Below are 288,358 nucleotides of genomic sequence, written 5' to 3'. Positions count from 1 at the left end.
TCTGGGCAACTGGAAACCCCCTGCATTTGCCTACTCTTGGCCTAAATGGTGTTGGTGTGCAGGTGATTATATTGCTTTGTGGGGCTGATCTTTCTTTGGTACTATACTTTTATCTGTCTTATTATCTTATTATTAAAAACAGTTCTATATAATAGAAGGCTAATGCTGCTCCTTCTCACCCAGGGGCGTAACTAACTATTTTTTTTTCGGCGACCCCCCCCCCCCCCCCGCACACACCTAACCTGCCCCCCCCCCTTCTTACCCGTACCTGTCCTGCACCCTGCACCCGCGGTCTGCGTCCAACTCGGCTCTCTGCCGGGACCTGCCTGACCGTCACGGTCCCGGCCGGCTCCTGCTGCTACAATGAAAACTGACTCTTAGAAAATGGCTGCCCCATACTGCCTGCAGTATGGGGGCAGCCATTTTCTAATTGTCAGTTTTCATTGCAGCAGGACCCGGCCGGGACCGTGACGTCAGGCAGGTCCCGACAAAAAGCCGGGCAAGACACAGACCGCGGGTAACTATAGCCCCGCAGCCCCCCGGCGGCGCCCCCAATTTCTCTGCGCCACCGCGGGGGGCTGCGGAGCTATAGTTACGCCACTGTTCTCACCTCTATGGGGGGAATTCAAGTGTTTTGGGCAACAGAGGCCACTAAATGGCACTCAAGGTTCAAGTGTTCAGGCACACCCAGCCGCCAGTGCTGACATTAGTGTTGTATTGTTCCATCATCTTGATAGGCTGGTAAGCAAATCAGCTGATTGGGCTGCAGTTTAGGGCACCTGGACTGGGGTTGAGAATAGAATTAAGGCCTAATTTAATTGTTATCTATCACCTGTCCTGATGTACTGTGGGGGGCAAAGTTCTTAAGGTGACTGCCAGATGGCTGTGCCAATGTAACTTACTGATGGAACCATTACGTTATGTACATTGTGCTACAGCGCCAGCCGGGCAGCCTACAGCCAAAGTCTCCTGCACACTCCTCAAGCATTAGATCCTACATGCCAGGTGTACAGTATAACCTGCCTTACATGCAAATGGAGATTATGACTGGCGAGTCCCTGAGCGCCCATACACGCTGTTTTAACATATCGCAAGGACTGCTCTCTATGACATCCGCTGGAAGTATAATATCACATGATCTGTAATCACACTTACGGGTTTCCCTTCTGGAGGAGAAAAGTCTGTGACTTCTGAGATAAATACGTAAAGTAAGAAGTTGCGTAGTGACCGTAAGCGACTTGTACCTGATAGGAAACACAGTATTAGTACAGTTCCGGCAGAGTTCACTCCATTAGCTGATCCCATGCTGCTTATGTGCGACAATCGGGAAACGACTTCCTTTGAAATCGTACAATGGTCACACGATGTATTGGAGAATACAATCTGCACATGATCGGTACCCAACCCAATGTAGATGACGAATCTTTAGTGCAGCAGGTAAAATCTCCAATCCGATAAATGACTGGTGGGGGCACGCATCGGATCAGAATGGTACTGAAAACAGGTACGATTCTGCACTTCTTACGATGTGTCGAAATCAGAGGAATTCAGCCTAAATCGTTCTGGTGTGTACCCAGCAGTAGACAAATATACCGTGCTAAGGGTCTCATTTATCAAAGAGAGATAAAATTCACTGTGCATGATAAAACTTATTGCATATAACAACTGGCGCACCAGCCAATCAGCTCCCAACTGCCATCAGTTCAGTTTCCAACTGACATGCGTTTAAAAAACGGCAGTTGGAAGCTGATAGGCCGGGCACCATAATGACACATGACAGTTGGGAGTTGATTGGTTGGAGAAACATTTGTCATGCAGAGCAAGATTTACTCATTGATAAATGAGCCCCAAAGTATATTAAAAAATTACAACTTTGCCCAGGAAGCTTTTTGGCCTTTGTCAGACTCTGTAAGAGGGGTGTGGCTAGAGAATAAGACAGGAAGTAAAATGCCCAATGCTATTTCTCTATAGACGTTAGGCGTGTAAACCAGCCACTTTTGTAAAAACGTATAGCATAACATCACATGACCAAAAGATCCTCAATACCTTGCCTGCCGGGTCACCGGTTTCATTGAAATACAAGGCGTAGTCATCATCTCCCCTGATATAGAAATTGTAGTAATCCGTCTCTGGTGGCACAAAGAAGCCACTGAAACGCGCAATGAAAACAGAAGTGGCCTGCGGCCAAGATCTTGAAGCTCCATCAAACCAAGAAGCGCCAACGTAGCCGGTTGAGTTTTCATTTAATGTTAGCACACTGTTCATTGGGACAGTGGTGTTCCACATCTCCACCTTCAGTCCTCGGCTTCCTGTTTGCCAGAAAATGAAAATGTATTAGAGAAAAGAGTTGGAAATATCTTCATTTATGATGGCTACAGGTGTCCACCGGCCTCATAGGATGTGACATCAATCTGCTACGTAATCACACCTGATAAGGTTTTATGCAACGCTAGAAAGTTGAAAGTGTTGGATACAGCGAATTATGCGGTCGATTCAGATTTGTTCATTACAGGACAAATTCGTCTCCGTCCCCGATGTTCGTGGATTGCGCATGCACGCATAAACCCTTTGGGCGAACGGCTTTGGTGAGTTTCAGCCATCTCCGGCCAAAATAAAAGTCTGTCTTGCCTGTCTTTTATTAGCGAATGGAAGAGAAACCATCGAAAGATTTCTCTTCCGTTCAACCGCGTTCGAGTGGATGTGTATTGTTTCAACCAAATGTATACAAAACGGCTTATTTAGTAAACACCTGCCCTATTATATACCTGGGAGGAAAGCAGGAGAACCCGGTGGCTTTGGCGGTGTCCTGCAAGTTATTGTAGTGTCTGTTAATCCAAGGACGAGGCAGTCCTGACCTGGAAAGTGCAATACAGTCATTCAGCTATTGTCATTTCACTGCGTGGTGGTATTGGCCAAAGCCACCAACTACATTTTGTCTATCATTTTTCAATTGCATCCTAGAAAATGAGAGACAGAATCTGATTGGTCAATGGGCAGCACCAATACTTTTTATTTTTAGAAACTTTAGAATCGCTCAATAGCCTGCTGTGAGGCCAACAGGCCCTAAGTCCTGAACTGGGCCTAATGGATAGAGCCCATCCTCTCTTCGGACATTTATACCCCGGGGCCCCTTAACCGACTTTTACCAAAACCCAAAAAGCATGAATCACTTTGTATCCCAATGTTATAAATGATATTTACTAACCTCCTACAAGCACTTTGGCTGGCGCGTCGGTTTGATCGAAGTACTGTCCCGTTATTGTGACAATTGTCCCTCCCTGCGTGCTCCCAGCAGAGGGGAAGACCTCAGTAATCACTGGAAGATAACCACAACAGGTGTGTTATGAAGGCAAAGCCATCAGTAATGAAGGGATGATATAAGGAATCTTTCTTACCTGCATACGTTTGGAACATGGCGATTTTATTGAGAGAAGACACAAAGTACGTGGCCAGACTGGGTAAGCTCCTACAACAGGGAAAGTGTCAGTAGTTACACACAGAAGGTAAATGCTGTGATTTATTAATGGTCACTATAAAATGACATATTCCCATCATGCGTGGATCAGTTCTAGATATGCTGTTTCCGGTACTGAGGGGGGAGATGTATCAAACTTTCTTAAGAGATAAATTGGAAAATTTGGTCATAGCAACAAGCTAATTGGTTACCAATGGTTACACCTGTCCTCTAGATCTATGTAAATTTCATGTATTATAAGTCAAAATAATACTTCATTATTTTTTTTTTACCCCAAACTGCTTGGGGGACACTGGAGGGGGGAGGGGGGGGGGGTTGGTTCAAGGTGAGAGTTCAAGTAGGGCTGCCATCACAGGGGAAATGTGAACTTTGAGGCCGATTCAGACCTGTTCATATGGGTCCGAATTCTGCCCCGTTTTGGTTGGTGGGGGTTTTGCACATGCGTATGTTGGGGCGGCGGGCAACACTGACCTGTACGCAAGGCTGCGAGTATACCCAGCCTTGAGAACAGGTCTGAATCAAGACCTTTGTGTATGATAGATTATACTTGATACACTCCAGTCCTGCACCCACCTACTGTCCTGGCAGTCCCACCTATGCCATTACAGTCCTATCCTGCTGTGCCATGGAGTAATTTGTAACATTGTTTAACAGGGCATGGGCCATATTTATACGATTCAAAGTGGGATACTGCACTGGCTACACTGGGGCTGGAAGTGATTTCCTACTGGAAGTCCTACCTATGAGTCACCCGTATGACAGGGAGTCCAATTGGCAGGTGTTTCCTCCCTCCGGGACTGCCAGTCCGAGCTGTGATAAGCAGAGGCTTGGCTGTAGGAAGCCACTTCCTGCCTTCCCGCGCAGTCCTAGACAGCTTCTATGGACTGCAGTCGATGCAGCCCATAAAAGCCATACTTTTGCGTGTGCATCTGTGAAATGCATTTTGCAGGACAGGTATCCTGGGGGGTGGAGACCCAGCAATGCGACGTGGACCCTGGATGGCAGGGATAGCGGCAGCCCACCTATTACACACAGGAAGGAGCCGCTGCTGGTAGTAATACATGGTATAATCCATAAAAGTAATTTCCACTTGCCATGTGTACATCGTTGACTCACGTGGCATGAGATATATGGCAGTGTTTCAATATAAACTACACAGGTAAATATTACTACATGAAGGGCCCATCGGTGGAATGCCGTGGTAGGGGCACATGTCCGAGAGTGGGTGTGGCCAGTCATCACAGAGGTTTGGCTTATCATTGCATTGGTCTGGGCCTCAATAAATATATATAGTAAATACTGGACTATACTGCAGTCTGGAACCTGATGCCTAGCTGAGGAGGTGGGTCTCCTAGGCAGGAGGTCCCAGCGGGAGTTTCCCCTGTTCTCTGGTGGGCCAGCCCAACCCTGGCTTCCTCTCTCTTTAATGAAGGTTGTCTATTTCTACCTTTTAACCTTGTGAATTTATTTAAGGGTGGTGCCACAGTAACCTAAGTTTGTGACCATATTTTACATGAGCAATATAACCTACCTGCCGTAATTGCTGTCGAGAATAAAGCTGACATTGAGATGTCCTATTGGATAAAAAAAAATAGACAAAAATATTATATTGTTAATTCCATAAACTTTGCTGCTTCCCACCTGCACATGTAACGCGCGTCTTACCGACATAGGTCCCAGTGGAATAGCAGATCATTGAGCCGGTATAACTGTTAACGCTGTCAAGCTGTAGTCCATACCTGTAGATACACATCATATGGTAAGTGCATTGCACACTGAGGACCTGATTCACAGGTAGGTGTTTCTGTGTGCATTCTAACATCTGGTGCCGGAGTCACTGGTGCGATAATCTGCAAGCTCTGGTTTTCCGCCTCCCCCTTGTATGTTAGCATGTGCCTGAATTTGCAAGCACTGAGATGTCTGCTTCTAGTGTGTTGCAACACCACTTGAGGTTCTGGAGAGTCCACCATCAATACTTGCACCAGGAGGGCCCAGTATTGTGGTGGGCTAATGTGTTTTGATTTATTTCCTGTGGGGGCCACTGTGTTTTATTTTTTCCTATTGCAGGCTAATGTATTTTTTTTTTCTTTTTGGGGGCTACTGGGATTTTCTCCCTGTAGAGGTCAGTGTGTTTGTTGTTTGTTTGTTTTTCTGTGGGGGAAATTGTGTTTTTTTTCTATCCTGTGGGGGCCAATGTCTTGTTTTTTTCTGTGAGGCCTCATGTGTTTGTTTGTTTGCTTGTTTGTTTATTTTTCTGTGGGGGAAATTGTATTTTCTTTTCTGTGGAGGTCAAAGTGTTTTATTTATATCCTGTGGGAGCCAAAGTGTTTTTTTTTTTTTTCTGTGAGGCCCAATGTGTTTGTTAGTTTTGTCTGTGGGGGGCCAATTATTGTGTTTTTTTCCTGTTTGGAACAATGTGTTATATATTTTTTCCGGTGAAATGTTTTTCATCTGCACATGAGTCTGAGTTGCACCAGCATTCATCACGGATGGTGTTCCTACAGAGTTGCATTCAGATGCACCCACCAAGAAGTGTAATAGAAATGTATTGGGCTTTCCTATGTGGTTACCGGGGGTTGGCTAATCAGATGCAGATGTCACCTAGTATGGGTGTGTTGCTGAAGTGGTTACATACAGCATACCTCCCAACTTGTGTCCGGACGAAATAGGGACACGCGCGGGGTGGGGCGTATGCAATTGAGGGCGCGGCTTATGCTAATTAGCCGCAACCTCATTTTCATACGAGAATAGACGCTGTGCGCATGCGCACAGCGTCTATTCTACTAGATTGGGGGGTCTCCCAACTGCCACCCCCCGCAGCGGGACAATGCCTGCCGCGGGTGGGACGTCGGGACAGGACCCGAAAATCGGGACTGTCCCGACGGAATCGTGACAGTTGGGAGGTATGCATACAGTATAGAGCAGGGTTGCCGACCCTCCCGGAATTTGCGGGAGTCTCCCGAAAATCGTGTCCTTTCTCCCGGCCCCCGGAAGGGTGGGCAACCCTCCCGGAATCAGGGGGACCCCCACTGAGCCCCCCGATCGCGGCATGTATATGCCGCAATCCGCGGGTCTCAGGGGAGGGGGCGGAGCTAAAACGGCACAATTGTGTCGTTTTAGCCCCGCCCCCTCCATGGATATCAGTTATTTCTGCTATTTGCTGTAATGGGGGCGGGGCTTAATGACGTCACAGTTAAGCCCCGCCCCCAAAACTCGTAATATAAGATTCCTCTCCTGGCTTCTCCCGGAGAGGATTTTTTTAAAGTCGGCAACCCTGGTATAGAGATGTTAGACTGCTCTTATTGGAGTTCATACTTAGGCTGGTGATCTGTTCCAAGTATGGGGCTTGTGAAAGTGTAATACCCTGGACCTGCAAGGGTTAACAGACACTGCAAGAGTTAACAACTATTTTGTTTTATAATGCATATTAAGCGATATATTCCATGCACACATTGAGAGAAGTTTGGAGCTCAGACAGTGTTCACATGCAAACCTCATGCAGAGGGGACAGACAGGAAGTGTAAGTGAGAATGGAGCAGAAGTCTGGTGTGTCAGCTAGGAGAAGGTGCATGTTTGCTGGGACCATGGGACGACCAGCCATCGTTTCCATGGTCCCCAGCTTTGGAAACAGCTGCCATGAGTTACACCCCTTCTATGGAGAGAGCAGCAGCACATGTGAGTCACTGTGAATAGATCCCATTTCTGCAGAGTAATAGGAGGAGAATGTAGCCTCAGTGATAGCCCCAGTCCAGTGAGTCCAGTGAGAGGGTGATGCCCTCCTGTAGGGGTGCCCTAGAAGAGTGCCAGGTGTGAGTCTCAGGAGAGGGCGTATCTGGGTGAGTGGTCGAAGCCACGCGGCATGCTGAGTAGCCCCCCATTGACAAGAGTCCTCGCTATGGATGAGAGAGACAGTAACCTGTGATGTGTAGCACTACTGGTCCCAGGATGCCCCATGTATGAACCGCTGTTTACCATATTTATGCCGCTGCAATTAAGTGATGTGCTGGAGGAGGTGCCTTGAGGTAACCGATGTAACCATCATGATTAATGTGCTGGAGGAGATGGCATGATAAGTCACTGATGTAACCATTATGCTTTGTGCTGGAGGAGAGTGTTCAGAAGTTTTCCCTGCTTCTTCCCTGCTATATGTTAAATAAACTGTTTATTACTGTTTTATGAGATGGCCTGGCGCCCAATTCTTTCTGACACCTGTAGTCCACTCCCACAATGCAACTGTAATTAAACTCCTGATTATTCAGGGGACCCCCTGGTACCTGTGCCTTACCCATGACCAGCCGGAGGAAGTTAGTGTGATGCACTATACACAGTGACTGCAGTTATGCATACCTAGTGCCGGTGGGGTTTTATAAAAGGCTCAACGGTGTGACCAATAGGGGTGTTTATTCTACATCGTCCATAAACCATCGATTTCGAAGCATCAATGGCCACGCCTAGTCTATAACGCATATAACACTTAGCGCTGTAGTGTTTTCAGTTGCTCTGTTGTAGATTACTTACAGTGTATCAGAATTAGGTACCAGCAGATTACACGGCATTCCTCCTGCATAAACCCTGTGAGACAATGAAATCAATATTAAAAATCTAAATAATGACACCCTCCCCCCCCCCCAAAAAAAAAAAAAACAACAACAAGGGATAAATACAGTTATTAGATTAGTGGGGGGCCTATTTAATTAACGTTGGATGCAGATAAAGTTGATGGAGAAAACGTACCAACCAATCAGCTCCTAACTGTCATTTTTCAAACATAGCCTGTAACGTCAGTTAGGAGCTGATTGGCCTGTGCTTTATCTCCTTCATACATCAGTCGCAGTGGGTCGATGGATTCAGGTTGTTTTGACGCCGTCATGTTTGAACAACTTAATTTTAAAAAATGTGGCCGGTATTTGAAATGATACTTTTATTAAAGTCATTATCCGGTGTTTTATCTTGGTAAATAAATCATTTCCAAACCAACTCGCTGGATTTTGCCCCAGTGTCCTAAACTGCGTTTTAATTGTGCTTAAAAAACTGTCAAATAAAAAGCCACCGCTAGAAATTAGTCCCTATGGGGGTCATTCAATTGCTGGCGTGGAATCGGGTCGGGCCAGATAGTGGGCATCTGAAAATGTAAGTATTGACTTACTTTTCAGAGCGAAAGCTACAGAAATCATTCGATAGCGACCATCGAATGATTTCTCCTCCTTGCGGCATGCTAGTGCGGGGATTCGCTCAGCAAGGGGATGTGCGTTATACGCAGCCTAGCAAGCAGGTCTGAATCAGGCCCTTAGTCTCCATCCAAGGCTTAGTAAATAGACCAAAATGTTTTTTGTGCTGGATCTCTTGCCTTAGAACGCGGACATTTAACCCATTCGAACTTAATGCCGTGTTACTGCCATAGACGTCCGTGAAGATCTTGCCTGTAATTGTGATCATGGAACCTGCAAGAATTAAGCACAGAAAACGGCAATATAATAATCACGTGGAAAGTACGCTAAAAACCAATACAGTACACAGGGCGTGATCCTGATGTGGGCGCAATGTTTGTATTTACTCATGAGAGCGATTATAATCGGATAATCAGTGGCAAGCTCTGTCCCTGCATGCGATAATTGATACATCCATGCATTGTCGTCCATTATAACATTGCATATATTATGAGATCACACCCGCATATGGGGATGCGGATTGTGATAACTCAGCCCCAAAGTACCAGCCAACCTCAGCGTCACTCTCAGACACAGCAGGGGATTGCGCTGGCCACAAAGCGTCAAACAATCGCACCTGTAACTACATTATCGACCACATTAGAAACAGGCCCACAGCTCACCAAATCATTGGTAATTTATAGCTAGAATCTGATTGGCTGGATGGTCAACACCTGCACTCATCCTCTTTAGAAGGTTTGTTAGCAGTAGTTTAGAAGTCCAATACATTTGATCATATAAAGGTTAAATACTGCAACGTTTGAAGATTTGTTCTGGGGGTCCACACTCTGGTATGTCACCCCCCCGGAATGCCGCTGATCTGCAGTCCCATTAGGGGTTCTGCATTGGTTCTAAAGCACAATGATCTCTATAGCAACAGCATTTTCAAAAAATGTTTCCTGAGGCCACTTACATGGAATAAAAGGTTATTAATACAACTAGGTAACTTAAGGGTAGGAGATAAAATGTGTAATTGGATTAAAAATTGGCTGCAGAATTGGGGACAGAGAGTGGTGGTAAATGGCATACATTTCAGCTGGGGTAAGTTACAAAGTGGATTCCTGCAAGCTTCAATATTGGGATCCAACTTGTTTAATATAGTCATTAATGATATAGGTAGTAAAATAGTGAGTAAGATTGCAATATTTGCAGACGAGATGAAATTGTGTAAGGAAATTAACTCAGGAGAGGATGTGGATACACTACAAAGTGACTTAATTAAACTGGAAAGGTGGGCGGAAAGGTAGAAAATGCGGTTTAATATTGAAAAATGTAAAGTAATTCATTATGGGTACATAAATGAGCAAGCTACCTATAGGCTAAATGGAGTTATTATAGGGAATTCTGCTGTAGAGAAGGACTTGGGTAGATGAAAAATTGGGTAATAGTGCACACTGCTCAAGTGCAGCAGCAAAAGCAAACCGAACACTGGCATGCATTAAAAGGGGAATGGATTCAAGGGATGCCAATGTGATAGTGCCTCTTTACAAGGCATTGGTGAGACCACACTTGGAATACTGTGTTCAGTTCTGGGCACCACACCTTAAAAAGGGCATAATTAATTGGAGCAGGTACAGAGAAGGGCGACTAAGCTAGTAAAAGGTCTTGAATCACTAGAATACAAAGATAGGATAACCAGGCTGAATATGTTTCACTGGAGAGACGGAGGCTGAGAGGTGATATTATTAGTATGTTCACATACAGGATTGGGAATCATATGGAACTGGGAGATGATTGGTCACTTACAGGCCTATACTTAGGACACGCGAGCATGTACTGAGGCTCGAGGAAAATAAATTCCTTACTGAATTAAGAAGAGGATTCTTCACCATTAGAGCAGTAACATTCTGGAACTCATTGCCGGTTGGGGTGGTTACAGCAACTACTGTTACTGAATTTACATCAAAACTGGATGCATTATTGGCCACTAAGGGAATCCTATAGATATGACTTACTCAAGTCAGTAGTTACAGGTCAGATAGGTTGAACTCGATGGACTAACGTCTTTTGTCAACCTTAATTACTATGTTACTATGTTACGATATGAACCTTGTGTAAAACACAATACACGAACAAACTCTAACAAGTACATTAGATCTTCCTATCTGCTTTGGGGTGGGAGTGGACCAATGGGTCAATAGTGTCTAGGTCAACAGTAAATAGGTGCTCATCAGGCACAAGTCAACATTGACAAAAGGTCAAAGGTTGACAAGTTTTTCACTTTTTTTTGGTTTTAATGTCCAAACCTGTCCTCATACACCCCACCAATTAGTTCAGCGCGTACCCTTGTTTCAGGCATGGTGCCTCACACCACTACTGCTCTGCACACTTTACTTCTCCCACTCGTAGTCCACGTGGATTGTACAGCATGAAAAATTCCACATAAAGAAATTTTTTGGGAAAAACGCATGTTGACCTTTTCATGTGTTAACCATTGCCATGTTGAGATTTTGCATGCATTGACCTCTTGCCATTGTCGACCAGGGCTTAAAGTGCTACAGGAGGTGATGGAACTTATTTCCCTCTGCCACCTAATACCCTTCCCTCCCCTCCCCCGTCAGGCAGAGCCAGGGCCAGTGGTAGGGTTTTTGCTACTGCCCGAGTAATGTCCATTGGTGCCATTGCGGCAATAATTCAACTGGCCATCGATAGTGGCATTCTATGCAATGGATGACCATCAATGTTTTTTACTCTGTGCTTGGCTTCACAGGGGTGGGGCTATGCTCCTTGTCCCAGCCTCTTGGGAGGAAAAAGAAAAAACAAATTCATTTATGCATTTATGGTTCTCCCCCATCGATGGCAAAACTATTCTACATCAGTCATAAACTGAATCATCGATGGTCAATGGCCATCCCTACACTACCCTGCAATCTGTAATGCTTTTCTGTTAGAATTGCTTTGCAGGACCAAGGTGGAGGTTGAACTAGTTCAACTGTATCCTAGAAAACTATTGGTTGCTATGGGCAACAACACCTCTTTTATTTTTAGAAGCTTTGGTAAATTTAAGTTGGGGTGTGTTGAAGCTGAAATCTTAAGTGCATAAAGCAGCCGGAGAACACAATTACTGATTATGAACCATATATAAATCCGAAAAGTAACAACATAATCTTTACAAAATGAAAATGTGCTATAATGATAAAAACCCAACGTCGTGCCATAAGTACCTGGAGATCCGGATTGCGGTGCTATACTGTTAATCACTGGGGTGTAGTATATGTTTGTCTGGAAATTGATTAGAAAATAATTAATCACATTAACATGCACAGAATAGGTTACTGCAACTATAACAGTGATATATGCGATTGGCCAGTGGTTCTCAAGTGCGCCCAACAGGTCATGTTTTCTGGATTTCTTTAATCATGCACAGGTGAATTAACCTATTTAGCATTCGTTAAACAAGTAATGCTGCTTAATTTCAAGTAAATGGGGGGATGTGGGGTGATGTGTTAGTAATACCCCTTTCACACTGCACAAATAACCTGGGTCTGACCTGGGTTGTTGCCGAGTCGATCCGGGTGAAATGGCCTTTTGAAAAATTCTAGGCAGTGTAAACCGATACCAGTCACATTCACACTATATTGAGGAGGCAGCGTCAGCTACAACTGCTGCCTCCTCCCCTGCTCCCCGGTGCTGCCACCTCCCGTCGCTCCACCACTCCCTCCCTCAATGCTGAGTCACTATTGGAGCTTCACCTCGCAAATGCTGGGTCAATCCGGGGAAAGATATATGTCCATATCCCAGGTGCGATTCAGCATTCGCAATGTGAAAGGGGTATAATATTTAGGGGTAAAAGAAAACAATTGATATCTGCATACTGTACCTGGAACATACACCACGAGGACTGGAAATATCCAGAGCAAATATTTTGGGTGTCGACAGGCACGCCATCTACACTCACACGCACCATGTAGTAATCTGCCGGCATAGGCCTGGAAGGGGGAAAGTAACCACGATGAAGGTTTTCTCAACAGAACATCACATAGATGTTTATTCTCAAGAACCAGTGTATCTGTTTCCTACACAAACACTGGGGGCAGCCATGTTGTGGTCTGAACAATGTTCTCATGAACATAGACTTGGACTCCACACAGGATGGACTCCAACGGTACCTAGGGAATTCATACTGTAAGCTCCATTCTCATGAATATTGGTTGTGGCCACAAAATAGAAAATGGCTGCCTTTACTGGAAGTCATTTGTATACCAAAGATTGGTCCTGCCCCCAAACACCTTGTTGTTTATTCCATCACTTTTCAGGTGTGCACTGAAGGCGGGATGTATCATGTGTCGCATATCGTTTATTAACGCTGTATGCATGAATAAGTACACAAGGGACAGCTCTTCGGATAAGAGCTATCTCTTGTGAAGAGAGAACCCCATAGGATATGATCCGGGAGCTCTGTTGCGTATGCACGGCTGTTGGCCAGTGCATACACAAGTCTCGTCGGGAAGGAGAGGGATCTGAAGGTTCCCTCTCCAGGGAATTCTGTGGAAAGAAGGCCATAGAATTCTATAGACAATTCCATGTATATATGCTTTTGCCTAACAAGCTACATAATATTTCAATTTCTGGAGCTTGATTCTGGCATATCACAACCACATATCATTCTATAACCTGCTGTGCCGGTGGTCCTCAGACATTACCTGAGGACCACTTCAATGCATATGGGGAACGCAGCAAACTGTTGTACATTTTAGCATTTATTGCGTCCCATGATTCCGCCAATAGAATATCTGGGAGACTCCTGATTTTCAAGGTCTTTTCCTGAAGTAGTCCAGCCTACTGGATACATGGTGAATGGCATTTACTGCTGTGTGAAGCACATGATTCATTTGTTATGGTATAATGATCCAAATCATATTCCTGTCCCCTCCAGAACCTCCCACTTGGATGTCAACCCCAAGGATCTCCCAGAGGGGATGCATACAACGTCAACAAGTATTTAGCAAAATAGGGTCTGATTTTGAGTCAGATTTCTCCATGGCAGCCTTCTTAATTTCTTATGTTAAATCAGTAATCAGACCTTATATACCAAAAATTCCACTTTTGTATCCCACTCAGTAAGGTCCGTTATTCATTTTAAGTCAAACATTATCCCACTTATTCACATTACACCACACAATAGTTTCCTTATTCCCTTTACACCACACAATAGTGTTACTTATTCACATTGCACCGCTCACTGCATTATACAACACAGTAGTGCCCCTTATTCACATTAGACCACAAAGTAATGCCCCTTATTCACATTAAACAACACAATAGAGACCCTTTTAGACATGCTACAGTAGAGCCCCATATTCACATTATGCAACGCAGTAGTACTAGTACACAGTAGTGCTAGTATACACTACACAGTATATCACTTTATTCACATTATGCCACACAGTATCCCTCCCCCTTACCTATATTTTACTGTGCCTAAAACCAAGCCAATTGCCAGGAGGTCAGGCTATTGCCTGCTCACCTTGGGGCACATTAAGTGACCTGGGCTCAGGGGTTAAAGCTGAGAAGGGGGGGAGACAGCGTGGAAATGAGTTGCACCACTTGTAATAAAGAGGTGGAACTAGTTCAATCTTATTCTTGGCCTGCAAAGTAATTCAGGCAGAATTTATACTTTGCAGGTTCAAAAACCCTACCACTGGCCCTGGATCTTTCCCAATGAGGAGAGGGGAGAGGGGGGAATTAGGTGGGAGACTGAAATTAAATCCACCAACTCTCCAGGACCATTTTAAGCCCTGCCTGGGCCTAATGCTCAGAGACACGTGTACTTGTGGCACAGGCTCTATGCCCACAGGCTCTATGCCCACAGGCTTTATGCCCACCTAAAATTCCCCAGAGGCCTGATAGAATTATGACCTCATCTGTGGCTGCAAGAGCGCTTTACCCGATGCCTGTTTGTCTTGACCACCTCCACCAAACTGAAGGCTGCACACGGCAGCATGTGACATCAGATGCTGCAAACTCGAAAAGTCCACAAGACATACGGTAGGCTCACGGTTACGCCAAATCCAAAGAGGCTATTGGTCAGCACCCCCTTGCTCGGCGCTTCCCCCACCCAGCAAAAAAAATATCACAGCAGACACTTCCACCAATATGGCATCTGGTGCACTGTGCGGTGGCACCGGTCACATGCCTTAGTTCTGGCCCTAACATGGTTACGGTATAAATGTTAGACAATGTCTAGGTCGACAATCACTAGGTGGAACACTAATGGTCAACAGTGACTAGGTTGGCACCTTGAGATGGTCGACATACCCAAAGTTGACTTTGACAAAAGGTCAACGCAAGCTTACAGTTGACATAGTCATGTTCGACATGAATAAGGTTGACATGAGTTGTTTATAGTTTTTGGTGTCTATTTAAACATACGACATGGACTCCATATAAGTGTACTTCATCCTCTCGCTTTGTGACAAACTCATGTCAACCATGTCTATGTCGACAATAACCTTGTGTCGACCTTTTGACAACATCGACACAATAATATTATTTTTCAAGGCCTGATAACCGACATATCTTAGATGAGTTATAACAAAACTTTCCTGGCAGATCTAAAGCACCAGGTCACCCTCACCATCCTCTCCACCCCTAAAGACACCTTGGATTTGTCACATGCTTTTGGTGCCCACAGTACCCGCACACCATGGTGTGTGGCTAACTTGCTGCGAGTCGGGACACACATGCCAACCTCAGGACATTACCTTGTGTAGCAGGTGATCAGTGTGGCAAGACTGGCATCTTTCTCCACATCACAGGGGATTGAAAGGGAGGAGGAAACAAGCTGGACGCTGTTGCCCATGTTGGTATTACTGTTATCTCCGTAATTGAACTGGTTGGCGTCTGCAAAGCCTGAGGAGCGAGAAGAGTATGATAAAATATCATTAAAGGGTCTGAATGTATGATGCAGTGCATTGTCCAATCAGCACCCTTCTTACACGGAATTGGTCAGTCATTGCTCCCTCCCTCCAGAGTCATTGCTCCCTGACCTTCATATCAACACTGAGGACTGTGAGCATATATAGAGGTGTGATACCCAGCAGCTGCGACTGCTGTCAGGCTCTAGGACCCTGCACACACCGGCCGATGCTGGCTGGGTTGGAAAAATGACAGTTAAGAGCTTATTGCCTGCTGTGTTATCACCTTACACTTTATCACCACTGTATCACTTCACCAGCTTAATACAGATGTAGCCATGCATATCTGTCCTACGGATGGCCTGAGAGATGAACCGTGTCGCAGCATGGTAAAGCGTTGCGCAACCTGACTAGTGTGGTGATGGCATTGCTGGGGATTGTAATGCCAATATTCATCCACCAGATGTCACCAATATGCATGTGTGAGGTCTCCAATGAATATAATATAGTCCAAGAACTACTTTACCAGTTTGTAAATACAGTATGCTACGTAGTCATCCTCGTGTTGTACACTAATTATGCCACATAGTCAATCATTCTAGGCCACCGTGTTGTACAGTAATTATGCTACGTATACGCTCATTCAGCCCCAGAGACTCGGTGGGGAAATGTATCCAGAGTCTAGCTCCATAAGAGAGGGCTAAGCTCGGGATACAATTCCCCGCCGAGTCCCTGGGGCTCAATGCGCGTATATGTAGCATAATTTCTGTACAAAACAGTGGCGTGCCGTGACTATCGGCCACGAGGGAGCCCACCAACGCCCAGCAGCATTTACATTAAATACACTTTTTCAAATAAAACTATTTTGCCTACATAGGGCCTGATTCCGACCTGCGCTAGGCTGCTTACACTGAGTGGCCAAATTCTTATGACCACTTGACACTTATACGTAGATCGGCCATAACTTCACGTTGTTGCCGCTAGAGGGCGAGATAGCTATAAAAAGGTGAAGTGAAGCATCAGTTGCACTGTGTTGCTTGCAAAGAAATTGGCAAAAAATGTGAAACGTCAGAACCAGTATCAGCAAAACGGCTGCACTTGTGAAGTGTCCGAGATCAGCAGTTATTAATGTTTACAGAGAGCGGACTACCGAGCAGAAAACCGTGTCTCAACGTCAGGCTTGTGGTTGTCACAGGCTACTGAATGCTCGATCTGACAGGAGACTCTCCGGAGTTGTCCAGTTCAACAGAAGACCAACATTACGTCACATTGCGGGGAATCTTAATCATGGAGCAACTGTGAAGGTCTCTGAATGAACTGTTCACCGCACATTACACCGTATAGGCTGTGGAAGCCGACGGCCTGTTCGAAAGCCTCTACATTCTGCCTTCAACAAGAGCTGACGTCAACAGGTCACAAAGGAGCACAAGGATTGGACAGTAGATGACTGGAAAAGGGTCATGTGGTCCGATGAATTACACCATGCAGATGCCAGGGTGCGAATATGGAGAAAACAGCACGAAAGCATGGACCCCAACTGCATTGCCACAACACTTCCAGCTGGTGAAGGCAGTGTTATGGTTTGGGGGATGTTTTCTTGGCATTGTATGGGTCCTTTGATTCCTGTGGAACAACGTCTCAATGGCCAAGGGTATTTGAGTGTTATCGCAGATCAGTTACATGCTGTTATGTTAATGGTGTACCCTGCCGGGGGTGGATACTTCCAGCAGGACAATGCTCCCTGTCATAAAGCTGGCATTGTCCGCAGATGGTTCGAAGAGCATGACAGAGACTTGGTGCCGGACGGGTTCCCGACAGTCGTTTACCCGACGTCGGGATCCCGACTGTCAAAACGCAGACAGCTGGGTGCCCGACAGCCACCCGCTATTTTCCCTCGTGGGGGTCCACGACCCCCATAGAGGGAGAATAGAATAGGTGGCTCGTGTATTAAGCAACCGTGCCCGCAGCGTGGCAAGCGCAGCGAACCCGCAAGGGGCTTTTTTGCGCTCGCCATGCTGTCTGACTCCGGCCAGTCGGGATCCCGACGTCGGGAAAATGACTGTTGGGATCCCAGCTGTCGGAGTCCCGTACCACACCCAGAGACTTTACCTTGCTTAGTTGGCTGCACAATCACCAGATCTCAATCCAATTGACAATCTGAGGGATGAGATAGAACGGGCCATCTGGCAGCTGGATACAGTACCATCAAATCTTGGGGAATTGGAAAATGCAGCTCATCGGATATGGTCTCAAATTCCTCATACCACCTACCAACATCTCATAGAGTCCATGCCAAGAAGAATCTATTGAGTGTTAAGGGAAAAGGGTGGTCCAACATTGTATTGAGGGGGTGGTCATAATAAATTGGCCACTCAGTGTATATTTGCAGGTCAACGCCACCCCTCCAAACATTACCCACCTTGTCCCTGGATGGTGATTCTTGTTGCTCCATTCAAACTTCCCGTTGTTGGCAAAATCTGAGAAACCAGCAACTGTCCCCCTGCAGTAACACAGAGACGTAGATCAGAATTGGGGCTTTTCAGAACATGTAAACATGCGATGTTGCCCATAGCAACTATTCAGATTATATATTATCTTCTAGAAGGTGTTAAATAAATAAGAAGTAAAATCTGATTGGTTGCCCATAGCAACATCCCATCCTCATTCATTAGAACTCCCATCTTAGTAATATTACGGTCATTTTAGGTACTAGCACAAAGATTAGGTCATATTGTATTTGATGCTGTAGAGATGAAGGGGGAAATTTACTAAGATGTGTATTCTACTTCATGTGTGATGTTGCTATGGCTATGGTTGCTATGGCAACATCACGTGTGAAGTAGAATACACATCTTAGTAAATTTCCCCAGAAGTGTGATATTCCCTGGTGGTACATAAAATATAAAAGGAAATGAAAAGTTTCCCCATTATGGGAAAGGATTAGAACAGGGTAGGACCTAAGAATCCTGGGCTTATATATTACTGTATGAACTACATACCACCCAACTTCTGCAATTCCTAAATCAGGGCCTCCAAAAAGGGGGAGGGAACTAAGTGGTGGGTGGGCGTGGCCATGCGTAGAGGGGAGTGGCCTAGCGCTGCAACTGCCTGTTTTTATTAGAGGCGTGCCCAGTGCTCCCCTAGCCTAGGCAGCCCCCAGCTTCCTCCCTACATCCCTGCAATGAAGAAATCAAATGTCGCACACCTGCGCACCGTCGCACGGCATCTTCTCAGCGCACACCACTGCTCTGCAGAACAGCAGTGATCTCCAGCTCCAACAACTGCCCCCCTCCCGCCCATGGTACATTGCCACCTGCAGGAGTGACAGCAGGAAAGTCTCCAAATAGCAGGACATAGTGGCGCTAGATCGACACTATGAAGTTCGACGTGCATTGGGTTGACCACTTAAGGTCGACAGGGCTTAGGTCGACACATGAAATAGGTTGACCTGGCTATTGTCGACGGGGTTGGAATGTCAACACAAGCATTAGGTGAACAATGGAAAGGTCGACAGTCAAACGGTCAACATGAGTTTTTTTGCAGTTTTTGGAGCCGACATGTGCCGACAGTCGATATTTCATACCCTACCATCCACTAGGGCGTGGAGGGGGGGGGGGAATATAATAGTGTGCCAAACGCAGCGATCTATACCAGGGGACACGGTAAGCTGATTCGGTATCCATGTCGTCAAAATTCGGGACAAAAACATGAAAAACTCATCGACCTTTTGACCTTCCCATTTTTGACCAAATGCTTGTGTCAAACTTCCGACCCTGTTGACCTTAGCCATGTCAACCTATTTCCTCCCCTGTCGACCTTCAGTGGAGACCTTCATACAGTCACCCTATGACCCATACCAGGAGCTATGGTACCGAGCAGAGGTATTCAGCACTGACTTGTTTCCATTGTTTCAGTATGGTCTGAAGAAACCAAAACGTCAACTTTGACGATTCATCCGTGTCCAGCTGACATTCCTGGTAAGGTACGACTATAATATCACACAATGTTCACTTCAGACACAGTTTTGTTTTCGAGAACATTTCATGTCCCATGACTTACTAACATGAACAAACAGAACATTCTGGAAATGACATAAGGACAGGGGTCATGTATGTGGGTTACATGCAACTTGCTGACAATCAAAATGTTCAGTCCAAGAGTTTTATAACTCTGAGAACATTCAATAGATCATATTCAGTCGACGGATGGGCGGCGTCTACATCGATAATCAGGCTGTCGACCACTCTTGGTCAAACGCGTCTAGTTAGAGGCCTAAAGATAGTCGACAGCGTCTAGATCAATAGTAACGAAAGACAGATGCAAACATTAAGTTGACGGGATCGTGATTGACATTCACAAAGTCGACACAAGTTTTTGGTTTAGACCGACTTGCAGGGGCGTAACTATAGCACCGCAGCCCCCGCCACCGCGGGGGGGCGCTGTGCATGTGGGGGCGCCGGGGGCTGCGGTGCTATAGTTAAACCCCCCCTCAATCCCCCGCAGACTTACCTATCGCGCTGGTCCCGGCGGCTCCGTTCTTCTGCTGAGGACCACCACAAAATGGCCGCCCCCATATAGCACACAGTTCTCTGAAACTGTCTGCTGGATGGGGGCGGCCATTTTCTGGTGGTCCTCAGCAGAAGAACGGAGCCGCCGGGACCAGCGCGATAGGTAAGTCTGCGGGGGATTGAGGGGGGGTTTGCAGGGGCGGCGGGGTAGGGGTGCTCGGCGGGGCGGGCGACGGGGGGGGCGCCCAAAACGTAGCTACGCCACTGCCGACTTGGTTCATACATTACCATCCAAGTGGGCATAGAGTTATATAATAATAATAGTGCCATGCCAGGGGGCATTGTCCATATATACGGTGTCCATGTCGACATAGATGCCCAAAAAACTGGAAATAATGTTTGCGTCTATCTTTTGTAACTGTAGACCTAGACGCTGTCTAACTAGACGCGTTTGATGAACAACAGTCAATCACGTGATTATTTGTCTATATTAGATTCAATAGATACAGTTGTGTTCTGTGCAGTGGTGCCAAGAGGGGGGGGGGGGGGGGGCAGATATTGTTGACCCAGGCACGGCTCTGATGGAGGGTCTGGGTCCCACTCCCCCTATGCAAGCAGCCGGGAAGTGAGGAGAGACATTACTAGAGACAGGATTATATGCATTTGCATATTTTGCCCATTCTCACTGGTTATTGCATATTTTACCTAAAATTTAGTGGTGGTGCATATTTTAGGCCCCGCCCTCTTCCCACCCACGAGTTACAGCACTGCTTTGCTTTGCTGCTGCTGGCCAGGTAGTGGTAGAGTGCGCAGGCTGGGGCAGTATGTGCGCAGTGTGGGGAACCTTGGATGTACGCTATGTCTGACACTGGTCTAGGCTGCCAATCCATGTTGATAAAAGTCAGTTGGGCGGATGCCATTACCAAGCTCCTGAAGCTTTGCCTGCCCCTGGCCTGGGACTTTACACCAAGAGACAGACTTCTGCAGTAGAGGAGGCGGGCGGAAGGGTTGTGACATCACGCGGTGCGGAGAAGATGCTGTGTCACAGTGAGTATGCGGCGCAGGGAGGAAGCAGGAAGCCTTCCACTGCACCATCCTCACACGCTATGCTGACATTTGATCCATCGGCGCTGGAGATGAGGGTCCGTGTAGTTGATGCAAGAAGAGCTTTGAACGTTGCAGTCTGCTGTAGCAGCCAGCATACTGACATCTGCAGATGCTGTGGGCCTATTTTTGAGGTTTATTTGCAACTAATTGTATGCTGATTTTTAAATAAATAAGTTAAAAATTACTTTTTTTATTATTTAATGTAGCATATTTTAACACTTTTCATGCATATTTTAAGTATTTTTCATGCATATTTGCATGCATATTTCAAGCTTTTTTTGTTGCATATAATCCTGTCACTAGACATTACAGTCTGTGGCTGCAGCACAGCCTCTCTCCTCCGCTCAGCACATGCTGCTCAGTCACGTGTGCTGAGCGGGGGAAAGAGACAGCTGCAGCCTGTCCTCCCTCCCAGCAGTGATGTGCCGGACGGTGGGGCGGTGGGGCGGGCAGCAGTGAGCTGCAGCAGAATTTAAAAAAAAAATACTTTCAAAAGACTGTCCTGACGCTGATTGGTTGAGAGAGTTCTCTCAGCCAATCAGTGGCCGCCGAGATGGGAGGCCACGTAAAATTAAAGCAGACAGTATTCACCCTGGACAGAAACAATATAAAAATCTAAATCTCTCTGCGCCTGTTACATCTGCCCCACCTGCAGTGCAGCATGACATTGTCCATTAGAGAGAGATTTTGCTTTTTAAAACCATACTGAATAACCCCCAGAAACCTAAAACCAGAAATCCGGCCTGTAACACCCAAGATTTCCTAATGAACTCTGAAGTGATGACATCAGAACTGGCTCTTTATAAAGATATAATTTACAGGCGCTTGTACATTTATTAGCATCACTTATATTATACTATATTATAAAGCCAGAACCATTTATACACTGTCACCAATTTATTGTTAATCAAGCATATGCTTACGTGTCAGATGTACGGTGAGGAAGAGCGGGAGCAATCCGGCCAGATTCATGGTAGTGGCACAGCGCCAGCTGCGGCGGGCTGCAGGGAAGAGACACAACGCTATCGGTCACATGGGCACATACAGAAATTCTGCACTAGGATATTACACATATAGGCATTATATATACCATGTACAAAGCTGCCATACACTTACATGTGCCTGCCTGTAGAATAGAAGACACAATTCATGTCTGCAAGAACTGGGATGCCCACTTTGTGCACCCTTAGGTGCCGCCATCAGACTCCCCACTGAACCTTACGCCTGTCCCATGATATTAAGGGTTGTTTTAATACTACATGGAAAGTGTGTTTACATGGTCTTACTGCTACTAAGAGGCGTGGCACTTTAAATTTTACCCAAACCAAGGACTTCTGGAGGGGCCAGGGTCCAGCTCCTCCCTCCACCAATTGCTGGGAGCAGAGCAAGGGGGAGAGACACAAAAGGCTGCTGCTGTTGTGTGCTGAGCTGGGGAGAGAGATCTGCTGCGGCAGCCTTGTCCTCTCACTCCCTCAAGTTTATTTTTTTTTTCACAGGTTTTGGCAACGACCCCTCTCGAAGGCCCCGTCCAATGGTCAAACCCCCTCTGTTTTACCAGGGCCCAGCCGACCTGTCAGGGCCTCTGCTATGGCTCCTAGGGGTCTATGTTCTAGGCCAATCAGCTCCTGTAATTTTTCTAACACAGCCAATAACATGGCAGTTAGGAGCTGAAGGCTTAGTAAATAGACCATTTAGAACTCAAATTTAATTGGGCTTTGGGTACTTGTGTATTATCCAGGCGCCCGATTTTGTTAATTGCATGCCTTAACTTAAGGCATGCAATGCGATGCGATCAATGCGATTTCCTGCGATAAAATCGCGTCAATCGCATCACATGCAACCAAATCGCATGCGATGCGATTGACGCCATTTTCCATAGGAATCAATGTTAAATGGTCCCAAATGGTCCCTGAGACCATTAGGGTCAATGTGAAATGCCCCCCAGGCCCCCCATTGTTTGTATGCCCCCTCATTGTTAATGCCACCCCACCATCAACGCCAACCCGAAGCGCGGCGAGCACAGCAGTACGCGTCCTCCTACCTTTTCATACCCCCACTATCCACGTCGGCGTGGAGTTGATTTTATATAGTGTGGCGAGCGCAGCGAGCCACCGAGCCCAAAGCGTGGCGAGGGGACGCGTAATACCAGTGAAGTAATGTGCGTCCCCTAGCGGGGATCGCTGCGCTCGCCGCGCTTCTGGGACCATTTGGGACCATTTAACATTGATTCCTATGGAAAAATCACGTCCATCGCATGCGATTTGGTTGCATGCGATGCGATTGATGCGATTTTATCGGCCCGATGAAAAAAATCGGGCGCCCAGTACCGGGCTTTGTATTAATGTATTTGTATTAAATGTGCTTTTATTACCGCTAAATATACCTTCCTCCCAACTATTTGGAGACTGTCCTGCTATCCCTCCCACGCAGTGGCGTAACTATAAATTTTGCTCCCCCCTGCCAAAAAGTTTGTGGCGCCCCGGCTCCTTTCCAGCGTGTTTCCCCAGTGTGTGGGAAGAGAGACCAGCAGACACTGCTGCTTCCCTTGGCTCCGACGCATCCCAGGCCGCCCATCCGCCCGTCCATCCTGTACACAGTAGCCAATAGCCTGCTCTGTGTACAGTCAATTGAATCCGTGGGGGGCCTGCCATGGCCGCACCCGCGCTGCGGCTGACTCGCCTCCGGTGCTCAGTCAGTGGACAGCGGCAGGCAGCAGCATGTCGGTGCGTTGAGCGGGTGCCGGTACCCACACAGACCCCACTGCCGCTTGCTTCCCCAAGCGGCAGCTGGGGCTGCCTTACAGTAGTTACGCCATTACTCCCACGGGTGTAAATGTGCCGCAGGTGGGGGAGCAAATGGGGGCTAGTAGGAGATCACCACTGCTCTGAGTGTTGTCAAGATTTATGTCTGACAGCAACTATTGCTGAGGCCACAACAACATTAAACCTCACACAGTCAGATGCACACACATGTCATTCATACACAACTTATCTCATACACAACTTATCTCATACACAACTTATCTCATACACAACTTATCTAATATAAAGACTCGGACAACTGAAATATGGCATGAAAGGGGTCATCATACATTAATTAGAAGAGGAAGGCCTATTTATTCTAATTCTTAATTAATGAATCTGTCTTCTAACTAAGGTGCCGGGGAGAAGATCGGTTGAAAGAGCTTCTAAAATTAAATAAATGAAATTATAAAACAAATTATATATAAAATAATCGAGGGCCAACTGCCCTGATGGACAAGGATCGGCCTCCTGCCACTATCCCTGTCCATCGTGAAACTCAAATAAAGACAAAAACAGGCCAACTGCCTGTTACATGTTCAGGATCGGCCTCCTGCCACTGTCCCTGACCATGTCACGGCTTGGTCGACAGGGCTTATATCGAGACCTGAAATAGGTTGACATGGCTAAGGTCGACAGGGTGAAAAGGTTGAGTTTTTCACTGTTGTTTTTGAGCCGGTTTGTGCCGACAGGCGGTATTTCATACCCTACCATCCACGTGGTGGGAGAACACTATAGTGTGCCAAGCGCAGCGAGGGGACATGACAAACACTTAGACGCTGACCATGTCGACTATGATGACGTTCGGGCCAAAATCGTGAAAAATTAATGTAGAGCATTTGACTGTCAACCTTCCCATTGTCGACCTAATGCTTGTGTTGACCCTGTCGACCTTACCGACGTCACCATATTTCATGTATGGACCTAATGTATGTTGACATATTTCATAGGGTCGACCTAGCGACCGTATCCCTTTGCAGCTTGGTGAAATCCTGTTCCTATCTTGTAGATATAGATACATCATTTTAGGGGGTTCTGGCAATGTAGCCGTCCACTCACAATTTGGTGGGGTCTGAATGTGCGGCTATCACTGGATCTGTGGATTTGCCTCCTTTGGTGAGATCCGTGGTCCTGAGGTCTGGTTCAGGCTTCCAAAGCTGTGCTGCAAAGTCCAAATCCTTCCCGAATCTGAGGTGCAAACAGCTGACGCGTTTCGCTGGTATATCCCCGATTTACCAAGTGATATCATCAAGGATTTGGACTTTGCAGCCTGAAGCCTGAACCAGACCTCAGGACTACGAATATCGGTAGGGACCTGGCTGGACCTCAGTACTCTATGCTAGCAATGCTAGTCACCATGCAACTGTGCTACCCATGTACTTTGGGTATGCGGTCATTTGGTCTACAGCATGATGGTCGACAGTCATTAGGTCAACACCATTAGGTCAACATAGGAAAAGGTTGACATGGGAAAATGTTGACATGGTTCTAGGTCGAAAGGTCATTAGTTCGACAATGTCTAGGTCAACTGTCAAAAGGTCGACATGGGGTTTTTCACTGTTTTTGAGCCAACATGTGCCGACAGGCGGTATTTCATGCCCTACCATCCACTAGGGCGTGGTGGGAGAATAAAATAGTGTGCTGAGTGTAGCGAGGCACCGTGCCCGACGCGAGGGGATACGGTGCACTTCAAACTATGTCCATGTCGACTGTGTTGACATTCAGGTTGAAAACCTGTGTCCATGTCGACTGTTTGACTGTCTACATAGACATTGTCGAACTAATGACCTGTTGAACTAATGACCTTTTGACCTACAACCATGTCAACCTTTTCCCATGTCGACCTAGACCCATGTCGACCTAATGGAGTCGACCTAATGACTGTCGACCATCATGCTGTAGACCCAATGATCCCAACCCCTAATTTGCAATGCAGGAATACAAAGTATTGCCTAAATTCATGGAAGAGTAGGAATCCAGGTATCGCAGCCCGCAGCCCGAGCGTCAATCCAGGTGCGAAATCAGGCCCTAATTTGGAGTCCATGTGCTGAAATCGACCAATTAAAACCTAGAGAAAACCCTCCTGTCGACCTTTTTGTGTGTTGACCATTCCTATGTTGACATTTTGCGTGTGTCGTCCCTATGCATGTTGACCCATTGGTGTCAACATAGACACTGTCCACCCTTTGTACCATAACCAAATAAAGCAGCTTGCCACCAGTAGGAGCTAATTCATCGTGGATCGCTGAACAGAGAATTCACAAATGTAGCGATTATTGAGTGACTGCGCAAATGTGCTGTGCGCATCGCGATCGCACGGGGAGGATTAGTGACTGTAACTGTGTATGGGCCGGAAACGCAATGTGGCCGGAGCTTGACTGACAGGACGCCGGCGTTTATGAGTGGAAACCGTCCGTGCCTGCAAAAAAAACGTAGGCCGACCCAAGCTTTTATACATCATACGTAGACCGACCCAAGCTGTGACATCAGCGGTGACCATTGCACCAACGGGAAAAAAAACTGTTGGATGGTTTGGGAATTGTGTATGGATTTTCGGGTGGATCGCGATAACCGATCCATTCGCCATTCCATCACAAGTTCGCACCGGTCGTCTTCTCTTTCTGTTTTTTCTCCTCGCAGGCCGCTACGACCCATGGCCGAATTTGCCCCAAAGCCCCGGATGGTTTGCTGTACTTCCATTTGCGTCTTTGCCCTGAATTGCACCACACGTCATTCTGCTTTATCAGCGACTTTATACCAGAACTCCTGTGGTAACCCTATGTGCCTGGGACACTATAAGGTGACTTTGGATGTCGCAAAGATGCCAAAATGATAAAATGATAAATTCGGTAAAAAGTACAAAGGTCTGTGACTCTTTACTGTGGCGGAGTGGTGTGTATGGGACCCAGATATAGGCTTTTTTCTTTTTAAACTGGGGACAGAGCTTGTGCAAATGTCCTGCCAGTGATGTCAGTTATAAAACAGAGCACACAGATAGCCTGGAATGGTCCAGCCAGTGACATGATAACAGCACTGCCTGCACGGTGCACAGCCACAACAGCAAGTAACAGTAACCCTGCACCTATAACCCTGCAGCACTTACCTGGCAGTGACCGCTGGTGAGTGTGAGGCTTTGCAGCTAGCGAAGCCGGTGAGTGTGAGACGTTGCGGTTAGTGAGGCTGCTCACACTGTCACATCCCTGCCTGTATTTATATATTACCATTCCCCATAGCAACTAGCACACTGTGACCACTACCTGTCACCTGAGGAATGTGCCATTGTCATTGTATTGTGACCACCTACTCACCACGCTCTTATCAGCAGACACTCACAGTTAGCTGTCAAGCATCAGACTGACTCTTGCTGGAGACAATGGGCGAGATTTAGTGAAGTGCGATTTTTGTGAAATGTGCGATTTAGCTGAAAATCGCACTATATCGCATTTTTTAAAAATCAAATTTTTGCTGAGAATTCGCATCACATTAATTTAATGTGATGCGAATTGACGGACAAAAAATGCGATATTGTGCGATATGGGGCGATATGAGGCGATTTAAAACGTTAAAAAAGTGCGATTTCCGGCTCTGGTCATGTGCGATTTTGTGACCAACAGGAATGTGATTACTACACTACCTTGCCACTCCTTACAACCTCCAGTAGTAGTACGTTTATTTATAAGGCGCCGCAAAGTGTCCGCAGCGCCGTACATAGCAAACAAAAAAACAAATTACAAGGTAACGTACAGGGTGTGTTGAAAAATACAGTATAAATAGGGTTATAGCTGGTAGAACTAAAATCAGCATCAGTTCTGAAGTAGGCGTCGAAATTGTTGAGGAGACTGAAGATGAAGTAGAGGAAGGGAAGAACAGGACAGGAGCACAGGTGAGGTAATGAGGTAGGGTGAGTACGTGAGGAAGGAGGGCCCTGCTCATAAGAGTTAACATACTAAAGATAGGTGGGTGGACGAACGAAAAACAATAGGATAAGTAGGAACGGAGGGGAACGGAGGCAGGATAGGAGGATCAAAAGAGGTTAGGAGGAGGGATAGGCTAGTCGAAAAAAGTGGGTTTTGAGGGAGCGCTTGAAGGAGGTAAGGGAATCAGATAGCCTGATGGGTGGCGGGAGGTTGTTCCAGTGCAGGGGGGCAGCGCGAGAGAAGTCTTGGACACGGGAGTGGGAGGAGGTGATTAGGTGAGAGGTCAGTCGGCGGTCAGCGATGGAGCGAAGAGGACGGGAGGGAGTGTGGATAGAGATCAGTGAAGAGAGGTAAGGAGCTGTGGAGGAGGAGAGAGCCTTGTAGGTGGTGGTGAGGAGTTTAAAGAGAACTCGGAAAGGAATGGGGAGCCAGTGAAGAGATAGACAGAGGGGGGAGGCGGAGGTAGAGCGGTGGGAGAGGAAGATGAGCCTAGCAGCAGCGTTAAGAATAGATTGGAGAGGTGTGAGGCGAGTGAGAGGTAGCCCAGAGAGAAGGATGTTGCAGTAGTCAAGGCGGGAGATGACAAGAGAGTGAATGAGAATTTTGGTCGCGTCAGTGGAGAGGAATGGTCTGATGCATGAGATGTTGCGTAGGTGAAAGCGGCAAGACTGTGAGAGAGCACGAATGTGGGGGGGTGAAAGAGAGGGAGGAGTCAATGATGACACCGAGGCAGTGCGTTTGGTCGGTGGACGTGATCTCGGTTTCACCAATGCTGATGGAGATAGTGGGAGAAGAGGGGATGTTCGGGGGATGGAAGATTAGAAGTTCAGTTTTAGCCATGTTTAGTTTCAGGAAGCGTTGGGTCATCCAGGCTGAGATGGCCGTGAGGCATTCGGAGACCTTGGACAGGAGTGATGGGGATAAGTTGGGGGAGGAGAGATAGATTAGGGTATCATCAGCATAAAGGTGGTAATGAAAACCATAGGAGCTGATGAGGGTGCCCAGAGAGGTGGTGTAGAGGGAGAAGAGGAGAGGGCCAAGGACTGACCCTTGGGGAACACCGACTGGCTGCGGGGTAGTAGGAGAGGAGGAGCTTGGAGTGGAGACGGAGAAGGAGCGATCGGAGAGGTATGAGGTGAACCAGGAGAAGACCGTGCCAGTGATGCCAAAAGAGCGGAGGGTGTTGAGCAGGAGAGGGTGGTCAACAGTGTCAAAGGCAGCCGACAGATCAAGCTGGATGAGGATAGAGAAGAGGCCTTTGGATTTAGCCGATAGTAGATCGTTAGTGACTTTGGTCAGGGCAGTTTCAGTGGAATGTAAAGGGCGGAACCCGGATTGGAGGGGGTCTAGAATGGAGTTAGCAGTAAGGTGGCTTAGGAGACGATTATAGGTCAGACGTTCTAGGAGCTTGGAGGCAAAAGGGAGGAGGGAGATGGGCCTGTAGTTGGATGGAGAGTTGGGGTCCAGATTAGTTTTTTTGAGAATTGGGGAGACAAGAGCGTGTTTGAAGGAGGAAGGGAAGATCCCAGAGGATAGGGAAAGATTAAAAAGGTGAGCCAGGCGAGAGCAGACTGACGGACTGAGACAACGGATAATTTTGGAGGGGATAGGATCGAGCGGGCAGGTGGAGGGAGAAGCGGATTGAAGGATAGAGTGGACTTCAGCAGCAGTGGTGGGGTAAAATGAGGACAGGGGTTGGAAGGAGGGGAGTGGAGATGTAGGGGGGGAGGAGGGAGAGGGTGAGGTCATGGCAGCAGTGATGGCTCCTAAGTTATTGGGCCATCAAAGTCCACTAAATTATGCATTACAGACCCTATATAAAGGGGCAAAGGGGCCATTTTGAGCTTTGATAGGAAGTAAGGAGCAAATCACGGGAGGCGCCGTGAATCGCTGGAGGGGGCGTCGCGGGGGCGCCGCGAATCGCTGGAGGGGGGGTGCCGTGAATCGCGGAAGGGGGCAGGGGTTTGCAAATTGCAGGAAGCGAAGCATGGGAGGGGGGGCGCGTAGAATCGCGGGAGCAGGCGCGGTGGTACCGTGAATCGCGGGGGTGCCACAAATCACGGGATGGGGGGCGCGTGGGGCCGCAAATCTCGGGAGGGGGTTTGCGGGGGGGTGCTGTGAATAGCGGGAGGGGGGTCCACGAATCATGGGAGGGGGCTTGGGTCCGCAAATCACGGGAGGGGGGCACTGTGAATCGCTGGAGGAGGATCACGGGGGTGCCACGAATCGCGGGAGGGGGGGTCACGGGGGTCCCGCGTTTCGCGGGAGGGGGGGCACGCAAATCGCAGGAGGGGGGGTCGCGGGGGTCCCGCGATTGGGGGGGGAGGGGGGTCGCGTGGGGCTTGCAAATCACGGGAGGGGGTACACGGGGGTGCCATGAATCGCTGGAGGGGGGGTCGCTGGGGGTGCCGCGAATCATGGGAGGGGGGGTCGCGGGGGTCCCGCGAATGGGGGGAGGGGGGGGTCGCGGGGGTCCCGCGAATTGCGTGAGGGGGGGTCGCAGGGGTCCCGCGAATCACGGGAGGGGGCGCAGCGATGCATGGGAGGGAGACGCGGCGAATTGCGGGAGCGAGCGCGGTGGTACCGTGAATCGTAGGGGTGCCACGAATCGTGGGAGGGGGGTCGCGGGGTGGTGCCGTGAATCGCTGGAGGGGGGTCGTGGGGGGTGCCGTGAAGCATGGGAGGGGTGTGTGAATCGCCGGGGGGGGGGGTGTGACGGGGGGGGTCCGCGAATCACGGGAGGGGGCGCCGGAGGTGCTGTGGGGTTCCATGAATCGCGTGAGGGGGTCCGCAAATCGCAGGAGGGGGTGCGGGGGGTGCCGTGAATTGCGGGAGGGGGTCCGCAAATTCCGGGGAGGGGGGGGGTGTGTGCTAGAATCGCAGGGGTGTGCAAATCGCAGGGGGGGGGGTGCTGTGAATCGAAGGAGAGGGCGGGGGTTTGCAAATCGCGGGAGGGGGGCACAGTGAAGCACAGGAGGGGGCCCGGGGAATCGCGGGAGGGGGCACGGTGGTTCCGTGAATCGCGGGGGTGCCACAAATCACGGGAGTGGGGCCGCGGGGGGTGCCGTGAATAGTGGGAGGGGGGTCCGCGAAGTGCGGAAGGGGGCTTGGGTCCGCAAATCACTGGAGGAAGGGGCGTGTGAATCGCGGGGGGTCGCGAATCGCGGGAGGGGGTGCCGGAGGTGCTTTGGGGTTCCGTGAATCGCGGGTCCGCAGGAGGGGGTGCTGGGGGTGGTGTGAATCGCGGGAGGGGGGCACGGGGGAGATAGAATTGCGGGGGCGCAAATTGCTGGAGGGGGTGCAGTGAATTGCGGGAAGGGGCGGGGCTTTGCAAATCGCGGGATGGGGGCGCGGCGAATCGCGGGAGGGGGCACGATTCGCGGGAGGGGGGGTCGCGTGGGGCCACAAATCGCGCGGGGGGGTGTGTGCCATAAATAGCGGGACGGGGGCACCGTGAATCGCTGGAGGGGGGGTCGCGTGAATTACGGGAGGGGGGGTGGGGGTCCTGCGCCATGAATCGCGGGAGGGAGGGTCGCTCGAATTGTGGGAGGGGGGGTCGCGGGGGTCCCGCGAATCGCGGGAGGGGGGGTCACGGGGGTCCTGCGAATCACGGGAGGGGGGGTCGCGGAGGTCACGCGAATGGGGGTTAGGGTGGGATGGGGGGTTCCTTGAATCGTGAGAGGGGTGTGTGAATTGCAGGGGTGGTAGAATCGTGGGGGTGTGTCACAGGGGGTGGCGAATCGTGGGAGGGGGCGCTGGAGGTGCTGTGGGGTTCCGTGTCTGCAAATCGCAGGAGGGGGGTTCGGGGGGTGGCGTGAATCGTGAGAGGGGTTCCGCAAATTCCAGGGGAGGGGCTTGAATCGTGGGAGGGGGGCGCGGGGGGCGTAAATCGCGGGGGGCGCAAATCGCAGGAGGGGGGTGCCGTAAATTGCGGGAGGGGGCGGGGGTTTGCAAATCGCAGGAGGGGGCGCGGCAAATCGCGGGAGGGGGCACACATCGCGGGAGGGGGGTCGCATGGGGCCGCAAATCGCTGGAGGGGGTCCGCGGGGGGTGCCGTAAATAGCGGGAGGGAGGGTCGCGTGAATCACGGGAGGGGGGGTCGCGGGGGTCTCGCAAATCACGGGAGGGGGAGTCGTGGGAGTCCCGCGAATCGCGGAAGGGGGGTCGCGGGGGTCCCGCGAATGGGGGGAGGGGGGCCGTGGGGGGTGCCGCGAATCGCGGGAGGGGGGTTATGGGTGTCCGGGGGGGTTTGCTGGCAGAGGGGAGGGGGGGTGCGGGAGTATGGTGGCTGTGGTGTAATGGTGGATGGTGGGCGTGTACTGTAGCCCTGGTTGGGCGGGGGGAGGTGATGTCATGGGGGTGGGATGTGTAGAATGTTATACACATAGAACACTTTTCCCTGGGGGGGGTGGGTTTGTGTATCCTGCTGGGCGGGAACGTTATATACACAGGGAATGAGTGACTGATCTGGCTAAATATATAAGAGATGGTTCTGTCAAATTCGCCAGTCAGAACTTGGTATATTTGTTTGGCGATTTTTAGAAATTTTTGGGGGCGATTTCCAAATTCGCACACCATTAAATTGGCGATTTCTATATTTTTGAATGGGAAAACATCTGGATGCAAATGTAAAAATCGCCACTTCTGAAAAAGTGCGATTGTTGTAGCAGTTTGCATCCCATTAAGTTGTCGATTTATGAAAAAAGTGCCGAATTCGGCCCTTTTTGCGAAAAAGAATCATCAAAAAAAAAATTTGCACCCTATTCAATGTCACCCAATGGGTCTGATTTTCACCTGATCGCTAGGCTGCTCATTTTCAGATTCCTGCGATCAGGTATACGCCACCCTGTCAGAGGGAAATCCCACCCCATGCAAGCCTGCGATTATCTGCAAATCCATTCGCAGGCTGCTCACCATCTAATGATTTTTCCACCATGCACAGTATGTGCATAGCCCAGGGCTTACTCAGCGGCTGTGATAGAATCAGGCTGATCGGGGGCGGAGCTGACATCACATGACTTCCCCTCACACACCTGGCCACGCCTGCATTATCCCTGGCACTCCCAGATAACAGCCGCTCCCCATGTAATGATTTCCCCGTGTGTGCAGTGTGTGTGTAGCCCAGGGCTTACTCAGCGGCTGTGATAGAATCAGGCTGATCGGGGGCGGAGCTGACATCACATGACTTCCCCTCACATACCTGGCCACGCCTGTGTATTACCTGACACTCCCAGATAACAGCCGCCCACCATGTAATGATTCCCCAGTGTGTGCAGTGTGTGTGTGTAGCCCAGGACTTACTCAGCGGCTGATCGGGGGCGGTGCTGACATCAAATGACTTCTCCTCGCACACCTGGCCACGCCTGCATTATCCCTGACACTCCCAGATAACAGCCGCTCACCATGTAATGATTCCCCAGTGTGTGCAGTCTGTGCGTATCCCAGGACTTACTCAGCAGCTGTGATAGAATCAGGCTGATCGGGGGCGGAGCTGACATCACATGACTTCCCCTCACATACCTGGCCACGCCTGTGTATTACCTGGCACTCCCAGATAACAGCCGCTCCCCATGTAATGATTTCCCAGTGTGCGCAGTATGTGCATAGCCCAGGGCTTACTCAGCAGCTGTGTTAGAATCAGGCTGATCGGGGGCGGAGCTGACGTCACATGACTTCCCCTCACACACCTGGCCACGCCTGCCTATAAACTTTCTATTGGTAGATGTGTGTTGTGTGACATCATTGCATAATAATCTTAACACTAATTAATTATCTAACTAGAAATAAACACGCGGACAACTGAAATGCCTTTTAAAATTGGTCAACCAGAATTTATTTAAATCTTTAAACTAAATATGGTGGCAATAAGAAAGAACGGCCAGACCCCAGTGACCTTGCGGCTTAACGCCAACACGCATGTCAACGACATGATATTCTTTAATTTATTGGCAACGCCAACAAATGTCGGGTCTCCAACTCTCTCCCCAATACACCATAATAGAGCCGGCCAGACAGCCAAACCCCAATGGCCCCCAGTAGGAAAGCCACTTTATACAATGTATTGGGCAAAGAGCGCACCCTAAAAACAGCAGCGCAATAGCCACTGTTACTGCCGTTCTTTCCCGCCACAAATATAGGTTGACAAACCCCAACCGGCAAAGAAAAAGAAAAAACGGGTGGGGACAAAAAGGTGACTTGGGGAGGGAGGGTGGGAAAACTTCCAGAGAAAGAGATGGAATGTTCTATTGCTTCTCACAAAATGTCCGTTTAACCCCTCCCTGACACTCCCCTTATTTAAATCACCTACATCCTAACCTGTTAACTGTTTCCTTACCTAACTGAATTATGCAAGGCTCCCACAAACCCTCAACCTAGAAGTTTATAATCCCTTGTGCTATTTGCACTCGCTCTTCATAAACTTTCTATTGGTAGATGTGTGTTGTGTGACATCATTGCATAATAATCTTAACACTAATTAATTATCTAACTAGAAATAAACACGCGGACAACTGAAATGCCTTTTAAAATTGGTCAACCAGAATTTATTTAAATCTTTAAACTAAATATGGTGGCAATAAGAAAGAACGGCCAGACCCCAGTGACCTTGCGGCTTAACGCCGACACGCATGTCAACGACATGATATTCTTTAATTTATTGGCAACGCCAACAAATGTCGGGTCTCCAACTCTCTCCCCAATACACCATAATAGAGCCGGCCAGACAGCCAAACCCCAATGGCCCCCAGTAGGAAAGCCACTTTATACAATGTATTGGGCAAAGAGCGCACCCTAAAAACAGCAGCGCAATAGCCACTGTTACTGCCGTTCTTTCCCGCCAAACATCGGCCCAGCAGGGCCGGTGCCGCCACCATATCCTAAACCTCAACCAATCAACTAAACTACTCAGAGCCTAAAAAACCAAGCTATCTAGCGTCCTAAGAATGCTTTCTAAAAACAGCGAAACCCCTTCATCTGTCAAATGGACGCCATCTTGTCTGAATAAATGGGCGTCTCGAAAGCGGATAAGTGGATGAGAGACAACCACGCCGCCTAGAGCCAAAACTCTCTTGCCAACAAAAGCGTTAACTTTGCGCCTTGCCTTATCTATAATGACCCCAGACAACGGACTTCTCCAAACCTGACGCGGTACAATGGATGACCATACAATCTGACACCAAGGCCACCATGTCACGACCTGTTCAAGATCATTTGCAATCTTCACTCGTAATGCCAAAGAAGACATGGTTCCTATGTCATTACCCCCTAAATGTATGATCAAGACAACCGGGGTTCCATGGGAGTTAACGTGCAAAGTCAACGCTGTTAACAATTCTTCCCAGCGCATCCCCCTACGACCCAACCATCTAACCCTATCCCACGCTGAAAAGGAAGCTGGATCCCTAGCCATCGGCGACCTAGAAGCCCAAAATATAAAAGAGTGGCCTAAAAACCATATAGGTTGTTCATCGATAGACACACCTGTAAATTAATTGGACAAATAGGTTAGTATTGTGATTTGCCAGCAAACTTAACTTACAGCACTGGGCAGGGGTAGGATTGGGCGGGCCGGGGGGGGGGGGAGGGGTGGGATGACCTGCCCCGAAGTGAAAACCTGCAAAACCTGCCACAGAGGGTGCGAGCCAATAGCCCCCCCTGGGTATCTCAGGAGAAAAGCAGGGCAAAATCCGACGGGACCCCCACTGATGAAACAGTGGCGAGTGGCCAAAAAAGGCTTCAGGTCGAGTTCAGCCGATGAAAGCAAGGAAACGGGGAAACGACCCGGGGCAAGATACCCGCTCCAACCACTTTCAAAATTCCAAGCGGCCAGAGCAAGGCACCAGAACACCGTACCGTCGGCCCGCATCCCTGCCACCATACGAGTGAACTGAAAAATGAAAAGAAAAATACAAAAATATGAATGCTCTACGTCAAAAAATTTAGCCAAACCAAAAAGAGTGGCCGGCCTGTACAGGAAACAAGCTAACGCACGTACCTTCTGTAGACATTGGATTTCCAGCGACCAAGCGGTTTAATCTCAGCCGCAGAGAAACCCAATGACGCTGCTGTTGTAGCGGCTCCTATACGAAAGGAGTGTGTGCCAAACAAAGCTGGCGACAATCCCAACGCTGTCAGGCACTGACGAAACACCCATCTGAACTGATAAACAGTCAACGGGGACCCATCAAGGTGCATGAGCCATGCTCCATCACCCTGAGGCCTTGACCGACTGTAAACCTGAGCCAACCGTACCGGACATATACTGGAGTTAGAGCACGCGGGTAAGGTTACCCAACGTCCTCGCCCCAGCTGATCCGTCTTAGATCGGCTTATTTTACACACAATGGTGTCCGACAGCAGCACCTGATATTTAAGTAAAGGAGAAACTGCTGACCTAGAGGATGCCACCAGCTCACCGATCCGAAAGGCTCCGTGAAAAGCCATTGCAAAGGCGAGCCGGAATAGCGATACCTCATGGTGACACGCACAAACGTATGGCAGTATGTCCATTAAATCCGTAAGCATTGTCACCGAAATAGGGCGCCTGCGGTCCCCTGTTGCAGGGACAGCACGCGCCCATCCTCGCAGAAAACGACTCACCAAAAAGCTTTTAGTGAAATCGTGTCTGCCATGCAAACGAAGAAAAAAGGATACGCCAGCAAGCATCTGGCCAACAACAGCGCGCGACCTCCCAGATACATATAAACGCCATATCCAATCCAAAAGTAAACGAAAGGAAGGCTTACCTTCATTCCGCTTGCGCGCTATAAAGGTTTCCCATTGTTCGAATGCAGCTTGATATTTCGCCAATGTGGCTGGAGCCACAGATTGGCTAGCCAGAGCGGTTAACCCTGCCATATAACCTGCCAACAATGAGAAGGGCAAACGTCACCTTGAAGCGCTGCTGAAGGTGACAACTCGCGAAACCTGTCCCACTGTCGCCTGGACAGCGCATCAGCGATGTTATTGTCAACCCCCGGGACATGTCTAGCCAAGAAGTGCACATTAAGGCGCAAGCAACGAAGCACCAAGTGAGCCAACAGGCGAAGAACTGGAAGCGATGATGACCGCTGCCCATTGATCGCCTGGACTACACCCAGATTGTCGCACCAAAAGACCACCTTACGGTCCCTGATGCGCTCGCCCCAAAGCTCTAAAGCCACGACAATGGGGAAAAGCTCCAATAACAGAAGGTTCTTTGTCAAACCCTGCTGGAACCAAGACTCAGGCCAAGGAGAAGCGGACCAGGAACCATCGAGGTATGCTCCATACCCCCAAGTACCTGATGCATCCGTAAACAGTTGGAGATCCGGACTTGAGACCGTTTCCAACTGCCAAATGGCCACCCCATTGAAATCACATAAAAAGGAATCCCAGACTCGCAGATCCCTGCAAATCTCAGATGACAGCCTAATAAAGTGATGTGGTCTCCGAACGCCGGCCGATGCCCTCTCCAATTTGCGGCAAAAGACCCTACCCATGGGTATGACTTTGCACGCGAAATTGAAAAGGCCGAGAAGGGACTGGGACTGCCGCAAGGTAACCTTGCCGCCGGCCAGAGCTCTCTAGATAGCCTCGTGTAGCCTAGACACCTTGTCTGAGGGTAACCGACAGCATCCCGCATTTGTATCTATCTCAATGCCGAGATAAGTGAGGCAGGTACAAGGGCCCTCACACTTATCCTGGGCGATAGGTACCCCGAACTCAGAAAAAAGCGCTTTTATTGAGCAGAGCAAGCGTGCACACCTATCAGAATCGGAGGGGGCCACACACAGGAAATCATCCAAATAGTGAGCCACCCCCGGTTCTTGTGTTTCCGTGCAAACGCACCAGTGTAGAAATGAACTAAAAACTTCAAAAAAGGCACAGGAGATAGAGCAACCCATGGGCAAGCATTTGTCGATGTAAAACCCATCGTCCAGCCGAAAGCCCATGAAACGAAAAGATTCAGGATGCAATGGCAAAAGCCGAAAAGCTGACTCAACATCAACTTTGCCCATGAGTGCCCCGTGGCCTGCTGCCCTGACTAATTCCAAAGCTTCGTCGAATGATTGATACTTTACGGAGGACATATCCTCCGGAATCGCATCATTCACCGAAGCGCCCTGAGGGTGAGACAAGTGTTGGATCAATCTAAATGATCCTGGTGTCTTCTTAGGGACAACTCCCACCGGTGACAACACCAGGTTCGGCAAAGGAGGTGCAGCGAAAGGGCCAGCCATGCGACCCAGCTGCACCTCCTTTGCCACTTTATCCCTTACTACGTGGGGCAAGTCCCTAGCGGAGCGCAAGTTCTTAGGGGAATGTAATGGGACAACCGCCATAATGGGAAGGCGGAAACCCTCACTAAAACCGTCAAGCAGAAATTCCGCCTGAGGTCGAAGGGGGTACCGCACAAGCCATTTTCGCATGGCGGCGACGCTAACTGGCGAAAGGGCCTTACTTAGCATTGGCTGCACCAGATTGTTTACCACTTGCCCCGGTCCCGGGAGGTTTGGTACAATCCTTTGCTGGGTGGGCATTCCCGCAGCGCAAGCAGCGATGCCGAAATCGACATTTCGACCCAGCTCCGCAATTCCCATTGTTAAATGCGAAGCAACGGCCTTTGGACTTTGCACTACCAGGGGAACGAAAGGAGCCCCGATCGTTCTGCTTGGCAGTCTTAGAAGGAGTTGCCTCGTCTGAGTCCGGTGGAGGATCTGTAACCTCCAGCCAAACCTCAACGTCCTTCACCCCAAAGTCCATAACCCGAAGCCCGTGTTGTTTTCTCCTAAACTCCTCATCGTACCGCAACCAAGCTAGGTGACGTTTAGAGCAGAACATGCCATGAATCATGTGCAAATAACGCATAACGTTCATGGATTCCTCTGGCCGCGTTTCAATGTAACAAGCTGAAAAGGTATAAAACCCCTTCAGCCAATTTACATATGAACGATACGCACCCTCGCCTACACCATCCTTCTTTTTGGCAGCTGACAAGGCCTTGCGTGACTTCGCTGTTAACGCGAAAACGTCCACATATTTGCCACTATCGATACGCTCACGTATCCGCGGACGAAGTCCCCGCAAAACCTTGGTGTAGTTGCAACGGACGACATCCGATGGGCTACCCTCCTCTGGGCTACTACTACCGCTGTTACGCCTATGGCGCCTCGAACGCTTGCTGCGCTTGCGAGAGCGACTATTTCGCTGGCTCTTACTCCTATAGCGCTTAGCTCTCTGCACGCTCTGAGTTCTCTCCGACCCACCCACTAGCTGGCCCGGCACCCAATCCTCATCAGTCTCACCCGACGTAGATGTCTGCGAGTCCTGTGTCGCCTCTTCGGTGTCGGAGGTCTCTGAACTGTCACTACCATCGGTCTCGACCATATTAATAGGTCCTGTAACACAAGAGGGAACAACAGGTGCCTGCGAAGGGCCAGGCAAGGGGTTAGCAGGCGCAGGCGCTACAGACCCGCTAGACACTGATGCTTGAGGGTCACTAGAGGAAGTCGTAGCTGCACATAAAGCAGTTAGCTGCGCAATCAGCGGAGGGAGAGATGCATTTAAACCGCCAGCCTGTCCAGTAGCATTACTTCCTGTAGCCTGTGCCGCCAATATAGGGGTTATTGAACCCAATACCGCCAGCAAAATTGCCGACACAGAATCCCCAGCTGAAGGTGTTGCCCCAGCGTTCCCAGCTGGGGTCCCCTGGTTAACCTGCGCGGCGCTATCGCTGTTAAGCGGCCTGGATTCCACACTTATGGGTGCTGTATTCTGAGCGGTGCGTGCCGCCCTGCGCCGTTGTTGCTGCGCTGACGCCACCCCCCCTCCAAGTCCCAGCTGACGGGGGGAACCCCAATCAGACTGGTCCACGGGGGATGTGGGCACCAGAGCCCCTTCATATAACTCAGGCTCACCAGCCACTGATGGCATGGTGACATAGCCTGCATTGTGTCCCCCACGCAGAGCCTGTGAGCGGGCCCTGCGTGATGGCACAGGGGAGGTATCTCCCCTAGCAACCACACGTGCAGGAGCAGTCACTGCTCCTGCACTTGTAACATTTTGTGCCCGCTTTCTTTTATTCTGCCTCACACAGGGCGCTACAGCCCTTGTCCTCCCCCGTGCTCCCCTTGTGGGAGCCGGGACTGACGCATCTCTCCTGCGCGCCCCCACTCCGTCTGCCGGAGCGTGGCCGCGAGCGCCCGAGCGCACAGCGGGACTCACGGAGGCGGCAGCCGCCTGACCTCCAGAGTTCCCCGCTGCACCACCCGACGCCGCAGCAGGGCGCCTCTCATCCCTCCTGCGCGCCCCCACTCCGTCTGCCGGAGCGTGACCACGAGCGCCCGAGCGCACAGCGGGACTCACGGAGGCAGCAGCCGCCTGACCTCCAGAGTTCCCCGCTGCACCACTCGATGCCGCAGCACGACGCCCCCGCCCTGCACGTACAGCAGGCTCCGCAGCCCGCGGTGGCGAAGAAGAATGGCGACGGTAAGCCATAGAACCTGGCTCACCCTGATCCAAGTAACGGGCTGGGGGGGCCGATCGCCTAATTGGGCGCGCTGCCATTATCTATGCGCCACAGAGCTAAGAAAAGTATTAATAGGGAAAAGAAAAGGGGGAGACAGTATAGATTTAAAAGCAAGATTGAAAGGAAAAATTTGAGATCAGAGTGAAATAAGTAAGACAATATAAGGGAAAATATATAACTCACAGAGCAGCACACCTTCTCCAGGAAAAACTTCCAGAGAAAGAGATGGAATGTTCTATTGCTTCTCACAAAATGTCCGTTTAACCCCTCCCTGACACTCCCCTTATTTAAATCACCTACATCCTAACCTGTTAACTGTTTCCTTACCTAACTGAATTATGCAAGGCTCCCACAAACCCTCAACCTAGAAGTTTATAATCCCTTGTGCTATTTGCACTCGCTCTTCATTACCTGACACTCCCAGATAACAGCCGCTCACCATGTAATGATTCCCCAGTGTGTGCAGTCTGTGCGTAGCCCAGGGCTTACTCAGCGGCTGTGATAGAATTAGGCTGATCAGGGGCTGAGCTGACATCACATGACTTCCGCTCACACACCTGGCCACGCCTGCGTATTAGCTGACACTCCCAGATAACAGCCGCTCACCATGTAATGTTTCCCCAGTGTGTGCAGTGTGTGCGTAGCCCAGGGCTTACGCTTACTCAGCGGCTGTGATAGAATCAGGCTGATCGGGGGTGGAGCTGACATCTCATGACTTCCCCTCACACACCTGGCCACACCTGCGATTCACACACCCCTCGTGGGAGGAGTGTGCGAATCGCAGGGGTGTGTGAACCGCGGGGGTGTGTCACGGGGGTGGCGAATCGCGGGAGGGGGTGCCGGAGGTGCTGTGGGGTTCCGTGAATCGCGTGTCCGCAAATCGCAGGAGGGGGTGCGGGGGGTGGCGTGAATAACGGGAGGGGGTCCGCAAATTCCAGGGGAGAGGCGCGAATCGCGGGAGGGGGGCGCGGGGGACTTGAATCGCGGGGGGCGCAAATCGTAGGAGGGGGGTGCCGTGAATTGCGGGAGGGGGCGGGGGTTTACAAATCGCGGGAGGGGGCGAGGCGAATTGCGGGAGGGGGCACGAATCGCGGGAGGGGGTCCGCGGGGGGTGCCATAAATAGCGGGAGGGAGGGTCGCGTGAATCACGGGAGGGGGGGTCGCGGGGGACCCGCAAATCACAGGAGGGGGGGTCTCGGGGGTCCCGCAAATCGCGGGAGGGGTTGTTGCGGGGGTCCCGCGAATGGGGGGAGGGGGGCAGTGGGGGGTGCCGCGAATCGCGGGAGGGGGGTCATGGGTGTCCGGGGGGTCAGCTGGCAGAGGGGAGGGGGGGTGCGGGAGTAATGGTGGCTGTGGTGTAATGGTGGATGGTGGGCGTGTACTGTAGCCCTGGTTGGGCGGGGGGAGGTGATGTCATGGGGGTGGGATCTGTAGAATGTTATACAAATAGAACACTTTTCCCTGGGGGGGGGTTTGTGTATCCTGCTGGGCGGGAACGTTATATACACAGGGAATGAGTGACAGATCTGGCTAAATATATAAAAGATGGTTCTGTCAAATTCGCCAGTCAGAACTTGGTATATTTGTTTGGCGATTTTTAGAAATTTTGGGGGGGCGATTTCCAAATTCGCACACCATTAAATTGGCGATTTCTATATTTTTGAATGGGAAAACATCTGGATGCAAATGTAAAAATCGCCACTTCTGAATGTGCGAATTCACGGCAAAAAGTGCGATTTCTGCAGCAGTTTGCATAACATTAAGTTGTCGATTTATGAAAAAAGTGCGAATTCGGCCCTTTTTGCGAAAAGAATCGGCAAAAAAAAAAAATTTGCAACCTATTCAATGTCACCCAATGGGTCTGATTTTCACCTGATCGCTAGGCTGCTCATTTTCTGATTCCTGCGATCAGGTATACGCCACCCTGTCAGAGGGAAATCCCACCCCATGCAAGCCTGCGATTATCTGCAAATCCATTCGCAGGCTGCTCACCATCTAATGATTTTTCCACCATGCACAGTATGTGCATAGCCCAGGGCTTACTCAGCGGCTGTGATAGAATCAGGGTGATCGGGGGCGGAGCTGATGTCACATGACTTCCCCTCACACACCTGGCCACGCCTGCATTATCCCTGGCACTCCCAGATAACAGCCGCTCACCATGAAATGATTTCCCCGTGTGTGCAATGTGTGTGTAGCCCAGGGCTTACTCAGCGGCTGTGATAGAATCAGGCTGATCGGGGGCGGAGCTGACATCACATGACTTCCCCTCACACACCTGGCCATGCCTGCGTATTCCCTGACACTCCCAGATAACAGCCGCTCCCCATGTAATGATTTCCCAGTGTGTGCAGTGTGTGCGTAGCCCAGGGCTTACTCAGCGGCTGTGGAAGAATCAGGCTGATCGGGGGCGGAGCTAATATCACATGACTTCCCCTCATACACCTGGCCACGCCTGCATTATCCATGACACTCCCAGATAACAGCCGCTCCCCATGTAATGATTTCCCAGTGTGTGCAGTGTGTGCGTAGCCCAGGGCTTACTCAGCGGCTGTGGAAGAATCAGGCTGATCGGGGGCGGAGCTGACATCACATGACTTCCCCTCACACCTGGTCACACCTGCGTATTCCCTGGCACTCCCAGATAACAGCCGCTCCCCATGTAATGATTTCCCAGTGTGTGCAGTGTGTGTGTAGCCCAGGGCTTACTCAGCGGCTGTGATAGAATCAGGCTGATCGGGGGCGGAGCTGACATCACATGACTTCCCCTCACACACCTGGCCACGCCTGCGTATTCCCTGGCATTCCCAGATAACAGCCGCTCACCATGTAATGGTTCCCCAGTGTGTGCAGTGTGTGTGTAGCCCAGGACTTACTCAGAGGCTGATCGGGGGGCGGTGCTGACATCAAATGACTTCCCCTCGTACACCTGGCCACGCCTGCATTATCCCTGACACTCCCAGATAACAGCCACTCACCATGTAATGATTCCCCAGTGTGTGCAGTCTGTGCGTAGCCCAGCACTTACTCAGCAGCTGTGAAAGAATCAGGATGATCGGGGGCGGAGCTAATATCACATGACTTCCCCTCATACACCTGGCCACGCCTGCATTATCCATGACACTCCCAGATAACAGCCGCTCCCCATGTAATGATTTCCCAGTGTGTGCAGTGTGTGCGTAGCCCAGGGCTTACTCAGCGGCTGTGGAAGAATCAGGCTGATCGGGGGCGGAGCTGACATCACATGACTTCCCCTCACACCTGGTCACGCCTGCGTATTCCCTGGCACTCCCAGATAACAGCCGCTCCCCATGTAATGATTTCCCAGTGTGTGCAGTGTGTGTGTAGCCCAGGGCTTACTCAGCGGCTGTGATAGAATCAGGCTGATCGGGGGCGGAGCTGACATCACATGACTTCCCCTCACACACCTGGCCACGCCTGCGTATTCCCTGGCATTCCCAGATAACAGCCGCTCACCATGTAATGGTTCCCCAGTGTGTGCAGTGTGTGTGTAGCCCAGGACTTACTCAGAGGCTGATCGGGGGGCGGTGCTGACATCAAATGACTTCCCCTCGCACACCTGGCCACGCCTGCATTATCCCTGACACTCCCAGATAACAGCCACTCACCATGTAATGATTCCCCAGTGTGTGCAGTCTGTGCGTAGCCCAGCACTTACTCAGCAGCTGTGAAAGAATCAGGATGATCGGGGGCGGAGCTGACATCACATGACTTCCCCTCACACACCTGGCCACGCCTGCGTATTACCTGACACTCAAAGATAACAGCCGCTCACCATGTAATGATTCCCCAGTGTGTGCAGTGTGTGTGTAGCCCAGGGCTTACTCAGCGGCTGTGATAGAATCAGGCTGATCGGGGGCGGAGCTGACATCACATGACTTCCCCTCACACACCTGGCCATGCCTGCGTATTACCTGACACTCCCAGATAACAGCCGCTCACCATGTAATGATTCCCCAGTGTGTGCAGTCTGTGCGTAGCCCAGGGCTTACTCAGCAGCTGTGATAGAATCAGGCTGATCAGGGGCAGAGCTGATGTCATATGACTTCCCCTTGCACACCTTTCCACGCCTGCGTATTACCTGACACTCCCAGATAACAGCCGCTCACCATGTAATGATTCCCCAGTGTGTGCAGTGTGTGTGTAGCCCAGGAGTTACTCAGTGGCTGTGATAGAATCAGGCTGATCGGGGGCGGAACTGACATCACATGTCTTCCCCTCACACACCTGGCCACGCCTGCATATTCCCTGGCACTCCCAGATAACAGCCGCTCCCCATGTAATGATTTCCCAGTGTGCGCAGTATGTGCGTAGCCCAGTTCTTACTCAGCAGCTGTGATAGAATCAGGCTGATCGGGGGCGGAGCTGACGTCACATGACTTCCCCTCACACACCTGGCCACGCCTGCGTATTACCTGACACTCCCAGATAACAGCCGCTCACCATGTAATGATTCCCCAGTGTGTGCAGTCTGTGCGTAGCCCAGGGCTTACTCAGCAGCTGTGATAGAATCAGGCTGATCGGGGGCGTAGCTGACATCACATAACTTCCCCTCACACACCTGGCCACGCCTGCGTATTACCTGACACTCCCAGATAACAGCCGCTCACCATGTAATGATTCCCCTGTGTGTGCAATATGTGCGTAGCCCAGGACTTACTCAGCGGCTGTGATAGAATCAGGCTGATCGGGGGCGGAGGTGACATCACATGACTTCCCCTCACACACCTGGCCACGCCTGGGTATTCCCTGACACTCCCAGATAACAGCAGCTCACCATGTAATGATTCCCCAGTGTGTGCAGTCTGTGCATAGCCAAGGACTTACTCAGTGGCTGTGATAGAATCAGGCTGATCGGGGGAGGAGCTGACATCACATGACTTCCCCTCATATACCTGACCACGTCTGCGTATTCCCTGACACTCCCAGATAACAGCCGCTCACCATGTAATGATTCCCCAGTTTGTGCAGTGTGTGTGTAGCCCAGGACTTACTCAGCGGCTGTGATAGAATCAGGCTGATCGGGGGCGGAGCTGACATCACATGACTTTCCCTCACACACCTGGTCACGCCTGCGTATTCCCTGACACTCCTAGATAACAGCCACTCACCATGTAATGATTCCCCAGTGTGCGCAGTCTGTGCGTAGCCCAGGACTTACTCAGCGGCTGTGATAGAATCAGGCTGATCGGGGGCGGAGCTGACATCACATGACTTCCCCTCACATACCTGGCCACGCCTGCGTATTACCTTACACTCCCAGATAACAGACGCTCACCATGTAATGATTCCCCAGTGTGTGCAGTGTGTGTAGCCCAGGGCTTACTCAGCGGCTGTGATAGAATCAGGCTGATCGGGGGTGGAGCTGACATCACATGACTTCCCCTCACACACCTGGCCACGCCTGCATATTCCCTGACACTCCCAGATAACAGCCACTCACCATGTAATGATTCCCCAGTGTGCGCAGTCTGTGCGTAGCCCAGGACTTACTCAGCGGCTTTGATAGAATCAGGCAGATCAGGGGCGGAGCTGATGTCACATGACTTCCCCTCACACACCTGGCCACGCCTGCGTATTCCCTGACACTCCCAGATAACAGCAGCTCACCATGTAATGATTCCCCAGTGTGTGCAGTCTGTGCATAGCCAAGGACTTACTCAGTGGCTGTGATAGAATCAGGCTGATGGGGGGCGGAGCTGACATCACATGACTTCCCCTCACACACCTGACCACGCCTGCGTATTCCCTGACACTCCCAGATAACAGCCGCTCACCATGTAATGATTCCCCAGTGTGTGCAGTCTGTGCGTAGCCCAGCACTTACTCAGCAGCTGTGAAAGAATCAGGATGATCGGGGGCGGAGCTGACATCACATGACTTCCCCTCACACACCTGGCCACGCCTGCGTATTACCTGACACTCAAAGATAACAGCCGCTCACCATGTAATGATTCCCCAGTGTGTGCAGTGTGTGTGTAGCCCAGGGCTTACTCAGCGGCTGTGATAGAATCAGGCTGATCGGGGGCGGAGCTGACATCACATGACTTCCCCTCACACACCTGGCTATGCCTGCGTATTACCTGACACTCCCAGATAACAGCCGCTCACCATGTAATGATTCCCCAGTGTGTGCAGTCTGTGCGTAGCCCAGGGCTTACTCAGCAGCTGTGATAGAATCAGGCTGATCAGGGGCAGAGCTGATGTCACATGACTTCCCCTTGCACACCTTTCCACGCCTGCGTATTACCTGACACTCCCAGATAACAGCCGCTCACCATGTAATGATTCCCCAGTGTGTGCAGTGTGTGTGTAGCCCAGGAGTTACTCAGTGGCTGTGATAGAATCAGGCTGATCGGGGGCGGAACTGACATCACATGACTTTCCTCACAGACCTGGCCACGCCTGCATATTCCCTGACACTCCCAGATAACAGCCACTCACCATGTAATGATTCCCAGTGTGCGCAGTCTGTGCGTAGCCCAGGACTTACTCAGCGGCTGTGATAGAATCAGGCTGATCGGGGGTGGAGCTGACATCACATGACTTCCCCTCACACACCTGGCCACGCCTGCATATTCCCTGACACTCCCAGATAACAGCAGCTCACCATGTAATGATTCCCCAGTGTGTGCAGTCTGTGCATAGCCAAGGACTTACTCAGTGGCTGTGATAGAATCAGGCTGATGGGGGGCGGAGCTGACATCACATGACTTCCCCTCACACACCTGACCACGCCTGCGTATTCCCTGACACTCCCAGATAACAGCCGCTCACCATGTAATGATTCCCCAGTTTGTGCAGTGTGTGTGTAGCCCAGGACTTACTCAGTGGCTGTGATAGAATCAGGCTGATCGGGGGCGGAGCTGACATCACATGACTTTCCCTCACACACCTGGCCACGCCTGCGTATTCCCTGACACTCCTAGATAACAGCCACTCACCATGTAATGATTCCCCAGTGTGCGCAGTCTGTGCGTAGCCCAGGACTTACTCAGCGGCTGTGATAGAATCAGGCTGATCGGGGGCGGAGCTGACATCACATGACTTCCCCTCACATACCTGGCCACGCCTGCGTATTACCTTACACTCCCAGATAACAGCCGCTCACCATGTAATGATTCCCCAGTGTGTGCAGTCTGTGCGTAGCCCAGGACTTACTCAGCGGCTTTGATAGAATCAGGCAGATCAGGGGCGGAGCTGATGTCACATGACTTCCCCTCACACACCTGGCCACGCCTGCGTATTACCTGACACTCCCAGATAACCCATGTAATGATTCCCCAGTGTGTGCAGTGTGTGCGTAGCCCAGGACTTACTCACCGGCTGTGATAGAATCACACACCTGGGCACACCTACGCTTTTCTTGACACTCCCAGGAATAATCAAGTTACCACCCACAAATGTTGGCTTCCTGTCAACCACCATGCGAACGGCCAGCGAATAATAAATAGATAAAAAAATAAAATAGGACAGGACACCTGAACATACTGTATATAGGACAGGACACCTGAACATACTGTATATAGGACAGGACACCTGAACACACTGTATATAGGACAGGACACCTGAACATACTGTATATAGGACAGGACACCTGAACATACTGTATATAGGACAGGACAACTGAACACACTGTATATAGGACAGGACACCTGAACATACTGTATATAGGACAGGACAACTGAACACACTGTATACAGGACAGGACACCTGAGCATACTGTATATAGGACAGGACACCTGAACACACTGTATATAGGACAGGACACCTGATCATACTGTATATAGGACAGGACACCTGAACATACTGTATATAGGACAGGACACCTGAACATACTGTATATAGCACAGGACACCTGAACACACTGTATATAGGACAGGACACCTGAACATACTGTATATAGGACAGGACACCTGAACAGACTGTATATAGGACAGGACACCTGAACATGCTGTATATAGGACAGGACACCTGAACAGACTGTATATAGGACGCGACACCTGAACATACTGTATATAGGATAGGACACCTGAACATACTGTATATAGGACAGGACACCTGAACATACTGTATATAGGACAGGACACCTGAACGTACTGTATATAGGACAGGACACCTGAACGTACTGTATATAGCACAGGACACCTGAACATACTGTATATAGGACAGGACACCTGAACATACTGTATATAGGACAGGACACCTGAACGTACTGTATATAGGACAGGACACCTGAACGTACTGTATATAGCACAGGACACCTGAACATACTGTATATAGGACAGGACACCTGAACATACTGTATATAGGACAGGACACCTGAACGTACTGTATATAGGACAGGACACCTGAACGTACTGTATATAGGACAGGACACCTGAACATACTGTATATAGGAAAGGACACCTGAACGTACTGTATATAGGACAGGACACCTGAACGTACTGTATATAGGACAGGACACCTGAACATACTGTATATAGGACAGGACACCTGAACATACTGTATATAGGACAGGACACCTGAACATACTGTATATAGCACAGGACACCTGAACATACTGTATATAGCACAGGACACCTGAACATACTGTATATAGGACAGGACACCTGAACATACTGTATATAGGACAGGACACCTGAACACACTGTATATAGGACAGGACACCTGAACATGCTGTAGATAGGACAGGACACCTGAACATACCATATATATATATATATATATATATATATATATATATATATATATCGTTCTCACACTATACCTTGATAAAAAAAACCGCTGGGTTTTGAAACGTTGGTCTAAACACCGCCTGTCCGTGTGTTTCTTCTATCTGAGTGCCGCCGCTCCCCATCCTGACTATATATATATATATATATATATATATATAGAAATGGAAAGAACGGGCGGTTCATAGTGCAGATAGTTTTAAAATGAATCTTCTTTTATTGGCAATCGGACACACAAGTAAGAAATGAAGTAACGTTACCAAAGCAGGCGGCCTCAGATTACCGCAGTAGATTGAGCATATGTGAATCCCAAAAACGCTCGGCGTCTGGCACATAGGAGAGGTTACACTCCTCACGACTCCGGCTGGTCTGATCGACGCTGAGCCACGCCCCTACGCGTTTCGTCACGTGGACTTCGTCAGAGCCCTCTGACGAAGTCCACGTGACGAAACGCGTAGAGGCGTGTGTCCGATTGCCAATAAAAGAAGATTCATTTTAAAACTATCTGCACTATGAAGCGCCCGTTCTTTCCATTTCTATAGACAAACTTACCTGGTGGATACAGGTGCCCCGAGGGGTTGTAACGGAGCAGCTGGTTTACCATCACCTAAGTGCATCAATCAAGCACCTGAAATCGGTGGATTGGGACTTTGGGACTTGTAGTTCCACAGACATTCTCTCCTCATTGTTTCAAGTGTCACTATTTGAATTTCTTGCGCTCAATCAATTTTGTTTGTTTTTGATATATATATATATATATATATATATATATATATATATATATATATATATATATAGATAGGACAGGACACCTGAACATACTGTATACAGGACAGGACACCTGAACATACCTGGCCACGCCTGCATATTCCCTGACACTCCCAGATAACAGCCACTCACCATGTAATGATTCCCAGTGTGCGCAGTCTGTGCGTAGCCCAGGACTTACTCAGCGGCTGTGATAGAATCAGGCTGATCGGGGGTGGAGCTGACATCACATGACTTCCCCTCACACACCTGGCCACGCCTGCATATTCCCTGACACTCCCAGATAACAGCAGCTCACCATGTAATGATTCCCCAGTGTGTGCAGTCTGTGCATAGCCAAGGACTTACTCAGTGGCTGTGATAGAATCAGGCTGATGGGGGGCGGAGCTGACATCACATGACTTCCCCTCACACACCTGACCACGCCTGCGTATTCCCTGACACTCCCAGATAACAGCCGCTCACCATGTAATGATTCCCCAGTTTGTGCAGTGTGTGTGTAGCCCAGGACTTACTCAGTGGCTGTGATAGAATCAGGCTGATCGGGGGCGGAGCTGACATCACATGACTTTCCCTCACACACCTGGCCACGCCTGCGTATTCCCTGACACTCCTAGATAACAGCCACTCACCATGTAATGATTCCCCAGTGTGCGCAGTCTGTGCGTAGCCCAGGACTTACTCAGCGGCTGTGATAGAATCAGGCTGATCGGGGGCGGAGCTGACATCACATGACTTCCCCTCACATACCTGGCCACGCCTGCGTATTACCTTACACTCCCAGATAACAGCCGCTCACCATGTAATGATTCCCCAGTGTGTGCAGTCTGTGCGTAGCCCAGGACTTACTCAGCGGCTTTGATAGAATCAGGCAGATCAGGGGCGGAGCTGATGTCACATGACTTCCCCTCACACACCTGGCCACGCCTGCGTATTACCTGACACTCCCAGATAACCCATGTAATGATTCCCCAGTGTGTGCAGTGTGTGCGTAGCCCAGGACTTACTCACCGGCTGTGATAGAATCACACACCTGGGCACACCTACGCTTTTCTTGACACTCCCAGGAATAATCAAGTTACCACCCACAAATGTTGGCTTCCTGTCAACCACCATGCGAACGGCCAGCGAATAATAAATAGATAAAAAAATAAAATAGGACAGGACACCTGAACATACTGTATATAGGACAGGACACCTGAACATACTGTATATAGGACAGGACACCTGAACACACTGTATATAGGACAGGACACCTGAACATACTGTATATAGGACAGGACACCTGAACATACTGTATATAGGACAGGACAACTGAACACACTGTATATAGGACAGGACACCTGAACATACTGTATATAGGACAGGACAACTGAACACACTGTATACAGGACAGGACACCTGAGCATACTGTATATAGGACAGGACACCTGAACACACTGTATATAGGACAGGACACCTGATCATACTGTATATAGGACAGGACACCTGAACATACTGTATATAGGACAGGACACCTGAACATACTGTATATAGCACAGGACACCTGAACACACTGTATATAGGACAGGACACCTGAACATACTGTATATAGGACAGGACACCTGAACAGACTGTATATAGGACAGGACACCTGAACATGCTGTATATAGGACAGGACACCTGAACAGACTGTATATAGGACGCGACACCTGAACATACTGTATATAGGATAGGACACCTGAACATACTGTATATAGGACAGGACACCTGAACATACTGTATATAGGACAGGACACCTGAACGTACTGTATATAGGACAGGACACCTGAACGTACTGTATATAGCACAGGACACCTGAACATACTGTATATAGGACAGGACACCTGAACATACTGTATATAGGACAGGACACCTGAACGTACTGTATATAGGACAGGACACCTGAACGTACTGTATATAGCACAGGACACCTGAACATACTGTATATAGGACAGGACACCTGAACATACTGTATATAGGACAGGACACCTGAACGTACTGTATATAGGACAGGACACCTGAACGTACTGTATATAGGACAGGACACCTGAACATACTGTATATAGGAAAGGACACCTGAACGTACTGTATATAGGACAGGACACCTGAACGTACTGTATATAGGACAGGACACCTGAACATACTGTATATAGGACAGGACACCTGAACATACTGTATATAGGACAGGACACCTGAACATACTGTATATAGCACAGGACACCTGAACATACTGTATATAGCACAGGACACCTGAACATACTGTATATAGGACAGGACACCTGAACATACTGTATATAGGACAGGACACCTGAACACACTGTATATAGGACAGGACACCTGAACATGCTGTAGATAGGACAGGACACCTGAACATACCATATATATATATATATATATATATATATATATATATATATCGTTCTCACACTATACCTTGATAAAAAAAACCGCTGGGTTTTGAAACTCTGACGAAGTCCACGTGACGAAACGCGTAGAGGCGTGGCTCAGCGTCGATCAGACCAGCCGGAGTCGTGAGGAGTGTAACCTCTCCTATGTGCCAGACGCCGAGCGTTTTTGGGATTCACATATGCTCAATCTACTGCGGTAATCTGAGGCCGCCTGCTTTGGTAACGTTACTTCATTTCTTACTTGTGTGTCCGATTGCCAATAAAAGAAGATTCATTTTAAAACTATCTGCACTATGAAGCGCCCGTTCTTTCCATTTCTATAGACAAACTTACCTGGTGGATACAGGTGCCCCGAGGGGTTGTAACGGAGCAGCTGGTTTACCATCACCTAAGTGCATCAATCAAGCACCTGAAATCGGTGGATTGGGACTTTGGGACTTGTAGTTCCACAGACATTCTCTCCTCATTGTTTCAAGTGTCACTATTTGAATTTCTTGCGCTCAATCAATTTTGTTTGTTTTTGATATATATATATATATATATATATATATATATATATATATATATATATATATATATAGATAGGACAGGACACCTGAACATACTGTATACAGGACAGGACACCTGAACATACCATATATATAGGACAGGACACCTGAACATACCATATATATAGGACAGGACACCTGAACATACCATATATATAGGACAGGACACCTGGACATACTGTACATAGGACAGGACACCTGAACATACTGTGTATAGGACAGGACACCTGAACATACTGTATACAGGACAGGACACCTGAACATACCATATATATAGGACAGGACACCTGAACATACCATATATATATAGGACAGGACACCTGAACATATTGTATATAGGACAGGACACCTGAACTATGATTACACAATAGTATTGACCTTAGCAATGCTTGTTTTCTTGTCCTTTAACTTGTATTCTAGGCTGTTACCTATCATTTATCCCAACTGATTTTATAAACACTTAAAAGGCTTTGAAAGAAATTACTGTGTCATTATCTGTAGTGTTCTGTCAGTGCTCCTATTACCTGTTGTGTTCCCTTGTTGTCATGTGCTGCAATAACATCTACCTCTCATATAGTAAGTGACAGGAGACAGTCCCCCTAAGCTTGTCCTAAAGCCTCACTCCACTTCTCTCTTCCAGTGTTTCAGATTTCCTGATGACTCCAGCGCACGCCAAGCCACAACTGTATAGGGCATCAAGTCACTTCAAGTTCAATTTAGGTTTCATTATTTCAAGAGGTCATGAGTATCATTTATGATCGCCTTAAGTGAAGTGCAAGACTGTAAAGCAGTGGTTCTCAAAGGGATGCAGTTAATATCCCGGCGGTCGGGATCCCGGCGTTCAGAATCCCGACGCCGGAATCCCGACCGCCGAAATGCCGACACATTCTCCCTCCTGGGGTGTCCACGACACCCCTGGAGGGAGAATAAATTAGTGTGCCGAGTGTAGCGAGGCACCGGGCCCGCTGCGTGGCGAGCGCAGGGAGCCCGCAAGGGGGGGCGATCCCCGTCCCCCCCTTGTCGGCATTTCGGCTGTCGGGATTCCGGCGTCGGGATTCTGAACGCCGGGATCCCGACCGCCGGGATTCAATACTGAATCCATTCTCAAACTCGGTCCTCAGGGCCCCACACAGTTCACATGTTCCAGGTCACCCGGCAGGTGCACAGGTGCACTCATTACTCACTGACATATTTTAATAGATCCACAGCTAGAGCCCGGGCCGGATTTGTGCCTAGGCCCGTGAGGCACGGGCCTCAGGGCGGCACCAATGAAGGGCGGCACAGCGGGCTACCATTCTTTTAAATAGCAGCATGGCAGAGCGGGTGGGAAGCGGCAAGTTACAAGCGGCGCCGCCGCTGACATGATTCATCATATGTCAGCGGCAGCGGCGCTCGTTACCCGCCGCTACCCTCCCGCTCTGCCATGCACACAGTGACAGTACAAGTACATCACAGGCGGCGGCTGCCTGTATCAAAGGGTCCCCCTGCGCAGTGGTGTAACTATAGTACCGCAGCCCCCGCGGTGGCGGGGAGGCGCTAGGCAGGTGTGGGCGCCTGGGGGGTCTGCGGGACTATAGTTACCACCTGGTCCCGGCTCCCGACTCCTGCCCTCCCCCTCCTAACCCCATTGCCGCCGGCGCCGCTGCCTCTAACCTAACACGCAGATCTGTGTCGGGTGACGGGCAGTCCCCGGCTCCGGCTGCAGTGCTAATATAATAAGAGACACTCGGAAAATGGCTGCCCCCATAATGCTGTATGGGGGCAGCCATTTTCCGAGTGTCTGTTATTATATTAGCACTGCAGCCGGAGCCGGGGACTGCCCGTCACCCGACACAGGTCTGCGTGTCGGGTTAGAGGCAGAAGCGCCGGCGGCAATGGGGACGGGTAAGGAGGGGGTTAATATTTCGGGGGGGCGCCCGAAATATCCGGCGGGGGGGCGCAAAAAAATTAGTTACGCCTCTGCCCCTGCGTCTTCGCTGAGTGAGCTGATTTGCTCAGGCTCACTGCCTCCAGCGCCCATTGGCTACTGTATACACACAGCCTATTGGCTGCAGTGTATCCAATGGGCGTGGAAAGCAGCTGAGCTGAGCTCATCCTGTGCTCTGTAATAATGTGCCCCGGTGCTGGGACAGCTCTCCTGCTCCCAGCACTGGAGCAGCAGCAGCAGGGTCGGATAGAGCTGGGCGCGGGGATCAGCTGTATGAACCCTGCGCCCACAGTACAGGTGGGGGAGAGGAACAGCGCTGGGATCAACGCACCGATCCCAGCGCTGCCAGTGCGGCAGAGGTCGGCGAAGCGTCGGAATATTGAATTTGGCCGGCAATAAGAAGTGCCGCCCCCGGCTGTTCAAACCTCCCGCTCTTCGGGAGCCAATCAGGGCTCCCGAATCGGGAGGCAATGGCAGACGGCCGCGGCGAGCCAATCAGCGCTCGCCGCGCCGTCCCCAAGCCCGCCCCCGGCGTCTGACTTAAGACGCCGCCGGGAGACGAGACCACCGAGAATCGGGCACTAGGCCCGTGGGTACTTTCAGGCCCCCTGGCCTGTTGGCATTGTAGTCGGGCCCTCTTGGCCCGTGGCCACTTGATTGTTGGGCCCTCCTGGCCCTTTTATATTTCGCTGGGCCCCCCTCCCCGTGGCCCCTGTCCTGATAGGCCTGGCATTGGGCCCGTGGCCCAGTTAGTCGGGCACTAGGCCTGTGACGCAGTAGCCGGGCGTGAGGCCCGAGGCCCAGGAAGTCGGGCACTAGGGGGGGGGGAGGGCGGCCAAAAATGTTGACCCCTCAATTCGCCCCTGGGTAGAGCTGAGTACTTCACTTGTGATTCTGTGAGGAGACCTGCAAAACATGCACTGCGTGGGGTCCTGAGGACCGAGTTTGAGAACCTGTGCTGTAATGTAATACTGTAGCTGACAAAGCTGAAAATTCCGTTTTCAATGCCGATTAGTAAAAATCACTATTAGGCGATTTTTGCTAATCTGCTCATGCGCACACTTGGCAGCGCACATGCGCAAATTCTGGTAAATGTGACCCATATTCTAACTGGGGGTGTACACGAGGTGCAATGTACTTTCTATTCAATCTCAATCCAATCACACGGCGCCTTGAGCACAGTCTATTGTTCTATTTGATTTTGATGCCATGAGGCTGCGCATCGGTATCAAATAGAAATCAAATGCATTAGATTTCCGTTTGATTTCGATTCGATTTTGCTTATATACTGTAAGCAAATTGTAATAGAAAAATATACAACATCTAACTGTGTGGCCACCTCGACCCCCCTCCACCCCCTGTGACTATGCAAGTTGCCGAAGGCGCCCGCACAGCAGCCCTGCACATGCGCATATGCGACTGGGCACATGCGCAGAGGCTAAACATCAGTCCCCGCTGCAAATTTGTTGGTAGCCGAGCGGCTAAGAATCACCCCCCCATATCCCGGGTGAGACCCAGCATTTGCGATGTGAAAGGGGTAAGCGTTTACACGATACAAGTTGTCTGGTGTTATATGTGGAGGATTTAAAATTGTTTAAATGACACAAATTAAAATTGACACTGGTCAGCAATATCTCACCTTAGCCATTGATGGTAAAAAAAAAAAAAAAAAAGGTACTTGTTTCCTAGCCCAGATTTTCTACGTACGCTACCGTACCGAAATCACATCGCATAGGCCGTTTTAGTGCTGTGCAATGTGATGTGATTTTTTTAATGTAATTTATTCACTGCTCTGTTGGCCCCAGGGGATCTCATTGCACCTCCTGCAAAATCGCATCGCATGTAATTTTATAGGGTATGATGCTATGCCATAAGCTATACACTTGTATGACATACAATGAGGTTTTACTGACCCTCCCACTATCCACGCCATCCCAAGTGTGGCGAGCGCAGCGAGCGCAGCGAGCCCTGCGAGGGGCGGTGGAACGCATCCTCCCGACCTTTTCGGCGGCGTGGAGTAAATTTTTTATAGTGTGCAGCGAGCCACCGAGCCCAAAGCGTGGTGAGCCCCACGAGGGGACGGGGATTACGTTACATGTATTCTGCGTCTCCTTGCAGGGCGCGCTGCGCTCGCCATGCTTCGGGCTCGGTGGCTCGCTGCACTTGCCACACTATATAAGATCTACTCCACGCCGACGTGGATAGTGGGGGTATGAAAAGGTCGGGAGGACGCGTTCCGCTGCGCTCACCACGCTTCGGTGTGGCATGGATAGTGGGGGGGTTCCTCAATCTCATAGCATCTTATATAAGTGTATAGTAAAGTAAATGGCATCGCACCCTATAAAATCGCAATGCGATCCCATGCAATTTTGCGGTGCGATGCGATTGCATCACACTGCCCAGGGCAAAGAAGAGCAGTGAATAAATTACATAGAAAAATTGCATTGGATCGCATAGCAAAAACCGCATGCGATGCAATGCAATTTTCTTACGCAGAATCGCCCACTAAGCAATTTGCTTAGTGGGTGCCCTGCTAGGAAACAAGTACCAAAAAAATAACAAAAAAATAAACCCATTAAAACAAACAAGAAAAACCTGTATGCTTCCTTTGTTCTAGGAGGGAAAAACAAGCATATGGCTTCCTTTGTAGGGATAACTACTTTTCAACATTGGTACCTTACTAGTACCCATTGGACTTTAGGAGTTATAATAATTGTGACCCCAAAAAACAATTAGTTAAAATAGGCTACTTGGCTAGGAATCATATCATCTTCTCTTATATATTTAGCCCGATCTGTCACTCATCCCCTGTGTATATAACGTTCCCGCCCAGCAGGATACACAAACCCGCCCCCCCCAGGGAAAAGTGTTCTATGTGTATAACGTTCTACACATCCCACCCCCTTGACATCACCTCCCCCCGCCCAGCCAGGGCTACAGTATGTACACGCCCACCATCCATCATTACTCCACAGCCACCATCCACCATTACTCCCGAACCCCCCCCCTCTGCCAGCAAACCCCCCCTGGACACCCACGACCCCCCTCAAGCGATTCGCGGCACCCCCGTGACCTCCCCTCCCCCCATTCGCGGGACCCCCGCGACCCCCCCTCCCAATATTCACACGACCCCCCCTCCCGTGATTCGTGTGACCCCCGCGACCCTCCCGACATTCGCGGTACCCCCACGACCCCCCCTCCCCCCATTCGCGGGACCCCCGCGCCCCCCCCTCCCCCCATTCGCAAAAACCCATAGTTGTCTACCCTTCTGCATTCTGCAGGAGACTCCCTGAAATAGCACCAATCTCCCTCTCTCCCTCATTAGTCTAGCAATCTCCCTCATTTCACCTAGCCCACATTACACTGTTATTTTTTTGGGAAAAAAAGAATAAGAGGGCAGATAGATTTCAATTGAATCATCAGCACCATTTCCCAGCACTTAATAACTTCTTTGGGGATCTTCTACATTTGGATACAAATCATTTTAAAAGATTCCTCTCAGATGTAGCAGCACACCCACCAGTGGCGTAAGTTCGTTCCAGTTGCCCGGAGGCAAGATATATATTGGTGCCCCCCCCCCCCCCTACACACACACATACGTACACACACAACCCTATATAACCTTATATAAAATATATATATTCTGTTCAGCATATAGATAGATCGATCAATAGATATGTAGATAGAACATGTATATATATTTTCAGACACAGAAGCAATATCGTTGGCTTTTAAATAACTGATTTAAACTTTCAGGGAGAGGTGCCCCTTTGGGAGCAGGAGCCCGGCGGCAGATGACTCCATTGCCTCCCAGAGTTCTGCCTCTGACACCCACACTTCTAGGTGCCACGTTCACAATCTCTTTTCACAGTCTCTCCATATATGGAACTAGACACGCCCTTTGGGTAGAGTATGACACGCCTCCTCAATGGGGTTCTGTGCAAAATTCTATTTCCAACTATAATCTCCCTGAAAGTAGTTTTTAAAAGTAGGCAAGTATGGCGAGACCCCCACGACCCCCCACCCTCCCCCCATTCGCGGGACCCCCGCGACCCCCCCTCCCGCAATTCATGAGGATCCCCCCATTCGCGGGACCCCTGTGACCCCCCTCCCCCATTCCCCATTCGCGGGACCCCCGACAAAATCCCGACATGGACAAAATCCCGACATTTAAAATCCCGACATATAGAATGTACAAGTGAAACAATCTACATACCTTTCGGTCGACAGGTGCGAGGTCGACATGGGTTTTTTCACTGTTTTTTTAACCGACATGTGCCAACAGGTGGTATTTCACGCCCTACCATCCACTAGGGCGTGGTGGGAGAAAAAAGTGTGCCGAGTGCAGCGAGGCACTGTGCCCGAAGCATCGCGAGCGAAGCGAGCGCTGCGAGGGGCTGCGGTTCACTTGCAATTGTGTCCATGTCGACTGTGTCAACATTCGGGTCAAAAAATATTGAAAAAACCCATGTCGACCTCGCACCTGTCGACCGAAAGACATTTAGACTGTTTCACCTGTACATTCTATATGTCGGGATTTTGACCCTGTCAGGATTTTAAATGTCGGGATTTTGACCCTGTCGGGATTTTGACCCTGTCGGGATTTTAAATGTCGGGATTTTGTCCATTTCGGTATTTTGACCCATTCGGGATTTTGACCGTCGGGATTTCATACCGAATCCCTCCTGCCCCGTAACTTCCACCACTGGGGAGTCGCTGACGCTGTGTTGCCCACATACCCCTATCATGCTTTACCACCAAGCCTCCTGCTCTCATGCACCCTAACTCCCACCCAGTAGGAGGAGACACTGACTCAGGGGCACCATCCTGTACTCCTGTAGTGCCACGCTGGACCCTCACCCACTGGCAGAAGCTGCACAGTGTCCCCCACCCTCCTCTTTAGTCCCCCTTATGCCCACACACCCTATCACTACCCAGCCTCCTGTTTTCGGATGTGGGACCATTTGTAGACAACAAGTAGATAGACAGCCATTAGGTCGACACCATTAGTTCGACAACTCAATAGGTCGACATGCTTTTAGGTTGACATACCATTAGGTCGACATGTCATTAGGTCGACATACCATTAGGTCGACATGTCATTAGGTCGATATGTCATTAGGTCCTGGTAATGGATGAGCGCAAACGACGGTTGACCATTTGCTTTGAAATGCTGGAAAACTGCCATTCAGATATTACCAGGTTTTGGTTCCAACCAGCCCAATCTGACAATCGATCTGTAAATGTATGGCCACCTTAAAGACAGAGCAGCAGATTAGTTGCTCATTACATAAACACTTTGGCCCTTATTCTAATCGGATCGGTACGGCCCGCGTGCGGCCGTACCGCCGATGTTTTTACTCTGCACATGCGCAGAGGTGAATCTGCGCATGTGCAGCCCCCTTCGCCGCAGACGTATTTCGTCCGCCGCAAAGGGGGCGTATAGGGGCGTGAGAGGCATCATGCCCTCATTTCCCTATGTGTACGCCCCGCGTTTCATGGGCGTTCCCATGCAAACGCGGGGCGTATGCATGGTAATGAGGCCATGACGCAACTCATGGGGGCGGAAAGCTGACGTCGCCGGATGTCAGCTTTCAGCCCCCATACAAGCTACCACACGGACGATTGTCCGTGTGGTCTCAGCTTGCGGGAGCTGCCGCGGCGTGCGGACCTGCCTTCGATGGTCGACGACCATCGAATGCAGGGGGCAGCTCCCACCATGGTGGAGGCGTAGCCTCCACCATTTTTATGCGGATCGCCAGCCGTCCGTGTACGGACGGCCGTGGCGATCCGTAGGGTGGGCGGGGATTGGTTTGTGCGGCCGGAGCCCCGTGTGCGGCTCTGGCCGCACCAACCAGAATAAGGGCCTTTGATCTGAAATCTCACATTCCGAGACTCTGTAGCTTAAGGAGGCTGCAAAATGGGGTTTGTGAGTCAGCAGTGACTGTAGCAAATCTGTAATGAAATGATTGGAGAGAGATCTATCCTAGTTCAGCATCTCTCTTCCTTGAGGCCCCTTTGACGGCTGAAGCCCTGTGGGCACTGCCTCCAATGTCTCTGGGAGTTACGCCACCTAAACCTGCAATGTAACAGTCACCAGTGGTTAGACTTGTCTTGTCACTGTCACAAATACAGGTACTGCAGGCATAGATTAATACAAAGGCTCCAATTAAATGACTACATTTCCTTAAGAATGTTCTCCACTTATACTGTTGCTGTGAAGCACAAATGACGCAGTAGAAACAATAACTGACTGAATTCTGCCAACAAGCTGAAACATGTTCCGTCTGTGTCACATTATCTACGAGGCAGAAGGTATAGACACTTATCCCAATTAATATAGCAGGTGTTGCTGCTGATTTCTATACACTCTCAGTGATGGTGCCCACACACATGGAGATGTGCCGTAGGTTCAATTAGACCTATACAATGTGTGCTATGAAATTTTAATGATTGTGGTTTAATTGGACGGGACCGAATTCGGCCCAGTTCTGACGTTTGGGGCTCTGAGCACGCACATGGTATATAATGCACATATGCAGCTCCCCTATGCGAATGGCTTCAGCGACTTGCATAGTTGCTGAGGCATACAGAAGGATCAGGGAGGACTGGGGACAGTGGCGTAACTATGAATTGGGCCGTTAATGGGGGGCGCCCCCGCCGTTAATGGGGGGCGCCCCCCGCCCGCAGCCTTACCTGTCTTGCTGGTCCCGTCCCGGCTCCCTTGCTGGCTTCATTCTTCTGCTAGTGAGACGGACCAACACAAAATGTCCGCCCCCATACAGCAGACAGTTTCAGAGAACTATCTGCTATATGAGGCGGACATTTTATTGTGGTCCGTCTCACTAGCAGAAGAATGAAGCCAGCAAGGGAGCGGGGACGGGACCAGTGAAGTCAGGTAAGGCTGCGGGCGGCGGATTGGCGGGCGGCAGATGGGCAGACGGGAGGGGGCTAACTATAGCACCGCAGCCCCCCGGCGCCCACACATGCACAGCGCCCCGCCCCCCCCCCCCCGCGGCCGCGGGGGCTGCGGTGCTATAGTTACGCCTCTGCCTGTGGACGGACAGCGGCAGGGACTGGGGTCACTTATGGGAACAACCAGCGTTTATGGGCATCCCCATGATAATGGCAGGCGTTCCGATGGGTGTACGGGCGGGACAATTCCTGTCAGGGGCGGGGGGCAAGGGGGCTGACATCTTTGTCCCAGCGGCCGCAAATGAAAGTCATATTCCACTGACTGTTATTTGTGACGGTAGGAGAAATCATTTTCTGTTCGGAAACCACTGAATGATTACTTCTGCGGCAGAGACACGCGAGGGGATGAGTTTTCGTTACACATCTCCTCGCGAGGAGAATCATTTTCGGCTGGGGGGCAGGTGCTCGGATAGGCTTTGCAGCTTACCGAGGTCCTCCTCCCGGCCCACCGGAAAGGTGGGCAATCCTCCCGAATTCCGCAGGACCCCCGCATCCACGGCTTTTCAAGGGACGGCGCTAAATAAGCAAATAGCGTCATTTTTGCCCTGCCCCCTCTTCAAGGGCCTGCGAATAGCAGGATTTGCAGTACTGGAGGCGGGGCTTGATGATGTCTACATAAGGCCTCTCCCCCCAAAGTGCTGCTGACAGTCTTCTCTCTGGGCTCTCCCTGAGAGGAGTCTTTGAAAGTAGGCAAGTATGATATGGACTATGAGGAACGCGCATCGCATCGCAAGGAAAAATAAGTGTGATTTAAACTGCACTCAATGCGCATTGTGTGTGGGCACCTTAAAAGTCTAGGCCCCATCGCGTTGCAGCACTGAGTGACTGCTTCCTATATTCTATAAATCTACTGCAGACTGACCAGTACCCCCCTGAGCTGTCATATTAAGCTGTGTTATGGGAGAGAAGTGGTATCAGTATATGTTATGTGCATACTTGCCTACTTTGGATTTCACCTCTCTGGGAGAAGCCTGGAGAGGCAACACGTCAGGGGGGCGTGGGCAAAGCTGACATCATTTGGCCCCTCCCCCCATGCCGGAAAATGCTATGATTCGTGGGCAGTGGAGAGGGGGCGGGCTTAAATGACGTGAAAAGTCGCGATCACGTCATTTAAGCCCCGCCCCCTCCCTGCGGACCAGTGATTTTACAGTAGTTAAACCAGCGGGCAAAGGGGAGCAGGGTCAATCACCAAAAAGCGGGAGACTTGCCCACCTTCCCGGGGGCCGGGAGAAGGGCACGATTTTCGGGAGGCTCCTGGCCATTCCGGGAGCGTAGGCAAGCCTGGTTATGTGCTATCAGTGGCGGATTGCCTAGTGTGTATGGGTCTTTAAGATCACAGATCTTTCTAGTGTGTGGGCATCTAAGTGCATGCATTCCTGGTAAACTCTCCTGACCTGCCTGAAGCCGCATTCGGGTCTATAGACAGAAACACACGGAGTCCTCCGGAGTCCTGTCCCAGTATGTCAGTATTACAGAGGCTGCTGCTATTCTTGGATGTGACCAGATAAATTATAGATTTTATTTTCCTATGTGTATTTCCAGGTTATGTTGTCTTTGTTCAACTACAAGAAGATTTTTTTTTTTAAATGTCTCATCCCAACACGACCCAGGACACAATCCGTACATCCCCCCATGACCCAGGGCACAATCCGTACATCCCAACACGACCCAGGACACAATCCGTACATCCCCCCATGACCCAGGACACAATCCGTACATCCCGACACGACCCAGGACACAATCCGTACATCCCAACATGACCCAGGACACAATCCGTACATCCCCCCATGACCCAGGGCACAATCCGTACATCCCAACACGACCCAGGACACAATCCGTACATCCCCCCATGACCCAGGACACAATCCGTACATCCCGACATGACCCAGGACACAATCCGTACATCCCGACATGACCCAGCATACAATCCGTACATCCGAACATCCCCCCATGACCCAGGACACAATCCATACATCCCGACATGACCCAGGACACAATCCGTACATCCCGACACGACCCAGGACACAATCCGTACATCCCGACACGACCCAGGACACAATCCGTACATCCCGACACGACCCAGGACACAATCCGTACATCCCGACATGACCCAGGACACAATCCGTACATCCCGACACGACCCAGGACACAATCCGTACATCCCGACACGACCCAGGACACAATCCGTACATCCCGACATGACCCAGGACACAATCCGTACATCCCAACATATTTGCCAAGTCAGACCTGTTCGTAAAGGTCAGAATTCGCTGATGCGCATGTTCAGGCCCCGGCTATCAGCACCTTCGGATACGTTTCTTATCGCCTGTGTGACAGGCAGGGGGCGTTCCTGTGAGGACCCCCAGTGTTGCATGGGCATGCCCACAAAAACGGTGGGCGCGCCCATAGAAATGTGCCAGACCCGAATTTGCATGGATCCGCGCAGCCGCCACGTGTGTCCTGGCTCATGTGGCGGCTGTGAGCATTCAGGGTCATGTTAGGAGGACTGACTGCATCATGGCCATTGCTAGAACGTCGCTGACGCCGCGTGGGAGCGCAGTTCGGATGATATATTGTTTAGTGTGTACCCAGCTCAAAAATCATCTTGGGGGAATCTTTTTTTCAATGTAATGAAAAAATATGGATATCCTTAAAACCTGATCTGTAAAGGTGCATACACACTGAGCGAGTTTCGCCCGTCCAAGCGATTTCCCCCGGGATGGACGGCTTTCTATAACAACGCTATGAAAAGCCATTTACCCTGCCGCTCACCTGTAGGTAATACCGGCAGATGCGGGAGAGCGCATCAGCCCTCACCGTACACCGCCGCTCCGTACACACTGAAAGCAGCTCAAACAGTAAAACTGGGCTGGTGGTCCCGGGCAGCTGGCGGGGGATGGGATGGCCATGCACTGCTACAATACATCACAGTAGTGCATGGCCAACTTAAGTATAAAGCAGCCAGTATTTACCCTGCACAGAAACAATATAACCACACAAATCTAACTCTCTCAGCACGTGTTACATCTGCCCCACCTGCAGTGCAGCATGGTTTTGTCCATCTGCAAAAATTTCAGCAAACAGGTCTGAATCAGGCCCAGCGTTTAGAAACCACTGTGCTAAAGCATTCAGACAGGCACACTCTCTCATATTGCAAATGCCGGGCTGCTCCAGGGATTTGGGCATGGGTCCGTCCCGCGAGCGACCCAGCATTTGAGATGATAGTCCCCCACAGCGACCCAGCAATAAGCCAGGTTGCTCACATCAGAAATGGGGCGGGGCAGAGCGAAGGCAGGGGGGCGGGGTAGGAGGCAGCGCTTGACGCTGCCTTCGCCCTTTAGTGTGAACGGGACCTGGGTTGCTCGGCCCATGTTACCCATTTACACTGTACAGCAAGCCGGGTCCGACCCGGAATTAACCCTTCTTTTTTTACCCGGTCGGAATTCCGGGTTGCTGGACCTGGGTAATTGGAAATGGCCCTGTCACACCACACGTCATCCCAGGTTATTTGTGCGATATGAAAGGGGTAATATTGAGTTCATTGACTGGAACATAGATGACAGTGACAATACACAAGAGTTGCTATGAGGAGGCCGTAGGGGGAGTGACAGAACTCAGCAGTATATAATTATGACACCTAGCCAGCCTATATGCAATGCACAAGAACAATGTGGCCAATATAATGTGGTATGTAACAGCCGAGACTGGCTGACGCGTCATTGTTTCTTGTGCGCAGTGAGGTCGTACTCAGCAATCATTAAGGTTATGTCCCCAGACTGCACTTAAACGCAATACCCCCTACAAGCGCGGACGACGTAACCAAGACGACCAAAGCAGACGTTCTGGTTCTCTAATTCCGATACGTGCACCCCCTTCCAGCTCGCTCAGGGTACGCCTTATGAAAGAACTCCGACATGTCAGTGTTAGTTTGTCAGTTTGTCACTCCGCCAGACATTCCCAAACAAGATCCTCAAGGCACCCAACGGTCCAAGTATTAAGTATATCCATGGCTCAGCACAGATGGTTATATCAAATTAACTGAGGTACTAAGTCACCTGTGGCCAAGCATGGATATCCTTAAAACTTGAACCGTTGGGGTGCCTTGAGGACTGCGTTTTGGAACCTCTCTGCATTATGCAATTATTGCAGGTCCAAGTTAAAGGGACATACACACGGGGAGATTTTTGCCTCTGTCTAGATCACTTAGAAATTAAGCACGGATCGCTCCATTTGTGCACCCCCGAGAGATGGCGATGCACCTTCCCGCTTGGATCTTTAGCACATGCAGACAAGATCTTGTTAGATCAACCCAGCACATGCTAAAGAACGCCTCTGTACCATGGCCGCCAAGTTCAGAGGCTGGCGCAGCAGTAAGGATGTCCCAGCGAGAACGCTCCCCCGGCGCACTAGTTGCTCCAGAGCCACTTTGACGGGCAGGAGTCAGCCCAGCGCACACTTGCCTGCCCAATTTAGAATGAGCCGGTATCGACGTGAGGGGACTGGGGTCTGTCACAGCCTGGACTTATTGTGTTCCAGGCAATGACCTGGGTGAGCCAGTGGAGGGCGCAGGGAACCGGAAGCTTGGAGGTTTAAAGTATCTGGAGCTCATGCACGGAGAGATGGGGATGATGACCCGCTAAGGACACAGAGGATTGACTAGACCTAGAACAGAGGCGCGGAGTCTAAGCCGACAGTGGTATCCACCAGTGACCCCCGCAAGGGGATATGGACTTCGCTGCAACTGCCGACTAGGTTGCGGCCCTCTGCCCTGGTTACTCTGTGACTTGCAGGGGTGATACTCTGGAGACGGGTAGAGAAGAGATGGTAACGCATCGATGGTGGATCGATGGCACAGAATGCTGGGTAGCAACACAGAGGGCAGAGAGGAGTGGTTGTAGCAAGGAGTACTCAGTAGAGGAGACTGGGTACCGATGATGCAGCCTGGGAACCGGTTGATGGTACTCGATGGTGCGACCTGGGAGCCTGTTGATGGTACGCGATGGTGCGGCCTGGGAGCCGGCTGATGGTACTCGATGGTGAGGCCTGGGAGCCGGCTGATGGTACTCGATGGTGAGGCCTGGGAGCCAGCTGATGGTACTCAATGGTGATCACTGGAAGCCGAGAGGTAACAGGTATGATAACCCACTGGTATCCGGAGACTGTACTGGTAACCTGGGCTGCACACAGAGAGCTGAATCACTCTGAGGATGGAACTAGTGGAAACTTCTGGCAGGCGTGGAATGACCAGGAAAGCAGCAGATGGTAGCAGGTAACAGCAGGACACAGGTAACCAGATCTCTGGAGCAAGTGGGGAGTCTTGAAAGGAGCTTGACGCTGGAGAACTTGCAGGGGAACTGACAAGTTGTTCAAGACAAGGAGGAGTCTGGGAAGCTGGCTTTTATTCCTCCAGGTGATTGCTAATTAGCCGCAGGCTGTGGTATCAGCCGCAGCAGCAGTACACAGAACCAGGAAGTAACTTTAGCTCCCTGGATCATGTGACCCGCAATCAGGACAGGGAATGCACCTGGAGTCCTCTATCCTATGTGACACAGGGAATGGCTTGTGAGACAGAGACATCGCGCTAGGTGCTGCATAGTGTGCCAACAGCTGATCTGCGGCGCAAATTACACCAGCGTGCCGGTAAGGGGTTAGCACATATCGCACATCGCAACCTCTGTATAGGCCGATGTGTGCTAACTAGATTGCTCAGCACAACATATCGCAAACTAGTATACTCGCCTACCTTAAGTGTCTCCTCTCCGGGAGAAGCCTGGAGAGGAGAAGCTTTGCAGTTTTTCATCCTCCTCGGCGGGAAGGGATGGCACTAAACGATACAATTTGCATCATTTTAGCCCACCCACTCCCCAAAAAGCTGCGAATGCCAGAGGGAAGAGTTGCGCGGGCTGATGCTGGGGCCCCGCTTAATGTGGAAGACTTGCCCACTCTTCTGGGTGGCCGGTCCAATTTTCAGGACCCTCCCGGCCATCCCGGGAGGGTAGGTATGTTTAAATTCCTGTCCAAATGACGTCTTCTGCAATGTACTTTCACTTTGAGCTGTGAGAGTTTTTACTTTCACTTTGAGCTGTGACCATTTCAATCCCACAAACACTCCACCCCACCCACAGTCCCTCTCTGCTCCTACCCCCAATCTCTGTCTTCACAGCAACCTCTTTGAATACCCAGCAAGTTTGAACCCTGTCAGTGTCCCTGCAAAAATGTCTTTCACTTTCTATTATGACATCTCTTAGCACACAAAGCAGTAATTTGGTCCGTCGAGTGGCCTCTAGTGATCAGTAGTGGTACTTCACCCCAAAGGGATGAGGAGTAGTTCGTAATTACTAATTGTCTGGAACACGGTGGATTATGTCCCTGAGCAATTCCAGATAATTGTTGCTGGGTACACAACAGCGGAGGCTCCTTGTTTAGCAGGGCAGCTGCCTCTTCCAAGCAGGCCGCAAGGTAATATACAAATATAAAACAAATCATTTTGTTTAAAAATATAAGATTGTCACTTTAAATGGCAAGGGTAATATCAGTAAGTTACTTTGGTACTTGTGTAGTTTCACGGCGCCACCGCACGCACAGTGAAACTTTGAAACTTGGCAGTCTGCCAGACTCTGTGTTTACTGTGCGCGTGCCGCTCTAGCTGTTCTCAGCGCAGCTCGTGGCTGCTTTCCTTATGTAAGCTACGTTATCAGCATAGCGCTGGGCAGCAGCAGTGCACCCAGCGCTGACAGGTCACTGTGGTACTTGTAGTTCCACAGTGAAATAGGCAGTCCTGTGCACCGCTGACAACCCGGCAATTTAGAAGTCTAGATTTAGACGTCTAAATCCAGACTCCCTGCAAACCGCTAAGATGGGGGCATCTAAATTTAGACGGTAAAGCGTCTAAATTTAGTAGGGTCTAGGAGTACACTATTAAACCTGTTCACAATGACACTAGTCGACGTAACAGCTGTCGACCTTGTTAATTCCACTATCAACGGCAACCCGAAGCGTGGCGAGCGCAGCGGTACACGTCCTACGACCTTTTCATACCCCCACTATCCACGTCGGCGTGGAGTTGATTTTATAAAGTGTGGCGAGTGCAGCGAGCCCCGTGAGGGGACGCGGATACCTGTGAAGCCCGCGAGGGGACGCGGATACCTGTGAAGCCCGTGAGGGGACGCGGATACCTGTGAAGGTATCCGCGTCCCCTCACGGGGTTCGGTGGCTCGCCATACTTTATAAAATCAACTCCACGCCGACGTGGATAGTGGGGGTTTGAAAAGTTCGTAGGACGCGTACCGCCGCTGCTCTCGCCACGCTTCGGGTTGGCGTGAATAGTGGAATTAACAAGGTGCACAGCTGTTACGTCGACTAGTGTCATTGTGAACAGGTTTAATAGTGTACCCCTAGACCCTACTAAATTTAGACGCTTTACCGTCTAAATTTAGATGCCCCCATCTTAGCGGTTTGCAGGGAGTCTGGATTTAGACGTCTAAATCTTGACTTCTAAATTGCCGGAGAGTCTAAATTGCCGGGTTGTCACTGTGGAAATTGCCAGGTTATTTCACTGTGGAACTACAAGTACCACAGTGACCTGTCAGCGCTGGGTGCACTGCTGCTGCCCAGCGCTATGCTGATAACGTAGCTTACATAAGGAAAGCAGCCAAGAGCTGCGCTTTTCTCAGCTAGAGCGGCACGCGCACAGTAAACACAGTCTGGCAGACTGCCAAGATTCAAAGTTTCACTGTGCGCGCGGTGGCGCCGTGAAACTACACAAGTACCGTTACTTTTCCCAACTCTAGGTTAGTATGAAGGTAAAAGTTCTGTGGCCAACAGTATAAAGCAGGTTAGTCCATTCACCAACAGGCAGCTCTATCACAGCTCCTATGTGTTGGAGGTGTCCCAGCTGCTGATTCCTTGCGTGTGCAATGCAGCTTTAACAGATTTCTCCACACTCCTGGGCAAGATGACAGTGGGGTCAGCGTTTTCAAAGCTGTACACTGGTACTGGCACCCCCCTCTAGGATAACAAGATTACCTGACGCAGTTCTCACTGAAGAGGACTGCTGAGAAGACGGACACCCGACTAAGAAAATAAAAAACAATGAGGTAGGACACCTCTGTACCTGGTGATGAACTACAAGTCACAGCAAGGATGATCAGCACTGGGATTTGAAGGACATACACACAATAATGACTGGGACATTGTAGAGAACAGTAAAGCAAGACAAATGTTAGAAGTTTGTGGGGAAAGAGAAAGGGTGTCTCTGTGTGGTGCACCTGAAGGAACATCAGTCCTTCAGGTGCACCACACAGAGACACCCTTTCTCTTTCCCCACAAACTTCTGCCTCAATCAGATGTCCAGTGGTAGCACACCCTCCTGACTTTATCGAGTTGTACTCCTAATCTGTATATGAGGGGCCTTTATTGTCTACAAAAACATACCTCCTGTGCGACTAACAAACCCATTTCCCCTTTTTCCTTGTCATTACAAGACAAATGTTACCCCTCACATTACTGATTATTCCCTAACAAAAACACTGAAATGTCTTAGAAATAGTAGGACCAGGGTAAAATACTTGTTGTTTTGTTGACACCGATGAAATGACAACAGTCCCGGTAGTGCGGCAGCTTAACTTACAGGTCAACACTGTGATCAAACTAAGGGGGTGAAACAGGTTGGCTCGCTTACATGCGAATTCGATCCGGGGACCTATAATGAGCGTCTGCGTATGGACGAAAAATATGTGCAAACTTGATTAGTGAACGCCTTCGACGAGTAACAATCACCGGGTGTTCGTTCGTATGGGCAGGAGAACGCCCAGCATTTTATGGACAGCCCAATGAAAACGCTGGACATTCCTCTGGGAACGTAGGCGGGCCGATGCCTGCTCGCAAGACGTCAGCTCCTGCCCCCTGTTCGCCCATCTCCGGGCCAGATTAAAAAAAAGTCAGTTGCGATGGGCAACCTGGGCGATGTTCTGCACACAAGACCAGCGGTACCAGCAAGTTGTACTGTAAAGGGATGATCATACCACATGACATGACTCGGAAAGGCGATAGTGGAAACATCTGATCGCAATTGTACAGAAGGGGGATCTAGCCGATACAAGTACAGTCCTAGAACAAGAGAAGTCTTATACATACAGCCTTTAATATGAACAGGAAACAAATATCAATGTCAAATAAAAATATATAGATCTAGACAGAGTCGGAGCGACCGCGTCCCGGTCATATGACATCAGCGCAGAACAGAGTATTGCTGGGGGTTAGTATCTCACGGGGTACAATACTGTCTGCAGCAGCCATGTGGGCACTCATTTGGCAAGATTTTATTTTGGTAATATATGGTACAAATTATGCCGTAATAAAAAAAAAAAAAAAAGTTGGAAATGGAAAACAAATAGCAAAATAAATGTTTCATATACAAAAAGGGGGAAAAATGGGTTAGAGACTGGCGTGCTGGGCCAGGAACGCCCGTATTCGCTGTAACAGCTCCTTCTTCACACTGTCTGGCACCAAGGCTGAAAGAGAAATGAACGCTGACAATCAGAGAGGACTCAGCGGCAGAGAGCAAGGAACGGCGTGTGGGGGACTGGTTAAGGAACATCTGGGGTGGAATGTAATGGGGTGTTAGAATCAGAAAGTGAGAGATTTTGGAAGAGTTTTTTTAAAAACTGCGATCATTTACACTGCAAAACCAGGACGATATTGCCATGTAAATAATCAGCGCTTTTAAAAAAAAATGGGAAAACTCTCCCAAAATCGCTCACTTTCTGATACTAATACCCCATTACATTCCCCTTCAGCCTTGTAGAAAACTCATGGACAGGGTTTCCAGGAAATTTCAGAAAGGAAACACAAAATTAAAAAAGGTATCTGTGGTTACAAAGCATTAGTATTAATCCCATTCAGTGCTCGGTGCTAAGTCTTAGGGCAGTGGCTCTCTACCTCGGTCCTCAAGTTCCCCCAACACTGCATGTTTTTCAGGTGAAATATTTAGCTCCAACTCTGGATCTTTTAAAATGTGTCAGTAAGTAATGAGTGCACCTGAAAAACGTGAAGAGTTGGGGGTACTTGAGGACCGAGGTTTAGAACCACTGTCTTAGCAAGAACTGCCACTTGTGTATAAGTGGGGGAAGCAGCTGCTGCCATGTGCAGGAGAGCAAGCAGCAATAGCAGTCGCTGCGTGCAGGATAGGAGTGAGCAGCAGCCGCCAAGAGTAAAGGCCCCCATACATTATATGACTTCTATGAGGGGAACAGTTGCATTCAATACCCCGTGAGCCGCCCGGCAGCTTCCAAGGAGGCTCAGATGCGATTTGGCACTTGATGTGCCACTTCTTTCACATGCGATACTTGCAACAGTGGCAGGAATAAAAAAAAAACATTCATAGAATAGGCGGACTCTGATTGGCTTGGACAGCTCTTTAAGCCAATCAGAGGCCTCCCATTCTTTTGAATGCTTACACCCCCCCCCCCCCCCCTAATGTGCTGCCCGCCGCCGCCCGGACCTGCAGAAAGGTGTGTACCAGTGGTGCGGCACAGCTGGCACACACCTATAGACGGAATCGCACACAATACATTGCGGGTACTAAACAGCCCCTGCGATGTGCCGCTGATGGGTCCGATTCAGATTTATCTTATGTTCTGCATGTCCAACCCAATGCGTACGGGATTGCACATCGATCTTATGTTCTGCAGGTCCGACCCAATGCGTACGGGATTGCACATCGGATTGGATGTCATACAAATGCGATTTCTTGGCCAGATCCGCCAGAATTGGGTGAAATCAGGCACAAATCGCACAGTGTATGGTGGGCCTTAAGTGAACAGCAGCAGCGTGCAGACATTACCTACGACATAACCCATAAATACATCCCAAACTATAGCACGAAGCCAAGACCCACCTCTGCCTTTGGGAGTGATTTCAGCCACCAGATCATCCACTGTGACATGTTCTAATCCTTTCTCATTGATCACATCTGCAGGGAGAAAATATTCTATGAAGCGCATCTTAAATAAATACCTGATCAGAGCATAAACGGCGGCCACAGAGAACTGGGTCCACGTCCCGGCTCTGAGGAACTACACAAGTTTAACATTTAACTATTTCCTGACAGTCCAGTGATGAGCAAATGTGATTGGTTATCCAGGCCTCAATGTAACGGGACGCAATTTATACCAAAGATGCAATCTGTATAATAGGATAAGCTACAGGTATCTTCAGACGGCTGTGACTAAGGGCCTGATTCTGGTTCACTCGCAAAAGCAAAATCCCTCTCTAATGAATGAAACCATATAGATTTAAATTTAAACACACTCCACCCAAATCTAGAGGCCCCCATATATTAGTCAGACGTCCTAAGGACGTCGGACCAATATGCTCTTGAGCTGTGCCGGCAGCTCCCCGGGAGGCTCACATATACGATTTGGCACTTGATATGCATGCGATTTATTGCATGGAAAAACTCCTGGGGAGCCGGCAGCAGGGTCGGAGCTAGTAGTGGCATTTGCCAGGAGGCAGGGCGGGTAGCGGCATGGGGAATTTGAATTTTTTTTTTTTTTGAAGACTGGCCGGACGCTGATTGACTGCAGTTACCCCCCTGAATACACAGAAGTGATCCCTCAATTCTTAGCTTTCTGCGTGAAGATTACAAGATATTTACGTGAATCAGCATCGCCATTAATACACCTTTCAGACATACGCAAAAATCCCGGTATTTTTTACGTGCATAATCCCGGGACTACCGTATGTCTGAATGGCTATTCCCGGGATTTTAGTGGACTAAAATCTAAGGTCCTGCGCACCTGCAATCAACCCAGGATTTTTAAAAATAGTGTTCCCTCTAAGCTTATTTTGCAGGGTTACCGTGCCCATTTTTACAACCTCAAAATGCACACTGTCCTTTTTGTGTGTGGCACTGTGCGCCCTTACATTGCCCCCCACCGCGCTGACATGCCATTGAGAACTTCCGGTGTGTGCTATAATGGTGTGTGGTATAATGTGTAACAGGCATTACAGTGTGTGCCATAATGTGTAAATGTCATTACAAAAAATATATAATGGGAATAGCAGAGTAGGACAATGTTTAATGGGCATAATCCTAGCACAGTGTGCAATTTTTTATATATGGTTTTTTTGTTGTTGTTTCTAATGTAAATTTCTAATATAAAATCTGACCTCCCGACTGAAAAAAGTCCCATGCCCGGTGGTCAGCACCCTGCCTTAAAAATATCCTAGTGTTCTTTCTAGCACTCGCCATCTTTGAAAACCCATACAGTGCCTGTTCCCTGCCTGGGGTGTCGCTGTCTGCTGTAGTGCTTCTAGCGCAGTGTGGTCTGTATATCAGCACTGATATGCAAACCAGACCTGTGCTAGAAACACCACAGCAGACAGCGACACCCCAGGCAGGGAAGAGGAACTGCATGGGTTTTCAAAGATGGTGGGTGCCAGAAAGAACACTACTAATCTCTATTCTTGAATAAAACCTGCTCAGAAGAGGCGTATTAATAATTTAATTGCTACAATAAAATTAGCATCTGACCACAAGTAAATTACATTTGAGCAGTGGCTTTGGTGCAGTCATATATTGTAAACCACAAATATTGACTACACCAGGGTCCTTATGCAGATCTGATAACAGTACAAATTTGTTCTCAAAATGGGCAAAACCATGTGCACTGCAGGTGGGGCAGATGTAACATGTGCAGAGAGTGTTACATTTGGGTGGGGTGTGCTGAAACTGAAATCTAAATTGCAGTGTAAAAATGATGCAGCCAGTATTTACCCTGAACAGAAACAAAATAACGCACGCAAATCTTACTCTCTCTATAAATGTTACATCTGCCCCACCTGCAGTGCACATGGTTTTGCCCATTCTGAGAACAAATTTGTACTGCGATCAGAGCTGAATAAGGGCCCAAAGCTGTTTGAGTGCCGCCTGCTTCTTCCGGACCCTGCCATAAGCTCGGAGGAGAACACCTCTAGTTAAACATTGCGGAAAGCACCACGGCGTTTGCCAAGTCTATGAAAGTGCCGAACAATCCTACAACTATACACGCACGCACGCGCACATGTATACCTTTGCAGTGTGCCTTCAGCTGGTCTCTCCATCCGCACTCAATCAGTTTTGCTCTCAGAAGTTCCTTAAGGCTAGAAGAGGATAAAGACAACAAGTTAGTATCCAGTTCATATTATATACTCAGTATACAAGGTTCCCAATGTGATTGGTCAGGGAGCAGAATAATTCATCACCCATCTATAGCACCAGGTGCTATGCAAAAATACAAACATTTATCCTCTGTACCCAGTATTATGCCCACTTAGCGCCTGTGCCACTCATGTTCTTGCAAATTAGCAAACAAACAGGAGGACATGTGGTTGGGGGACAAAGGCTTCTAGCAAGATGGTGACAGTCACTGTGCAGAAATATGGGGGTATGTAGTAGTCACAGCTGGTCTATCATAAATTCCTCACTCCCAGCGACTGCTAAGGGACCAGGACTGCAACCTCTAGCCTGAATCCAAGGTGAGGAGATGGGCTACCGGGGTCCGCAGTCAGTCTCCTGCCCACCGTCTGGAAGTCAGTTGAGGCTCGCTGGAAACACTTAGCTGGCTGCGATGCTTGGCTTTCCTCTGCCACTTTCATGAAGGAATCTGCTTGGGAAGGTATTTTGGTGGCTGGGAATGTTCCAGCAGCCCACAAAGAGCTCTGGATTCCCCCTAGACCACCAGGGAAACAAGTATCTTCCCTACCGTAGGCTTTCCCAGAATGCAGCACTGAAACACAGGATGCTCTCCCAGCTCGGTGCTGCCCTGTACACACCACTAGCCTCACTTAGCCCCACAGTCCCTTGCCGTGCAGCACAGCCCTAAGCACACCTCCCTGTCTCACCACAGCCTGCAGAGAGGATTGGGGCTGTGGCATGTTACACAGCATTGCACCCCAAAACCCCCACCCCCCAATTTACCCCCGAGGTTAACATTTATTATTTCCGCAGGAAAGAATCGGGGAACATTTTTAAATATTCTTTTTAAACACTCGGTGCCTAGTGCCGTTAATAAATTTTGCAGATGGCACCTTGCGCAGGACAGACACTTAATAAGGCGCTGCAGCAGGGGGTTACCCCTTCAGCACTGTGGCTGCCATTCATCACGTGGGACAGGGCGGTGGTGTGATTAGGGTAAATGCGGGACAGGGCCCCGACCACAGCATGATTTGGGCTTATTGCATTCAGGGGTTGCATAGCCAAAATCAATTAACACGGAATCTACGTCTTACCATGGGATATAGATTACAGCTTGGGATACTTCACCCCAAAAGAAGAGCCTGCAGTAAGTCCTGAGACTGAACCCCCCCCCCAAATATAGGATTAGTGATTATATGGAACACCCGTTATAAATACTTCGGCAGTTGGTCAAATATACCGGTGCAATGTTATTACTGCCTGACAATAGCTTTCATATCTCTCTGCACAGCTCTGAGCAGCGCAGGCCCCCTGGAGGCGTAACGTCATATGATTAGATGGATGGAAGGCAGAGATGGAAGCCAAGCTGTGGAGATCCAATGTGCACATGGGCCTCAGGGGAGATAAAGAGGGCGGGTAAGAGCAGCTGGCATTGGGTGGCTGCTTGAGGGTGTGGCGCCATTACTGTGCTGTTCTCCTAGAGGCTGATTCAGAGATGGATGCAGAAACAGCGGCCAGTCATCTACGACATTATCCTAAAAATGCTGTTTGGTGCATCTGTAGACGCAACATAGAAACTCGTACAGAAGACTGAAAACTGGCCCACGGCATCAGCACTGCGACTGTTTCTGAATCAGCGCTCTCATAGTTTCCAAATATCAGGCTGTGTCATACACCTGGATCACTTTGACCTCATTAAGCCCCTGACTGCTATAACCTGTTCTCCACCATAAACATATTTCCCGACATCACAACGATCTCACAGCAGTATCGGGAACTTAAAGAAGAAACAAAAAAACAACACAGTGTCTACGGTAAGTTCAAAGCGGCAAATAGTTACAAGATAAAGCCATCCAAAAACATGCAGGTTCCTTAAACTCGTTCCATGACCTGAACCTGTGACATAGGTGCATTTTCTGTATCCACATTCCACCAAGTAGAAGGTGACGGCAGACGTCGGGGTGGGAGTAACGACTGGTATTTATTCCATTACTTACCGTTCCCTCTCCCCCGTCTCTATGAGCTTCTGGTTAATAGCGGCTCTCATCTGAGCATCCTTATTCATGGTGCCGGCCTGTACAATAATGAGAGGATGTTATACATGGATATTACCCTCCTCACTAAGGTATACAGATGCGCTTCCTATAGACTTCACTAAGGTCACTGTTATACACGGATATTACTCTCCTCACTAAGGTATACAGATGCGCTTCCTATAGACTTCACTAAGGTCACTGTTATACACGGATATTACTCTCCTCACTAAGGTATACAGATGCGCTTCCTATAGACATCACTAAGGTCACTGTTATACACGGATATTACTCTCCTCACTAAGGTATACAGATGCGCTTCCTATAGACTTCACTAAGGTCACTGTTATACACGGATATTACTCTCCTCGCTAAGGTATACAGATGCGCTTCCTATAGACATCACTAAGGTCACGGTTATACACGGATATTACCCTCCTCGCTAAGGTATACAGATGCGCTTCCTATAGACATCACTAAGGTCACGGTTATACACGGATATTACCCTCCTCGCTAAGGTATACAGATGCGCTTCCTATAGACATCACTAAGGTCACGGTTATACACGGAGATTACCCTCCTCGCTAAGGTATACAGATGCGCTTCCTATAGACTTCACTAAGGTCACGGTTATACACGGATATTACTCTCCTCACTAAGGTATACAGATGCGCTTCCTATAGACATCACTAAGGTCACTGTTATACACGGATATTACCCTCCTCACTAAGGTATACTACAGATGCGCTTCCTATAGACATCACTTAGGTCACTGTTATACACGGATATTACCCTCCTCACTAAGGTATACAGATGCGCTTCCTATAGACTTCACTAAGGTCACTGTTATACACGGATATTACCCTCCTCACTAAGGTATACAGATGCGCTTCCTATAGACATCACTAAGGTCACTGTTATACACGGATATTACCCTCCTCACTAAGGTATACAGATGCGCTTCCTATAGACATCACTAAGGTCACTGTTATACACGGATATTAGCCTCCTCGCTAAGGTATACAGATGCGCTTCCTATAGACTTCACTAAGGTCACTGTTATACACGGATATTACCCTCCTCACTAAGGTATACAGATGCCCTTCCTATAGACTTCACTAAGGTCACTGTTATACACGGATATTACTCTCCTCACTAAGGTATACAGATGCGCTTCCTATAGACTTCACTAAGGTCACAGTTATACACGGATATTACTCTCCTCACTAAGGTATACAGATGCGCTTCCTATAGACTTCTCTTAGGTCACTGTTATACACGGATATTACCCTCCTCACTAAGGTATACAGATGCGCTTCCTATAGACTTCACTAAGGTCACAGTTATACACGGATATTACTCTCCTCACTAAGGTATACAGATGCGCTTCCTATAGACTTCTCTTAGGTCACTGTTATACACGGATATTACCCTCCTCACTAAGGTATACAGATGCTCTTCCTATAGACTTCACTAAGGTCACTGTTATACACGGATATTACTCTCCTCACTAAGGTATACAGATGCGCTCAGTGTTCGCGAAAACCCTCAAAAAACATGGGTCCCTGGGACCCTTCACTTATAAAAATTGGGGTCCTACCGGACCTTTTCTGGGTCCCAACAGAAATGAAGGTTCTAAATTTCTAACAACTTAAACAGAAAGAAAGGTAAAACTGTTTTGTAAAGCAGTACTGCTTTGGGGGAACAAAATTACGTCAGTACCAACACCAGCATCCTGACTACTGCCAGGAGATCAGAGTTGGCATCAGTGAAGATACAGGCACCAGGATCCTAACTGCCGGGATGCTGATTGCGAGTATGCTGGGGCGGGTTGGGGTGAGGAAGGAGAGTCTAGGTACTAATGCTGTGTACACACGGGGGGCGATAGGGGCTATATTCGCTGGGAATATGGTCGCAGGCGACCATATTGCCAGTGATGGAAGTGTGCCCCAGCGATAAAATGCCGGGTGCGCGCTCCCGTTTTCTGCCCCATTGTAATCGCTGGTCGCAGGAGCTTGCTCCTGCGACCAGCTAATTACCTCTGCGGCTCCCCAGCAGTGGTTCCTTTTCACCAGCGACCATCTCTTGTCGCTGATGAAAAGGAGACACTGAGCAATATATTGGTCAGTAATATATTGCAAGCAATATATTGCTAGCAATATATCTCCCCCCTCCCCCCCCCCCCCCGGGTGTACGCACCTTAAGGGTAGGCAAGGTTAGGGTTAGGCGCTGTGGGACCCACACTGTACAGGGTCTTCTAGGGGCACACTGACATACACATAATGTACAGGGTCTAGGAGCACACTGACATACACACATACTATACAAGGTATAGGGGCACACTGACATACACATAATGTACAGGGTCTAGGGGCACACTGACATACACACATACTGTACAGGGTCTAGGGGCACACTGACATACACATAATGTACAGGGTCTAGGAGCACACTGACATACACACATACTATCCAAGGTATAGGGGCACACTGACATACACATAATGTACAGGGTCTAGGGGCACACTGACATACACACATACTGTACAGGGTCTAGGGGCACACTGACACACTGTACAAGGTATAGGGGCACACTGACATACAGTACACACATACTGTACAAGGTCTAGGGGCACACTGCCCACTGTACAAGGTATAGGGGCACACTGACACACACACTGTACAGGGTCTAGGGGTACATTGGTACACACACACACACTATTGTAAAGGCACACTAACACACATACAGGGACCAGAGGCCTGCCTCCCCCATCGACGAACAGGAATAGAAGTACCTATTTGCTGGTCTGCTCTATGGGTGACCCTGGACGAGGAGCGTGTTCGCAGCGGTGCTTTCTTCAGTGGGGCCGGGGATCACATTTTGTGTTTCATCCGGCTGCGGAACTTGGTGGGCTGGCAGGGGCTGCAAGCAGCTGCTGTCGCTGGCAGACAGGGGGATAGTCTCCGGTGCAAGTGGCGTGTGTTTAAGGCAGTGACTAGTGACGGGGGGGGGGGGGGGGGGGCAGCTTGTTCCCCATAGCCGCTGCATCCCCGTAGTTATGCAGTGTCAGTCCCCCACATCATGTCATTCTATAACACCTGAGCCCCACAACAAAAATCCAGCAGCTGAATCACAGCACAGGCTCACAGGCACCACTTCACTTTTCTCCCCTTAAGCCCCCACACATCCCAGTAATCATTAAGCCGCGGCTTCTCTCCTTCCCCCCAGCATGCCTCCTCCTCAGTCTCCACAGCACAGACAGTGTCACTGGCTTCCCATCATTAGCCCCTGCCCCCACTTTGTATGTGCATACCCGGTCACGGATGTTAAGACGATCCGGAGCTCCAGGAGGGGGTACGCACACTTAAGTGCTCAGCACGCGTGAATACAGCAGACCGTAAACTTGCCATTATCCCAGCAGCGGGTCACCTTGGCAGAGCGGCAGCGGGTGTCCTGCACGGCATCCTCCGCCGCTTCCTCCCACAACGTTTGCATGCGCAGCGCTGACTCCGCCCTGCGGCATGCTGTTGGTCTTTAAGATGGTCTCCTACGCAGCCGCATCACCACAGAGCCAGCAATTGAGGATCCGTCCTCCATAGAACATGCTAAATGCCGGGTCGGACGGAGCGCGTCCCAGGGGACGCAGCCATCTTTGAAAAATGAGTCCCTACTGTGCAAAAGTGAGTAAAATACTCGCTATAGCGAGTATTTGCGAACCCTGCTTCCTATAGACATCACTAAGGTCACTGTCATACACGGACATTACCCTCCTCACTAAGGTATACAGATGCGCTTCCTATAGACTTCACTAAGGTCACTGTCATACACGGATATTACTCTCCTCACTAAGGTATACAGATGCGCTTCCTATAGACTTCACTAAGGACACTGTTATACACGGATATTACTCTCCTCACTAAGGTATACAGATGCGCTTCCTATAGACTTCACTAAGGTCACTGTTATACACGGATATTACTCTCCTCACTAAGGTATACAGATGCGCTTCCTATAGACATCACTAAGGTCACTGTTATACACTGATATTACTCTCCTCACTAAGGTATACAGATGCGCTTCCTATAGACATCACTAAGGTCACGGTTATACACGGATATTACCCTCCTCACTAAGGTATACAGATGCGCTTCCTATAGACTTCACTAAGGTCACGGTTATACACGGATATTACCCTCCTCGCTAAGGTATACAGATGCGCTACCTATAGACATCACTAAGGTCACTGTTATACACGGATATTAGCCTCCTCGCTAAGGTATACAGATGCGCTTCCTATAGACATCACTAAGGTCACTGTTATACACGGATATTAGCCTCCTCGCTAAGGTATACAGATGCGCTTCCTATAGACTTCACTAAGGTCACTGTTATACACAGACATTACCCTCCTCACTAAGGTATACAGACGCGCTTCCTATAGACTTCACTAAGGTCACGGTTATACACCGACATTACCCTCCTCACTAAGGTATACAGATGCGCTTCCTATAGACTTCACTAAGGTCACCTATCCTACCGCACCTACGGTTATTTGTGGCCTTTTAGGTATAAAAGTAAATATATGCAACTAGTCGTATAATAAGGGACTGAACTTGGCTGGTGCTTATGGGTTGATTGGTACGTTTACGGAGCTCAGTATCTGTGCAATGGGCGTTTTGGGCGGTAACCTTGCAAACATTTGATACTGTTCTGTCTCACGGTAGCGTGGAACGTCTGCACTTATTTGCAGTGTATAGATGGAAAGGAGAGACGTTTCATGTAGGGCCAGGCATGTCCAAACTGTGGCCCTCCAGCTGTTGTAAAACTACACATCCAAGCATGCCTTGCCATAGATTTTGCATTTCCTAAGGTATCCCTGCCGAAAAATCTAACTAAATGATTTGAAATGTTGGCATAACACCACAGTTAGGGCCGCTCATTTTATATATTTATATATATATATATATTATACACACACACACACTATGTAGACATACATATGTGTATGGCGATAAAGAGATGAATAGTAGAGAGTTAGTGTGTGTGTGTGTGTGTGTGTGTGTGTATATATATATATATATATATATAAATATATATATATACACACACAGTGTATGAGATAAATGTTTATAAGAGTATATATACACATACACAGACTACTCACCGGTATACAACGCGCTGGCCCAAAACCGGAAGTCCCCTGTTGCCTAGCAACCACATGTAGGGCGGAGGGAGACGGACAGGGCTTGACGTCATCACTCCGCGCCAAGGGGTAATTATCACCAGCCCCGCGCCCGCCCAGCTATGCGCCACGCCTCTTCCCCGCCTTTTGCCGCCGCCAGGTGCCGCTGTCCCGGCTTGCATCCATCCTCTTCCACCCCGGCTCAGGTTATGACTACATTTCCCGGCGTGCTCCGGCCACCGGTCCGTGCGTGAAGTGTTTCCGCCGGGGGCAGGAGACCCTGCCGGAAGGTTCCGGCTGGTTTAGTGATTGGGCACAGGCAGCTGCTGCTCCCTGGACAAGTATGGAGGCTGCCAATTGCTCCCTGAGGGTGAACAGGCGGCTGCTGGACCCCAAGTTTGAGAGCTACAAGCTGTCCCTGGACCCCCTGCCATGTTATGGTGTGGAGCTGGATGCTGGTGAGTCTCTATCGTGTGTGTAACACGTGTGTATCCCAGCTGCAGCCATGTCCTGTCAGGTGTCTATCCTCTCCCTAGCAGGCTGCCAGAATACGTGTGATGGGCAGATGATGTCAGCACAAAGTTGACATTTGCTGTGTCAGCACTGCTAATGCTGACGTCAGAATGTCAACTGTCTTGCAGTCCACATGGAAACTGTATCAACAAAGCATTGTAGTCAGATTCCAACATTGTTGTCATGTTGTAAGTCATCATGTATAGTGTCGGCATATCAGCGTTGTAACTGCCGACATAAAGTGTGTATCCCGGTTACAGGGCCGTGATCTACAATCCCCCTCCCCATGTAACAGGTTTGTGGGTTATTAAGTCGAGTCTACATTGGATCCAATTCCTTCTTAGATAGCGCACAGATATTCCGCAGCGCTTTACAGAGAATATTTGAACATTCACATCAGTCCCTGCCCCAGTGGAGTTTACAGTGTATATTCTAGTGTTCCCACTAGGCTGTTTTAGCGGGGCGCTGCGCCCTGCCCGATTTTTATTTAATTTTTTAAGGGAAAAATGCGCCCTACCCCTCTAGCAGCGCCCCGCTAAAACAGCCTGGTGCCTGCCCGACAGCTTGCACGGGGAAGCCCGGCGATGCCCGGCGCTTCCTCGGCATCACGGCACCTTCCCCCTGTAGTGACGACATCTTCGGCGGGGCCGGGTCCGCCCCCTGTCCTGTCCGCGGCGGCCGGGCCCGCCCCCCTTAGTGACGTCGGCGGCCCGGCCCGCCCCCTTTAGTGACGTCGGTGGGCCGGCCCACCCCCTTTAGTGACGTCGGCGGCCCGGCCCGCCCCCTTTAGTGACGTCGGTGGGCCGGCCCACCCCCTTTAGTGACGGCGGCGGCCCGGCCCGCCCCCTTTAGTGACGGCGGCGGCCCGGCCCGCCCCCTTCAGTGACGTCGGTGGCCCGGGACCGCCCACAAGTGTGACGTCGGCGGTCCTGGACTGCCCCCAGCGCCCTGCCCGACAAAATTCCTAGAGTGAATACTATATATTCCCTACCACATGTACATGCACACACACAGACATTATAGGGTTAATTTTGTTGAGAGCCAATTAACCTACCAGTATATTTTTGGAATGTTGGAGGAAACCTGAGTACCCGGAGGAAACCCACACAAGCACGGGGAGAATATACAAACTCCGCACAGTTCGAGCCATGGTGGGAATGGAACCCGTGACCTCAGTAATGCTGACCATTACACCGTCCGTACTGCCCCGTATATATAACACATGGTGGGGATAGAACCCATGACCGCAGCGCTGTGAGGCAGTAATGCTATAACCATTACACCATCCGTACTGCCCTGTATATATAACAAATGGAGGGGATAGAACCCATTACCTCAGTGCTGTGAGGCAGTAATGCTAACCATTACACCCTCCGTACTGCCCCGTATATATAACACATGGTGGGGATAGAACCCATGACCTCAGTGCTGTGAGGCAGTAATGTAACCATTACACCGTCCGTACTGCACCGTATTTATAACACATGGTGGGGATAGAACCCATGACCTCAGCGCTGTGATGCAGTAATGTAACCATTACACCGTCCGTACTGCCCCGTATATATAACACATGGTGGGGATAGAACCCATGACCTCAGTGCTGTGAGGCAGTAATGTAACCATTACACCGTCCGTACTGCCCCGTATATATAACACATGGTGAGGATAGAACCCATGACCTCAGTGCTGTGAGGCAGTAATGTAACCATTACACCGTCCGTACTGCACCGTATATATAACACATGGTGGGGATAGAACCCATGACCTCAGCGCTGTGATGCAGTAATGTAACCATTACACCGTCCGTACTGCCCCGTATATATAACACATGGTGGGGATAGAACCCATGACCTCAGTGCTGTGAGGCAGTAATGTAACCATTACACCGTCCGTACTGCCCCGTATATATAACACATGGTGAGGATAGAACCCATGACCTCAGTGCTGTGAGGCAGTCATGTAACCATTACACCGTCCGTACTGCACCGTATATATAACACATGGTGGGGATAGAACCCATGACCTCAGCGCTGTGATGCAGTAATGTAACCATTACACCGTCCGTACTGCCCCGTATATATAACACATGGTGGGGATAGAACCCATGACCTCAGTGCTGTGAGGCAGTAATGTAACCATTACACCGTCCGTACTGCCCCGTATATATAACACATGGTGAGGATAGAACCCATGACCTCAGCGCTGTGAGGCAGTAATGTAACCATTACACCGTCCGTACTGCCCCGTATATATAACACATGGTGGGGATAGAACCCATGACCTCAGTGCTGTGAGACAGTAATGTAACCATTACACCGTCCGTGCTGCCAATCTGATATAAAAAAATAAATAATAATTATGTATGTCAATTAAGGTCGACATACATTAGGTCGAGCAGTGAAGGTTGACATGGGATGGATTATCGACACAATCATTAGGTCGATAATTGGAAGGTCGATAATCCACAGGTCAACATGAAGTATTAAAAAATGTTGTCCCTGACAACATAGTCGACATGGACACTTTCTAATTGTACCACGTCCCCTCACTGCGCTCACCATGCTTCAGGCACTATGTGTGTACGGGGCAGCGGTGAGCCCGGATACGCACTCCGGCATCATTGCTGGCTGCCGCTCATTTGCTGGTAGTACTAGCAGATGAGCGAAGGGGTGGACGGCTTTCCATCACTTACACGGGCGAAAATCGCTCAGTGTGTATGTTACTTGTTAACGGACGGCTACCGCTTTCCCTCTTCACCATCCCCTACATTGGTTCCCTTCTCCTTCAGAATCCAATTCATCCTGGCTCTCACCTACAAAGCCCTTACTTCCAACATCCCACCCTGGCAAGGCCTCATGCTTCTCCTAATTGATTACAGCCTCCAAGACTTCTCCCGTGCTGCTCATCTCAAATGGAACGCTCTCCTTCTCTCTGTCAGACTCTCCACCTCTCCCCAAAGGCTTTCATACTCTAAATCAGTGTTTTTCAACCAGTGTGCCGTGGCACACTAGTGTGCCTTGAGCTGTTCTCAAGTGTGCCCCACATCTAGAGATGCCCAATCCCATTTACAGCTACCACCAGTTCAAATGTTGTTTACTGGTCTCTTCTTTTCATGCAAAGGGCCAATGTATTTTATTTTTGTGGGGGAACCAGTGTGATTGTTTTTAATGTGGGGGCCAAAAGTTTTTTTTTTTTCCTGTGGTGGCCAATGTGTTTTGCCCTGTGGGGATCTTAGGGTGTGCCTTGGCAATTTTAAAGTCTTATTTAGTGTGCCGCAAGGTAAAAAGGTTGAAAATCACTGCTCTAAATACATACTATTCCAGTGGTTCTCAACCTCGGTCCCCAAGAGTGCACGTATTCCAGGTCACCCGACAGGTGCACTTATTATTCACTGACACATTTTAAAAGATCACAGGTGGAGCTAATTATTTCACCTGTGATTTTGTGTGGATACCTTTAAAATGTGCGCTGTTGGGGGTCCTTGAGGACCGAGGTTGAGAACCACTGTACTATTCTATTAAATCTTTCCTGCTCCCATCATATGCACCAGATGATTTTTACACATAATTTTTTTGTGCTTTTGGTACTTATTTCCTAGCACGGCGCCCGTCTTATTGATTGTATGCCTTAAGTGTAAGGTACTTAAGGCATACAATCAACGCAATGGACCCGATTTTTTTTTTTGTCAATCACCTGCTTATTTGACGGTGAAAGAGAAGATCGCGTCCATCGCGGCCCATTATAATGGGCCTCGATGCGACCGACGCAATCAATGCGATTTTCCCATAGAGAATAATGTTAAATTATTTTTCAAGTCAAAATTGGGTTGATCGCGTCGGTCGCGGCCCATTATAATGGGCCGCGATGCGATCAACGCGATTTTACATAGGGGACAATAAGAAATGGGCCAATATGGCCAATTTCTCATTGACTATGGTGATAAAGTATGGTTAATGCCCCCCCCATTGTTAACGCCACCCCACTATTGACGTCAACCCGAAGCGTGACGAGCGCAGCGGTACGCGTCCTCCGACCTTTTCATACCCCCACTATCCACGTCGGCGTGGAGTTGATTTTATAAAGGGTGGTGAGCGTAGCGAGCCACCGAGCCCGAAGCGCGTCGAGCGTACGTGTATACCCGTAAAGTTATGCGCGGGGCTCGCTGCGCTCGCCACGCTTCGGGCTCGCCACACTTTATTAAATCAACTCCACGCCGACGTGGATAGTGGGGGTATGAAAAGGTTGGAGGATGCGTACCGCCGCACCTCGCGGGCTCGCTACGCTCGCCACGCTTCGGGTTCGCGTCAATAGTGGGGTGGTGTTAACATGAAGGGGGGGGGGGCATTTAAAACGTGAGGGGGGTTTTCTATTAAAATGGGGGGTTTTGGGGCTTTTTACATTGAAATCAATGTAAAATGGGGTCTCAGGGACCAGTTTACATTGATCGGGTCGGAAAAATCAAATTAGCAACAGGGGGTGGTGATGGACCACTGTAGGGGCGTCGTTGTGTGGGAGCGGTCCGCACCGCTCAGGGGGAGGGTGCTTTGCAATGTAGATAAGCGATTGCACTTTAGCGATGTGCCTGTAAAATGTTGCTGGCATACCACGGGGTGGGACCCAGTATGCTAAGCGGTCTTGCCCTGTGCTTGCCACCCCTGCACGCTGGCACCAGCACCATTTCTCACTAAACTACAACTTACTATGAATCAGGCTCTCGTTAACAGTGCGCACTCCCGCGGGTCATTCGTAATATCCTCCATTGACTCTACATACAGGACGACCATGATATAGTGTGTGTCTGGGCAGCTGCTAGGGAGTTTAGGGAGATTGGGTTTGAAATCTTAAGCCCCATACACACTTAACTAGTCCCCGCCAACGCCGATATTGGCGGTGGTGGGGACTTGGTGGGGAGCCGGCATCGAGAAGTCCATACACGCACAATAAGAGGCTCCACTAGCCTCCAAACTTTCAAGCGTTCCCTGAAAACTCACCTCTTCATGCAATCATATCATAGTTATATACCACACGCATAACCCTCTGAGGCACTTGTGTATTATATAGCTTCCCTTCTGGATTAGTAACTTGGTGGGACTGCTATGCTATTACTGGTTCCTGTCCTTGTGTTTCCCTCCTATATCCCGATAGATTGTAAGCTTGCAGCAGGGCTCTCCTACCTCCAAGTCTGTCTGTTGTTACCCAGTTTGTTTTATCACTGTCTACAGTTGTAGAGTGCAACGGAATCTGCTGCGCTATATATAAGACACTGTAACGGAATCTGCTGCTCTATATAAGACGCTGTAACGGAATCTGCTGCGCTATATAAGACACTGTAACGGAATCTGCTGCGCTATATAAGACGCTGTAACGGAATCTGCTGCGCTATATAAGACGCTGTAACGGAATCTGCTACGCTATATAAGACGCTGTAACGGAATCTGCTGCTCTATAGAAGACACTGTAACGGAATCTGCTGAGCTATATAAGACGCTGTAACGGAATCTGCTGCGCTATATAAGACACTGTAACGGAATCTGCTGCGCTATATAAGACACTGTAACGGAATCTGCTGAGCTATATAAGACACTGTAACGGAATCTGCTGCGCTATATAAGACCCTGTAACAGAATCTGCTGCGCTATATAAGACCCTGTAACGGAATCTGCTGCGCTATATAAGACACTGTAACTGAATCTGCTGCGCTAAATAAGAACCTGTAACGGAATCTGCTGCGCTATATAAGACACTAACGGAATCTGCTGCGCTATATAAGACACTGTAACGGAATCTGCTGCGCTATATAAGACACTGTAACGGAATCTGCCGCGCTATATAAGACACTGTAACGGAATCTGCTGCGCTATATAAGACACTGTAACGGAATCTGCTGCGCTATATAAGACACTGTAACGGAATCTGCTGCGCTATATAAGACACTGTAACGGAATCTGCTGCGCTATATAAGACACTGTAACGGAATCTGCTGCGCTATATAAGACACTGTAACGGAATCTGCTGCGCTATATAAGACACTGTAACGGAATCTGCTGCGCTATATAAGATGCTGTAAATAAATAAAATAATAAATACACCATTGCTGATGTTAGGGTGTGATGGCGGTGGTCGATAATGCGGCCCCCCTCATCCGGACATGTTCAGACGAGAGAGGGGGTTGATAATGACGTGCGGGAGTGTGCATCGTTAAGGACATGGGGGTTATTCTGGTTGATTGCAGCCTTGGGAGTCCGAAAACCCTGCCTTGTGAATGGTTAGCTGGCTCCACCCATTCGCAAGGGTGACTCGCTTGCAGGGGTGTTTGAATGGATGTTGAACAGTAACATCCATGCGCAGGGCAGGGGGAACCTCCCCCATGCAGAATGCAAAGCAATACTGATACCCATAGCGCAAACGTTCTGCCCAGGATGACACAAAAAGAGACCTTCACCAACAAAGTCTTAGAACATGGTAACACACAATAGTACTGTGACACCCACTGGCGAAATTTGGCAAGTAACTTACACACAAATATTGATATAGTCCAAAAGAATCTTTGGTATAACACAATGTGTAACGAGGGTCCAAGAAACATCGTGCAATACTGTATAAACGATTGGCATGATTATATTTTCATTAATTGCACTTACAAAGACGTTTTCTAAAAACGTATATCAAGGTGTGATTGTCTTCCAGATTTCTTATAATGGACCAATTTCCTAAAAGGGCTTGTTAAAACCAGAAATAGTGCAAATACTGGGTGAGATTTAATAGGATGAGAGATTCAGAAAGTGAGAGATTTGGGAAGAAATCTCCAGTTTTTTTAAAGCGGCAATCATTTACACTGCAAAACCAGTTTGATTTTGCAGTGTAAATGATTGCCGCTTTAAAAAAACTGGAGATTTCTTCCCAAAAATCTCACTTTCTGAATCTCTCATCCTATTAAATCTCACCCACTGTTTTTAGGGTTAAAAGCACACCATTTATCTGATACTCACATTAAAACAGAGAATAAAAGCATCTAACCCAAGGGGGTGGCGGGGCGCCAGGGACACAGAGAGACGGACAGAGTCCACCTAAAAGCAGCCTGTTCAGGTCAACAAACGGTTCTCCTGTCCATCACCTCTGTCTGCCGCCCCCCCTGCTCCCTCCACCGGATTCAGTATGAAATCCCGGCGGTCGGGATCCCGGCGTTCAAAATCCCGACCGCCGAAATCCCGACAAGGGGGGGACGTGGATCGCCCCCCTTGCGGGCTCACTGCGCTCGCCACGCAGCGGGCCCGGTGCCTCGCTGTGCTCGGCACACTAATTTATTCTCCCTCCAGGGGTGTCGTGGACACCCACGGAGGGAGAAAGTGTCGGGATTTCGGCGGTCGGGATTCTGAACGCCGGGATCCCGACCGCTGGGATTTTAACTGCATCCCCCTCCACCTTATAGCTCCCTGTTCCCCCTCGCTGTCCCACCAGCATCCCTCACCCGCCACCTCTATGTCCGCTGCTCCCCTTCGGTGGCTCACCAGTGCCGCCCCCCTGCTCCCTCCACCTTGTAGCTCCTTATACCCCTCGTCGGCTCACCGGCATCCGCCACCTCTGTCCGCCGCCCCCCTACTCCCTCCACCTTGTAGTTCCCTGCTACACTCACTGGCATCCCCCGCCCATCACCTTTATGCCCGCTGCTCCCTCCATCTTGCATCTCCCTGCTCCACCTCAGTGGGTCACCGGCATCCCCTGCCCACCACCTATATGTCCGCTGCCCCCCCCCCCCCCCCCCCCGCTTCCTCCACCTACAGCTCCCTGGGAGTTGCATATGATAAATCGCATGCAATTTATCATATGCAAAACTCGACACATCAAGTGCCTAATCGTGTGTCCCCCTCCCGGGGAAATCAGATCCGACCTCCATAGCACAAGTAGAAGCTTCCGGTATTAACTATTATAGCGCAGTCCTATTTGGATGAGAGTACCATAAAAATTATTATTATTATTATTATTATTATTATTATTATTATTATAGAGTTGGGTGCAGCTTACTCGGGCTGGAGCCTTAAGCTCAGGTCCAGTAAGTCTGTGTCCAAAAACGCAGGCCCTGGACCCATCACGCCATCAACACTGGAGAGACCTGCCCCCACTCCAGCACCTAAACGCTTGCTCTCTCTCACTCTCTCTTGCTCGCTGTCCCTCTCTGCCACAGAAGGTTAAATATGGAACTACCAATTATCTTTGCTCGGAGCCTCACTGTGTATCTAAGCTGAATGATAGTAACTTACTTATAGGCTTATTCATATTGGTTTGAGTTGTTCAAAGAGGTCCGTGAGTCACAGAGCGAGGTTAAGGGTGCTAGAAGCTATTCATTAAGTAATGCTGACAAAAGTCTTGTTCGAACTGAACACTGAAATCTTTTTTTATACAAATACTTGTAGTGCTTTTGTATATCCACAAGGTGGCGGTAGAAAACAGGTAATACATAATGTCCCTGTAACAGTAGCAAAGGAAGAATGTTCTGTATACAGAATATTGATAACTCCTACTTCTTTCACATCGCAAATGCCTGGTCACACCGGGATCTGAACACTGGTCCGTTTCGGGAATGGCCCGACATTTGCGGGGTGAAGCTTCCCATAGCAACCCTGCAATCTTCGGGGGGGGGGGGGGGGCAGCACTTGAAGCTGAAGCTGCCTTCTCGCTTGACCCAGGTCACATGTTTACACTGCTCAGCAACCTGGATCCGACCTGGGTAAAACCCTTCTTTTAACCCGGGTCAGAATGCCGGGTTGCGGGACCTGAGTTTTTTTCAAAATGCTTTTTCACACTGCAGTGTGACCCGTGTTCTTTTGTGCTGTGTGAAAGGGTTATAGCTTTCAATTAACAACATTCCATCATTCTGACTGAAAAGATTCAGCTATCCACTTAGGCCAGGCTCTGACGCAGCTTCCCGAACACAGGGTACAAATCAGAGAGTTGTAGTAAAGGTTACCAGTGGAGTACCCCAGGGATCTGTACTTGGACCGGTGCTTTTTAATATCTTTATTGGTGATCTTGCAAATGGAATTGAGGGTAAAATGTGCCTTTTTGCAGATGACACAAAGGTATGCAACAGGGTAGACACACCAGGAGGGGTAAAACAAATGATTGAGGATTTAGGCAGATTAGAGAAATGGTCAAGAGCATGGCAACTACAGTTTAATGCCAAAAAATGCAAAATCATGCACTTGGGTCTCAGAAATCCAAAGACCCAATCTCCTATATATTTGGCTACATCTGTCACTCAAAGTGGGTGTCTGTGTCTATAACGCTCTGTTCCTGGACTTTCCTCTTAATGTGTGATTGCCTTCATCTGTGCTGAACACCTTTCTGAGAAATTAACCTGTTTAAAACAGGTGATGGTAATCATACATTAAGGGGAAGTCTAAAAACAGAGCATTGTGTCCCTCCTGGAGAGGGTCATGTTGGGAGGTATGTGACAGAGAACCAGCCCAGTGAGCCCACAGACAGTGCCAGACACCCACTGCCTTCCCATGTTGCCCAGCACTGCTACTCCACAGCCACCAGGTGAGCGCCCCCCCTCCCGCGATTTGCGGCAAAACCTCCCCCCCCTCCCGCAATTCGCAGCAGCCCCAGGATTAAATGGCACATGCAAAACACTGACATGGCTATGGTCGACAATGAAAAAGGTTGACATGAGTTTTTGAAGATTTATTTTTAATTTTTTTAATTTTTTCATATTCATTGTCATGTGTCGACATGGACACCAATGAAGTGGCACACTTATGTCAACATTTACATGTGTTGACCTTTCTGTGTTGATTTTTTCTTGTGGCGATTCGCGTCACACCCCCCCGCAACCCCCCCTCCCGCGATTCGCGGCACCCCCAGTGACCCCCCACCTCCCGCAATTCGCGGCAACCCCCCACCGGAACCCCTGTGAACCCCGCCCTCCCGCGATTCGCGGCACCCACCCCCGCGACCCCCCCTCCCGCAATTCACGGCACCCCCCCGTGATTCGCGGCAGCTCCAGAATTAAATTGCACATGGAAAACACTGACATGGCTATGGTCGACAATGAAAAAGGTTGACATGAGTTTTTGAAGTTTTTTTGTCATTTTTTGAATATTTTCATATTCATTCTCATGTGTCGACATGGACACCAATGAAGTGCCACACTTATGTCAACATTTACATGTGTTGACCTGTCTGTGTTGATTTTTTTCTTGTGGCGATTCGCGTCACACCCCCCGCAACCCCCCCTCCGGCGATTCGCGGCACCCCGGCACCCCCCCGCGACCCCCCCCTCCCGCAATTCGCGGCAACCCCCCACCGGAACCCCCATGAACCCCGCTCTCCCGCGATTCGCGGCACCCACCCCCCGCAACCCCCCCCCCCTCCCGCAAATCGCGGCACCCCCCGCGATTCGCGGCAGCCCCAGGATTAAATGGCACATGCAAAACACTGGCACGGCTATGGTCGACAATGAAAAAGGTTGACATGAGTTTTTGAAGATTTATTTCATTTTTTGAATGTTTTCATATTCATTGTCATGTGTCAACATGGACACCAATGAAGTGCCACACTTATTTCAACATTTACATGTGTTGACCTTTCTGTGTTGATTTTTTCTTGTGGCGATTCGCATCACACCCCCCCCCCCCCGCAACCCCCCCTCCCGCGATTCGCGGCACCCCCCGTGACCCCCCACAATTCGCGGCAACCCCCCACCGGAACCCCTGTGAACCCCGCCCTCCCACGATTCGCGGCACTCAACCCTGCGACCCCCCCCTCCCGCAATTCGCGGCACCCCCCGTGATTCGCGGCAGCTCCAGAATTAAATTGCACATGGAAAACACTGACATGGCTATGGTCGACAATGAAAAAGGTTGACATGAGTTTTTGAAGGGTTTTTTTTTCATTTTTTAAATATTTTCATATTCATTCTCATGTGTCGACATGGACACCAATAAAGTGCCACGCTTATGTCAACATTTACATGTGTTGACCTTTCTGTGTTGATTTTTTCTTGTGGCGATTCGCGTCACACCCCCCCCCACCCCCCCCCCCCCCACAACCCCCACTCCCGCGATTCACGGCACACACACACCCCCCCCCCCCGCGCGCGATTCTCGGCACCCCACCCCGTGACTCCCCCCTCCCGTGATTCACGGCACACCCCCCGCGACCCCCTCTACCATGATTCGCCACAACCCCCGCCCCCGTAACCCCCCTCCCGCGATTTGCGGCAACCCACCCCGCGACCCCCCTCCCGCGATTCTCTGCAATCCCTCCCGCGATTCGCAGCATCCACCCCCCCACAACCCCCCCTCCTGCAATTCACGGAACCCCCTCGACCCCCCCCTCCTGCAATTCGCGGCACCCTCCGCGACCCCCCCTCCCGCGATTCGCGTACACCTAAGTTGCAATACAGGCATCTTTCATACAATTCTAACCATATTTCTCATATACAAACGTTCACAAATTAAGGGGGCGCAGCCCCTTACGACGGTTTGAAGAGCGCCCGTAGGGCGCGATGAATCACCTAGTATAGTATAAATGGCACTATAATGGAAACTACTGAGGAAGAGAGGGATCTAGGTGTCACTATTTCAATTTCAGGGGACTTAAAGGCAGGTAGGCAATGTAACAAAGCAATGTTCACTGTAGGGATGGTATTGGCCTGGTGATGATTGGTCCTTCGTTTCCTCCCAACATGACCCTCTCCAGGAGGGACACAATGCTCTGCTCCTGGACTTCCCTCTTAAGCTGGGTACACATATATACAATTGTCGGGCTGTTCTTCCATTCTGGGTCGGACGGCCGTTCAATTGTATATGTGTGTACGCTGTCCCGTACGAGCGATAAAGGTCGACAGTTCTTTGCTGTTTAATTTTCATCCGACAGGACGGCCTCATATCGGTACAAAAGTGCAGTGTGTACGCACGTTCGACCGATATGCTGTCCTTCTTTGCGACTATACTGCCAAAGCTGGATAATCTCTCGGCAGGGTGACTTAAAAAAAAAAAAAAAAAAAAAACACCGCCGTGGCTGGTATTAAAAAATCAGGAGACCCGACCAATAGGGCTTCGCTGATTTTTTTTTTTTTTTTTTTTTTAAACCAGCCCCAGGCTCCTGGTCTGGGGCTGGTTCCCAAAATACGGGGGACAAAATGACTAGGGGTCCCCCCATATTTTAAGAACCAGCCCCCAGGCCAAACCAGCCAGAGGGTAATGTCACAGCCGGGGGACACTTATTAGATAAGGTCCCGTGGCCAAAACATTCATCCCTACTGACCGGTCAGCATGGCCAGGGGCCTTGGGGGAGTGGGGACCCCCAATAAAGGGGTCCCCCCCCCTCCAGGACTTACCTGACCAGGCTGAAGCCTGGTGCTGTCCCCGGTGACCCTGTGCGGTGGTCACCGGGCTGATTGAAGTGTAAGAAAAATACTTACCTATCTTGAGCCCGTCGGTAGGTCCCTGGGTCCGCTGCCGGTGCCTTGGTTCCGGGGCTCCAGGGCTAAAAGAGTCCGGGGTCCTGAATCCAAAGAAATCCATGGGGGACCTGTGGAAGGAAATCCTACTCACCCAGGTCCTCTGGCGACGATCCCCTCATCTTCTTCATCTTCTCCGTCTTCGTCGCATCAGCAGCTGGTACACGATGGACTTTGAGAGGCGCAGAGATGTTTCATCTTCCGCGCCTCTCATCCGAATGATTCTATTGGCCGCCTAGTGGCCAATCAAGAGCCGAGAAAGTCGGCTCCTGATTGGCCGCTAGGCGGCCAATAGAATCATTCGGGTGAGAGGCGCGGAAGATGAAACTTACCTGTGCCTCTCAAAGCCCGATGGGTACCGGCGGCTGATGCGGCGGAGACGGAGAAGATGAGGAGATCGTCGCCAGAGGACCTGGGTGAGTAGGATTTCCTTCCACAGGTACCCCATGGATTTCTTCAGATCCAGGACCCCGGACTCTTCAGCCCTGGAGCCCCGGACCAGCCCCGGAACCAAGGCACCGGCAGCGGACCCAGGGACCTACCGACGGGCTCAAGATAGGTAAGTATCAGTATACTTTCTGTGGGCTTTGGATGTATTAAAGTTTTATTTGTATTGTGTGTCAGTGTGTTTATTTGACTATTTTCTTTCTGTGGAACTACAAGTGCCAGCGGGCCCTTTAATGCCCCGCATGCTGGGACTTGTGGTTCTCCAGGTCCCAGCATGCGGGGGAGGCTTGCTGGGACTCATAGTTCCACAGTAAAAGACAATCGTTTTTCTTCTATTTTTTTACACTCAATCAGCCCGGTGACCACCGCACAGTGACCCTGTCCCGTTCTCGGCCGGCTTGACGAAGAATTGTCCGTTTCTGTCCCGCCTGCCGAAAAGGGGGCGTGGCCGCAAGATACGGCCGTGGTTCGTCGAGCTGCGGCCCGGAAGCTCGACAATCCATGGCCGTTCTTGGCAGAACGGGTCCGACTGCCTCTAAAGTCGGGCCCGTTCTGCCGAGATCCCTGTCCAATGCGGTCGGGAAAGACAGCATTGAATAGGCCCCCGCTGCTATTTACCCCATCGGGGTAAAAGAGGCAATGTTGCCCATAGCAACCAATCAGGTCCTATCTATCATTTCTCTATTGCATCCTAGAAAATGAGACCATATCTAGTTGCTACGGGCAACATCTTATCATTTTAAGAAGCTTTACTAAATTTGGGTTCTTTGTTAGTAGATGACCTTCGGGGCTCTGCAGCAAGAGAACCGCGACGACTGTTCAGTCGTTGATCTCCACGAACTTGCTGTTATCCCCGTCTCAGTCGCTTCGTATCGCTTTGTCTGTAACTCCTCGCCACTGATTGGGGCAGGACCCGGCCTAGTAATTGCACCAAATATCTCTACATTGCTCTGCATGATTTACATGACCCTGGGGTGATTGCCGCTGTTACATGCAGACATCTTCTTTTACTCCCCACATTAGTCATTATCCTGATGAGTTACCATGGCAACTGACGTGTCCTCTTTTGCAGGGATGCATAATATTTAATTCCGGAAGCTAATGTTTAAAAAGGGGGGAAAAAAAGATTGATAGTTCTCCCCTTTTTAATGAAAAATAATAGGATATGTTTGTAAAAAAAAAAACTTTGGGTTTTAAACCTTTTTTTTAATTTTTTTTATATTTTTTTGGTTTAAAGAATTTTGTCTTCATTAACATTTTAATGAAAAAAAAGTACTTGTTTCCTAGCATGGCCACACCGATTTACATCGGGGTGGTCGTGTCGGAAAAATCGGGTCGATCGCATCGCATGCGATTTGGTCGCATGCGATGCGATCGTCGCGACCGACCGATTTTGGACCCGATTTTTTTTTTTTTAATTAAATGTAAATCGGGTCCCTGGGACCCGATTTTACATTGGATTCAATGTAAAATATTCCCAACCCCCCCAAATGTCACGGCGTACACCCCACCCCACGATAGACGCCAACCCGAAGCGTGGCGAGCGCAGCGAGCCCGCGAGGGGCGGCGGTGCGCGTCCTCCGACCTTTTCATTCCCCTACTATCCACGTCGGCGTGGAGTTGAGAATAGAATAGTGTGGCGAGCGCAGCGAGCCACCAAGCCCGAAGCGTGGCGAGCGCACGCGGATACCTTCACAGGTAAACGCGTCCCTTCGCGGACTTCACAGGTGTCTGCGTCGCCACGGACACCTGTGAAGCCCGCGAGGGGACGCGTATAACTGTGAAGGTATCCGCGTCCCCTCGCGGGGCTCGCCACACTTCGGGCTCGGTGGCTCGCTGCGCTCGCCACACTATTCTATTCTCAACTCCACGCCGACGTGGATAGTAGGGGAATGAAAAGGTCGGAGGACGCGCACCGCCGCCCCTCGCGGGCTCGCTGCGATCGCCACGCTTCGGGTTGGCGTCTATCGTGGGGTGACGACGGGGACATCTAAAATGTGAAATGGGTCATATTGGCCCATTTCACATTTTTCACATTTTTTCAGGATTTCAATGTTAAAAAATCTTTTAACATTGAAGCCTATGTAAAAATCGGGGGCATCGCGTCGGGACCTATGTAAATGGTCCCGACCGACGCGATGCCCCCGATATTTTACCTTTCCCGACACGATTTCAATGTTAAAATATTTTTTAACATTAAAGCCTATGGGGAAATCGCGGGCATCGCGTCGGTCGCGTCGGGACCATTGTTAACGGTCCCGACCGACGCGATGCCCCCGATATTTTGTCCTAGCCGGCCAAATGGATCTGATTTCAAAGGAAATCGGTTCCATCTTATGGATCGTGTACCTTAACTAAAGGTACACGATCCATAAGATTTGTGGCCGTGCTAGGAAACAAGTACCGAAAAAAATCTAATCCTGTTTGTTATAATGATACTGTGCTATGTATTAGAAACCTTGATCAACCATATTTTAATGCTTTTCGGCTCCCTGGTATTATTCCGCATTCTTGTTGCTTGTGATTTTCATCTAAGCTGAACCAATGCAGTAAATCACACACCCAACAAAGATATAGGGAGGTGAATCGGATTTGAGAGGTGCTAAATCTGCCTAGCATCAAACTTTGATTAATGTGTTGGATGTGTTTTAATCTGGATACACACCTATAAAACCATCGGCCAGTTCTCCCAATATCAGGTGAACGGCCATTGGATTGTATAGGTGTATAGGCAGTGCCGATGCAGGAGCATCAACCAATAAACGGCTTATAATGCTCCTGCATCGGTCGGGACCAGGAGGTTGCATCTTATGTACTACACATGCGACCTCCCCAATCCCTGTATAAAAAGCTGCTAACCCCCTCCTGCTTCCCCCCACCTCACAGGGGCCAAAGTGAGTCACAGCTGGATAAACACACAGCCTGGTTATCGGGAGTGTTTTCTTAATTAGCCAGGGATCAAGCAAGTGTGTACCCATCTTTACTCCAAGATGTGAGTGTTAACATTGCTTGATGCTGGGCTGATTTAGCACCTCTCTCATCTGATTCACCTACTTATATTTTTGTCGTGTGTGTGTTATTTTACTGCATTGGTTCAGCATACTTAAATAAAGACCACAAGCAAAAAGAATGTGAAATACTACCAGGGATTTAATAAAACCCAGAATGGCTTTAAAAAATAGATAAAAAATGGTTTAAACCAATCAACTCTAGGGCTCAGTGGAAGGTGATGGCGAGTTAGATTAAATTATGCATATCTCCCACCATGACCCATCACAGCTCTTGAAACCTGGTACTCCTGTGACTCTGCCTGCACTCTATGCTGTTCTGATCGCATTCTGATTGCCTGGTTCTGCTGCTGCAGAAGAGGGACAGCGAATCATGTCACTGCACTCCAGCTGGGGGGTTTTATGGCAAAGGGGGGCCCGGGGTACAGTATGTCCTGCGTCCCCCCTCCTTAATCTGGCTATGGTCTATGTTCTTTACTGAGGAGAGTAGAAGTACCAGCCAATCAACACAAGCTAATCCCTAACAGACACACAGCCCATCTGCCACCAGTACTGCATTGCGGTAATCCCTAACAGACGCACAGCTCGTCTGCCACCAGTACTGTATTGTGGTAATCCCTAACAGATGCACAGCCCATCTGCTGCCAGTACTGCATTGCGGTAATCCATAACAGACGCACAGCCCATCTGCTGCCAGTACTGCATTGCGGTAATCCCTAACAGACGCACAGCCCATCTGCCACCAGTACTGCATTGCGGTAATCCCTAACAGACGCACAGCCCATCTGCCACCAGTACTGCATTGCGGTAATCCCTAACAGACGCACAACTCATCTGCCACCAATACTGCATTGCTGTAATCCCTAACAGACGCACAGCTCATCTGCCACCAGTACTGCATTGTGGTAATCCTGAACAGACGCACAGCCCATCTGCTGCCAGTACTGCATTGCGGTAATCTCGATCAGACACACAGCCCATCTGCTGCCAGTACTGCATTGCGGTAATCCCTAACAGACGCACAGACCATCTGCCACCAGTACTGCATTGCGGTAATCCCTAACAGACGCACGGCCCATCAGCTGCCAGTACTGCATTGCGGTAATCCCTAACAGACGCACAGCCCATCTGCCACCAGTACTGCATTGTGGTAATCCCTAACAGACGCACGGCTGTTTTCTTGATCAGTCCAGCTGGTTACTGTGGTGGATGTGCGTTAATCCCGTAGGTAAGATTCTGTGAAGTACAGTATATAACGATGTATTCAGACGCATGAATGCATATTTAGACGTAAAGCCTGAAGCATCCATGTGAAGATGTTTATTGGTCACAGGTTGGGCGCCCAAAGGCGTCACACTAATGTGCATTTATGTTTCCAATCGGAGAGGAAGGAATGATCTCAGACAGAGAACATTCATATTGAGTCACCCTGTTCTGGTGAAGTATTTTCTTTTCTTGTAATTACAAAGTAGACTCCTACTGATTCAGTATGGATAGGCCGCCTGTAACTTTCTAACGTTCCAGTGATAAGATAAAGCCATTTTGGTTATCGCCTTCCTGCACTGAGGTCTTGGGTTCCATTCCCACCATACCTCTGAAGGGGAATACACACTGGGTGATTTCAGCCCATTTTCTATGTGATCTGAACAGATGGCTTAGAACGTAAGCCCGGCTCGCTCCGTGTGTATGCCCCCGAGCTGCGGCGATGCACAGTCCCGTGTGTTGCCATCGCCTTACTAGATTTTGACTACATGTAGTGAAATCATCGGTGTTCTTGCCAGAGAACACTAGTCAGCAGAGATCGGCCATACGTGCATCGCTACGTGTGTATGTCCCCAAGCTACGGCCATGCGCAGTCCCATAGAACACTGGTCAGTAGAGATCGCCCATACATGCATCGCTACGTGTGTATGTCCCCAAGCTATGGCCATGCGCTGTCCCAGAGAACACTGGTCAGCAGAGATCGCCCATACATGCATCGCTACGTGTGTATGTCCCCAAGCTACGGCCATGCGCAGTCCCATAGAACACTGGTCAGCAGAGATCGCCCATACATGCATCACTACGTGTGTATGTCCCCAAGCTACGGCCATGCGCAGTACCATAGAACACTGGTCAGCAGAGATCGCCCATACATGCATCGCTACGTGTGTATGTCCCCAAGCTACGGCCATGCGCAGTCCCATAGAACACTGGTCAGCAGAGATCGCCCATACATGCATCGCTACGTGTGTATGTCCTCAAGCTACAGCCATGCGCAGTCTCATAGAACACTGGTCAGCAGAGATCGCCCATACATGCATCGCTACGTGTGTATGTCCCCAAACTACGGCCATGCGCAGTCCCATAGAACACTGGTCAGCAGAGATCGCCCATACATGCATCACTACGTGTGTATGTCCCCAAGCTACGGCCATGCGCAGTACCATAGAACACTGGTCAGCAGAGATCGCCCATACATGCATCGCTACGTGTGTATGTCCCCAAGCTACGGCCATGCGCAGTCCCATAGAACACTGGTCAGCAGAGATCGCCCATACATGCATCGCTACGTGTGTATGTCCTCAAGCTACAGCCATGCGCAGTCTCATAGAACACTGGTCAGCAGAGATCGCCCATACACGCATCGCTACGTGTGTATGTCCCCAAGCTACAGCCATGCGCAGTCTCATAGAACACTGGTCAGCAGAGATCGCCCATACATGCATCGCTACGTGTTTGTCTCCAAGCTATGGCCATGCGCAGTCCCATAGAACACTGGTCAGCAGAGATCGGCCATACGTGCATCCCTACGTGTGTATGTCCCCAAGCTACGGCCATGCGAAGTCCCATAGAACACTGGTCAGCAGAGATCGCCCATACACGCATCACTACGTGTGTATGTCCCCAAGCTACGGCCATGCGAAGTCCCATAGAACACTGGTCAGCAGAGATCGCCCATACATGCATCGCTACGTGTGTATGTCCCCAAGCTACAGCCATGCGCAGTCTCATAGAACACTGGTCAGCAGAGATCGCCAATACATGCATCGCTACGTGTGTATGTCCCCAAACTACGGCCATGCGCAGTCCCATAGAACACTGGTCAGCAGAGATCGCCCGTACATGCATCGCTACGTGTGTATGTTCCCAAGCTACGGCCATGCGCAGTCCCATAGAACACTGGTCAGCAGAGATCGCCCATACATGCATCGCTACGTGTGTATGTCCCCAAGCTATGGCCATGCGCTGTCCCAGAGAACACTGGTCAGCAGAGATCGCCCATACATGCATCGCTACGTGTGTATGTCCCCAAGCTACGGCCATGCGCAGTCCCATAGAACACTGGTCAGCAGAGATCGCCCATACACGCATCGCTACGTGTGTATGTCCCCAAGCTACGGCCATGCGCAGTCCCATAGAACACTGGTCAGCAGAGATCGCCCATACATGCATCACTACGTGTGTATGTCCCCAAGCTACGGCCATGCGCAGTACCATAGAACACTGGTCAGCAGAGATCGCCCATACATGCATCGCTACGTCTGTATGTCCCCAAGCTACGGCCATGCGTAGTTCCATAGAACACTGGTCAGCAGAGATCGCCCATACATGCATCGCTACGTGTGTATGTCCCCAAGCTACAGCCATGCGCAGTCTCATAGAACACTGGTCAGCAGAGATCGCCCATACATGCATCGCTACGTGTGTATGTCCCCAAACTACGGCCATGCGCAGTCCCATAGAACACTGGTCAGCAGAGATCGCCCGTACATGCATCGCTACGTGTGTATGTCCCCAAGCTACGGCCATGCGTAGTCCCATAGAACACTGGTCAGCAGAGATCGCCCATACATGCATCGCTACGTGTTTGTCTCCAAGCTATGGCCATGCGCAGTCCCATAGAACACTGGTCAGCAGAGATCGGCCATACGTGCATCCCTACGTGTGTATGTCCCCAAGCTACGGCCATGCGCAGTCCCAGAGAACACTGGTCAGCAGAGATCGCCCATACACGCATCACTACGTGTGTATGTCCCCAAGCTACGGCCATGCGAAGTCCCATAGAACACTGGTCAGCAGAGATCGCCCATACATGCATCGCTACGTGTGTATGTCCCCAAGCTACAGCCATGCGCAGTCTCATAGAACACTGGTCAGCAGAGATCGCCAATACATGCATCGCTACGTGTGTATGTCCCCAAACTACGGCCATGCGCAGTCCCATAGAACACTGGTCAGCAGAGATCGCCCGTACATGCATCGCTACGTGTGTATGTCCCCAAGCTACGGCCATGCGCAGTCCCATAGAACACTGGTCAGCAGAGATCGCCCATACATGCATCGCTACGTGTGTATGTCCCCAAGCTACGGCCATGCGCAGTCCCATAGAACACTGGTCAGCAGAGATCGCCCATACATGCATCGCTACGTGTGTATGTCCCCAAGCTACGGCCATGCGTAGTCCCATAGAACACTGGTCAGCAGAGATCGCCCATACATGCATCGCTACGTGTGTATGTCCCCAAGCTACGACCATGCGCAGTCCCATAGAACACTGGTCAGCAGAGATCGCCCATACATGCATCGCTACGTGTGTATGTCCCCAGGCTACGACCATGCGCAGTCCCATAGAACACTGGTCAGCAGAGATCGCCCATACATGCATCGCTACGTGTGTATGTCCCCAAGCTACGACCATGCGCAGTCCCATAGAACACTGGTCAGCAGAGATCGCCCATACATGCATCGCTACGTGTGTATGTCCCCAGGCTACGGCCATGCGCAGTCCCATAGAACACTGATCAGCAGAGATCGCCCATACACGCATCGCTTCGTGTGTATGTCCCCAATCTACGGCCATGCGCAGTCCCATAGAACACTGGTCAGCAGAGATCGCCCATACATGCATCGCTAGGTGTGTATGTCCCCAAGCTACGGCCATGCGCAGTCCCATAGAACACTGGTCAGCAGAGATTGCCCATACATGCATCGCTAGGTGTGTATGTCCCCAAGCTACGGCCATGCGCAGTCCCATAGAACACTGGTCAGCAGAGATCGCCCGTACATGCATCGCTACGTGTGTATGTCCCCAAGCTACGGCCATGCGCAGTCCCATAGAACACTGGTCAGCAGAGATCGCCCATACATGCATCGCTATGTGTGTATGTCCCCAAGCTACGGCCATGCGCAGTCCCATAGAACACTGGTCAGCAGAGATCGCCCATACACGCATCGCTACGTGTGTATGTCCCCAAGCTATGGCCATGCGCAGTCCCATAGAACACTGGTCAGCAGAGATCGCCCATACACGCATCGCTACGTGTGTATGTCCCCAAGCTACGTCCATGCGCAGTCCCATAGAACACTGGTCAGCAGAGATCGCCCATACATGCATCGCTACGTATTTATGTCCCCAATCTACGGCCATGCGCAGTCGCATAGAACACTGGTCAGCAGAGATCGCCCATACATGCATCGCTACGTGTGTATGTCCCCAAGCTATGTCCATGCGCAGTCCCATAGAACACTGGTCAGCAGAGATCGCCCATACACGCATCGCTACGTGTGTATGTCCCCAAGCTACGGCCATGCGCAGTCCCATAGAACACTGGTCAGCAGAGATTGCCCATACATGCATCGCTACGTGTGTATGTCCCCAAGCTACGGCCATGCGCAGTCCCAGAGAACACTGGTCAGCAGAGATCGCCCATACATGCATCGCTACGTGTGTATGTCCCCAAGCTACGGCCATGCGCAGTCCCATAGAACACTGGTCAGCAGAGATCGCCCATACATGCATCGCTACGTGTGTATGTCCCCAAGCTATGGCCATGCGCAGTCCCATAGAACACTGGTCAGCAGAGATCGCCCATACATGCATCGCTACGTGTGTATGTCCCCAAGCTACGGCCATGCGCAGTCCCACAGAACACTGGTCAGCAGAGATTGCCCATACACGCATCGCTACGTGTGTATGTCCCTAAGCTACGGCCATGCGCAGTCCCATAGAACACTGGTCAGCAGAGATCGCCCATACACGCATCGCTACGTGTGTATGTCCCCAAGCTACGGCCATGTGCAGTCCCACAGAACACTGGTCAGCAGAGATCGGCCATACATGCATCGCTACGTGTGTATGTCCCTAAGCTACGGCCATGCGCAGTCCCACAGAACACTGGTCAGCAGAGATCGCCCATACATGCATCGCTACGTGTGTATGTCCCCAAGCTACGGCCATGCGCAGTCCCACAGAACACTGGTCAGCAGAGATCGCCCATACATGCATCGCTACGTGTGTATGTCCCCAAGCTACGGCCATGTGCAGTCCCATAGAACACTGGTCAGCAGAGATCGCCCATACATGCATCGCTATGTGTGTATGTCCCCAAGCTACGTCCATGCGCAGTCCCACAGAACACTGGTCAGCAGAGATCGCCCATACATGCATCGCTACGTGTGTATGTCCCCAAGCTACGTCCATGCGCAGTCCCAGAGAACACTGGTCAGCAGAGATCGCCCATACATGCATCGCTACGTGTGTATGTCCCCAAGCTACGGCCATGCGCAGTCCCACAGAACACTGGTCAGCAGAGATCGCCCATACATGCATCGCTACGTGTGTATGTCCCTAACCTACGGCCATGCGCAGTCCCACAGAACACTGGTCAGCAGAGATCGCCCATACATGCATCGCTACGTGTGTATGTCCCCAAGCTACGGCCATGCGCAGTCCCATAGAACACTGGTCAGCAGAGATCGCCCATACATGCATCGCTACATGTGTATGTCCCCAATCTACGGCCATGCGTAGTCCCATAGAACACTGGTCAGCAGAGATTGGCCATACATGCATCGCTACGTGTGTATGTCCCCAAGCTACGGCCATGCGCAGTCCCAGAGAACACTGGTCAGCAGAGATCGCCCATACATGCATCGCTACGTGTGTATGTCCCCAAGCTACGGCCATGCGCAGTCCCACAGAACACTGGTCAGCAGAGATCGCCCATACATGCATCGCTACGTGTGTATGTCCCTAACCTACGGCCATGCGCAGTCCCATAGAACACTGGTCAGCAGAGATCGCCCATACATGCATCGCTACATGTGTATGTCCCCAATCTACGGCCATGCGTAGTCCCATAGAACACTGGTCAGCAGAGATCGGCCATACACGCATCGCTACGTGTGTATGTCCCCAAGCTACGGCCATGCGCAGTCCCATAGAACACTGGTCAGCAGAGATCGCCCATACATGCATCGCTACGTGTGTATGTCCCCAAGCTACGGCCATGCGCAGTCCCATAGAACACTGGTCAGCAGAGATCGCCCATACATGCATCGCTACGTGTGTATGTCCCCAAGCTACGGCCATGCGCAGTCCCATAGAACACTGGTCAGCAGAGATTGCCCATACACGCATCGCTACGTGTGTATGTCCCCAAGCTACGGCCATGCGCAGTCCCATAGAACACTGGTCAGCAGAGATCGCCCATACATGCATCGCTACATGTGTATGTCCCCAATCTACGGCCATGCGTAGTCCCATAGAACACTGGTCAGCAGAGATTGGCCATACATGCATCGCTACGTGTGTATGTCCCCAAGCTACGGCCATGCGTAGTCCCATAGAACACTGGTCAGCAGAGATCGGCCATACACGCATCGCTACGTGTGTATGTCCCCAAGCTATGGCCATGCGCAGTCCCATAGAACACTGGTCAGCAGAGATCGCCCATACACGCATCGCTACGGCCATGCGCAGTCCCATAGAACACTGGTCAGCAGAGATCGCCCATACACGCATCGCTACGTGTGTATGTCCCCAAGCTACGGCCATGCGCAGTCCCATAGAACACTGGTCAGCAGAGATCGCCCATACATGCATCGCTACATGTGTATGTCCCCAATCTACGGCCATGCGTAGTCCCATAGAACACTGGTCAGCAGAGATTGGCCATACATGCATCGCTACGTGTGTATGTCCCCAAGCTACGGCCATGCGTAGTCCCATAGAACACTGGTCAGCAGAGATCGGCCATACACGCATCGCTACGTGTGTATGTCCCCAAGCTATGGCCATGCGCAGTCCCATAGAACACTGGTCAGCAGAGATCGCCCATACACGCATCGCTACGGCCATGCGCAGTCCCATAGAACACTGGTCAGCAGAGATCGCCCATACATGCATCGCTACGTGTGTATGTCCCCAAGCTACGGCCATGCGCAGTCCCACAGAACACTGGTCAGCAGAGATTGCCCATACACGCATCGCTACGTGTGTATGTCCCTAAGCTACGGCCATGCGCAGTCCCATAGAACACTGGTCAGCCGAGATCGCCCATACATGCATCGCTACGTGTATATGTCCCCAAGCTACGGCCATGCGCAGTCCTATAGAACACTGGTCAGCAGAGATCGCCCATACACGCATCGCTACGTGTGTATGTCCCCAATCTCCGGCCATGCGCAGTCCCATAGAACACTGGTCAGCAGAGATCGCCCATACACGCATCGCTACGTGTGTATGTCCCCAAGCTACGGTCATGCGCAGTCTCATAGAACACTGGTCAGCAGAGATCGCCCATACATGCATCGCTACGTGTGTATGTCCCCAAGCTACGGCCATGCGCAGTCCCATAGAACACTGGTCAGCAGAGATCGCCCATACATGCATCGCTACGTGTGTATGTCCCCAAGCTACGGCCATGCGCAGTCCCATAGAACACTGGTCAGCAGAGATCGCCCATACATGCATCGCTACGTGTGTATGTCCCCAAGCTATGGCCATGCGCAGTCCCATAGAACACTGGTCAGCAGAGATCGCCCATACACGCATCGCTACGTGTGTATGTCCCCAAGCTACGGCCATGCGCAGTCCCATAGAACACTGGTCAGCAGAGATCGCCCATACATGCATCGCTACGTGTGTATGTCCCCAAGCTACGGCCATGCGCAGTCCCATAGAACACTGGTCAGCAGAGATCGCCCATACATGCATCACTACGTGTGTATGTCCCCAAGCTAAGGCCATGCGCAGTCCCATAGAACACTGGTCAGCAGAGATCGCCCATACATGCATCGCTAGGTGTGTATGTCCCCATGCTACGGCCATGCGCAGTCCCATAGAACACTGGTCAGCAGAGATCGCCCGTACATGCATCACTACGTGTGTATGTCCCCAAGCTACGGCCATGCGCAGTCACATAGAACACTGGTCAGCAGAGATCGCCCATACATGCATCGCTACGTGTGTATGTCCCCAAGCTACGGCCATGCGCAGTCCCATAGAACACTGGTCAGCAGAGATCGCCCATACACGCATCGCTACGTGTGTATGTCCCCAAGCTACGGCCATGCGCAGTCCCAGAGAACACTGGTCAGCAGAGATCGCCCATACATGCATCGCTACGTGTATGTCCCCAAGCTACGGCCATGCGCAGTCACATAGAACACTGGTCAGCAGAGATCGCCCATACATGCATCACTACGTGTGTATGTCCCCAAACTACGGCCATGCGCGGTCCCATAGAACACTGGTCAGCAGAGATCGCCCATACATGCATCACTACGTGTGTATGTCCCCAAGCTACGGCCATGCGCAGTCCCATAGAACACTGGTCAGCAGAGATCGCCCATACATGCATCGCTACGTGTGTATGTCCCCAAGCTACGGCCATGCGCAGTCACATAGAACACTGGTCAGCAGAGATCGCCCATACATGCATCGCTACGTGTGTATGTCCCGAAGCTACGGCCAAGCGCAGTCCCATAGAACACTGGTCAGCAGAGATCGCCCATACATGCATCGCTACGTGTGTATGTCCCCAATCTACGGCCATGCGCAGTCCCATAGAACACTGGTCAGCAGAGATCGCCCATACATGCATCGCTACGTGTGTATGTCCCCAAGCTACGGCCAAGCGCAGTCCCATAGAACACTGGTCAGCAGAGGTCGCCCATACATGCATCGCTACGCGTGTATGTCCCCAAGCTACGACCATGCGCAGTCCCATAGAACACTGGTCAGCAGAGATCGCCCATACATGCATCACCACGTGTGTATGTCCCCAAGCTACGGCCATGCGCAGTCCCAGAGAACACTGGTCAGCAGAGATCGCCCATACATGCATTGCTACGTGTGTATGTCCCCAAGCTATGGCCATGCGCAGTCCCATAGAACACTGGTCAGTAGAGATCGCCCATACATGCATCGCTACGTGTGTATGTCCCCAAGCTACGGCCATGCGCAGTCCCAGAGAACACTGGTCAGCAGAGATCGCCCATACACGCATCGCTACGCGTGTATGTCCCCAAGCTACGGCCATGCGCAGTCCCAGAGAACACTGGTCAGCAGAGATCGCCCATACACTCATCGCTACGTGTGTATGTCCCCAAGCTACGGCCATGCGCAGTCCCATAGAACACTGGTCAGCAGAGATCGCCCATACACGCATCGCTACGTGTGTATGTCCTCAAGCTACAGCCATGCGCAGTCTCATAGAACACTGGTCAGCAGAGATCGCCCATACACGCATCGCTACGTGTGTATGTCCCCAAGCTACGGCCATGCGCAGTCCCGTAGAACACTGGTCAGCAGAGATCGCCCATACGCTCATCGCTACGTGTGTATGTCCCCAAGCTACGGCCATGCGCAGTCCCATAGAACACTGGTCAGCAGAGATCGCCCATACATGCATCGCTACGTGTGTATGTCCCCAAGCTACGGCCATGCACAGTCCCATAGAACACTGGTCAGCAGAGATCGCCCATACATGCATCGCTACGTGTGTATGTCCCCAAGCTACGGCCATGCGCAGTCCCATAGAACACTGGTCAGCAGAGATCGCCCATACATGCATCGCTACGTGTGTATGTCCCCAATCTACGGCCATGCGCAGTCCCATAGAACACTGGTCAGCAGAGATCGACCATACATGCATCGCTACGCGTGTATGTCCCCATGCTACGGCCATGCGCAGTCCCATTGAACACTGGTCAGCAGAGATCGCCCATACATGCATCGCTACGTGTGTATGGGCGATCTAGGAAGCCCTGTGTGATCTGACTAATCCGTATATGCCATTGCACAAAGATATTGGCGACCGCAGTAGTGACCGCATTTCAGAATGAGGAAAAGGAGTCACGAGGCGTGTCAATGGGATGGGCACGCAATTTCCACAATGTGGGGCATGAAGCGGTGTTCCATGGGCGTTGCATTCGCAGAAGATGCAAAGCCTTACTGTGGAAGTACCGATGGTTGTTGAGAAACCATCGATGCTCAGGCTGATAACTGTGTAATCACAGCCAGCTGATGCTCCTCACACTAATGGAGGGAAGGCTGCCCAATTTTATTCATTAACTCTTTGCATTATACAAAGTAACACTTCTATTTATGTTGTCTTGTATTTTTACCCTCGGAATTTAGCTTAAATGATCGCAATTTTAACATTGTAAGCTTAGTGTTCATTCTAACACTCTGCACCTTCCTGAACCTGCACAGTTCTTCTTTCCTGCCTCTCTTTGCTCTGGTGCTTCTAGCACAGTCTGGTCTGTATCTCAGTGGGGAAATACAGGCCAGCCTGTGCTAGAGGCAACAAAGCCTAGAGCGACACCCCTGGCAGGAAAGAGGAACTGCATGTGATTAAAAAAGAACCGTGTGATAGAATGAACCCTCATTCTTGTATAATAGGTCCCCCTCATGTTCGAATAAGGGACAAATGATTTTGACCTGCGCATAATTAGTTATGCGCGTGTGCAGGCCTTCCGTGCGAGCGCCCTCGCATATCTGCAACGTCGATGTAGCGGTCGCACAGTGGGCGGGCAGGACAGGGTTGCGGTGGTGGCTATGGGGCATGGGAATGCCCAGTGTTTCATGGTCATTCCAATACAAATGCTGGGCATTCCAACTCAGATGGTGTCGTGACGCGGGTGCCGGGGGCGGGCGGCTAATGTCACGTGACGCCCGCTGCCCGCCCTGTATTCGGCCGCAAGCCTGCAAATATAAGCCAGTCTCTAATGTCGGCAGCATGACCTGCAAGGGGACGTGTCTTCATGACGAGCTGATCCAGCAGGGGCGACGATGCAGCGGGTAGCCTGGCAGGCCCTCTGTGACTCGGTAATCTGCAAGCTTCGCGGGTTACTGGGTCGACCAGAATCAGGGCCATTGTGTGCAGTGAGTGTTGGTTTCATGCAATGCGGTCACAGCGATCGCAGGTGAGATAGTAGGGTCGGATTTCAGTGTTTGCAGGTTTGCATATGCGATCACAATGAACGTGCGCTCGGTCAGATCTGCAGTCAGTGCTGAGCAAAGGGGCATACACACGTAAAGATCTGTGCTAAGCAATTTTGCTGGTGTCAAGATCTCCCATGGAGAGCACATACACATGCAGAGATTTGTGCTAAGCAATTTTGCTGAGCAATTTTGCTTAAACAAAAAAAGGCCGGGTAGTGGTTCAGAATGAGAGATTGCGATCAGTATCTCTCGTTCTGTACACACAGAGAGATTTGCAGACATTTGCTAAGCAATCTGACTAGATTGTGACTGCATGCACTGACTTAGTTAGCAAGAGATATTTAATCTCTCGGAGCATACACACAGAGAGATCTGTGCTTACTTTCTAAGCAATCTAGTCAGATTGCTTAGAAAATAGCACAAATTTGCGCCGTGTGTACACCCCTTAAGGCCCATAATCCTCATAGTGCACCAGCCTCTCTACCACCACCATCATGGGAATCATCTGGGAAATGCTTAAGGAATGGGGTTGCGTCCCCTTTATGTGTGAGACCGGCTGCAGTTCTCGCTGCTATAATGAAGCCGTTTTTGTTGCTCTATGTATAGTTTCGGTGCTTTTTACTTTGTAATAAAAAAATAATAAATCCTGAGTGTAATAAAGGTTAATGCCATGCGCTCATTACAGCACTCCGCCGATGCCCACATACCAATTTACAGCTGGAGCGGGTCTGCCTGGGTGGGTGGTATATGCCGACTCTGCGCCTCTGGTACCTGCAATGGATTAGACAGCAGGGGAACACTCTATTACAGAGATAATTTGGAAGCGTCTCCGGCGAATGTGTAAAAGTGATTATTTCCCCGTCCCTGTCTTTCAGCTGTCGCAGAAGTGAAGCTCCGTGATGATCAGTACACGCTGGACCACATGCGTGCCTACGGCATGTATAATTATCTGCACAGTAACCCTTGGTCCTCTGACAGCGTGTTCTACGTGGACCAGCTCGGGAGGGTCATGAACTTCACCGTGACGCTGGTAGGAATCTTTCCTGTGTTTTACACCATCTTGCTGCAAAGTCAGAAATGTTTGTGCCAAATTCGGCGGCAGCTGTCCACTTACTTATGGTATAGCGGGTCAACACAGTCTACAACGGCCACGTTCTGGTCAACCACGCTTTGTTTAACCCGTCTAGAAGATAGTCCACTGGGTAAAGATTGACAGTGACGAAGTTAGACACCAACGTTAGAGCGATGGGAGAGCGTGGTTGGCGGTTTTTTCGGTGCCGAATGTCACGGGTCCCCATGGACATTGTATATGTGCACAGTGTCCCCTCACATGGCGCTCTGTGCTCGCCATGCTCCAGGCGCGGTGGAGCATATTATAGTTTACACGCTACCTTGCATGTACTCGCAGGGGAGCAATTTTTCATGACTGCGCATAATCATTTATGTGCACGTGGAGCCGCAGTGTGCGAGCGGGGAACGACGGGCCAGGGAATTCGCCCATTGTAATCCCCCCCCCCCCCAGATGACGCGGGTGCACGGCGCGGGCAGCTGATTTCCCGCACAGGGCGCCCGCAGATCTGAGACACCACAGTAATCGAATTATTACTTTTGTCCCAGCATGCAAGGCAGCGAATCGATGTTTATGCAAAACTTTTCATTCCTGTGGGAGATTCGAGCCAACCAGAATAACCCCCTACTGTATGTCCACTTGGATCGTAAAGTATGAACCAAGTTAACCTGTGACATTTGGCACCAAAAAACGTGAAGACCTCCTGTCGACCGCGCTCCCTTCGCTCTAACGCTGGTGTCTAACTTCCCTTACTGTCGCTCTAGATGCCGCCGACGTAGTCCACCCTCACCTAGTCTTTCTAGACATTGTAGATCCGTCGGCCGGATATGCATCCACTTACCCGTCCCCTAATAATTCTACCTTTTATCCGGTACATTTTGCTGGATGCAGACCGGTTAACGCATGAAAGTTACAACGTCAGTGGAAACGCGTACCCTTGCGTTCTTGCACGTGTTTAGTAAATCAAGCATATTTGGGAAAACGTTTAAAAAAAAACAAAAAAAACATTTTGATCTTTTGTACCCGTTGACCTTTCGTCTTTTAACCTGTAGAAACTGTTGAACTATTGACTTTTGTACCATAGTTAGTGGGGATAGTTTAAGGATAGAAGAGGGAATTTAACTCCTAAGCTCAGTGCTATGAGGCATTTTATGCTGACCACTACGCAGACCATGCTGCCTGATATACTACATTTTATATCTAGGATAAGTACAGTTTGATGTAAAAGTATGAGGGAAATAAAATTTAATTCCACTTTCTGGTTTCTGAGGTCTTGAAATACTGTGCTGTTCTGTCACGGAATCTCTCTACGTCCTGTGTTCCGGGTGTGGTATATGGTTCCAACAGTCGGGATCCCGACAGTCATTAGCCCGATGTCGGGATTCCACCTGGCCGGACTCAGACAGCTTGGCGAGCGCAACTAAGCCCCTCGCTACGCTTGCCACCTATTCTATTCTCCCTCTATGGGGGTCGTGGACCCCCACGAGGGAGAATAGCCGGTGGCCATCGGGAACCCAGCTGTCGGTGTTCTACCTGTCGGGATCCTGACGTCAGGTAAATGACTGTCGGGATCCCGTCCGGCACCCCTGTGTTCCATGTGTTAGGTCCCTCTTGCAGTGTTCATGCTGGCACTCTGCACCTTTCAAAACCTGTGTCGCTCTCTGCTGTGCTCCTTCAAGCTCTCTGCTGTCAGAGCCGCACAGTCAGTATTCGACTAACCCACCTGCAGATGCCGTTTCCACCTCGCTGAGTTTTTACGGCAATGTGGAAACGGCTCCCTGTATTAGCCCCAAGCCTCACTGTTTGGGGAATCTTCACTGTCCTCAAACAGCAAGGATTTCCTTGGAACGATAAATAAGGTGAGCAGCCGGTGCCGGGGGGTTAAACGGTGTCCAACACACACTATGTTGCAATGTGAGAATAAAACTGCTCGCCATTTTTGGGCTACTTGCAGGAGCAGCCTGTATTTACCCTGCACGCAAATGCATTTGCAACCCATTGCAGGACAGCATGGTTTACCCAGGTGCAGAGTTACTGACTTGTATGCAGAATAGGAATGGAAGCCAGGCAGGTGGCAGGAAATCATACAAGTACATGAATATGTACATCGACCAAGGTCAGGGAGATGGGAACACTGCTGTATAGGAAACTCATCAATAGCGACGCACGGGGGGATGCGGGCGGACACATGACACGGGCAATAAGTGAAGTTGGAAATGTTCCAACAATGAATTAGTATATAAAGGAATAACTGAGGAGGGAGGGGAGAACGTGAAGACGGAACAGTCACAGACGAGAATGGGGGAGGGCGAGTTCTGTATATCTAGATATATTTCTATCTTATACATAAGTTTGTTTATTTGTATGACCGAGACAAAACTGTGAAATCGCTATAATGATTGCGATGCGGTTTTCACCATCTTATCGGACATTTCCTCAGACCGGTTTTAGGCTAAGGATCATCACCATTGGTCGTCGGGGGACTACATATAAAGGTGAGCTAGATCGGGAGGATAAATCCCACTAACCTGATTGGACACAATGAATCACATAATCGGTGTTGGCTGCAGCTCAGTTCAAAATTCAAATTTGGAATAAACACCAACTGTCAGGGAGCCAGTTTGGAATGGCAGTTGGTGGAAGTGGGCGTGGCTCCCCTATATATGAATTTTGAACCGTGCTGCAGCCACTCCTCTAGAGCCGCTCCATACTATTCCAGCAGTCACCAAAACCTAATCACTAAGCCACAGCGATCACTCCACAACTGGAAAGCTGGGTACACACTAGACAACGTGTGCTCCCAGCGAGATCGCTGGTGACTGGACCTGGCGGGGCCCGTGATGTCTCCTATTGGCCCTGCGTGCTCCGCTGATGGAGGATGTCGCTGACTATGTTCCGGAGGGTGTGTCATCCGCAACATGCGGCATACGCACTCGATGAAATAACTCCCAGTACCGGACATCAATCCTCACCTAAGATGACAGGTGCCAGTCACCGCGGCAACAGCCAGACTTGGTGGCCGAGACTTGCATAACGGGCTCGCTGCCCCATAGAGCTCTGAACACTTCTGTGTGGAGTCAGGCTGCTTTCAGGTCGCGAAGGGTGCGAGTTTGGGTGATGCCAGCATTAAGTGTGACTGGGTCAAGTGACACCAGGTGCTATGAGAGGCACTATACGGCGCTCCCGAGGCCACTTGTAAACTGTGTCTCACAGGTTTCACTAATCCCCCAAAAAGTATGGAGCTACCGGTATAAACTGTGCATAAAGTACAGGGGGGTTTAACGGCGGCCATTAGTATACGCACAACATCGGTACGCTGTCCGCATTCGTGTCCAAGCGATCAGAATAACCCCCCAGTGTGCAGTTTACCTCCCTCCCCCAATATATCCTTTTCCGAGAAAATAGACTGACATACAATTTTTTCCTACTTAAGAGAACGCAGCGTCTCCAACGCGATCCGGTTATTTATAGTTATTTGTCCCTCTGAATATGTATTTTATATTAAAGTGCGCAGCACAACAACCTCCTCCATATGCGTCCTGCGTCTCCGCAGCTGTGCGCCACACTTCGCTGGTGTGTTTATGTGGAGGCTCTGTGAGAAAGTCGTTTGTTTTGCCAGCTTGAGTGTCTCCTGCTCGGCTGTGCGTCTCCACCACCGGCGCGGCGCGGAGAGCTGCTGACAGATTGTGAACCGCGACTTCCACATTCTTGGCTACATTTCAACCTAGGTGTCGCTTTCTATGGGGAAAACACAGAACGCAGCGATGTAAGGAGAGGCGAAGTGAGCCACCTCGGATTATTCAGAATTTATATATATAAAAAAAAAGTTTTGCACAAGTGAATCTAGTTGTGATAGAAGCATTGCTGTTATTGTTTCTGCATAGACCATACAATCTTATACACAGATCATGTTCATAATTCTCCATTTTGCCACCTCACTCTCCGCTCCTGGACGTCACAGAAATCGCAGTGACGGTGAAATCCCACGAGAGGTTGACCGTGACTTCAGCAGCACATCGGCTGGCGGCGCTGGGCAAATCAGAGACACCGCTGAATCATGCCGTGCTCCGATTTTAGTACCAGCGGCGTGCGCGATTCAGGGGGAAAGTGTGGGGGCTCTACTGTGTGTGGGGGCCCCGGGATGACCGCCCCTGTCGCCCAGCCTGGAATCTGCCCATGGGTGTGGGTCAAAGTACTGCTAAAGTGCCCCAAAACGATGGCACCATGTGTGCTTAAACGAACACTTACCCATCATCAAGCCTCTGCCTCGTCCCGCACTGAGTGGGTCTGAATCGTGGTCATAGATAGATAGAGATATAGATGGATATACAAATACAATAGTCACAGATACTTGATGTATGTGTAAGAACGATCATCTTCTAAAGCCCAGCATAGGAATAGATGGTAAGAACCGCTATTGTCTAATAAATCCCTAATGTTATTGTGCATTTGGCAAAAAATAGACCTTACCGGAACTAAAAATCCTAAGGGGTAAATCTGTAAAACCTGGCACTGTTCCTGGAGAGATGAGAGACTGCCGCCAGATCCACGGACGCCCCAACTGTCTCGCTGCTTATGGTGTCCAGCTGAATCGCTCGGGGGCGCTGTAGACCAGTGACAAGCCGCCAGTCTCCCATCACATGTGCAGGGGTGGGATGAGTGAGCTGGGATCCTGTGTGCAGCATCTGACCAGGCCTCCAACGCTCTAGCTGGGCTACTACAAAATGGCGCCGGAGAGTCACTGAGTTGTACTGTGTGGGACTATGCAGAGGTAACCGTAATAGACCATGGGTGCAGGCAGGGCGATGTGGGGTCTCTTGGACCCAGCTGACTGACCAGCTCAACCTTCCCCAATTATTATGCCACTGACCATATTTTTGGTCTCCTGGAGTATCTGGAAGATCCCCGCTTTACGCGAGTATACACCTATGATTTGTTATGTATCGCTAATTGGATCTATTTCTCTGATCATACAGAACGCAAAACCAACGGTACGGAACTGGACTGACCGTGTACATTCCATTGTTACATTTCTTTTCCCCCCCTAAAACTTGTATTTATGCATTTATTGGAAAATCATTGCTGCATCTCCGGATTGAAGTGTCCTAAAACTGTCTGCTTACATTTCAAGGATGACAGAGGACGTTGGAATCAGCCCCTGGTGACAGTCGCTGCCTGCGCACATTGCAGCAAAGTGGAAGTTGCCAGAACTTGTAGCTGTGCATCCCTTAGGAGATCTTATTGGGATCCTCACGGCGTGAAGGTGGGGGGTGGTTTTGGGTGTGACGCAGGGTGTTTTCAGGTGAAATACAATCACGCGGGCACTAATAAGTACTAGTATGCCATCTCTTCCCTGGCATCTCCTTATACAGAAGCTCACAATAGAAGGAGACGGAATTATGTTGCTGCGTGTCAGTGATAATATTTCACACCGGCCGTGTCGGCTGTGGTATTGCTGACGATCCGGTATTGCCGATAGAGCTGAGACCATGTATAGGTCAGCAATTATTAGGTTGACATGCAAAACGTTGACACGTTTTTCACTGACTTTTTTGTTCCAGTGTCGACACCTGTGTCCTGCGTCCCCTCGCATGGTTTGCTTCCATTTTTCGGGCCAGGTGCGCCGCTCCGCTATCGCAGAGCGCTGGACATTTCACCATATTCGGTCGGAGTCTTATGTGGATTTTAAAGTGTGAAAAGTCCACAAAATGCAAATAAAATCGCGAAAAACTCATGGTGACCTATTCATGTGTCGACTCTTACCGTGTTAACCTTTTGGTTAATGTCGACCGTGTCCTTGTCGACTCGTCGTATTTATCTGTAACTAGTTGCCAGCCCATTATAATGACGGATCAGCGGAGCATCAAGGTCAGCACTGGTGGCCCTGTGCACCCGACCGGAGCATCGAGGTCAGCACTGGTGGCTCTGTGCACCTGACCGGAGCATCAAGGTCAGCACTGGTGGCTCTGTGCACCTGACCGGAGCATCAAGGTCAGCACTGGTGGCTCTGTGCACCCGACCGGAGCATCGAGGTCAGCACTGGTGGCTCTGTGCACCTGACCGGAGCATCAAGGTCAGCACTGGTGGCTCTGTGCACCTGACCGGAGCATCAAGGTCAGCACTGGTGGCTCTGTGCACCTGACCGGAGCAGGGGCACAAAACAATGTCAATAGGTTTTTGTAATGGTGACAAAATATCCCTTTATCTGTGGAACCGTATTACCAAGATTTATGGAGACGTTTACCTGTGACACATTGCCGTGCAGTCTGTTGCTCCCCTATCCTATCCCCACCTGATCATTTGCGGACATGCTCCCCTATCCTCACCTGATCATTTACGGGCATGCTATCCTATCCTATCCCCACATGATAATTTGCGGGCATGCTCCCCTATCCTCACCTGATCATCTGCGGGCATGCTCCTCTATCCTATCCCCACATGATAATTTGCGGGCATGCTCCCCTATCCTATCCTAACCTGATCATTTGCGGGCATGCTCCCCCATCCTATCCCCACCTAATCATTTCGGGGCATACTCCCCTATCCTATCCCCACATGATCATTTGTGGGCATGCTCCCCTATCCTATCCCCACTTGATCATTTGCGGGCATGCTCCCCCATCCTATACCCACCTAATCATTTGCGGGCATACTCCCCTATCCCCACATGATCATTTATGGGCATGCTCCCCTATCCTATCCCCACATGATCATTTGCGGGCATGCTCCCCCATCCTATCCCCACCTAATCATTTGCAGGCATACTCACCTATCCCCACATGATCATTTGCGGGCATGCTCCCCTATCCTATCCCCACCTGATCATTTGTGGGCATGCTCCCCTATCCAATCCCCACCTGATCATTTGCGGGCATGCTCCCCTATCCTATCCCACCTGATCATTTGCGGGCATGCTTCCCTATCCTATCCCCACCTGGTCATTCGCGGGCATGCTTCCCTATCATATCCCTAACGGATCATTTGCGGGCATGCTTCCCTATCCTACCCCTACATGATCATTTATGGGCATACTCCCCTATCCTATCCCCACCTGATCATTTGTGGGCATGCTCCCCTATCCTATTCCCACCTGGTCATTTGTGGGCAAGCTCCCCATCCTAACCCCACCTGATCATTTGCGGGCACGCTACCCTATCCTATCCCCACCTGATCATTTGCGGGAATACTCCCCTATCCTATCCCCAACTGATCATTTGCGGGCAAGCTCCCCATCCTAACCCCACCTGATCATTTGCGGGCACGCTACCCTATCCTATCCCCACCTGATCATTTGCGGGCAAGCTCCCCATCCTAACCCCACCTGATCATTTGCGGGCACGCTACCCTATCCTATCCCCACCTGATCATTTGCGGGCAAGCTCCCCATCCTAACCCCACCTGATCATTTGCGGGCATACTCCCCTATTCTATCCCCACCTGATCATTTGCGGGCATGCTCACCTATCCTATCCCTACCTGATCATTTGCGGGCATGCTCCCCATATCCTATCCCCAACTGATCATTTGTGGGCATGCTTCCCCATCATATCCCCACCTGATCATTTGTGGGCATGCTCCCCAATCCAATCCCCACCTGATCATTTGCGGGCATGCTCCCCTATCCTATCCCACCTGATCATTTGCGGGCATGCTTCCATATCCTATCCCCACCTGATCATTTGCGGGCACGCTCCCCTATCCCCACCTGATCATTTGCGGGCAAGCTCCCCATCCTTACCCCACCTGATCATTTGCGGGCACGCTCCCCTATCATATCCCCAACTGATCATTTGCGGGAATGCTTCCCTAACATATCCCCAACTGATCATTTATGGGCACGCTCCCCTATCCTATCCCCACCTGATCATTTATGGGCACGCTCCCCTATCCTATCCCCACCTGATCATTTATGGGCACGCTACCCTATCCTATCCCCACATGATAATTTATCGGCACGCTCCCCTATCCTATCCCCACCTGATTATTTGCGGGCACGCTCCCCTATCCTATCCCCACCTGATCATTTGCGGGCAAGCTCCCCTATCCTATCCCCACCTGATCATTTGCGGGCATGCTCCCCTATCCTATCCCCACCTGATCATTTGCGGGCATGCTCACCTATCCTATCCCCAACTGATCATTTGTGGGCATGCTTCCCCATCATATCCCCACCTGATCATTTGCGGGCATGCTCCCTTATCCTATCCCCACCTGATCATTTGCGGGCATGCTTCCCTATCCTATCCCTAACTGATCATTTGTAGTAATGCTCTCCAATCAGGTTGACAGCTGATCACCAAGGTTGGACTGGCGATCTTCATTGGTCTTGTTGGCCAAGTAGGCAGATGCTGAGCTGTTCGGAAGACCGGCCAAAGCAACTCCGTTTCCTGGCACTCTGCTCAGTGGTGCAATGTGACATCATAACGAAGGGAGGATGAGAGCCGCCTGATCAGCCAAAGACATACGCCAGGAACTGAACGCTGCCACTTGTGCTAACGATCCTGATGTTCTCTGCCTTTTTAGCCTGGGCAAGTGGTTAGATGTGGCCCAACTGAAATCAATGTATTCGGTATCTCCTGTGTTCCCCGCACTCTGGTAACGCCCATTAAGCAATAGCTGAAGACTGCCATTATTCTAGCTGTGCTGTCTCCTCATATTCTGGCCTATTGCTGCATTATTGTCCTTCTCATTCCCAGGATACCACTTTGGGGAAACCGGTGGAAGTCTTCAGGTTCCCAAGTGACGTGAGCGTCTGCGACCGCCGCCTGTGTGCTTCCATGCACTTCACCTCGTCCTCCTGGGTCACCCTCTCCGATGGGACGGGAACCTTGTACCTCATCCACGTCGCAGAGCCGGCAGGATCTGGAAAGTGGACAGTAAGTATATGTACAGTGTATGTGTGTGTGTATATATATATATATATATATATATATATATATGTATATATATATATATATATATATATATATATATATGTATATATATATATATGTATATGTATATATATATATAAACAACCAATTTGTTCTGGCACTCACTGACACATTTGCAGGTTACTGTTCCCGTTGCCTTCCTAAATATAGGACTACATGCACGATGTCTCCCAATACAACACAGGTTTGCAGGCGGCACTCAGGATAAATAAATACGCGACACACAGCCAGGACTTTGCCAACGTTTCAATGCTGGTGCATTTTCGTCAGGGCGATACAACAAGAATAAAACAATAACTCACCATTTAAGTGCTCTAACACCCACACCTCAGCGTCTGCAGGAGCCGTGCGGCAGCGTGGCCACGTCGGCTACTCATGATGACGTCACCCAGTGTGCACCCGTCACCATGGAAACATACAAGCTAAAGGACAGAAATAACAAGCATTTCAGTAAAAATGAACAAGGCAATAATGTGCCAATACAAAAATGATACAAAGACATATAGAATATGTTAATGCATTAAAGGAAGCAGTTAAGACCTAAGGATTCGTTCAAGCCATTGGGGCTGAGTGTATTAAGTAAAAAGATCCACCTTGATTCCCGTTGGAGGAGCAGTTTAGACCGATTGCCTCCCCTAGATAGTGGGGGGACATGGTCAATGATTTTGTGTTTAAGCGCGGTGGGTGAGTGTCCCATCAGCGCATAGTGCCGGGCGACAGGCTGTTCGCTGTCACCTTTCAGCACTGCTGCTCTGATCGCCTGGCGATGTTGTGCCATGCGTATCTTGAACTGGCAGTCGGTTTTCCCGACATAGTACTTGCCACACGGGCAGATTAAAACGTATACGTCGCCCGGCACTATGCGCTGATGGGACACTCACCCACCGCGCTTAAACACAAAATCATTGACCATGTCCCCCCACTATCTAGGGGAGGCAATCGGTCTAAACTGCTCCTCCAACGGGAATCAAGGTGGATCTTTTTACTTAATACACTCAGCCCCAATGGCTTGAACGAATCCTTAGGTCTTAACTGCTTCCTTTAATGCATTAACATATTCTATATGTCTTTGTATCATTTTTGTATTGGCACATTATTGCCTTGTTCATTTTTACTGAAATGCTTGTTATTTCTGTCCTTTAGCTTGTATGTTTCCATGGTGACGGGTGCACACTGGGTGACGTCATCATGAGTAGCCGACGTGGCCACGCTGCCGCACGGCTCCTGCAGACGCTGAGGTGTGGGTGTTAGAGCACTTAAATGGTGAGTTATTGTTTTATTCTTGTTGTATCGCCCTGACGAAAATGCACCAGCATTGAAACGTTGGCAAAGTCCTGGCTGTGTGTCGCGTATTTATTTATCCTGAGTGCCGCCTGCAAACCTGTGTTATATATATATATATATATATTTCATATGTAAATGTCCCGCACCATCCGCTCAGTTCGGTATCGTAGGACCTATCCTATGGCACTAAGCCTTATTTTGTAGTTCCTTTGGCCAAATGTTTTTGTAATGAAATATCGTTTTGTAGAAGACCTTATAATATCGCCTCTCCCAGGCACACTGCGCCATCAGTATGTTGTTTATGATGTTGGCAGCATGTGCCTAGCGGTTGTACCAAGCATGGATTACAGTTTAATAGAGGCATTTCCAACCTGCGGCCCTCCAGCTGTTGTGAAACTACACATCCCAGCATGCCCTGCCACAGTTTTAGCATTTTTTAAAAGCAATAGTGTGGCAGGGCATGCTGGGATGTGTAGTTTCACAACCGGTAGCAAACCGTTTGCAAATGATCACCTTTTTTTTATTTAATCAGATACTATGGGCCTGATTCAGCGTCTGCAGCAAACGGGGCACAAAAGAATCACTTTGCTCCCGGAACAAACCATTGCAGTGCAAGGGGTGCAAATTTGCTTATGTATTTTTCTACATGTAGGGTATATATTGGCTGCTTTTGCATGTAGACCACAGATATTAAAAACCTTTGTTTTATAATGAGATTTTTAGAATGATCACCCTGCCCCTTTACATCTGCCCACCTGCTGGGCATCATTTTTTACCCAGGTGACACTGCCAGTCTGCAAGGATTACATTCAGTCTATGCTTCTGTACTATTTATGTTGATGTTCTGTTAGACTCCTGACACGTTGTCCTTTTATTGCAGCTCAAGTTTAACCAAGAGCTTGGTGATCCGTTCATCGTGGTGCACAGTGTTCTCTCCGCTGAGGGGCAAGTCCTTCACGCCCTTCTGCTGTCTGTTGAAAAAGACGAGCAGGACGATAAAGAAGGGAGTGGCTTCCATGTTGTCCTCGAGTGGGTATCCATAGCCTGCGACGCAAGTCAAGGTAAACGCAAATTATGGGGCGAACGCACCACACTATCTATCTATGGGAGATGGTCATTTGGTCGACATGGGTTAAGGTCGACAGGTCATTAGGTCGACGCCAGCATTAGGTCATGGGCAAGGTCGACATGGGATTTTCACTGTTTTATGTGCCGACAGGTGGTATTTCATGCCCTACCATCCACTAGGGCGTGGTGGGAGAATAGAATATGCCGAGCACAGCGAGGCACCGTGCCCGAAGCATGGCGAGCACAGCGCATCTTAACCCGTGCCCATGTCGACTGTGTTAAAATTCGAGTCAGTGAAAAACCCCATGTCAACCTAGACCTACGTCGACCTTTCCCCATGTCGGCCTAAGGATGTCGACCTTTCCCCATGTCGACCCAATGTTTGTCGATCTACTTGTTGTAGACACAATTATCTATCTATCTATCATCACTCTGATTTATCTATCTATCTACCGCTAAATTGCAGAAGCCGTCGGGCTGACAGGCGCTTTAACTAGTATTTTATGTTTTGGGACCTTGGCCTCAATGGTTCATTTGTTACAGGTCTGTCCCAACTCTAACATGCAGTAGACCCCACAGCTCCCACTGCTAGGGGGATGGCATCAGATAAATGACATGGTCTTGCTGCCAGTCACAGACAATGGGCGGTATTCAATGAGCCTGATTCGCCATGCTTTTATGGCGAATTTGTGCTGTTTGGCGAATTTTTGACAAAAACGGTGAATCACCCTATTCAATGACCACATGGCGAATACATTTGAAGGTTTTTTTCGCCATGATTCACCGAGTAGCAATCGCTATCTTTTTATGGTGAAGTGGAATGTGAACTTTTAAAATAAAGTGTTTTGTTTTTTACATTTGGTGTCAAAAAGTCAGGATTTTTATTCTGAGGAGGGGCATGCTATTTTTATTCATGTGCTATAAGCACATGAATATATATTTAATTTTAAAAAATATATATATATATTTTTTTTTACACAGCAGCCAGCAGGGGGCGCCGGAGCCGAGCCGCTCATTAGATATTCAAATATTCACTGCACCCGATCGTTACGTTCGGGTGTAGTGAATATACGGTCCCCTGCTGGCACCCCCGGGGGGCAGCCTGTGCTGCCTGGCACCCGGGGAGCCCACCTCCCCCCCACATATGCTCTGGGGCAGGCAGAGAGACTCTCTGCCTGCCACCGTCCTCAGGCTCCCTGCGGCGTTCGCCGCAGGAGCTCATATTCGCCGGTCAGGGGCAGTGAGCCTGTCTCCCATGTGCATCTAATGAGTACAGTAGTACAGCAGGTATCCTATTGCCCGCCGTGGCTGGTCTTCATACGCTTCCAGCAGAATCAGCCACTATGGTAAAACTCTGTGAACCTAGAAATCAAAGTGAGGAAGAATGTAAGATAAAGGATATATATATATAAAATGTTACCTGCAGGTGACTGGGTGAGCTGCTTCACACTGTGTGTACACAGCCATCCCCTCGCTGACCATCGAATGACCTCTCTCCCCTTTGGGAATAAAATTCAGTCTAGAATATCTCTTATTTCCATCGGAGTCCGCCAAAGAGGGGGCGGCTGCTAACGTCATGTGACACCCAAAATCTTTAGTTCAGGATAAATTGTTCAATTTAATTAGTTTTATCCTACTTGATTAACAACCATTTCTGGATCGTTTCCCAGGGTTTTGGAGCAAAATGCCAATGTGGGTCATCAGTGCGGACACCTCCTTATATGGTCCCAATGTGGACACTCTGAATGTGACGGCGTACCAATCCGAGATTTTACATTTCAAAGATAACTTATGCCAGCAGAGGGCGCTTATATATATATATATATATATATATATATATATATATATATATATATATATATATATATATATATATATATATATATATATATATATATATATATATATATATATATATATATATATATATATATACTAGGTGATTCATCGCACCCTACGGGCGCTCTTCACACCGTCGTAAGGGGCTGTGCCCCCTTAATTTGTTTGTGAACATTTGTATATGAGAAAGATGGTTAGAATTGTATGAAAGATGCCTGTATTGCAACTTGAGTTATAGGTGAAATGTGTTAAATAGAGAGCATATGATGTGGAAAGGGGTGTGTGTTGTTTTGTTTAATTAAAAAGTGGTTACAGAGTAAGATGTACATTGATAGTGTGGAGGGTACAGTGACATTTGTGGGGGTGTGGGGGGGGGCTGTGTGTGCGTGTTGTTGAGGTGTGTGTGTGCAATAGTTTAGTAGGGTGTTTTTGAGTCAGCAGCTCCCCACTGGTGGAGGTCACGACACAGGAAAACAGGAGGCTGGGTAGTGATAGGGGTGTGTGGGAATAAGGGGGACTAAAGAGGAGGGTGGGGGACACTGTGCAGCTTCTGCCAGTGGGTGAGGGTCCAGCGTGGCAGCACAGGGGTACAATTCAATTGTGAGGTGGGTCGTGGGTGTCGGGGGGGGGGGTGGGGTGGTGCGGGAGTAATGGTGGACGATGGCTGTGGAGTAATGGTGGATGGTGGGCGTGTACTGTAGCCCTGGCTGGGCGGGCGGAGCTGATGTCATGGGGGTGGAATGTGTAGAACGTTATACACATAGAACACTTTTCCCTGGAGGGGGCGGATTTGTGTATCCTGCTGGGCGGGAACGTTACCTACAAAGGGGATGAGTGACAGATCTGGCTAAATATAGAAGAGATTGTGGTCTTCTGCTAGATTGTAAATTTGTTGCAATCTTCCGCTTTACATACAATGCAATCACTTCTTAAAAGACGCGTCTTCAGGTAAAACCAAAGATGAAAACAGATTTTCTGCTGTTTATTTAACTGTTCACATACCGGTTCCCAGCAGCCGGGGACGGACGCGCTGATCTCAGGAGAGGCAGAACCTGTCCACTTCTGTTCCATCTTACATGAGCTCGACTACAGTGAATGGCACTTATCTGTTTGTGTAGGCTCCACTTACAGAGGACGTGATTCATGTTTGTAATTAAAGCAAACAACTGGGCAAATCCATGCTGAGCTGCAGGTGGGACAGACGCAACATGAGAGAGAGGGCCTATGTCTTATCTAGCTCTCTGCTTTCAGTGTAATGTTCATTAATAAACCGAAGACCCTACAGACCTTGTCCGTGTGGCTGAATGCTTCTCTGTAAAACATTTCTCCGTCCTGCTCTGCGATCCCCCGTCACACACACACTGTGGCTTGTCATTGACTCATTCGGCTGTAAGCTGCGGTCTCCGCCGTCTCTCATGGTGAACCCTCTGTGCATCATCTCTCCACTTACTCCCACTCACTCACTTAACTAAATCCTGTTCTCTTACCTGGAGTAGTTCTTCTCCCTGCTCTCCACAGAGGTTCTAAGCCGAGCAAATAAGACGTGCGTTTATCTCGGTCTGCGGATGTACTAGAATAGCGAAACCGATATCCAGCCAAAAATGCTTCTGTATTAACCAATTCCACAGTGCAAAGGTGTATAAGTATTGAAGTAACTACACAAACACAAGGAGAATATACAAACTCCACATGTGGGGCCATGGTGGGGATAGAACCCATGACCTCAGTGCTGTGAGGCAGTAATGCTAACCATTACACCGTCCATACTGCCCTGTATATATAACACATGGTGGGGATCGAACCCATGATATCAGTGCTATGAGGCAGTAATGTAACCATTACACCATACGTACTGCCCCGTATATATAACACATGGTGGGGATAGAACCCATGACCTCAGTGCTGTGAGGCAGTAATGCTAACCATTACACCATCCCTGCTGCCCCATATATATAACACATGGTGGGGATAGAACCCATGACCTCAGTGCTGTGAGGCAGTAATGCTAACCATTACACCGTCCGTACTGCCCTGTGTATATATAACACATGGTGGGGATAGAACCCATGACCTCAGTGCTGTGAGGCAGTAATGCTAACCATTACACCATCCGTACTGCCCGTATATATAACACATGGTGGGGATAGAACCCATGACCTCAGCGCTGTGAGGCAGTAATGCTAACCATTACACCATCTGTACTGCCCTGTATATATATAACACATGGTGGGGATAGAACCCATGACCTCAGTGCTGTGAGGCAGTAATGCTAACCATTACACCATCCGTACTGCCCCGTGTATATAACACATGGTGGGGATAGGACCCATGACCTCAGCGCTGTGAGGCAGTAATGCTAACCATTACACCATCTGTACTGCCCTGTATATATATAACACATGGTGGGGATAGAACCCATGACCTCAGCGCTGTGAGGCAGTAATGCTAACCATTACACCATCTGTACTGCCCTGTATATATATAACACATGGTGGGGATAGAACCCATGACCTCAGTGCTGTGAGGCAGTAATGCTAACCATTACACCATCCGTACTGCCCCGTGTATATAACACATGGTGGGGATAGGACCCATGACCTCAGTGCTGTGAGGCAGTAATGCTAACCATTACACCGTCCGTACTGCCCTGTATATATAACACATGGTGGGGATAGAACCCATGACCTCAGTGCTGTGAGGCAGTAATGTAACCATTACACCATCCGTACTGCCCCGTATATATAACACATGGTGGGGATAGAACCCATGACCTCAGCGCTGTGAGGCAGTAATGTAACCATTATACCATCCGTACTGCCCCATATATATAACACATGGTGGGGATAGAACCCATGACCTCAGTGCTGTGAGACAGTAATGTAACCATTACACCATCCGTACTGCCCTGTATATATAACACATGGTGGGGATAGAACCCATGACCTCAGCGCTGTGAGGCAGTAATGTAACCATTACACCATCCGTACTGCCCGTATATATAACACATGGTGGGAATAGAACCCATGACCTCAGCGCTGTGAGGCAGTAATGCTAACCATTACACCATCCGCACTGCCCCGTATATATATAACACATGGTGGGAATAGAACCCATGAAGTCAGCGCTGTGAGGCAGTAATGCTAACCATTACACCATCCGTACTGCCCCGTATATATAACACATGGTGGGAATAGAACCCATGACCTCAGTGCTGTAAGGCAGTAATGTAACCATTACACCATCCGTACTGCCCCGTATATATAACACATGGTGGGAATAGAACCCATGACCTCAGTGCTGTGAGGCAGTAATGCTAACCATTACACCATCCATACTGCCCCGTATATATAACACATGGTGGGGATAGAGCCCATGACCTCAGCGCTATGAGGCAGTAATGCTAACCATTACACCATCCATACTGCCCCGTATATATAACACATGGTGAGGATAGAACCCATGACCTCGGCGCTGTGAGGCAGTAATGCTAACCATTACACCGTCCGTACTGCCTGTATATATAACACATGGTGGGGATAGAACCCATGACCTCGGCGCTGTGAGGCAGTAATGCTAACCACTACACCATCCGTACTGCCCGTATATATAACACATGGCGGTAATAGAACCCATGACCTCAGCGCTGTGAGGCAGTAATGCTAACCATTACACCATCCGCACTGCCCCGTATATATATAACACATGGTGGGAATAGAACCCATGAAGTCAGCGCTGTGAGGCAGTAATGCTAACCATTACACCATCCGTACTGCCCCGTATATATAACACATGGTGGGAATAGAACCCATGACCTCAGTGCTGTGAGGCAGTAATGTAACCATTACACCATCCGTACTGCCCCGTATATATAACACATGGTGGGAATAGAACCCATGACCTCAGTGCTGTGAGGCAGTAATGCTAACCATTACACCATCCATACTGCCCCGTATATATAACACATGGTGGGGATAGAGCCCATGACCTCAGCGCTATGAGGCAGTAATGCTAACCATTACACCGTCCGTACTGCTGCCCAGGGATGACAGATGGTGTAATGGTTTATTCGGAGTCTTAACACTCTCTTTCGAATAGCGTCTGTATACCGCATAGATGTGGCCTTGTGTCGTTTGTATTTGAGCTATGAGAGACGACTATGTCAGTATAATCCGTTTTACAATTTGCGTAGGATAAGTCTGTCTTATTTCCTACATTTGTGTAGTATCATTTCAGTAAGAGGCAGTACAAGATAATTACTAATATTGTATATAGGGGAAAACATTTAGTCTGAAACCATAACAACAGTCAGCAATTAACTTTGATCAGCCTAGGGCTAGTAATATAATGAATGCAGGGGTGCGGTTGGTAGGGCATAGTGATCATTTTGCACCTAAAAGAAAGGTCCTGCAGATGCACCCCCCCCCCCCCCCACACCAGCCATGAGTGGTCCTTTGCTGATCCCTTCTACTCCCTGTCTCTCTATATCCTCCCCCTCCCCATTCCTGTCTGTATGCCCCATCCCATCTAATGTACTTCTTAATATACCTATTAAGCTGCATTCTCATTGCTGCCCCTGCAAAATCCTAGGTTTTTCTTGCCGGATTTTTGGCGGGACACAGAGCTTCTCAGCTCAACAGACCCCCTTCATACTGCACCTCAGACCTGGGAATTTCCAGTGTCTGTCCCTTTCACACTGCTTTCCATGGTCTGCCTTCCAACAATTGTGCGGAATTTGATTGGGTGTTGGGAAATTTGTACAAATTGCTGTGATTGGCTGTTTAATCACCAGCTTTTATTGGCTGGCTGTCACATATCACATGATTACATCCCCCAATGAGCTTGTTTTTTGGCATCATGTGTGAAAAACACGGGTCTGTGCTGTTCACACTGCCGTACACCCGTGTATTACCCAGGAAAAAACATGCAAAAAAACCCGTGTGTAATTCCTAGGGCATAACACCCGGGGATTTCACAAAGACCCTTTCACACTGAGACAGGACACGGGAAATTACTGCTTGCCCTGGCAAATACCCAGATTTTTTGCAGTGAGAACGTGGTAATAGATGATTCATGTGGGTAAGTTTTTGAAGATGGCATTAGCGATGTAGGAGTTTGAGCCATCTTTGTTAGTGGAAGAGGTTTCTAGAACCATTTTGGTAGAACCATGTTGGGCGATAAATATACAATATCCGCAGAGCCTTAAACGGTTTATGTGCTGAACGCTTCAGTTTTCCAAAGAAAGAGTTTCCCATAACTTTGCTGGTACCATTAAGCTTAAGGGGGGAGAATTCAGTTAGTCGGAGTCCCATTGTGGGTTTTAGCCTAAAATGTCTTCAATTGACCCACTTGTGATTCATGACCGTGAATCGGGGCATTTACACAGTGATTTCTGCTCATGACCTTCGGACAGGGCTGGGCAACAGCGTCCCTCCAGATGTTAGTGAACTACACATCCCAGGATGCTTTGCATTAGTTTTGCTATGTGGCCATGCTGAAACTGATGCAAGGCAGGCTGGGATGTGTAGTTCATCAACATCTGGAGGGCCGGTGTTGCCCAGCCCTGCCTTAGGAGGTGTGAAGAGAACCCCGGTGAAGGTGGTTCTTACAGGGCTTCGTAGGAACCTCACAAGCAATATGCATTTTTCGGTACTTGTGTACTATCACGGCGCCCATCGCATCACAGACCATATCGCATGCGATGCGATGTGACGCGATATCGGCCGATGTTCTACAATGGCATACAATTTTAAAATTGTATGCCATATACGATGGGATGCGATTATAAATTGTATAAGCACCTTAATGGGTGCTTACAATGCTTAAATGCACCCCCACGCCACCCCCTAAGTATAAACGTGAACCCGAAGCGTGGCGAGCGCAGCGAGCCCACGAGGGGTGATGCTACGCGTCCTACTTCCCTTTCATACCCCCACTATCCACGTCGGCATGGAGTTGATTTTATAAAGTGTGGTGAGCGCAGCGAGCACCTTCACAGGTATCCGCGTCCCCTCGCGGGCTTCACAGGTATCTGCATCCCCTCGCAGGCTTCACAGGTATCTGCATCCCCTCGCGGGCTTCACAGGTATCCGCGTCCCGTGCCGACGTGAATAGTGGGGGTATGAAAAGGTCATAGGACGCGTACCGCCGCCCCTCGCGGGCTTGCTGCGCTCACCACGCTTTGGGTTCACGTTTATACTTGGGGGGTGGCGTGGGGGTGCATTTAAGCATGAAAAGCACCCATTAGGGTGCTTATACAGTTTAATATCGTATATGCGTTAAAATCGTATATGCGTTAAAATCGCATCGCATTGCATGCCATCTGGTGTATGGCATGCGATTAAAAAATCGGGCGACTAATTATCAGGGCGCCGTGCTAGTACACAAGTACCCATTTTTCTGTAAAGCGATGTTCTCCCATTTAAGGTTTCAGTGGCGAGTTTGGAGGATATTGGATAAACAGAAGATGCCGGTGCCTACTCTAATTACTAAACACTGCTAATAAGAGTATTTCTCTTTCAATGGTCCTGGTGACACAGCTCAACACTGGGATGTAGGAGGGTCCGAAGGAGCCAGGCACCTATCCTAAAGTTTTTAGAGGGTAGGCTCCTCCCCTACTGCATCCCTGGACTCTTCAGTTCGTGTTAGGTGCCCACTGGAGTGGGTGCTATTCTAAAGGGCTGCAGGAGCAGCCGAAGAATTAGAGTAGTTAGGGGATTTTTATTGTTTTATTAACTTTTACCCTAGCTAGGTAGGCACAGTGTGAGGATTCTCATAGTGAATCCTCACACTGCTAGCGCAGCAGGAGCTGACAGAAGCGAGTCCTGTCAGCTCTCTGTGCACAGGGGAGACACTGTCTGGTCTCCCTGTGCAGCGCTTATAGCCTTTTCCAAAAGGCTGCCTGGGCTCCGGAGTACCCTGAAACCGGCTCCACATTTAGGTGGGGATCATGGGGGACAGGCGCTCCGTGATGGCGGCGGCCATTTTATGCGGAGCTTACAAGCTGAGCTCCTAGATGAGAGGACAGCAGCGTTGTGACAGGCATGTTCCAAGTGATCCCCAGTTGAGGGGGAGACACTGGAACTAGGAAATCCTACCTGAGGAGCGGCTGGCTGGGGGTGGTTGGCGCCAAAAGGTCACGGACCCCGCAGCAGCAGGGACCTGTGGTCTCTTCCTTCACTCTGACTTTGGCGCCTTTCAGAACGCTTGCAGCGGAGCTGAGCTGGCTTACTGATCCTGGCAGAGTGACTTGGATTTCCTGGGCATCGCTTCCCCGCAGTTGAAACCAACAGACAGATAAGTGATTGGGTGCATTGCTCTGTATAAACGCTTGTACATTGTTTGCACTGTGTATACTGATAGATATACATTTATCACTTGCATCATGTCTGAGCATCAGGCTGTGGTTTTGGGGGAGGGAGCCCTTAGTGCACTGAGCGCGTGCAATGTTTGCACACAAAAGTTTGTCCCTGAGCAGATGGCCAAGGGGGGCTTATGTATTACTTGCGCTGATGTGAGACCCATGGGCAGTGAACCCCATAGGGCAGAGCAGATGGAGCCTGCGTGGGCCAGGGCCCTAGGCAGGTCAGTTAACGCTTTGGTGCAGCTTTTGGACAGGCAGAGTGATGGGCTGGTAGAATCACAGAGACCTATGCCATCATCTCAGCAGTCGTCTGGCTCCTTGCCTCTTACCCAGGCAGATCCTGCGCTGATTCAGGTGATGCAGGATACTGCTAAAGGGATCAACAGGTTCAGTGAAATGCTGGACAAAATGGATGATGTGGCAGGGACCCCTAGAAGGTCTTATGCTTTGACTACTGTGGTAGATGAGGAGGAAGGAGAGTATACTGACATCCCCTGGGATCAGGGTGATGATGTGGAAGAGAACTCTGCTGCTGGTATAGAGGATCTCATTGTAGCTGTGAAGCAGGCTTTAAAGCTGTCTGTGGAGGATAAGACTCCTGTTAAAGGTGTTTTTAAGCGACAGCGGAAGGAGGCTGTTACTTTTCCTTCAGATGAGGGGTTACAGGAATTGTTAGAAGGGGCTTGGAAAACTCCTGATAAGAGGCTACAGATGCCTAAGCGATTCCTTAGTCTGTACCCCATGCCAGAGTCTCATGCGGAGCTCTGGGAAAAGGTCCCAGTTGTGGACGCTTCAGTGGCACGTTTGTCCAAGGCTACTGTATTACCAGTACAGGGCGGTGCAGCTTTCAAAGATTCTGTGGATAAAAAGCTGGAGGGTAACCTCAAGGCTATCTTTAAAGGGGTTACGGCCCCTTATTGCTTCAGCCTGGGTCTCTAAGGCCATGATAGAGTGGGCTGGTGAATTATGCACCATGCTGCAGGCTGACCCTGGTGCGTTACTGCTTGCAGAAAAGATTAAGGCAGCTGCAGAATATGCAGTGGAAGCAGAGGAGGAAGCTATTAAAATGGCAACCAGAGTGTCCACAGTCTCCATTAATGCCAGGAGAGTGCTTTGGCTTAAAGCCTGGGAAGCAGACAATGAGTCCAAGAAGGCTCTGGAAACATTAGCCTTCAAAGGAAAGGTACTTTTTGGTACCGAATTAGAGGAGATTATAAAGCAGGCCACGGGCGGCAAAAGTACATTCCTGCCGGCCTCCTCAGCAAAGCAGACGTCCAGGTTTTCTGCTTTTAAGCCGTCCTTTCGGCCCTCCCCTAGAGGTGGTGCGTCCTTTCGAGGACAGTCTTTCAGGGGAAGGTTTCAGTCCTCTAGAGGCAAGACACAAAAGTCAAAATTTGGCTCTTTTCACAAGAAGCCTGCCACAAAAGGAGAGGATAAACCCTCTGCATGACTGTCAGGGGCTTCGCCCGACAGTGACAAAAGTGAGGGGGCGTCTCACACTCTTCAGGGACGCTTGGGCTTCTCTAGGCCAGGATGCCTGGGTGTTAGATATTATAACACAGGGTTACAAAATCCCTTGCAGAGGGCCGCCTCCGAAGAGGTTCATCCCCACATCCTTACCAAAGGAGGCACGACTTCGTACAGCTCTTGTGAGAGCAGCTCACTCCCTTTTGGAAAAAGGGGTGGTTACACCAGTCCCCAGGGCAGAGTGGAAGAAAGGCTTTTACTCCACGCTGTTCCTGGTGCCCAAACCAGACGGGTCTTTCAGACCAATACTAAATTTGAAGTCCCTAAATGTTCATTTATGGGTAGACCATTTCAAAATGGAGTCCCTACGGTCAGTACTCCTGAGTCTGGACCAGGGAGAATTTTTGGCGTCCATGGATGTCCAGGACGCATATTTGCACGTCCCTATACACCCGGAGCATCAGACCTTGTTGAGGTTTGCTATAGGAGACCTGCATTTACAATTCCGGGCGTTACCCTTTGGGCTAGCAACCGCGCCAAGGGTATTCACAAAGATAATGTCAGTGATGGCGGCGGTGCTGAGGCTCAGGGGAATCACAGTAATACCCTATTTGGACGATCTCCTGTTCAAAGCAGAGTCAGCAGCCATGCTGCAGAGTCACTTGGCAGAGGCCATCAGTTTTTTGCAGGCTCACGGCTGGATTTTAAATTTGCAAAAATCTCAGTTGGTACCGTCACAAAGGCTCCAATTCTTGGGAGTCATACTGGACACCCATCTTCATCGGGTATTCCTCCCGGAGGTAAAGGCCAGGGATCTGGTCACTCTAGTCCAGGAGATTCTCAGGGCTCAGAGCATTTCAGTATGGAGGTGCCTCAAGCTCCTGGGGAAGATGGTGGCGTCATTCGAGACGCTTCAATTTGCCAGGTTCCACTCTCGGAGGTTCCAATGGAACATTTTGTCAGCCTGGTCAGGAAACACTTTGACCATGAAATCCGAGATGATAGTGCTGTCTTCGGACACTCGAGAATCCTTGAAATGGTGGACAGAAGTAGATTCCCTTCAGTGGGGTCGGTCATTACAGACCTGGGACTGGTTGATAGTAACTACCGACGCCAGTCTCAGGGGCTGGGGGGCAATTGTCCTGGATCTCAGGCTTCAGGGCCTGTGGACGGCAGAGGAATCAGCGTTACCAATCAACATCTTGGAGCTGAGAGCTGTCTGGAAAGTGATTTCCTTGGTGGGAGACAGGTTACAGAACCTCCCTTTGAGGATTCAGACCGACAATGCCACAGCTGTGGCGTATCTGAATCACCAGGGAGGTACACGCAGCAAATTGGCCATGTGGGAGGTGTCCAGAATCTTCCTATGGGCGGAACAGAATGTTCCAGCTGTATCGGCTATATTCATTCCAGGAATAGAGAATATACAGTAGAAGCCGACTTCCTGAGCAGGGAGGAGCTCAAGGAAGGGGAATGGAGCTTACACCCTCAGGTGTTTCACCAAATCACTTCGATGTGGGGAACTCCGGATGTGGACCTGATGGCATCCAGGGTCAACCGTCAAGTGCCCAGGTTCTATGCCAGAACAAGGGATCCACTAGCGGAGGCAGTGGATGCCATGACTATTCACTGGCAGGGAGATCTCCTTTATGCATTCCCACCAGTACCAATGTTACCGAGACTTCTGAAGAAAATACAGGGGCAGAAGGTTCCAGTGATCTTAGTGGCCCCAGATTGGCCAAGGAGGTCCTGGTACTCGAGGCTTCAGAGGTTGTCTGTGGACTCATGGCGTCTACCTCTGAGACCAGACCTTCTAAGACAAGGCCCATTCAATCACCTGGATTCAGATCGATTGATTTTGACGGCCTGGCTATTGAAACCACCATTTTGAAAAGAAAAGGGTTTTCTGAGGCAGTAGTACAGACGATGATAAAAGCCAGGAAAGCTGTATCTTCGGCAAATTATTATAGAGTCTGGAAGACTTACATTCGATGGTGTGAGAGAAGAAAGGCTCATACATCGCATTTTAAGCTATCAAGAATGATGGAATTCTTACAAGATGGTTTTTCATCGGGTCTAAGCCTTCAGTCACTGAAGGTGCAGATTTCGGCCTTGTCCATCTATTTCCAGAAAAAGATAGCCATTTTGCCGGAAATTCAAACATTTTTACAAGGAGTATCCAGGTTGAAACCTCCATACAAGCAACCAGTAGCACCTTGGGATCTATCACTGGTTTTGGAATGCCTTCAAAAGGCACCATTTGAACCTTTAAGGTCGGCTGACTTTAAGTTTCTCACGTGGAAGCTAGTGTTTTTGTTAGCAGTAGCATCTGCTAAAAGAGTTTCAGAATTGGGAGCTTTGTCATGTAAATCTCCCTTCTTAATTTTTCATGATGACAGGGCTGTTTTAAGAACAGTGCCTCAGTTTTTACCGAAGGTGGTATCTACCTTCCATTTAAATCAGGAGATAGTTCTACCTGTGTTTCAACCCCCAGAGGGTTCTAAGAAAAGGGACAAGTTGAGAACTTTGGATGTTGTGCGTGCCTTACGCATATATGTGGACAGAGTGAAGAGTGTCAGGAAGACTGACACATTGTTGGTATTGTATGACGTACACAAAATTGGTTGGCCTGCATCTAAGCAGACTATTGCTAGATGGTTGCGGTCTGTGATAGCCTTTGCATACACCAAAGTGGGTAGACCAGTACCGGCCAAAATAAATGCGCATACCACCAGGTCAGTTGCCACCTCTTGGGCGGTTCGACATGGGGCCACAGCTGAGCAGGTTTGCAGAGCTGCCACTTGGTCATCTGTTCACACATTTGCCAAATTCTATAGATTCCATGAGTTCGCGTCGGAGGACGCATCATTCGGGCGAGCAGTGCTGAGAGCTGCAGACCTGAGCGTACCCTCCCAAAGGACCGACTCTGGAACGTCCCAGTGTTGAGCTGTGTCACCAGGACCATTGAAAGAGAAAAAGGGATTTTTGTAAGAACTTACCGTTCGAATCCCTTTCTCTGATATGGTCCTGGTGACACAGCGATCCCTCCCTTACGCTCAGTAAGTATGCCAGAAGTTTCATGATGTTCATGTTAAAATGGTTAAAAGTTAACAGTTTCTGTTATAAAATGTGCATATAATATGTGCAGGCGTTTGTACTGAGTTAATGTATTCCAGTGGCTTTGAAAGATTGAACAGAAGAGTCCAGGGATGCAGTAGGGGAGGAGCCTACCCTCTAAAAACTTTAGGATAGGTGCCTGGCTCCTTCGGACCCTCCTACATCCCAGTGTTGAGCTGTGTCACCAGGACCATATCAGAGAAAGGGATTCAAACGGTAAGTTCTTACAAAAATCCCTTTTTATTATAAGCTGCAATAGAACAGTCATTATTACCTTTACACATACAAAAAAAAGTTAATGTGATCAACTGTCATCATGGACCCCCAATTAGTATTACATGTACCCCTGCATGGCTTGGAAAGCTTCTAGACGACCTGGTGAAGTTAAGAACAAGCCATTTAAAGAAAAACAAATCACAAATAACTCATGTCGATCATGTTATGTCTACCATTATCAGCATTGACCCTCTCAACCTTTTGTGGTAGACCTTTTGACGGTCTAGAACCAATTAGAATCTATAAGGACCCCCACAGTGAGGCACATACATTCTTGTGCTACACATAAACCAAATTGTTCCTTCTATGCAGCTGTTTGATGGGGAAATGTTCTAATCGCTTTCCCTGTTACCCCCCCTACTGTCACATAATGTTCCTTCATCAGTGAGTTTGGTTCCCTGTAATCCCTTCCTCTACACACCTGGCTTTCTCAATCATTACTATTCACCAAATGTCAGTTTTGCTGCCTACAAAGCAGAATCGTATGATGTCCGTTCTCTTTTCTGGAAATTAATTTGCTTGGAGGACTCTTGAAAACCTGACCAAGGAGACCGAGCAGTGAGGAAATGCTGATTGCCGGGCGTGCGGGCCTAATGACGCCGCTGGCGGAATAATCATAGGCTCCTGTTAAAGATTGCCTTGTTTATTAATACCGCCAAGCCCACTCATTTTTCACGAATGCAAACTGCAAAAGCACCTTGGTGGGTAAAAAAGTTTTTTCTACGTCCTTATTTTTTCAAAGTTCAGATCAGTAGTTCCCAACTCTGGGGTACTCTGCAGACCAATTGGGGCTACTTGAAAATAATATTGCCATAAGGCGGAATCACGATGCGTCGCTTCCAGTTCTGTCTGCAGCGTCATCAGCGTCTCCTTGCGCTTTTGACAGACCAGCAATCCACTGGGAGCTACCAGGGCTGCCCTCAGACATCAGCGATCATCTGCCTGGTGCTGACATGGGTGGAGGGAGCAGCGTCATTAATCAGACAGGCATTAGTGGGAACGAAGACACAGAGGGACCCGATTCCTGACCGCACTCTACTTCTCCACTACCGGACACAGTACACAATACACAGCCAGCGGCCAGACACAAAGGGTCCTGATTCCTGGCCGCACACTACTCCTCCACTACCGGAGACAGTACACAGCCAGCGGCCAGACACAAAGGGTCCTGATTCCTGGCCGCACACTACTCCTCCACTACCGGAGACAGTACACAGCCAGCGGCCAGACACAAAGGGTCCTGATTCCTGGCCGCACAGTACTCCTCCGCTACCGGAGACAGTACACAGCCAGCGGCCAGACACAGAGGGACCTGATTCCTGACCGCACACTACTCCTCCACTACCAGAGACAGTACACAGCCAGCGGCCAGACACAAAGGGTCCTGATTCCTGGCCGCACACTACTCCTCCACTACCGGAGACAGTACACAGCCAGCGGCCAGACACAGAGGGTCCTGATTCCTGGCCGCACAGTACTCCTCCGCTACCAGAGACAGTACACAGCCAGCGGCCAGACACAAAGGGTCCTGATTCCTGGCCGCACACTACTCCTCCACTACCGGAGACAGTACACAGCCAGCGGCCAGACACAGAGGGTCCTGATTCCTGGCCGCACAGTACTCCTCCGCTACCAGAGACAGTACACAGCCAGCGGCCAGACACAGAGGGACCCGATACCTGACCACACACTGCTCCTCTGCTACCAGAGACAGTACACAGCCAGCGGCCAGACACAGAGGGACCCGATTCCTGACCGCACACTACTCCTCCGTTACTGGAGACAGGACACAGCCAACGGCCAGACACAAAGGGTCCTGATTCCTGACCGCACACTACTCCTCCGCTACCGGAGACAGCACACAGCCAGCTGCCAGATACAGAGGGTCCTGATTCCTGACCGCACACTACTCCTCCGCTACCGGAGACAGTACACAGCCAGACACAGAGGGACCTGATTCCTGACCGCACCCTACTCCTCCTCTACCGGAGACAGTACACAGCCAGCGGCCAGACACAAAGGGTCCTGATTCCTGACCACACACTACTCCTCCACTACCGGAGACAGTACACAGCCAGCGGCCAGACACAGAGGGTCCTGATTCCTGGCCGCACAGTACTCCTCCGCTACCAGAGACAGTACACAGCCAGCGGCCAGACACAGAGGGACCCAATTCCTGACCACACACTACTCCACCGCTACCGGAGACAGTACACAGCCAGCGGCCAGATACAGAGGGACCCGATTCCTGACCGCACACTACTCCGCTGCTACCAGAGACAGTACACAGCCAGCGGCCAGACACAGAGGGACCCGATTCCTGACCGCACACTACTCCTCCGCTACCAGAGACAGTACACAGCCAGCGGCCAGACACAAAGGGTCCTGATTCCTGGCCGCACACTACTCCTCCGCTACCGGAGACAGCACACAGCCAGCGGCCAGATACAGAGGGTCCTGATTCCTGACCGCACACTACTTCTCCACTACCGGAGACAGTACACAGCCAGCGGCCAGACACAGAGGGTCCTGATTCCTGACCGCACACTACTCTTCCACCACCGAAAACAGTGCACAGCCAGCGGCCAGACACAGAGGGTCCTGATTCCTGACCGCACACTACTCCTCCGCTACCGGAGACAGTACACAGCCAGCGGCCAGACACAGAGGGTCCTGATTCCTGACCGCACACTACTCCTCCGCTACCAGAGACAGTACACAGCCAGCGGCCAGACACAGAGGGGCCCGATTCCTGACAGCACAGTACACAGCCAGCGGCCAGACAGAGGGACCAGATTCCTGACCGCACACTACTTCTCCACTACCGGAGACAGCACACAGCCAGCGGCCAGACACAGAGGGTCCTGATTCCTGACCGCACACTACTCCTCCACTACCGGAGACAGTACACAGCCAGCGGCCAGACACAGAGGGACCTGATTCCTGACCGCACACTACTCCGATACAGGAGACAGCACACAGCCAGCGGCCAGACACAGAGGGTCCCGATTCCTGACCGCACACTACTCCTCCACTACCAGAGACAGCACACAGCCAGCGGCCAGACACAGAGGGACCCGATTCCTGACCGCACACTACTCCTCCATTACCGGAGACAGTACACAGCCAGCGGCCAGACACAGAGGGACCCGATTCCTGACCGCACAGTACACAGCCAGCGGCCAGACATAGAGGGACCCGATTCCTGACTGCACAGTACACAGCCAGCGGCCAGACACAGAGGGACCCGATTCCTGACCGCACACTACTCCTCCGCTACCGGAGACAGTACACAACCAGCGGCCAGACACAGAGGGCACGATTCCTGACCGCACACTACTCCTCCGCTACTGGAGACAGTACACAGCCAGCGGCCAGACACAGAGGGACCCGATTCCTGACCGCACACTACTCCTCCGCTACCGGAGACAGTACACAGCCAGCGGCCAGACAGAGGGACCCGATTCCTGACCGCAAAGTACACAGCCAGCGGCCAGACACAGAGAGACCCGATTCCTGACCGCACACTACTCCTCTGCTACCGGAGATAGTACGCGGCCAGACACAGAGAGACCCGATTCCTGACCGCACACTACTCCTCTGCTACCGGAGACAGTACACAGCCAGCGGCCAGACACAGAGGGACCCGATTCCTGACCGCACACTACTCCTCCATTACCGGAGACAGTACACAGCCAGCGGCCAGACACAGAGGGACCCGATTCCTGACCGCACAGTACACAGCCAGCGGCCAGACATAGAGGGACCCGATTCCTGACCGCACAGTACACAGCCAGCGGCCAGACACAGAGGGACCCGATTCCTGACCGCACACTAGTCCTCCCCTGCTACCGGAGACAGTACACAACCAGCGGCCAGACACAGAGGGACCCGATTCCTGACCGCACACTACTCCTCCGCTACTGGAGACAGTACACAGCCAGCGGCCAGACACAGAGGGACCCGATTCCTGACCGCACACTACTCCTCCACTACCGGAGACAGTACACAGCCAGCGGCCAGACACAGAGGGGCCCGATTCCTGACCGCACACTACTCCTCCGCTACCGGAGACAGTACACAGCCAGCGGCCCGACACAGAGGGACCTGATTCCTGACCGCACACTACTCCTCCGCTACCAGAGACAGTACACAGCCAGCGGCCAGACACAGAGGGACCCGATTCCTGACCGCACACTACTCCGATACAGGAGACAGCACACAGCCAGCGGCCAGACACAGAGGGACCCGATTCCTGACCGCACACTACTCCTCCGCTACTGGAGACAGTACACAGCCAGCGGCCAGACACAGAGGGGCCCGATTCCTGACCGCACACTACTCCTCCGCTACCGGAGACAGTACACAGCCAGCGGCCAGACACAGAGGGTCCTGATTCCTGACCGCACACTACTCCTCCACTACCGGAGACAGTACACAGCCAGCGGCCAGACACAGAGGGGCCCGATTCCTGACCGCACACTACTCCTCCGCTACCGGAGACAGTACACAGCCAGCGGCCCGACACAGAGGGACCTGATTCCTGACCGCACACTACTCCTCCGCTACCAGAGACAGTACACAGCCAGCGGCCAGACACAGAGGGACCCGATTCCTGACCGCACACTACTCCGATACAGGAGACAGCACACAGCCAGCGGCCAGACACAGAGGGACCCGATTCCTGACCGCACACTACTCCTCCGCTACTGGAGACAGTACACAGCCAGCGGCCAGACACAGAGGGACCTGATTCCTGACCGCACACTACTCCGATACAGGAGACAGCACACAGCCAGCGGCCAGACACAGAGGGTCCCGATTCCTGACCGCACACTACTCCTCCACTACCAGAGACAGCACACAGCCAGCGGCCAGACACAGAGGGACCCGATTCCTGACCGCACACTACTCCTCCATTACCGGAGACAGTACACAGCCAGCGGCCAGACACAGAGGGACCCGATTCCTGACCGCACAGTACACAGCCAGCGGCCAGACATAGAGGGACCCGATTCCTGACTGCACAGTACACAGCCAGCGGCCAGACACAGAGGGACCCGATTCCTGACCGCACACTACTCCTCCGCTACCGGAGACAGTACACAACCAGCGGCCAGACACAGAGGGCACGATTCCTGACCGCACACTACTCCTCCGCTACTGGAGACAGTACACAGCCAGCGGCCAGACACAGAGGGACCCGATTCCTGACCGCACACTACTCCTCCGCTACCGGAGACAGTACACAGCCAGCGGCCAGACAGAGGGACCCGATTCCTGACCGCAAAGTACACAGCCAGCGGCCAGACACAGAGAGACCCGATTCCTGACCGCACACTACTCCTCTGCTACCGGAGATAGTACGCGGCCAGACACAGAGAGACCCGATTCCTGACCGCACACTACTCCTCTGCTACCGGAGACAGTACACAGCCAGCGGCCAGACACAGAGGGACCCGATTCCTGACCGCACACTACTCCTCCATTACCGGAGACAGTACACAGCCAGCGGCCAGACACAGAGGGACCCGATTCCTGACCGCACAGTACACAGCCAGCGGCCAGACATAGAGGGACCCGATTCCTGACCGCACAGTACACAGCCAGCGGCCAGACACAGAGGGACCCGATTCCTGACCGCACACTAGTCCTCCCCTGCTACCGGAGACAGTACACAACCAGCGGCCAGACACAGAGGGGCCCGATTCCTGACCGCACACTACTCCTCCACTACTGGAGACAGTACACAGCCAGCGGCCAGACACAGAGGGACCCGATTCCTGACCGCACACTATTCCTCTGCTACCGGAGACAGTACACAGCCAGCGGCCAGACACAGAGGGGCCCGATTCCTGACCGCACACTACTCCTCCACTACTGGAGACAGTACACAGCCAGCGGCCAGACAGAGGGACCCGATTCCTGACTGCATACTACTCCTCCGCTACAGAGTCGCTGAGGTCATTAGGGGGGCAGAGCGTCGGTACATCAGGCGGGGGAGGAGGCAGCATTGAGGTGATGCTGCTGCCTCCTCCATAGAAGTGAACAGAACCTTTTATAGGTGTCGACCCACTGTATGTTGACCTACATTGGGTCGATCCAATGACCCGTAAGCATTCAGTGAGCGTGATATGGGAGTGTCAGGGGTATGTCCATGGAAACTGCTGCTTTTCCAGATGCAGGCTTAGTAGGCAGACAGGGAATATGCTCCTGCTGTGGGACTGTTGCAAATTTTGATGGGGCGACTGAATGTGGCATATAAGGATGCACCAATCCATTTTGCAGCGTGCACTGATTGCTGCAAAACAGATTGGGGCATCGTATTCAGCCTCGTGTGTACACCGGGGAAGGGTGCTTATAATGTAATTTGCATAAAGTCACTGGTGGACGCTACCCTGTGTGTATTAATTTAAAGTAAAAATACTTTTTTTTTTTTTTTATAATAAATCTCCACTCTAAATGACCATCCCGTCCACAATATCATTCAGTACTATTTCCCCAGGAATGGGCTGCATCTATTTAATAAGATCTTTCTGTGGTTTATTTTTTGGGGGCTTTTTTGGGGGGTGAAACTGTGCCTGGCCTTACTCTGCAGTACGCAACACTTACGTGACACAGCACCCTCTTGTGGTGGTAGAAGGTTATTACATGTATGGCCTCAAAGCGGTACACACAGGAAATGCATCGAACAAGGATCCTCATCTTCTGAATTCTCGGTGAATACAACATAATAATTACACCTCAGTGTTCTGTCACCCGCTTCCTTCCAGGAATACAGGTACATTAAGGCTTCACAGCAAGACGTCTTAACTGGCAGTTATGTGGCAATCTTAAGACCAGATGAGTTTTGCTGCCAGCACCAGTGTTTGTAATGGAGCAATTTACCTAAAGCTTGTGTGTGGCTATAATGGGTTGTTCAGTTTGATTTAAAGACCACGTTACTTAATGTGTTGCCTTTATTTTATATTCACAGGCAGCACGTGCGAGATCGTCAAACGCAGGAAGCTTCATGGCAAATCTGTCCCACATTACGCAGCAATTGAACTGGATGGAAAGGGTCTGGTGATCATCTCTTATAAGCCCTTCAGCTTTGTTGGATGTGAGCAGAATCCGCCTGAAGAAGAGAGAATGGATGAGGGGGAGAAGAAAGGTAATTTCAGCTACACTCTCATTCCCATGTGGGGGTCTGAATGTGTTTATGCCCTCGTATGTAGATAATACCTGATTTTAGTTGACCAATTTTTATATTGCCTTAAATATCACTTTTGAAAGCAGCTCCAAGAAGAAAAATTGCGAATGAAGTCTCCTGCAGATTGCCTGCTGTAATTTGGTACACAGTAGAACTGACCAGTCACCTGGGGTTTAAATCGAGATAAGGAGCATTGGCAGTTTCAAATCATCATTTTATTGCTTTTTTTTTTTTTTTTTGCGGAATAGACGCTCACACAGCATTTCACAAAGTGACCTCAATTCAGGTTCAAACATGTTCTGCTACTCTGCTGATTTCTCTCCATACTGTAACAAGCTGCTGTAGATGCCTCCCACCGATATGTTGACTGCTACAGTTACGATATGCCATCAAGCTGCAATGGGCTCTAACTCGCCTGATCAGCAAGTGGTAAAGAGACCTCTGTACTGTTGTGCTATAGCCCTCGCTTGCTGAACATGACATGCACTACAGGTGTAAAGGCACCCACCTATGGCTGAGGTGTGTGGCACAGTGGTTAAGGTGACACTTTACATTGCTGTCACTCTAGGTTCGAAATCCAGCTTAGAAGCATTGGCAGCTGCAAATCATTAGGATTTTATCCTCCGCAGACCGTACAGTATTTATTTATTTTGCGCAGGAGACACATGCTCAGCGTAAGGCAATGACTTCTATTCCTTTTTTAATAGCAATGACACAAAATGATACTGTTCTTTGTGGAACTGGCGGCACGGATCGGCCCCAGCATTGTTTTACTCCTATTTCATCTCACTATGTTGCTCAGCACCATATTTATTTATAATGGCATCGCACAGGCCCCTGAGTCCCTGGGGGCCACACTGCGTACACTGCACCAATATTTTTTTAATACTGATCTTTCAGAGTCCAGCGACTGCGGCAGCGCTGCTAAAATGACTTACATTTTTTGGGGGGAAATCTGCTTATGCGCAGTAGGGTCTGGCCGGTCTAGAGCTCAGACTCTACTGCACTACGCTACTCCCGGCAGCACACGGGCATCCTCGTCTCTTAAAACTCCCCTGGTCAGAGATCAATCACTAGTGTATCGCACCCGATATTCCTTGAACTCCCTCTGCAGCTCCTCTGGAGTTATATTTACATGCAATGAATCGCATGGGATTTATCGCATGTAAAGTATGGCACATCAAGTCCCAAATTGCATTCAGCCCTACCGGGAAGTTGAAGGGGAATCTGGTCCAACTTGTGTGTCAGACAAGTCGGGCTTGTGTATGGGGGCCTTAAATGTTGTTATAGACAGTATAGAAGTGGAAGCGAGGAGGGTTACAAGTGTGACCGAGAAGAGGAATGGGTCTAAAACTTAAGGGGCCCCTTACATTTGTGAGATTTTGTCAGATTTGACCCAATTCAGATGGATTGGGCCAATTTATCTGACAAAATCTGATGTGTAGGACCCAATGCACAATCCCAATTGGGTCTAACCAAGAGATTGATCCTCCTGCACATAAGTCAATCAGGTCCAATGTGTTGGAAAACAAGTTGGACAAGTGTAAGGGGGCCTTTAAAGGGGTAGAATTACTAAGATGGGAGTTCTATTGACGATGTGATGTTGCTATAGGCAACCAATCTGGTAGTGGTCAGACAGCGTCAAGAGTTTGAGAAGCTGAAGATGCAAGGACATAGGAAGGAGTATCCATCGCGTGGACGGCAGAAGATAGCCTCTGGTACAGAAGTAAGGAACCCTCAGGAGATTCTTTTATGTCTAAAGGGGCCTACACACGGGGAGATGGTGCTGAGCGATCTGAGCAATGTAGATCGCTCAGCAAGATCACTTAGCACACAGCGCTGCACAGCAATGTAACAGCGCTGTGTATTGAGCGATCTGTCAGGGCCAGTGTTCTGCGGTGAGAACATTGGCCCTGCCCGGTGATTAGCTAGATTTATCTAGCATGCTGGATCTTAATCGCCGGGGGATAGTGGCGTGCGTGGCAGGGCATCGCTATTGCTATGGCCTCTACACACGGATCGATGTATGAGCATTTGCTAAGAGATTTAGAAATGCCCAGAAATTGCCCCATGTGTAGGCCACATTAGAGTGCAGTTTGCTTATATTGGGGCAGATGTAATAAGCCTTAAAAAGAGATAAAGGCCAGGGTGATAAAGAGTGATAAACGCCCAGCCAATCTGCCCCTAACTGTCATTTAAAAAAAATACAGCCTGTACCAGGACAATTAGGAGCTGATTTGCTGGATGTTTATCACTCTTTATCACGCTGGTGTTCATCTCTTTTTAAGGCTTAATACATCTGCCCCATTGAGTCTTAGGGGGTATTCAATGTGGGCTCAACAGCTGTGACCCTTTCCCGTTCCCGGGCTGTTTGACCGAGAAATTGCAGGCGGGATTCAATGTCCTGCCGCGAGACGAGAAAGGGGCGTTGCCGCTAGAAGTGGCCAGGAATCGGCGAGCTGCGATTCCCGGCCGTTCTCGGCAGAACGAGCCCGACTGCTTGTGAAGTCGCGCTCGTTCTGCGAGATCCCCTGTTTAATGCTGTCGATGAAGACTGCATTGAATAGGGCCCCGCAGCCAACTCCCCCATCGGGAGATGGCTGCGGGAGATTGAATACCCCCCTTAATTTGTATTTTATATACTATAATAATCTACCTGTCTGTTTCCACGTACTTAATGACCACAACACATGTAAGCTGTATTAACACAGAATCTTCTTCACTGGTATAAATTAACGCGATTCATATCTTTCCTGATTAGAGTCTGCAAGACCTATTTGGCTCATGCGTATGTTAGTCCCTAGGTCACAGAACACGTGACTACACTGTCACTACATGTGCAATGGAAACGGCCACTCTGCTCCACAGGCGTGCTGAGCAAACGAAGCAGGCTGACACGCTGTAATCCTGAGAACTCCCGTGTGCCCCATCTTATATGTGAAAAAAAAAAGTCTAACGCTGCTCCTTACCACTATGCGGTGGATTGAATGGTTTTGCCCACCGGCGGCCACTAGATGGCGCCCAACGGACTGCTGCAATGTTCCGTCATTTTGGCAGGCTGGTAATGAAGTGACCTGTAATTGAGCTTCTGGCATTGGATCTACCTTTGCCGTCTATATATTCTGCTTTTCTATGTTCCTGACATACAGTAATGCACTGTACATCTTACAAGACAGTTAAATGACAAGAAAAGATGTGCACAGAGGAACATACAATGCAGGCTGAATATAAAACATCAGTTCTAGCAGAAAGGGAAATTCGTTAATATAAACGATTCTCCCGTTTTACAGCGCCCTCGTTATCTTTGCATAATTCATTAACTTATAACTTACAGACAAGCCCGAATCCAGTTATTGTACAAAAGAGTTTATTTTGCTGTAAATTGGGAGTACTGGGTGATGCGTGACGGCTGCTATCCCCCCTTATTCTCTCTCGGAGACGCCTGTTCTGCCTCAGTGATCCCCTTTTCTTGGTTGCCATCACTTTTCTCCTTTGTTACGGCTCATGCAATCTTTATGTTTCCCGGAGTCAGTCTGTCTCTAGTCCGTCTCCTTCTCCCCGCGGCCATCGCTGTAAACACTCATTCCGTATTCAGGACACGATGGACAGATTGGAGCCAATAATATCAGGATCGGTTAAATCCGTGATGGCACGTCCCGGCATCTCGTCCAAATATACGAGTCTGCAGAATGTATTGTTCTCCTCCTGCGGTGTGTCACACTGGGGTGTGACAATGGGCACAGCCATCCTGGAATGCCGGCAGCATTGAATGCAGTCAAATCCTTTTTTTATTTTTTTAAGTCGGATCTGTTTTTTTTTTAAAACCGCCACGGATTGTCAAATTCACCGACATTTTTTGACAATCCGCATCCGTTTTTCGCTGATCCAATGGAATTTCCGACACTTGATAAAAAATGTGATTCCGACTGTCGAGTTACTGTCTGATCGGACAAAAACGGCCCAGGATTCCAACTGTCGGGATGTTCCAAAAGTCGGAATCCCAGATTGAATAACCCCTATAACCGCTCAGGTTCGGGAAGCGCAGCGGGACTCGGCGTAAGAACATGCTGCGTCCTCTGTAGACCTTCTTATACAGATTCAGACTCTGGCGCACCCAGATGTGCAAGTGTCACATTCATCATGGAATGTATTTGTCTCTCCCAGTTTAATACATGAGAATAAGACTTTGCGCTTTGTGAACGAGAAAGGTGCGCGGCCGTTTCGGCCTGAGCTTTTGCCGTGTCTTGATCAGCAGTTGTATGAGGACACTGTAGTCGTTTTATCAACATTCTGAGTGTCAACCTTACAGGGTAAGGGTCTAACTGTAGAAAAACAGTATTTCGACATGCTCATCGACGTTTTGACCATGTCGATAAGGTGCCTTGGCCATACCGTCACCCACAGTCTGATTGAAGCCTAAGCTAACCTTGAAGATAATGGTAGCCATTTGAGAACTGTGACCGCTTTGAATCTGTCATTGGTTTCTGCTGTTTTGCTGCTAGGGCATGTTATTACAAATAAGTACATACAGGGGGGGTTTCCAGTTGCCCAGACCCCTCCTTCTTCAATCCTCACAGCCCAGCCAGCAGCCAATACACGCAGTAAAAGGGACAGGATGAAACTGCTGCACCTGCCCAGTGGGAGCAGAGTTTCCTACCAGGTCTGCTGTGAATGTGAATCCTCACGCCAGAGTCCGGTACGTGGCTTACTGTGGTCATAGGGCTGCGTACGTCTGACGTACTGTATTGCATACACCGCCGTGTGTTTGACGCAGACTATAGCTTGTTACGCCCCTTGTCCTGGGAGTCTGTGTTCTATCTATTACACTGGAAGGACGACTGAGGAGCGTTTGCGAGATGGGGGACGCAGAACACTCTTATCTGGGAACCAGGGAGAGTTGTATACACTGAGATACACATTGTATACACAGCTTTAACCAGAATAGAAAAATTAAAGGTTCTATTCTTGAAAAGCCTTTAATCCAATTATCCATTTTTAAGTGTCTGTGAACGTGGCAGATTTTTTTTTTTTTTTTTTGGGGGGGGGGGGGATTTTTCAATTTATTTTATAAGTAAAGGTTCTTGTGGGAGATCAAATTGTCTAAATAAGACGAGCAGAATAGTTGCCAAGCAACCAATTATTTTCTCGCTGTCTAGAATCTGGTGGCTGTAATAGTTATTATCCTTTATTTATTAGGCACCACAACGGATCCGCGCCGAGTGACGCATTACATCAACAAATAAGCGAAACAAAAAAGGGATCCAGATGATAGGTCTAAAATATATAGGTTGACATTGCAAAAAAGGTTGACACGTTAAAAGTTCAACATGAGTTTTTTTACAATTTAAAAAAAAAATTTGGGGACTTTTTCGTGCGTAGCCATCCACGTGGACTTTAATTGGGGGGGTCAACATTAATACCAAATAAACATGTTGATCTTTTAATGTGTAAACTTTTTACATGCCACCAATTAAAGACAGTATAGGATAAGTACAGGGTATATAACCTTTGCTGCAGGGACGTGCAGTCAGGGGAGGCAGGGGAGGCAGTGCCTACCCTGTCATTAATGATTACAATGATACAAAGAAGATTCTTATGACACATATTCTGTGTCATAAGTATTTTTTTTATATTAATCTAAACATTTTCAAAGCCACATAATGTTTAGATTGATTTTGGAGGCACCGAAAGCGATGCCTCCAGCTGTCCATTGAAAAACGCTGGGAGCAGAGGGCGGGCAGGGGGCGAGGACAAGCAGATGGCTGTAAAAGCCCATTAAAAAACCTATTGGAAGCGGCACCGTTACAGGTGCCGCAGTGACAGGGACATGCTTACAGCCACTATAACAGCACGTCCCTGTCACTGAAATCAATGCGATTGGGTACGGCTGTCCAGTGGCAGAACCCCAGCTCTTGTTGGCCCCCCCTCCTTCCCCGACAGCAGTATATTTGTCCCTTACCGAAGAGAAGCCATAGTGCGCGCAAGAATAAAGCCGCCCGCGCCGGATGCAGCAGCAGGCAAACTCTTCAGCTCCTGTACACGAGTCACAGTGCAGGAGCACAGAAGTGGCAGGCAATTGCGAAGCCCGGCACATGGAGCCCGGCACTTGAATATCAGCGGAGCCCAGCAGCAGCGGTGACTGACTGGGGGCAGTGCCCTGTCTACTGGTGGCAGTAAGAAAGTATGTAGGTGCGGGGAGGAGGGTCACCGCGGAAGCTACTGAGGAACTTTTCAGTGGCAGGCTGAAAATATATAGCAAGCGAGGTGTTCAACTCTCTGCACATTTTTCCCTGTGCGCATATCTCCGCCATACTGCAGGAGGTTCCTGTGTGCACTGTGCTGTGCACTACACAGAAGGCAGCAGGTGCCACTGCCGCCCCCCGGAGCAGGACCCCCAAGTCACAAACAGAGCAGTTGGACTATAGAGCCGGGAGCACGCAGGACTTGGAAGCCGTGCCCCATCGGAAGAAGCAACGGCGGCGTCATAAGCAGGGTAAGGAGCCCTTTCTGAAAACCCCCCCGGAGTAGTTGCTGATTGAACTCACCACCCGGGTTAGGTGGTGTCACTGTGACTGTGAATGGGGGGATTGCTATATTCATATGGAGCTGCACAAAGTTTGTAATTGGGGGAGATGGTGTTTGGAAATTTTGTATGGGGCTGCACTGGGGTTTTGATGTATTGTTGGGGGTGGGGGTGGTGTTTTAAATGTGTATGGAGCTAAAGGAGGTGTGTCGTATGTATGAGAGCAGCAGTGTAGTATTTATGTATAAAAGTGGAGGTGTGAGCGGCAGGGTGTATGTATGTATAAGAGTAAAGGTGTATGTATGAGAGCGGCAGGGTGCATGTATGTACTAGAGTGAAGTTGTATGTATATATGAGAGCGACAGTATGTATGTATGTATGAGAGCAGCAGGGTGTATGTATGTATGTATTATAGTGAAGGTGTATGTTTGAGAGCAGCAGGGTATATGTATGTATGTATTATAGTGAAGGTGTATGTTTGAGAGGGACAGGGTGTGTGTATGTATGAGAGCAGCGGGTGTATGTATGTATGTATTATAGTGAAGGTGTATGTTTGAGAGCAGCAGGGTGTATGTATGTATGTATTATAGTGAATGTGTATGTTTGAGAGGGACAGGGTGTGTGTATGTATGAGAGCAGCAGGGTGTATGTATGTATTATAGTGAAGGTGTATGTATGTATGAGAGCAGCGGGTGTATGTATGTATGAGGGTGGCAGGGACCAGGTGTATGTATGTAGGAGAGCGGCAGGGTGTATGTATGTATTAGAGTGAACATGTATGTATGTATGTATGTATGTATGTGTTAAAATTTGATTATATAACTGGGGATGGTATTACAAGAAAAAAAGAATACCATCTTAATCGTTTAAAACTAGGTATTGCCCAAGGTTTATTATTTTTGAGGATGGGCTGCCACTCATGGGCCTGTCCTTTTTGCATGCCCCCCAGGCTAAACTTTGCCAGCCAGCCCCTGAGTGAGAGTGAAGGTGCCCAGATTAACAGTGCCTTCGGAAAAGAAAATAGTGACAAACTCGGTGGTGGCACTGGAGGGGAGAATTGAGCCCTGGATGTGGAGAAACAGTGCTAATGGGGGCTAGTGGGGTAAACGTTAAGCAGGTTGAAGGAGCAGTGTTGGGTGGGGGTTGAACATAGCAGTCTAACTGTGGGGTGTAATGGGCATTACAGTGTGTGGCATCATATGTAATGGGCATTACGGTGTGTGGCATCATATGTAATGTGCATTACTGTGTGTGGCGTCATGTGTAATTGGCATTACAGTGTGTGGAGTAATGGACATTACAGTATGTCGTCATGTGTAATGGGCATTATGCATTATGGTGTGGGGTGTTGGCCAAGTGCCTCACCAGCCATTAACCTCACCGCACGTCACTGCTTTGCTGTATCAGCAGGCAACCATGAAATTCGTATTGGGGTGGTGGAAAAACATTAGATTCGGCCATCGAAAGATGCGGGACGGTCCCAGTGGCATGCGAAACGATGTTTATGTAAAACATCCATTTGCAGCCAGTGCAACTGCACGCGACTTGCGAATGGTGGGCTGCGTACCACCATTCGCAAGGTGGGATCTGGTTCACTCGCAAGGATACAAATTCACATCCGAGAGATTGAACCAGAATAACCCCCTTAGTGTAAAAAGTGCAAAATGTGTCCTCAAAATGGACTTGCGTTCAACTGTGCCTCGGAGTACTTGGGAATAGCCGGTGACGCTGTAAAGCTTGCCGCGTTCCTTCCGCACTCTAGCGAGTTAGTCAGTACTGTGCTCGCGTACAGGACCCGCTGCACATTAAGCCTTGTGACAGCAGCTAATTATTAATCTCTCTTACAGTAGTGATGTCACTGCCGCAGTGTAATTATACCGTTCCTTTCACAGTGAAATTATACGGACAATAGTGGTCATCGCAGAGACCAATTATGTCAATTTAAGTAAACCTAATTCACGGCTTTAAACCCGGGAGCTTTGTAGGCAGTAACAAAAAGAACTTTGTGTTTTAATGTTTTTTGTTTATTTTTTTATCTTAATTTCTTGACAAGATATAATTTTTTACCCACTTTCTATGCACGGAACATGCATTACCTTTTGTTATACAATCCAAAAGTAACACCGCTTTGTCTTGCGTAACCATTCTAGTAACGTTAATAATCCAGGGGGAGGGGGTCTCTTGGTAGAGTTTAATGGAAGTTGACTTCACATTTGATTATAGCCTTATAAAAAAACCTAAAAAAAAAACATAACTGCTTCCAGCTTCATTTGGCTTAATCTCATTTCAGAAAGTCATTTTTGAAAGGGACGGGAAAAAAGTGAGAGGTTTGGGCTTCGATTTTTGATTGTTTGTTTTTTATGGGGTGTTTTTGTGTTTTTTTGTTTTTTTTTTTTTTATTTAGGCAGCGTTGCAAAATTTGCATAATAAACACCAAAAAATTGCATTAAAAATTTGTATCTGTATGCTTCAGTTTTTGCTGCAAATTCAACATATTATTTTTATTCTTTAGCACGACTAATAGGAATAGACACAACAAAGCGACATCGTTTTTTTTTTTTTTTTTTGTTTCCCCCCTCACCACCCCCCCCCCCCCCCCCCCCAATGAAATTTCAACATTTTTGAAAAAGTAAAAAGAGGATGAGGATGCCCTAAACCAGCCAGGGGTACCTCCGGTGGTCTTGTTGGTTCTTTCTTGTTTCTTTTTTATTTCTTCTGCCTCAGTAAACCCAAATTTTGATGCAAGAAAATTTGGTACTTGTTTCCTAGCACGGCCACAATCGCGGCCATAAGTTAAGGTACACGATGGCCGCGATGGACCCGATTTCCTTTGAAATCAGGTCCATTTTGCCGGCAAAGGGAAAATCGCGGGCATCGCGTCGGTCGGGACCATTAACATTGGCCCCGACGCGATGCCCGCGATTTTGCCATAGGCTTCAATGTTAAAATATTTTTTAACATTGAAATCGGGAGCATCGTGTCGGTCTTGTGCCATTATAATGGCACAAGATGAGATGGACTTGATAAAGTCCATCTCACATAGCCAATATGACCCATTTCACATTAGATATGGCCCCTGTCGTCACCCCACTATTGACGTGAACCCGAAGCGTGGCGAGCGCGTCCTCCGACCTTTTCATTCCCCTACTATCCACGTCGGCGTGGAGTTGAGAATATATAGTGTGGCGAGCGCACGTGTATACCTGTGAAGTTATACGTGTCCCCTCGCGGGGCTCGCCACGCTTCGGGCTCGGTGGCTCGCTGCGCTCGCCACACTATGTATTCTCGACTCCACGCCGACATGGATAGTAGGGGAATGAAAAGGTCGGAGGACGCGCACCGCCGCCCTCGCGGGCTCGCTGCGCTCGCCACGCTTCGGGTTCACCTCAATAGTGGGGTGGGGTTTACGCTGTAAAATTGGGGGTCTAGGGAATATTTTACATTGAATCCAATGTAAAATCGGGTCCCAGGGACCCTATTCACATTTGATTCAATAAAAAAATTGGGTCGCATCGCATGCGACCACGATTTTTCCGACACGACCACCCCGATGGAAATCGGTGTGGCCGTGCTAGGAAACAAGTACCGAAAATTTGGGCACTTTTTTTTTTTTTTGTGCCCCGTTTCGCTGCTTTCTCCTGCGGCCCCAGATCCTTCCTGCTTCATTGTCAGATGTTTTGAGTCGGTTCCCGATTTTAAAGGTCTTTACTGTCTAGATAGACAGTCAATAAGTCAACATGAAAAAAGTCAACACATGAGGAGGCCGACATGCGTTTCTCAGGCTTTTGGGGTGTCCGTGTCAACACCTGAGCACATAGACCCCCAATTAGTGCAGTGAATACCCTTACTTTGCTCTCCATGAGTCAGGCCACTTTAACGTTTCCCAATTTGAGTCCGCGTAGATGTTAACTTATGAAAAAGTAAATGAAAAAACACAATCCAGAACATCTCGTGGCAAAGCTTTAACGAGTCGCACAGTGTCATGAGGACAGTTTGATTGTTTAGACCTTTTGTCAGTGGCAACCTTGCGCATGTCGACTAGGATCCGGGTGGGACGCAGGGGTGCGGATCGGCGTCACTGATGTGTGGGGTGGAATGGCCCAGCTGGCATCACTTGTGTGGGTGGTACGACCCAGCCGGCATCATTTATAGGGGTGTGGCCAGGCATTTATAGGGGTATGCCCAGGCACGTGTCTGTGTTAGAGCCTGGAATCAGGATACATAGCCGGACATAGAGAACTGATCTGACACATTACATTATTTGATAGTTTCATTGACTTTTACACAATTTTCACATGAAGAAGTGGTTTCTAGGCTCCGTGCTGGTGTTATATGAGACTCTCTCCCTGTGTCAGCGTAGCACAATCTACACTACCGCTCTGTAACCTTTGTGCGACGGATACAGAATGTCCTCGTTTTTATCAATTCTTTAAAAAAAAATGATGCTGAGAATTATTGCTCCACTGCTCCCGAATAAGGTCCTTTGTGTTCAGCCGCAAAATAACGGCCTGTAGATTGTTACCCCTCCAGCACGTTCTGTCCCAGTGTAAATACACAGTACAACTGCAAGCAGGTCAGAGAGACTTGTGGATATTCAGACTGATGCTCTAGAATATGCGTGACCGGGATACGGTCATTGGGTCACCAGCAAGTAGGTCGACATGTAGTAAGGACGACAAGACTTTAGGTCGACATGGTCATTAATAAAAAACAAAAAAAAAGTCGACTTTTTCACTGTTGACCTTGCCGATGTCGACCTAATGACCCTGTCTACCTTAGCCATGTCGACCAAATGACCCTGTCGACTAGACTCATGTTGACTTTCCTGCATGTCAACCTACACACATGTCGACCTAAATGCCTTTCGACCTCATAGTGTCGACCTAATGACTGTCTAACAACTTGCTGGAGACCAACTGATCCACGCCCGCGTGATTTGAGGTTAGGTGCTTGTCTATAATACCTGGTCTCTTCTGCAGGACCCTGTATGTATGGCAGCAAACAGCAGAAGACGTGACCATGACCTTCCGTCTCCCTGATGGCGCGACCAAAGAGGACGTGAAGGTCCAGTTTTCCCCGTATAACCTCAGCATTGCACTGAAGGAGGAAGACTACTTTCTGAAGGGCCAGCTCTACTCCCTGATTGATGCTGAGAGCAGCATTTGGATTGTAAAAGATGAAAGGAGGTAAGATTCTCCCGATCCACCGATGTTACAGCGCGCCGGCGTATGGTCACGCTCATTAGCATATTGGTACTTGGTTTAAATGGTTTTCATTGCAGTTGAGTTTTTTTTTTTAATTGCTCGTTAATATATTGATTTTGTGGGCGGAATTTTGCTTGGTCTGAGGCCCTTATTCAGGTTCCCTCGCAAAGGCAAATTCCTTCTCAAATGAACAAAACCATGTTCACTGCAGGGGGGCAGATGTAACATGTGCAGGGAGAGTTAGATTTGGGTGAGTTATTTTGTTTCTGTGCAGGAAAAATACTGGCTGCTTTATTTTTACACTGCAATATAGATATCACTTTGAAGTAAAACCCCACCCAAATCTAATTCTCTCTGCACAAGTAACATCTGCCCCACCTGCAGTGTACATGGTATTGTCCAGTTGAGAAGGAATTTGCCTTTGCGAGTGAACCAGAGTAACTGCCTGAGTGTGTTTCTTGGTACACAAGAAGGGGGATTTTTGTGTCTGTTGTATTAATACAGGCCAGCTGTTAAAACGCTATGGGGTAAATTTACGAAGATGGGAGTTCTATTGAAGACTGGATGTTTCCCATAGCAACCAATTAGATTCTACGTATTTATCGAGCAAATTCTAAAAGATACTAGATCCCATTTTCAATAGACCTCCAATCTTAGTATATTTACCCCTACACGTCCAGCATTCCCTAATAGCCAAACTGTGGCAGGGCATGCTGGGACATGTAGTTTCAGAACCGCTGCAGAGCCACGAGAAGGGATTAATGAACAGACTTTGCTTATCTGTGTAATCCCATTTTCCTTTGAACTGAACCCATTTACATTTACATTTTGTGGTAAATGTTGTACGTGTATCAGGTAAACAAGGTGGGAAAGGATGGTTACAGCACTGCAGCATACAGGTGTCACAACATACTACAGACTCCTCAGTATGTTCCAGTGGTCCCTACCATAGACCACACCCCCGGCCAATCACCATCAGGAGCAATGACCCCCTGCCCTGGAAACACTTATATAAGGAGAACACATGTGTTGCTAATCAGCTCAACCCTGACTACATCAGTTAGGAAACCTGGACTGTATGTAATTTATCTGCTGCTCTAAAACCTGGTCTGGATTTTCCACATTATCCTCGTGTGTGTGTGTGTGTGTGTGTGTGTGTGTGTGTGTGTGTGTGTGTGTGTGTGTGTGTGTATGTTTTTGTATCGTTGATTCAGACCTGCCAAATTTAAGTAAAGTCAATTTAATAATACAAGTGTTAATTGTTATATTAATAGCAATTACAAAAAAATGCAATGAAGAGTTCTAAGTTCCAACCCAGGGGGTCCCCATGTCCCAAGCTCCTCAATGCTGCCAACCACACAGGCCACTGCTGACTGACATCTCTACAGCCGTATATAACTTGTTAGTACGATTACTGGCCCTATATATGTTTGATGTCAATGAACTAGAATGAGGCTCACTACAACTTGCTACAGGCTTATTTGGCCCCTGTCACAGGCTACCCAAACTCACTATATATCCAGTATTTTAACCCCCCCCCCCCCCCCCATAGGAATCCTGCATTTGCCCCTGAACACTTTTTAAGTCTCCGGACACAATTTAATTAGCTACAAAAATTCCGTTTCCGCAGTTAAAAAGAAAAAATTAGAATTTTCCACGAATCGCGAAAAAGTGTCTATTCAATTGTCCGTGAAAACAAATTTGCGGTTATTTTTATCACAAGTTCCAATTCATCACATGTGATGAATTTGGAGAAAATCTTTAAAGTTAAAAATTATTGGGATTTGATTTTAAAACACCTGGAAACCCCCCCCCCCCCTGAACAACAAATTAAGCGCTTAGTAGTTTTTAAATGGCCATGTTGTTTTTCAGTTGAAAAAATATAAAATTCGAGTACAAAAAATGCGAGTAAATTTTTACGTTTTCTAAAAGGACTATATATATACCTTAACTAGGTGATTCATCGCGCCCTACGGGCGCTCTTCACACCGTCGTAAGGGGCTGCGCCCCCTTAATTTGTGAACATTTGTATATGAGAAAGATGGCTGGAATTGTATGAAAGATGCCTGTATTGCAACTTGAGTTATAGGTGAAATGTGTTAAATAGAGAGCATATGATTTGGAAGGAGGTGTGTATTGTTTTGTTTAATTAAAAAGCGGTTACAGAGTAAGATGTACATTGATAGTGTGGATGGTACAGTGACATTTGTGGGTGTGGGGGGGGGGGGGGGGCTGTGTGTGCATGTTGTTTAGGTGTGTGTGCAATAGTATAGTAGGGTGTTTTTGAGTCAGCAGCTCCCCACTGGCGGAGGTCACGACACAGGAAAACAGGAGGCTGGGTAGTGATAGGGGTGTGTGGACATAAGGGGGACTAAAAAGGAGGGTGGGAGATACTGTGCAGCTTCTGCCAGTGGGTGAGGGTCCAGCGTGGCAGAACAGGAGTACAGGATGGTGGCCCTTAGTCAGTGTCTCCTCCTACTGGGTGGGAGTTCGGGTGCATGAGAGCAGGAGTCTGGGCTATGAGGCATGATAGGGGCATGTGGCCAAAACAGCGTCAGTGACTCCCCAGTGGTGGAAGTTACGGTTCAGGAGAGCAGGTAGCTGGGTAGTGATAGGGGTGTGTGAGTATACGGGGGACTAAAGAGGGGCTTAGGGGTGCCATGAATTGTGGGAGGGGCGTGGGGGGTGCCGTGAATCAAGGGAGGGAGGGGGCGCAGGTGTCCGCGAATCACGGGAGAGGGCGGAGGTCCGCAAAGCGTGGGAGGGGGCGTGAATTGCGGGAGGGGGGGTTGCGAATTGCGGGAGGGGGGGTGTGCGGGGGGTGATGTGAATCGTGGGAGGGGGTGTGAATCGTGGGGGCGGGTGCGCGGGGGGTCCGTGAATTGCGGGAGGGGGGGGGGGCACAGGGCGCGATAAATCACCTAGTTGGTTATATAATCTTGAGGTAGGATGTTGCTGTCATTCAGAATGCATTTACATAAACAGTAATAGTAGCAGTAAAAGATCTGACTTAAAACACCTACAGTAAAACAGAACAGGTGTTATATATTATACAAAGAATTGGTTGATGATGTGTAGGTTGACGTGCACATAGTTGTCACTGTAAAAAAAATTGCTACAAGAAAAAATCAACACAGAAAGGTCAACACATGTAAATGTTGACATAAGTGTGGCACTTCATTGGTGTCCATGTCGACACATGAGAATGAATATGAAAACATTAAAAAAAGAAAAGTAAATCTTCAAAAACTCATGTCAACCTTTTTCTTTGTCGGCCATAGCAGTGTCAGTGTTTTGCATGTGCCATTTAATCCTGGGGTTGCCGTGAATCGCGAGCGGGGGTGGGGGGGAGGGAGGAGGTGAGGTGTGTCCGCGAATCACGGGAGGAGGGGTCGTGGGTGGATGCCGTGAATTGCGGGAGGGGGGGTCGCGGGGTGTGTGGGTGCCGCGAATCGTGGGAGGGGGGACGCGGGGGGTTGCAGTGAATCGTGGGAGGGTGGGTCGCAGGGGCGGGGGGTTGCCGCAATGACAGGGGGGGGTCGCGGGGGGTGGGGGGTACCGCGAGGAAGGGGGAGCCTGGGGGGTTGGCACAAATCGTGGGAGGGGGGGTCGCGGGGTGCCACGAATCGCAGGAGGGGGTGTGTCACAGGGTGGGGCCGTAAATCGCGGGAGTCGCCGCGAATTGGGGGGGGTGTGCTGTGAATCGCGGGAGGGGGGTCGCCGGGGGGTGCCGCGAATAGCCACAAGAAAAAATCAACACAGAAAGGTCAACACATGTAAATGAATATGAAAACATTCAAAAAAGAAAAATAAATCTTCTAAAACTCATGTCAACCTTTTTCATTGTCGACCATAGCCGTGTCAGTGTTTTGCATGTGCCATTTAATCCTGGGGTTGCCGTGAAGCGCGGGGGTGGGGGGGGGAGGGAGGAGGTGAGGTGTGTCCGCGAATCACGGGAGGAGGGGTCATGGGTGGATGCCGTGAATTGCGGGAGGGGTGGTCGCGGTGGTGTGTGGATGCCGCGAATCGTGGGAGGGGGGACGCGTGGGGTTGCAGTGAATCGTGGGAGGGTGGGTCGCAGGGGCGGGGGGTTGCCGCAATGACAGGGGGGGGGAATCGCGGTAGGGGGGGTCGTGGGGGGTGGGGGGTACCGCGAGGAAGGGGGGGCCTGGGGGGTTGGCACAAATCGTGGGAGGGGGGGTCGCGGTGTGCCACGAATCGCAGGAGGGGGTGTGTCACGGGGTGGGGCCGCAAATCGCGGGAGTCGCCGCGAATTGGAGGGGGGGGTTGTGCTGTGAATCGCGGGAGGGGGGTCGCCGGGGGGTGCCGCGAATCGCCACAAGAAAAAATCAACACAGAAAGGTCCACACATGTAAATGTTGACATAAGTGTGGCACTTCATTGGTGTCCATGTCGACACATGAGAATGAATATGAAAACATTGAAAAGTGAAAAATTAATCTTCAAAAACTCATGTTAACCTTTTTCATTGTCGACCATAGCCATGTCAGTGTTTTGCATGTGCCATTTAATCGTGGGGTTGCCATGAATGGGGGGGGGAGGGACACATTGCTCTGTTTCTGGACTTTCTTCTTAATTTATGGATTACCATCACCTGTGCTTAAACACCTTTCTTATCAATTACCCTGTTTAAAACAGGTGATGACAATCATAAATTAAGATGGAAGTCCACAAACAGAGCATTCTGTCCCTCCTGGAGAGGTTGGGAGGTATGGAGGTGTGGGGCGCTCACCTGGTGTGTCTGGTGAGTAGCTGTGTCTTTGCTGTGTAACATGGAGAGGCAGAGGGTGTCTGTCTGGCACTGTGGGCTCACTGGGCTGGTTCTCTGTCGTGTGAGTCAGTCATGTGAGTCAGAGGCTCCACCCAGTGTTACAGCTTCAGACACACTTTGAGTGACAGATGTAGCCAAATATATAAGATTTAACCATTTTTTATGTACCCCCAATTTAATTGTAGCATTTATTTTGATTTAAAAACACTGGCTTTCTATCATTTTTTCATTATTATTTTTTAAATGCATATAGCATTTGATCCCTTTTAAGTACCCCAAATAACTAACCCGATGTTAGTTTTTCTTTTTTGGGGGAATATGGGCAGATTGAACATTGTTGTAAGCAGTAAAAAGCGAAGAATTGGTCACAGTAGTCTTGTTTTCACAAATTAGCAACTGAATAGCCGAATCGCGAACCAAGCATACCCACAAAAACGCAGATTACGGCGATTTTGCCTATAGACTTCTGCCATATTCCGCAATGTTAACCTATTATCCCATCCAACACCCTGTAAATGACTTGTACTGTTATAGTTGCGCACAATAAATGCAAGTTGTACCGCACAAGCCAGTCACACCATTGTACCCGCGATGACGAACGCTGTGATGAGATTGGGCAATCCTACTGAATGTCTGGGCGTCTTTATAGAACTAATAGTTTGTAAATCATTGTCCAAGAGTTCCTGGAATATACAAAGTGAAGGAAATGAGCAGCAATGATATTACTTTCATATCCATTTATCTCCTCTGGGTCTGTGGACGATACTCAATGTAAGTGTTACGTTACAGCAATGTCCTTTGTGATACACAACTGGCTGGTTCCGTAATAGCTCTTTTATAAATGGATTTCATATATGTAATACCTGTAATCACAGGGGGGGAGTAGAATTGGCTGCTTTGTACAGAGGAGAGAAGATGACGGCAATTCCTTACTGTGAGCGGTATAGATGGCGTGCGGTTACTAATATCGTATCGGTAAATGGTTTGGGATGCGGTCATTTGGTCTACTGCATTATGGTCGACAGTCATTAGGTCGAATCCATTAGGTCGACATGCTAAAAGGTCGACATGACTCTAGGTCGACATGATTCTAGTTCGAAAGGTCATTAGTTCGACAGGTCATTAGTTCGACAAGGTCATTAGTTCGACATTGTCTATGTCGACATTTACAAGGTCGACATGGAGTTTTTCACTGTTTTTTGAGCCAACATGTGCCGACAGGCGGTATTTCATGCCCTACCATCCACTAGGGCGTGGTGGGAGAATAAAATAGTGTGCCGAGCGTAGCGAGGCACCGTGCCCGACGCATAGCGAGCGCAGCGAGCGATGCGAGGGGATGCAGTGCACTTTAAACTGTGTCCATGTCGACTGTGTTGACATTCAGGTAAAAAAACAGTGAAAAACCCCATGTCGACCTTGTGAATGTCGACATAGACAATGTCGAACTAATGACCTTGTCGAACTAATGACCTGTCGAACTAATGACCTTTCGACCTTTTCCCATGTCGACCTTTTAGCATGTCGACCTAATGGATTCGACCTAATGACTTTCGACCATAATGCAATAGACCAAATGATCCCAACCCAATGGTTTATATCTACCTATAGCACAGTGGTATGTATTTGTGCCCCTCAGCATGGGGGCCGAGCGGTATCAATCTGCCTACCCATTGTGTTCTTTCTGTGCCTTCTGGTTTCTTTCGGAAGATTATTATTATTATTATTATTATTATTACTATTACAAGCATTCATTAGCGGTGAAAACACACAATAACTGTATTGTGGCAGGGTCAGAATACTTCCACATGATTAGAATGTAGAAGATCGAGTCCAGGGTTTAGAGCAGCAGCAGGGCTAGTGAGATCCAGTCCGGGTTTTCCTAAGATGTATTGTAAATCACTGTTTGCTAATTAACAACACTTGTTTCATCCTGTTATATGTTTGTCCGGAGAAGAGGGACAGGGTTCCCAATGCCTTTAAGCGGCTGGGCAATAGGCTGGCGAATGCAGTGATTTTATTAAGATTCTCTGGAGTGTACCCTTATTGTGAAGCCTGTGTGTTGCCTGCTGGAAAACTTGCCATGCTGTAACTAAAGAATTGCCAATTGGGGTGGTAGGTGGGTTTGATAATGCTTATGACCCGGCTTTTGGGGGGTTTACCGCCACTTACCCGGCTTTGGTGCCACGCTGCCTACGGAGCCATCTGCCCATTGCCACGCTGAAGCCGTTCAGTCCTGAATGATGTCGCCCAAGAGCGAGCGCTAACCGCTGTGTTAGCGCAGCCCAGCCAAGGGGGAAAGTGGACAAATTAGGACCGGCCCACCGGAAAATGGCCCGGTTTCCCGGCAGGCCAATCCACCCATGGATATAGTTATTGTATGACACGCCTGCCAGATGTAGTACATGTCCTCGCCCCTAGGTGTCACAATCACCCTGACATTCTTTTTCAAAAGTATTCAATTATGGTTAAATTGCATTTGGCAGTTATTGCTTAGGCCTCACATTTATTGTCATGTACACTGTGCTGAGTTAGAACAAAAATAAATATTGCAGAAAATAGTTGCAAACAAATCCAATATTCCTGGTAGCGATCTTCTCATCAATACTTGCTACATTTTCCAAAATATGTGTTTAATAATGTTATCTAGAAATATCGCGCAACAAGCATTTAAGCATAGACACACCCATATATGAAGCTAGACACGCCCTTTGGGTGGAGCATGACACGCCTCCTCAACAGGTCACCGTGCAAAATTCTACCACCAACTATAATCTCCCTGAGACTTGTATGGCAGGAAGTAGGAGGCTTACCATAGAGTTGCCCCAGAATGCACTTCCACGGAGGAAGCCTGTGCAGAATCATAGAGCAGGCCAACACGCACCTTCTACCCCTATGTTTGCCTCAGTAGATATTAAACTATATTTTGTTAAAGCGACTGAACAAAGTCTTCCAATACATCAATGGGAAAATAAAAAACACTTAGCCAGTGGCACAGCAAGATGTTGGCGTCAGCCTTTCAGTCCATGAAAAGCATTGCGGAGAGAGAGCATGTTTTTGTCGTGCATGCTTAATGCGCCATGAAGGAGAACGCATCTCAAATGACAGGGAAAAATGCAGCTTAATGATTCCTCGCAGTGCAGAACATTCCGCCGCTTCCAAGATGTAACGGCCGACCCCCGGCTCACACGCTGCTAAAACTACAGACGGATTGTGCTTTAATTGGGAGTTTCTCTGTTGACCTATCCTTTATCATAAAACCCCGATTCATCCGGCACACAAACTTTTAACCAGTCAGCATCCTTTTGATCCTACGCCTCTTATCAATCCCTCCGCACTTTCTTTATCTGTGTCAATTACCTGACGTGTTTCATGCGCTTTGTCTTCTGTTCTGCCGGCCGTAAAAGCGAGCGGGAATCTGCAAGGACACTGGAGTGCCGCTGTTTGACAGCGCGCACTTATGTTATCCCAAAGCAGTAAGCAAAGTGCTATGTTTATTGCAGTTCATTATACTGCATGCAATCAAAGTGTTCCGCTCCGGAATGCTCTTCCCTTACAGATCTGTAGTCCGTCCCTTCCTTTGCTTTTATTAAGCATTTCCTGAATGTAGCCAATTTGTTTTTGTATTTCGTGCATCTTGCTGATCTATATATAGGACGCACACAGGTAATTTCCTTTCATTCACCTTGTAATGACATCCGAGAGTCTGTCATTTGTATTCTCTTTGATGAGATCCAGTTCTCCTTTATATTAAGTTCCAATTATGTGACTCATTGATCTGAAGCCTGATGCCATCCTGCATTTTTTAAGTCAGCAGCTCCAAATGGCTCCTACACAATGCAGAGGCTGCGGTCTCAGCGCCGATGTGACAATAAAGATTTGCGGTTCAATAACGGGACTTGCGGGTTCCTTTTTTTTAATTTATTTTTATTTATTCTTTTGAGCTGATCTCTGCACCTATTACGGGCCCAGTAGGTAGATGAAAGTTCAGCTGTTGGGATTATTGAACGCTCATTGAATTGAATGGGTCTCAGCTGGAAAGTAAAATCTCGCTAGCGCAATAGATGAAGGTTTCGAGTGGAGTTAATGAGGTGTGATTAAAATATGAGTCAATGCTGCAGGCTCCCCCTTTACTGGTTCCTTGATTCAAATAGGGCGGTGTTTGTATGTGCCTCTTCTGTTAACCCTAAACGTTGCTGTGAGAGAATCTAAAAATATCCGTTAAAAATGCCAGCGCTGCTAACAGCGACTTCTTCTTTTTTTTGGGTGCAGGCAACACCCTATAACACCCCGCACATTTCTGCTGCTGCCTATCCGTTTTTGTTTTTTGCCACTCTGTGCAAACAGAAACGGAACACCTGTGCTAAGTGACCGATGTTCACGTCAATGTCAACACAACATGTGTCTCTAAAGGCCCCCATACACTAGGGCGACTTGTCCTTAGGACAAGTCGCCCCCGACTTCCCCCTGAGCATCCCCGGCTGCTCCCCGGGGGTGCTTGATTAGATTGGCACTTGATGTGCCATTTTTTACATGTGATAAATCGTCTCGATTTATCACATGTAAAAAACCCGGGGAGCAGGGGGGGGGTACAGAGGTGGGAGCTGGGGACGCTGCGGGGGACACATCTGTGTCCCCCGCTGCTGGGGACGCTGCGGGGGACAGCGTCTGTGCGGCGAGGCGGTAGAGGGAGCAGGGGGGGCTGGGGACGCTGCGGGGGACACAGGCGGCATAGAGCCGGGCAGGGGGAGCCGGCGGGAGCTGTCAGTGCTAGAAAAAAAAGCCTATACAATGAATGGGCAGCCTGTGATTGGCTGAGCGCTCTCTCAGCCAATTGCTGACTGGCTGAGAGAGCGCTCAGCCAATCACAGGCCGCCCATGCATTGTATAGGCTTTTTTTTTTTTATTCAATACTGACAGCTCCTGCCGGCTCCCCCTGCCCGGCTCTATGCCGCCTGTGTCCCCCGCAGCGTCCCCAGCCCCCCCTGCTCCCTCTACCGCCGCGCCGCCCCACTAGGTCCCAAGTCGGGTGGTCGGACGTGCAGCAGGTCCGACCACCCGCGCAGATCCGATGCGCACGGGACCGCGCATCGGATCTGAGGGGACATCAAAACTAGCCGATTTTGGTCCGATTTCGGCCAGATCCGACTGATCTGGCTGAAATCTGACCAAAATCGGCTAGTGTATGGGGGCCTTTAGTCCATCACATTGGACCTAAGCTGATAGCAAAATCTTTCTCAAATGGATAAAACCATGTAAGAGTGGGAAGGAAAATAGAGGCGTGGGAGGAGGTGTCGGGGAAATTCTATTTTAAACATTGGCTGGAGTCGCGAGTGTTCTGTACAATATACTGTATCGCTGTCTCCCGTTATCCGTTTCATCCGGTGTAATACATCTCTAATTGTACTTTTGTTTCATCTTCCCGAAATAACTTTTAATAGGAGTCTTTGTTTTATCAGTGAACATATGGAATCATTAGCGGTGACACCTTGGGGAGACGATGCCATTATTTTTATTTAAAAGCAACTTTTCCAACTAAAACAGTATTTTTCTTTTATTAACTCCGGAAATGTCGCCCATGTAGTTAGCTGTGTTGTGGTGCTTTGTGTTTTATCTCTTTGACGACCAATAATATCCAAGATAACCGATAGGAACAATAAAGGTTAGGTTTATTTCTCAGTGTTAAATAGACATTTCATTATATCTCCCCAAGTACAGATATACAGTGTGAGTATGTATATATATGTGTGTGTGTGTGTGTGTATGTATGTATGTATATTTGGGGTGTGGTAACCCTCTGTTTTCTGGCAGCGTCCGTAAGCCAGCCAGATGTAGGCCTTCTGTCTGCTGCAAGGTCAGCCCCTCCCTTCGTACAGGAGTGATCACATGGCTTACCGCAGATCCCGCCCATTAATAGCATAGATCCTGAGGAAGCCATCCTTGGCACTAGGATATTACACTTTTCTCTACGCACCCTGGTCGTCTCCTCATTACATTTTATGTGATAAGGTAAGGCGGAGGCCATCAACTCCAGTCCTGAAGTCCCACCAACAGGTCACGTTTTCTGGATCTCTTCAGTCATGCAGCTGAAGTAACTATTTAGATGAGTCTGTTCTTATCCGGCTGCTTTACACAGATAGAAGTTTATGTAGCACTTACTAGCACATTCACCTCTCATTAGTGTGATGCCTTGGGGTGGGGGGCCTGTGCAGACATGGGGGGGGGGGTCCCGGGCCCTGGACACGAACCTTTGCGTCAGGGACCCACCGGATGAGGTCACCCGGTCGCGGATGTTAATTAACCCCTTCCCGACATTTGACGTACATTTACGTCATGGCCGGGAGGTACTTCCCGACACATGACGTAAATGTACGTCATGGCTTCTAACTGTCACTGCGTCTATAGACGCGGTGACAGTTAGGAGATGTCTGCTGTCCCTGACAGCAGACATCCCCCCTCGCCGCCCAGGGGGGGCAGGGGTGCCCCCCCCGGTCGGCGATCGCTGTGATTGGCTGTTCAAATCTGAACAGCCATTCACAGCGTTTCCTGTGTTACCGGCGGCTAAGCCGCTCGGTAACACAGGGATCGGTGGTGATCGGTGCTGTTAAGTACAGCACCGATCACCACCGATGAGCAGCACCCCCCTCCCACCCACCCGGCACTCACCCGGCCCGGCAGCAGGCTCACCCGGCGGCGGCAGCGGCAGGAGCGCACGCAGCGGCAGGAGCGCACGCACCCCCCTCCCCCCCCCCCTGCCAGCCGCAGCAGCAGCATGAGCTGCATAAAAAGTTAAAAAAAAGAATGATAATGAACTGAAATATATATGTGTGTGTGTGTGTGTGTGTGTGTGTGTGTGTGTGTGTGTGTATATATATATATATATACACACACACACACACACACACACACACACACACACACACACACACACACACACACATATATATGTATCCCCAGTATTCCACCTCGCGCTAGAGCCTATTTCACAAATAAATATTTTGCAGAATGATATACTTTTTATAATTTGTACAAGTAAGGCAGCCTCACCACTAAGTTCCCTGAGGGATAGGGAACGAACAAAGCCCAATGTTTTTACCCAATAGTGGTGTGGCGCCTAAAACAGAATTTAAATACAAATTAGCAAAAAATCCAATGAAGTAATAAAGGAGATCTTTTCCAATAGTTTGTTTGTTTATTGAGACTCCTGTGTGCTTCAGAGAGGCTAGCCTCTCTGAAGCACACAGGAGTCTCATAGGAGATATATCTATTTTATTTTGGATGAAGATTCATCATCCTTGATTTTAGGAAAAAATCTTTTTAATCACGTTCTAAAGGAGGCTAACAGGAATTCAAATACCCGCTGCTCTATAGGCAAATTCACCCACTCCAATTTAAAGGAGACAGACAGGAATTCTAAGACCTGTTTTCATATTGGGCCACACTAATTGGCTCTAATCAGACCTTTCAGCGGATATGAATTTATATTCCTAATATAGGTCTTAAGGACATCATACCTTATACTATTAATCTATTCTGAAAATATTTGTGTAAGCGGAGAGAGTATCCCATAGATTTCACAAATATCACGACCACAAGATTATTGTATTTCCCCTGATGAAGTCTCTGTGAGACGAAACGCGTCGGGATTGTCTTCAAGCATTTTTTACCGATTATCCTGTGAAGAAAATAAACAAACAAACTATTGAAAAAGATCTCCTTTATTACTTCATTGGATTTTTTGCTAATTTGTATTTAAATTCTGTTTTAGGCGCCACACCACTATTGGGTAAAAAAAAAAAAAAAATATATATATATATATATATATATATATATATAAGAGGGGATAGCAGCGGCACTCAGGGCTTATACAAACAAACGACTCGTAGCCAAGACCAGTGACGTTTCAGCCCTTCCGGGCTTTTATCAAAAACAGCTTACACAAATGTAAAGAGTGAGCTTACCTCTATTTGTAGTGCAACACCAGTGCTGTAAGCAGGGACCGCGGTCACACGTGGGCGCCGATGGCGCAGTGTCGGTGACGTCACTGTCAGTGGTAACGTTGCCGCAGCAACGCGTCTGTTCGTTTTGGAGAAAACAATAAAGTTTTGTTGAAACTCCAGGAAAAAAAATGAAGAAATGTGCTTTTGAATGCGTGTGTATGTGAGCCGCTGTCACTGCCTGCAACACAGGTGGGAACACACAATATAATGAATAAAAAATATGTGAATAAAACAAACAAAATCTTAAGAGACAGCGGCAACATAATATATAAATGTAACAATAAATAAAGAACAAGGACAATGATATAATAGAGCAAAGAAGTTAAGAAAAAAAGGGGAAAAGAGAAGAAAAATTAAAGCATACTATGAACCACATGCATAGCTAAGGATGATCTGTGTTGTAAGCATGGATCATTATTTTGTATAACTTCAATAACTGTTACTTATTTATTCTCCTAAGAGACCAGGGTATATTGCTTCATAGTGATAATCTAATTAATTGAAAAATAAGGGCCACAAACGTGACTATCAAATATCTACTATGCATTATACTACTAATTTAAAAATATGGATTTGAGCACAATATTTCAGTATGCAAAAGAACCAGCTACATTTGGTGTCGACTCACAATGGGACGACACTATTTATCAACAAGTTCACAAGAACCAATGAAGACCCAGCTGCTCATTAAGGCCTCTGGGGGCCATGGTACCCAACTTGTGGATCCAGCGGGTTTCAAGCTGTAGAAGCTTCCTCCCCCTGTCTCCCCCTCTAGCCAACGGAGGAACATGATCTAGAATCATATATTTAACCGTAGATATTGGATGTTTGGCTTTCGCATAATGGCGGGCCAGTGGTTGGTCACTGGTACCCTTAGTTATGGCAGCCTGAATGGCGGAGCGGTGTTGGGCCATTCGTTCCTTGAATTGTCTCTCAGTTTTGCCTATATAGGCTAAAGAACAAGGGCAGAAGATAATGTATACAACAAATTTTGTTGTACACGTTAGGAAGTGTTTTAAAGGGAATCTTCTCCCTGTGTAGGGGTGAGTAATATGGGTGCCCGTTTGCATAAAGCTGCATGATATGCAGTTTGGGCATTTGAAACACCCATTCCTTGTTTTACCAAGGAAGGTGGTAACTGGTGTTTTCCCCATGTTGGTAATATCTGTTTTTACCAGGTGGTCCCGGAGACTCTTCCCTTTCCTAAACGCTGGCATCAGGGATTTGTTGCCCAGGTTGAGGTCTGGATCAGACCTGACTATCGGCCAAAACTTCTTAACCTTTTTGATTTTTTCATGGGACTTGTTGGTAAACAAATTCACCCATACGAACTTGTCTGATTTTTTATTGGGGTCTTGACATGATATCAGAAGCTCATCTCTAGTTTTAAGCAGAGCTTTTTGCTGTTGTTTCATGAGGTCTTTATAATTATACCCCCGTTCCATGAATTTATTGGTTAGTATGGACAGTTCCTTAAGAGCTTCTTCCCTCACACTCACAATCCTTAGGATTCTAAGGTATTGGCTATATGGCAAGGATGTCTTGCTGTGTGTGGGGTGCGCACTACTGGCCAGGACAAAGTTGTTCCGGTCAGTAGGTTTTCTGTAAAGGCCTGTCATTATGGTGTTATTTTCATTGGTGATCTGGACGTCTAAAAAGTTGATGGTTGTGGCTTCGACGGTGTAGGTAAATTTAACCGGGCTGTCCGTCTGATTATGGGTGTCAATGATCAACTTAATTTCGGATTCAGTACCAAGCCAGAACACCAGGACGTCATCTATATAACGAAAATACCTTAGAATCTTTCCTGCTATAGAGACGTCACTGAAGAAAAGGTTTTTTTCTACTTCGTACATGAAGGCGTTGGCTAGCGATGGGGCCACATTCGACCCCATCGCCACGCCCTTCGTCTGCAGGTAATGGGCTCCATCACAAAAGAAGTAATTTTTACTTAAAACTAGCTCCAACAGTTCCATAAAGAAACTGAGATCGGGGCCTGTGTATTTAATATTATTGGTAAGGAGGCGGCGAACCGCTTCCAGGCCAGCTTGGTGAGGGATGCAAGTGTATAAATTACATACATCAATAGTCACCAAGAGACAATTCGGAGGTAGTTGACCTAATGCTGTGAGGGCCTGTAACAACGAAGTGGTGTCTTTTAGAAAAGTAGACATAGATTGAATAACAGGTTGTAAAAAACCATCCAGGTAGACCGATATCGGCTGGAATAGTGAGCCACGTGCCGAAATGATCGGCCTACCTGGAGGCTTGGTCGCATGTTTGTGCACTTTTGGGATAGTATAGAGTATAGGTTTAATTGGAAACTCTACTGTCAGGTATTCTTTACAAGTCTCTGTAATATATCCATCGTGCACCCCTGTGCGTAAAAGCTGGTCAATCTGTTTTTTGAAGACTTGGGTTGGATCGTTCTGAAGCTTGGAATATGTTGTAGAATCCGATAATTGACGTTGGATTTCCACACGATAGTCTGACAAATTCTGGACGACAATCGATCCGCCCTTGTCTGATTGTCTAATGACGATGTCATCATAGGCGGCAAGATTTTTTAATGCTTTATGTTCTTCCATTGTCATGTTCCACTTAGTGTTGGGCTTGTGACTCGTGATGTCTTGTGGTGCTGGATCCGTGAGGCGTGCAAAGGTTTTCAGTGAGGCGTTAATACTAGGGGGGTCGAACAACGTCCGGGGTTTAAATTTGGCCAAATGTGGCGGGATAGATTTGTTGTCAACGGTGATCTTGGGACTGGATTTAAAATGTTCACTCAGTCTAATTTTTCTGTTGAGCTGGAAGGCCTCAATTTTGTCTTGCAAAGGGTCGTTCATTACTGTTGGGATAAAAGCCAGACCTTTTTGCAAGATCTTAGTCTCATCGGCTGAGAGGACTCGGGAAGACAAGTTAAACACTATGTCCTCCTTGGTTTGGGAGGTTTTTTCGTCACTTTTCCTCTGCCTAATGTTTTGCTTGGCGCGTCTTGTGTATCGGGGTTTGGGCCGGCTTTTTGGGCCCGGGTACGAACCCCTAAAGGGCGCTGACCTGAGGTGTTACTACGGTCGCCCATGTCGCTGTCGCTGCCAGTTGTTGTTGTGCCATCCTCAGCTCTGCGTCGTTCTCTGTAATTCCTCCGTCTCCTGTAAGCAGGACGGGCATCGTCGCTGGGTTGAGCCCCAGTCAGCCAACTGTAGACTCTCTGGAACTCATAATCCTGATCGACTTTAACGCGTTTGGCCCTTTTGAACTGTATGAGTTCATCAGTATATTTTTCGATATCTTTCTTTAATTTATTGGACCATTCATCCATCGCATCGGTGGGGATTTTGGACAGGTGTGTTTCTTCATATGCTTTAAATCTTACTTTAGCACTCTCAAACTCCTTCTTTGACTCCTCAATGACTAGGAGTAGTAAATCAAAGGAGCACTTATTGAGGATCGATGTCCATTTAATGCAGAAATCTGCACTGTACCTCCCGATGGTGGGCGTGTTGCGAATGCGAAACCCGCGGGGGATCTTCTTATCGCGGAAATAATTAGACAATGTTAGTCCATGATAAAAAAAGTCTAACTCTCGTTTCTTGAGTTTAAACAAATTTGCCACAATGTCTTTTGGGTTATCTTTACCCTCCAATAAATTAGCTGCCTCAGTGAATAAAATGCCCTCGGCATCAGAGTCCGAATAGCTATAAAGAGCACCAGGTGTTAAGGTTACTCGCTGATGCACAGGCTCTGCCATGGCTGTAGGGGTTAATGACCCGCCAGGTGTAACTCGCCTTCTTCTTGATTAAATGCCTCCACGGATAAAGTGCTGAGTGCTGTGCAAAGACTGAAGATATTAATAAGGTGCTCCCAAGTAATATAACCCTTGGATATGCAGTTAGCTCTGCTGCCTGAATTGCTGCAGGAAGAATAAAGTGCTAATGCCGGGTTCAAAGTGGCTTGTGCTAGGGTATGTGACTACCCAAAATAAAGTGCAATAAGTGTCCATAAAAGTGCTCTGTGCTTCCGTGCTAAAAGAATTGATGCTGCTGCAAAATAAAGTGAGACAGCGTCTCACTAGAAGGTGCCTTGCCGCGGGGTGGGAGGAATCACACTCACTGCTTAGTGTGTCTGCGATGTACTCCAACTCCAAATATCCATAGCGTAGTAGGCTGGCACTCCAATCTCCAAATGGCTGACTCAGGGCCTGGTGCCTTCAGCAAAGGTGACGCCACAGCGAAAACCCATATACAAGAGGGGATAGCAGCGGCACTCAGGGCTTATACAAACAAACGACTCGTAGCCAAGACCAGTGACGTTTCAGCCCTTTCAGCCCTTCAATTATCGGATTCTACAACATATTCCAAGCTTCAGAACGATCCAACCCAAGTCTTCAAAAAACAGATTGACCAGCTTTTACGCACAGGGGTGCACGATGGATATATTACAGAGACTTGTAAAGAATACCTGACAGTAGAGTTTCCAATTAAACCTATACTCTATACTATCCCAAAAGTGCACAAACATGCGACCAAGCCTCAAGGTAGGCCGATCATTTCGGCACGTGGCTCACTATTCCAGCCGATATCGGTCTACCTGGATGGTTTTTTACAACCTGTTATTCAATCTATGTCTACTTTTCTAAAAGACACCACTTCGTTGTTACAGGCCCTCACAGCATTAGGTCAACTACCTCCGAATTGTCTCTTGGTGACTATTGATGTATGTAATTTATACACTTGCATCCCTCACCAAGCTGGCCTGGAAGCGGTTCGCCGCCTCCTTACCAATAATATTAAATACACAGGCCCCGATCTCAGTTTCTTTATGGAACTGTTGGAGCTAGTTTTAAGTAAAAATTACTTCTTTTGTGATTGAGCCCATTACCTGCAGACGAAGGGCGTGGCGATGGGGTCGAATGTGGCCCCATCGCTAGCCAACGCCTTCATGTACGAAGTAGAAAAAAACCTTTTCTTCAGTGACGTCTCTATAGCAGGAAAGATTCTAAGGTATTTTCGTTATATAGATGACGTCCTGGTGTTCTGGCTTGGTACTGAATCCGAAATTAAGTTGATCATTGACACCCATAATCAGACGGACAGCCCGGTTAAATTTACCTACACCGTCGAAGCCACAACCATCAACTTTTTAGACGTCCAGATCACCAATGAAAATAACACCATAATGACAGGCCTTTACAGAAAACCTACTGACCGGAACAACTTTGTCCTGGCCAGTAGTGCGCACCCCACACACAGCAAGACATCCTTGCCATATAGCCAATACCTTAGAATCCTAAGGATTGTGAGTGTGAGGGAAGAAGCTCTTAAGGAACTGTCCATACTAACCAATAAATTCATGGAACGGGGGTATAATTATAAAGACCTCATGAAACAACAGCAAAAAGCTCTGCTTAAAACTAGAGATGAGCTTCTGATATCATGTCAAGACCCCAATAAAAAATCAGACAAGTTCGTATGGGTGAATTTGTTTACCAACAAGTCCCATGAAAAAATCAAAAAGGTTAAGAAGTTTTGGCCGATAGTCAGGTCTGATCCAGACCTCAACCTGGGCAACAAATCCCTGATGCCAGCGTTTAGGAAAGGGAAGAGTCTCCGGGACCACCTGGTAAAAACAGATATTACCAACATGGGGAAAACACCAGTTACCACCTTCCTTGGTAAAACAAGGAATGGGTGTTTCAAATGCCCAAACTGCATATCATGCAGCTTTATGCAAACGGTCACCCATATTACTCACCCCTACACAGGGAGAAGATTCCCTTTAAAACACTTCCTAACGTGTACAACAAAATTTGTTGTATACATTATCTTCTGCCCTTGTTCTTTAGCCTATATAGGCAAAACTGAGAGACAATTCAAGGAACGAATGGCCCAACACCGCTCCGCCATTCGGGCTGCCATAACTAAGGGTACCAGTGACCAACCACTGGCCCGCCATTATGCGAAAGCCAAACATCCAATATCTACGGTTAAATATATGATTCTAGATCATGTTCCTCCGTTGGCTAGAGGGGGAGACAGGGGGAGGAAGCTTCTACAGCTTGAAACCCGCTGGATCCACAAGTTGGGTACCATGGCCCCCAGAGGCCTTAATGAGCAGCTGGGTCTTCATTGGTTCTTGTGAACTTGTTGATAAATAGTGTCGTCCCATTGTGAGTCGACACCAAATGTAGCTGGTTCTTTTGCATACTGAAATATTGTGCTCAAATCCATATTTTTAAATTAGTAGTATAATGCATAGTAGATATTTGATAGTCACGTTTGTGGCCCTTATTTTTCAATTAATTAGATTATCACTATGAAGCAATATACCCTGGTCTCTTAGGAGAATAAATAAGTAACAGTTATTGAAGTTATACAAAATAATGATCCATGCTTACAACACAGATCATCCTTAGCTATGCATGTGGTTCATAGTATGCTTTAATTTTTCTTCTCTTTTCCCCTTTTTTTCTTAACTTCTTTGCTCTATTATATCATTGTCCTTGTTCTTTATTTATTGTTACATTTATATATTATGTTGCCGCTGTCTCTTAAGATTTTGTTTGTTTTATTCACGTATTTTTTATTCATTATATTGTGTGTTCCCACCTGTGTTGCAGGCAGTGACAGCGGCTCACATACACACGCATTCAAAAGCACATTTCTTCATTTTTTTTCCTGGAGTTTCAACAAAACTTTATTGTTTTCTCCAAAACGAACAGACGCGTTGCTGCGGCAACGTTACCACTGACAGTGACGTCACCGACACTGCGCCATCGGCGCCCACGTGTGACCGCGGTCCCTGCTTACAGCACTGGTGTTGCACTACAAATAGAGGTAAGCTCACTCTTTACATTTGTGTAAGCTGTTTTTGATAAAAGCCCGGAAGGGCTGAAACGTCACTGGTCTTGGCTACGAGTCGTTTGTTTGTATAAGCCCTGAGTGCCGCTGCTATCCCCTCTTGTATATGGGTTTTCGCTGTGGCGTCACCTTTGCTGAAGGCACCAGGCCCTGAGTCAGCCATTTGGAGATTGAAGTGCCAGCCTACTACGCTATATATATATATATAGATATTCCCGACATATGACGTATATATACGTCATGGTCGGGAGGTACTTCCCGACCGAAGACGTATATATACGTCATGGTTTTAAACTGTCACCGCGTCTATAGATGCGGTGACAGTTTGGAGATGTCTGCTGTCCCTGACAGCAGACATCCCCCCTCGCGGCGATCGCTGCGATTGGCTGTTCAAATGTGAACAGCCAATTGCAGCGTTTTCTGTGTTACCGGCGGCTAAGCCGCTCGGTAACACAGTGATCGGTGGTGATCGGTGCTGTTAAGTACAGCACCGATCACCACCGATCGGCAGCCCCCCTACCTCCCACCCACCCGGCTGCCGCAGCGCCAGCACCCCTCCCACCCCCCCGCCAGCCGCAGCGCCAGCCCCCCTCCCAAAGCTGGTGACCAAAATGGGGTCACTTGTGGGGGGGTTCCACTGTATTGGTGCTTCGGGGGTCTTGCTAATGCGACATAGCACCCACCATTCATTCCACCACCAAATATGACTCCTTCCCTTCTGAGTCCTGCCATGCACCCAACTGGTATTTTTTGGTCACATGTGAGGCATTGCCGTACTCGGGAGAAATTGGGGCACAGATTTTGGGGTGCTTTGTCTCCTTCATTCCTTGTGAAAATGAAAAATTTTGAGCCAGAACTGCATTTTTCTGTAAAAAATTACATTTTTTTACACAAAAATGCAGATCTGGCTCAAAATTTTTCATTTTCACAAGGAATGAAGGAGACAAAGCACCCCAAAATCTGTGCCCCAATTTCTCCCGAGTACGGCAATGCCTCACATGTGACCAAAAAATACCATTTGGGTGCATGGCAGGACTCAGAAGGGAAGGAGTGATTTTTGGATTTTGCAGCACAGATTCTGGTTGAATGACCCCTGAAGCACCCATACAGTGGAACCCCCCCACAAGTGACCCCATTTTGCAAACTACACCCTTTAGGGAATTCATCTAGGGGTATAGTGTACATTTCAAACCCCCAGGGGTTTCACCAATTTTGATACAACTGAGCTGCGAAAATGAAAAATTAAATTTTTTACAGAAAAATGCAGTTCTGGCTCCAAATTTTTCATTTTCACAAGGAATGAAGGAGACAAAGCACCCCAAAATCTGTGCCCCAATTTCTCCCGAGTACGGCAATGCCTCACATGTGACCAAAAAATACCATTTGGGTGCATGGCAGGACTCAGAAGGGAAGGAGTGATTTTTGTATTTTGCAGCTCAGATTCTGGTGGAATTTTGGTGGGTGCTATGTCGCATTAGCAAGACCCCCAAAGCACCAATACAGTGGAAGCCCCCCACAAGTGACCCCATTTTGCAAACTACACCCCTCAGGGAATTCATCTAGGGGTATAGTGTACATTTCAAACCCCCAGGGGTTTCACCAATTTTGATACAACTGAGCTGTGAAAATGAAAAATTTAATTTTTTACACAAAAATGCAGTTCTGGCTCCAAATTTTTCATTTTCACAAGGAATGAAGGAGACAAAGCACCCCAAAATCTGTGCCCCAATTTCTCCCGAGTACGGCAATGCCTCACATGTGACCAAAAAATACCAGTTGGGTGCATGGCAGGACTCAGAAGGGAAGGAGTGATTTTTGGATTTTGCAGCACAGATTCTGGTTGAATGACCCCTGAAGCACCCATACAGTGGAACCCCCCCACAAGTGACCCCATTTTGCAAACTACACCCTTTAGGGAATTCATCTAGGGGTATAGTGTACATTTCAAACCCCCAGGGGTTTCACCAATTTTGATACAACTGAGCTGCGAAAATGAAAAATTAAATTTTTTACACAAAAATGCAGTTCTGGCTCCAAATTTTTCATTTTCACAAGGAATGAAGGAGACAAAGCACCCCAAAATCTGTGCCCCAATTTCTCCCGAGTACGGCAATGCCTCACATGTGACCAAAAAATACCATTTGGGTGCATGGCAGGACTCAGAAGGGAAGGAGTGATTTTTGTATTTTGCAGCTCAGATTCTGGTGGAATTTTGGTGGGTGCTATGTCGCATTAGCAAGACCCCCAAAGCACCAATACAGTGGAAGCCCCCCACAAGTGACCCCATTTTGCAAACTACACCCCTCAGGGAATTCATCTAGGGGTATAGTGTACATTTCAAACCCCCAGGGGTTTCACCAATTTTGATACAACTGAGCTGTGAAAATGAAAAATTTAATTTTTTACACAAAAATGCAGTTCTGGCTCCAAATTTTTCATTTTCACAAGGAATGAAGGAGACAAAGCACCCCAAAATCTGTGCCCCAATTTCTCCCGAGTACGGCAATGCCTCACATGTGACCAAAAAATACCATTTGGGTGCATGGCAGGACTCAGAAGGGAAGGAGTGATTTTTGGATTTTGCAGCACAGATTCTGGTTGAATGACCCCTGAAGCACCCATACAGTGGAACCCCCCCCCAAGTGACCCCATTTTGCAAACTACACCCTTTAGGGAATTCATCTAGGGGTATAGTGTACATTTCAAACCCCCAGGGGTTTCACCAATTTTGATACAACTGAGCTGTGAAAATGAAAAATTAATTTTTTTTCATTTTCACAGCCCAGTTGTATCAAAATTGGTGAAACCCCTGGGGGTTTGAAATGTACACTATACCCCTAGATGAATTCCCTGAAGGGTGTAGTTTGCAAAATGGGGTCACTTGTGGGGGAGGTTCCTAACTTTTAGCATCTTATGGTGCCTAGAAACCTACATGGTGCCTAAAAAATAATCTCGTAAAAAGGAGGCTCCAAAATCAAGTAGGTGCTCCTTCTATTATGAAGCCTGTGGTTTGGTCAACGTGCACACTAGGGCCACATATAGGATATTTATGAAAACAAAAGAATTGGGGGAATCAATTTTTAGTCACATTTCTCTAGTAAAATGTACTGTGTTCCTTAGAAAAATGTATTAAAATTGCAAATCTGCAAAAAAAATGAAATTTTGAAATTTCACCTACACTTTGTTTTAATTCCTGTGAAACACCTAAAGGGTTAACAAACTTCCAAAATGCTGTTTTGAATACTGTGAGGGGTGCAGTTTTTGAAATGGCATCATTTATGGGGGTGTCTCACATACAAGTCCCTCAAAGTCACATCAGAACTGAACTGGTCCCTAAAAAAATCAGTGTTTGAAATTTTCTTGAAAATTTGAAAATTTGCTTTTCATATTGTAAGCCTCCTAGTGTCCAAAAAAATTAAAAGGAAGTTGAAATAATGATGGAAACATAAAGTAGACATATGGTCTATGTTAGTTATTAACTATTTTGAGTGGTATGATTATTTGTCTCACAAGCAGAAAATTTAACATTTTGCAAATTGCTAAATTTTCCATTTTTTTCCGACATTTTGGTATTTTTCACAAAAAAACACAGACTGTATCGACGAAAATTTACCACTAACTTGAAGTACAATGTGTCACGAAAAAACAATCTCAAAATCACTGGGATAAGTAAAAGCAAAAAAAAGTTATCCCCACTTAAGTGATACCTGTCAGATTTGAAAAAAAGGGCTCTGTCAGGAAGGCAAAAACTGGCTCTGTCAGGAAGGGGTTAATAAATTGCAAAAGATTGCCCAGAGCTCATTGAAGCTGGTCAGACATGTTTTCATTCAGTGTCTGATTCAGATCAGTTGCTATTGGTTACCGCTCACTTCCAGCTGTGAATAACCTACCCAGCATGCAGTGGGAAAGGCTGTTTGACAATCTTTGGAATGAATTGTGTACACACACACCCACGCACACACACACACATTGTGTACACACACACCCACGCACACACACACACACAACCACGCACACACACCTGAACCTAATGTAGATAAATGCGGGATACCTACCTCCCAACTATCCTGGTTTTTTGGGGGGTCATTCCCGCTTCCCTCCGGGGGCCGGCAGTGTCCTGCGGTGGAGGGTGGGGGGCATACCCTCCCCTCTACTAGGGCGTGGAGGGAGAATATAATAGTGCGCCGAGTGCAGCGAGTCATGTGATTGGACACTGCACACTGATAGTGTCCATGTCAACTTACGTCGACATTTGGCCCCATAAAAAATGTGAAAAACTCCATGGCGACCTTTTGACTTCCCATTGTCGGCCTAATCCATGTGTCAACTTTGTGACCCTGTTGATCTCAGGCCTGTCAACCTTTAATGGTGGACCTAATGTATGTCGACCTTGATACTGTCGACCGTATTACCTGTGACCGCTGCGTGTCCTTCAGTACATGTACGCCATGACGTGCGTCTCTTCTCTCTTGCAGTATAGAGGTCACTATGGACAAGAGAGACACCGGCTGTATGTGGACGGAGCTGATTGTGGGCGATAAGCAGGGAGAATATGTGTCCGATCCCGTCCAGTGCGCTGCAATAGCCGAACAACTCCGGCACCTCACATCCGAAACCTTGGTAAGCACTGCTTGGGGAACCAGACCGGGGCTGTGTATTCTAGGGCAGCAGGGTGTATTACACATATGCCCCTTTCAGACCGCACTAAAAAAAAGTGTTTTGACGATTTTTAACCGTTTTAAAATGGCAATATGTGCAGTCTGAAAGGTGCAGAGTGATCTTACCGTTTCCAAAAAAACGGTTTTTGGAAACGGTAAAAAAAGCAGGGTCCTACCCGTTTCAGACCCGTTTTTTTTGCTGTCTGAAACGGTACCCAGGCAGAAGTGAGCACCATTAGTCCCCAGCGCAGTGCATATTTAATGAGCCGACCACTCATTACATATGCGCATATGTAATGAGTCACTCATTACATTTGTGCATATGTAGTGAGCGGCAGGCTCATTAAATATGCACTGCACTGGCTCAGAGCAGACCAGCTAATGCAAAGTGTCAGATCCCCTACACTTCTGCTGCTTTCACCGCAAACCTGCTTTCGACCAGGTATTTACATGCGATGTGAAAGGGGTTAAACTTGCTCTGGTCTAAGCAGGTTTTGCGGTGTGAAAGCCGCATTAGTCACCGGACCTTTTCCAAATTGTACTTGAACATTGTACATAGCGGATTAGGTTCTGAGAGGGGACAGCTGGTAATTACTAGTAGTTCAGGGGAGGCGTAACCACTACCACCGCAAGATGCCGTGATGCGCAGCCTCCCTTCCCTTCTGCCTTATGCAGGCCTATGGCTTCCATAAGACCATAGCTGTTCTGTCGAAGGTGCAGAAGTCATTTATAATCTAGAAGGCCGTCATTATGTTCCTGACGATAAGCAATGCCACTGGTCAGCTGAGCACGATCGTGTGTTTCCCAGACCGTTTGGGAAAATTCTGTTCTGGCTGCCGACGGATTCCACAAAAATGTTTGGAAGAATGCTATGTGGCGATATGCAAAGCCATTACCGTCCTGTAATCACAGGGCCGGCATCTAGTTTGGGATTGTAGCGGTCTGTTTACTAAGCCTTGGAGATAGAGATCAAGTACCAGACTATGGGAGAGATTCAGAAAGTGAGAGATTTGGTAAGAAATCTCCAGGGGTTTTTTCTTTTCTTTTTTTTTAAAGCGGCAATCATTTACACAGCAAATCCAGTTTGATTTTGCAGTGTAAATGATCGCCGCTTTAAAAAACCCTGCAGATTTCTTACCAAATCTCTCACTTTCTGAATCTCTCATTCTATTACATTTCACCCAAAGTACCAGACTATGTTTTGAGAGACTCAAAATGACTTTCTTCTTACAAGTGAATAAAACTGCCCAGGTCACACCCAAAATGTTCCCTATCAATCTCTCCTTCATACCACCTCTCTCCAAAATGTCCGCTGTCAATCTCTCCTGCATACAAGCTCTCCAAAATGTCTGCTGTCAACCTCTCCTGCGTACAAGCTCTCCAAAATGTCCACTGTCAATCTCTCCTGCGTACAAGCTCTCCAAAATGTCCGCTGTCAATCTCTCCTGTGTACAAGCTCTCCAAAATGTCCGCTGTCAATCTCTCCTGCGTACAAGCTCTCCAAAATGTCCGCTGTCAATCTCTCCTGCGTACAAGCTCTCCAAAATGTCCGCTGTCAACCTCTCCTGCGTACAAGCTCTCCAAAATGTCCGCTGTCAATCTCTCCTGCGTACAAGCTCTCCAAAAATGTCCGCTGCCAATCTCTGCCCATCAGTACATGCACTGTACCTGTTACTGTTTATTATTGTCTGTGTGTTTTTTTGCTCTTTCACTTTGGTCCAAAAGAAAGCAAAGTCTGTGTCTCTCTCTAGACCAGGGGTGTCAAACTCAAATTCATCGGGGGCCGCATCAGCAGTTTGGTCACCCTCAAAGGGCCGGTCCCCCAAAAAGTACAAATGACAGAAAACTTGTACAAGGTGTACTTTAAAGCAGTATGAAACAGGACATGCATATAACAATAATGCGATAACAAACATGGTGGGCCATCAAACACAGAGCTATGCTGCAGAAATTTAATTCCACATCCAGCACTAATTATATTGAGGTGCAGGGTTCAGTGGTAGACAGGGACAGAAGGTACAGAGCTGCCTTAGGGATGCTAGAGGAGGTGACACCATTTTGGGAAAGACATTTTAATGTGGGCTAGCAAGATAGACACGCAGTGACTAGAGGAGAGCATGGCCTGGTGTGTAAATGTCACCCTCAGTGACAGAGATCCCCACGTACAGCGACCAGCCCGAGCTATACACTACTAACCTATTTCAGTCAGCCGCCTCGCACACACGGTTACCGCTACTACCAGCAGTCCAGCACGGATCGCCAGCTGCGTGACGTCCCAGTCCCAGCAACCAACCCCGCAGCTCCGGCGAGCGAGTGCGCGCGGGGTGGGTGAGAGGAGGTGGCCTAGGCAGGAGCTGGGACACACTGACCCTGCGTGCTATCTCCTAGCGCGGGCCACGTGACTAGGTCTGGCGGGCCGGATTTGGCCCGCGGGCCTTGTGTTTGACACCCGTGCTCTAGACAATGCAACCTAACTCCCAGCCCATGTCATTGGCTGGCAGGTGTATGATGGTATTTGTAGTTCAACAGCTAGCAAGCTCTAGAATTCTTACCTATTGTATGTTAGGGTTACGGAAATGCTTGTGCGTCTGTTATTATGCAGCAGGAAGTGGTGTAAGCAGAATAAAACGAGATCGTTAAATGATAATGAGCATATTTAATGGTCGCTTCGGATTGCGGCAATTGCCATCTTGTCACCCCGGTTGGTGTGTAAGCCATGTTGCCAGCGCTGTCAGGAATAATGTGTGTTGCGGTTTTTGTGTTGTCAGAACCCAGACCCAGACCCCGAGAAGCCCGCGTGCAACGCTCAGGAGCTGGAAGAGTGCGACATCTCGCTGGAGGACAGCACAACGCTCTGCAGATTTGACAGTAACAGTTTGAAGGCCACCCACGTGGTAAGTTGGGCGACCCCCGTTTTGTGACCAGTATCGCCCAGAACTATATTGTTACCGGGACAGAGAAATTCATTGTTTATAGTGTTGTGGCCGCACAACTTTTATTCCGTTTGGTAATAGAACATGTAGATGTATTCCTCCAAGGCCTCCGTAGTAGAAATGAGCCGGTCATGTTGTGATATACACTGTAGCATAATGTATCGCTTTTAATATAGTTTATTCCAACGCAGCGGAGACTTTTGTGACTCTATTGATATATTTAAACGTCCAACCAGTCAGCTCTTGTTACACACTGTTTGAACAATGACAGTTAGGTGCTGATTGACTCTTTATTACCGTTGCATTTATTTCTTTAGGCTTAAGTCATCTGCCCCTATGTGGTATCTCGGGTGCCGGACGGGCATTTACCCGACGCCGGGATCACGACTGTCAAAACACCGACAGCCAGGTTCCTGACGGCCGATGGCTATTTTCCCTCGTGGGGGTCCATGACCCCCTTAGAGGGAGAATAGAATAGGTGGCGAGCGCAGTGAGCCCGCAAGGGGCTTTGTTGCGCTCACCATGCTGTCTGGGTCCGGCCAGTCGGAATCCCGACGTCGTGCTAATGACTGTCGGACCCCTGTACCACTCCTGGTATATCACCTTTTAGCTATAAGCATAGGCGTGCGCACAGGGGGTGCCAGGGGTGCACAGGCACCTCCTAATGACCGGCACCCCCTGTACAATTGCAGCACCTCTAATGACTGTCAGCGACAGTGCCCCCTCCCCCGGCTGGCTAGCAGTACCTGCGCTGGCCTGGCTGCAGTGGCTGGGCTCCTTCAGCACAAGTTTTTTCCCAGGGGGCGTGGCCACGGAGGTCCGTGATTAGGCCAAGCCCCTGACATGTCCTGTGCTCGGGTGGAGAGTGGAGACGGACTAGTGAAGTTGCAGCCTACCTAGTGAACTGTGGCAGGCTGGCTCCTGGCTGAAGCCTGCAGGTAATGTGTGCAGAGACTGGGGACAAGTGAATAAGGTTGTGTGTGACATATACTGTGAGGGAGTAGTGCGCTGTGTGTGAGAATGCAGTGAGGGGAAGTGAAGGGAACAAGGGGCCTGATTCAGGATCGTTCACTAAGTAGCAATGGTGCACCCCCTAAGGAAATGGGCTGCGCACGCCTATGGCTATAAGAAGAGTATTAAAAGAAGCCCATTAATCCTCCATCGCCCGTAGCTGTCTATCTACGTTGTCCCATAGAACCGGTGAAGGGTGCGATAACCATGTGTCTGACGTTCTATGGCTACGGCCAGAGACGCAGAGCCTTCAATTCAGCGCGCAGGGAACCTGTTCCACCCTATTAGATCTCATCAGTGATAGATACAGGACTTAGAGGGTAGGTAAAGGGCAAACTCCACAGTGTTCTGGTGATGTGGGCTGGAACCGAGGAATACTGTAAATGAATTGAGGATTTCCTATAATAGATCTTCCCATCATTATCATATAGCTGCTTTCTAACAACCGCAGAACCGAATTCTGTCTCCAGGTACCAAAAATTGGTGTTTGTGGTTCACAAAAGTCATTGGGTGACCAATATTAAAAGTCAATAGGTTTGACCCCATTTGGTTAGTATATATCTGTTATATGGTAAAATGATGGCCTAAAGCAGCGTTGTTTCTCTCCCGTACCTCTTGGTTAGGATTTTCATTTAGGAGTAACCCTCCTCTTAATATGAAATATCCACAGTACTTACTAGTGGAGTGGAAGTTAGCGGAATATGTGTCCTTTAAAGGAAGGCGTAGCAGAGGAGTTGTGTGCGGTCAAGAATCGGGTCCCTCTGTGTATGGCCGCTGGCTGTGTACTGTCTCCGGTAGCGGAGGAGTAGTGTGCGGTCAGGAATCAGGACCCTCTGTGTCTGGCCGCTGGCTGTGTACGGTCTCCGGTAGCGGAGGAGTAGTGTGCGGTCAGGAATCGGGTGCCTCTGTATCTGGCCGCTGGCTGTGTACTGTCTCCGGTAGCGGAGGAGTAGTGTGCGGTGAGGAATCGGGTCCCTCTGTGTCTGGCCGCTGGCTGTGTACTGTCTCCGGTAGCGGAGGAGTAGTGTGCGGTCAGGAATCGGGTCCCTCTGTGTCTGGCCGCTGGCTGTGTACTGTCTCCGGTAGTGGAGTAGTAGTGTGCGGTCAGGAATCGGGTCCCTCTGTGTCTGGCCGCTGGCTGTGTACTGTCTCCGGTAGCGGAGGAGTTGTGTGCGGTCAGGAATCGGGTCCCTCTGTGTCTGGCCGCTGGCTGTGTACTGTCTCCGGTAGCGGAGGAGTAGTGTGCGGTCAGGAATCGGGTCCCTCTGTGTCTGGCCGCTGGCTGTGTACTGTCTCCGGTAGCGGAGGAGTAGTGTGCGGTCAGGAATCGGGTCCCTCTGTGTCTGGCCCCTGGCTGTGTACTGTCTCCGGTAGCGGAGTAGTGTGCGGTCAGGAATCAGGACCCTCTGTGTCTGGCCGCTGGCTGTGTACGGTCTCCGGTAGCGGAGGAGTAGTGTGCGGTCAGGAATCGGGTGCCTCTGTATCTGGCCGCTGGCTGTGTACTGTCTCCGGTAGCGGAGGAGTAGTGTGCGGTGAGGAATCGGGTCCCTCTGTGTCTGGCCGCTGGCTGTGTACTGTCTCCGGTAGCGGAGGAGTAGTGTGCGGTCAGGAATTGGGTCCCTCTGTGTCTGGCCGCTGGCTGTGTACGGTCTCCGGTAGCGGAGGAGTAGTGTGCGGTCAGGAATCGGGTGCCTCTGTATCTGGCCGCTGGCTGTGTACTGTCTCCGGTAGCGGAGGAGTAGTGTGCGGTGAGGAATCGGGTCCCTCTGTGTCTGGTCGCTGGCTGTGTACTGTCTCCGGTAGCGGAGGAGTAGTGTGCGGTGAGGAATCGGGTCCCTCTGTGTCTGGCCGCTGGCTGTGTACTGTCTCCGGTAGCAGAGGAGTTGTGTGCGGTCAAGAATCGGGTCCCTCTGTGTATGGCCGCTGGCTGTGTACTGTCTCCGGTAGCGGAGGAGTAGTGTGCGGTCAGGAATCGGGCCCCTCTGTGTCTGGCTGCTGGCTGTGTACTGTCTCCGGTAGCGGAGGAGTAGTGTGCGGTGAGGAATCGGGTCCCTCTGTGTCTGGCCGCTGGCTGTGTACTGTCTCCGGTAGCGGAGGAGTAGTGTGCGGTGAGGAATCGGGTCCCTCTGTGTCTGGTCGCTGGCTGTGTACTGTCTCCGGTAGCAGAGGAGTTGTGTGCGGTCAAGAATCGGGTCCCTCTGTGTATGGCCGCTGGCTGTGTACTGTCTCCGGTAGCGGAGGAGTTGTGTGCGGTCAGGAATCGGGTCCCTCTGTGTCTGGCCGCTGGCTGTGTAATGTCTCCGGTAGCGGAGGAGTAGTGTGCGGTCAGGAATCGGGTCCCTCTGTGTCTGGCCGCTGGCTGTGTGCTGTCTCCGGTAGTGGAGGAGTTGTGTGCGGTCAGGAATCGGGTCCCTCTGTGTCTGGCCGCTGGCTGTATACTGTCTCCGGTAGCGGAGGAGTAGTGTACGGTTAGGAATCGGGTCCCTCTGTGTCTGGCCGCTGGCTGTGTACTGTCTCCGGTAGCGGAGGAGTAGTGTGCAGTCAGGAATCGGGTCCCTCTGTGTCTGGCCGCTGGCTGTGTGCTGTCTCCGGTAGCGGAGGAGTAGTGTGCGGTCAGGAATTGGGTCCCTCTGTGTCTGGCCGCTGGCTGTGTGCTGTCTCCGGTAGCGGAGGAGTAGTGTGCGGTCAGGAATCGGGTCCCTCTGTGTCTGGCCGCTGGCTGTGTGCTGTCTCCGGTAGTGGAGGAGTAGTGTGTGGTCAGGAATCGGGTCCCTCTGTGTCTGGCCGCTGGCTGTGTACTGTCTCCGGTAGTGGAGGAGTAGTGTGCTGTCAGGAATCGGGTCCCTCTGTGTCTGGCCGCTGGCTGTGTACTGTCTCCGGTAGCAGAGGAGTAGTGTGCAGTCAGGAATCGGGTCCCTCTGTGTCTGTCTGGCTGTATACTGTCTCCGGTAGCGGAGGAGTAGTGTGCGGTCAGGAATCGGGTCCCTCTGTCTGGCCGCTGGATGTGTACTGTCTCCAGTAGTGGAGGAGTAGTGTGCGGTCAGGAATCGGGTCCCTCTGTGTCTGGCCGCTGGCTGTGTACTGTCTCCGGTAGCGGAGGAGTAGTGTGCGGTCAGGAATCGGGTCCCTCTGTGTCTGGCCGCTGGCTGTGTACTGTCTCTGGTAGTGGAGGAGTAGTGTGCGGTCAGGAATCTGGTCCCTCTGTGTCTAGCCGCTGGCTGTGTACTGTCTCCGGTAGTGGAGTAGTGTGCGGTCAGGAATCGGGTCCCTCTGTGTCTTGCCGCTGGCTGTGTACTGTCTCCGGTAGCGGAGGAGCAGTGTGCGGTCAGGAATCGGATCCCTCTGTGTCTGGCCGCTGGCTTTGTACTGTCTCCGGTAGCGCGGGTGTAGTGTGCGGTCAGTAATAGGGTCCCTCTGTGTCTGGCCGCTGGCTGTGTACTGTCTCCGGTAGCGGAGGAGTAGTGTGCGGTCAGGAATCGGGTCCCTCTGTGTCTGGCCGCTGGCTGTGTACTGTCTCCGGTAGCGGAGGAGTAGTGTGCGGTCAGGAATCAGGTCTCTCTGTGTCTGGAGGAGTAGTGTGCGGTCAGGAATCGGGTCCCTCTGTGTCTGGCCGCTGGCTGTGTACTGTCTCCAGTAGAGGAGGAGTAGTGTCCGGTCAGGAATCGGATCCCTCTGTGTCTGGCCGTTGGCTGTGTACTGTCTCCGGTAGCGGAGGAGTAGTGTGCGGTCAGGAATCAGGTCCCTCTATGTCTGGAGGAGTAGTGTGTGGTTATTACTATGATGTTTCCCAACCACCGGTGTAGTCATTACTAACAGATCATGTTTCCCAGACCACCTAGCTGATGCCCAGGTGCAGTCATTACCAACTGTCACATTTTCAGATGTGCTGCATTCATTATTAACCTACACATTCTACAGATCCACAGGTGTTCTGCTTAAACATGGACTTGAGATCCGGTTTGTCCACCCCTGTTGGCCGTTGGCCACTGTTTTCCATTCTCCTGCCTAGATGTACCTGTGATTACAGATTTGGGCATATTCACCTTTGCGATTGCCACGCCAAGCATCCCGCCAGAGACTTTGGTATAAAATATACCTCTTATTCTCATCACTAATGCAACCAAAGTACATCGGGCTTTGTACAAAAATACTACTCCTAAAAGCCAAAGATACTATAAACATTTGTCTACAGCTGCAATGCGCAGAAGTCGGTGGAAAGTCCAGGGATTGCTGCTCAGGCGGAGCATCTTACTCGCGCCTGCGTCTCGTGCCATGAGGTGTATAAGGACACGTATCTCTCAATCTTGTCTATATAATTTTATTGTGTTCCGTTTCATCCATCACTCCTTCCTGTTCGCAGACTTACGTCGGAGGCTGGCGCTGCGCCCTTGGTCCAGCACCGCAGATTTGCGACTTCAGCCGTTACTTCTGTTCCATAATGCAGTTAATAGCCAGAGGACGAACTGTCTGCCCCTTACCTCTGATCAGTTTCTCAGCAGGAATAAGTTCTGTATAATCAGACCATGTACTCTGTAATGTTGCCGGCAACTTCAACAGTGCCAGCTGAGAATGAGCGCAGGACCATTTAACAAGTGCGTTGGAAGAGTTACTGGAGGCCGGGATCATCTCTTCAGCTGGTGAGCATCTGTAAACGGTCGCCTTCCGCTGCGTTGTATAAGTGGCGTTCCAGCTCTGCGTTACCTGCAGCCTGGCAGACTGCGCTACAAATCCATGCAGCAGCAATGCTGGTACCCACGACGGGTATTTCAATTCGAAGTGATCCGATATGGCATCCCAGGATCCACTTTGGATCAGTAATACACACAGGAGGTGGTGGTGGCGGAAACTGTATCGCCTAAACCAGGGGTTCCCAATCTTTTTTGATTCACGGCAGCCTAGAGAATCAGAATTTTTTTCACGGCACCCCCAGGTCCCAAAAAATTAATTAAATTGGGTTTATATGCGATTTTTAGGGTCAGTTATGTGGTAAAGGATTTGCTTCTGTTTGTACACATTCTATGATTGGCAGCCACCAGCACTGGTTTTGCTCCTAAATAATTACCATTAATAATTTGAGTTTTTCCTGGACCACCAAGCCGCGGCACCCCTGCATGTGTCCCGATGCACCCCAGGGAGCCACGGCACACAGTTTGGGAACCACTGGCCTAAACAGTAAGAATTCTTAATATGAAGAGATCGGACCAGGTGCTAAATCTGCCTCAACTTCAAATGTGGCTGCTGCTCGCAACTGCCTGTTGTCTCACAAGACCACGCACCAGTCCAAGTCCACTAGGGTCAGATGCTGGTATTTGCACCAGTGTCCCTGTCTTTACACCACTGGGCTCCTTCTCTATCGATGTTACCAACTACAAATCACTGTTACACAGTGCACAGTTTCCCCCCTGCACTACTCGGATGCGTACGGGTTATACTGGTTCTCATAATATCACTGGGAACGCAGAGTGCTGCGGCCGGTCAGTGGCAGACCTCACTGGAGCAGTTGAATGCAGTTCTGTGCCTGGAGCACTTACAGAAGGTTTTTATGAAGCCAAGAAAAGATTATTGTGTCTGTTTTCATTTTCACACAAGAGATGGAGGTTGGTTCTCCGCTCCCGGCGCCTTCTGTGCCTTCCCCGTTACACACAGAGCTGCCCGCATCACACCAGCAATAGCAGAACATACTTCAAATATTAAATCTTTTGTTTTCTTAAAATATAGGAATAACAGCCCTCTGGAAGAGAAGATTGGCGTGATTGCTAAAGATCATTAATGGTCCGTTTCACATTATTGATGGCATGCGTCCGTTATGACTACCTACAATATCTTGACTAGACAACGTCGATTATGACTACATCTAATCTTAATCCTAACCTCGGTATTGACATTTGTCCGTATTGACATTTTCCATAGATCAAGATTTTAACTGCGTCGATATAATAAAATTTGACTTTCCGATGACTTCCTTAACTTAACCCTTAAAGTGCCAACATCTCTAATATCCGCTAAAAATTCCTGCTTCGCTCCCATTTGTTATATAAATTCAGATAAAAAATGTTGTGTAAAAAAAAAAAAAGATTATATTTCCTGTATAAGGTCATTGTGATGAATAAAAAATGTTGTCTTGCCAATTTTCACACCTATTTGAACAAATGCACTTGGCACTCATAGGGTTAATGAAAGCAGGGGGTAACCCTAATAGAGATGTGGGTTGTCAGAGCTTTCTTGATGCTGAGTTGTAAGGATCTGCAGACAGACCGTGGAAGCCCACTGTCTGTCAGCGACGTGGGAACCCCTAAGGAGGGCCAGGTCGCCACCGCCTGCGGTGTGCCCTCTCTGACCCTGCCACCGATGCCTCGCAATGGTGACCTGCCGCAGCTGCCTACAGCTTACACTACGGGTAGAGGAGTCTGTAAGGCCGCTGTATACACCGCCTGTTACAGCCCAGCCTCTTCCTTCCTACAGAGCTGGCGTTGTATGGACAGGCGCCATTACCCACACCGCCGACTCCAGAAACTGTGCTCGTGGCGCGATCTCCGCTTACCAGCATAGTCCCAGCGCTTCCAATCCGCTGTACTTTCTGTCACAGGGTGCAGAAGAATAAACAAAACATACAAATGAACGGGAGGCGTCTAATTGGTTGAGCGAGCATCCGCGATGTGCCACTGACAGCTGCGCACACAATTTGTCTTATGTGCAGCTGGGACTGCACATAGGATGGGATGTCATACACATGCAATTTCGGAGGATTTTTACCTGCTTTCTCGGCCCGATCCGCCGCAAATCTGGTCAAAATGACATAGTGTATGAGGCCTTTAACTGTGATCATGGACAATAGGCCTTCTTGTTGGACTGCTAATCTTTGGATCCCAGCGATCCGGTAAACCCTGCCCCAGAGTCTCTCCCCGCCCATGTGCACAGCTGCAAATGAGTTTGCACCCATACACGCAGGGGAAAACCCATTCGTAATCACTAGCTTTCAAATAGTTTTCTCCCTGTTCGCAGCGCTGAGTATGCCAAGCCTTACTCAGCGCTGCAATCGCTGCGGGGAGATGGAGACCTCCCTCCCCACGGCCGGGCCCACCTGCGGTTTTATGCAGCACTCCCAGGAAATGCCAGGGTGCCACCTTGCAACTGCCCCTCGGCTGTCAGTCAGCCATCACTGACTCATTCTATAACTGACAGGACTCCTAGTCCATGTGTCCCCAGCTGCTACAAGCTGCGCCTGGAAGATGGTGCGCACAGAACATAAAAGTTCACATTTCAAAAATATATTGTGTTAAGACTTAATGTCCTTGGTTGCAGATTTCGGGTGCTTGCAGTTCTGTTATCTTGAAGCAAGAACACTAATAATACTTGGCACTGTATCCTAGTATTCCAGCTGCATGGATTTTAATCGGCCCATTTTTGTTGTTTATTTCTGTCATTTTGTTTTTTATACGTTGGGCTGCCTCCGGCTAATGTCATTCGTTCATGGAATAGCCCACAGCCCGCGTCCCACATCTCGTCGTGCACAGGGGGAGACGGTACCACTGTGGCAAGTAGGAATATTATCTTCGATTTACGTTTGACGAATTAGATGTCTGTATGATTCTTTTTAATGAGGAGTTTTATACATTTTTGCTTTAGTTTTAGAACTATTTCTCTGGAATGCTGGCCACCACCCTTTGCCACCGGCAGTGTATGCAGGCTTGAATCAGGCCCTTGGTACGGGGGATAGATATGTACGTGGAGAACGGGTGTCTCGGCTTGTCGCGTATATACCTGCGTGAGCGAATTTGCGCGGCGGCTGAGGAGATAATGGAAGGGGATGTACGTGTGTACAGGGCAGATTGATAACAGCAGCTGACAAGGTTACGCTCACCTGTACTGGTATAAAGGTGTAGTCAGGTTTGTGACTCTGTGCCCGTGGTCTGTTGGCTGTTGATAGTGGACCGGCGCTAATATTAATGTAGCTGAGTTGCCTTCTCCCAGGTTTATACTGTTCCGGCATTACAATATTCACGCACTCATCCTCCACGGGCAAATCCGTGGGAATATATCCCTTTGATGTTCTTCAGACTTTTTCATTTTATATTAGTGAGAAAGTACAATTGCTTATCTACATAGAATACATTGTAAAATGCTAAAGGTTTAGATTTTTTTTTTTAGTATACATAAAAGAAACACACACACACACACACACACACACACACGTGCTATAAACAGATACAAAATAAACAGTAGTTTTATTTCATTTTCCACCTTTATGCAGCAATAACGTTGGCATAGTGAAGCCGTTTCTAGCCCAATTACTTGTGAGCTGCCGGTCTCACCAAATATGTATGAGTGTAGCGTCCGCTCTTATCCCCCTACAATGGAACTTCTTTTTTTTTTTTTGCATTATCTCTGAAATAAAACGTTAACCCTTAGTGCCGCGGTGATGACGTCCGTTTTTCTCAACCAGAAGACGGCAAAAAATAATTTACACATCCTGACGTTTGTATAGTCAATGACCCCTTTACATCAGGATGCAGTCATAAGGTCGACATTTAAAATGTCAAATGATGTTAATGTCACATTACTGGGGCAGTACGGATGGTGTAATGGTTATAGCATTACTGCCTCACAGCACTGAGGTCATGGGTTCTATCCCCACCATGTGTTATATATACGGGGCAGTACGGATGGTGTAATGGTTAGTATTACTGCCTCACAGCACTGAGGTCATGGGTTCTATACCCACCATGGGCGGTATTCAATGTGAATACCTGCGAGGTGCAGCGAATCCTTTTTAGGATTCGCTGCACATTCGCCACGTTCCGAAGCCAGCGGGCTCCGGTATTCAACGTGTCAGGGGCTCGCTGCCCCTGACTGGTGAATATGAGCTCCTGCGGCGAATGCCGCAGGGAGCCTGAGGACGGTGCCAGGGGTGCCAGCAGGGGAGTGTATATTCACTATACCCGATCGTAACATTGGGTGCAGTGAATATATGAATATGTAATGAGTGGCTCCGGCGCCCCCTGCTGGCTGCTGTGTAAAAAAAAAAATATATATATATATTTTTTTTAAAATTAAATATATATTCATGTGCTTACAGCACATGAATAAAAGTAGCATGCCCCTCCTCAGAATAAAATTCCTGATTTTTTGACACCAAATGTAAAAAACAAAACACTTTATTTTAAAAGTTCACATTCCACTTCTCCATAAAAAGATAGCGATTCCTACTCGGTGAATCATGGCGAAAAAAAACTTCAAATGTATTCGCCATGTGGTCATTGAATAGGGTGATTCACCGTTTTAGTCAGATATTCGCCAAACAGCACAAATTCGCCATAAAAACATGGCGATTCAGGCTCATTGAATACCGCCCCATGTGTTATATATACTGGGCAGTACAGATGGTGTAATGGTTATAGCATTACTGCCTCACAGCACTGAGGTCATGGGTTCTATACCCACCATGGCCCTAACTGTGTGGCGTTTGTATATTCTCCCCGTACTTTTGTGTGTTTCCTCCGACCAAAAATATACTGGTAGGTTAATTGGCTCCTACCAAAATTAACCCTAGAATGTCTGTGTGTGCATGTACATGTGGTAGGTAATATAGATTGTAAGCTCCACTGGGGCAGGGACTGATGTGAATGTTCAACTATACTCTATAAAGCGCTGCGGAATATGTGTGCGCTATATAAGTAACTGTTAATAAATAAATAAATAAATTACCGACCACTATGTCAACCGAACAACTCCCCCCCCCCCCCCCCTTCCCACACCCTAACCAGGTTAAGGTTAGGTTGTGGAGGGGGGAGGTTAGGGTTAGGCACTGGGGGAGAAGTTAGTGTCAGGTTGCGGAGCGAGGCAGGTTAGGGTTAAGGCCCCCATACACTAGCCGATTTTGGTCCGATTTCGGGCAGATCAGTTGGATCTGGCCGAAAGCGGACCAAAATCGGCTAGTTTTGATGTCCCCTCAGATCCGATGTGCGGTCCCGTGCGCATCGGATCTGCGTCGGGTGGTCGGACCTGCTGCACGTCCGACCACCCGACTTGGGACCTAGTGGGGCGGCGCGGCGATGGAGGGAGCAGGGGGGCCTGGGGACGCTGCGGGGGACACAGGCGGCATAGAGCCGGGCAGGGGGAGCCGGGAGCTGTCAGTACTGAATAAAAAAAAGCCCATACAATGAATGGGCGGCCTGTGATTGGCTGAGCGCTCTCTCAGCCAGTCAGCAATTGGCTGAGAGAGCGCTCAGACAATCACAGGCTGCCCATTCATTGTATAGGCTTTTTTTTCTAGCACTGACAGCTCCCGGCTCCCTCTGCCCGGCTCTATGCCGCCTGTGTCCCCCGCAGCGTCCCCAGCCCCCTTGCTCTGTAGCCCGCGTCCCCCCCCCCCCCCCCCCCCCCCCCCGCTCCCCGGGTTTTTGACATGTGATAAATTGAGACATAGTTACATAGTTACATAGTTACATAGTAGGTAAGGCTGAAAAAAGACTTGCGTCCATCTAGTTCAACCTGGTATAGATATCCATTGCTGATTTGGTAGGTTCTGGTATTTTACAGACAAATTATATTTCTTATTTGTACCCATGGATGTTTTTCTCCAGTAAATGTCTGTCCAACTTTGCCTTGAACGCATTTAATGAGCCAGCCGTTACCACCTCTCTGGGAAGAGAGTTCCAGAGTTTGACTGTTCTGACCGTAAAGAAATTCTTTCTACTAGCTGAATGAAATCTTTTTTCTTCTAATCTATACTCATGCCCTCGCGTCCTAGATTCCTTTCTAGTAGAAAATAGGGTGTGTGACAGTTCCTTATATTGGCCCTTGATATACTTGTACATGTTGAGCATGTCCCCCCTTAAACGTCTCTTTTCTAATGTAAATAGTCCCAATTTGCTTAATCTCTCCCCGTAGCTTAAATTCTCCATTCCCCTAATAAGCTTTGTTGCTCGCCTTTGGACTTTTTCTAATTCTATGATGTCCTTTTTATAGTGTGGGGCCCAGAACTGTACTCCGTACTCCAGGTGAGGTCTCACCAATGCTTTATATAGTGGCATAATTACCCTTGAGTCCCTAGCTTCCATTCCCCTCTTAATACATGCCAGAATTTTGTTGGCCTTTTTTGTAGCTACATTACAATGGGCACTACATCCTAGATTGCTGTCTATTTGGACTCCTAGATCCTTTTCAAGTATGGAATTACCCAGTTCCTCTCCGCTAAGGTTGTAACTTGCACACTGGTTGTGTCTCCCAAGGTGCATAACCTTACATTTATCTACATTGAACCTCATCTTCCATTTTTTTGCCCACTCATCTAGAATTGCAAGATCATTTTGAAGCATGGTGACATCTTCTGGTGATTTGATGACTTTGCTAAGTTTTGTATCGTCCGCAAAGATGGATACATTGCTGAGTAACCCTATCCCAATATCGTTAATAAAAATGTTAAACAAAATGGGCCCCAAAATCGAACCCTGGGGCACTCCACTTAGTACCGGTATCATATCTGATACGGCACCATTCACAACCACTCTTTGTTCTCTATTACATAGCCAATTCCCTACCCATCTGCAGATATTTTCACCCAATCCTAGGTTCTCCATTTTATTAATCAATCTCTTGTGTGGGACAGTATCAAATGCTTTAGCGAAATCTAGGAAAATCACATCTACAGCATTTCCATTATCGAGGTTTTTGCTAACCTCTTCATAGAACCCTAGTAGATTAGTTTGGCATGAACGATTTTTCACGAACCCATGTTGGTTAGTACTGAGTAGACGGTGATGATCTAAATATTCCTGGATACCATCCCTTAAAAATCCTTCAAATAGTTTACCCACAATTGATGTTAAACTAACGGGTCTGTAATTAGCTGGATCTTCCTTTTTTCCTTTTTTGAATATTGGCACTACCTCTGCTATTCTCCAATCTTTTGGTACTAAACCTGACGATAGTGACTTGCTAAAGATATAATGTAGGGGGGTAGCTAGTTCATCCCTTAATTCCATTAATACCCTCGGATGAATCCCATCTGGCCCTGGTGACTTATTTGTTTTGAGTTTGCTTAGCCTCAGTATTATTTCTTTCGGCGTGAAATCCACAATGAGATCTGGCTTATTTGTCCCGTTTGTGGTAAATGTTCGTTCCACAGTCTGCTCTCCCTTAGTAAATACTGATGAGAAGAACTCATTTAACAGTTTTGCTTTTCCCTTGTCCTCAGTAACACTTTTTCCACTAGTATCAGTTAGTGGGCCTATGTTTTCCTTAATTAAACGTTTACTATTTATGTATTTAAAAAACTTCTTTGGGTTGGTTTTGCTTTCAGTGGCTATGCACTCTTCATATAATATTTTAGCTGCTTTGATTACCCCTTTACAAGTTTTGTTTGATTCTTTGTATTTTGCGAACGCCTCCTCATTCAAGTTATTTTTATAGAATTTAAAGGCTCTGGTTTTATTGTTGATAGCTGACCTTACTTCTTTGTCCAACCATGGTGGCTTTTTTTTGTTGAATTTACCTTTAGTTACTTTAGGAATGTATTCAATAGTTAGTGAATCAAGCACCTTTTTTAGAGTATCCCACATTTCCTCTGCATTTTTTCCTTCCATAACCGTTTCCCACCCAATTCCTGTTAGGGCTTCCCTGAATAATTCAAAGTTCGCTTTTCTGAAGTTTAGTATTTTTGCAGATCCTTTTTGATGTAATTTACTGAAGTTGATTTCCAGTGAAACCATATTGTGATCACTATTCCCTAATTGTTCAATTACTTTTGTGTTTGAAACTAAGTCTGTGTTATTTGTTAATACTAAGTCCAAGAGTGCCTCATCACGAGTTGGAGTTTCCACCGTTTGTGTAATAAACTGGTCTTTAAGTAAGCTTAAGAACCCATTGCTTCTTGCTGATTTACCTGTTTCGTTTTCCCAATCAATGTCGGGTAAATTAAAATCCCCCATAATTAATACCTGACCCTGATTTGATGCTTGTTTGATTTGGTTTAAAAGAAGAGACTCCTCCCTTTCATTTATATTTGGTGGTCTATAGCATACCCCTATTATAAATTTGTTTTTTGGTTTCTTATTATTGTCGGTTATCTCTGCCCACACTGTCTCCGAGTTGTCGTCTTCCAGGTCTGTGCTCATATTTTTCTCACATGATGTTAAGTTATTATTTACATATAGGCACACACCCCCGCCCCTTCTATTTTCCCTGTCTTTCCTGTAGAGTGTATATCCCTCCATGTTTAATGCCCAGTCATGCGACTCATTACACCATGTTTCTGTAATACCAATGATGTCGTAGTCATCCCTACTGATCACCGTTTCAAGCTCCCCGATTTTACTCACTAAGCTTCTTGCATTAGCCAGTAAGCATTTTAATTTATGTTTATTTTTAGATATGGCTCTATTATTGTGATTAGTTTCACCCCAGGACCCATTTGAATTCTTTACTAGCTTCCTCTTTCCCATCTCCCCTTCAATAGACTCTCTACAGGCGTCCCTAACATGCACACTGCCTGCCCTCTCCATAGTTCCGGGAATTCTTCCTCTGTCATTCCCTCCTTCCCGTATACTAAGATCATCTGTACCTAAGAACTGTAATGGGGTAACGTGACTGTTACAACATAACATTTTATTACATGACATTCCTGATGCACCCTGAGAGTTACCCCCGATTATACCCTTGTTATGTCCCAGGACTTTGTCTATGTCTCCGTCCCCCCCCCCATCTCCTTCCCCCATATGATTCCTGATCCCAGTCCGGCTTCTCTCCCTGATGGTCCCATAATGTCTTGCTGCCCCCACCCCCCCGTCGCCTAGTTTAAAATCTCCTCCAACCCTCTAACCATCCTTCCCCCCAGCACCGCAGCCCCCTCCTCGTTCAGGTGCAATCCATCACGGCAAAAAAGATGGCGCCTGACCGAGAAGTCCGCCCAGTGTTCCATGAACACGAATCCCTCTTTCCTACACCAATCCTTAAGCCACACATTTACCTCCCTGATCTCCCTCTGCCTCCCTGAGCTAGCGCGTGGCACTGGTAATATTTCTGAGAAAATTACCCTAGATGTCCTCGCCTTTAATTTCTTACCTAATTCCCTTAGGTAAAAAATGGCACATCAAGTGCCAATCTAATCAAGCTCCCCCGGGGACCAGCCGGGGAAGCTCAGGGGGAAGTCGGGGGCGACTTGTCCTAATGACAAGTCGCCCTAGTGTATGGGGGCCTTTAGGTTGTGGAGGGGGGAGGTTAGAGTTAGGCACTGGGGGAGAAGTTAGTGTTAGGTTGCGGAGCGAGGCAGGTTAGGGTTAGGTTGTGGAGGGGGAGGTTAGGGTTAGGCACTGGGGGAGAAGTTAGTGTTAGGTTGCGGAGCGAGGCAGGTTATGGTTAGTTTGTGGAGGGGGGAGGTTAGGTTTAGGTTGTGCAGCAGGACAGGTTAGGTTGTGGAGGAGGGAGGATATGGTTAGGCACTGGGGGAGAAGTTCGTGTTAGGTTGCGGAGCGAGGCAGGTTAGGGTTAGGTTGTGGAGGGGGGAGGTTGGTGTTAGGTTGTGCAGCGGGACAGGTTAGGATTAGGCACGGGGGATTATTGCTGTGTTTCGGAGGGGTGAGGTTAGTGTTAGGTTGTGCAGCAGGACAGGTTAGTGTTAGGTTGTGGAGGGGGTGGTTAGGGTTTGGCACTAGGGGAGAAGTTAATGTTAGGTTGTGCAGCAGGACAGGTTAGGGTTAGGTTGTGCAGTGGGACAGATTAGGGTTAGGTTGTGCAGCGGGACAGGTTAGGGTTAGGTTGTGCAGTGGGACAGATTAGGGTTAGGTTGTGCAGTGGGACAGGTTAGGGTTAGGTTGTGCAGTGGGACAGGTTAGGGTTAGGTTGTGCAGCGGGACAGGTTAGGGTTAGGTTGTGCAGCGGGACAGGTTAGGGTTAGGTTGTGCAGCGGGACAGGTTAGGGTTAGGTTGTGCAGCGGGACAGGTTAGGGTTAGGTTGTGCAGCGGGACAGGTTAGGGTTAGGTTGTGCAGCGGGACAGGTTAGGGTTAGGTTGTGCAGCGGGACAGGTTAGGGTTAGGTTGTGCAGCGGGACAGGTTAGGGTTAGGTTGTGCAGCGGGACAGGTTAGGGTTAGGTTGTGCAGCGGGACAGGTTAGGGTTAGGTTGTGCAGCAGGACAGGTTAGGGTTAGGTTGTGCAGCGGGACAGGTTAGGGTGAGGTTGTGCAGCGGGACAGGTTAGGGTTGCAGTGTGGGGCAGGTCATTGTTAGGTATAAGAGGGGGGAATGTTATTAGGCAATCTGCACATGCTCAGTAGACTCCGACTACAGGTTCTTCTAGGGGCAAGGGGTCATAGTCAGTGCTAGGAAGGGGGGGGTACCGCATTATTCAGTCTCGGAGGGTACATCCACATGTTCTAGGCAGCACTTTCTATACATAGTAACTTTCCAGCCCTCTCCCCACTTCCTACATGAAACCACCTTCTATAATGCATTTGCATCGGCTTGCCGTTTCCCGCACCGGAGGATACGCTTTGCATGTCATACACATCAGCGATGAATAGAGATCATCAATGCTCTGTTTTATTCTTCCCCCATCACCGCTGTCTTTGACAATTAATATTTAATTTGGGAAATGGCACGAAGAATGACACTTAAAAGAACACAGGAAATCTAATTTATTCTGCAATTCTCAAGTGGACTTTCCCGGATTTGAAAGCCTTGAGAATGTAGGTTACGGCACTCCTGGAGACAGCCCCTGTGCCGCGCGGCGGAGACGCTCGCTGTGATTCCGCTTCTGCTCCCAGACAGCAAAACTATTAACGGCTCTGAACTGGGTGTTACGGGGGGAATAAGACGTCTGTCTGTAACTGCGCTTGTTAGACAGTCGCGGCCTTTTGTACTGATTGGGCCATCGCTCAATGGGACCGATTCAGGATCGCTCATTGCGATCCGAATTTGGCCTTATTTTTGCGCATGTGCAAACCCCAGCTTTGTTACACACTCGCTGGGACGTTGGTTGCGGGGAGGGAGGGGGGCGGGCACTGAGCCGTAGCAGGGGCCTGATTCGGACGTGCATGCATATGGTACACCGTGCACATGGCACCGAAGGCAGCGAGAGTGATTGACACACTGTCTTGTGATCGGCTGCATGCCGCCAGGCTTTTTTGGCGTTCCCCAGAAAACCGTCACGTTCCCTGGCCATCAGGAGGGAGGGCCGCTGATCAGCTGCCTCGTTCTCCCCACGGTCTTTGCAGCTCTCCGAGCGAGTCCTGGCGCACTCAGCGCTGCGATCAGGGGGAAAAAATTCATTTGACGGTAAATCATTTTTCACCTGTGCGCATCGCAGCTGTGCAGAGAGACTGTTCAGCCGGGGGCGACTGCTACCTGCTTCCGAACACTCGCTGCACAGCGAACAGGTATGAATCAGGCCCATAATGTATACATGGCAGGGGAGGGGGGGGGTGAGGGGGGTTGTTACATAAGAAGAATTCTTTCTGAACAGTTTCTTCTAGAACGCAGCAAATTCCGTTGTGCATTGTTATGTTTGCAGCCAGTATGAGGGCGCCGGGGCTGATCCCCTACTAAGCAGTTTGGCTGCAGTCGCCGTGCGCTGGTTCTCTACTTCTGCCCATAATATCTTATCCACGGGGCACTCGTCGTTAATTACGCATTTGTTGTAAAGAAAGCAGCGGTGGGAAAACGTTAATTATATTCACTCGTTTAATTCTGATTAATGTGCAGCGTTTTCATTTTTAACAACTTGGCAATTGTTAGACAAACTAACACACACTTAACCATTGCACGACCGATGTGACAATCGCGCAATCATCTGCTGGCGGGAGACGGGGATTGGGGTGTTGTCAGTGTCTGACCTCTGTAGTTGTGTACTGTGATATTGCGTGACGTGTAAGTGGGCATGTTTCTGTATTTAGGTGAATCTCGGAAGCAACCAATACCTGTTTTCCCTGGTGGCAACACCGAAAATGATGCCGTGTTTCTCACTGAGACACGACGTGGACGCGCTTCTGTGGCAGCCGGTGGCCGCTGACGGTGATGATTTATGTGAGCATGCCGCCACTTTCAATGCTCTTGGTAAGCAATTCATTTTCATTTGATGATTCTACCATCGTGTCTGTGCGGTGGGGGGGTGGGGGGGTGGGTGGGGGGGAGATTATACTCCAGGACGTTCAGGGAATGATCAACTGTGCACCTGGAACAAACCATGCTGCAATGCAGGGGGGAGAAAGATATTTATCAAGTTTGTAATGTGCAGGATAATAATTTGTTGCTTCTGCATGTAGACCACACAACCTCCCACCCCTCCTGCACATGTTACATCTGCCCCCCTGCAGTGCAGCATGGTGTTACCCAGGTGCTCAATTACTGGCTGCTTATGCATGTAGCCCACACATGCTGAGCAGCTTTTTTCTCACACTGCAATGTAGCTCTGAGCTTACCACACTCCCCTCCCACGCCTAACTCTCTGCACATGTTACATCTGCCCCCCTGCAGTGCAGCATGGTGTTACCCAGGTGCTCAGTTACCGGCTGCTTCTGCATGTTGTCAACACATATTGAGCAGCTTTATTCTCACACAGCACTGTAGCTCTGAGCTAGGACACGCCCCTCCCACATCTAACCCTCTGCACAAGTTACATCTGCCCCCTGCAGTGCAGCATGGTGTTACCCAGGTGCTCAGTTACCGGCTGCTTCTGCATGTTGTCAACACATATTGAGCAGCTTTATTCTCACACAGCACTGTAGCTCTGAGCTAAGACACGCCCCTCCCACACCTAACTCTCTGCACATGTTACATCTGCCCCCTTCAGTGCAGTGCTCAGTTACTTGCCCTAAAGTCAGTATCGGGCACACAGTGTGAAGAGCAGACACGTTATGAACAGGACTTTAAAGAACAAATAAGTGCTACTCAATCCTGTATTAGACAATATAACCTTCCCTTATAACACATTTGTGAAAGTGCTATCCGTCACAACACTCAATCATTGCGGTGAGTCCTAGTTGCATTCTGGCAGCAGGAGAGAACAGCAGGAATGACAGGTTTTGCTTTGAACCTACATATAATCCAATGCTTTGCCTGCATTGATTGCCTGATGTGTGCAAATAAGAAAAAAAGTCTTCAGCAGGGTGCGAAAACAAAATTGGTGTTGGGACGCAAGTGAGCGGACATGTGCGCCGAAGCCTATATCTGCTGTGGTAACGCACGGCTTACCCAGTGACCAGGACGGCCTACGGACCACTGTCATGAGCCTCGGCCTTTATATTCACTTGCAAGATTAAGTCCTGTTTCCATGGCAGCAGAATCGCACCGATCACCCCTGTTTGTTTAGCGTTGACGAGAAGAAAAACTCCTATTAATACTGTGCTTAATGACCTGAGAATACAAAACCATCTTCCCAGCCCAGCAGCCAGAGGTCATGTAATTGTGTGTAGTCCGCTGTGGAGTGATGCGTAAATGGTGAATACTGCGGACCTTTAACCCCCTCTGTACATAATGTTCCGTCGCTTAATGCTAATGCAGTAATGATGGGATATTGGTAAATACAGAAAGCTCTTTCCTTTTATCCTCTGAGTTCTCCGATTACAGCCGATGGGTGCGCAATTTGGTTAGGAACCTAGTTGGTACTTGTCTAGTTTCACGGCGGCAGTTATGTCATCAGCGTAGTGTCCCTGTCAGAATCAGCATATTGTCCCTGCGGCCAGCGTAGTTGGCGTAGTCAGTCAGAAGTAGCGTCATGTACCCTTAGCCGCTTAGCCTAGTTAGCGTCCCTGTCAGAGCCAGCGTAGTGTCCCCGCGGCCAGCGTAGTTAGCGTAGTCAGTCAGAAGTAGCGTCATGTACCCGTAGCCGCTTAGTGTAGTGTTCAGCGTAGTCAGAGCCAGCGTAGTCAGTCAGCGGTACGCAGTTATCGTAGTCAGTCAGAAGTAGCGTCATGTACCCGTAGCCGCTTAGCGTAGTCAGCGTAGTGTTCAGCGTAGTCAGAGCCAGCGTAGTGTTCCCGCGGCCAGCGTAGTCAGTCAGCGGTACGCAGTTATCGTAGTCAGTCAGCGGTACGCAGTTATCGTAGTCAGTCAGCGGTACGCAGTTATCGTAGTCAGTTAGCGGTACGCAGTTATCGTAGTCAGTCATCAGTACATTGGTGTATGATATGGCAAGTGTGAATGTTTTCTGTAAACACCCTCACTATCCACGCCAGCCCGAAGCGTGGCGAGCACACGCATTACGCATCCTCCCGACTTGTTCTTAACCCCACTATACAAGTTGACGGGCAGTTGATTTTATAAAGTGTGGCGGGCGCAGCGAACCATCGAGCCCGAAGCTTGGCGAGCGGATGCGGAATACATGTAAAGTAATCTGCGTGCCCTCGTGGGGCTCGCTGCGCTCGCCACACTTTAGTGGAGAGGGGATCATGCGGGAGCTGGTGCTGTGTGAGAGGCGCTCAGTAGGCTTGCCAGGGACACCGGGGACAGAGCTGCAGCTCCCGGGGACAGTACGGTGACTATGCTAACTACGCAGGGCTGCCGTGGAGACACTACGCTTACTACGCTAGGCAGCCGTTAGGCTACGCAGACAGCGTAGCTTAGGCTGCCGCCGTGAAACTACACAAGTAAGGCAGCCGTTGGGCTACGCTAATAACGTAGCGTAAGCTGCTGCCGTGAAACTACACATGTACCACCTAGTTATACCACCCAAACCAGTCACAGTATCATTAGAGATTTATATTATTTATACATGTACGTAACAATTATACGTTTTGCAGCCATAGTGTTGTTTATTAGTTTAAGTAGCAATTTATTGCTTTATAGTTTACTAGTTAAAAGCTTGTTAAAATGACGGACACGAGAGGCCTGGTTACGGGTGTAAGCTCACCAGTCCCTGCACAGCTCCTGGCCAGTCTGGTGGTAGTGGAGACCAGTAGCTACCAGCAGCTTGTCAGAGAGGTCTGGGCTTTGGCGATATTGGGTGTTGGTGGGGCAAACACAGGACCACGCCCCTTCACCAGGGAGCAGTGTATATATACAGCTACTGATCCGGTTATCTGCCTCCTCCTCACCCGCAGCCTCCTCATCTGCAGCCTCAGTGCTGACCCGTTCTCCTCATGGTCACTGCACTGCAAGTAACCTGGGGTGCAGTATAGTATATGGAGGAGGGGGAGCGTTATATGGTGGGAGCAGTATATGAAAGATTTGGGAGCCATGTATATAATGTGAACTGTATGTAGGGGATGGGGGGGTGCATTGTAAATGGGCCAAGGCCTCTTCCCTTCCCTTTTGCATGCAAAAACTTATTTAACAATACTTTATTTATTTCTTGTCCCTCCACATTTCAGGCTACGTCCAGGCATCGAAGCAGGATAAGAAGTTTTTCACGTGCGCCCCCGATTTTTCCTACGCGGCTCTGTGCGAGTGTGTACGCAGAATATTCATCTACAGGCAGCCCACACCGATGGCTACCGTACTGTTCAACCGGAAAGAGGGGAGACAGGTGGGGCAGGTGGCCAAGCAGCAGGTAGCAAGTCTAGAGATCAGCGATCCCATCTTAGGCTTTCAGGCCTCCAACGAGCGATTATTTGTCCTGACAGCAAAGAAATTGTTCGTCATAAGAGTCAATGCTGCCGGCTAATTCACCGGTGCCCCCTGGGCTTCCATCCCTGTTCACGATCGGCCAAAATTCTCCTACGCGGGCTTTTCGAGTTTGCAAACTGCTGGATGTTTTTTTTTTTTTTTATTATTGATTTCATAATATTCTTCTATGTCAATAAAAATATTTTAATGCCAAATCTTCTTGCTTCGTCCTTTATGCTGATATAACAATGGAGGCACAGTCCAAGAATAGCGGCTCCACATCGCAGGAGTACAGCTGCTTTTGTATGACATTTCTGTACTTTTCATAACGTCCGCGTCAGCCTGTCTCTTCGCTTTATCCTATAGATATACATAAAGAACTGGCCTGTCATCCTTAATTATGCTACAATGTTCATAAAGTTAAAGCATCCTCCCTTCCTCCACCAAATAAAGATGGACTTGGCATAAACTAGAATAAAAATCACAACAAACAAGTAAATGCAACACGACACATCTTACCAAGAGTGTAAGTAGTGTCCTGGAAAGATGCAGAACAACGACATTGTGTATCCTGCGGGACGATGTGTCCGAGGCGATGGAATTAACCCTTTGAGTGCCAACATCTGAGAGAGGTGCAAAATATCTGCTAAAAATGCCAGCGTCGCTCACATTTGTTATATAAATAATAAAAAAAAAAAAATATTGTGTAAAAAAAAAAAAAAAAAAATTATTTCCTGTAAGGTAAACGTTACAGGTCATTCTGATGAATAACCATGTTTGCATGTCAATTTTTCGCACCTATTTTGACAAATTCACTCAAAGGGTTCAATTCTGCTCCTTCCGTATGTGACTTAATTACAAAGCTGACTGCGTACGGGGGTGTGGCCAATGCAGGGAGGTGTGGCCAGCCTCCTCTTTAGTAATTATAAACAAATGTGTTATTTGCGTCCGCACCTAATGGACAGGGGGTGCAGGCCTGGGGCATGAATGGCCCACTGGTGGAATGCAGTGGTAGGTGCCCATGTTCAGGGGTGCAGCCATTCTACAGAGGAGGTGTATTTTCATGATGTCTTGCACATGAACAGGGTGCTACTATACACAGCTGTTATCCGTCTGTCATTTATCCTTCCTCATTGTTCTATAAACGCATCGCTCTTCTCTCCCTCGTGTCTGTTCATGCAACCCCTGAAAGTCTGTCTGTTTTATGCGTTTCCCCAATTAAATATAAAGCATGCCCTCTACACCACAGCAGCGTGTGACTGTGGTGTGGTTCCTGCGAATGCCTGTGATGTACAGGTGGCCTTCTAATGCTTGAGCCAAAGGTCATTTTATTATAAGCCAAAATGAGATGAGATGAGAGAAGTTGTGTTTGATACTAGTACAGATTTCAAAGGACAGTGTAGGAAGGGACAGTATTTCACTGGGGAGGTGTGTGACGCCCCCAAATAAGGGTGACTGTAGTCAGCTTGATCCTGCAAGCCCTTGATGTGGAATTACTTTAGTGAGTGCAGACACCACAATCCCTGCAGAAAGGTCCTGATTCAGGTTGGCTTTGTAAGCTGTGAACATCGCTGCCCCGCTGAATATACGCCCCTCCCAACACCACCACCTCCGTATCCCACTTGGTATCATACGAGGGGCTGTGTACGAGAACACATCCCCTCACATAGTCGCTGAGCATCGATTGATTCCTCCCGCCGTCGCAAATAGGTCAGTCTAGACTGACATTTATTTACGGTCACTTGAATGAAGACGGGGCGGGCGTCTGATGTCCTGCGCAAACGCGACCCTTTGGGCTAGAGCACATTTTGGATTGCTGCTTGCGATCCTGAATCGGCCCTAGAGTTTCAGCCCGGAGTACAGCACTGACATTGGGGCAACATTTATGCAAATTGTAGGATCATTAAACTATTTCTTGGGAGAGTTCCATAGGTAGAGCCACATTGTAGTGTCGCATTATACAGAGCCTCAATTTGGGGAACAAAGCCAGTGATATTTTTATATTAATGGGGTTAAAAAACATTGGCCACAGAGTCTGTAAATACATTAAAAGGTCTATCATTTCCTCTTTCATTGTAGAGGTGTATGTGAGCCCAGGGAGGTGAAGGGAGATAAATTTGATCACTTAGTGGCAAAACTACCGGTATGTCTAGCGCACCTGTGTGATGACTTTAAACACACAGTTCCCAGACACACAGGAGTATGCAAAGAAGTTGGGCGCCATTAATTCTGCCGCTACAGAGTAACCAATAACAATAATCAATATCTGACACTCCAATGAATATTTGCAGCTCTCAATTGGGGACTTCTGTGTAACCCAAAAAAACAAACAAGCAAAATACAAACTACCAAAAAAGATAATAAGAGAGCGCACTAGTAGTACTAACATTTAATAATTAATAGCAATTAATTCACACTTAATAATCATGAAATACATAATTTAAAACATATTACACTTAAAAATTGTTAATATGCAGATTAATAGTAACCATGCAGGGACAATTGTAGTTTGGATATGATCATAAGAGCTTCGTCTCTATGATGATCACTGCTTGGTACAGGATTTAATCAATATTCTTGCCTCAGGTGTAAATAATTGTAATCCACAAGGTATTGTGTCACCAACCCCTCAGGGTCAATCATATACTGTAATTTGATGGAAACAGTTTTGCGAATAGAATTTTAAATTTCTCAGTCCATAAACACCTATGGGTACTTGTGTACTTTCACGGCTCCCATCGCATGCCATATGTAGTGGCATGCGATGCGATTTTCCTGTATTTTTATGCATTTTTTTTTATAAAATCGCATGTGATCGCATGAGATTGCATGCGATCTGATGCGATGCGTTGTCATTTTTCACAGAAATTATGGACATGAGTTGACATCATGTAAAATGCACCCCAAATGTCATTTTTCACACTGTACCACCCCCACTAACAATGCCAACCCGAAGCATGGCGAGCCCGCGAGGGGTGGCAGTACGCGTCCTACGACCTTTTCATACCCCCACTATCCACGTCGGCGTGGAGTTGAGAATAGAAAGTGTGGCGAGCCCGAAGCGTGGCGAGCGGACGCGGATACCTTCACAGGTATCCGTGTCCCCTCACGGGCTTCACAGGTATCCGTGTCCCCTCGCGGGCTTCACTGGTATCAGTGTCCGCTCGCCACGCTTCGGGCTCGGTGGCTCGCTGCGCTCGCCACACTTTCTATTCTCAACTCCACGCCGACGTGGATAGTGGGGGTATGAAAAGGTCGTAGGACGCGTACCGCTGCGCTCGCCACGCTTCGGGTTGGCGTTGATAGTGGGGGTGGTACAGTGTGAAAAATGACATTTGGGGTGCATCTTACATGATGTCAACTCATGTCCATAATTTCTGTGAAAAATGACATTGCATCGCATGCGATGCGATTTTACTCTGTATGATGCACATCGTGGGAGCCGTGAAAGCACACAAGTACCCACCTATGTGAAGGGAGACTCAACAAGACCAGGTATTAGTATGAGAGAGGGAGGTATAGGCTGTACACCATTGTCACACCAGTCATGCAGCTAATAAAGGCATGTAATCTATAAATACACATCCTGGGCCCCTGGCTGCGTTCCTGCAGCTTTTTAATGTGTCCTGGTGTATTTATGCTACTTCTGGGTAATACTGTACCATGCTGCACTACAGGGGGGCAGATGTAATGTGCAACAAGAGCTACAGTAGATTGGGGTGGGGCGTGTTTAAACTGAAAGCTAATGTGTAATAATAAAGCCATCTAACATTTTGTGGGCTAAACGCAAAAGCAGCCAGTATTTACCCTGCATGGTGTTACCCAGTTGTGTGCTTTGCTTGCTACTCTGGTTAATCCGCAGGGCTGCAAATTCGCACAACATAAAACTTACCTGTCTACATTCAGTTGGACTGACGCAATGCGCACCAAGTCCCTAGCATCTCCACCATGTTGCCTTCAGGCTAGATAGTTGCTGATCACCATCGTTCTTGCAGATCGTTCTGTCAGCCTTCCAGCACCTGCAGAGGAGATCTATAAGATGTATCTGCAATTACATCCACTTCTTTTGGTGTCACAAATCTTACTGGAACACAATTACGCCTCCGTTTTGCCTCTGCCTTTGTAAGGAAACGGAAATCCTGTGTGCTAACATACTGTATGTGCGCTCAACTTTGGTGCAGATGTGCAGTGCAGAAGTTCTAAGAAGACACAATAAAGGAGCCCCTTTGTGTTCCTTATTGGTCAACCCTATGACCCATACCACCGTCGACATGGTCATGTTAAGATCTCTAAACCTATCGTTAACCATGTCCTAAATCCAAACGGGTACTTATGTTAGTTGGGCGCCCACTATAGTTAGTATGCTCATACCCCACTATCCATGTTGGCATGGAGTTGGTTTTATATAGTGTGGCGAGCGCGAAGCCCCGCGTAAAACTAAGCAAATAGCTTAGTGGGCGCCCAACTAACATATCAGTACCTCTAAACGCTGACATTCACAGTGTGGACAATACTTTCATGTCGCCATTCAGGCCATGGTAAAATTCTGGTGTAGTCAATTGCCGACATAAAGTATAGGGGGCAATTCAATTGTTTTATCACACCCAATCTCCTGTCTAAAAGTGATTGGGGTGGGATTTACTGGTTTTGTTTAATAATGAGCTCACCACACCCCCAATATATCAGGTTTAGCCCCATATTGTGGCTATAGTAGGTCTAAACTAATGGACACAACGTGAAAAGTGCCATTTCCGCCAAATGGGTTGCTCTTTTTTTTTTTTTTTTTTTTTTTTTACCAATTTTAGCTGAACTGTGTGTTCCTGAGGCTAATTGATTCCAACGGAGCAACAATTGCATTGCTCTGTTTGGCGCCACCTAGTGGCAGCCACTGGAGAAAACAATTCTACTCCACCTCAACGACTACACGCCCTCACGAGCAGAGCCATCACTCCTGTTTTCACTTTGTCTGGCCCACAAATCCACGCCTTACAACTCGAGAATGATATTAATACTACGAGCAAGAGGTCGCGTTTTGTATTTAGGGAATGAATCATTTCTCCGTGGTCTCTAGAGAAACACCACTCTGATATCCGCAAAGAAAATGAACAGTTCAATTGCATAAAATTAACTGAAATTACAATAATGTAATCGGTAATTAAAGGACTGCGCAAAACTGACATGAGCCATATTATGTAACCATCTCGCAATCACATTTGTGAAGAGATTAAGAATTGTCTGATTTATCCCCACGGGCAACCTACCATTTCTGGGTACTTGAGAGCTGTGAATTAAGAGCGATTTTGCATCGTCCGATGACACAACTTAATGGGTGCAGTGACTTGTATCCCCAAATCACTTGTCAGTGTGACCGTAAAAATAAATTCCAGACTGTTCAGTTCTCACTAAAGTCAAATTCTACAGTTGCGCCCTCGTACATCTAGGTTCGATACGCCATGCAACCAGGGTAGTGTTTAGATCCCCTTCAGTTTTGACAATTTTCCCATCATGCCCTGGGTCCAAGTATACCTGGAGGGGGATATAAATTTGTGGCGAGCGAAGCGAACCACCATGCCCTAAGCCTGCGAGCGTAGCGAGCCTGTGAGGGTACAATGCAGCTAAAATAAAACAAAATAACCTACACCTATGTGAATTACAGATGAAATAAAAAACGTTGTGAGGGCTACTAACAACTTCCGCCCTCACTGAACGTCACGTCCTGTAATCAATACTGAAGGGGATCTAGTCTCTACCAGCAACCAGTGCCAGGTTTGGGGTGGAGTGATGCTGGGTAGGGGTGGAGTGGGGTGTGTCCATAAAACTGCATCATCGCAGACCCGCCCCCACTACAAAATGCCATGAATGTGAGACAGGGGGCGGGGTCACGATGACACAATTTACCGACTGCTAGAGTTGTGTGTGGTCGCAGGCAGGTGGTGCTGGTTGGGAGACTTGCCCACTCTTTCTGGAGCTTCCTGGCCAATCCCGGGAGAGTTTGCAAGTATGCTTCATACCATTAGTACATAGATCCCTTAGTGTGCGATGGTGGTGCACTACTGCAGTTACCTTGAGCTTGAATGATGTTCACCAGCCTTCATCTATATGGCATGTGTTAGACACCTTCATCGTTATCTTAAAGACATTAAGGTACATATACTAAAGCTTCTAAAAATGAAAAGAGCTGCTGTTGCCCATAGCAACCAAAATAATTCTGTCTATCATTTTCTAGGATGCAATAGAGACGTCTTACACCCACCAGCCGAAACTGTAACCCGTCCATTGTCAGTTCAGATACTGTAGCTCCAGAGCCAGAATATGTAACATGTTTACAAGTCACCGAGGCTGTTTTTCCCTCCTGTAATCTTTTTAAAGATCATGAACTTTGCTTTTCGTCAAAAAGTTTGGCGCTTGTTATTCACTGATTAGATCAGATTGGATAGATTACTTTAATCAGCGCAATTAGCTGTAATTCACAGTTAAACAGTTCCTGGCGGTTCTGCACTGCGCACCGCGAAGCCCGGCGCGTATGTATCATACTTCTGTATTAACACTAATAGGCCGATCTGTGCTGACATTCCATTCGTCCTTTTCAAACGAGTAGAAGTTTGACGGAGCCTAATAACGAAATATAGAAATATAATGTCATTTGTTTTCTTTAGTTGTCATCCTCATTTTGTGAGCTGTAAATGGTAACTCTTCAATAATAAAAAATGACCCTGTGGATCTAATTAAGCAGTATCTCCAAGGTCTACAAAAGGTTTTATTCTTTATATAATGTCTGTGGTACATTTCATTTAATTACCTGATTTGTTTATATTAAGTGATGGCTCCTTGGAGCCATCATGCAGCAGAAACATGATTTCAGTAAACTAAGGAGGTGATACTTATGGATGTCCGGCGGTTGGGTTGTTGGCCAGTCAGATTACAGACGTTGGCATGCCAATGGATGGAATGTTGACGGGGGTCTGGTAAGTATACTTAACTTCCCCCTGCCCCAACCCCTGACTCTCCCTTGTAGGAGCCTGTCTCCCCCTCCCCTCTGCCCGTGGACTGACGCTAACCCTCCCCACTACTGTTGAACCCTATCCCCCATACCCCGCTGAACGCATCCTCTTAGGGGACTGTTGCTAGCATGGAGGTGATAAGACCCTTAGGACTGTCTCCATTTCAGTTCATCTCAAAGGTGTTGGATGGGTTGGGGGTCAAGGTTCTTTCCATCCAGTCACGTTCAGTAACCCCCAACTCAGCACGCCATGCTTTGTAATCCATGCTTTGTGCACTGGGGTGCAGTAATGTTGGAATAGAAAAGGGCCTTCCCCAAACTGTTGCCACAAAGTCGGAAGCAGAGCATTGTTCAGAATGTCTTTTTTTTTATTTTTTTATAGTCAAACAGTCTGGATTAAATGTTTAAATTAATTGTAAAAAAAATTTTATTCAAAAATTGTCTACATTGAATGATGAACGATGTTAATGTTGTTATTTAAAAGTGGCTCTCTGTTGGATTTGCTACTAGCGCTATGGCTGTTGACTCTGATTAGACGTTGGACCTGAAAGGGTTAAGATTGCCCTTCACCGGAGAGGAGGGGCCTAGCAGATACCCCGAAAAGCAGCCCCATGCCATTATCCCTCCTCCACCAAACCTCATAGTTGGCATAATGCAGTCAGGCTGGTAACGTTCCCCCGGTATCCCCAAACCAGGGCTGGGCAATTGCGGCCCTCCAGATGTTGAGGAACTACACATCCCAGCATGCCTTGCATCAGTTTCAGCATGGCCACATAGCAAAACTAATGCAAAGCATCCTGGGATGTGTAGTTCCTCAACATCTGGAGGGCCGCAATTGCCCAGCCCTGCCCCAAACCCACACCCTCCCATCCGACCGCCAAACAGAGAAGCGTGATCCGTCACTCCACAGAACATGTTTCCACTGCTCCAATGTACGTGCTTTTCATCTGACAATTGGCATTGGATGTGGTCATGTGAGGCTTGCATGCAGCTGTTCGGCCATCGAAATTCATTCCTGTAAGCTCCTGCGACACAGATTTTGTGCTCACATTAATGCCAGTGGATTTCCTGAACTATTCCGCTATGGAATTAGCAGACTGTTGGTGACTTTTATGCCCCATGCGCCTTAGCAGTCGTTGAACCGCTCTGTTATTTTACGTGGTCTTCCACTTTGTTGCTGAGTTGCTGTTGTTCCTAGATGTCTCCACTTTCTAATAATATCATTTGCGGGTGACCGGGGAATATCCAACAGGGATGAACTGTCACAAACATTTTTTATTGCAAAGGTGGCATCATATATACTTCCACATGAAGTTAATGTGGAAGATCCAGTCCTGGATTTAGAGCAGCAACAGGGCTCGCGAGATCCAGTCCGGGTTTTCCTAAGATGTATTGTGAATCCCTGTCTAATTAACAACAACTGTTACTTCCTGTTATATGTTTGTCCAGAGCAGAGAGTCAGTGTTCACAATGTCTTTTAGAGCCTGGGGGTAATGAGGGGATCACTGGAGTACCCTTATTGTGAAGCCTGTGTGTTGCCTACTAAAACCTGCCATTGCTGTAACCAAAGAATTTCCAAGATGTTAGCCTGGCATGCTGCCTGCCTGCAACAAATAAAGAACCAGACTTTGTTTCAATCCAGTCTGCGATTCCTTGTCACAATAAATATATGGGTTGGGATCGTTTAGTCGACCATAACTAGGTCAAAAAGCATTGGGTCGACACCACTAGGTCGACATAGGTCAAGGTAGACATGACATTGGCTCGACACTAGTGTTAAGTCGACATGGTCTAGGTCGACAGTCAAAAGGTTGACATGAGGTTTTTGACCCGAATGTCGACACAGTCAACATGGACACAGTCTGAAGTGTAACGCATCCCCTCCCATGGCTCGCTTCGCTCGCAATGCTTCGGGCACGGTGCTTCGCTGCGCTCGGCACACTATTTTATTCTCCCGCCACGCCCTAGTGGATGGTAGGGCATGAAATACCGCCTGTCAGCTCAAAAAACTGGAAAATTCCATGTCGGACTTTTGACTTTCGACCTAGCCCATGTCGACCTAGATCCATGTCGACCTTAAGCCATGTCGTCCATGCTGCATGTCGACTTAGTGGTGTCGACCCAATGCTTGTCGACCTAGTTACTGTAGACCTAGGCGTGCGCAGCACATTTTATTAGGGGGTGCACTGTCAAAGCGTCTCAGCCACACCATTATATCCGGCCTATTTCAGTTTTAATCTTCTAATTAATCTGGGTAAGAGTACATGCAAGTAAAGTCAAAATCCTATCTGGGTGACACAGGTATGTATTGATATGACAATGGTGTAATACAATTAATAATGCAAAACACACATATATGATTGATGGGCGCATATTTTAATGGACTACAGGTCTAAAAAGCAAAAGTCTTTGGTAAAAGGTATTGCTGGTATTACTAGCAGCAATAAGTGTGGGGGTGGTGGCACAGCATTAGGGGGTGCCTGTGCACCCTTACCGCTCAATGTGCGCACGCTTATGACTGTAGACCTAATGACCGTATCACAAATACACACATATAGTGTGTATCCGTATACATACACTATATATTTTAATTTTCATGTGGTATCATTTTAACATTGCCGATTAGCAGGAAGCATTTTGACTTGCTTTTCTTCCCCAGAATTGGTGCATCCACAGTGCACAGCATATATGAAAACGAAACACTATTAAGTGGAAGAGTATACAATTAAGTCATCAGATAATTGGCTCGGCTGCGCAGTATACATGCACTTGAGTAAGGTATACAACAGTAATACGTGATAAATGAATGTGGCTGCGGTAGCTGATTTCACACGGGTAGAAACATTGGACAGTCTTATTTCTTTGTCCTATAATCGCATGTGACACTGGGACGCGTCCGCCTACAGGAAGAATTCCAGCAAACCACTTGAACTGCAGACGTGTGGGGAATGTCTTCCAGATCTCGGAAGGTGAACTAGATTTTTAGAACACGAGAACAGAGGTGTCATGTATATTTCAGGGGCATGTTTCCTTATGGCAGATCGGCAATGCAATGCGTTATCTGTCCAAGAGAAATGTAATTCATATAAACAGCATGAAGATGCAGCAGAAAGAACAAAGATATTTATTTAAAAAGTGTTTTAGTTGCACATCATGAGGGACTTGTATTTTGTGTTACAGTGTGTCGCCCTCAGATGACATCTATATATCAATACTTCCAAGTCACTGCATGTTGTTTATATAAGTAATGATGCCCTCTATATGCAGTGCTATATAACTCATTGGCAAGCGATAAATAAATAATTATAGTAATTAAAAGGGTCACTTGTCATAACTTATATTTTCCGCTGGTACAGTTGCTGATTTTGCAAAGCATGGCGATGTATATAAATCAGCGGTGTAATTATAACTTATTCCAGCAACCTGCAAAAACTAGACAATGCAATTAAACTTTGCAAGTACGACTAAGAGCGGAGAGCGCGGTCTGCAAGCTACGCTGCTATAGAACCTTGTTCATTAGCGTCTGGGCAAAATGTCAGCCTTGTAGACCAAATCTCCAGCAGCATTCATATCTAATTACATCCCATCAGGACTGTCTTGTAATCTGGTGGGACTGCCATGTTATAGATTCCTATCCTTCTGTATCCATCCTATTATCCCTATAGACTGTAAGCTTGCGAGCAGGGCCCTCCTACCTCCATGTCGGTCTGTTATTACCCAGTTTGTTTTATCACTGTTGTTTCCAATTGTAAAGTGCAACGGAATAGGCTGCGCTATATAGAAGACAAAACGATCTGGAGGGATACATAAACTATCCTGATGGTCAAAGACCCACAGGGGCTCCGTAAGCACCCTAACCCTCTTCCCCTACCCCAGGGCTGGGCAACACCGGCCCTCCGGATGTTAATGAACTACACATCCCAGGATGCTTTGCATTAGTTTTGCTATGTGGCCATGCTGAAATTGATGCAAGGCATGCTGGGATGTGTAGTTCATCAACATCTGGAGGGCCGGTGTTGCCCAGCCCTGCCCTACCCTAACCCTCCCTAGCAGGATCCTAACCATAATCCCGCCCCTGCAGCCTGAACCTAACCATCCACACCAGTGCTTAACCTGGGTTGGGATCATTTGGTCTACAGCCTGATGGTCGACACCATTAGGTCGACATGGGAAAAGGTCGATGTTGGTCTAGGTCGACATGGTCATTAATTCGACAATGTTTATGTCGACAGTCAAATGGCTCTCCATCTCGGCTCACTTGTTACACTGTGTTTCCGTCTCGGATCACTTGCATTGTGTCTCCATCTCGGCTCACTTGTTGCATTGTGTTTCCATCTCGGCTCACTTGTTACATTGTGTCTCCGTCTCGGCTCGCTTGTTACATGGTGTCTCCGTCTCGGCTCGCTTGTTACATTGTGTCTCCGTCTCGGCTCGCTTGTTACATTGTGTCTCCGTCTCGGCTCACTTGTTACATTGTGTCTCCATCTCAACTCACTTGTTACATTGTGTCTCCGTCTCGGCTCACTTGTTACATTGTGTCTCTGTCTCGGCTCACTTGTTACATTGTGTCTCCGTCTCGGCTCGCTTGTTACATTGTGTCTCCGTCTCGGCTCGCTTGTTACATTGTGTCTCTGTCTCGGCTCCCTTGTTACATTGTGTCTCCGTCTCGGCTCACTTGTTACATTGTGTCTCCGTCTCGGCTCACTTGTTACATTGTGTCTCTGTCTCGGCTCACTTGTTACATTGTGTCTCCGTCTCGGCTCACTTGTATTGTGTCTCCGTCTCGGCTCACTTGTCACATTGTGTCTCCATCTCGGCTCACTTGTTACATTGGGCGGTATTCAATGACCTGAATCGTTGGTCACAGCGATTCAGATTTTACATTCGCCAGCCATTCACCGGTTTTTTACGTCGATTCGCCAAGCTTCGGGAGTCGCCGGGACTAGCTGTGTCACCCTATTCAACGTGGCTGAGAATCGCCGCCCCCAACGGCGATTCTCAGCCAATCCGGCGTTTCCCTAAACAGCTTCAGTACTGTAAGAAATCGCAGTGAAATGCAAGAAAAATGCAAATTACCCTGAAAAAACGATTCCAATACAGCAGACTGCAAAAGCTGTGTAATCTCCTCAAAGGCCAAACGAAGGAGTGAGGTGGGGAGGAGAATCATGGGTAAGTGAGGTGCACCATGGGTAAGAACAGTGCGTTGTGGGAGAAAAAAAAAATACCAGAAAAAATTAAATTATATATTTGTATAGCACTTCTACGACCATCACATCACAACAGGGCAGCAAATAATAATACATTACACTTGCAGAGTTAAATTGAACACTTAAAACCAATTATTTCACAGGTTCCGATAAAAGTTCACCACAAAAAGATGACGAGGGACACTCGGTGAGGAACGGCGATATGAAACAAGAAATAAGAATCGCCAACTTCTCATTGAATACACTTTTGGCGATTCCCGTCGACTACCGGCGATTCCCCATGAAAATCCCTATACACAAAAACCGGCGATTTGTAGAGAATAACATTTGGCGATTGGTGCTTCATTCACCGGTCGTCATCGGCGAATAGAAGACGTTGAATAGGGTGATTCGCTTTTTCAGCTCAAAAAATCGCCGGCACACATGAAAAAAACACAGAATCGCCATAAAACTTGGCGATTCTGCCTCATTGAATACCGCCCATTGTGTCTCCGTCTCGGCTCACTTGTTACATTGTGTCTCCATCTCGGCTCACTTGTTACATTGTGTCTCCGTCTCAGCTCACTTGTTACATTGTGGTTCCATATCGGCTCACTTGTTACATTGTGTCTCCGTCTCGGTTTACTTGTTACATTGTGTCTCCATCTCGACTCACTTGTGACATTGTGTCTCCGTCTCGGCTCACTTGTTATATTGTGTTTCCGTCTCGGCTCACTTGTTACATTGTGTTTCCGTCTCGGCTCACTTGTCACATTGTGTCTCCATCTCGGCTCACTTGTTACATTGTGTCTCTATCTCGACTCACTTGTGACATTGTGTCTCCGTCTCGGCTCACTTGTTACATTGTGTCTCCATCTCGGCTCACTTGTTACATTGTGTCTCTATCTCGACTCACTTGTGACATTGTGTCTCCGTCTCGGCTCACTTGTTACATTGTGTCTCCGTCTCGGCTCACTTGTTATATTGTGTTTCCGTCTCGGCTCACTTGTTACATTGTGTCTCCATATCGGCTCACTTGTTACATTGTGTCTCCATCTCGGCTCACTTGTTACATTGTGTCTCCATCTCGGCTCACTTGTTACATTGTGTCTCCATCTCGGCTCACTTGTTACATTGTATTTCCTTTTCCGCTCACTTGTTATATTGTGTTTAGGTGCAGTATATTATATTTTATCTACTCCTGAATCATGCTGGTGTTTTCCTACTTATCAATGATTCAAACAAGGAATATTTGACGGCTGCTTCTTTGCTAATGAGTCGCGCGCACTTGTAGTACCCGACTTCTGAACCCCAATGGAGCAACGTCATTCACAGCTCAACGAATGTTCTTAATACTTAGAACCCTTATGATTGAAGTGCTAATAGCGTAGAACAGGTCCAGAAACAATAGTTCCCAACCTCTATGTTCTATAGTCATACATAAAACATTGAATTTCAGGTATTTTTGTCAATGATTTTTCTCCAGGGTAATTGTATATAGTTTTTGTCTCGTTGAAATGTTTGCATCTATTGTTCCCTTAAGTAAAGGCGCTGTGTGAGCCCCCTAACGCCGATTTAGCCGCAGGCAATTAATCATCGTCGTTTGAATCCAGTATTTGTTTCTGCAAATAATAATAATGCTTTGTGTTTGCCCACATACGGAGAAAATGAGGATGCATTAAGCTGGAGCAGCGGGTCTGGGTGTATATTTATGTATCTCAGAATACCCACATTGCCATTATTTATTCTATATGCATAACAGTGTAGTAGAAGATTTCCTGGTTGGATAGAACATAATGACTGCTCCGAGCAGCCCCAGCGCCTTCACTACAGAACTGATCGCTGCTTTCACAGAACTGTAATTCCCAGCCCAAGTATGAAGCCTACAGTATATGAAGGTTAATATTTCTCTTGTAGCTTGTGACATTTTCTCCTTGTTCATAAAGGATGTAGAGGATCGTGCTTGCTCCGTAGGGTTATGTACACTGAAACCTAACATTTCTGTATTTGCATATCGCAGCTTTCATCGTTACTCAGGGGGGTATCTGGGTGGTAGGTCAACAAAGTCTACAGCCGTGAACAAGATTTTAAAATCGACAAGGAAAACATTAGTCCCCACAGGGAAAAACACGCACACTGGCCCCCACAGGAAAACAAACAAACCCATTGGCCCTCACATGAACAAAACAAATTACATTAATCCCAAACTGTCGCCCATAGAACACAAAGATACCCATTGGCCCCCAGTTGAACACAGTAATGGGGGTAAGAGGGGTGTAGGCAGCATTTGGGATAAGGGTTGACTTCAACATTTCAGCTCCTCCTCAGTGAAAGGAGCCAGGTGCTGTGCTGCAGTATTACGTGCAGCACCTGACTCTCTCTGTGTAGGAGTTGGCACTGCAGAGAATGCACTCACTGAGGGCAGCCTGCACCTACAGAGACCCCAAAGTGACAAAAAAAACGTCGGTTCAGGATGCAAAGCCATGCATCTCCCTGATTGGTTTGTGGGTTGCAGCCTGTGAAACATTTGAAATGATGCTGTCCTGGTCTGTACGATACATGGCCACTGCCTGCAGGTTTGTTAGACACAGCATTGGTGGTCTATTGCTGTCCCCACTACTGCCACATTGGCCCCGTTTTGTTAGGCCTTGGCCTGAAGACCCCACAGTACCCCCTTAATGGCAGCCCTGCATGACATACACCCATATCCATAATTACATACATGGGTGTGTAGAGGGTGTTTCTGGTGGAGCATGAGCTGTGCAGGCCGCTGCTTGCACACTTACCTGCAGTGGATCTCCCTTGTAACCTGGCCTGGCCAGTGCTGGGCTCTTCCCAGATGCAGCACCTACAGATGGTGATCCAGTGGAGTGATGTCACAGGTCCTGTCGTAATCATGCCATCTGTGCTGAGGAAAGTTATAGGGCTCTGGCTGAGGAAGGAGCTGTGGCTGAGGAAGGTGATGGGGCTGAGGAAAGTTATGGGCTGGTGACCAGTGGCGGCTCCTACCTCTTTCAGGGAAGGGGGCTGGCTCTGGCCATCGTTGCCTCTTCCCGCCCCTGGTACCTGTCCTATGATGGCAAGCGCTGGGACTGGCGCATGCGCAGTACAAACATATGTACTGCGCATATGGCCAGCTTCTATGGGCTGCTTCGGCAGCAGTCCATAGAAGTAATCATGGTCCCAGCGCCTGTACAATATAAGTTACAGGCCCCGGGACCAGCATCTGCGCAGTACCGATATAGGCAGCCCGCAACAAGGCGTCCCGGAGGTAACCCCTCCCAATGGGACTGCTTTTGTGACTGGCAGGTCGGACTTCCAATAGGAAGTCACTGCCAGTCACAGTTTAGCCAGTGCAGTTTCACTACAGTGGCGGATTTTACCTGGGGGGGGCTGCAGCCCTGCAGCCCATAGGTAAAAACCGCAACTGGTGGTGACTGAGGAAGGTGATGGGGGCTGTGTCTGAGGTAGTTGAGGTTGAAAAGGGACGTACGTCCATCAATTTCAACCTTTAACAGGACCTGTTAGGTGAATGGTCTAGATGTGATGTACCCATATGAATAATTTACTTTGTTTTAATTTTGGGCTAAAATATTGGTTATATGATGTTTGTTTTTTTTATCAATAAATGTGTGTCTGAGCTTATTTTAAATGTATAAATTTTGTCAGCCAACACCACCTTTTCTGAGACTTCCATATGTATACTGCAATGACCGTGAAAAAGCCTTTCCTTCTAAGCCGTCCTCCAGGAATGGGGTGCACGCGCACAAGACGTGTGCACGCCCCATTCTCGCCAATGGGAGGCGCGAGTGTGTGAGACGCTCTCGCATTCCCCGTATTCGCCATCTGCCAGCTTTTCCGATATGGTGGGCAGACTGAACGAGAGCGGCATCTGTAAATATCTCTTTATAATTTTGCATAATCCTAGATTAAATGTCACTAAATCACAATTACTTTTACCAGGTTGCAAACTCGCTAAAACTTCTTGTTCGGAAATCATTTAATCCGAAGAACAATAATATCTTTAAATAGCTTTATGAATTAAACTTTCCGTTCCCTGCAATTATTACAGAAACGCTACCAATCAGCCTAATTAATAGGATTCCTCTGGACAAAGTGAAAACTACATAACATTTAAGTAAGTAATTATATTGTTCTAATACACTTTTAAATGGTTTAAGTATTTTAAATTAGGTATTTTAATGTTTTCTAATTCTTGAAATAACAAATTGCTTTACAGTTATTTTAGTAAATTGGATTTGTGGAGAAATGTAAACTGGGTTGAAAATGGCTGAATTCAATATTAGAATAAGATCACTTACAGAGATTAACCCTTTGATTCGCTCACATTTGTTATATAAATTCAAATAAAAAAATGTGTAAAAAAATGAATTATAGTTCCTGTACAAGGTAAACATTACAGGTCACTATGATGAATAAAAATGTTTATTTGGCAATTTTTAAACTTATTTTGACAGTCACTTGGCACTCAAAGGGTTAAAGACCTGGAATTGTAAAAACATATTTTCCAGTGGCGTAAATATATGTATTTCCATCCTGCGCTTGTGCAGAAAAATGCATCTGCACCTAGGTTTTGGCCGCATTGTATGCTTGGTTGATACTTTTGGGGAGGAGCCTTGGTGAGAGATAACGGGGATAGAGAGATAAATAAACAACCATTTACCTTTGCTCCATTATACTGCACTGAAGTTATGATTGCAACTATTCTGTACTGACAATGTTTGGCCAAGTGCTGGATGCTCCGTAGGATGTATGAATACGGGTTAGTCCACACAGCAAATGGCATAATCATGTAGGCTGGGGTGAATGATGACTGGCATTCAGTAGGTGTTAAAAGTGGGGGAAAAAATATTTTTTATTCAACATATAGCTTCCCTAATCCAAAGGATGAATACTGCTCTTGGGGAGCGGGGTGCTAACCATGTGAGAACACTTCTTTTAGGGACTGCCAATGATGTTGTTACCACTGATGGTTATATGGCAAGTGGCCATTGAAGGGTACCGACTATGTAATGAATAACATTCAATGGTTTCACCAATTGTTGGTCATCCCTATTTGTTATTGGCTGACTGTGGGACAATTATAACCTGGGAATTGATAACGCAAAGATTTGTTTGATAAGACTAGATATGATTGATAACCCAAACCTGTATATATTTACTTTATTACCTTTAAATATAACGGCAACACTGAAATGATTGCACACCCACACAACCTTGTTATAAAATGTATGACAATGCTTTACTTGAAAAATAGCTTCATGACAGGTATTTGCAAATGCAGACTAACACAAGAAACATAAAATTGATTAGCTAATACTTAAACAGTAATTCTAAATCAAATCAAAATGGACACCTTTCAAAGACAGTGATCAGCCATGATTAAACCTCCTTCATAGTTACCTCCAGCCCCCCCGTGCCTGCTTGTTCTTCCTCAACCGCCCCCCCCTCCTTCTCTAACTCTGATATTTAAACCTTAATCACATTAATTAATTAATTACTCATAAGCATTAAGTCTTATTGGCAAGCTCTGCTTTCAATCATGATGTCATAATTAACCCAACACCCAACTTCAGTGGCCTTGGGGGTCTACGCATGTGTGGCCTTGTTCCCATATAGTTGATGTTTGTGGAGTCTAGGTGTCTGTCCTTGCTCCATTATACTGTCAACATCACATTCTTAAGCTTCTAAAAACCAAAAACAATTCTTTATAAGAAATCACTTTTACAGCACTGTTCTGAATGATCAGCCATTTTATAATGTTATTATGCAAGTCATGCCTAACAAAATGGCCGCCGTTTCTGACATATTATAACTGTTTAGCGCAAAGGGAAGGCCTCATACGCAGTCAATAGTACATTGTGCAACAAGCTAAAGTCATCTGCAGCAATAATAGCAGAAGTCAGGAAAACAGAATATAATAAAAGCATAGATTTATTGATTCGTTGATTTTCTGTATTAACAGAATGGATGGGGCTTCAAAATTGGTTACACTGTGGCATCAATGGAGGGAATCTATCTTCCCCATTGATGGCAAAAGTATTCGTTAACAGCCATAAACCATTGACGACTATGAATTATTACTGGTACATGGCCATAACTAATTTCTAGATCCCTATCTGCCCCTTGGCTCCTGTTAATGAGGCCTGCAGCATCTTTGGAGTGGCCATGTTGGCAAGCAAGTGTTATACACTGGTAAGAAGAGGTAATCTGGGCTACAGAACGGTGAGAAAGGGTGTATTGAAAACATACTGATGAGGAGGAGCCAGCTGGAGCACAGACTGTGAGAACGGGAAGGCACGTGAGTGAAAAATGTGTAAAAACTGGTCACGTGGGGCACAGATTGGTGAGGGGTAGACCATGAGGATACAGATTGGTGAGGGGTAGTTTATGTGGGAAAAGACTGGTGAGGGGCAGACCATGTGGGAACAGATCGGCGAGGGAAGGCACAGATTGGTGATGGTAGGCCATGTAGGCACAGATTGGAGAGTGTTAGATCATGTGGGCACAAATTGGTGAGTTTGATGCCATGTAAGCACAGATTGGTGATGGGTAGAGCATGTCGAAATAGGTCAGTGAGGGGTAGACCATGCTGGAACAGATTGGTGAGGCCTAAGACTTTTAAGTTCATGTTTCCATATTTGTTTTTGTCATGTATATGTGCATGGGTCCTATACTTTATATCATATCTGGCTTTTTATAGCGTGGATACAGTAGATACAATCATGTTCAGTAATTGAGTAAAATTACCTATATATCTTCCCTGAGTTCCTTCGACCAGTACCTGACTTCATCATTATGCAGATAGCCTTTTCCAATTATAAAATCATTGTATTTCCACTTTGCAAGTGCTGTAAAAGCCATTACAGGATAATGCGTCCTGCTGCCGCCAGACATCAGATACGGACAGAAGAAAATCCGGCACATTCCTGGTAACCTCACACTCTGCAAATATACAGATCTTAATGGAAACCTTCCCCGGAGATCCAATATCAGCAGCATGTGTGAAGGCAACGAATGTTCCTTCATTTAGAATGATAGTTCTCTATATTCATGACATTTTCCTCTTCTGCTGGATGCCAATTCTGGCACAGTTTGTGGCCTTTGTAAATCAGGTACTGTAATTTGAGGCAAAATAAGTCTAAAGTTCCAGTCTCCATCTGCTTCTTGTCTGCATCTGTCCAGTGTAATCGACCGCAAACAAATGGCACATGATGCCAAGCAGAGAGGCTTGGGATCACACATTTGAGCTCTATGAAATGTAACCCCTCCCCCCTTCAGTGCCTCAACTCTACCAACACATCACATGCTAGTAGCTATGAGTCCTTGTGTAACTAGGAGCCAAATATTGTTCTAGAGAGATTTTGGAAAGGAGATTAGTGTTCTAGAAATACAGCTTTGTCTGTAATGACACATGATTGAATTGTAATTGACTTGTTATTTAAAAAAAAAAGTGGGATTTCTTCTTTTAACAAATATTTCTGATTATTTTGTTAATTTTATTGAAATCCTAATCCCTATATCATTTCAATTTGTACAGTACTCTTCTATCTCCAGTATTATAATGCTATATTTGTAAGCATCAAATAATGTAGATCTGAACCCCCAGTTGGCAGCCACGTAGAACCAGCGTTGACAGCATTTCACATATGAAATTGGCCGCAAGCCAATTGAGCTCTCGGGCCAACAGCCAATCGCAGCTCCTGATTGGCTGGCGGTCTGCAAATTCTTATTCGCTAACGACCGGCACTGTGTTCGAAATGCTGCTGGTGCTGTCTCTGTCTGGCTGGCACCCAGTGCTCCAGCTGCAAACAGCTGGTGGTGCGGATCAACACTACTGTCATAGGTGTGCACACTATGGGGCAGATGTATTAAGCCTTAACAAGAGATAAATGCAGGGGTGATAAGGAGATATAAACGTCCAGCCAATCAGCTCCTTACTGACTTTTTTCAAACACAGCCTGTAACATGGCAGTTGGCAGATGATTGGCTGGACGTTTATCTCTCCTTATCACCTTTGCATTTATCTCTTGTTAAAGCTTAATACATCTGCCCCATTGAGTCTTACGGGTGCACAGGCACCCCCTAATGCTGCGCCCACCCTTATGAACACCTCCCTACCAGCAATACCTTTTACCAAAGACTTTTGCTTTTTAGAACTGTATTCCATTACAAGAAGCGCCAATCAATCAATTGTGTGTGTTTTGCATTGTTACTTGTACCAGACCATTGTCCTATCACTACATGTCATCCATATATGTTTTTTACTCTATTTGCATGTACTATTATACTGAGAGCCTATTTGTATTGCAGCGAGTACCAATAGATGATGGTAGACACGCCTGATTGGCGCTGTTAGACACACCCAATGGGCGATGTTATACATGCCCAATAGGTGGTGCTAGGCACACCCCTTTGACGGTGCACCCCCTAATAAAATGTGCTGTGCACACCTATGACCACTGTCACCCGGGCCCCTTCTCTGTTCGGGCCGGGATGTCAGGCCCAGCAGTACCCCCTCACCAGGCGGGCCTGCTGAGGGTGCATAGAAAGCAGACCATACAAGCTCATTGGTGCAAACCAATGCCTTGTGCAATGTGCAGCCAGCGCACTCTGTAAACACCCAATGTGTTTAAGGAGAACATCAAGGACAGAAAAGACCTCCAAATCATGTCAGCAAGGCGCAGTGTACTCTGGTGGGGTGTCCGCTTTGCTTAAGGGACTGTAATATATTTAATAATAAGACATTCTGAGTGCTGAGCGAATGAATCAGCTGAGACTGAGCCAGGCCGCTTGGTCTCATTGGTTTATCAGTTAGGATATAATGGTGGAAAGTTACTAATACCCCTTTTATACCAAAAACGCCAGGTCGCACCGGCGTTTGCTCCCTTTTACACCGCCGCATCCCCCAGCCGCCACTTGGAGATGACGTCATCTCCAAGTGCCGATCGCCACCGCCAGGACCGGGACCACTGTGCTGGGGGCAAGCCAAGCACTAAGGTAATCTGCTGGGCTGCCCCCAGCCCCCGTGCATCCCCCTTGTCCGGGAGGTGAATGGATCACGCCGAAGACCTGGGGTTTTGCGGCGGTGTAAAAGGGGTATAAGATACTGTAGGAGTTCTATTTCACACGGGATGTTGCTGGCAACCAATCACAATGGATTTCTTATTAATTTTGCACCTTCTAGAAGATCATAAATAGTATCTGATTGGTAACCCATAGCAACATTCCATGTGAAATAGAATGCCCATCTTAGTGAATTTAATTTGCCCAGCACTCAGATTGGGGGGAATAGAAACAGAAGTCACTTGTCATTCATTGGGGGAAATGTGTATTCTACTTCACATGTGATGTTGCTATAGTCAACCAATCAGAATCTACTACTTATTTATTTGGCACCCTCCAGAAGGGGATGCGGTCATTTGGTCTACTGCATTATGGTCGACAGTCATTAGGTCGAATCCATTAGGTCGACATGCTAAAAGGTCGACATGACTCTAGGTCGACATGGGAAAAGGTCGACATGATTCTAGTTCGAAAGGTCATTAGTTCGACAGGTCATTAGTTCGACAAGGTCATTAGTTCGACATTGTCTATGTCGACATTCACAAGGTCGACATGGAGTTTTTCACAGTTTTTTGAGCCAACATGTGCCGACAGGCGGCATTTCATGCCCTACCATCCACTAGGGCGTGGTGGGAGAATAAAATAGTGTGCCGAGCGTAGCGAGGCACCGTGCCCGACGCATAGCGAGCGCAGCGAGCGATGCGAGGGGATGCAGTGCACTTTAAACTGTGTCCATGTCGACTGTGTTGACATTCAGGTAAAAAAACAGTGAAAAACCCCATGTCGACCTTGTGAATGTCGACATAGACAATGTCGAACTAATGACCTTGTCGAACTAATGACCTGTCGAACTAATGACCTTTTGACCTAGAATCATGTCGACCTTTTCCCATGTCGACCTAGAGTCATGTCGACCTTTTAGCATGTCGACCTAATGGATTCGACCTAATGACTTTCGACCATAATGCAATAGACCAAATGATCCCAACCCCTCCAGAAGATAGTAGACAGGATCTGTTTAGTTGCTATGGCAACATCACATGTGAAGTAGAATACACATCTTAGTAAATTTCCCCCATTGCTGTTGGTTCCGGGTGATAAATCTACAAGGGGAAATTTACTGAGAATACGAATACAAAAATTCATATTCGTATTCATAATGCGAATGACTACGACTAGCATCGCCGTCATATTGCATTTACGAATTCGTATTCCGGAGGGAAATTTACTAATCAGTCGTATTTGACTGATTCGTATTTTCCAATGGCGTATGGATTCGTATTTTTTCCAATATGAATTCGTATTTTAAAATATAAATTTGTATTGGCAGCCTGCACGGATCAGTCAGATCTGTGCAGGCTGCAGTGTAAAAAAACAAAAAAAAACCAAATTAAATAGATAATAAAAAAAAAAAACAGTGTGGGGGCGGGGGATTTGACTGAGGCAGGTGGGGTGGCTTGCACCGGCCCTGCCGGGGGAACTTGTATAAAAAGTCCCCCCCACCCCCCCCGGCTATGGCATTACCCTGCTGGCTGGTTGGGCCTGCTGCTGGTTCTTAAAATACGGGGGACCCCTACTCGTTTTGTCCCCCATATTTTGGGAGCCAGGACCGGCCCTTGATAGTAAATCCTGAAAATACGAATATGCCTTAAAAAAAAAATTGTATTTTACAATACAAATACGATTTTTTTAGCCGTATTTGGCTTAGTAAATTTTCCCCCACGGTGTCTAGATAGACATTCAATAGGTCTACCCCAAAGGGTCAACATACAATAGGTTGAAAGGGTCAACATGTCAACATAGTAGGGGGTGATTTAGAGTTAGGCTGCGGGGGGGGGGGGGGGGGGGATTAGGGCTAGGCACTAGCGGAGGAGTTAGAGTTAGGCTGTGGGGGAGGGATTAGGGCTAGGCATTAGCAGAGGAGTTAGAGTTAGGCTGTGGGGGGAGGGATTAGGGCTAGGCACTAGCGGAGGAGTTAGAGTTAGGCTGTGGGGGGAGGGATTAGGGCTAGGCACTAGCAGAGGAGTTAGAGTTAGGCTTTGGGGGGAGGGATTAGGGCTAGGCACTAGCGGAGGAGTTAGAGTTAGGCTGTGGGGGGAGGGATTAAGGCTAGGCACTAGCGGAGGAGTTAGAGTTAGGCTGCGGGGGGAGGGATTAGGGCTAGGCACTAGCAGAGGAGTTAGAGTTAGGCTGCGGGGGAGGGATTAGGGCTAGGCACTAGCGGAGGAGTTAGTTAGGCTGTGGGGGGAGGGATTAAGGCTAGGCACTAGCGGAGGAGTTAGGCTGCGGGGGGAGGGATTAGGGCTAGGCACTAGCAGAGGAGTTAGAGTTAGGCTGCGGGGGAGGGATTAGGGCTAGGCACTAGCGGAGGAGTTAGTTAGGCTGCGGGGGGAGGGATTAGGGCTAGGCACTAGCAGAGGAGTTAGAGTTAGGCTTTGGGGGGAGGGATTAGGGCTAGGCACTAGCGGAGGAGTTAGAGTTAGGCTTTGGGGGGAGGGATTAGGGCTAGGCACTAGCGGAGGAGTTAGAGTTAGGCTGCGGGGGGAGGGATTAGGGCTAGGCACTAGCGGAGGAGTTAAGTTAGGCTGCGGGGGAGGGATAAGGGCTAGGCACTAGCGGAGGAGTTAGGCTGTGGGGGGAGGGATTAAGGCTAGGCACTAGCGGAGGAGTTAGGCTGCGGGGGGAGGGATTAGGGCTAGGCACTAGCAGAGGAGTTAGAGTTAGGCTGCGGGGGAGGGATCAGGGCTAGGCACTAGCGGAGGAGTTAGAGTTAGGCTGTGGGGGGAGGGATTAGGGCTAGGCACTAGCGGAGGAGTTAGAGTTAGGCTTTGGGGGGAGGGATTAGGGCTAGGCACTAGCGGAGGAGTTAGAGTTAGGCTGCGGGGGGAGGGATTAGGGCTAGGCACTAGCGGAGGAGTTAGAGTTAGGCTGCGGGGGGAGGGATTAGGGCTAGGCACTAGCGGAGGAGTTAGAGTTAGGCTGCGGGGGAGGGATTAGGGCTAGGCAATAGCGGAGGAGTTAGTTAGGCTGTGGGGGGAGGGATTAAGGCTAGGCACTAGCGGAGGAGTTAGGCTGCGGGGGAGGGATCAGGGCTAGGCACTAGCGGAGGAGTTAGAGTTAGGCTGCGGGGGGAGGGATTAGGGCTAGGCACTAGCAGAGGAGTTAGAGTTAGGCTGCGGGGGGAGGGATTAGGGATAGGCACTAGCGGAGGAGTTAGGGTTAGGCTGTGGAGAATTTAGGGTTGGGGTTATGCTTCTGTTGGGGTTAGGGTTAGGCTGCGGGGGGAGGGGTTAGTGTTAAGCACTTAGAAGGGGGGTAGGGTTATGCTGCGATAAACCGCTCACTAAGCACCAAACAACCGAATTAGGCCTTATGGGATAATAGCACCTTCTTTGGGTCATAAATTTTACGGAGGTTTTCAATTTTACCGTGATAAAACAACAGACTCAATTCTAAATGTCTGATTCCCGAGTTATCACATGTTCTGCTATGGATTATGAATTACAGAGGGAGTCACATCTATACGTCTGTATAACAATATAATGAACTATTCGGACATTAATTCCATACCCCAGACTGCGGTGTTCGTCATTATATTCCATAGGCAATGCGTAGGTTTTGCCACCTTTAAGATATCGGACGAATTTCTGGAATTAATTACTATCAGAAAAAATAAGGATTACAAAGATAAAAGTAATAACGAGTTAATTAGTGGAAGAGCCTGTGCTGTATCCTGGCTAAGAATAACGACATCACACATGGCACCGCATAACGAAGAGATAGAACCACTAGGATTCGCTCGCAGATCAAGCGACGGGCCTGACCATCCAATGGTTCTATCTCCGTTTGCGGATAAAAGTAAGTCTGTACATAATCGCACATGCGCATGCGCAGACCTTGAACTTCTGGGGAGGGGCAGAATTCGGGTCCGAACGTAATGGGTCTGAATCGGACCCTCATTTCTTTCCTCGGCAGTTGAACCCTCTGTATAATTACTTGGTGTCGAGCTGTGACGCTTTATTCTTCTTTGTGTGAATGGAACTTTATGTCACTAAAGGCCACCATACAATTGTCCAGTTTGGTCACTTTTCTCCCGATTCCGACGGATCGGGCTGAGAAATTGGGTAAAAAGCGGCCAAATCAGATGGGTTTGACATCCGATCCGATGCACACTCCCATGCGCATCAGAGTCGGACCTGCCGCACGTCTGACCTCCAAGTCGGACTCCCTCCTGGCAGCGGGGAACACGGTCGCATGTGATAAATCACGATGTATCGCGTGCGAGCATGCTGCCCGGGAAGGTGCCCCCCCCCCAGCTGGTCCGTCTAGAAAAAAACACGGTCCCACAAAAATTGGAACATTTTATCACTCACCTGCTGTCAAGCTGTATTAAACAACACTCCACTCAAGCTCCAACCTGTCACCTGTGTACATAGGGGCCGGTGCTAGGGTGTCTGGTGCCCCCCTGCAAACTAAAATTGTGCGCCTTCCCTTCCATAAAGGGACAGCTTGTGCTACGAAAAAAGGTTTTGTTAGAGTACCTCTTCTTCGTTTGCTGGAAGAGGAACAGTGGAGGAGTGGCGTAGCGCTGTGAAGTAGTGGCGGGGGTCAGCACGGCAGCAGAATTAGATTTTTTTTTTTTAAACACTGGCCAGATCTCTGAGAGAGCACAGCCAGAGGGTCACTCAGTGTTTTCAACTGTTTATTCAAATTTTGCTGCCGCCGCTGACCCCTGCTGCCCACTAGCACTACTTAACAGTGCTACGTTACTCCACCCATTTTAGTCCAGAGACCCTTATGTCCCCAACACTGACTGAATAGTCCCAGTGCACATGGTGCCATGACTACCCTGACTGCTTAGAACCCCAGGCACATGGTACCTTAAGGTGCTCATACACGGTGCGTTTGCACCGTGCGATACGCGCACTCGTGGGCATCTCATCGTACAGTACAAAAAGTATGTGCTGCACATACTTTTTGTACTGCCTTCTGATCTCATTGCAAGCATATCGTGTTTCAATGCAATGTGATCCAGCCCAAAAATCGTCACACCTTGTATGGGCACCTTTAGACTCACTGACTGCACTAGGTGCCATGACCCATAACTGACAAAGGTGAGTTTAAAAAGCACCGTTGCTGTATGCCTATCCTCCTCAGCGCCACTGTGCACTACAAGGTGACATATTTTAGCAGCATCCTATACAGAGATCTCGAGAGAGACAGGCAGAGATAGATAGTATAGACAAAAAGAGAGAGAGAGAGGCAGGCAGGCAGAGATAGATTATATATAGAGAGAGAGAGAGGCAGGCAGAGATATTATAGAGAGAGAAACAGGCAGGCAGAGATAGATTATATATAGAGAGGGAGACAGGCAGGCAGAGACAGAGAGAAAGACAGAGATTGATAGATATAGACATACAGACACACATAAAAACAAACTCACTCCTCAAGCACCTCCTCCTCGGTAGGGTCCCAGGGCCACCACTGATAAGCGCAGAGCTACAATAGTACAGTGGGATCACATAGGGGCATCTAGTGGCTCCTGGCAGTACTGCAGTTAAGCAGAACTCCGGGGCCATGCTATGCAGATTCGCAATCTTCTGCCTCCCCCAACCCTCCTGCAGGCAGGACATCAGCGGCGTGGGTAAGTGCTTCATTTTGCGCTTCTTTCTGTCATGCTGCCTAACAGGCAGCGGCAGCCGGCAGGAGCAAGGTGCAGAGCAGGGATAGCGCCTCTACTGGTCAGCGCCTACCTGCTTTGCATCCCTTGCTGAGCGGGTTCCGCCGGCCCTGGTGTACATATAACAGTGAGTACAATGGTTCCTTCTATATGATAATAAACCAGTGTTGCGTACCCTCCCAGAAAGGTGGGCAAGTCTCCCGCACTCCTGCAGACCCCCGCATCTTCCTGGCGGTGGCGTTTAAATACCGCAATTCACAGCTTTTCTGGGACAAAATTACGCAAAATGCGTTATTTTAGCCCCACCCCCTCCTAGCTCCAAGGAGTCATGTTACACGAGGTATTTTCAGTACTGGGGCAGGGTTTGATGTTGTCGCGATAAGACCCCACCCCCGAAGTGCTGCTGATAGTCTGTCCGGGAGAGACTCTAAGGGCTGTTTCACACAGTACGGTTCCTGCCGCACGGTGAAATCCCGTACGGCCAGGGAGCCGTGCCGCACTCAGCAGTTGTGAATGGACACTATTGTGTCCATTCACACGGGACGGCCACGGCCCGGCCGCACGGCTGCAGCCGGATCCCCCCACTGGAAGGGACGGCTGCCGGGCTGTGGCCATCCCTGCCATTATAAAATTCTGAGTGCGGCGCGGCTCCCTGACCGTACGGGATTTCACCGTGCGGCAGGAACCGTACTGTGTGAAACAGCCCTAAAAGTAGGTAATTCTGTAATAAACGTACACCACTAGTTAACTAACTAAGTGGTTCCCAGTATAAGCCATCCGCTAGTGTCTGTCTATATACCTCTGCAATTTCAGCACCCGCAGACACATCAAGCCTAACATTAAATATGGTTCTGTCATTAAATAATATACATGTAGAAATCTATTACATAAAGTACATAGTGTTAGAGAAAATTACAGAGCACTGCGTAATATCAAAGCAAATCCACCAGAAATAAGGTGTACATTATATAAAACTCTGTACAGATAGCATAAACAGAGGAAGGAAGTCTCACGTACTGTATACAATCAAGGATACATCTATATCCTGTACTTGTTTAAAGTCCAGATTGAACTTTCCCCAATAACATTCACTTTCCCAGAATGTGGAAAAATCTAAAAAAAAATTCTGCAGAATTCTCATTCCCTCTACTCCAACTACATTAGCGCCGCCGCGGTTTCATCCCTGACGTTGGGTGTTGGGCTCTGTACAGTAATGTACATTGTAAAACCCTACTATTTCAGTGATTTTGTCTGTTATGTTGCTATGGTAATGTCTGTTGCAGTGGAGATGAGCAAAACAGTTTGGGTGGTTTTGAAACTCAAATGAATATTGGCGGCTGTCATTCAATACAATAAAATAAACAATGCAGGAACTGATTCATGAAACCGTTCATTTTCATTTAGCTAAGAATGCAGGGAGACTACAGAGGTGTCCTCCCACATCATTGCTGCAGCAGCCACGCATCAATGCCGATAGCGGGGGAGACGAGCGAAGGAAGGGGGGATTGGGGGTCATTCTGCAGCATGGCTTTCGCTAGCGATGTTCTCATTTGCACAGAGGATGTAACAAAAGACCCGTGCGTGCATTGTTAACTACAGTGCGTGCACATTAGACGATATGCACAAAAATATCGCAAACAATGATAGTTGTCGTACATATCTTTTAATTTATCATCTGATGTGTATACACCATAAAATGCATTTTAGATTAAAATAAAAGAGGCGCTAGCAGGGGTGCATGCAGGGCCGGTGCAAGACACTGGAGCGCCCCAGGCGAGTCGGGGTGGGGGCGCCCCGGTGCCGGGGGGGGAATACCTGTTGCACCATCTGGGGAGCGGGCAGGGGGGTCCATGCTGGCGTCTGACAGGAGCCTGCAGTGGTGTCCTTGCTGCGTGGGTACCTGCGGCGCTGTGTATAAAGCTGGCGGCGGCGAGGGGGGCCCTGCAGCCAATCAGCATGTGGCCAGTGTTCTCAAACATGGCAGCGCTTCCCGCGCCGCCGCATAGCCCGGCGGATATTCCTAGTTATTTCTTATTCACTGCAGGGACCCCCCACCGCCGCCAGCTTTATACACAGCGCCGCAGGTACCCGCGCGGCAAGGACACCACTGCAGGCTCCTGTCAGAAGCCGGCATGGACGCCCCTGCCCGCTCCCCAGACGGCGAAGCAGGTACCCGAGGGGTGAACTGCCGCCCACCAGTGGCCGGCGCCCTAGGCAAATGCCTAGACCTGCCTAGTGGTGGCGCCGGCCCTGCGTGCGTGGGCCCTGTTTCTCACTTCCTTCAGGCATCTCGCGCTGCATGGCGTATTGAGGCTGGATGTACAGTATGAGGACGCATCTGTGATGTCATAGACAATGCTTTGTTGGGTCACAAGAAGCGTGTCTGTTCGGCTGTGACAGCTCGTTACTCACTTACTGCAATTGCATCAGACTTATGCCCAAAATCGTTTGATTCTGCTGGGAATTTTTCCGAGTGCTGATGTAACCCGCGTGTGAATATTCATGAAGACATAATATACTTTTGGGCACGAAAAAAGGTTGCGTTTACCAGTTTCTTTGAAGTTTTCTATTCTCGTTTCAAATTTTGCATTGGATTAATGTAAACCCTCCAAATGTAAATCTATGTATATTCAGGGTCACACGCGTGGTCCGAATACCTGAGCCCCCGCCCACTGATTGGCATTACTAATGGATATTTTGTTGTTTTGTTATTATAATGGCTCCACGCAGTGACCACCCCAATGACACCGCCCCCCCCCCCCCCCCCCCGGTCACCAACGCCGGTGTTGCACAGACCTTGTTGACTGGTCATCACAGGACAGTCATCTGGTCAGCCCAGCTGTGAGAACCAAAGGAAGAGGAAATGCCCGAGTAATGATGCCGGCAGATTCCCACCCTAACCTTTATATTAAGGTGGCTCATGTGTACTATAGCCTAATTCAGACCTGAGGCTGCATTTTTTGCAGATGGACAAAACCATGCTGCACTACAGGTGGGGCAGATGAAACGTGCATAGAGAGTTAGATTTCGATGAGGATACTGCAGGCACCCCCGCCCAGAGGACAAAACACAGGCACCCCCATACTGCTGACACCGCCGGCATCCCTTCACTGAGGAGACTACTAAAACCCCCTCATTGAGTACGCTGCAGCAGTACCGACACCGCAAGTACACACACACTGAGGACACCATATGGTATCCAACCCATACTGCATCCCACACTGTATCTAACCTACACTGTATCCTGCACTGTATCCAACCCACACTGTATCATGCTGTGTATCTAACCTACACTGTATCCTGCACTGTATCCAACCCACACTGTATCATGCTGTGTATCTAGCCTACACTGTATCCTGCACTGTATCCAACCCACACTGTATCATGCTGTGTATCAAACCTACACTGTATCCTGCACTGTATCCAACCCACACTGTATCATGCTGTGTATCTAACCTACACTGTATCCTGCACTGTATCCAACCCACACTGTATCATGCTGTGTATCTAACCTACACTGTATCCTGCACTGTATCCAACCCACACTGTATCATGCTGTGTATCTAACCTACACTGTATCCTGCACTGTATCCAACCCACACTGTATCATGCTGTGTATCTAACCTACACTGTATCCTGCACTGTATCCAACCCACACTGTATCATGCTGTGTATCTAACCTACACTGTATCCTGCACTGTATCCAACCCACACTGTATCATGCTGTGTATCTAACCTACACTGTATCCTGCACTGTATCCAACCCACACTGTATAATGCTGTGTATCTAACCTACACTGTATCCTGCACTGTATCCAACCCACACTGTATCATGCTGTGTATCTAACCTACACTGTATCCTGCACTGTATCCAACCCACACTGTATCATGCTGTGTATCTAACCTACACTGTATCCTGCACTGTATCCAACCCACAGTGTATCCTGCACTTTATCCAACCTGTATTGTTTCCTGCACTATATCCAACCCACACTGTATCTAACCCACACTAAAACCTACACTGTATCCAACCAGCACTGTATCTAACTCACACTGTATCCTGCACTGTATACAATCCGTACTGTATCCAACCCACACTGTATCCTGTATTGTATCTAAATTTACACTGTATCCAACCCATGCTGTATCCAATATACACTGTATCCAACCCACATTGTAGCCACCCCACTCTGTATCGAACCCACACTGTATGCTGCACTGTAACCAACCCCTACTGTATTTAATCCATACTGTTTCTTACTCTATATACAGTACAAAAATGGCGATTGCGCGTGCACAGTACCTATATCGGTACTGCGAACATGCTGGTCCCGGTGCCTGTAACTTACATTGTACATCCGCCGGGACCAAGACTGCTTCTATGCGCTATTGCTCAAGCAGCCCATAGAAGCTGGGTGCATGCGCAGTACAGCTTTTTGTACTGCGCATGTGCCAGTCCCGGCGCCTGTAATCAAAGCACAGGGGACAGGGGGAGAGAAGGCAGCAGCGGCAGCGACAGGGGGGTGCCTGAATCGCAGTACCCCCGCTGCGGCCAGAGGCAGCCCCCCTCCCCCAATAAGGTACGAGCCACCACTGATCCAACCCACTCTGTGTTCTGTACTGTATCCAACCTCTATCCACTCTGTGTTCTGTACTGTGCCCCAGGTAAGACTTAAATCAGTCTTTTCTTGCACCTTACTGCAAGACCCCCCCTTCTAACCTGTAAAATATCCCTGGTGGTCTGTTGGTTACCTAGTACAGTGACTCTGGAATCTCCAGCGGTACCGTATATTTTAAGTTTGGCAGTGGCATCAGAATCAGTGGCAGATCCAGAGGTGGGGCTTCAGGGCAGTTCAACATTCAAATAGAGTATCCACACCAAGTGCCAACTGCTGCCACATTTCACCGGCCTGGACTCACTGTCATTTGGGGTGACTCCTCTATTTCAATTTTGGACTTTCCTGCATCCTCTCCTCCCTGCAGCCGCCACTGATCAGTATGAGGTCCGGGGTAACATGCATACTTCCTCCTGGGGTAGTATTCAGAATCCTAACCTTCCCGCTACTAACTACCTAACCCACTGCTGCCGATCCATGTAGTATGTCACAGACACAGGCCTGTCCAGACACAGAGGAGGGACCAGGGATGGTCCTTTGCTCTTTGGAAGGTTTCCCTCCTCCCTAAATTCACCTTAGAACACCTGTGTATCACCCCAATCAAACTCCCCACCTGCCACTGTCCCTGAAGCGGATCGTACAACACTCTACTCAACTGCCTGGCTCACATAGACCGGGCCGGCCGAGCAGTTCTGCCTGGTAGCATTCTGCTCAGCCATCCAGCATAAGGAGATGAGGGGTGTGCCGCGAGAACAGGCCCATGTGAGCTGTGGCCACGCCCCTTTTTGTGTGCACACAGAATACAGCCCCAGTCCATCCCTGGCGACATCACTCTCATAGCAACATATGATATTGGGGATTATTCTGGTTCACTCGCAAAGGCAAATTCCTTCTCAAATAGACAAAACCATGTGCACTGCAGGGGGGTAGATGTAACTTGTGCAGAGAGAGTTAGATTTGGGTGGGGGTTTACTTCAAAGTGAGATCTATATTGCAGTGTACAAATAAAGCAGTCAGTATTTTCCCTGCACAGAAACAAAAGAACTCGCTCAAATCTAATTCTCTCTGCACATGTTACATCTGCCCCACCTGCAGTGCACATGGTTTTGTCCAATTGAAAAGGAATTTGCCTTTGCGAGTGAACCAGAATAAGGGCCATTGTTAATACAGGCTCACAGGAGCAGGTTCAATGGAAGTATTTACATTCATATCACTGCAATATAGAAAAGTACCCGCATACTGCTGAAACAGAGAGCGGAACGTCACTATTGCTGCCTTTATACTGGGTTATTTCTGCGAACACAATGAGATTGACTTTTTTCTGGATTAGAAAACACTAAACCACTTTCTTTGTACTTTGCTACCGAGAACATCTGCAAAAGAAATTGTGATAAATGTATTTATAGTCAGATTATTCAACGTCTCATACAAATGTTTTCTTAAGTTCATTTGATAATTTCCCCCCCAGGAAAGAGGTTTTTATTCTGCAAGGAGCGGGCGCTGCGCGGAGAATAGCAGGCCGGCAAATATGCGAAGCATCCCATAATAAGCGATTGCTGAAAATAAGAAGCGATTCAAGGACTGGATGCCTGGAATGACATTATTTGTCGCACAAAGGAATAATAATAGCACATACTGTAAACTGTGCTGCAAAGAAGCGTGAGTCGTCCTTGATAAATTGACAAAAGCTGTTGGTACTAAGGGCCTGACTTTTGCAGATGGACAAAACCATGCTGCGCAGCAGGTGGGGCAGATGTAACATGTGCAGAGAGAGTTATGGCCCCCATACACTAGGTTGTCTTGTCCTAAGGACAAGTCGGACCCGATTTCCCTTGAGCTCCCCCAGCAGCTCCCTGGGAAGGCTCACAATACGATTTGGCACGAGCAGGTGAACCCCACCCCACCAAAGGCACGCCCATCCCTCCACCTTAATCCCCGCCATACTTGCTGACTTTTAAAAACTCCTCTCCGGGAGAAGCCCGGAGAGGAGTGGAAGGAGGGCAGGAAGAGGCTACGTTGTGGGGGCGGGGCGAGGCTGATGTCACTAAGCCCCACCCCCATGACCGGCAGCCGCATCAATTTGCAGGTCCGTGGATGGTGGGCGGGGCTAAAATGATGCAAAATGACGCGAACCGCGTCATTTTAGCCCCGCCCCCTCCCCGCGGACCCGCAAAATTCGGAGCTTTAAACCGCGGGGAAGGGGGGAGCCGGGGCTGTAGGGAAAATGCGTGAGACTTGCCCACCTTTACCGGGGGGGTCCCCCTCCCGGCCATTCTGGGAGGGTAGGCTAGCATGATCCCCGCTCTACGCTGCGTGCGGATGTGTACGCTTACACATCTGCTCGCCTGCGTTCTCATCTGTTCGCTGTGAAAAGTACATCGGGACTTACATTTCATTCAACTGTTTTCTGACCAATTTGGGGCGGGCACTGCCATCATGTGACATCATCCACACACCCCAAGCAGGCTGGGGTATGCCCAGCATTTCTATGGGCGCGCCCACCTCTTTATGTGTACGCCCCTCTCACCTGTCAATCATTATTATTATTATATTATTATTATTACTTCAGTTTCCTTCCACATTACAAAAATATATTTGCCGGTTAATTGGCTCCTGACAGATATTGTGTGCACGCGGGAAGACTGGGTGGGCCAAGTGGTTCTTGGTGGGCCAAGTGGTTCTTATCTGCCGTCACATTCTATGTCCTAATTAAATAAACATTTTCACCGGAGGTCTCGGTACGGACAATTGCTAATAAATCTGAAAGCTTAAGGGCCTGAGATAGCAAATGTGTTAAAATGTATCTGTGACTTCTGATCTTTCCCCAGACTCGCGCTGTGCTGCCACATTATATCCCCGTTCCCTGTACAACTCACGCACTGATGCTTTGTTCAGTGCCATCGTACTGTACAATGTGATGTAAGTATAATAGGAGCCGCGAGGTGCTTACTCCTGATTCACAATACAGACCTGAGGCGGCCAGTTCCTTGTCATTCTGCGTCTGAATCACTCCCAGAGATATCGCGCACATTACCTTTTATACAGTTCTCATAGAGATGGTCATACGGGAACAGGATTTCCTCTACCTACTGTATTGGCGGGGTTGGGATCATTTGGTCTACAGCATGATGGCCGACAGTCATTAGGTCGACATGGGTGTAGGTCGACATGGGAAAAGGTTGACATGGTTATAGTTCGAAAGGTCATTAGTTCGACAGGACGTTAGTTCGACAGGACGTTGGTTCGACAGGTCAATAGTTCGGCAATCTCTAGGTCGACAGTCAAAAGGTCGACATGGCGTTTTTCACTGTTTTTTTTTACCTGAATGTCAACACAGTCGACATGGATACAGTTTAAAGTTCACTGCGTCCCCTCGCATCAGTCTCTGCACTCGCGATGCGTCGGGCATGGTGCCTGCAGAGAGAGTTAGATTTAATTGGGGTGTGTTAAAACTGAAATCTAAATTGCAGTGTAAAACTAAAGCAGCCAGTATTTACCCTGCACAGAAACAAAATAACTCACTCAAATCTAACTCTCTCTGCACATGTTACATCTGCCCTACCTGCAGTGCACATGGTTTTGCCCATTTTGAGAACAAATTTGTACTGCGATCAGATCCGAATAAGGGCCAAAATGGTTGTGTTGCTGCTACGCTCAGTACAATGTGTGCCGTGCAGATAGATTTGCTCCTGTCATTCTCTGTTATACATTTCCTTGGCACATTTCCTTTCCAGCATCGAGCGCTCCTCAACATCTGGTTGCACTGATCAGTGCTGATACTTTTAGCGATCTGTTATTTAGCTAATTTCCTCATTGCTTTGGGGGATCTATGTCCTAGATGTCGGAGTCACATGTGGACGCGGCTCATCTGTCAGTCTTGCTTTTTACTTCTGCAATAGTGAGGCGACTGGCGAATCAGCCTCAGTCCAGCGGGGAAAGTAATAAGCTCAGAGATAGCAGAGGGCCGGGATTGCAGTCCAGGTGCCTGTATTTTCTAAAGCACCAATCATTTACAAATACAACCAGGTTGGATTTGCTTTGAACAACTGGCGCTTTAAAATATATGGGCAATCTCCAAAATCCTTGGACCCTATTACTGTACATTTCCCACTGCGATGTCGCACTGCCTGATGCCTGGTTTGTGGAGCTTCTCTCTGACTGAATGCTGCTTTCTAGACTGGGGGCTGATTCCTGTGAAGTTTCACAATCCAAGGGGTGCAAATGTCTAATTTTGCGTAGAATACATGTGCAGGAGTAACAATACTGTATATTAGTATGAATAAGGACAGTGCTGACAGACTACATCAGATAAACAGATACTCTCATAAGCATATGTTAGCATGCTCCTGTGGTTAGCGAGGATAGGGGTGAATTGCGCCCTCACTGACGTCCGGAGTAACAGGTGGATGTATTGTAATCCAAGGTTTCTACACGCTATAAATGATAATATAGATAATATTTATATAATGTATGAATCTGGTGCAAAATTTCCAGGTATAAGTAAATGCTAATGACAGTAGGTATTGGTTGTGTGTACAATCATTATTTATTTCTGTTACGCATGTGAAGAATACACACAGTGCTGGGGAGATTGGGTCAGGGTTTCCCACGCGGTTGGGTGAGGGTCACAAGGGACCAGTTCTTGGTGCAGGTCCCACCGGATGGCTCCTGCCCTGGTGACAAATACCACTGTCCCGGTGGGGGGATGGGTGCCACCAACTAGAGATGTGCACCGGCCACTTTTCGGGTTTTGGGTTTTGGGTTCTGATTACCTTGAGGTTTTGGGTTCTAATGGGTTTTGGCAAAACACCTCCTAAGTGTTTTGTGTTTGGATTTATTTGGGTTTTGGGTTCTGATTTTTTTGTTAAAAAAGCCTAAAAACAGCAAAAATTGCAGAATTTGGTGGTTTTTTTGCTCCTACGCTATATTGACCTCAATAACATTCATTTACACTCATTTCCAGTGTATTCTGAACACCTCACACCTCACAATATTGTTTTTATTGCCAAAGTTTGCACTGAGGTAGCTGGATAACTATGCTAAGCCACACAAGTGTGCGGCACAAACACGTGGCTCATGTAAGAGTGGCACTGCAGCGGCAGACATGATGGCAGTTTAAAAAAATAGGCCCATAAAAGATACCTGTCTGGCTTGATCATGCACTGTTTACCATGTGCAGCCAAGGAGCGGTGGGCATTTTGTGCAGCACAGAGTTTGTCTGCAAGTGTGTAACTGTTTCGATCACTTTAACATCCAACAAGACCCCTATCTGGCTTGATTGTGTGATAATGTAATCTGATTGTTTAATTTTGTGATTATTATTCATTTATTATTACCAGTCGTCTCTTAAATCATTGCCTAATGGGTGTAGGGGAGTGGGCTAATCAATTTTAAGGTGGCAGATGGAAGATGTAATGTAATGTAAACCATCACTAGCATTGGTTGCAGCAGTGGCAGTAACTGATGGACCCGGCTGTGCAGATAAGGAGGATGCTGACAGCGATGATGTCAAATGGAAAGCCAGCAAACTGTTGCTCCATGCAGCGCTGGAAAACTTCGCTGCCCATGGTGATGCCATAGGGCATGCGTAACCATCACTAGCATTGGTTGCAGCAGTGGGAGTAACTGATGGACCCGGCTGTGCAGATAAGGAGGATGCTGACAGCGATGATGTCAAAGGGAGAGCCAGCGAACTGTTGCTCCATGCAGCGCTGGAAAACTTTGCTGCCCGTGGTGATGCCATAGGGCATGCGTAGGAAGACGTAGCACCCAATAGGGGTCATGAAGGCAGTAAGCATGGAAGAGGCTCTGTCCAGAGGGATCTGCCAAAACCCACACTTGGCATTCAGGGTGCTAAAGACCGTTGCACCTGGCATGTCAGTGATCACCTGCTCGATGGTGCAGAGTGTGTATCTGTTTTGGTCAGTTTAATATTTCATAAGACCCCTATCTGTCTTGATTGTGATTATGATTATTTATAATTAATTTCATCTGATTTTTAATTTGGTGATTCATTTATTATTTATTATTACCATTCGTCTCGTCAATCATTGCCTAATGGGTGGAGTGGAGGGGGCTAATCAATGACTAGGTGGCAGCTGGAAGAGTTCTATCTGGCTGCGACTTCTGTAACTCTATTGATCGCTAGGGTGGATTCAGGTGATCTGGCTCGCTAGGCGGGTGTTCCCTTTGCTCACTGCTTCACATGCGTCCCTCGTGAAGCTGTGCGCTCTGTCGAGGAGGATGTCCTTTGCCGTTAGAGAAGTACTGATCTTCTCTCAAGGTGTTACGACTCGTAGCTGCACTCCCCTGCTACAACCTCAAAACAAGCACCAAGACCCCTATCTGGCTTGATTGTGCACTGTTTACACAGTGCAGCCGAGGAGCAGTGGGCGATTGGTGCAGCAATCAATTACTCTCATTAGTGGAATGCAATCAGTTGTATGCATTTAAAAGACAAGTCCCTCATACGAATGACTCCCAGCAGTGGGCACCAGACCAGACAGGTAGATGAAGCAGTACTAGACACCACACGGTAGATACTGCAGTACTAGGCACAAGACCGGTAGATAAGGCAGTACTAGGAAGTACTAGGCACCAGACGGTAGATACGGTAGTACTAGGCAGTGGGCACTAGACCAGACAGGTAGATGAGGCAGTATTAGTTGTGTGTGTATCTGTTTTGGTCAGTTTAATATTTAACAAGACCCCTATCTGGCTTGATTGTGATTATGATTGATTGATTATTAAGTAATTTAATGATGTGATTGATTCATGGTCGAAACCCCGTTTAACAACTTTCCTAATCCTGACCCTGATGTGCAGTTTGTCTCTGTGCTGAAAGATCCCAATCTCAAATGGCAGACTGAACAACCTGTGGATAGCCATATTTCAAAAAATGTGAATGGCCTTGTGTGGCAGCCCACTACAGGATACCCCCTGTGCCCCTGGAGTGCCCCCAAAGAAGTTTAATTGCAGCCAATGCTGCTCAGAGGAAAACTGCAGGGATGTGAGGGGTTAAACAGCCCCAGCTCAGTCCACGTGCAGGGAGCCTGACACCCCCCTGATTGGCTGCCCAGGGAGTGTGGCAGTCCACCCCTGGTGTACTCTTGTGCCCCCAAAGAGATTTTAATTGCAGCCAATGCTGCTCAGAGGAAAACCTCCTTTGCTTGTGGAAGCTGCAGGTCTGTGAGGGGTTAACAGACTCAGCTAGTGTCCCAGCTCCCCTGCACATGAGACAGGAAGCTGGCAGGTCAGAGGTGATCCCAGCAGCAGTGTGTGAGAGAGAGAGAAAGTGTGCAGAGGGGAGAAGAGCTTGTGTCCTGAGCCAGGAAGCATGCAGACAGAGATGCTGTGCAGAGAGAAGCACACATCTGAGACCAGGCACTGGGAGCAAGGACCCAGCAGTTAATGACAGCCAGCACTGCTGACCAGAAGAAGGGGTGAGCAGCATGTGAAGGGAGATAGAGCCCAGTAGGAGTGACTGCAGAGACCTACAGCACGGAACTAGGCAGAGAGGGACATTGCCGCCCATCTGGGAGTCACCCAGAGGACCACACAGCACCCAAGACAGGCAGTGGCCAGCCAGGAGTCGTGACCAGCAGGAGCTGGCAACTGCAGCTGATTGTTCAGGTACTGGGGTGTTGGATACCCCCACTAACAGGACTGCCTGTTTGCCTCTGATACAGGAGATTGCCCTAAGGGATGGGAATCTGCCTGCCCCTCTTAGAGAGGATTTTTGATCACTTTTGTTATACATAAAAGTAGTGTGCACACTAAGTTATGGCCTAATCACCTTGTGATGATTTCCTTCGCGGGACCGTTATTCAAATTCAGGAACTGTGTTGTTTTGCACCAGGGACTACCGCGCAGTGTATATAGGGTGCATAGCGCCACTTGGCGGACATGTTGTGACGTAATATTATTCTGTCATATTGTTATTGTTGTGATGTAATTTATTGCGTAATCGTTCTCTCGTTAATCTGGTCATTGATTAGTTATAGCTTTAATTACTGAATGATATAAAGTGACTGTTTTGCATAAGTACGTGAGTGTATTGCAGCAACCCATTTACATATCTCCTTTAAATAAATATTTGTTGCTGCTAGCCGTAGTAGCCTTGTCTTTTGTGGGTTCTCCTTGGGTTGTGCCATTCCCTGCCACAGGTTCTCCGGAAGAAGCCGTGAGGAATCCAGAAGCTGCCGCCGTAATCAGCTCCAGATTCAGGTACCATCTTACACCACACCGTTACAGGGGCACTGTCACAGGAGCGCAAAAGGAGAGGTCAGAGGTGAAATGAAACTGTGCAGCGTGACGGAGGAGGGTTTGCAGCAGCGTGAGAGAGGATGACACGTGCTTAGAGAGAGAAGACAGGCTGGGCACCCTAAAGATCCACAGAGAGGAGAGCAGCAGAGTGCGCAGCCTGGAAGCGTGCAGAAGTGAGACCCGCTAGAGAGGAGAGAGCCGGGCAGCGTTTCCGTGCAGGAGACCCGGCGGTGATGGACAGCAGCGCACACAGAGAGAGCCAGCAGCCAGCATCATGAGGAAGGCAAGAGGGAGGCCCTGCAGAGTGCCAGCCGTGACACCAGGGAGACGCTACCGGCCGGAGCCGGCAAAAGCAGCAGAGTACAAGGGTGCCCTACCCCCACTCAGCCTGTACCCTTCCTGCCCCAGCCCTGACTCCCCCAAGTCAGGGAGATCACATTCTCACCCATGAAGATGGTGATGGTGACACAATTTTAAAAGAGGACAGAGAACAATCTCATGCACATGAGGCCACTGTGCTTGATACAAGACAGACCAGAGTCCACCTAAAGGTGTCGGCTAGTACAGCATCCCTAAAAGTCTCAAGGCTCCAAAAAAAATTAGGCAGTGAGCCCCTGACCAGACAGGTACAGCAGTATTAGGCAGTGAGCCCCAGATCAGACAGGTAGATACGGCAGTATTAGGCAGTGAGCCCCAGACCAGACGGTAGATATGGCAGTACTAGGCACCAGACAGGTAGATAAGACAGTAGTACTAGGCACAAGACAGGTAGATACGTCAGCAATACTAGTATTGTGCACCAGCAGAATTTATAATAATTAATTTTCTTATTAGGTACTGCTTGGCCGTGGCACTCAGTGGCAGACGTCAGTGCACAAGCAGCATGGAATTCTTTTTTACAGTCCCACACAGCACAAGTATTATTTTTGTTTTTATCAAATTAGATATAGCAGCTGTGTGGTTGGAGGAATATGGCCGACGTGTCGCTGGATGAACTGATCAGGAAACGGGGAATGTCCGTGGGCACCGGGATGTACCGCAGGGTCAGTAACAGGGGAGGTATAGGAAACGTGAGATCCAGACTCCAACCATCTGTGAACAATCGTCCACTTGCCACCAGTTTTCAGAGAACATTTGATGCTCGTCAGAAAATTGGTGTGACTGATGCACGCCAAAAACTAGGGATAAAAGATGCCCGTGAAAAGTTGGTGGCCAAAGATGCTCGCTTCCGCATAAGGGGTAAAGTGCAGGACGCCCGTGAAATGCTGAATTCGAGAAAGCAACAGATCATGGCAGGAGACAAGCCTATCAAAGTGATGGACGCTCGTGAAAAGATTACTTTAAGAGGAGTGCTCCAACAGTAGCTGCTAAATCACCTATGGCACAAGGTTCATCGGCAATAAACCTCACAAAAACCATCCAGATTCCACAACACAAGACCATTTCAGGTCTGAATAACTCTGTCAAGGGAATGCGAATAAATGTGGTCAACCACCAGCCTGTTAAACAGGTCTCATCTCAGGATGATGACTATGATGATGATGATGAGATGGAACTTGCTCCCATCCCTTCCAAACAGATGAAATTCACAGCTGCAAATACTTTACAGAAAAGACCAGGAACATTGGGCAACCAATTTTCACTTGGCCAAACATTACCTTTCACTAAAGTTGTACAGAATGATACGTACTCTGCTCCCAGTGCTACACCGCCTGCCCCAACAGTACCTTTACTACGGACTAAAACGCTGACCAATATGTCACGTACTCTTGTTACAAAGGAGGCCCTACCAGCCGTACCACCTCCAACAGAGTCTGTTTTCAGCCCCCTAGAAGGAACGAAAATGACGGTAAATAATTGCAAAATATTGCGCTCAAGGTCAAGCTCAAGTTTAAGCCCCAGCAGTAGCACCAACACACCCTCTCCCAACCCACTACTTGACTGGAGTGAAGATGGCGGGCGCGTCAGCCGCTTATAAAGCCTCGCGAAATCCGGCGCCAGGAGATGATGTTCTAATCACGCGGACGGACCCGAGTCAGGTGGGAATCTCCGAGCGCTGCTCGGAATCGGGCTCGGAATGATGACATCCGTGGGGGCTCGGATCTCTGAAATCCGAGCCCGCACATCTCTAGCAGTAACTGATGGACCCGGCTGTGCAGATAAGGAGGATGCTGATAGCGATGATGTCAAATGGAAAGCCAGCGAACTGTTGCTCCATGCAGCGCTGGAAAACTTTGCTGCCCGTGGTGATGCCATAGGGCATGCGTAACCATCACTAGCATTGGTTGCAGCAGTGGCAGTAACTGATGGACCCGGCTGTGCAGATAAGGAGGATTAAAAAAGGAGGATAAAAAAAATTTAGCCTCCCAAAAAGAAGTGTAATTGCAGCCGCCCAAAAAGAAGTGTAATTGCAGGCGCCCCCAAAGAAGTTTAATTGCAGCCGCCCAAAAAGAAGTGTAATTGCAGCCGCCCAAAAAGAAGTGTAATTGCAGCCTTCCTGCCCCAGCCCTGACTCCCCAGGTCAGGGAGATCACATTCTCACCCATGAAGATGGTGATGGTGACACAAATCCAAAAGAGGACAGAGAACAATCTCTTGCACACGAGACCACTGTGCTGGATACAAGACAGACCAGAGTCCACATAAAGGTGTCGGCTAGTACAGCATCCCGAAAAGTTTCAAGGCTCCAAAAAAAAAGACTGCAGTGGCAGACTCCCAAATTAATGCAGGGTGAGAGCTGCAACCAGCAGTGGGCGATTGGTGCAGCAATCAACTGGAATGCAAACAGTTGTATGCATTTAAAAGACAAGTCCCTCATACGAATGACTCTCAGCAGTGGGCACCAGACCAGACAGGTAGATGAGGCAGTACTAGTTGTGTGTGTATCTGTTTTGGTCAGTTTAATATTTAACAAGACCCCTATCTGGCTTGATTCTGGTTATGATTGATTGATTATTAATTATTTTTTTGATGTGATTGATTCATGGTCGAAACCCCGTTTAACAACCTGGCTGATCCTGACCCTGATGTGCAGTTGGTCTCTGTGATAAAAGATCCCAATCTCAAATGGCAGGCTGAACAATCTGTGGATAGCCATATTTAAAAAAAATGTGTGGCAGCCCACTACAGGATACCCCCTGTGCCCCCCAAAGAAGTGTAATTGCAGCGGCCCCCAAAGAAGTTTAATTGCCTCTCAGCAGTGGGCACCAGACCAGACAGGTAGATGAGGCAGTACTAGTTGTGTGTGTATCTGTTTTGGTCAGTTTAATATTTAACAAGACCCCTATCTGGCTTGATTCTGGTTATGATTGATTGATTATTAATTAATTTTATGATGTGATTGATTCATGGTCGAAACCACGTTTAACAACCTGGCTGATCCTGACCCTGATGTGCAGTTGGTCTCTGTGCTGAAAGATCCATATTTAAAAAAATGTGTGGCAGCCCACTACAGGATACCCCGAGTGCCCCTGTGCCCCAAAGAAGTTTAATTGCAGCCGCCCCCAAAGAAGTTTAAATGCAGCCTCCCCCAAAAAAGTTTAGCCGCCCAAAAAGATGTGTAATTGTACCCAACTGGTCATCAAAAAGAAACCAATCTTTATTGTGAAAACAAGGTATCAAGTGGCAAAGAAAAGGAAGCCAGTGATGAGAATTTTGTGAGCTGTGAAAGTATTATCAAGGAAACATAACTTTACTTAAGTTTTGAGGAAAGGCTTTATCGGACCATTTCATGAATAAAGAACAGTTGATGAAGAAATTAAAGAAGTATTCATCGTTCTTGTCATTAAATAAAAAGGAGAGAGATGCGAAGGTCAAATCATTACAAAGGTTATCTGATGAGGAAAAAGCAGTTCTCTCTAAAAGGCTATGCACATATGACAAATACTACAAAATGTTTGCAAATCAATTAAAAATTGAAAAGGGGGGCCAGAAGGTTTGTACAGCTTTATCTCCTAAAAAATTTCCAACAACTTGTTCCGAAGCAACTGTGTCTGTTAGTAGGTCAGCCTGTACAACTAACGGAAAAGAAAGTGACTATCTTCAAAACAAAAGGATTTTTGCCGCTTCAGAAACTGATCGTGCTCAAGGTGAAGGCAGTCAGTGTACACCTCAGAATGCTAACCAAATACACAAAGTCCATGCAAAGATAAAGGATATTGTAAAAGAAAATTGCACTGACAAGTCTTCAACCAAGCTATGTATAAAACTGCAGTAACTGGAAAACTAAAAAAAACTTTAGCCGCCCACAAAGAACTTTAATTGCAGCCGCCCAGGCTTGATCCTGATTATGATTGATTGATTATGATAGATTGATTGATTATGATTGATTGATTATGATTATGATTGATTGATTATTAATTATGATGTGCCTGATCCTGACCCTGATGTGCATTAAAAATGACTGTCAGCAGTGGGCACCAGACCAGACAGGTAAAAAAAAGTGTAGCCGCCCAAAAAGAAGTGTAATTGAGCCTTCCGGCAACAGCCCTGACTCCTCCAGGTCAGGGAGATCACATTCTCACCCATGAAGGTGCAGCAATGAGGTGGAATGCAAACAGCTATATGCATTTGAAAGACAATACCCTCATTAAAAATGACTCTCAGCAGTGGGCACCAGACCAGACAAGTAAAAAAAAGTGTAGCCGCCCAAATAGAAGTGTAATTGAGCCTTCCTGCAACAGCCCTGAGTCCCCCAGGTCAGGGAGATCACATTCTCACCCATGAAGGTGCAGCAATGAGGTGGAATGCAAACAGCTATATGCATTTGAAAGACAATACCCTCATTAAAAATGACTGTCAGCAGTGGGCACCAGACCAGACAGGTAAAAAAAAGTGTAGCCGCCCAAAAAGAAGTGTAATTGAGCCTTCTGGCAACAGCCCTGACTCCTCCAGGTCAGGGAGATCACATTCTCACCCATGAAGGTGCAGCAATGAGGTGGAATGCAAACAGCTATATGCATTTGAAAGACAATACCCTCATTAAAAATGACTCTCAGCAGTGGGCACCAGACCAGACAGGTAAAAAAAAGTGTAGCCGCCCAAATAGAAGTGTAATTGAGCCTTCCTGCAACAGCCCTGAGTCCCCCAGGTCAGGGAGATCACATTCTCACCCATGAAGGTGCAGCAATCAAGTGGAATGCAAACAGTTGTATGCATTGAAAAGACAAGTCCCACATATGAATGACTCTCAGCAGTAGGAATAATGAATGGTGATGCAAGATGGAATTGTCCTTGGGCCCTCCCACCCACCCTTATGTTGCGAAAATAGGACATGCACACTTTAACAAACCAAACATTTCAGCGACAGGGCCTACAAAACTGTGGCTGAAATGATTGGTTTGTTTGGGCCCCCACAAAAAATAAACCAATTCATAATATCTCCCTGTATAAACTGGCTCTACAGTAACAAGATGTCATCGTCACTCATCATCATCATCATCCTCCTCCTCCTCTGATTCCTCGCCCCCTTCAGTGTGTACTTCCTCATTCTCAGAGATTATCAATTCGTCCCCGCTGGACTCCACAATCACAGGTCCAGTTATAATCTCTGGAGGCAATTCCTGGTCTTCATTGAATAAGTGATAATTCATTTTTATAAACATCATTTTCTCAACATTTTTCGGGAGCAACATCCTTCGCCGCTCACTGACCAGGTTCCCCGCTGCACTGAATACTCTTTCGGAGTACACACTGGAGGGGGGACAACTCAGGTAAAATAGAGCCAGTTTGTACAGGGGTTTCCAAACTGCCTTTTTTTCCTGCCAGTACAGGTAAGGACTGTCTGACATGTCTACTTGGATGCTGTCACCAAAGTAATCATCCACCATTTTTTCAATGTTGACAGCATTCAATGCACCGACAGTAGACATGTCAGCAATCGTTGGCAGGTCCTTGAGTCCAGACCAGATGTCCAAACTCCCTCCTGCCTGCCCTGCATCCCCTCCAGCGGGTTGTGTGGGAAATCGCAGCTGTTTCCTCACAGGCACAGGTGGGGGAGAAAATGAAGGAGGAGCTGGGGCCGTGTCACGGTCCCCTTCAGATGACAATCTCCTGACCAGCAGGTCTTTGCACCTTTGTAGACTTGTGTCCGCCGGAAACAGAGACACAACATACGCTTTAAACCGAGGATCGAGCACTGTGGCCAAAATGTATTCCTGTGACTTTAACAGACTGACCACCCTCGTATCCTGGCAAAGCGTATGGAGGGCTTCATCCACAATAGCGACATGCTTTGCGGAATCGCTCCGCTTTAGCTCCTCCTTCACTTTCTCCAGCTGCTTTTGTAACAGCCTGATCAGGGGAATCACCTGACTAATGCAGGCAGTGTCGGAACTGACTTCACGTGTGGCTACTTCAAACGGCTGGAGAACCTTGCACAACACGGAAATCAGCCTCCACTGCGCTTGAGTCAGGTGCAGCCCCGCTCCTCTGCCTATGTCGTAGGTGGCTGTGTAGGCTTGAATGGCCTTTTGCTGCTCCTCCATCCTCTGCAGCATATAGAGGGTGGAGTTCCAGCGCGTCACTACCTCTTGTTTCAGCTGATGGCAGGGCAGGTTGCGGAGTTTTTGCTCCCGCTCCAGCCTTCGGCAGGCTGTGGCAGAATGCCGAAAGTGTCCGCAAATTTTGCGTGCCACCACAAGCATCTCCTGCACACTCCTGTCATTTTTTATGAAATGCTGCATCACCAAATTTATTGTGTGGGCAAAACATGGCACGTGCTGGAAATTGCCCATGTTTAATGCCCGCACAATGTTACTGGCGTTGTCCGACACCACAAATCCCCAGGAGAGTCTAAGGGGGGTAAGCCACAGGGAGATGATTTCCCTCAGTTTCTCTAAGAGGTTGTCGGCGTTGTGCCTCTTCTTGAAACCGGTGATACACAGCGTAGCCTGCCTAAGAAGGAGCTGGCATGCAGGAGATGCTGCTGCTGCTGCTGCGGAAGGCGATGCATCTACCCAGTGGGCTGTCACAGTCATATAGTCCTTAGTTTGCCCTGATCCACTTGTCCACATGTCTGTAGTTAAGTGTACAGTGGGTACAGCCGCATTTTTCAGGGCACTGAGGACACTTTTTCTGACCTCCCTGTACATCGCGGGTATCGCCTGCCTAGTGAAGTGGAATCTAGACGGGATTTGGTACCGGGGACACAATACCTGCATCAACCGTTTAAATCTCACTCCATTGATGGCAGACACCGGACGCACGTCTAACACCAACATAGCTGTCAAGGCCGCAGTTATCCGCTTTGCCATAGGATGACTGCTGTCGTATTTCATCCTCATGGAAAATGACTGTTGGACGGTCAATTGCTTAGTGAAAGACGTAGCGGTCTTACGACTTCCCCTCTGGGATGATGACTGACTTCCCCTCTGGGATGATGACTGACTTCCAGGAGCAGCAGCAGCAGCGGCAGTAGTAGTAGTAGAAGGCGTAGTGCTGCAGGATCCTCCGGAGGAATCTATGGAGTCATTCATGCAGGTGAGATGGACTGCAGGACTCCCCCCTATCCGGATCGAGGAGGAATTTGTCGAGGAGGGAGTTGGTGGTGTGCTTTTCAGGCATTTGGCTCCAAAAGGAGGACCAAGTGATTTAGGTGTCGCTGGACTGCTAGCCGCACTTTCTGGACTAAACACTGAACCATGACGCGTCTTTAGGTGACGCTGAAGGGAGGTTGTCCCTAGGTGGGCAAGATCCTTACCCCTGCTTATTGGAGTTTTACATAAGCTACAAATGGCAATACTTTTGTTGTCCGGATGCGGATAAAAAAAATTCCAGACCGCAGAGGTGGATTTATTGGTCCTTTGTCCAGGCATGACGATGGGCTTTTTCATCCCATGGACAACAATTTTTTCCCCCACAGGTGCCTCATTCCCCCCTGGTGCGTCATTTAAGCAAACCAAGTCTCCATCCTCCTCGACAACTTCCTCCTCAGTGCCAGCTACATCAATATCCTCCTCCTGGTGTACAACATCACCTTCACTAATAAAATCTGGAACTAGACTGTGGGTGATCCTTCCAGCATATGCAGAGGGCATACTGCAAATGGTGGAAGGAGCCACCTCTTCACGTACAGTGATGGGAAGGTCCGGCATCACAACCACCGCCACCCTCGGACTCTCCGTGGGGATTTGGGATATGTCTTTAGAAGGATGAGTTTTTTCCAGATTTATTTTCTGAATTTTTGTTTTTTTTTCTGAAATTTTTTCAGACTTTTTTGAGTCGGTGTCAGCCTAACTCTCTTTGATTTCCTATTGGGCGGGGAGAGCGGAGGAGGACTTTCCTCGTCATCTGAAGCTGCACCACTAGTCATGAAGTTAGGCCATGGCCTTAGCCGTTCCTTGCCACTCCGTGTCGTAAATGGCCTATTGCCAAGTTTAAGTTTCTCTTCCAACGATTTACATTTCATAATTTTATTCCTTTTACGGAAGTTTGGTTTCAATTGTACATGCCCTCTGCTTTCACACTGGGCATCGGCCGTGGCAGACGACGTTGTTGGCATTTCATCGTCTATGTCATGACTAGTGGCAGCAGCTTCAGAACTATGAGGAAGTGCATCTTCATCTTTCCTTTGTTTGTTAACCTCCATATTTTGGATCTCCATTATTATTGTGGAGTTATGTCACAGAACAGAACCACTGGAGTGCAATTATATATATGTCAGTGAGTATGCACCAGCAGGCAGTTATACAGATACAGCAGTATTAGGCAGTGAGCCACACACCAGACAGGTACGGCAGTATTAGGCAGAGAGCCCCAGACCAGACAGGTAGATAATGGTATACGGCAGTATTTAGGCAGTGAGCCCCAGACCAGAGGGTAGATACGGCAGTATTGGGCAGTGAGCCACACACCAGACAGGTACGGCAGTATTAGGCAGAGAGCCCCAGACCAGACAGGTAGATAATGATATACGGCAGTATTTAGGCAGTGAGCCCCAGACCAGAGGGTAGATACGGCAGTATTGGGCAGTGAGCCACACACCAGACAGGTACGGCAGTATTAGGCAGAGAGCCCCAGACCAGACAGGTAGATAATGATATACGGCAGTATTTAGGCAGTGAGCCCCAGACCAGAGGGTAGATACAGCAGTATTGGGCAGTGAGCCACACACCAGACAGGTACGGCAGTATTAGGCAGAGAGCCCCAGACCAGACAGGTAGATAATGATATACGGCAGTATTTAGGCAGTGAGCCCCAGACCAGAGGGTAGATACGGCAGTATTGGGCAGTGAGCCACACACCACACAGGTACGGCAGTATTAGGCAGAGAGCCCCAGACCAGACAGGTAGATAATGATACACGGCAGTATTTAGGCAGTGAGCCCCAGACCAGAGGGTAGATACGGCAGTATTGGGCAGTGAGCCACACACCAGACAGGTACGGCAGTATTAGGCAGAGAGCCCCAGACCAGACAGGTAGATAATGATATACGGCAGTATTTAGGCAGTGAGCCCCAGACCAGAGGGTAGATACGGCAGTATTGGGCAGTGAGCCACACACACCACACAGGTACGGCAGTATTAGGCAGAGAGCCCCAGACCAGACAGGTAGATAATGATATACGGCAGTATTTAGGCAGTGAGCCCCAGACCAGAGGGTAGATACGGCAGTATTGGGCAGTGAGCCACACACCAGACAGGTACGGCAGTATTAGGCAGAGAGCCCCAGACCAGACAGGTAGATAATGATATACGGCAGTATTTAGGCAGTGAGCCCCAGACCAGAGGGTAGATACGGCAGTATTGGGCAGTGAGCCACACACCAGACAGGTACGGCAGTATTAGGCAGAGAGCCCCAGATCAGACAGGTAGATAATGATATACGGCAGTATTTAGGCAGTGAGCCCCAGACCAGAGGGTAGATACGGCAGTATTGGGCAGTGAGCCACACACCAGACAGGTACGGCAGTATTAGGCAGAGAGCCCCAGACCAGACAGGTAGATAATGATATACGGCAGTATTTAGGCAGTGAGCCCCAGACCAGAGGGTAGATACGGCAGTATTGGGCAGTGAGCCACACACCACACAGGTACGGCAGTATTAGGCAGAGAGCCCCAGACCAGACAGGTAGATAATGATATACGGCAGTATTTAGGCAGTGAGCCCCAGACCAGAGGGTAGATACGGCAGTATTGGGCAGTGAGCCACACACCACACAGGTACGGCAGTATTAGGCAGAGAGCCCCAGACCAGAGGGTAGATACGGCAGTATTGGGCAGTGAGCCACACACCACACAGGTACGGCAGTATTAGGCAGAGAGCCCCAGACCAGACGGTACATACGGCAGTATAGCCAGTGAGCCCCAGACCACAAAGGTAGAGATATACGGCAGTATTTAATTATTTATTAGGCAGGCAGTATTTAATTATTTATTAGCCAGTGAGCCCCAGACCAGACAGTACATACGGCAGTATAGCCAGTGAGCCCCAGACCACAAAGGTAGAGATATACGGCAGTATTTAATTATTTATTAGCCAGTGAGCCCCAGACCAGACAGTACATACGGCAGTATAGCCAGTGAGCCCCAGACCACAAAGGTAGAGATATACGGCAGTATTTAATTATTTATTAGCCAGTGAGCCCCAGACCAGACGGTACATACGGCAGTATAGCCAGTGAGCCCCAGACCACAAAGGTAGAGATATATGGCAGTATTTAATTATTTATTAGCCAGTGAGCCCCAGACCAGACGGTACATACGGCAGTATAGCCAGTGAGCCCCAGACCACAAAGGTAGAGATATACGGCAGTATTTAATTATTTATTAGCCAGTGAGCCCCAGACCAGACGGTACATACGGCAGTATAGCCAGTGAGCCCCAGACCACAAAGGTAGAGATATACGGCAGTATTTAATTATTTATTATGCAGGCAGTATTTAATTATTTATTAGCCAGTGAGCCCCAGACCAGACGGTACATACGGCAGTATAGCCAGTGAGCCCCAGACCACAAAGGTAGAGATATACGGCAGTATTTAATTATTTATTAGCCAGTGAGCCCCAGACCAGACAGTACATACGGCAGTATAGCCAGTGAGCCCCAGACCACAAAGGTAGAGATATACGGCAGTATTTAATTATTTATTAGGCAGGCAGTATTTAATTATTTATTAGCCAGTGAGCCACAGACCACAGACCGCCAGACTGGCAGATTCAGTGCAGGCAGCAGTGCAGCACCAGTGGACTATATATATTTATATTTAATATAATTAATAATTATATATATAATAAATGGCACAGCACAGCACCAGAGGTATGCCCCAGCACAGAGGAGACAGTAGTACTACAGGCAGGTACACAGTTAGACTGTTCTCCTAAGCAGAGGAGAACATAGTACACAGCAGCACTGAGGGAGACAGCCCTAACAAATAAAATAATTAATTACAGCACAGGTCACCAGAGGTAGACCGCACAGAGGAGACAGTAGTACTGTACAAGTACACAGTTAGACTGTTGTCCTAAGCTGAGAACAGAGTACACAGCAGCACTGAGGGAGACAGCCCCAGCTAATAAAATAATCAATTACAGGCAGCACAGCACACCAGAGGTAGACCGCACAGAGGAGACAGTAGTACTACAAGTACACAGTTAGACTACTACACAGCAGCACTGAGAGACAGCACCAGCGATTGCAAAAGCTCAAGGTCAAGCTCAAGTTTAAGCCCCAGCAGCAGCACCAACACACCCTCTCCCAACCCACTACTTGACTGGAGTGAAGATGGCGGGGCGCGGCAGCTGCTTATAAAGCCTTGCGAAATCCGACGCCGGGAGATGACGTTCTAATCACGCGGACGGACCGAGTCAGGCGGGAATCTCCGAGCGCTGCTCGGAACCGGGCTCGGAATGATGACGTCCGTGGGGGCTCGGATCTCTGAAATCCGAGCCCGCACATCTCTACCACCAACCACCCCCAAATGCTGACTTCCTGTCTGTCACTCAACCACCTGCCACTATCATTTACGACCCATACGCATTTTCAGTCGATTTTCACCCGCGCTCATGCGCATTCCATACGGAACACACGAGCGGTCGTTCTATAATAGCTCGATGTGAGAATGTGGCGATTAGCGACCCATGATGAATTAGGCCCATGCTGTGGAAGCATGCACCGATTTACGATACAGTATTGAGGTAAAATGAAGCAATATAAGTGTCATCCTGTGAACCAATGTACATGATACCGTACATCTATATATCAGTGCGCAGTCTCATCTATCTGAGTATAACAGGTGTGTAATTGAGTGTAAATGAATGTGACTGAGCAGGAACAATGGGCACAAACAATACATATTCCATATTGTAAGCATTGGAAGTAATCTGACGCCTCGCTCTGCGGCTCCTTCATATCCTATACATGAATAATTGTGAGTAGGAGGAATCGAGAAGGGGATAATTATCACCTGCTGGGAAACGTTCGTGCGAATAAAATAATGAAAAGCAAATCAGATATTATCTCCGCAGGTGTGGTAGCAAATGTTGACATTCGTAATGTGGTGTTATGTTCATATGTCTGTGGGTCTGATTCAGACCTGATCGCACAGCTGCAAATTTGCAGGCTGGGCGATTATCGATAGACTGCGCATGCTTGTGGATCTTAGTGCGCAGGCGCGATGCCGTCCTGTGATAAAATCTTGCTACTATTTTTTAATCACTGGCCGTTCGCAAGTTCATTGACAGGAAGACGGCTTTGGGGGTGGTAACCGGACGTTTTCTGGGAGTGTCAGGGAAGACACAGGTGTGCCCAGGTGGTTTAGTCATGTGACATCAGCTCCGCCCCTGATCAGCCTGATTCTATCACAGCTGCTGAGTAAGTCCTAGGCTACGCACAGACTGCACACACTGGGGAATCATTACATGGTGAGCCGCTGTTATCTGGGAGTGTCAGGTAATACGCAGGCGTGGCCAGGTGTGTGAGGGGAAGTCATGTGACATCAGCTCCGCCCCCAATCAGCCTGAATCTATCACAGCCGCTGAGTAAGCCCTGGGCTACGCACACACTGCACACACTGGGGAATCATTACATGGTGAGCGGCTGTTATCTGGGAGTGTCAGGTAATACGCAGGCGTGGCCAGGCGTGTGAGGGGAAGTCATGTGACATCAGCTCCGCCCCGATCAGCCTGATTCTATTGCAGCTGCTGAGTAACTCCCAGATAACAGCTGCTCATTACATGGGGAGCGGCTGTTATCTGCGAGTGTCAGGGATAATGCAGGCGGGGCCAGGTGTGTTAGGGGAAGTCATGTGACATCAGCTCCGCCCCCGATCAGCCTGATTCTATCACACCGGCTGAGTAGGTCCTGGGCTGCACACACTGGGGAATCATTACATGGTGCACGGCTGTTATCTGGGAGTGTCAGGTGATACGCAGGCGTGGCCAGGTGTGTGAGGGGTAGTCATGTGATGTCAGCTCCGCCCCCGATCATCCTGATTCTATCACAGCCGCTGAGTAAGTCCTGGGCTACACACAGACTGCACACACTGGGGAATCATTACATGGTGAGCGGCTGTTATCTGGGAGTGTCAGGTAATACGCAGGCGTGGCCAGGTGTGTGAGGGGTAGTCATGTGATGTCAGCTCCGCCCCTGATCAGCCTGATTCTATCACAGCCGCTGAGTAAGTCCTCGGCTACGCACACACTGCACACACTGGGGAATCATTACATGGTGAGCGGCTGTTATCTGGGAGTGTCAGGTAATACGCAGGCGTGGCCAGGTGTGTGAGGGGAAGTCATGTGAAATCAGCTCCGCCCCCGATCAGCCTGATTCTATCACAGCCGCTGAGTAAGTCCTGGGCTACACACACACTGCACACACTGGGGAATCATTACATGGTGAGCGGCTGTTATCTGGGAGTGTCAGGGATAATGCAGGCGTGGCCAGGTGTGTGAGGGGTAGTCATGTGATGTCAGCTCCGCCCCCGATCAGTCGCTGAGTAAGTCCCGGGCTACGCACAGACTGCCCACACTGGGAACATCATTTGATAGTGAGCAATTTGCAGGCTTGCACGGGGTGGGTTTTCACTCTGGCGGCCGGTCTATACCTGATCGCAGGTCTCTGAAAATTAGCAGCCCAGTGATCAGGACTGAATTGGTCTGACCTAATTTAGACTTGTACGCAGGACAAATTTGTTCTCAATATGGCCAATACCATGCTGCACTGCAGATGGGGCAGATGAAACATGTCCTGTGTAATGTGAATATGGGTCACTGCGCGCTGTGTAATGTGACTATGGGTCACTACGTGCTGTGTAATGTGACTATGGGTCACTGCGTGCTGTGTAATGTGACTATGGGTCACAGCGCGCTGTGTAATGTGACTATGGGTCACTGCGCACTGTGTAATGTGACTATGGGTCACTGCGTGCTGTGTAATGTCAATATTGGTCACTATGTGCTGTGTAATGTGACTATGGGTCACTGCGCACTGTGTAATGTGACTATGGGTCACTGCGCGCTGTGTAATGTCAATATTGGTCACTATGTGCTGTGTAATGTGACTATGGGTCACTACGTGCTGTGTAATGTGAATATGGGTCACTGCGTGCTGTGTAATGTGAATATGGGTCACTGCGTGCTGTGTAATGTGACTATGGGTCACTACGTGCTGTGTAATGCGATTATGGGCCACTACCTCCAGTGTAATGTGACTATGGGTCACTGCGCACTGTGTAATGTGACTATGGGTCACTGCGCACTGTGTAATGTCAATATTGGTCACTATGTGCTGTGTAATGTGACTATGGGTCACTGTGCGCTGTGTAATGTGAATATGGGTCACTACGTGCTGTGTAATGTGAATATGGATCCCTATGTGCTGTGTAATGCGATTATGGGCCACTACCTCCAGTGTAATGTGACTATGGGTCACTGCGCGCTGTGTAATGTGACTATGGGTCACTACGTGCTGTGTAATGTGACTATGGGTCACTACGCACTGTGTAATGTGAATATGGGTCACTTTGTGCTGTGTAATGTGACTATGGGTCACTACGCACTGTGTAATGTGACTATGGGTCACTACGCACTGTGTAATGTGACTATGGGTCACTACGCACTGTGTAATGTCAATATTGGTCACTACGTGCTGTGCAATGTGAAAATGGGTCACTATGTGCTGTGTAATGTGAACATGGGAAAGTGAGTTCTACCCCCTCTCCATGACAATTTTAAGTCCTGCCGCTGGTGGTGGAGCCTAAATATGGGCAGAGTCATCCCTGTGCAGCAGCTCTTGCCGGTGGGATCAAGAGTAGGGCCCTGGGATACTTACCTCCCTCTTAATCTGGCACTGCTCCCACCCCACAGTCTAACCCTAAGTCGAGAAGGGTGTTGAAACATAGGTGAAACTAGCAGCAGGGCTAGGGGGCAGCAGCCAAAATTTTGCCTAGGTCATCAAATTGGCTATGGCTGGATCTACCCAACAGGCAACGCAGGAGTTTTTTTACGTGGCTGGGGATCATCAGCAACAGCATGGGCAGCACCTGGACAGCACAACTGCAAATTGAGGTGACTGCAGATGAGAGATACATAACATTAAACTAATAATTAATATATGATGCAGCGCAGCCTGGCTCTGTGTGGTTGGAAGCGGTGGTACAAATATATATTCCTCTCATGTATCCTGTTCTCCCTCTCAAGTTGCCCCCTATTCCTCCTCCTCTCTCATCTCCCCCTGTTCCTCCTCCTTTCATGTCTCCCCCTGTTCCTCCTCCTTTCAAGTTTCCCTCCTGTTCCTCTCCTCTCATGTCTGCCCATTTCTCTCCCTCTCGTAAATCTCCACCTGTTCCCCTCCTCCTCTCACATCTCCCCCTGTTCCTCTCACTCTTTCATATACCTGTTTCTCCTCCTCTCTCACGTCTCCCTGTTCCTCTCCTCCCACGTCTCCCCGTTCCTCTCCTCCTCTCATGTCTACCCTTGTTCCTCTCCTCCCACGTCTCCCCGTTCCTCTCCTCCTCTCACGTCTACCCCTGTTCCTCTCCTCCCACGTCTCCCCGTTCCTCTCCTCCTCTCACGTCTACCCCTGTTCCTCTCCTCCCACGTCTCCCCGTTCCTCTCCTCCTCTCACGTCTACCCCTGTTCCTCTCCTCCCACGTCTCCCCGTTCCTTTCCTCCTCTCACGTCTACCCCTGTTCCTCTCCTCCCACATCTCCCCGTTCCTCTCACATCTCCCCCTATTACTCTTACATCTCTCCCTGTTGCTCTTTCCTCTCCCCATTTATCTCCCTCTGTCTCGTCTCCCTGTTCCTCATCCTTTCATGTCTCCCCCTGTTCCTCCTCCTTTTATGTTTCCCCCATTCCTCCTTTCACCTCTACTCCTGATCCTCCACATTTCACGTCTCCCCCTGTTCCTTCTCCTCTCATGTCTCGCCCTCTTATGTCTCCCCTGTGCATCCTCTCACGCTCACATCTCCCAAGGGAAGAGTCTATGCCAGGAGCCAGATGCTGCAGTGCCTCTTTTTAGCTCCAGTTCAGTCCTGGAGTGTGTGGTACAAGGTGGGAGGGAGCTCTTGCTTTTAATAAGGGTTACAACACTTTTGTTGGTAAGCTGCTCAATCATAGATGTGTCATTCAGGTGCCAAAAGGGAGGGGTAAATCTGGTTAGGAAAAAAAACAGTTTGTATCCCAATTGCACACTGAATGAGAAAATAACTACATATTAATCAGATAATACAGAGATCTTGGTTGCATATATCTGCAGATATAGGGCTAAGCTCCCAGGCCGTACGTCAAGGCCTCTCTGTCACTGGGGGTCCCTAATACTGGGTGTGGGTCTGGGGTGTGGGCCCCAAACATGCCGACACAGGCTGAGTACTCCAGGGCAGCACACAAATGAAAATTAGTAAGGGTTAATAAGAAGCACATAAGTGCTATGTAGGGAAGTGAAGGTGGGATTAAAATACAAAATATATACAATGTGATAGGAAAAATAAGAGTTAATAAAGTGTTAGGGTGTGCTAACCTGGAGCAGACCAGCCCTACCAACACAGGGGGCACCACATTCCCAAACCCATCCCATAAGCAATAACATATATGTCTGGGCTTAATAGCCCAGTGTAAGGCCACATGATAATGGCTTATAACGTCTGAGAGCCAGCTTACCTGGAGATACCCCTGGCTTCTCCAATGGCACTCAGGTGTCAGCAATCCCTCCTAATGCTGACCCATCTATGCCTCTCAACTGCACACACTTTTGTTGGTAAGCTGCTCAATCAGAGGTGTGTCATTCAGGTGCCAAAAGGGAGGGGTAAAACTGGTTAGGAAAAAAAACAGTTTGTATCCCAATTGCACACTGAGTGAGAAAATAACTACATATTAATCAGATAATACAGAGATCCTCCCACGTCTCCCCGTTCCTCTCACATCTCCCCCTATTACTCTTACATCTCTCCCTGTTGCTCTTTCCTCTCCCCATTTATCTCCCTCTGTCTCGTCTCCCTGTTCCTCATCCTTTCATGTCTCCCCCTGTTCCTCCTCCTTTCATGTCTCCCCCATTCCTCCTTTCACCTCTACTCCTGATCCTCCACATTTCACGTCTCCCCCTGTTCCTTCTCCTCTCATGTCTCGCCCTCTTATGTCTCCCCTGTGCATCCTCTCACGCTCACATCTCCCAAGGGAAGAGTCTATGCCAGGAGCCAGATGCTGCAGTGCCTTTTTTTTAGCTCCAGTTCAGTCAAGGAGTGTGTGGTACAAGGTGGGAGGGAGCTCTTGCTTTTGATAAGGGTTACCCTGCCTTCCCCTCTTTAAAAGACTCCACCCCTTTCATTGACCCCACCCCTTTTGAAGGGCTGCTTTTATAAAATTCCCCGGCTGGTTTTTCATCCCAATCCACCCCTGTCAGTGCAGCCGTTCCATTCATTGGCTTCTCTTTTCCACCCGGGTAAGAATTCCTTGGTCATTGACAATGTATTTGTGTATTGCTTCCTTTTGCCTAATTTGCTGTAAAACAGAAAGTTGCTGAAGTTTTTTTGGAAGCTCAGAGCAGATCTCAGTGCTGCCAAAATCATCTGCTGCTCCTTGGCTATGTGTATTTAAATTATATATATATATATATATATATATATATATATATATATATAAAGCACTTACCCCCCTTGGTTGTAGAAGGATAGGAACCGGCACACGCGTGGATGGTGAAGAAAAGTTGATTTATTGTACAAACATGATTACACACAATGACAGCTGTACACCTGACAGCTGTGACAGCTGTTTCAACCGAAATAAACGGTTTTCATCAGAGGTTTGAAACAGCTGTCAGGTGTACAGCTGTCGTTGTGTGCAATCATGTTTGTACAATAAATCAACTTTTCTTCACCTTCCACCCGTGTGCCGGTTCCTATCCTTCTACAACCAAGGGGGGTAAGTGTTTTCATGTTCTAAAACTTTATGTTCCTGGCACCGGGATTTTTTTCTATTTAGAGTGCCATCCTGCAAACCAAAAGTATATATATATATATATATATATATACTAATAATGTAAAATTAGCTAACATGGCATCCAACATTGCTAGGCACAGAGCCAAGAGGTGTAAGACTTCCAGAGCCAATATTTTCAGCAAATGTGGAGACATTGGACGATCAAGCCATATATTGGGGTTATCCTTTATTAAAGTTTGCTTGTAAGTCAGGAATGAAACTTGTGAAGATGGCATGTTGAGATGTCGAGTCAAACATTCCTTATGTGAACACGTACGAATAGGAAGGAAGCCCCCAGTTTCCATGAAGAACAGATATACATCTCCTACCTGTGTATCAAAGACATTGCTAAAAATCACCCCATATTGGTGGGTCAAGACATCCCCCAGCCAGTGACAGTTATGGACCACCTTTAGAATGCTTTTGTCTTCAAGCACCATTTGTATCCTGTTTCTGAACATTTCAGGCCCCAAGAGAAGGACATCAAAAAGATAAATGCATCTTTTTGTAGCCACCTGCAGCCATCACAACTTTCCATGGCGACACAAGTTCAGTTCCACTGCACCAAAGCTCAGGAGCAACTGCAAACAAACACACCATCCTAGAGACATTTTATCACAAATCCCCAAGGATTTCAAAGGGTGTTGGTGGTTGCGATGCCAGGCTTTCCCATCATGGCGGACCTTCACATCACTGTGGTGGAGGATTACTTTGCTGACAGCATCCAAGTAGACATGTTAGACAGTCCTTACCTGTACTGGCAGGGAAAAAAAGCAGTTCGGAAGCCCCTGTACAAACTGGCTCTATTTTACCTGAGTTGTCCCCCCCTCCAGTGTGTACTCCAACAGAGTTTTTAGTGCAGCGAGGAACCTGGTCAGCGAGCGGTGTTGAAGGTAGCTTCCACCAAATGTGGAGAAGACGATATTCATCAAAAGAAATTATTAATTCTTGAATGAAGACCAGCAATTGCCTCCAGAGACTACAGAGGGACCTGTGATTGCGGAGTCCAGCAGTGATTAATTGATAATCTGTGGGGATAAGGAAGAACACACTGAAGGGGATGAGGAATTGGAGGATGGGGATGACATGTTGCCTATATAGAGCCAGTTTGTACAGGGAGAGGTGACTTGCTTCTTTTTTCGTGGGTACCCAAACAAACCAATCATTTCAGCCACAGTCGTGTGGCAGACCCTGTCGCTGAAATGATTGGTTTGTTAAAGTGTGCATTTTCTATTTACGCAACATAAGGGTGGGTGGAAACGCAACATAAGGTCGGGTGGGAGGGCCCAAGGACAATTCCATATTGCACATCTTTTTTTTGCCATTATGTGCTTTTTAGGGCCTAGTTTTTCAAACTGCCATCATGTCTGCCATTGCAGTGCCACCCCTAGATGAGCCACGTGTTTGTGCCGCACAAAACAATATCGTGAGGTGTTCAAAATAGACTGGCAATGAGTGATTTTTATGTTTTTGTGCAAAAAAATACAGATCCAAAACACGAAACACAAAAATGGTGGTGTTTTGGAACAGATCCAGATCCAAAACACTGCCCGAGAAACACAATAAGTGCCCGGTGCACATCCCTAGTTTTTGGGTGCCCTGAAGCCTTCTTCACAACTACTGATCCCATAAATGGTTGATTGAGGTGCAATCTTACTAGCAGCAATACCATTGCCTGTGAAGCCCTTTTTGTGCAATGATGACTGCATGTGTTTTCTTGCAGGTAACCATGATTAACAGAAGGACAATGATTTCTACTATTCTAACTCAATCAGCATGACAGAGTGATATCCAGCCTTGTTCTCTGCAACCCTCTCACCTTTGTCAACGAGAGAATCACTGACATTCTGGTTCACTCGCAGAGGCAAATTCCTTCTCAAATGGACAAAACCATGTGCACTGCAGGTGGGGCAGATGTGACTTGTGCAGAGAGAATTAGATTTGAGTGGGGTTTTACTTCAAAGTGAGATCTATATTGCGGTGTAAAAATAAAGCAGCCAGTATTTACCCTGCACAGAAACAAAATAACTCACCCAAAACTAACTCTCTCTGCACATGTTACATCTGCCCCCCTGCAGTGCACATGGTTCTGCCAAATTGAGAAGGAATTTGCCTCTGCGAGTGAAGTAGAATAAGGGCCAATGTCAGCTGCAATTGCTATTCCATATGCAATTCCCAAACCATCAAATGTCTGTGCAAATGTAAGTGTGACCCTTCCACAACTGTGCAACAAAATCCAGCCGATCATTTTTCCTGACACTCCCAGAAAACTGCCAGTTACCACCCTGGAGATTTTAATTAGATCCATACGCTATTTGTTCTGAAATTTTGGCTTGCACATGCGTGCTATGATCCTTACACATGGGCAGCAGGGCCGGTGCAAAGCCTTTCATACCCGCCGCCGGTCATCCATATATTTTCCATGCCCATTCACCCTGGGATGGTTTGCCATGAGATTTGCCCCATAGGTGCCTGAAATGAATAAGACCAATGGCGCGGAGGGATATTCTTTGGACGGACGCGTGAAACGGGTCTAAAATTGGAGTTACCTTGACTCTAAAATGATGTTATGTTGACTTTCTGCCATTGTTGACATTGTGAATGCCGACATGTTACAATGTCAGATCATTAATGTCGATATATGAATGTATGTATCCATGTAACATATTCTGTCGTCTGGGGTTTATTTCCCGTGTTCACAGTCCTGGGACACAGCACAATTTGCATGGGTATGTGACACAGGGTAAACACTGTGAAGGTAAGCATACGTAACGTCGACCACTAAAGGTCAAAAGAGGTTACGTCGACACATGAAGTACAGTAGTTCAACATGGCTAAGGCCTATAGGGTGAAAGGTTGACACAAGCATTAGGTTGACAATGGGAAGTTCGACAGTCAAAAGGTCTAAGGTCCAGCTAAGCCCCGTCAACCGTTAGATGTTGACAGACAGAGGATGTACATCGAACGCCATAGGCTGCAAGAAGGTGGAGAACTGGTAGTTATTAAAGATTCTTAAAATGGAAAGAGATGGTGTTGCCAATAGCAACCAATCTACCACTTCTCTATTGTGTCCTAGAAATTGATCCAATCTGATTGGTTGCTCTTTCCATTTTTAGGATATTTAGTCAATTCTCCCCGCAGCAGATCAGACGATGAACACGAGCAATGTCTAAAGCAAAGCTATGAATGAATTGTAACTTGTAATACGCTATAGAAAGTTCCAGCCGCAGACTGTTCCGTAGACCTGCTTTACTTCCGCCTGTGTAAGACGTTAGGAAATGTTGCTGAAGTCAGCAGCGTGGATCCGAGCCGGGCGCTGAGCTGCCATTTCTTTTATCAACGTTTTGAAAAGAGGAATTTTTATGTTTCCTTTAATTATCTCTTTGGGGAACGGGTCTTAAATGCGCCCGTCATATTAGCGACACCTATTTTGATTTGCTCGTTGATCTCAGCCATTGTGCCCGAACTCTCTGCCGCTGAGGTTTCAAGTGTTGAAAGAATTGAAACAAAGAAAGATGAAAGAGGGAAGATTCCCAGTTCTGCTACAACACATATTGTAGACATTGGAAGTCAAATGACTGATATCCACAGTGCAATCCTTCTGCCCAGGGTGACACAAAACAAGCTTTCACCAAAAGGGCTTTAAGATCATTATCCGAAAGACTCAAAAGGACAGAAAAAGACCATGGTACAGAACTGTCTGAATGCTTAATGGCGTTTCATTTACACAGTCCACTCACATATAAATGAAATGACAGCGGATATTAAACAGGTCTTATCCCTTTTCTTTTTCTCCTTTTTTAGCACAGTCCTTAGTTTCCTGAAGCAGGGTCCTGGATGGTCCCAAAAATCGCCCCCCCCCCCCCCCCCCCCCCGGAAAGAGGGACAACCCTCCCGCAAAACCACCTGGCTTTGCATTTTAGCCACGCCCCCGACGTGCAATGCATAAAAATGGCATTGCACGTCGGGAGCGTGGCTAAAATGGCGCTATCGCTCTGGCCACACCCCCAACAAGTAGCCACCCGTGTGGCTCCACCCCCTCTCCCCTCCCCACCCGTATTCAAACCCGCAAAGGCCGGCTTCCTATCAATCATCATGCGTACGGCCAGCAATAAAAAACAGTTTTTTATCGCAGGAAGTCCTCATGTGGCGTACGCATGCGCAGTCTATCAACAATTTTTATCAGCCTGCAAATTCGCAGTCATGGAAGCAGGTCTGAATAACCCCAATGTCAGAGTCTACTGAACCGTGGAAAAGACGAACCCAACCTGGACTCTGCACTCTGGGCCCAGGTAACACATTCTCAGCTGGCTGAGCCTAGATTACTGAACACATTTTAAAGGGATGCAGACGTCTTGTAGGAAGACTAACTACATATGAAATCCTTGTAAAAATGACTAACAATGGGATCAGAATTGTGACGTGTGTGGTTCCATCCTAGTCACGTGCATTAAGATCAGTATTGTATCATTATGGTTACAATAAGCATAGTCAGCATGAAAAAGGTCAACAAATGAGTCTTTCATGATTTTCTGCGATACGAATAAGACGCACAAGCAGACTATGCTAAATTGAAATGTTATTCAGCATGCCTATATTCTATGTGAGAGCAGCTGTATCTGCATACAAAATGATACATTACACAGAATACAGGCATGCTGTATATCAATTTAATCAGCAGTCCGACTGATGCACATAAGTTTCATATTTCATGGACTTGAAAATGTATTCATACGCCTCTGTATACCGCTGTTAGGACAGAGGCTGCAATCGTGACCGCTACATTGTCCACGTGCGTGATCATTGGCAAGCGCATCCGAGGTAAATTGACAGTTTTACATTGTGCCAAAGGCACAATGTATAATGGGCATACATTAGTGTGTGCCACCAAGGTGTAATGGGCATAATGAACTGTGTGGCCTTATATGAAATGGACATAACGTTGTGATATAATGTGTAAATGGCATAATGGATTGTCATATTCTGTAATGGGCATTACGGTGTGTTCCATAATGTGTAATGCCACGCTTCCTTTCCATGAAACCACGCCCCTTTTTGCAGCGCGGCTTTGCCGCGCAATGGTCCCGGCCACCACGGGTGGCCCTGTGTGCTCAAAATGCCAGGGCCGATTTCTGGTCCCAGTCCGTCCCTGATGTTATATAAGGATAGGTAACAATACTTAATGATATATTTATAAATGACTGTACTATTGATATTTTGCAGAATTATGTTGCATTTTATTATTTTCCTTACAATGAAAAATAAATATATAAAGGAATAATATGCCGTATTGATTGCACCCACAAAACATAATTGAGTTTCTGCTGAAATAAAATCTCTTCCATAATTACTTTAATAGCAACGCGGATTTACAGAGTCACTTTGAGCGCCTGCATTAAGACAAAATACAGAGGAATCATAAATACAGTTCTCAGATGATGCAAAATCTAACCCCAGGAAACGGGAATAAACTGGGTCATAATGTGTTATTTTACCGAATAAAAGATGGATTTGCTGCTTCCAGTTCCAAAATACAACATACGCACATTGTACTGAAATCCGTCAGCACGCTGTCATATATCTGCATGTCAAAGAGAACTGTTTGGAAATGGATTTAAATTCGGTAAAAAAAAAAAAAATAATCATTGTGTTCGCATTATAATTACGCCCTTTTATATAAGCCTCAAATAAACACCTTTTTACAGAGAAAATAAGGAAACGGTAACACGCATAAGTGCTGGAACATCAATAGGTAAAAAGCTAATTCTGTAGGAGCAGAAGTAGCAAATGGGCAAAACCATGTGCGCTGCAGGTGCGGCAGATGCAACACGTGCAGAGAGAGAGTAAGATTTAGATGGTGTATGTTTATGTAAATTGCAGAATAAAAAAAAATAAAGCTTTGGGCTACATGCAAAAGCAGCCAGTATTTACCCTGCAAAGTAACAATATAATTGTATTTTCTCTCTTTGCATGGCAACCTGGGTAGTTCCAGACACAAAATTACTTGCTTTTTTTCTTTTTGAATCTGGCCTTTAGTCATAGACACGCCCTTTAAGTGGAGCATGACACGCCCCCTCAATCGGGCGCTGTGCAAAATGCTACTACCAACGATAATCTCCCTGAAACTAGTTTTCAAAAGTAGGCAAGTATGCCTTTAGTACTTCATTCCCCTTTGTTTGCAAAGCAAAAGAGCACAGAGCTGAGCAAAACCATGCTGCATTGCAGCTGGGGCTGATGCAACAAACGTGTGTAGATATTTGGGGGAGCTATTTTGTTTCTGTGCAGGGTAAATAGCGGCTGCTTTATTTTTACACTGCAATTTACATTTCAGTTTAAACACACCACACCCAAGTCTAACTCTCTCTGCACCTGTTACATCTGCTGCACCTGCAGTGCAGCATGTTTTTGCCCAGTTGTGTACCTTTATGCTTTCCTAACCAAGCTGAATCAGGCTGTTAGAGTATAAGATTCATATCCCCGTAGGTGCTAGATAAACACCTGCACATTTATGTTTAATCCTCTGTATTTGACTTTTATACATTTTTACGTGCACTTCCAAATTATACTTGTGGGAGAAAATGAAGACACATACCAAAGGAACGAGCTACATTACGCCTACAGGTCCTTACTGCATAGCTGCCGTATATCATCCTTCTAGGTGTGCATGTGTTCAAAATGAGCAGCTCGCAGTACGCATATGAATTATGTGCACGCAACAATGCAATACATTTTAAGTGACACACCAAATTACACCTTGCAAAAGCGATTTTAAATTACCGCCATTGTCAAGCTGAAAGATGTCCAAAATCTATCATCATTCAACATAGTGTTGATTCAGATTAAGGTAAAAATGTTTTCCACCACACTTAAGGAAATGGTTTCCTTTCTGCACTTACTCCTAACGCAGGCTCCCTTCTGCCTCTTACAACAGACTTCAATGCGGGCAGATGCTCAATCAGTTTTGTGATACACTATCACTCATGTGCTTGAAAGGGATTCGGTATGAAATCCCGACGGTGAAAATCCCGACAGGGTAAAAATCCCGAATGGCTTAAAATACCGACAAGGACAAAATCCCAACATGGTCAAAATCCTGACAAGGACAAAATCCCGACATTTAAAATCCTGACATGGTCAAAATACCGACATATAGAATGTACAGGTGAAACAGTCAACATGACTTTCGGTCATTTCGGGTTTTTGTCCTTGTCGATATTTTGACCAATTCGGGATTTTGACCCTGTCGGGATTTTGACCGTCGGGATTTTAACTGCATCCCCTTGAAAGGGAGGGGTAATACTAAGTAAGAAGACTTTTCTCTTACTAATCTCTTCATTATTATCTTAATTACATTGGTCACTTTTGCATCACTTTCTGTTAAACTCACCATCGGTAATCTTTATGGCCCACACTTTAACAAACGTATTTAAACCTTAAACATGACTTAACACTAAAATAATGAGACAGACACAAGTGCTGGCGTTTCAAAATATGATGTCAAATTTATTAATTGACAGCTACAACTATAAAGGGTGGCGGCCCTAAGGAACGGTCATAGAAAAGAGAGGGGGTAAGATCAGAGCCGAATTTCCCATTAGGCACGTGAGGCACCGGCCTAGGGGCGGCACATGTTTGGGGGCGGCACATGTTTGGGGGCGGCACTTGGATGCCTGTGATAGTACTGTCAGCCCAAAATGTACCAATAACTGCAAAATATCCACTGCACTGTACTATATTCCATCTTAAATAGAGTGTAAATGGATAGGACATGCAGATACTGCCCCTATAAACTGTCCTACTTAGTAAACATTATTGTTGTGCCTAGGGGCGCCCTCATCCCTAAATCCGCCCCTGGGTAAGATCACAACACACAGGGGCTGGCTGGCAACTTTTAGCCTGGGGGGCAAGTCCAGAGAACTGGCCCATAAGTAACAACGCATCATTAAAATGGAGGTTTTTCGTTAAAAATATAACGACTCCACAGGCTTCTCCCCCTGTATAAAAACAGGACACCACAAGCTGCTCCCCCTGCATAATAACAGGACACCGCAGGCTGCTACCCGCACAAGGATCAGGGGAAGCCAGGCACTGGCACACAGAAACTCACAGTAGCCAACGGAGGGCTTTTGCACACACCACTCCAACCCCCCTGCCATGCTTACAGCTGGCTGCGGATGCTTCCGGATGCTCTTACTGTCATAGCTGGTCAGCTCCGCCTCCTTAAACAGCTGAGTAGCTGAAGGAGGCGGAGTTGCTCACCTATGGCAGCGAGAGTGGCCGCAGCTGCCACGTGGACAGTCTCCTGCAGCCAGTATAATTTATGATGCAGGGGGGCTAGTGACACTACCCCCTGGCTTAGCACATTATTGTCATGTGGCCCCGGGTTAACTGAGATTTTGCGCAAATGCAGAAGCTCCGATTGTGGCAGCCGAGGTTTTGTATGTATCAGCCTGGCTTGGTGCGGGACACGTGACGGCACACTGAAAATTTGCCTGACTTCCCGTCGTCGCAATTCCCCCCTGCCACAGGGCTGCTCACCTGCATAAAAAAAGAAGAAGAGGACACCGCTGGCTGCTCTCCTGCATAAATAAAGAACCGGACACCACAGGCTGCTGCCTTGCATAAATAAACAGGACAGCACGGGCTGCTCCCTTGCAAAAATAAAGAACTGGACACCACAGGCTGCTCTCCTGCATAAATAAAGAACAGGACACCACAGGCTGCTCTCCTCCATAAATAAAGAACAGAACACCACAGGCTGCTCCCCTGCATAAATAAAGAACTGGACACCACAGGCTGTTCTCCTGCATAAATAAAGAACAGGACACTTCAGGCTGCTCCCTTGTGTAAAGAACAGGACACCACAGGCTGCTCACTTGCATTAAAAAACAGGACACCACAGGCTGCTCACTTGCATTAAAAACAGGATACCACAGGCTGCTCCCCTTGTATAATAATCATGCCAATTTCCATGACATCACAGGCTGCTCCCCCTGTATAATAATAATGCCATGACACCACAGGCCACTCTCCCTGTATAATAAAAGTAATGCCATGACACCACCGGCTGCTCCCCCTGTATAATAATTTATTATACAGGGGGAGCAGCGGTGGTGTCATGGCATTATTATTATTATACAGGGGGAGCAGCCGGTGGTGTCATGGCATTACTTTTATTATACAGGGAGAGTGGCCTGTGGTGTCATGGCATTATTATTATACAGAGGGAGCAGCCTGTGATGTCATGGCATAATGCCATGACACCACAGGCTGCTCCCCCTGTACAATAATAATTATGACACCGCAGGCTGCTCTCCCTGTATAATATAAAAGTAATGCCATGACACCACAGGCTGCTCCCTCTGTATAATAATAATGCAATGACACCTCAGTGCCATGGGGAAACGGGGTTGTGAGGAAAGTGAGCAGGAGAGAGGTACATGTGTAGGGTGGGAAGGTGGTCAGGGGTGCCATGGATGGGCTAGTGTGAGGAAAAAGTTAGTAGGAGAGGGGTACCTGTGAGGGAGGGGGGGGTCTGGGGTACCGTGGATGGGGTAGGGGGATGTGAGCAAGATAGGGCTGTATGTAAGCATGGTAACAGACACACCACTTGGGGCGGGGTGATGCGCTGCTTGAGGTGGGGTTACACGCTACTTAGGGAGAGGCCACATGCTCTGTTGTTCCCACGGGACTACCAGCCTTCCTTTCAAGTCAATTTCCTTTCAATTTGCAGAGCAGCGGGGGACTTGGGCTAAAAGTGGATGTCTGCCCCCATATTACACAGCACCATAGTACATTATAATACCACAGGGTTGCCGACTTTAACATTCTACTCTCCGGACTTCCGCTTCCGGCTTAATGGAGTGAGGAGCTCCGTGCTTCAGCTCCGTCTCCCGCTTCACCCCAAGCCAGCGTTACACGGCTACAAAGCCTCTAAACACCGCCGCTTACCTTCCTCCTAACACCCGCTCCATAGAAGGGAAGATGGATAGATACCACAACCCGCAGGGCACGCAGACGCCACAGCGCTCCCAGCAACCGCAGCACGCGGCCACGCAGCCCCAGCAGCAGCGGCAGGAGAGGAGAAGGGCGCCTGCTGATAATGATGAAAGAGAGCTGCCAGCATCAAAAAAGGCAGCAGGAGGAGAAGGCGAACCCACCGCATATGTGAGTAAAGGACCAGATGCCCCAGTCACATATAAAGAAGTGATTGAAGCTATACAGGCAGCCATGACACCGCTGCTTTCCAAGGCAGTGGCAGACATAACAGGCCAATTGCAGCAGCTAACGCAGAGAGTCTCACTAACTGAGAATCAACTTGGCGCCGTCACACACGAGGTCTCAGACATTCAGCGCAATATAAAGCGGCTAGACACTGAGAATTATCAACTCTGGAACAGAGTAGAGGACCTTGAAAACAGGTCGAGAAGACAAAATATCCGTTTGGTGGGCTTACCTGAATCGGTCAAGGGTCCTGCCTTAGATCATTTTGTGCGTGTCACCCTACCCTCACTACTACATATTGAATCAGCTTGCCAAGACTTGGTAATTGAGAGGGTACACAGGGTGGGCCCACCACCGACACCCTCCAGACCCCGTCCCCGTGTCACGCTATTCCGAGTCCTCAATTACCTGCATAAGGTAGAAATCTGGTCTGCCTCCAGGAAAATCAAAGACCTCGCTTGGGAAGGCAATAGGCTCCACATATTCCAGGACTACTCGGCAGAACTATCTAAAGCCAGAAAGGCCTTCTCCCCCCTCTGCTCCCAACTGGCAACAGACGGTCGCAGATTTGGTCTTTTGTACCCAGCAAAAATGAGAATATATGATGGCAGCTCATACAAAGACTTCACCAACCCTAAAGATGCTGCAGCATATGTCAGGGAACTAGCTAAAGAAACCACTGGCGACATTACAGATACTGCACCCTGAAACACATGAATGTATAATATAAATGGGACACAATTTATTGAATCAATCCGCAGCCTTTTGAAGCAAGATATGTCTGAGAAAAACTGGCTTGATCCTCACAGATGGGAAAAATCTAAAGAAGACTATCAGTACTCTACCCTAGCTACACTCCCCCCCCCTCCCCCCCCCCTTACCGGTATTCTAGTTCAAATTTGTGTGCCTTATTCCTCATGAGGAGGTCGGTTAACTGGTTAATAGGCTATTAATTTAATATGTTATTATCGGTAGTTAAAAATTTCATTATACTTGATAGACTTAGATGGGCATAACATTGTTAAGTGCTTAACATAAGTTTGCCAGTGTAAACAAAAACATTCTCAAAGATTTTGGGGTGGCGGGTAGGCTGAGATGATAGCCGATGTGTACGATGTGGTCAGCGGTTTATATTATGTTATGTGTTATTTACGGAAGTTCTACCCTATGGGGCTTGACCCTAGGGTCACAAAATCCAGACTTCCATCTATGGAAGTTCTATCCCTCACTTTCTTCTATCTCCCTCTTTTCTCCTCTAACTCCTCTCCCTTCTCTCATGTTGCCCAAATCCCGCCCCTCCCCCCCAGGTGACTCGAAACTAAAATTCATACTGAAGAGACCGAGAAGGCCTTCCGGTAAGCGGCTCACCCTGGGGCCGCCGGTCCCCTCACTCCCCCTCTACCTTTTATACAAAAAAGAATTATGCATGATTTAAATATATGCTCCTGGAATATTGGGGGCATAAACTCTCCGGCCAAGCGTAGGAAGGTGCTGTTGTACTTAAATAAAAACAAAATTGACCTGGCTTTTTTACAGGAGACTCATCTGACCCAGCCCGAGACCTTAAAGATGCAGATGCTTGGCTGGACGGTGGTGGCCTCGTCCTCCTTCTCATCCAAAAAAAGAGGAGTAGTCATCCTGGCAAAGCGCAATCTCCCTCTGGAAACCTCTGCTACAATAACTGATGAAAACGGCAGGTACGTGGTGGCCTCTGTCTGCATCGCTGGCAAAAAATATACACTGGCAAATATATATGCACCAACACCTTACTCAAAGCAATTTATGCAATCACTAATAGCAACACTTACACCTTACATAGGAGAAAACCTCATAATAGGGGGTGATTTTAATCTAATAACCTCGCCAACTTTAGACAGATCTCACATCAGATCCAAACTCCCCCCTGCCCCAAAAATAGACATACCGCTATTCATGGACTCCCTCCAAGTGATTGATGTGTGGAGAGCACAGCATCCCGTAGAAAGAGACTTCACGTGTCTCTCGTCTGCACATGGGACTTTTTCCCGCATTGATTATATCTTTGTTTCCCACACCCTATTCCCGCAATTCACACAATCCTCTATAGCCCCGATAGCAATCTCTGACCACGCAATGGTGGTGACCACATTTCAAACTATAGAAAAGACAAGTGTCAGTAAACTTTGGAAATTCCCAGCTAGATTTTGCAAATCACACACATTTAAAAAACTCCTAGAGACTGAAATAAAAAACTACTGCGATAATAATGAGGAGACCGCACAATCCAAACCAGCTATGTTTTGGATGGCTCTAAAACTGGTCTTGAGAGGTGCTGTGATATCTTTCACCGCCGCCTCCAACAAGAATTATACAAAGAAATATATGTCACTACAACAAACATTGACCACTGCATATCAAAAATACAAGCACTCCCCCACACCAACATTCAAAAACGAATACCATTTAGCTAAAACTCACTTCAACGAATATATGACAGACATGGGAGACAGATACTTATTTTCGGTACATTATAAGTTTCACAGATTCGGCAACAAAACCGGCAAATTGCTATCCAACTTAATGAAAGGCACACATAAACCAACTATAGTTCTACCCCTACGCAAATCTGACGGATCACTAACATCCACTAATGAACAAATAGCACAAACGATGCAAAGCTTCTATGAGGCACTATACTCTTCCCACACTAGTGAAAACCCAGATCTAAACTCGCCGCCACAATCCCAAGACACTCCCCCCACCGGTTGGGATGATTGCACTTTCCCATCCTTAAATCCAAATATGATAGATACACTAAAGGAAGAAATAACAACAGCAGAGGTGTCTGCCGTCATACGACGTCTAAAAATGAGCAAAGCCCCCGGACCTGACGGGTATTGTGGGGAATTCTATAAACTTATGGCCCCAACACTCGCACCGATCTTAGCTGCCGCCTTTAATGATATTATATCCTCACACTCCCCACCACTGCACTTTAACTCTGCCATTTTAAAAATCCTCCCCAAACCTGATAGAGACCTGGCCCAACCAGGCTCCTATCGGCCGATATCCCTGCTCAATTTAGATTATAAAATTCTTGCCACAATTGTAGCAGATAGACTAAAACCGATAATGACACATATTATTCACCCAGATCAGACAGGGTTCATCTCTGGCAGGCATTCGGTAGTCAATGTCAGAAAAATCATTGCTGCCCTAGTCACGGCCCAAAAAGCCACACCCCTAAAGCAAACAGCGATTCTCTCACTTGACGCAGAGAAGGCCTTTGATTTTATAGAATGGCCCCATCTATATAATACTCTTCGAAAATTTAACTTCCCTGATCAATTTATAAACACAATAAAACTATTATATCATTGCCCTCAGACACGAATCTCATGCAACGGCCTACTCTCTGACCCTTTCACGATACAGAAAGGGACTAGACAGGGATGCCCATTATCACCCCTATTATTCGCCATCGCTCTAGAACCCCTAGCAATGCTCCTCAGAAACTCACAAAACTATAAGGGGATAATGATAGGCAAGCAAGAGCTAAAAACCGCCTTGTTTGCTGATGATATGCTTTTATTCATATCAGACCCACTTAACTCGATCCCAGAAATCTTTAGACTTATAGGAATTTTTGGGGATATCGCGGGTTATAAAATTAATGTTACAAAATCGGAGCTACTTCCTATCAATATATCATCGGCAAACCTCCTCACCCTGACCTCCAACACATCTCTTAAAATTACACAAAACCATTTTAAATATCTAGGGATACTAATATCAAAACTAGTTTCAGACATATACACATTAAACTATACAAAAACAATTTCGGCTATTACCACAAAACTAGAGGGATGGATGAACCTCCCGGTATCATTATTAGGCAGAATAGCTATATTAAAATCCATCATATTCCCAAAGATATTATATGTTATGCAGTTACTTCCATTTTGTATTTCAGTCCCTGATAACCAAAAATTGAAAAAAGCTATGACCCGCTTCTTATGGCAGGGAAAAAAACCCAAGATAGCGAACTCGAGACTCACATTAACAAAGGAAGAAGGTGAAGCGGGTCTCCCTGACATAATGGCCTACTCTATAGCAATACTGGCAAGGAACGCCATAGAATGGATTCTGGGGCACAGTAAATTTACCGATCCATTATTGGATCAGGAGATCTTCCTCCCTTACTCGCCTAATGCACTGCTACACGCCGAAAAAAGATTAATACCTCCTGATATTTTACATCATCCACTATTTCATGACACCTACACTAGCTGGGTTAAACTTCACAAAAAAGTTAAAAGGGAGAGAAACAGTACATTGTATGTTCACCTATGGGGGAACCCAGCATTCACACCTTCACTTCAAAACCCAATACTTCACCACTGGCGAGAAAAAGGATTGCATTCGGCAAATCAAATCTTCGACCCCGGGGGCTCCATACTCGCCTTTGCCGATCTGAAGGAAACATTTAACTTACCAAACTCTCACTTCTATGTTTACCTACAAACACGACACTATGTACAATCACTACAATATCACTGCAAAACACAACCAATCCCATGTCCTATTTTAAAGGTCATCAAACAATGGGAAACTCATCCACACAAGATAAAACACGGTCCTAGTTAACGAGCCAGCTAAAGTACTTATGGGGCTTAATGCAGACAGATGGCACCGCGACGTCAATGAGATTGCGAGAGCGGAGGATCTGACAGGGACCTATGAGTCCACCATGCGCATCCTTCACTCTGCATATTTGCAGGAGGTGCATTTCAGAACCCTCCATAGAGCTTACCTACCACCAAACATCAGAGCACACTTTATTCCAGAGAAAGATGGGAGCTGCCCTAAATGCAGAGGTAAAGGAGCCTCATTTTACCATTCCTTCTGGGACTGTTTCAAAATTAGACGCTTTTGGAATAAAGTACTCACCTTTGTGAACTCCACATTCCAAATACGTCTAACACCACTAGCGAAAGCATGTTTATGTATCAACTTCTCGGTCTGGGCAGATGAGAACAAAATTAAGGAACTTTTTCCTATGCTCACTATTATATTTACTATAGCCAAAAAGCTGATACTCAAAAGATGGATTGATAGAACCGTACCCTCAGTGGGAGAACTACAAAAGATGCTATTAGAGCAAATGTATTACGATAGGAAATACCTTTCAGGAAAAGCCATCACAGGTGATAGAAAATTCCGGAATAAATGGGGTCTATATATTCAAGCTCTAGACGCAGACACACAGGATAAGATTTACCATTTCTCGGACCATCAAAATTGGTCACTATTACGCACATCAGCACATAACATTTATAGCACTACCAGACCTGCTTCTAACTAAAGAAGAAAGAGAACTGTCTAACTCGCATAGAGGCGAACAAGAAACTTCCCCCCCCCCCATCACCCATCTTTCTTTCTCTTCCTCTTTCCTCCAACTTCTCCCTCTTGCTCGTAATTCTCTCTCTTCCTTCCATCTTTTTATCATTCTTACAGCTAACACTTATTGCTCTATTCTAACACCCCTTCCCCCCCCCCCCCATGTTCTAACAGGAATTAGAAAAACTACTTTATTTGCAAACGTATTTAAGTTCATATACGAGGTTAATATAAATACTGTTATAATTGTGTAGCATAACACTAACAAGAAGTCAGAGATCAGACAATAACTTTGTCCTGCTCCGGTACGAGCTTATTGATCAATTGTTCAACTCAGATCTCCTTCTACTCGAGTATAATGTACACACGCAATGTTTGACAATCTTTTACTGAAACCATGCTGTTACAGAATGTATTGGTGCACAATTTGCACAATTATTTGTTCTTCTTCCTGCAAAAATCAATAAAAACGTCTATTCAAAAAAAAAAAAAAAAAAGAAGCCCGGAGAGGAGAGTTTCAGCAGCCGCTCAGGGGGCGGGGCTTACGAGTGACATCACTAAGCCCCGCCCCCATACTGGTAAAAGCAGCTAATTCAGGGATCTCCATGGAGGGGGCGGGGCTGAAATGACGCGATTGTGCCGTTTTAGCTCCGCCCCCTCCTCTGAGACCCGAGGATTGCGGCATTTTAATGCCGCGATCCGGGGGTCAGCGGGGGTCCCCCTGAATCCGGGAGGGTTGCCCACCCTTCCGGGGGCCGGGAGGGGGTACCCGATTTTCGGGAGACTCCCGGAAATTCCGGGAGGGTCGGCAACCCTGTAATACCCAGTACACACACAGCACACAATACAATATACAACCCCCCATATTGCACCCAGTACATTCACACACACACACAACATAGTACATTATACACAGCCCCACATTACACACAGCACATTGCACACTAGTAAATTATACACAGACCCCCCTCATATTATACTCCATACATGCAGCACATTGCACACTAGTAAATTATACACAGACACCCCCCCCTTATATTATACTCCATATACACAGCACATTGCGCACTAGTAAATTATACACAGACCCCCCCCCATATTATACTCCATACACACAGCACATTGCACACTAGTAAATTATACAGAGACCCCCCACCCCCATATTACAACCAGTGATTACACACACACACACACACACACACACACACACACTATCAATTACATACATTATACACAGACCCCATTCCCTCAGTACCCACAGCACTCACATGCCTGTGTTCTTCCTTCCAGGGACGTGCAGGAAGTCAGCACACTGCACAGCCCAGGCAGAGGAGAGGAGCTGGGAGAGCAGGGCTGACACACGGAGCCTGTGGTGGGAGGGGCTAGCCTCGGCTGCTAGCTCTCCTCTCAATGCACAGACAGGCTTGCTTCCTGTCTGTGTGCACAGTGACAGGAGGCCGGCGGCCATGTTCCTGTGGCCACAGAAATCTTTTAAAAGACCACAGGAACATGGCCGCCGGCAGTGCAAAAAAACGGTAAGGCGGCCGCGGATACGGCCGCAGCCCGCAGCACACCTGCCAGAGCAGCCTGGGGGGCAGATGGCACCCTGCCCCCCGGCCCAGCCCGCCCCTGACAACACACCATTCATACATCGTTAGTGTCCAACTCTCCCCTCGCAACCCACCTGTGTGGATTGTGCACCTACAGTAGATATAGCAATAGGGACCGCCAATACATACTCAGAGAAGCCTTGATTGATGTTTTGGGGGCTTACCCTTGTATTTGCAAATATATGTTACCAGGATGCCAAGATCAATTTATTTGTTACTTATTACCCCCTCTCATTTACTCACCTGAGTGATATCACTAAACTGATTGAGCATCTGACAGTAAATATGTCAATTGGTTTAGTGTCCTAGTCGGACCTCACGGCTAAATGTGCCAGTCAGAAATTTGACCCATGGAATCTGTTCCGGACTTTCCATTGGATGGATTTGGAAGAGAATAGTGGTAACATTGGATTCCAGAAGACATATTTGGAGGTTGGGGTCAGTCGGACCTCACAATGGAATGTGAGTGGCAAAACTTTGACCCAAGGAGCCTATCCAACTCAAGTTAACTTGATAACTGGGAAATTTAAACCCTTTCAAAGATGGGTACTTGATCTAAGCTAAACTACAAAGATGTGCCAAATTGATTTAATGTATATATATTCTTTTTCAGTTTAGTTGAGGCTAAAAAATGTTTGCCTCCTGGTTGTTTTAGGGGTCAAAAACCTTTTGATCTAAGCAATTTCTTACAAAGTAAAAAAAAAAAGAAAATTTCTTGAAAAGCAACAATCCATGAAAAAATTAGGGGTGAAATTTAATAGGATGAGAGATTCAGAAAGTGAGAGATTTGGTAAGAAATCACACTGTTTTACAGTGTAAATGATTGTCAATTGGTGTTTTCTTTCTGAATCTATCATCCTATTACATTTCACCCAAGGTTTGTGTTCTTTTTTGCACATTTCTCAGTAGCAGAAAGTAAGAAGAAACTTAATTTGAGTTTACAATCAGCTTTAATGAAAAAGTAAAGGTTACTAAAAATCACAAAACAAATAGACCAGGTTCTGACTGGCGAGTTTGTCAGAAACATGCACCGATCATTGAAGTTAAAACAAAAATACGGCGTGGGGTTCCACCTCCTGAGCATAACCAGCCCCGGCATCAAAGAGCCGGTCCTGGTTTCATAAAATCACAGGGCAAAAAAAAATAGGGGTCCCCAGGATTTTATAAAACCAGCACCAGGTCCTGGTTCCCAAAATACATGGGAACAAAATGACTAAGTGTCCCCCGTATTTCAAGAACCAGCACCGGGCCCAACCAGCCAGCAGGGTAATGCCATAGCCGGGGGGAGACTTTTTATACAAGTCCCCCTGGACAAAGCATTCACCCTCTGACCGGTCAGCATGGGCAGGGGTCCTGGGGAAGTGGGGACCCCGCCAAAGAAGAGGCATCCCCCTCCAGAACTTATCTGCCCATGCTGAAGCCCGGGGCTGTCCTCGATGCCCCTGGGCGGTGGGCATCGAGCTGATAAATGCGTAAAAAGAAGATTAAACCTATTGTGTATTGCTGTGGAACTATGAGTCCCAGCAAGCCTGCATCGCATGCAGGTACTTGGAGAACCACAAGTCCCAGCATGCGGAGCAATAAAGGACCCGCTGGGACTTGTAGTACCACAGTAGTACAAATAGTTAAAAAACTACACACACGTACATTCCAACTCACGTGACTTGATTGAAGCTCGGTCCTCTTCTCCAGTAGAATCCAGTGGGGTACCTGTGGAAGAAAAACCTACTCACAGATGTCTTCAGGTGCTTCTCCGGGACCCCTGCACTGCTGCAGCCAGGCTCCGCCCCCAGACCGGGATGTAGCCCCGCCCACCAGCCAATCATGGTCTGGGAAATCCCGATGCCGGACCATGGTTGGCTGATGGGCAGGGCTAAGTCCTGGTCGGGGAGCACAAAATCGCACATTCCCGAAAATGCGCACATTTTCATGACTAAAAATCGCACCATATCGCACTATATTGCACTTTTTTTGACGTGAATTTGCATCTCATTAAATATGCTAATTCACAGAAAAAAATTGATTTTTAAAAAGTTAGATTTTGGAAAGTGCCCAAAAATCAGCCCCTATTAAATCTCACCCATGATGTCACTATCTGTACTGTGACATCCTCTCCCCTTTTGCAATCACATGACTGACTGTCTTTGTGTCTGGTAGTCATATTTCTCTACACTCCATGGAGTTTTTTGAAAAGATGCAAGGATTTGCAGGAGAAAAGCTAAGTAAAATTACTTTTTAAAGACAGAAAACCTTCGTTGTGGGTATGCTACACTAACAGTCCTCCATTTTGTCATGGGATTTTCAGTAGCTGTTTTTAGTACATCTACCGCATTGTATTTTACATTTCTGAAGTGCATGACAAGTTTCTAACTATTGCCTTACATAAAATTGCTATACATGTACAGGGGGTGGGGGTGACTGAGGGGACCGGCTCTGTTGGCGGGGGAGGCGGTTAATGGCGGTGGGGAACTCCTTCGCTACGGGGTGCCCGAGCGTCTCGTATGCACGGGCGGGAGCTGTCGGCTGGCGGAAGCTGGTGATAGTTTCCCCAGCCCCTGCAAGAACAAGGCCGGCACCATCTGTCTATTAGGATTTACTGTATTGCTATTCATACACCTGGCATTCTATTTCTCAATAGAACTTAGGAAACTGAATATTTACTTTGTTTATTGATTTTTTTCCTTCTATTGAATCATGTCGAAGAATTTTTGTAACCCAAACGTCCATTACAGAAATGAGGTACGAGGTTGTAACCATCTCCCCAGGGGCGCTGTAAGAGAGGAGGAGGCCCATGTACAGCGCAATAGAATCTGAGCACTAGAGTGCTTAGTCTCAACTGCAAATGCTCAGATCTCAGGAAAAATAGCGCAGCGGCCATTTTTCTGGCTATTCTGCTGCCTTCACCTGCGGAGGGTACATATGAAAAATAAGAGGTACAGCATGGCTCCCCTGGGACTCAGGTATGCACCGCACCCACTGCACCCATTAGAAATATTCCACTACCCCCTCACATCCCAAATGTAGTCGCATCATCCAGGGGTAGTGAGATGACAGCTCAACTAATGGGTTTGAAATGGAATGTCCTTGTTGACCCATTTGTTTATATTGTTTATTGTTTGTACTGTATGCTGTTTACTTGTTACCCACTTGGCCAGAGGCGGATTGGCCCACCGGGAAACCGGGCCATTTACCGGTGGGCCGGACCAGATTTCACACTGGCTGGGCTGCCTACCTTGGTTCCAAGCGGCCGCAGCCAAGCCTGGTCACAAATGGCAGCATTGCCCAAAACAAATATGGCCGCCGCATATATGCATATATTATATGCACATATGCGGCGGCCATATTTGTTTTGGGCTATGCTGCACTGTGTGAGCAGCTGCGGCCGCTGGATGTCGATGGAAGCGGGGCGGTGGTAAGTAATGTCTGCAAACCCCCTCCCCTCGGGCTGTAGCGACAGCAATCCCCGCTGCCCCCCCCGGGCTGTAGTATCAGCACCTGCAGCACCCCCCCCCCCCGGGCTGTAGCGTCCCCCAATCCGCCCCTGCAGCTGCACAGCAAACCAAAAACAAATTCCTAGTATACGCAAGTATGCCTGGCCAATAAAGCTGATTCTGATTCTGATAATTGTCTTCTCTCCCAGAATGGCTGGAAGGGTCATGAATCTTGGGAGTTGCTCCTGGACCCCTCCAAAACTGCTGCTGAATTAAGCCCTTAGTCACAGTATGATGTAACAAAGCTGCAAGCAACTGAAATAGAGAACTTGATAGAAAAAACACCATTCCCAGCCAATCCGGCTTTCCGCTAATTACGGAAGAACACTTTAGCTGCACGACGGAGCACATGAACTCCAACCCCCGGTACTGAAAGGATGAAGCGTGAAGCGGTTATGACTATTATCTGTGAACACTGCAGCGGTGCTGTCATAGCTGTCCCTGAGACGCTGTACATACATGTGCTGTCCCTGAGACGCTGTACATACATGTGCTGTCCCTAAGACGCTGTACATACATGTGCTGTCCCTGAGACGCTGTACATACATGTGCTGTCCCTGAGACGCTGTACATACATGTGCTGTCCCTGAGACGCTGTACATACATGTGCTGTCCCTGAGACGCTGTACATACATGTGCTGTCCCTGAGACACTGTACATACAATGAGCACGTAGCGTTCTGCTGATGGCATAATGGAGCGAGTAGATGGGTCTTGTGTACTCTGGGTCACAGCTCTCCATTCTGTTTCATTATCCCACTTATCTCGTCACCTGTCCCTGATTCCTGTGAATGGATTGCTGAGTTACTGCAGAGCCCATTCAGAGATCTCAAGACCAGACAGGTGCTGAATCGGGGGTGGTTTCGGTAAACCGCAGCCAATGTTTGCAGGGAAACTCTGGAGAGATTATTTCGGGTATGGGTAAAAACTGGACCCAGACAAGACCCCGGAATGCCGGGCCAGACATCAAACTCTGCATTCCGGGCCATACAGGGAGGCTTTAATGTCTGCCTCCTCCTCCCCCTGGTGACAGCTGTCACAGGCAGCCCCCCCCCTACCCCAGACAGAACACCCCCCAACAGGAAGACTCTGGACAGGCCCCCGCCAGACCGGACACTGCAAGCTCCGGAATGCAGAGTTTGATGGCCGGTCTGGTGAGAGTGATAAACAACCAGCCAATCAGCTCCTACCTGTCATTTTCAAACCTAGCCTTTAGCATGACAGGTAGGAGCTGATTGGCTGCTTATTTATCACTCTCCATTTTATCACTTTTTGAAGCTTGATACATCTGGTGTCCGAGAGGGTCCCTTGATAGTTAGGTCTATATCCTAGTGGAAGAAAGGACCTCTCACGTGAAAGGGCAGATCAGGGGGAGGAGCAAGGTCCGAAGAAGGCAGCCCAGACAGACATTCGCTTGCCACGCTTCGGGCACCGCTCTGCTTCACTCGACATCTGGTTACTTTAGACAAGTAGTGGTGGCGTGCATATTGACACTGCGAGACTACCGGCCTTGCTTCTCCCCTGGGTGTGAGTCACTAGCTTTGCTCCTCCCCCTCGGTGTGAGCCACTGGCTTTGCTCCTCCAACTGGATGTGAGCCACCGGCCTTGTTCCTCCTCTTGGGTGTAAGCCACCGGCCCTGCTCCTCCCCCTGGATTGTGAGCTGTCAGCCTTGCTCCTCCCCCTGGGCATGAATTGTCCTTTAGCCCACTTGGATCCTGTGATGTATACTCAGTATCTGGATGATAGGTCGACAGTGTCTAAATTGATTTTCATGCTTCTGCCTCCCTTATTGAATAAGGACCACAGTACGGTACCCATCTGTATCCCTGTAACTACCTTAAGCTGTAATTTCTTCACTGTACAGCGATTGCACATTCCATGTGAGCACTTATCACCACATAAAGGGGGCGATTTGGCCCCTTCCCCGATGGTGAGGGGTTTGCGCATCCGCGAATATGCGCATGTACAACCCCCTGGAGTTTGGCGCGGCGGCGCTGACCTGTTCTCTAGGCTGCCTAGCGGACAGGTCTGAATCAGACCGACCCAAACTATAAAATAACTGGTTTTCTCCTAATAAGATACTGTAACTCTTTACTCTACAACTGTTTATAGAACACGTATGTGATGGGAAGAGAACAGTCACGGTAACACAATATAACACGTCTTCACGGTTTATCATTAGAGCACTGCCTTATTGTAATCTGCTTTTAGTGCTGGGTTATGATGTTGGTTGTTAATATGAAGCTATTACCAGTTATTGATCGGAGGCTCTTAGCTTGTCACAGTGACTTTCATGTTGGAATGAGATTTATTGACTCCTAGCGCTGTCTACACAATAGATTCTGATGTCATCTGTCTTCTGTTGTACTGCACAATCCAGAGAGAGTGAGACGCATCCTAGAAACATATCATATATTCATAGTTCAGATGTGACAGGGGAATGACTGACATTTTTGTGGATAGGCTTTTTTTAAATGCAGCGACACAATTGCTAAGGGCTTATTCAGTAGGTGCTCAAATGTACCCTTTGTGGGACGCATGGAAGCAGCACCCTCCATCGTCATGTGACACTAGTCACTAGTTAAAAGCCCGTCAAAATGAAGGCTGCTGCAATGTGCTTTCACTTTCACCTGTGAACGTTTTTACTTCCACTTTGAGCTGTGACAGTTTTTAGCCCACTAACTCTCCACCCCACCCCCAGTCCCTGGCTGGTCCTACCACCAATCTCTGTCTTTACAGCTCCCTCTTTACATATCCAGCAAGTTTGAAACAGATCAGTGTCCTGCAAAAATTGCTTTCACTTTCTGATATGACATCTTAGTCCATCGACTAGCCTCTTGTGGTCACTGGTGGTACGTCACCCCCATAGAGGTGAGGAGTTGTTAGCCTTTTATATATAATTTGTTACCAATTACTTTTTAATATTTAATTATTACTTTTCACCTATGTAAAGGTGCCCATACACTAGTACAATTTGGTCCGAATTGACCCGATTCCCAACGGATCTGGCCGAGAAATGGGCCCAAAACGGATGTGTTTGACATCCCAACCGACCCGATGCGCAGTCCTGTGCACATCGGGTCGGACCCTGGAGACTGAACCGCCTGCACATAAAATCTATCAGACTAGACCCATTAGCAGTACATCGCGGGTGTCAGTGGGCAGCAGGACGGTCATCGGCAGGTAACAGGAAGTGGTGATCGGCAGGTGCCGGGGTGGGAAGCGGCAGCAGAATTTAAATAAATACTTTCAAAAGAGTGTCTGGCCGCTGATTGGCTGAGAGAATTCTCTCAGCCAATCAGCAGCCACCCAGATGGGAGGCCGCTGATTGGCTGAGAGTGCTCTCAGCCAATCAACGGCCGGCCAGTCTTTTGACATGTTTTTTTTTTTATTCTGCTGCCGCTTCCCGCTCCGCTCCCCGGGAGTTTTACACGTGATTTATCACATGGAAAAATAGCACATCAAGTGCCAAATCGTAAGTGAGCCTCCCAGGGAGCTGCTGGGGGAGTTCAAGTGGAATGTGGTCCGATTTGTCCTTAGGACTAGTATATGGGGGGTCTTTACACTCTTAACACAAAGCTTCTGCTTCTTACGCATATAATACATTTTTTAACACTTACACCTGGTTCTGCTGCTGCATAAGAGGGAGAGCTATTGATGCCAGTGTGCTCTGGGCGGGAGGGAAGGGGGGGCTGACAAAGGGGGGACCAGGGTACAGTATGCCCTGCTTCATTTGCTTAATCTGGCTATGCTGCCAGGGATAGTGTAACAGCATCCACGGATGCATTGATTGGCTTCAGAAGAATGGTGCCCACACCCTCAATTTCTATGATCCCATTATATGCCCATCATTGCCAGGCAACAAGCACCTGTGCACTCCATCATCTTGGCCGATGCCGTGTGAGGACGAGTCTTTGTTCTGGACCCATTTCTGCCCGCAGACATTAGGCAAACACTTTATCCTGTGTCGCTCTGGCTCTGTACAGTAGATAATGTGCGGAGGGTGTCTGAGAGGAGCAAGTGTGATTGATCGAGCACAAAGCATTAATGATGAGATTCTGGGAGACAGACGACGGAACTGAGCAATTTATTGGTCCAAGTACGAAACTCTGAAAGCATTTTAGACACATGTCCTGTGGCCATTCTGGAGATATTGTACAACAGAGCATAACTTATAACAAAACCCATTACAGAATTCCCCCCCTGATAAGTCATGAGGTAACATTGCGGAAACCCACAAACATTCCCGGTGCTTTTATACATCACTAAACAAACAACAAAGCAGCTTCCACTAGATACAGGCCGATAATATCACTGCAATAACAGGCACATAATATGCAGTATAGGAATATCAATTACCGATGATGATAAAAATATATATTTACTAAAATACCGAACAAATACATGATGCAGTCCAATTTATCACACGACCATAAGCCCAAGTTTTATTCTGTGTGACATGTATATAC

The 288,358-nt window shown here is 48.3% G+C and overlaps 3 protein-coding genes and 1 pseudogene across 3 annotated transcripts in view; 2 read left to right on the top strand and 2 right to left on the bottom strand.

Moving 5' to 3' along the window:
* PKHD1L1 (PKHD1 like 1) overlaps window positions 1–22,152 on the bottom strand; it is a 155,971-nt gene extending 133,819 nt beyond the window's left edge. The window contains exons 1-14 of the mRNA XM_083186703.1: window positions 22,078–22,152; window positions 17,959–18,039; window positions 15,387–15,534; window positions 12,503–12,611; window positions 11,847–11,904; window positions 8,823–8,916; window positions 7,994–8,047; window positions 5,141–5,214; window positions 5,007–5,049; window positions 3,396–3,466; window positions 3,206–3,316; window positions 2,766–2,855; window positions 2,047–2,309; window positions 1,156–1,244 (exon numbers count right to left, since the gene is read on the bottom strand). Coding sequence (XP_083042829.1) covers window positions 1,156–1,244; window positions 2,047–2,309; window positions 2,766–2,855; window positions 3,206–3,316; window positions 3,396–3,466; window positions 5,007–5,049; window positions 5,141–5,214; window positions 7,994–8,047; window positions 8,823–8,916; window positions 11,847–11,904; window positions 12,503–12,611; window positions 15,387–15,534; window positions 17,959–18,039; window positions 22,078–22,126 — 1,334 coding nt within the window. The 5' untranslated portion in view covers window positions 22,127–22,152. The remainder of the gene's footprint in view (window positions 1–1,155; window positions 1,245–2,046; window positions 2,310–2,765; window positions 2,856–3,205; window positions 3,317–3,395; window positions 3,467–5,006; window positions 5,050–5,140; window positions 5,215–7,993; window positions 8,048–8,822; window positions 8,917–11,846; window positions 11,905–12,502; window positions 12,612–15,386; window positions 15,535–17,958; window positions 18,040–22,077) is intronic.
* A 48,754-nt stretch (window positions 22,153–70,906) lies between these two features.
* On the bottom strand, window positions 70,907–82,310 carry ENY2 (ENY2 transcription and export complex 2 subunit). The gene is made up of 5 exons (XM_083186702.1): window positions 82,159–82,310; window positions 76,958–77,034; window positions 74,856–74,926; window positions 72,681–72,755; window positions 70,907–71,295 (listed from the first exon to the last, which is right to left on the bottom strand). The coding sequence occupies exons 2-5, from the start codon at window positions 77,023–77,025 to the stop codon at window positions 71,219–71,221; spliced, it is 291 nt and encodes a 96-aa protein (XP_083042828.1). The 5' UTR covers window positions 77,026–77,034; window positions 82,159–82,310; the 3' UTR covers window positions 70,907–71,218.
* NUDCD1 (NudC domain containing 1) lies at window positions 82,294–205,156 on the top strand. The gene is made up of 11 exons (XM_083186474.1): window positions 82,294–82,634; window positions 111,700–111,854; window positions 120,590–120,769; window positions 122,991–123,171; window positions 144,214–144,390; window positions 145,088–145,103; window positions 155,932–156,138; window positions 180,278–180,422; window positions 183,229–183,354; window positions 201,293–201,452; window positions 204,707–205,156. The coding sequence occupies exons 1-11, from the start codon at window positions 82,520–82,522 to the stop codon at window positions 204,997–204,999; spliced, it is 1,755 nt and encodes a 584-aa protein (XP_083042600.1). The 5' UTR covers window positions 82,294–82,519; the 3' UTR covers window positions 205,000–205,156.
* Window positions 205,157–245,703: 40,547 nt separating this feature from the next.
* Window positions 245,704–263,790, top strand: LOC146079836 (polymerase delta-interacting protein 3 pseudogene; annotated as a pseudogene).
* Window positions 263,791–288,358: the final 24,568 nt, after the last annotated feature.

The sequence above is a fragment of the Crinia signifera genome, chromosome 5 (assembly GCF_055691185.1).
Source record: "Crinia signifera chromosome 5, ASM5569118v1, whole genome shotgun sequence".
Classification (NCBI taxonomy): Eukaryota; Metazoa; Chordata; class Amphibia; order Anura; family Myobatrachidae; genus Crinia; species Crinia signifera.
The sequence above is the reverse complement of the archived record's forward strand: the minus strand, read 5'-3'. Positions and strand labels throughout refer to the sequence as shown.

What these genes read in the sequence shown, in the direction of transcription:
- ENY2 (XM_083186702.1), bottom strand. Translation starts at nt 77,025, where the DNA reads ATGAATAAGGATGCTCAGATGAGAGCCGCTATTAACCAGAAGCTCATA. An exon ending in GAGACGGGGGAGAGGGAACG is followed by an intron (nt 74,927 to 76,957) that starts GTAAGTAATGGA and finishes ATCCTCTTCTAG; the next exon opens with CCTTAAGGAACTTCTGAGAG. An exon ending in GCTGAAGGCACACTGCAAAG is followed by an intron (nt 72,756 to 74,855) that starts GTATACATGTGC and finishes TTCTCCCTGCAG; the next exon opens with ATGTGATCAATGAGAAAGGA.
- NUDCD1 (XM_083186474.1), top strand. Translation starts at nt 82,520, where the DNA reads ATGGAGGCTGCCAATTGCTCCCTGAGGGTGAACAGGCGGCTGCTGGAC. An exon ending in CAGGATCTGGAAAGTGGACA is followed by an intron (nt 120,770 to 122,990) that starts GTAAGTATATGT and finishes CTTTTATTGCAG; the next exon opens with CTCAAGTTTAACCAAGAGCT. An exon ending in AGCCTGCGACGCAAGTCAAG is followed by an intron (nt 123,172 to 144,213) that starts GTAAACGCAAAT and finishes TTATATTCACAG; the next exon opens with GCAGCACGTGCGAGATCGTC.